A 271,170-nucleotide genomic window follows, 5' to 3' on the forward strand; every position below is an offset into this window, starting at 1 on the left:
AGCGAAAGAGTCACACGGACTCGAAACGTTAACTGTGTCCCTCTCCGCAGATGCTGTCAGACCTGCTGAGTCTTTCCAGGTATTTTTATTCTTGTTTTGGATTTCCAGCATCAGCAGTTTTTTGCTTTTATCTTGAAGACTTGCTTTTCTCTCATAAAATAAAAGCAAAATCTGCGAAGGAGGGTCATATTGGACTCGAAACGTTCACTCTGTTTCTCTCTCCACAGACACTGCCAGACCTGCTGAGACTTTCCTGCATTTTCTGTTTTTATTGCTTTTCCCTCACTCTGAGATAGACCCGGGCGCTTCAGCAGTTGGGGGGTCAGTGGTTATGGGGAAGGGGGCGAAAGAGCAGGAGGTCAGGCTGAGATCAGCCAGCTTCTCATTGAATGGTGCAGGAGGCTCGAGGGGCTGAATGGCCTCCCCCTGCTGCTGTTTCTTTTAACTTCACAGGTTAGGCTCTTTCACAGAATCACAGAATCACACAGTGCAGGAGAGGCCCTTCGGCCCATCGAGTCTGCACCGACACGTGAGAAGCACCTGACCTACCTACCTAATCCCATTTACCAGCACTTGACCCATGGCCTTGAATGTTATGATGTGCCAAGTGCTCATCCAGGTACTTTTTAAAGGATGTGAGGCAACCTGCCTCCACCACCCTCCCAGGCAGCGCATTCCAGACTGTCACCACCCTCTGTGTAAAAAAGTTTTTCCTCACATCCCCCCTAAGCCTCCTGCCCCTCACCTTGAACTTATGCCCCCTCGTGACTGACCCCTCAACTAAGGGGAACAGCTGCTCCCTATCCACCCTGTCCATGCCCCTCATAATCTTGTACACCTCGATCAGGTCACCCCTCAGTCTTCTCTGCTCCAACGAAAACAACCCAAGTCTATCCAACCTCTCTTCATAACTTAAATGTTTCATCCCAGGCAACATCCTGGTGAATCTCCTCTGCACCCGCTCCAGTGCAATCACATCCTTCCTATAATGTGGCGACCAGAACTACACACAGTACTCCAGCTGTGGCCTCACCAAGGTTCTATACAACTCCAACATGGCCTCCCTACTTTTGTAATCTATGCCTCGATCGATAAAGGCAAGTGTCCCACATGCCCTTTTTTCACAGATTCAGGACATCCCAAAGATTTCCCAGACAATGAAGTGCTTTTGAGATGTAGTCGCTGTTGTAATGTAGGGAATGTGACAGCCATTTTACACACAGCAAGATCCCACAATGTGATAATGAACAACCAATTTTTTTAGTGTTGCTGGTTGAGGGATTGGCCAGAACACCGGGGAGATCCCACTACTCTCCCCCGAAATAGTGGCTTAGGATCTTTTACATCCACCTGTAAAGGCCGGCAGGGGCTCAGTTTAAGACCTGACCTGAAAGGCAGTGATCTCCTGGAGTATCATTTTGTCCTTAAATCTCTGAAGTGGGACTTAAACTCACAACCTTCGGACTGAAAGGGTATAGTGCTCCCTATTGAGCCACAGCTGTGTATTCCATTTCACACAAAGTACACAGCAGCTCCACAAACTGTTTAAGGGGTGTAGGGGCCCAGGCAACCTTCGGCCTAGCGATTAAACTGATGGTTAAATTAAAGTTCTGGCAAGATGCCAGAATTGGAGGAGGGTAGATATCTCGGAGGCTTGTGGGGCCAGAGGAGGTTACAGAGACAGGGAGGGGTGAGGCTAAGGAGCGATTTGAAAACAAAGATGAGAATCTTAAAATCAAATGTTGTGTGACCGGGAGCCAATGTAGGTCAGAGAGCATGGGGCTGTTAGAGGAACGGAACTTGCTGTGAGTAAAGACGTGGACAGCAGTGTTGACCTCAGGTTTACGGAGAATCGAATGTGAGAGACGAATCTGGAATGTGTTGCAATATTCACGCCTGCAAGTTGTGGTGTTTTTATAACGATATTACTCAACCACCAATCACTCAGAAGGGATTGTGTACACACATTGTGAGTCATTTATTTAAACTAGGCACAGGAGAACAGAAAAACATGGTTAGAAATCTTGAAGACAACAGGAGCAGAGCCGTGTGCGCCATGTTCTGCCCACAGGCCAAAGTGAAACTGAGTCTGGATCACATGACACACTTCCCTTCTAGTGATGTCATGCTGCTATCTCTTAAAGGCATATTACAACATCCCCCTTTCTTTTTAAAGATGCTTTCCCCCCTTCTAAAGAAGTATAACCATTTACAATACATGTTTATGTTTAGTTCACCATTACTTAAGTGTATAGAACTGAGGAATCTATGAGTCTCTGAAGCAGAAAGGTAACCTGTTGGTACACCCAGATCTTGTAATAGTAACCTTGTCTGGAGGTTTCTTTAATTGCTCACAGTGAGCTGTGGGATTGTCATTCTTGGATATTGTTCCTGGTTCCATCTGGGATCTGGTCCTTGATCCAATAGGGCTGTACGGTGGTTGAGTGATCTGGAATGGATCTGATTTGTCCTCATTTACATCGCACTGTTGCGCCTTTGTGTGTAATGGCTTCATGGGGCCTTGGTTCTGAACAAATCCCTGTCACCTCGGCTGGTTGCCACGAACCTCCTGTGGGATCCTGGATGGGAACTTGTTGTCCCAACTGTAAACTTGGCAATTCTGTACCTGCATGTTTATTTGGCACAATGTTCATCTTCTCTTGCAGTATTAAAAGTTTCTCTCTAGTTTCTGAGAGAGTAGAGTGGGTAAGAGTAGATATATTGGTATGCGCTGGCCTGACAAACATGAAAAAACAAAAATAAAATTACCTGGATAAACTCAGCAGGTCTGGCAGCATCTGCGGAGAGGAACACAGTTAACGTTTCGAGTCCGAATGACTCTTCAACAGAACTAAGGAAAAATAGAAAAGAGTTGAAATATAAGCTGGTTTAAGGGGGGTTGGGACAAGAAGAGCTGGATAGAGGGCCAGTGATAGGTGGAGATAACCAAAAGATGTCATAGACAAAAGGACAAAGAGGTGTTGAAGGTGGTGATATTATCTAAAGGAATGTGCTTATTAAGGGTAGAAAGCAGGACGAGCAAGGTACAGATAGCCCTAGTGGGGGTGGGGTGGGGTGAAGGAATCGAAATAGGCTAAAAGGTAGAGATAAAACAATGGATGGAAATACATTTAAAAATAATGGAAATAGGTGGGAAAAGAAAAATCTATATAAATTATTGGAAAAAAGGGGGATCGGAAAGGGGGTGGGGATAGAGGAGAGAGTTCAAGATCTAAAATTGTTGAATTCAATATTCAGTCCGGAAGGCTGTAGAGTGCCTAGTCGGAAGATGAGGTGCTGTTCCTCCAGTTTGCGTTGAGCTTCACTGGAACATTGCAGCAGGCCAAGGACAGACATGTGGGCATGAGAGCAGGGTGGAGTGTTGAAATGGCAAGCGACAGGGAGGTCTGGGTAATGCTTGCGGACAGACTGAAGGTGTTCCGCAAAGCGGTCACCCAGTCTGCGTTTGGTCTCTCCAATGTAGAGGAAACCGCATTGGGAGCAGCGAATGCAGTAGACTAAATTGAGGGAAGTGCAAGTGAAATGCTGCTTCACTTGAAAGGAGTGTTTGGGCCCTTGGATGGTGAGGAGAGAGTAAGTGAAGGGGCAGATGTTGCACCTTCTGCGGTTGCATGGGAAGGTGCCGTGGGAGGGGGTTGAGGTGTTGGGGGTGATGGAGGAGTGGACCAGGGTGTCCCGGAGGGAACGATCCCTGTGGAATGCCGCCGGGGGGGTGAAGGGAAGATGTGTTTGGTGGTGGCATCATGCTGGAGTTGGCGGAAATGGTGGAGGATGATCCTTTGAATGTGGAGGCTGGTGGGGTGATAAGTGAGGACAAGGGCGACCCTAACATGGTTCTGGGAGGGAGAGGAAGGTGTGAGGGTGGATGCGCGGGAGATGGGCCGGACACAGTTGAGGGCCCTGTCAACCACCGTGGGTGGAAAACCTCAGTTAAGGAAGAAGGAGGACATGTCAGAGGAACTGTTTTTGAAAGTGGTATCATCAGAACAGATGCGACGGAGGCGAAGGAACTGAGAGAATGGGATGGAGTCCTTACAGGAAGCGGGGTGTGAGGAGCTGTAGTCGAGGTAGCTGTGGGAGTCGGTAGGCTTGTAATGGATATTGGTGGACAGTCTATCATCAGAAATTGAGACAGAGAGGTCAAAGAAGGGAAGGGAAGTGTCAGAGATGGAGCATGTGAAAGTGATGGAGGGGTGGAGATTGGAAGCAAAATTAATAAATTTTTCCAGGTCCCGAGGAGAGCATGAAGCAGCACCGAAGTAATCATCGATGTACCGGAGAAAGAGTTGTGGGAGGGGGCCGGAGTAGGACTGGAACAAGGAATGTTCCACATGCCCCATAAAGAGACAGGCATAGCTGGGGCCCATGCGGGTACCCATAGCCACACCTTTTATTTGGAGGAAGTGAGAGGAGTTTAAGGAGAAACTGTTCAGTGAGAGGACGAGTTCAGCCAGACGGAGGAGAGTAGTGGTGGATGGGGATTGTACGGGCCTATGTTTGAGGGAGAAGCGGAGAGCCACCAGACCATCCCCATGGGGGATGGAGGTGTGGAGGGATTGGACGTCCATGGTGAAGAGGAGGCGGTTGGGGCCAGGGAACTGGAAATTGTTGATGTGATGTAGGGTGTCAGAGGAATCACGGATGTAGGTGGGAAGGGACTAGACAAGGGGAGAGAGAATGGAGTCAAGATAGTAAGAAATGAGTTCCGTGGGGTAGGAACAGGCTGACACGATCGGTCTGCCGGGACAGTCCTGTTTGTGGATTTTGGGTAGGAGGTAGAAGCAGGCCGTCCGAAGTTGGGAGACTATGAGGTTGGAAGCTGTGGAAGGAAGATCTCCAGAGGAGATGAGGTCAGTAACAGTCCTGGAAACAATGCCAGTGATGGAATAGTTGCACTTAAAGGCTTTGTTCTCAGATGTCACATTGCAATGTGGAGATCTTACTTGGTCTGTCTACATTTGAGAATTCGGGATTTCACAGTGTGAACCATTCATTCAGCTAGACCATTAGATCTAGGGTAATGAGGAGAAGTAGTGTGATCAATATTCCACTTCTTACACATATCCTGAAATGGCTTACCAATGAATTGTGGACTGTTATCCATAATGATCGCTCTAGGCACACCCAATAAACTGAAAAGAGCACTTAGAGTGTGCATGACAGTTTTGCTGGACACATTGTGCAGTTGTTGAATAATGGGGTACTTGGTAAAGTAGCCGACAATGATGATGAAGTCAGTGCCACGGATGTGAAAGAGGTTGGATGCGATTTTGGCCCAAGGATGGGTAGGAACTTCATGTGGACTCTTTGTGCTGACTTGGCATCTGCTCTTGACATGCCTCGCACTTCTTGATGGTGACTCAATGTCATTGCTCATACCCGGCCAATAGACTGTCTCTCTTGCGAGTATTCTCGTCAGATCTATGCCCATGTGTGAGTGATGAAGTTGTTGAAGAATATCAGGTCACAAAGATTCCGGTATGATGACCTGCCTGCCTTTAAAAATGGCTCCCCGGGAGATACCTAGCTCATCCCAGTAAGGCCAAAATGGTCTCACATGTTTGTGGACATGCTGAATTGAATCAGACCATCCTTCAATGATGGTTTCCACAGTCTCTGTAGTGTCGAATCGATTGCCTTTTCTTCTTACAGCCACTGGCATTTGTGTTGTCCAAAATGTACCCAATCGATTTGGAGAACATCTTCAACTTCGATATCAATGAAGTCAACTTGTAGATCTAAGATAAACCTTCTGTTAATTTATATAGATTTTTCTTTTCCCACCTATTTCCATTATTTTTGAATCTATACCTGTAATGCCCTGTCAGTCTTTCCACCCCACCCCCACTAGAGCTGTACCTTGAGTGTCCTGCCATCCATTCTTAATTAGCACATTCTCTTAGATAATATCACCACCTTCAACACCTCTTTGTTCCTTTGTCTGTGACATCTTTTGATTATCTGCTCCTATCACTGCTTGCTTGTCCCTACAACCAACCCACCCTCAACTTCTCTCCTCCCACCGCCCCCCCGCCACCTTAAACCAGCTTATATTTCACCCCTCTCCTAACTTTACTCAGTTCTGCGGAAGGGTCATGAGGACTCGAAACGTCAACTCTTTTCTTCTCTGCCGATGCTGCCAGACCTGCTGAGGTTTTCCAGGTAATTCTGTTTTTGTTTTGGATAAACTTTCTGTGTTTGCTGGGTTAGGCAATCTGCTAAGTGTATCCAGTGTGACCATCAAGTTACCTGGCTTGTCCCTGATCTCACAGTCATAACCTTGAATCTTTACCAAGAAGCGTTGCAGTCTTGGTGGTGCACTGGTCAATAACTTTCACCAAACCATCTCCAGAGGCTTGTGGTCAGTCACAAACCTTTTGCCAAATAGATAAGTATGAAAACGCATGATTCCAAACACTAAATCTAATGTTTCCTGCTCGATGTTGCAGTAGTTGGATTGCATTATGGACAGAGATTTCGAAGCAAATGCAATCAGTTTGCCTTTTTGTAGTCTGCATGCTCCCAGACCTTTCTGTGAAGCATCGACCTCCAGAGTAGTTGTCTCCCTAGGATCATAAAATTGCAATGTCGGTGTTTCTGATGATGACTGTTCAGAGTTTCAAAGAGGTATCAGTGATCTTCGTGCCACAGGGAATGCACATCCTTTCTTAACAATTCCCTTCATTAAGATTTTTGAGCGAAATTGGGAATGTATGGTGACAAGAAATTAAAGAGACCTAGACATCTTCGAAGGTCGTCCTTATCTTAAGGAGCTGGCATGGCCCTGATATCCTCTACTTCACTTGGGTGGGGAGGTATGTCAGCGCTGGAATAAACAGAACTGAAGAAATTGATCTGCTGCATGTTGATATCGCCTGACTGACGAGCTCCGATCCTTTATGACGTGCCACTTGCATCAGTAAATGCAGATTATGGTCATGTTCTTGCTTTGTTCCTCCCACCTGCAATACAGATCCATCCTGGCGCAGTGCATGTAATGTGGTCCACGTGAGTTTGTAAGAGATCCTGATGTACAGAGAGCCCGCAAGGAAGTTGTTGAAAACAGTATCATCCAAACAGGGTATGAATGTAATAAGCTCTTGGGGCTTCTCCGCGAGAGTTACTGACCAGTAACCGTGTTCTTCAACAAGAATCCTGCACCTGCAAATCTCGGATTTACCTCTTCTAATATGAGTATTTAGTAAGGACAACATATAAAAGCCGCATTTAAAGATGATGGATTGAGGCCTACTCTGAATGATACATCCTTCTGACACAAATAAATGAGCTGCACCAATCAGTGTGCTCTTGCAATCTCCTAATGTTTCTGTCTTTGTCCATTTGGTCTAGTTTGACCTTCAATTTGTCTGTGGTTGCTGCACTTACATGGTGGATCAATTGATGGACTTGCATTCTCCTGCAAGTCAGTATTGTAGCTTCCTTGAAACTGCCAATTTTGTCAAAACGTTCTGGATATTTCGATGTTAGGTCATGAACTGGGGGCGATAGGAGTAGTTTCGGAGATTGATCTGCCTTGTGATGTCTGACTGATTCCATGGATTGTGACTAGTGTGAGGTCCCGATGTGCTGGTAGACCTGCAATCGCTGAGCCTTTCGTCTCCATGATGTAGAACATCTGTGACACACAGGAGGACGGATTGTATTTGCTCTGAAGAAGAGTCATATGGATTCGAAACGTTAACTCTGTTTCTCTCCCCACAGATGCTGCCAGACCAGCTGAGTTTTTCCAGCATTTTCTGTTTTTATTACTATGGACCCTGCTCATGGATTTAGTGAACCATTGCATGCTGAACATTTTGCAGCAGTGAGTTTCGCCATGGCCTTCCATGTCTGTGGATACATCTTTTAGAATCCATGGGAGTAATATTTGCCCCTGTGTGAATCTTGGCCAATAACAAGTCACTGCCAACTTTCCTGATGCAGAGGATTCGAATCTTGACAAACACTTTGGACAGTGTGATGACGTCTATGTTTGCCATGAGATTGACGGTGTGAGACATGTGTTCACCGCCCTTCACCTCTTTGTGCACATCATTGTCATTTTCTGGTTTGTCAATCACATTGTGTATATGTTCCTGATGGGATACCGGGTGGTCACTCTTGTTGTTTGAAGGCCCCGTTGTGTACGGTCTGTTTGGGTCAGTACACGGCTCTTGGTAGCTGCATCAGCCTTTGCTCTAGTGCATGACCACTACCGATGACTCTTTCTGACACAGGCCTCGCAGAATTGATGAAAAACCGGGCATTCCCTTGCTGCGTGTAGACGGTCACTCCTTCCTCATGTCCTGCTCGGGCTGAGTGTTCCACTGAGTGCGTCAACAACTGAGGTTGTGCTTAGGACCCACAAGCTTTACCAAACTGCGAGGATCACTTCATACTTATGTCCATCCTTGAGTGGCTCTTCGGGGCTATATGTTTTGAGCTTGCCTAGCAGGTGGGAGTGGATGCGATCACCAACTCAACCATTCTGTCTGCTAGCTCTGTGTTTGATAAATCACAGTACGTACCCTTTACTCTGCATCAGCTGACGAAGTGGTCTCTGATTCTGTCGGCTGTTGTCGAAATGACATGAACTCTAGTCGAGGAATACGGAAGTTTAACCTGATTCTGAACTGGTTGTCCAATGTAGTCCATATCTTTTGGGGATCCATTAACTCTTCTGCTGTTAATCCTGACATGTTCAGCCTGTGTAAACCTTCATTCCCAATTGCCAGATGAATTTTTATGTCTTGTTTGTCTGGTTCAGACACACCTGAATCAAGAAACCGTAGCTCTGTACGCTGTTTAAATATTTTGAATTTGGTTAAGTCAGCTGCATCCCAATTCAAACTGGGGAATTTTGCGGACATTTTGACAAGATCCCTTTGAGCATCTGTGTTTAATTCAATTTATTGTTCAGCAACTCCCCGAAGCCACCTGTCTCTCTCTCTCTCTCTCTCTCCCTGTCTCTCTCTCTCTCTCTCTCTCTCTCTCCATTTCTCTCTCTCTTTCTCTCTCTCTCTCTCTCGATCCGGTCCACACCCTGGTCACTCACCTTTCCCGCCTGAGCTAAGTTGGTGCTGGTCCTGTCGACGCGCTGTCCCACACACGGAACTCACAGGTTGTGCACTGCAACCTCACCAGGAGGGATCCCTCTGCTCACCAGCTCTTTACCTGAGAACCACCTTGGCCCCGTGCCTTCAACGCTTTTCCGTGCGGTCACCGCCCTGTAATTCCAACACTCTCCGACACTGCAAACGAGTCGCAGTCTGACCAAAATGTCGAGGGCTGTCACGCGCCATGTACACGTGTGCTGTGTGCAACAGGCCAGAGGGAAACTGAGACTGGATCGCATGACACACTTCCCCTCTAGTGATGTCATGCTGCTTTCCCTTAAAGGCACATCGCAACACAGGTAACAAAGGCAGGGGGTGCGGGGTTGACATTAGGGAGGTGGGTGTAGGCAGTCTCAGTGATGGAGCAGATATGGGGTCGGAACCTCATCAGGGAGATAAATAAAATGCCAAAGGCCGCAAACAGTCTGGCTGAACCTCGGACAGTCACCAAGGAGCGGGATAGAGTCAGCGGTGTGTGAGCAGAGATTGGGATGGGGATTAAAGACAAGGGTTTCAGTCTTGTCAATATTTAATTTGAGGACCTGGATGTCGGGTAAGCAGTCTGACAATTTATTGACAGTGAGGTTAGGAAAGGGGACGCTGAGTGTTCATGCGAAAACTAACACTGTGCCTTTGGGTGATGTCATCGAGGGGCAGAATGTCGATGAAGGGGGCCAAGGTTAGACCCTTGGGGGACACCAGAGGTAACAGTGTGGGAGCAGGAAGGGAAGCCCCTGGCACTGATTCTCTGACTGTGATTAAACAGTTAAGAACGGAGCCAGGAGAGCAGCCCCAGGCAGCTGGACGATAGCGGAGAGGCGTCGGAGGAGGATGGTATGGTCAGCAGGCTCTGAAGTTGCAGGCTGGTCAAGGAGTGCGAGGAAGGAAAGTTTACCTTTCTCACAAGCGGGGGAGGGGTAGGAGTGTTGGGGGTCAGCTGATAAGCCTCCAGGATTACGTTCAAACAGATTTGGCAACCGGTCTGGGTGAGACAACCCGAGAACCAAACACAGGCAGCGACAGGCATCTGTCACAGAGCCAGAGCAGTGTGGCCAGGTGGTCAGACTGCCCCTGGACGGCAGCCAGGGTCTGACTGAAGCTGCGGACGTGTGATAAGGGAGCTGGAGACTAGGCACTTTAAATGATTTGCCTATCTGCTTATTTTACTCAAAGTTCTCACTCAAACTTATCCTGGGAGTGTTTGATGGGAACGGTGTAGAGGGAGCTTTACTCTGTATCTAACCCCGTGCTGTACCTGTCCTGGGAGTGATTGATGGGGACAGTGTAGAGGGAGCTTTACTCTGTATCTAACCCCGTGCTGTACCTGTCCTGGGAGTGTTTGATGGGGACGGTGTAGAGGGGGGTTTACTCTGTTATTTGCTGAAATATTTGCTGAAATGTTGCCCCATGGGCAGTTTTCACGTGTACTCTGTCAATATCCAACACCAACTCACCACCACCTCCCTCGAACCTCCATTGTCTCTGGGTTGTTACATTTTTTATCCAAAATCCAGCACCGGATGAGCAAAAATTTCCTCCAATTAAATATTGGGAAGACTGAAGCCATTGTTCTCAGACCCGCTCCAAGCTCAGCTCCCTAACGTCTGGCTCCATCCCTCTCTCTGAGCAGCCGTCTGAGGCCACGCCTGGTCTGTTCACTGTCTCGGTGTGACACTCGACCCCAAGATGAGATTCCCACGCATACAATCAGCACCTATTTCCAACTCCGTAACATGGCCCGACTCCGCCACGGTCTCAGCTCATCTGCTGCTGAAACCCTCAATCCTCCCTCCGATACCTCCGGACTCGACTATCCCAACTCACTCCTGGCTGCTCTCCCACATTCTACCCTCCGTAAACCTGAGGTCATCCGAAACTCTTCCGCCCCCTATCTTAACCTGCGGCGTCCCGTTCTCCTATCCCCTCCCCGCCACTATGCTCATCGAGCTACCGTTGGCTCCTGCCAAACAATGTCTTAATAGTATCGTTCTCATCATTGTTTTCAAATCCCTCGGTGTCCTCGCCCCTCCCTATCTCTCACCTCCCCCAACTCCACCACCCTCATCGAGGCCTCCCAAACAGCCCCAGTCTTAATCGCCCCGCCATTGCCTGGGGCTCCAAGCTCTGGAATTCTCTCCATAAACCTCTGTCCCTTCCTTTTAAAGCCGACCTCTTTGACCAGGAGATTTTGCGCGCCTACCCTGTGGGTCTGGTCTCACACTTTGGTTTCCTAACGTCCCAGTGAAGCACCTTCGGGGTTGGGGTGGGGTGGGGTGCGCGGAGGTGTCACTGTGTTAAAGGTGCTGTGCAAATATCAGTTGTTGCTGAAATCAAAAAGATTTCACTTTTTAAAGAAGTGAAGTTCCTCCCAAAATAAAGTGAAAAGTTTAGCTGCTTTTCCCCTTCCACAGGATGAGATAATGTAATGTTTGTTTGTGTTAAGGCAGAATCCTGGTGCGTAATTAGGAGTGGGTACAGCCTGTTCTGATCCTGCCAGACAATTATTCTACTCATAGAACATTCCAGTCTCCGACTGTACACCAACCGGTTCCAGCCAGTTTCAGAGATGCTATTAGCTCCTTAAATTGTTGGTTGTGGGGGGGGTGGGTGGGGGCGTTTAGGTGGCTTTTAAAGCCACTGAAGAAAGGAGCTAAATTTAACCATTTACTTCCTGGTGCCGGCAAGTTTGAGGCCAGAATTGGAGGAGTGCAGAGATCTCGGAGGGTTGTGTGGCTGGAGGAGGGGGGGGTGGGGGGAGAAGAATTGGTGGGGGCGGGGGGTTTGGAGGTAGGTCTTGTGAGGCCGCGGTGAGATTTGGAAAGAAGGGTGAGAGTTTTAAAATCGAGCGGGAGCCGAGGCCCTTGTGCTGAGCCTGCTCCATCTCCCAGCGAAGGGTTAAGGATTGGGCTGCAATCGGCTTATCGAGGCAGACAAGCTCTTCAGCAAACCAGAGGCCATTGGCTCGGGGGATCTGAGTGGCAGTCGGTGGGTTTTGAACAGAATGTTCTCGGGACTGTTTATCAGATGTTGGGCTGTGTGCCAAATCCTCCTGAAGCGACACAAACAGGAGGTGGAGCCTCGTAGCGCAAACACACACACACACACACTCCATACACACACACACACACACACACACATATATATATACAGAGAGCAGGGGACAGAGCTCAGCGCTTTTTGTACTCCACTCGGAGATTGGGTTTCAGCTGAAACAAAGCTTGTCCTCCAGCCAAAGCCTCTCCAATCCTCCTGTCGCCGTTTCTACGCTTTCAAGAGATACAAGTGAACCTTTCGGGGCTCCAGTGTGGGGAAATTACTGACCCGAGGCTTTAATCCGACGGAGAAGATCCGCTCGCTGCTTTAGGGTCTCCCCGTGGAAGGCCAGAGACTGGATTAGGAACAGTTCCCAGAGTGCGATTGAACAGGGCTCCGGGGAACATTGGAGTCCCCACCCCCCAGTGTGTGTAAACACAGTGAAGGCCCAGCTCGATAATCAGACCAGCCCGAACCCTGGGCTTTGGAAATAATCGTCAGGGGCTGGGGAAGGTCAGAGTGCATCAAGCGACCTTCCAACCCACACCACCCCCCCCTCACACTCCCTCACTCCCTCCCTCACACTCTCTCACCCCCTCCCTCACACTCCCTCCCTCACAGTTCCCCCTTCCCTCACACTCCCTCACCCTCTCCCTCACACTCCCTCCCTCACCCCCTCCCTCACACTCACTCCCCACCTCCCTCACACTCCCTCACACTCCCTCCCCCTCCCTCACACTCCCTCCCCCCTCCCTCACACTCCCTCCCCCTCACACTCCCTCCCTCACACTCCCTCACCCCCTCCCTCACACTCCCCCCTCACACTCCCTCCCCACTCACACCCCCCTCCCTCACACTCCCTCACCCCCCGTCACACTCCCTCACCCCTCCCTCACACTCCCTCCCCCCTCCCTCACACTCCCTCCACACCTCACACCCCCCTCCCTCACTCCCTCACCCCCTCACACTCCCTCCCTCACACTCCCTCACCCCCTCCCTCACACTCCCTCCCCCCTCATACTCCCTCCCCCTCCCTCACACTCCCCCCTCCCTCACACTCCCTGCCCCCTCCCTCACACTCCCTCATACCTCACACCCCCCCTCCCTCACACTCCCTCCCCCCTCCCTCACACTCCCTCATACCTCACACCCCCCCTCCCTCACACTCCCTCCCTCCCCAGTGAGTTCAGGGGTCACCCCCTCGGGACGAGGGAGTCGGCGGGGGGTGGGGGGGTCATGGCGACCGAGGTCCAGGCGCCCCCGGTCCGAGTGGCCGACCAGCGGAAGGAGAGGTCGCGGGACGCGGCCAGGAGTCGGCGGGGTCAGGAGACGGAGGTCCTGTACGAGCTGGGGCGGCAGCTGCCCCTCCCCCGCGGCGTCATCTCCCACCTGGACAAGGCGTCCATCATGCGGGTCACCATCAGCTACCTCCGGCTGAGGAGGCTCCTGGAGGCAGGTAATCTCAGTGCGCCGCACCCCCTCCGAGCGCTCGTCGGGGGTGGGGTGAGGCAATGGGGGAAGGGACTGTCCGCGCCCCTCACCTTCCTCCCGCTTCCATTTAATCCTCTCCCAGGAGGGGCTGCCATTCAGCCCCTTCAGCCTGTCCCACCAGCTCATGGCTGATCCTTAACTGCACTCACCCGCCCTGCCGCATTGCCCCTTAATACCCCCGCCCGCAAAACACACAGGTTAAGCCATAATCGGTCTCTGTGTGCATTTCACTCACTGAGCCATCACTGACACCAGTATCTAGCCTAAAAGTACCTCGCAGTGAGGTTAAATGTAGGATACGCTACACTAAGACCATAAGACCATAAGACATAGGAGCAGAAATTAGGCCATTCGGCCCATCGAGTCTGCTCCGCCATTCAATCATGGCTGATAAGTTTCTCAACCCCATTCTCCCACCTTCTCCCGTAACCTTTGATCCCCTTACCAATCAAGAACCTATCTATCTCGGTCTTAAATACACTCAATGACCTGGCCTCCACAGCCTTCTGTGGCAATGAATTCCATAGATTCACCACTCTCTGGCTAAAGAAGTTTCTCCTCATCTCTGTTCTAAAAGGTCTTCCCTTTACTCTGAGGCTGTGCCCTCGGGTCCTAGTCTCTCCTACTAATGGAAACATCTTCCCCACGTCCACTCTATCCAGGCCTTTCAGTATTCTGTAAGTTTCAATCAGATCCCCCCTCATCCTTCTAAACTCCATCGAGTATAGACCCAGAGTCCTCAAACGTTCCTCATATGTTAAGCCTTTCATTCCTGGGATCATTCTCGTGAACCTCCTCTGGACCCTCTCCAGGGCCAGCACATCCTTCCTGAGATATGGGGCCCAAAATTGCTCACAATATTCTAAACGTGGTCTGACCAGAGCCTTATAAAGCCTCAGCAGCACATCCCTGCTTTTATATTCTAGTCCTCTCGAAATAAATGCCAACATTGCATTTGCCTTCCTAACTACTGACTCAACCTGCAAGTTAACCTTAAGAGAATCCTGGACTAGGACTCCCAAGTCCCTTTGCACTCCAGATTTCTGAATTCTCTCCCCATTTAGAAAATAGTCTATGCCTCTATTCTTCCTACCAAAGTGCATGACTTCACACTTCCCCACGTTGTATTCCATCTGCCACTTCTTTGCCCATTCTCCTAACCTAAGGTCAGGTGAATGAAGGTTAATGACCACCCACTATCACTTGTGAACTGTCCAGGCGGAAATTGTCCCACTTCAGCTCCCTTGGCCCGAAACTCTGGAATTCCCTCCCCTGATTGTCAGCCCTTGGATCAGTTGGTAGTGCTCTTGGCTCTGAGTCCGAAGATCATAGTCCCATTCCAGGACTCGAGCACCAGGCTGACACTCCAGTGCAGTGCTGAGGGAGTGCTGCACTCCCCGAGGTTCCGTCTTTTCGATGAGACGTTAAAACCAAGGCTCCCTCTGCCCTCTCGGGTGGACGTAAAAGAGCCCGCGGCACTATTTTGAGGATGAGCGTGGGAGTTCTCCCCAGTGTCCTCGCCAATATTTACCCCTCAATCAACATCACACGTAAAAAAAACATTATTATTTATCAGGTTGCTGTTAGTGGGAGCTTCCTGTGCACAAATTGGCTGCTGCATTTCCTTCATTGCAACAGTGACTGGGCTTCGTAAGTAGTTCATTGGCTTTAAAGCGCTTTTAGCCATCTTGAGGTTGTGAAAGGCGCTGTCAAAATGCAAGATTTTCTTCCAATCTTTTCAAAAATTACTACCTCTCTCACTCTCTCTCTCACTCTCAGCTCCTTAAAACCAAAGCTTTTGGACCTGTCCTAAGATGCCCTTTTGTGTGTCAAATTTTGCCTGCTAACGCTCCTGTGAGACACCTTGTGATGCTTTACTGGTTATAAGTGCTATATGAATGCAAGTTATTGTTGTTGTTGTAGTGTGTGAATATGTCGCTCTTTAACCTGTCTTAGTGGGTCACCCAGGGGAATGCTTGTTTAGTAAAACTCCCTGAACTCTGACACATGACACAATGCGCAGGATAAACCTGAAAACTGTGACCTTATCTTGAATCCTCTGAGGAAGAGGAAAACCTCAGGTAGGGGCGACTCAGAGAGGCGGCTCTGATATTGGAATATTTTCACGGGCTCAGAAAGGAACTTTCCTTTTCGAGAGTCACACAGAATTTACAGCACAGGAACAGGCCATTCGGCCCATCTGGTCTGTGCTGGTGCTTATGTTCCGCACGAGTCACCTCCCACCTCTTCTTCATCTCACCCCATCAGAATTCGAAACAAACCAGATGAACTGACAGCGCAAGTGGAAATAAGTAAGTACGATCTGTTATGGCACAGCTGATGGTAAATGCTGAGCTGCTCAAATCCCAGAGGGAAACTTGAAACAACTGCCGCAACTTGTTTTGCAATTTGTAGATATTTCGAGGTGCCTTGAATTCAGTAAATAGGCCACTGAGTCTTATAGGTTTCTTACAAAACTAAATTAAAACTTTATTAAACAGAATACATAGGTTTACAAATTACTATTATGATAACTCCTAGAATGCCTTCTCTTGCACACAGCCATCTCTCCTTTCTACATATTTTCCCCTTTGAATGCAAATTCCCATTGTTTCCCTATGTCTTTGTACTTTACCTCTCTAATAATAAAATCTATCATAGTACCAAATTTACCAGCAATCTTTGGGAAAAATAAACACACTGTTTCTTAATTTTTCCTGGCTAGGTGAAACATTTCACCCCCTCTTTTTGAATTCAAGCTAGTCTGGTTTATTTACAAATGAAAACATTCCCTTTACACCTCACATTCTAAAACTTCCCCCATGTTTACCTACTTAACATTTCAAATGTAGCTTATCTTCTGAAGCATCAAAGCCTTCAGATTAGCTGCCTTTAATTCATTTAAGCCCCCACCCCCACTCACACACACACACAGACCCAGAGACACAGACCCCACTATTACTCTACAATAAATTCCAATAACATTATGAAAATTATCATGTCTTCCTGACAGACCTGATAGCCATTACAGAAACATGGTTACAGGATGACATAGATTGGGACCTGAATATTGAAGGGTATGTGACATTTAGGAAGGACTGGGAGTTAGGAAAATGTGGAGGGTGTCTCTGTTAATTAATGATGGTATTAGCACTTTAGAGAGGGATGACCAAAATCCAGGAAACCAGGATGTAGAAGCAGTTTGGGTTGAGATGAGAAATGATAAAGGCAAAAAGTCATGTGTGGGAGTGGTGTAAAGGTCCCCTAATTGTAACTACACAGTAGGACAGAGTATAAAAGAAGAGATAAGGGGAGCTTGTCAGAAAGGTACAGCAATAATCATGGAGGATTTTAATCTACAGATACACTGGAAAAATCAGATGGGCAAAGGTAGCGTAGAATGATTTCTGGATAGTTTCTTAGAACAGCACATTCTGGAGCCAACAAGATAGCAGGTTAATTGATAACCTCCTAGTGAAGGCACCCCTAGGTAGCAGCGATCATAATATGGTTGAATTTTACATTCATTTTGAGGGAGAAATGAGTGCATCTAAAACTAATATTTTCAATTTAAGGGCAATTATGAGGACTTGAAAGCAGAGCTAGCTATGATGAACCGGCAAATGAGATTAAGGGATATGTCAATAGACGTTCAGTGGCAGACATTTAAAGGGATATTTCAGAATCCCACAGAATAGATACATTCCAATGAGAAAGAAAAACTCCAAAGGGAGGGCCCACCATCCATGGTTAACTAAAAAAAGTTAAAGACAGTATCAAACTTAAAGAAAAAGCAAATAATTGCGCAAAGATGGGTGGCAGATCAGAAGATTGGAAAGAATATAAAGAACAGCAAAGAATGACAAAAAGATTAATAAGGAGGGAAGATTAGAGTATGAGAGAAAGCTAGCTAGTAATATAAAGATGGACATTAAGAGTCTCTATAGATATTTAAATAAGAAAAGAGTTAACAAAGTGTCCGTTGGTCCGATAGAGAGTGCGTCTGGAGAATTGATAATGGAATGTAGGAAGATGGCGGATGAATTAAACAGGTATTTTGCTTCATTCTTCACTGTGGAGGGCAAAAGTAAGATCCCAGAAATAACTGTAAATCAGCAAATGGAAGGGAGGGAGGAACTCGGGAAAATTACCAGGAGAGTGGTATTGGGCAAATTGTTGGGGCTGTGGGGCTGACAAATCCCCAGGTCCGAATGGACTTCACCCTAAGGTCTTCAAAGAAGTGGCTAGTGAGATAGTTGATGCACTGGTTTTAATTTTCCAATGTTCCCTAGGCCTGGATTTTTCCTATGTCGGGTGGGCTGGGCGGGAGTGGGTGGGGGCGGGCGCGGAGCTGATCGCTGCGCGCAGCCATTTTACGCGGGCGGCCAATTAAGGCCCACCCAGCGTAATGCGCGGCCAGAGCGCTACCTGTGCGGGCGGGGGGAGGCGGGAGAGTCGGGGTCTGCGCTCTTTTGCGCATGTGGCCCTTAACATTTTGGCAGATGTGCAGCCGACTCCGGCGCACACCCGCCAAACAAAATATCGCGGTGACGTCAGGACACACGCCCAACGCCATCACGCGCCATTTTACCCATCGAGGTATTGGGCCCCCCCCTACTCGCCGACCGGAAGATTCTTGTCCCTGGATTCAGGGAAGGTTCCATTAGATTGGAAAATAGCAAATGTAAATCCTTTATTCAAAAAGGGAGGGAGGCAGGAAGCAGGAAACTACAGGCCAGTTAGCTTAACATCAGTCAATGGGAACATGTTAGAAGCTATTTTTAAAGATGTTATAGCAAAGCACTTAGACAAATTCAAGGCAGTCAAGCAGAGTCAACATGGTTTTGTAAAAAGAAAATCATATTTAGCCAATTTACTGGAGTTCTTAGAAGCAGTCACATGTGCTGTGGATAAAGGGGAACGGTGAATGCACTGTACTTAGATTTCCAGAAGGTATTTGAAAAAGTGCCACATCAAAGGTTATTGAAGAAAATAAAAGCTCATGGTGTAGGGGGTAACATATTGACATGGATAGAAGATTGGCTAGCTAACAGGAAGCAGAGAGTTGGCATGAATGGGTCTTTTTCTGGTTGGCAGGATGTAATGAGTGGTGTGTCACAGGGATCAGTGCTGGGGCCTCAACTTTTTACAATTTATATCAATGACTTGGATGAAGGGACTAAAGGTATGATTGTTAAATTTGCTGATGACACAAAGATAGGTAGGAAAGTAAATTGTGAAGAGGACATAAGGAGGCTACAAAGTGACATAGATAGGTTAAGTGAGTGGGCAAAGATCTGGCAAATGGAGTATAATGTGGACAAATGTGAAATCGTTCATTTTGGCAGAAAGAATAAAAAAGAAGCTTATTATCTAACTGGTGAGAGATTGAGGAGCTCTGAGATTCTGAGGGATCTGGGTGTCCGAGTGCATGAATCACAAAAGGCTAGCATACAGGTACAGCAAGTAATTAGGAAAGCTAATAGAATGTTATCATTTATTGTGAGAGGAATTGATTACATAAGTAGGAGGGAGGTTATGCTTCAGTTGTACAGGGCACTGGTGAGACCACATCTGGAGTATTGTGTACAGTATTGGTCTCCTTATTTAAGGAAAGATATAAATATGTTAGAAGCAGTTCGGAGAAAGTTTACCAGACTAATACCAGGAATGGGGTCGTATGAGGAAAGGCTGGACAGGTTAGGCTTGTATCCACTGGAGTTTAGAAGAGTAAGAGGCGACTTGATTGAAACCTTTAAGATCCTGAGGGGTCTTGACAGGGTGGATGTGGAGAGGATGTTTCCTCTTGTGAGAGAATCTAGAACTAGGGGTCACTGTTTAAAAATAAGGGGTCGCTCATTTAAGACAGAGATGAGAAGAAATTTTTCCTCTCAGAGGGTGGTGAGTCTTTGGAACTCTCTTCCTCAAAAGGCGGTGGAAGCAGAGTCTTTGAATATTTTTAAGGCAGAGCTGGATAGATTCTTGATTAACAAGGGGGTGAAAGGTTATCGGAGGTAGGCAGGAATGTGGGGTTGAGGTTACATTCAGATTAGCCATGGCCTTATTGAATGGCAGAGCAGGCTCGAGGGGCCGAGTGGCCTCCTCCTTCTCCTAATTCATATGTTCTTGTGTATGTTCGTATCTCCTTATATTTCTTTCTCCCACATGTGTTTATCCAGCTTCCCCCTTAATATATCTACACGATTCACCTCAACCTCTCCCTGTGGGAGTGAGTTCCACATTCTCCCCACTCTCTGGGTAAAGAAGTTTCTCCTGAATTCCCGATTGGGTTTATTAGTGACTGTCTCATATTGATGGCTCCCTAATTCATAAATGGAAACATCTTCTCTACGTCGACCCTATCAAATCCTTTCATAATTTTAAAGATCACTATCAGGCCACCCCTCAGACTTCTCTTTTCTAGAGAAAAGAGCACCAGCCAGTTCAGTCTGAGAAGCCTAGTTGAAGGGGCCGAGATCCTGCACAAAGCTAATTGGCAATCTGTTTACATGTGAATGTCTTCACAGAGTCAGCAGACATTGACGGGGTCTCCCTCACTAACCCCCAGGGGCAATGGGCACTGACAGGGTCTCCCTCACTAACCCCCAGGGCAATGGACACTGACAGGGTCTCCCTCACTAACCCCCAGGGGCAATGGGCACTGACAGGGTCTCCCTCACTAACCCCCAGGGGCAATGGGCATTGACAGGGTCTCCCTCACTAACCCCCAGGGCAATGGACACTGACAGGGTCTCCCTCACTAACCCCCAGGGCAATGGGCACTGACAGGGTCTCCCTCACTAACCCCCAGGGGCAATGGGCACTGACAGGGTCTCCCTCACTAACCCCCAGGGCAATGGACACTGACAGGGTCTCCCTCACTAACCCCCAGGGCAATGGGCACTGACAGGGTCTCCCTCACTAACCCCCAGGGGCAATGGGCACTGACAGGGTCTCCCTCACTAACCCCCAGGGCAATGGGCACTGACAGGGTCTCCCTCACTAACCCCCAGGGCAATGGACACTGACAGGGTCTCTCTCTAACCCCCAGGGGCAATGGGCATTGACTGGATCTCTCTCACTAACCCCCAGGGGCAATGGGCACTGACAGGGTCTCCCTCACTAACCCCTAGGGGCAATGGGCATTGACAGGGTCTCTCTCTATAACCCCCAGGGCAATGGGCACTGACAGGGTCTCTCTCTATCCCCCATTGGCAATGGGCAGTGACAGGGTCTCTCTCTATCCCCCAGTGGCAATGGGCACTGACAGGGTCTCTCACTAACCCTCAGGGGCAATGGGCACTGACTGGATCTCTCACTAACCCCCAGGGGCAATGGGCACTGACAGGGTCTCTCTCTAACTCCCAGGGGCATTGGGCACTGACTGGATCTCTCACTAACCCCCAGGGGCAATGGGGCACTGACTGGATCTCTCACTAACCCCCAGGGGCAATGGGCACTGACTGGATCTCTCACTAACCCCCAGGGGCAATGGGGCACTGACTGGGTCTCTCTCACTATCCCCCAGTGGCAATGGGCATTGATTGGGTCTCTCTCTATCCCCCAGGTACAGCAGACCGAGAGAGGGCTGATTTGGATGGCCAGTTCAATGGGATTTACCTCAAAGCCCTCGATGGCTTCATCATGGTTCTGACTGAAGAAGGAGATGTTGTTTATTTGTCAGAGAATGTCAACAAATATCTCGGACTGACCCAGGTAATGGGAAACAGCACCCGCAGAGTTAACAGCCCAGTGGAGGCCTTAGGCAGTAGAAAACTGGGATAGTCGGGGGTCTCTGGGCCCTAATATTGGGGCCTCCTGATACTAATATTTGGATCTGGGGGCGTAATATTGCGGGATGTCTGGAATATAACGCGGGAATATCGGGAGTGGAATATTGATTGTCTTAGGAGTGTAAGTGCCCAGGTGAATTTGAACAGTTTAATTTAAACCAACTCCCTTTCTTGCTTTCGAACAGTTGGATCTGATTGGACACAGCATCTTCGAGTTTGTTCACCCGTGTGATGAAGAGGAGCTGAAGGATTTCGTGACTCCACAGCATGGTAATAATTACCCCCATACCCATGGTAACAACTACCCCCATACCCATGGTAACAATTACCCCCGTACCCATGGTAACAATTACCCCGATACCCATGGTAACAATTACCCCCATACCCATGGTAACAATTACCCCCATACCCATCCATTACTGCTCAATGGGAGGGAGCGAGGGGAAAGTGAGGGGTAGGTGGGAGTGAGGGGGAGTGCGGGTACTGGGGAGTGGGGGCAGGGCTAACTGGTCCGGGGCAAATGTGTTCATGAGAAGCGATTCTGAAGTCATGTCTTATGACCATGAAAGGGAGGGAGGGAGCACTGGAGATGGAGGGACTCCCATCATCTCCACACACACCTTAAACTGGCATGGGGGGGTGACCTGGTGGGAGCGAGTTATCAGAATGGAATAATAATTCAACTGACTAACCAACTCAGTTACTGACTGACACTGACTAACCGACACTGACTAACCGACTGAGTTACTGACTGACATTGACTAACCAATTCACCAACATTGACTAACCAACTCACTGACACTGACTAACCAACTCAGTTACTAACTGACATTAACTAACCAACTCACTGACACTGACTAACCGACACACTGACACTGACTAACCGACTCACTGACACTGACTAACCAATTCAGTTATTGACTGACACTGGCTAACCAACTCACCGACACTGACTAACCGACTCACTGACACTGTGGCTTGGTTTCGGAATCGCTTGTCCGGTTAATTAAAGAAGCCGCTCTCTGACTCTCTATTTTTCCAACGACAGGCCTCCCAGTGAAGCAGGGCATTCACACGGAGAGAGATTTCTTCATAAGGATGAAATCCACTCTAACCAGTCGCGGACGCACAGTTGCCATTAAATCAGCAACCTGGAAAGTGAGTAACACGGTGACTAATACTGCACCAATCACCATAACAACCCCTAACCTTATGTTACAGTTCACATTCCTGACCTATATCATTGACACATACAGGGATAGGAGTTCCAGCGTGTTGAGGTACAGTTCAATGGGCACTAACCCCGTGCTGGGGTAAAGTTCAATGGAGATTTACCCCTGTTGGTGTACAGTTACATATGAATATATGAATTAGGAGCAGCAGTAGGCCATTCGGCCCCTCGAGCCTGCTCTGCCATTCAGTAAGAACATGACTTACCCCATGTTGGGTACAGTTCAATGTGCACTGACCCCATGTTGGGTACAGTTCAATGGGCACTGACCCATGTTGGGTACAGTTCAATAGGCACTGACCCTTGTTGGGTACAGTTTAATGAGCACTGACCCATGTTGGGTACAGTTCAATGGGCACTGACCCTTGTTGGGTACAGTTTAATGGGCACTGACCCATGTTGGGTACAGTTCAATGGGCACTGACCCTTGTTGGGTACAGTTCAATGGGCACTGACCCTTGTTGGGTACAGTTTAATGGGCACTGATCCATGTTGGATACAGTTCAACGGGCACTGACCCATGTTGGGTACAGTTCAATGGGCACTGACCCATGTTGGGTACAGTTAAATGGGCACTGACCCATGTTGGGTACAGTTTAATGGGCACTGACCCATGTTGGGTACAGTTGAACGGGCACTGACCTATGTTGGGTACAGTTCAATGGGCACTGACCCGTGTTGGGTACAGTTCAATGGGCACTGACCCATGTTGGGTACAGTTCAATGGGCATTGACCCGTGTTGGGTACAGTTCAATGGGCACTGACCCATGTTGGGTACAGTTCAATGGGCACTGACTCGAGTTGGGTACAGTTCTACGGGCACTGACCCATGTTGGGTACAGGTAACAGGCTCCGAGTATCTGCTTCGAGTTCACCATTGAGTATTTAGTTCAGGGTGAGACCCAGGGGAAGGGATATTTTGGGGATGAGGATCCAGTGGGTGGGCTGAATAGACGCTTTTACTGAAATGTTTAACTTGATGACACTGCAGGTGTTGCACTGCACAGGACATGTGAAGAGATGTGAGAGGAGCAGCCAGATTTCCGACAGTGGGTTCCCAGAATTCCCAAAGTCCTTCCTGATGATGATCTGTGAACCTATTCCACACCCATCCAACATTGAGATTTCGTTGGACAGCAAGACCTTCCTGAGTCGCCATAGCTTGGACATGAAGTTCACTTACTGTGACCAGAAGTAAGGAATTAGGTTAATATTGACATTAGAGTTACATTAAGAAGACCCAAATGGATCAACTGGAGGATTGTGTTCGATTCTGGGCACCGTACTTTAGGGAGGAAGCGAAGGCTTTAGAGAGGGTGCAGAAAAAGATTTAAGAGATGAGGGATTTCAGTTATGTGGGTGGATTGGAGAAGCTGGGGTTGTTCTCCTTGGTGAAGAGAAGGCTGAGAAGAGATTTGATCGAGGTGTTCAAAATCATGAGGGGTCTGGAGAGAGTAGATCGGGAGAAACTGTCCCCATTGGTGGAAGGATCGAGAACCAGAGGACGCCGAGTTAAAATGATTGACAGGAGAGGCAAAGGAGACGTGAGGAGAACCTTTTTCACACAGGCGAGTGGTTAGGATCTGGAATGCGCTGCCCTAGGGTGTGGTGGAGCATGGCATGGCTTTCAAAGGGAATTGGATAATTATCTGAAGAGAAGAAATTAGCAGGGCTGCAGGGAAAGGGCAGGGGAGTGGGCTAACTGAATTGCTCTTGCAGAGTGGCAGCATGCCCTCGATGGGCTGAATGGCCTCCTTCTCATGGAGTGGGGCTTGAACACACAACCTTCCTGCAAGGCGCTACCCACTGAACCGCCGTATTATCAGGGCGATGGGTTTTGGTAAGGCGTTCCGGGATATTGACCCAGAAGCAGCCCAAGCTAAAATGGTGTGTGTGGCTAGGAGGGGAACTGAAAGGTGGTGGTGCTCCCATGGACCTGACGTCTTTGTCCTTGTAGGTGGTGGGGATCATGGGTGGGGCTGAGCTGTCAGCAACTCTGGAGACTTGCTCAATCTTGAGTTTCATCTTAGCAATAACAAACTGACACGAAGCCTGAGCTCGAGGGGTTAAATTCCATCCTGGAGGGTTCAATGTGCAGTCGAACTATTTGTCAACTGGCAACGTTCCAACCCTTGGACTGAGCCGGGGTGGGGGATGGACATTAGCCTCCAGCAAACTCTCCCTGACTGTCACGAGCTGTCAGCCACTGGGTAGCAGAGTTGAGGCACGTACCACGAACCATGGGATCAGACCACAGCACACCGTGCCAACGGACACAGGATCAAAACAACAACATGAGACACCACGGTCAGAATATAACGCTCGGAGGGCGGGCACACGCCTGACCCCACTGAGCGTAACATGATGAGCGATGATGTCAAGCGAGCGCCCCGAGGCCATCGCGCACTCCCGCGATATTTCGATCGGCGGGCACACGCCAGAGAGTCGGCAACGCCAACAATGAATAGGCCGATTTGAAGTCATTAAAGTTCTAATTGAAAGAAACTTTTCGCTGCCCTTTGGCCTTTGCATTTTTTTTAGGAAATCTCACCTGCGGGCGGGTGGGACGAGGTTTCCAACAGCGAATTAAAATAAAATTAAAATTTTAACCTTTCATTCGTAACGTGACTGGGTCACATGAGGGGACATGTCTTGTCACTTTTTTTAAAGACCTTTATTTTTAATGTTTTAAGCTCTTCGTCTCCCTGTGCCTCAGGGAGCTTGTTCCAGCCCGCACACCTGCGCCAACCTGCACTCTCGCCCCCTCCCCTGCCCCCTCCACACGGGCAGCGCTGCCGCACGTGTTTTACGCTGGGCGGGCCTTAACCGGCCAGCGTGAAATCGCAGTCCGGCCCCCGATGGCGGACGGTGGTCAGCATCCCAACCACCCCCCTGCCCGCCCGCCCTCCCGGCAAAGGGAGAACCCCCCTCCCTCACGACAACGTGCACAGGATCAGGCACCATGCCAGAACACACACGGAACATGCCAACACGCGTGGGGGAGTGGGCGGTAGAAGAGGAAGATGGATAGAGAAATGTATTGCCCTGCCGCAGGGCAGAAGACAAGACGCAGGGTAGGAGGGGATGGGAGTGGGACTGGGCTAGGCGGGATGGCACACTGTGGGTGGGCCAGGAATGGAAACCACCCACATTGTGATGTGAGCGTTGATGCTGAGCTCCTGTCGGCCAATCCGTGACTCTCCCGCTCTCTTTCTGCAGAATCACTGATCTGATTGGTTATCACCCGAAGGCAATGCTTGGACACACTTCCTACGAGTTCTATCATTCGCTGGACTCTGGTCACATGACCAAGACACACCGTATCTGTAAGTATCTCCCCTTCTGTAATTGTCCACATGCCTGTCCACCCACTGGACAGGGCAGTGACCCCAACATCATCCCAGCCTAAGCTATCGACGCTAAGACAGGCCCCAAGTGTCAATATAGGCAGCAACTTAGGGTAGCTGGAGGGGGAAAGGTCACAGGGGCAGAAGGACACACATCTTTGGTCAGGAATGAGACACATTAAGAAACAGTGTAGAGGGAGCTTTACTCTGTATCTAACCCTGTGCTGTACCTGCCCTGGGAGTGTTTGATGGGGACAGTGTAGAAGGAGCTTTACTCTGTATCTAACCCCATGCTGTACCTGTCCTGGGAGTGTTTGATGGGGACAGTGTAGAGGGAGCTTTACTCTGTATCTAACCCTGTGCTGTACCTGTCCTGGGAGTGTTTGAGGGGGACAGTGTAGTGGGAGCTTTATTCTGTATCTAACCCTGTGCTGTACCTGTCCTGGGAGTGTTTGATGGGGACAGTGTAAAGGGAGCTTTACTCTGTATCTAACCCTGTGATAGTGAAGGGATCCCCAGTATTTCACTACACGCCATCACACAGTCTGCTATCTCACCGCACACAGACGTCCCCTATGAAGCCCAGTTCCTCACATCTGTTTTTTCGGGACCGGTGGGGTGAAAATTGAATAAAAGGACCGGAGGCCTAGCAGGAAGATTTGAGTGTTCAGTCGGCTTCACCCTGGACCACAGGATCAATGGCCTGAACCTCCCTCTCTCAGTCCTCCTAGAGTTCAGAGCTTTCTCTGAACATCTCTCCTCCTTCCAGCTTCACTTAGCTCAGATCCTCATCATCCCATCACTCACTCGAACCCAGTCCCTCCCCTCCCTGACTCTTCCCTTCCCTCTATCCCCCTCCCTCAATCTCGCGTCGCTCGCAATCGACCTTCCTCGCTCTTACCCTCCCTCGCTCATACTTTCCCTCACTCCCCTTCCTTCAGTTTCCCCCTCCCCCTCCTCCTCCTCCTCCTCCTCCTCCCTCTGTCTGCACTCTCTCAGTCGTTTCCTCTCTCCTCTAAGGAGCAGGTTTTCTCAAACCCGAATTGGGCGTCACTGCTCCCTGAAGCCCCTCACTTTCTCTCCGACCCTTTTCGAGCTTGGCATCCCTCTCTGTGGGCCTTTGATCTGAGGCTCTGCCTGCTGGGGAGACAGGAGGCCCTTTGGGCCTGCTGCACCTCCTGAAGCCTGTTTTGGTTCATCTGATGCCACCAAGGCAACAGGTTTTATTTGGACCATGGTCAGGTGGACTCATCTGTTGCTGTCACTCGATCGTGCTGTTTACTCAGTGAAATGTTGGAAGGTCTTTACTGAAAAGCTGTCAGTAACCTCGAGCTGTATGTAGCTCAAGAGCATCCGTGCACACAGCCAGTGCCAGAACAACAAGTTGCATTCATATAGCGCCCTGAACGTCCCGGGATTCTTCACTAGAGCGTTGTCAGGCAAAATTTGAACCACCCAAGAAGATATTAGGGCAGGTGACCGAAAGTTCAGTCAAAGAGGTCGGTTTTAAGGAGGAGGAAGAGAGAGTGTGGCGGAAGGTTTAGGGAGGGAATTCCAGAGCTTAGGGCCCCAGGCAGCTGAAGGCACGGCCGCCAATGGCCGTGGGCCATTAAAATGGGGGATATGAAGGAGTGTGGAATTGGCGGCGTCCCAATATCACCGAGGGTTATAGAATTGGATGAGGTTGCAGAGATAGGGAAGGAGTGGGATGTGGTATCTGAGGTCATTCTTTAGAACTCCTGTCCTTCGGGGAAATTTAACAGACTCAGGGAGATGTGGAGAGAGCCCCATCGGACTGACACACAGGCTTTCACATCCCACTTGGCTCCCCTCCCCTCCTGAAGGTGCTGAGTCCAATCCCCAGCAGTTGCTGTCTGCCATCCACTGCCTCACCCGTGTGGCCATTCTTAATGTGGGCAAGCAGGCTGTTTGGCTGTGAGGGCATCACAGCTGAACCCCATCCCACCCAGGAGGGAGGTGCAGGTGGAGCCTGTCCAGTTGGAGCGGCGGGATTCATGTCTGGAACGCATTTGGGGTTTATTCGGAGTTAGGGGGAAAAGTCATGTTTGGAAACGGAGCTTCTCGGGCAGGGTCAGTGATAAAGGGGGTTGAAGTTCCACTTAAGATTCGGGGAGATAGGAAAGCGAATATCGTTGATCAAAGAAAGCGGCGCCTTCAAAGGGTAGAGGCGTCTAGGCTAAGAGGCTCCTGTCTGTAGGCTCCCTGGATGCAGGCTGATGCTCCCTGGTGGAGTTTTGTTCCCTTGTGGAATGATAATCCTTTGCAAGTGATGCTCCCTCATGCAGTGACCAACGCTCACAGAGTCACACTCCCTCGTGGATTGATGTTCCCTCACAGAGTAACGATCCCCGGCAGAGGCTCCCTTAAGGACTGACACTTCCTCGGACTATCCCTTGAGCGCTGGTTGTCTAGGTTATTCCTGCAGGCTAACAGCACCCTCTCTCTCCACTCCCTTTCCCAGTGCTGAATAAGGGTCAGGTCACCTCAGATCAATACCGGTTTCTGGCCAAGAATGGAGGGTACGTTTGGCTGAAGACACAAGCCACCGCGATCTACAACAGCAAGAACTCACGGCCTCAATGCATTGTCTGCATCAACTCTGTGCTCAGGTGAGTTAACACCTGGACAAGGCGCCAGTGCCAATGTGTTTGGGGGGAAGGGAAAAGGGAGGGGAATCCTGGTGGATGTGGGCAGGTTTAAGTCCTGCAGAGAGACTATACATCACACAGAATTCATTCATTAAAAAACACACACAGACACACAGACACACACATACACACAAACGCACAGACACGCACTCACAGACACAGACACACAAACACACACACACACACAGACACACAAACACACAGACATACAAACACAGACACACACGCACAGACACACACACAAACGCACACACACTCACAGACACAGACACATAAACACACACACACACACACACACACACACACACAGAGACACACAAACACACAGACATACAAACACAGACACACACACACAGACACACACACACAAACACACAGACACACAGACACACAAATACACAGACACAGACACACAAATACACAGACACAGACACACATACACACAGACACTTACACACAAACATGCACCCAGACACAGACACACAAACACACACAGACACACACACACACAGACACACACACACACAGACACACAAACACACACAGACACACACACACCAACACACAGATACAGACAGACAGATACACAGACACAGACACACAAACACACACAGACACAGACACACAAACACACAGATACAGACAGACAGACACAGACACAGAGACACACGCTCGCGCAATTCAGGAATTGAAGATAAGAAGCTGATTGAGGACAATGGAGATTGGGTAATGTCACGCTTGGGAGTGTTGGAGGAAGACAGGCCGCTGTGTGTGAGGAAGTGCTTCCTGACATCACCCCTCAACTGCCTGGCTGTCATTTTAAAGTTCTGCCCCATCGTCCTAGACTCCTCGCCCACACACCCCCCCCACCACCACCAAAGGAAATAGTTTCTCTCTATTGACCCTTTCAAATCCTTTAATAATCTTAAACACCTCGATTAGAACAAGCCTTAATCCTCTATACTCGAGGGAATACAAGCCGGGCCTGTCTCACTCAACCTCAAAACCTTACCCCTTTGCTCCTGGTACATTTCAACACCATGAGAAGCAGAGAAAGTTGCAGGAGTTTTTAGGTCTGGGGGCTTCTGGAGAAACAGGGCAGGGGGCCAAGTGGTAAACAAATCAGTGTGAGGCTTCTTCTAAACTCGTTCCGGTGAGATGGGATTCAGCAGTAAAATCTCTCCTGAACAGCATGCGCTTGCTGATGCCAGTTATACCTCTGGTGTTTGATGGCAGCCCCGCTCTCTCCCTGCAGCTCAGTGATAGAGGACACGGTCATCTTCTCCTTAGACCAGAGAGAGGGGACCCGGGAGCAGGCTGCCGATTCCGAGGCGGACCAGGACCTCTTCGTCCAGTGCAACGAGAGTCCCGAGAAACTGGATGGACCGGCACCCGCTCCTGGAGAGATCACCGTGCCCCTGGATTTCACAGGTACCCGTGGGGCACGAGGAGCTACAGGGACCCACAGGCTACTTTACTGATCATTATTTCGGGTGGGTCGACAGCCTCTTTGACAATTTCAGGATGTCTCAGGACCACTGAAGCACTTTTGAGGCGTGGCCACTCTTGTAATGTAGGAAATGTTGCAGCCCAATTTACACACAGCAAGATCCCACAAACAGTATAGGGATAATGACCAAATCATTTTGTTTTAGCGCTATATTTTGGCACGTAACTCCCTGCTCTTCTTCAGTTACTGTCATGGGATCACTCACACCCACTGACGCAGACTCAATTTAAAATCCAATTCGAAAGAGGGTCCCTCTGACAGTGCAGCACTCCCTCAGTACTGACCCTCTGACAGTGCAGCACTCCCTCAGTACTGACCCTCCGACAGTGCCACACTCCCTCAGTACTGACCCTCTGACAGTGCCACACTCCCTCAGTACTGACCCTCCGACAGTGCCACACTCCCTCAGTACTGACCCTCTGACAGTGCCACACTCCCTCAGTACTGACCCTCTGACAGTGCCACACTCCCTCAGTACTGCCCCTCTGACAGTGCAGCACTCCCTCAGTACTGACCCTCTGACAGTGCCACACTCCCTCAGTACTGCCCCTCTGACAGTGCAGCACTCCCTCAGTACTGACCCTCTGACAGTGCCACACTCCCTCAGTACTGACCCTCTGACAGTGCCGCACTCCCTCAGTACTGACCCTCTGACAGTGCAGCACTCCCTCAGTACTGACCCTCTGACAGTGCAGCACTCCCTCAGTACTGACCCTCTGACAGTGCAGCACTCCCTCAGTACTGACCCTCTGACAGTGCAGCACTCCCTCAGTACTGACCCTCCGACAGTGCAGCACTCCCTCAGTACTGACCCTCTGACAGTGCAGCACTCCCTCAGTACTGACCCTCCGACAGTGCAGCACTCCCTCAGTACTGACCCTCTGACAGTGCAGCACTCCCTCAGTACTGACCCTCCGACAGTGCAGCGCTCCCTCAGTACTGACCCTCTGACAGTGCAGCACTCCCTCAGTACTGACCCTCCGACAGTGCAGCGCTCCCTCAGTACTGACCCTCTGACAGTGCAGCACTCCCGCAGTACTGACCCTCTGACAGTGCAGCACTCCCTTGGTACTGACCCTCTGACAGTGCTGCACTCCCTCAGTCCTGACCCTCCAACAGTGCAGCACTCCCTCAGTACTGACCCTCTGACAGTGCAGCACTCCCTCAGTACTGACCCTCTGACAGTGCAGCGCTCCCTCAGTACTGACCCTCCGACAGTGCAGCACTCCCTCAGTACTGACCCTCCGACGATGCAGCACCCCCTCAGTACTGACCCTCTGACAGTGCAGCGCTCCCGCAGTACTGACCCTCTGACAGTGCAGCACTCCCTCAGTACTGACCCTCTGACAGTGCCACACTCCCTCAGTACTGACCCTCTGACAGTGCAGCACTCCCTCAGTACTGACCCTCTGACAGTGCAGCACTCCCTCAATACTGACCCTCTGACAGTGCAGTGCTCCCTCAGTACTGACCCTCTGACAGTGCAGCACTCCCCCAGTACTGACCCTCTGACAGTGCAGCACTCCCTCAATACTGACCCTCTGACAGTGCAGTGCTCCCGCAGTACCTCCCTGGGAGTGTCAGCCTGGATTTTATGCATATGTGTCTGGAGTGGGACTTCAACCACTCAGCGTGCTGCCATTGAGCCACAATGGCTTGGACAAGCCCATGGGCTATATTCCAGATCTTCGTCACTAATTACAGTTCCTTTGTGTGTCAGTTCGGTTAGATTCGAAAGCATTCCACTTCACCAAAACGCTCCCTGAAGATAGCGAGGAGCCCCTGTCACCTGAGGAGTTCTGCACCCCTGAACTCTGCAAACTTCTGTCACCAATCTTTGACCATCCAGAGGGGTTGAGATCCAACGGCAACAGAAGGCAGGACTCAGCGCCACTAAACAAGGCAGTCAAGCGGGAGAGGGAAGTGACCTTGCTGGATAGCTGTGAGAGTTCTGATACGGTGAGTGTGGGATTGTTCCGGGCTGAGGGGCAGGAGTCACTTTAGAGCGGCGATGATAATGTGACGGAGTGACGTAGCCTTCTGCACCACACTGGCCCCAGCAACGGTTGTTCTGCTGCGAGGGCACACTGGAGCTCCGAGCTCCAAACTCCACTGAGAAATATTCTTATCTTTTTCCACAGTTCCACACTCCTCCTCTGAAGGTGCTGACTCTCACTGGGGGACAGTTCCTGAAGGTGCTGACTCTCACTGGGGGACAGTTCCTGAAGGTGCCGACTCTCACTGTGGGGGGGGAGAGTTCCTGAAGGTGCTGACTCTCACTGGGGGGCAGTTCCTGAAGGTGCTGACTCTCACTGGGGGGCAGTTCCTGAAGGTGCTGACTCTCACTGGGGGGCAGTTCCTGAAGGTGCTGACTCTCACTGGGGGGCAGTTCCTGAAGGTGCTGACTCTCACTGGGGGGCAGTTCCTGAAGGTGCTGACTCTCACTGGGGGGCAGTTCCTGAAGGTGCTGACTCTCACTGGGGGGCAGTTCCTGAAGGTGCTGACTCTCACTGGGGGGCAGTTCCTGAAGGTGCTGACTCTCACTGGGGGGCAGTTCCTGAAGGTGCTGACTCTCACTGGGGGGCAGTTCCTGAAGGTGCTGACTCTCACTGGGGGACAGTTCCTGAAGGTGCTGACTCTCACTGGGGGACAGTTCCTGAAGGTGCCGACTCTCACTGGGGGACAGTTCCTGAAGGTGCTGACTCTCACTGGGGGACAGTTCCTGAAGGTGCTGACTCTCACTGGGGGACAGTTCCTGAAGGTGCTGACTCTCACTGGGGGACAGTTCCTGAAGGTGCTGACTCTCACTGGGGGACAGTTCCTGAAGGTGCTGACTCTCACTGGGGGACAGTTCCTGAAGGTGCTGACTCTCACTGGGGGGGGAGACAGTTCCTGAAGGTGCTGACTCTCACTGGGGGACAGTTCCTGAAGGTGCTGACTCTCACTGGGGGACAGTTCCTGAAGGTGCCGACTCTCACTGGGGGACAGTTCCTGAAGGTGCCGACTCTCACTGGGGGACAGTTCCTGAAGGTGCCGACTCTCACTGGGGGACAGTTCCTGAAGGTGCTGACTCTCACTGGGGGACAGTTCCTGAAGGTGCTGACTCTCACCGGGGGACAGTTCCTGAAGGTGCTGACTCTCACTGGGGGACAGTTCCTGAAGGTGCTGACTCTCACTGGGGGACAGTTCCTGAAGGTGCTGACTCTCACTGGGGGACAGTTCCTGAAGGTGCTGACTCTCACTGGGGGACAGTTCCTGAAGGTGCTGACTCTCACTGGGGGACAGTTCCTGAAGGTGCTGACTCTCACTGGGGGACAGTTCCTGAAGGTGCTGACTCTCACTGGGGGACAGTTCCTGAAGGTGCTGACTCTCACTGGGGGACAGTTCCTGAAGGTGCTGACTCTCACTGGGGGACAGTTCCTGAAGGTGCTGACTCTCACTGGGGGACAGTTCCTGAAGGTGCTGACTCTCACTGGGGGACAGTTCCTGAAGGTGCTGACTCTCACTGGGGGACAGTTCCTGAAGGTGCTGACTCTCACTGGGAGACAGTTCCTGAAGGTGCTGACTCTCACTGGGGGACAGTTCCTGAAGGTGCTGACTCTCACTGGGAGACAGTTCCTGAAGGTGCTGACTCTCACTGGGGGACAGTTCCTGAAGGTGCTGACTCTCACTGGGAGACAGTTCCTGAAGGTGCTGACTCTCACTGGGAGACAGTTCCTGAAGGTGCTGACTCTCACTGGGAGACAGTTCCTGAAGGTGCTGACTCTCACTGGGGGACAGTTCCTGAAGGTGCTGACTCTCACTGGGGGACAGTTCCTGAAGGTGCTGACTCTCACTGGGGGACAGTTCCTGAAGGTGCTGACTCTCACTGGGGGACAGTTCCTGAAGGTGCTGACTCTCACTGGGGGACAGTTCCTGAAGGTGCTGACTCTCACTGGGAGACAGTTCCTGAAGGTGCTGACTCTCACTGGGGGACAGTTCCTGAAGGTGCTGACTCTCACTGGGGGACAGTTCCTGAAGGTGCTGACTCTCACTGGGGGACAGTTCCTGAAGGTGCTGACTCTCACTGGGGGACAGTTCCTGAAGGTGCTGACTCTCACTGGGAGACAGTTCCTGAAGGTGCTGACTCTCACTGGGGGACAGTTCCTGAAGGTGCTGACTCTCACTGGGGGACAGTTCCTGAAGGTGCTGACTCTCACTGGGGGACAGTTCCTGAAGGTGCTGACTCTCACTGGGGGACAGTTCCTGGGGAATGAGGGATGGGGAATGAGGCCAGTGCTGGGGCACTGGGTGAGGGTTGGAGGTTTATGGGGTCGATGGGGTTGTTTGGGGTTAATCGGATTGTTGGGGGGGGACCAATGGAATTGCTGAAGGGTCAATAGGGTGGCTGAGGGGTCAATGGGGTAATTGAGCTGTCAGTAGGGCTGTTAGGGGGTTGATGGGGTTGTTGGGGGCTCAGTGGGGTTGTTGGGGGGTCAGTGGGGTTGTTGGGGGGTCAGTGGGGTTGTTGGAGGCTCAGTGGAGTTGTTGGGGGGGGGTCAGTGGGGTTGTTGGGGGGTCAGTGGAGTTGTTGGGGGGGGTCAGTGGGGTTGTTGGGGGGGGCAGTGGGGATGTTGGGGGGTCAGTGGGGATGTTGGGGGGTCAGTGGGGTTGTTGGGGGGTCAGTGGGGATGTTGGGGGGTCAGTGGGGATGTTGGGGGGTCAGTGGGGTTGTTGGGGGGTCAGTGGGGTTGTTGGGGGGGGCAGTGGGGTTCTTTGGAGGGTCAATGGGGTTGTTGGAGGGTCAGTGGGGATGTTGGGGGGTCAGTGAGGTTGTTTGGGGGGGTCAGTGGGGTTGTTGGGGGGTCAGTGAGGTTGTTGGGGGGTCAGTGGGGTTGTTGGGCGGTCAGTGGGGATGTTGGGGGGTCAGTGGGGATGTTGGGGGGTCAGTGGGGTTGTTGGGGGGTCAGTGGGGTTGTTGGGGGGTCTGTGGGGTTGTTGGGGGGGGTCAGTGGGGTTGTTGGGGGGTCAGTGGGGTTGTTGGGGGGGGTCAGTGAGGTTGTTGAGGGGGTCAGTGGGGTTGTTGGGGGATCAGTGGGGTTGTTGGGGGGGTCAGTGGGGTTGTTGGGGGGGTCATTCAGGTTGTTGGGGGTCAGTGGGGTTGTTGGAGGGGTCAGTGAGGTTGTTGGGGGGTCAGTGGGGTTGTTGGGGGGGTCAGTGGGGTTGTTAGGGGGGAGTCCGTGGGGTTGTTGGGGGGGTCAGTGGGGATGTTGGGGCGTCAGTGGGGTTGTTGGGGGGTCAGTGAGGTTGTTGGGGTGTCAGTGGGGTTGTTGGGGGGTCAGTGAGGTTGTTGGGGGAGTCAGTGGGATTGTTGGGGAGGGTCAGTGGGGTTGTTGGGGGCTCAGTGGCGTTGTTGGGGGGGTCAGTGGGGTTGTTGGGGGGGTCAGTGGTGTTGTTGGGGGGGTCAGTGGGGTTCTTGGGAGGGTCAATGGGGTTGTTGGAGGGTCAGTGTGGATGTTGGGGGGTCAGTGGGGTTGTTGGGGGGTCAGTGGGGTTGTTGGGGGGTCAGTGGGGTTGTTGCGGGGTCTGTGGGGTTGTTGGGGGTGTCAGTGGGGTTGTTGGGGAGGGTCAGTGGGGTTGTTGGAGGGGGTCAGTGAGCTTGTTGCGGGGTCTGTGGGGTTGTTGGGGGGTCAGTGGGGTTGTTGGGGGTCAGTGAGGTTGTTGGGGGGGTCAGTGGGGTTGTTGGGGGGTCAGTGGGGTTGTTGGGGGGTCAGTGGGGTTGTTTGGGGGGGTCAGTGGGGTTGTTGGGGGGTCAGTGGGGTTGTTGGGGGGGTCAGTGGGGTTGTTGGGGAGGTCATTGAGGTTGTTGGGGGGTCAGTGGGGTTGTTGGGGGGTCAGTGGGGTTGTTGGGGAGGTCATTGAGGTTGTTGGGGGGTCAGTGGGGTTGTTGGGGGGGGTCAGTGGGGATGTTGGGGGGTCAGTGCAGTTGTTGGGGGGTCAGTGGGGTTGTTTGGGGGGGTCAGTGGGGTTGTTGGGGGGGGTCACTGAGGTTGTTGGGGGGTCAGTGGGGTTGTTGTTGGGGGGTCAGTGAGGTTGTTGGGGGGTCAGTGGGGTTGTTGGGGGGGGGGGTCCGTGGGGTTGTTGGGGGGGTCAGTGGGGTTGTTGGGGGGGGTCAGTGAGGTTGTTGGGGGGTCAGTGGGTTTGTTGGGGGGGTTAGTGGGGTTGTTGGGGGGTCTGTGGGGTTGTTGGGGGGGTCAGTGAGGTTGTTGGGGGTGGGGTCTGTGGGGTTGTTGGGGGGTCAGTGGGGTTGTTTGGGGGGGGTCAGTGGGGTTGTTGGGGGGGGTCAGTGAGGTTGTTGGGGGGTCAGTGGGGTTGTTGGGGGGGTCAGTGAGGTTGTTGGGGGGTCAGTGGGGTTGTTGGGGGGGTCAGTGAGGTTGTTGGGGGGGTCAGTGGGGTTGTTGGGGGGTCAGTGGGGTTGTTGGGGGCGCTCGATGGGGTTGCTGGGTGGTTGATGGGGTTGCTGGGTAGGGTCAGGGGGGTTGTTGGGGGGGTCAGTGGGGTTGTTGGGGTCAGTGGGGTTGTTGGGTGGCTCGATGGGGTTGTTGGGGGGTTGATGGGGTTGTTGTGGGGGGTCAGTGGGGTTGTTGGGGGGTCAGTAGGATTGTTGGGGGGGTCAGTAGGGGTGTTGGGGGGTCAGTGGGGTTGTTGGGGATCAGTGAGGTTGTTGGGGGTCAGTTGGGTTATTGGGAGGGGTCAGTGGGGTTGTTGGGGGGGTCAGTGGGGTTGTTGGGGGGGTCAGTGGTGTTGTTGGGGGGTCAGTGGGGTTGTTGCGGGGTCATTGGAGTTGTTGGGGGGTCAGTGAGGTTGTTGGGGGCTCAGTGGGGTTGTTGGGGGGTTGATGGGGTTGTTGGGTGGGTCAGTGAGGTTGTTGGGGGGTCAGTGGGGTTGTTGGGGGGTCAGTGGGGTTGTTGGGGGGGTCTGTGGGGTTATTGGGGGGTCAGTGGGGCTGTTGGGGGGGGTCAGTGGGGTTGTTGGGGGGGGACGATGGGGTTGTTGGGGGGGTCAGTGGGGTTGTTGGGGGGTCAGTGGGGTTGTTGGGGGGGTCAGTGGGGTTGTTTGGGGGGGTCAGTGGGGTTGTCGGGGAGGTCATTGAGGTTGTTGGGGGGTCAGTGGGGTTGTTGGAGTGGTCAGTGAGGTTGTTGGGGGGTCAGTGGGGTTGTTGGGGGGGGTCAGTGGGGATGTTGGGGGGTCAGTGCAGTTGTTGGGGGGGTTAGTGGAGTTGTTGGGGGGTCAGTGGGGTTGTTGGGGGGTCAGTGGGGTTGTGGGGGGGTCATTGGGGTTGTTGGGGGGGTCAGTGAAGTTGTTGGGGGGGTCAGTGGGGTTGTTGGGGGGTCAGTGGGGTTGTTGGGGGGGTCAGTGGGGTTGTTGGGGGGGTCAGTGGGGTTGTTGGGGGGTCAGTGGGGTTGTTGGGGGGTCAGTGGGGTTGTTGGGGGGGTCAGTGGGGTTGTTGGGGGGTCAGTGGGGTTGTTGGGGGGGTCAGTGGGGTTGTTGGGGGGGGTCAGTGAGGTTGTTGGGGGGTCAGTGGGGTTGTTGGGGGGTCAGTGAGGTTGTTGGGGGGGGTCAGTGAGGTTGTTGGGGGGGTCAGTGGGGTTGTTGGGGGGTCAGTGGGGTTGTTGGGGGGGTCAGTGGGGTTGTTGGGGGGGGTCAGTGAGGTTGTTGGGGGGTCAGTGGGGTTGTTGGGGGGGTCAGTGAGGTTGTTGGGGGGTCAGTGGGGTTGTTGGGGGGTCAGTGGGGTTGTTGGGGGGGTCAGTGAGGTTGTTGGGGGGGTCAGTGAGGTTGTTGGGGGGTCAGTGGAGTTGTTGGGGGGGGTCAGTGGGGTTGTTGGGGGGGTCAGTGAGGTTGTTGGGGGGTCAGTGGAGTTGTTGGGGGGTCAGTGGAGTTGTTGGGGGGTCAGTGGGGTTGTTGGGGGGTCAGTGAGGTTGTTGGGGTGTCAGTGGGGTTGTTGGGGGGGGTCAGTGGGGTTGTTGGGGGGTCAGTGGGGTTGTTGGGGGGGGTCAGTGGGGTTGTTGGGGGGGTCAGTGGGGTTGTTGGGGGTCAGTGGGGTTGTTGGGGGGTCAGTGAGGTTGTTGGGGGGTCAGTGAGGTTGTTCGGTGGGTCAGTGAGGTTGTTGGGGGGTCAGTGGAGTTGTTGGGGGGGGTCAGTGGGGTTGTTGGGGGTCAGTGGGGTTGTTGGGGGGGGTCAGTGGGGTTGTTAGGGGGGGTCAGTGGGGTTGTTGGGGGGGGTCAGTGGGGTTGTTAGGGGGGAGTCCGTGGGGTTGTTGGGAGGGTCAGTGGGGTTGTTGGGGGGGATTAGTGGGGTTGTTGGGGGGGTCAGTGGGGTTGTTGGGGGTCAGTGGGGTTGTTGGGGGGTCAGTGAGGTTGTTGGGGGGGGGTCAGTGGGGTTGTTGGGGGGTCAGTGGGGTTGTTTGGGGGGGGTCAGTGGTGTTGTTGGGGGGGGTCACTGAGGTTGTTGGGGGGTCAGTGGGGTTGTTGTTGGGGGGTCAGTGAGGTTGTTGGGGGGTCAGTGGGGTTGTTGGGGGGGGGGGTCCGTGGGGTTGTTGGGGGTGTCAGTGAGGTTGTTAGGGGGGAGTCCGTGGGGTTGTTGGGAGGGTCAGTGGGGTTGTTGGGGGGGATTAGTGGGGTTGTTGGGGGGGTCAGTGGGGTTGTTGGGGGTCAGTGGGGTTGTTGGGGGGTCAGTGAGGTTGTTGGGGGGGGGTCAGTGGGGTTGTTGGGGGGTCAGTGGGGTTGTTGGGGGGTCAGTGGGGTTGTTTGGGGGGGTCAGTGGGGTTATTGGGATGATCAGTGGGGTTGTTGGGGGGTCAGTGGGGTTGTTGGGGGGTCGATGGGATTGTTGGGGGGGGTCGATGGGGTTGTTGTGGGGGTCGATGGGAACACTGGGAAACGTGTTGCTGTGTTTTTGGTTTCTTGAGGTTTGGTTCTTTCCACTTTGACAGGACCATGAGATCAAGTATTTCTGCTTTGACACAGAAGTTGTGCAGAATCAGATTGCGATCGGTAGCAAAGCTCAGCAAACTGAGACAGACCAGGTCAGTCACTTTCCCGCAGTGTTAGCCTCTCCAATTCTCCCACTCCGAATCTCACGACTCTGAACCTACCAGGTGTCAGGACCTGGCGATGGTCGACAGAAACAGACACTGCTTCTCAATCAGAGAGAGCCAGAAAGTCAGCCACACACTCCTGCTCCGAGTCACTCACCCGTTAGTGACCACCAGGCGAGGGCAAGGTCAGAGCTGGCTGCAATTCCCTCAGACTCACATAGATTCTGACACTCAATATTCAGACTAAAAGGAACATAGCAACATGGGGAGACCATTCAGCCCCTCAAGCCTCTCCTGCCATTCAATGAGATCATGGTTGACCTGCAACCTGACTCCATGTACACGCCTTTGCCCCATATCATAATTGGATAGCAAAAAGCTATCAATCTCCATTTTAAAATTAGCGATTGATCGAGCATCAATGTAGAACTTGTGGAAGGACTGTTCCAAACTCCTACCACTGATTATCTGAAGGACACAGAATGGGGATGGTGAATAAAAGATTCACAAGGATTGTAACAGAGCTGATGGATATTGGGAAATTTTGAACAGGTTTCTTCCTTCAGAACAGAGGAGATTTAGAGGATCCCTGATAGAATGGTTATTAAAATTGTAAACGGTTTGGACCAGAGAGATGTAGGGAGAATGTTTCCTCTTGTGGGAGAATCCAAAACATGAGGCTATAAATATCGAATAGTTACTAATAAATCCAATAGGGGAATGAGGAGAAATTTCTTCACTCAGAGAGAGTGGTTAGAATGTGGAGCTCGCTACCACGAGAAGCGCTTGAGGCAAATAGGTTAGATACTGCAAAAGAAAACAAGATGAGTACAAGAGAGAAAAGGGGATAGAAAGATTGGCTGAAAAGCTGAGGAGTGGGCTGAATGGCCTGTGTCCGTGCTGCAGATTCGATGTAATTCTTCTTAACAACTTATTTTAATCTGGATGGTAAAGTGACCCAAGATGCGACATAGGAGCGCAATCAAGTAAAATTTGACACTGATTCGCGGGAGACACTGGGGCAGATGGACAAATGCTTGTTCAAAGAGGAAGGTTTTAAGGGACGTCTTAAAGGAGGAAGAAAGCAGAGAGGTTTAGGGAGGGAATTGCAGAGCTTGGGGCCCCAGGCAGCTGAAGGCACGGACGCCAATGACGGAGAGATTACAATCGGGAATGTGCGAGGGGCCAGGATTGGAGGAATGCGGAGATCTCGGTGGGGGGGGAGGTTGTAGGGGCTGTAGGAGATTATAGAGATAGGGAGGGATGAGACCACAGAGGGATTTAAAAGCTTAAAGTCAAGGGGTTGCTTAACCGGGAGCTGGTGTAGGTTCAGTGATGACAGCGGCGTTAAAAATACGGGCAGCAGAGTTTAGGATGAGCTCAAGTTTATGAGGGTTGGAAGGTGGGAGGCTGGTGAGGAGAGTGTCGGAATTATTGAGTGTGGAGTGACAAAAGCATGGATGAGGGTTTCAGCAGCAGAAGAGCTGAGGCTGGGGCAGAGTTGGGCAGTATTTCATCCACCTGATGGAAACATTTTGTTGATAACACGAGATATGGGGGAGCAATGAGCTGAGGGTCAAGTAGGACACTGAGGCCTACAGGGGAAGGAATAGAAGGTGCTCGAGACTGGGTCATGGGGGGATTGGAGTAAACCAACTGTTACGAATGAACAAGGAGGCTGATTGGTGGTTTGGTGTTTGCAGGTGTCGACAGAGCTGGACCTGGAGATGTTAGCACCCTACATCTCCATGGAGGAGGACTTTCAGCTAAGCAGCTTCGAATCTGCTGAAGAAAAGGATGGACGGGTCTGTTCTGATCAGCGCCTGGACACCGACCCCAACGACCGGCCCACCACGCGGGATGGCTCCTGCGGTTTGTCCGAGGCACTGACTGTCCCAGAGGCAGCAGACGCTACCGCCTTCCGCCCTCAGCCCAGCAGCCTCCACGCCGTCCAGTCCAGCGAGCCAGCCGGCTGCCAGGGGGAGGCGCTCTACAGCCGCTCGAGGGGAGCCCTCCGTCCTCAGGGAGGCGCTGCCGCCTCGCGTCGATCTAGCAGCAGGACCCACCTCAGCGTCGGCCGAGCTCCCGGCTCCAGCAGCGAGTCGATTGCTTTCGGGGGGCCAGCGTTCACCGTGGCTGTGGAGAATGTTCTGCTGGCTTTATTCCAGCCCCAGACCGCAGCCAGTCCTCCTGAGACTGGGATTCACATCAGCCAGTCGGCCAGCACCAACGGTCAAGATGCAGGTTCTTTAAAGCCTGGAGCTGAGCTGGGGCCGAGCGATCAACTGGACTCTGCTGGAACTGAGAGTCCGACCCCAGCAGAACCCAGCAGAGAGAGGTACTATTGTCACTTTATCTCACACGTTAAAAACCTTACAGACAATGCACGGCTCTGGCCTCCATTTTATAAAATAGATAATAAAGAACTGGAGGGGTGAGGAAAAGATTCATAGAGATAATATCAGAACCGAGAGGATATAATTATCAGGAATGGCTGAACAGCACTGGGAATGTTTTTTTTATAAACTTGTAAGACTGGGTCATACACTGGAACTCCCTCCCTAACAGCACTGTGGGTGTACCTACACCACACGGACTGCAGCGGCTCAAGAAGGCAGCTCACCCCCACCTTCTCAAGGGCAACTAGGGATGGGCAATAAATGCTGGCCCAGCCAGTGACACCCACATTCTCTGAACGAATACATTTTTTAAGAAGGCATAAGTACACGTGGAACTGCACCCCAACACAGGTCAGTGTCCTGCAACTGCACCCCAACACGGGTCAGTGTCCTGCAACTGCACCCCAACACGGGTCAGTGTCCATGCAACTGCACCCCAACACGGGTCAGTGTCCCTGCAACTGCACCCCAACATGGGTCAGTGTCCGTGCAACTGCACCCCAACATGGGTCAGTGTCCGTGCAACTGCACCCCAACACGGGTCAGTGTCCGTGCAACTGCACCCCAACACGGGTCAGTGTCCGTGCAACTGCACCCCAACACGGGTCAGTGTCCCTGCAACTGCACCCCAACATGGGTCAGTGTCTGTGCAACTGCACCCCAACACGGGTCAGTGTCCCTGCAACTGCACCCCAACACGGGTCAGTGTCCCTGCAACTGCACCCCAACACGGGTCAGTGTCCCTGCAACTGCACCCCAACACGGGTCAGTGTCCCTGCAACTGCACCCCACACGGGTCAGTGTCCGTGCAACTGCACCCCAACACGGGTCAGTGTCCCGGCAACTGCACCCCAACACGGGTCAGTGTCCCGGCAACTGCACCCCAACACGGGTCAGTGTCCCTGCAACTGCACCCCAACATGGGTCAGTGTCCGTGCAACTGCACCCCAACACGGGTCAGTGTCCCTGCAACTGCACCCCAACACGGGTCAGTGTCCCTGCAACTGCACCCCAACACGGGTCAGTGTCCCTGCAACTGCACCCCAACACGGGTCAGTGTCCCGGCAACTGCACCCCAACACAGGTCAGTGTCCCGGCAACTGCACCCCAACACGGGTCAGTGTCCCTGCAACTGCACCCCAACACGGGTCAGTGTCCCTGCAACTGCACCCCAACACGGGTCAGTGTCCTGCAACTGCACCCCAACACGGGTCAGTGTCCTGCAACTGCACCCCAACACGGGTCAGTGTCCCTGCAACTGCTCCCCAACACGGGTCACTGTCCCTGCAACTGCACCCCAACACAGGTCAGTGTCCCGGCAACTGCACCCCAACACAGGTCAGTGTCCCGGCAACTGCACCCCAACACGGGTCAGTGTCCCTGCAACTGCACCCCAACACGGGTCAGTGTCCCTGCAACTGCACCCCAACACGGGTCAGTGTCCCTGCAACTGCTCCCCAACACAGGTCAGTGTCCTGCAACTGCACCCCAACACGGGTCAGTGTCCCTGCAACTGCTCCCCAACACAGGTCAGTGTCCTGCAACTGCACCCCAACACGGGTCAGTGTCCATGCAACTGCACCCCAACACGGGTCAGTGTCCCTGCAACTGCACCCCAACATGGGTCAGTGTCCCTGCAACTGCACCCCAACACGGGTCAGTGTCCCTGCAACTGCACCCCAACACGGGTCAGTGTCCCTGCAACTGCACCCCAACACGGGTCAGTGTCCCTGCAACTGCACCCCAACACGGGTCAGTGTCCCTGCAACTGCACCCCAACACGGGTCAGTGTCCCTGCAACTGCACCCCAACACGGGTCAGTGTCCCGGCAACTGCACCCCAACACGGGTCAGTGTCCCTGCAACTGCACCCCAACACGGGTCAGTGTCCCGGCAACTGCTCCCCAACACGGGTCAGTGTCCCTGCAACTGCACCCCAACACGGGTCAGTGTCCCTGCAACTGCACCCCTGAAGAGGTCAGCTCCTTCAAGGCAGGAGGGATGAGAGTTGTTGAAGAACAGATCTCATTGGGGGATGTAGGGAGCAGCCCTGGTAACAGGGAGGCACAGCTCCAGGCCACCCCCAACCTTGCGGCACCCCATTGTCACCGAGCACCTCTGGTGAGTGTTTCAGGCTGTTCCTTTGGGCGCTCAGTCTCCTGCTCACAGCCAGCTTAACTTTAACGATTGTGAAATTAGCTTTGGTTTTCAACCTGGACGTGTAGAAAAATTGTTAACTGTCCTTGAGACAATTGAGGTGGAGTGACACAGGCTGCCTGAGGTGATCGCACAGTGACTGCTGCTCGCACAATGGGGCCAGGGTTTTACTGGTCATTGTGCGGGCTCAATGGGGATGACCGGGACTGGCTGCGATCCAGGCCCTGGCTGCGCTATCACGCTGACTGGCCAATGAACGGGCAGCCAGTGTGATTGGCGAGCTGCAGCGCTCAGCGGTGCCTGGGTGGGGGTGGGGGGTGAGGGTGAGGGGGGTAGTGGGGAGTGCTGAAGTTTGCCCGGGCACGCGCAGTAAAAGCTCCTTGGCGCACAGAGCTGCCTCAGGGAGCTGAGGATGTTTAAAACAAAGAAATAAAGAAATTAGAAATGTTAAAAACACAATCCCTCGTTTGACTCTGACACATGGAGCAGGGACATGTTAGATAAAAGCAAAGAACTGGAAATCCAAAACAGAAACAGAAATACCTGGAAAAACTCAGCAGGTCTGGCAGTATCGGCGGAGAAGAGCACAGTTGACGTTTCGAGTCCTCATGAACCTTCAACAGAACAAAGTTGACATTTCGAGTCCTCATGACCCTTCAACAGAACAAAGTTCTGTTGAAGGGTCATGAGGACTCGAAACGTCAACTGTGCTCTTCTCCGCCGATGCTGCCAGACCTGCTGAGTTTTTCCAGGGACATGTTCGAGCTGACTTTGCAAAGCTTTTAATATTTTTTTAAAGACGCTGAGGTTTCGCCAAAAATGCAAAGGCCGTTCGGCCTTTTCGCCCACCGATCGGGTCGGACGGGCAGTGAAAAATCTCAAACAGTTAGTTCATACCGGGCCTCAATAGGCTGCTTCATTGTTGGTGGGCCCGCTGCCAACTCCCGCGCGCGCGCACACCCGCTGAGCTAGAGATCGCGCAAGTGCGCTGTGGCGTTGGGACGCTCGCCCGACATCATCGAGCATCATTTTACGCTGGTTCGGTTCAGGCGGGCGCCCCTTAGCGAAGTCACTGCCGCCCACGGTGTAACCATACCGACTGCCTCACACTCCGCAGGACGCTGGACATGTGGGCATTCGAGAAAGACCAGGAGCAACTCAGTCCCCGGGTGTGGACCCTTCAGAACCTGAAACGCAAACACTCTCTGCAGAACAGCAACTCCCAGGTACGGACTGAACCATCCACACACTCAGAACCAGCTGATGGCTGGGATAGCTTGTCTGGCTGGTTAACTGGTTAACTAGACAACTAATTGCATAATCAGTTGGTGACAGGTTGCCTAAGGGATTGGTTAATGGGTTGGCTAGTCCGGTGACTGGCGGATTGAAGCAGCTGCTGTCTGGTTGACTAGTTACTTGGCTGCATGAATGACTGGTTGTTTTGGTTGCTAGTTAGTTGGCAGGCAGGGTGGTCAGGTACTGGTAACTGGTAGAATTTCCTGGCTGATAGGTGGCCATCGGGTTGGTAGGGTGAGTGGTTACTTGGCATATTAGTGGGCTGGTGGGGTAGCTGGTTGGTTAGAGGGCAAGTTTGGTTAGTAGGCTGGTTTAGTTAGTGGGCTAGTTTGGTTAATGAACTGGTTTGGTTAATGGGCTGATTTGGTAGCGGGCTGGTTTGGGAGTCTGGTCAGTTCATTGATTGGATGATTGGCTGGTTAATTGACTAGCTGGGTAGTTGGTTAAATGGCCCTTAGTAAAATGGCTGCTATTTATTTTGAGTCATTTGTTAAACTTTCTGATTTAACTGGCTCCGCAGGATTCTCTGCTGGGTGTTTCAAGTGTTGCAGATATTGTCCGAGTGACAGCAAAGCGACTGAAGAAAATTGAGGACAGTAGAACTTGCCCGGAGAGAAAACCTCTTGCACCAGCTACCCCAATGAGTAAGATCACTTTCTATCTGTCTTTAATTTCAGTTTTCCAACACTCCTGATTTTGTTTATTTTCTGTTAGGTCAGGTCCGACATCGCCTGTTTGTGTTATTTTTAATGTCGTTTACCACGGAGCAGCATTGGTAACCTCTAGTGGTTTTGGGTGCAGGATCAGAAGGTCCATGAGCTCCTAACCCAGCCCGGACAAGTTCTGAGACCGAGTTCCGCCACTCTGGTCATTTCTGAATCAGTTGCGGGAAATGACCATGAAACCCAAGTAAGGGAACTTACTGCCCATAGCAGGTCTGGCCTCCATATGACTCCAGTCCCACCACCTTGTGCTGGACACTCCTTGGGACGATAGGGAACGAACAATAAACCCAGTCACGCCAGAAACAAATTAAAAATGTAATTACTGTAATCGATTCCCCTCATCGTACTGGAGTTCAGTTACAGTGCTGGCTCACAGTCTCATAGTGACAGGTTATTCAACCTTAAGAGGCATCGCACACAAGCTGATTCCACCCTCAGCCAATGGCAATCTAGTTATTCTATTCTAAGGACAGCGGCAGGCTCCCGAGTGGGAATGGGATCTCTGGGCTGGTTGTGCTTTGACTTAACTCAGACACTGAAGGAGTGTCTGAATTAGATGAGGCACGAGCAGTGGGGGAGATGGTGGCATAGTATTGTCACTGGATTAGTATTCCAGAGACCCAGGGTAATGGTCTGGAGATCCAGGTTCGAATCCCACCACGGCAGACGGTGAAATATGAATTCAATAAAAATGTGGAATTAAAAAGTCTGATGAGAACCACAAAACTATTGTAAAGACCCATCTGGTTCACCAACATCCTTTAGGGAAGGAAATGTGCCGTTCTTACCTTGTCTGGCCTACACATGACTCCAGACTCACAGAAATGTGGTTGACTCTTAAATGCCCTCTGAACCAGGGTCACTAGCCAGCGATGCCCACATCCCATGAACGACTAATTAAAAATAACTCCCAAGGTCCTCAACAGGCTAGAGGTTAAACCCAGGACCTTCCAGTCTCTTCACCACACAGCACCAACTCATGGAGAGAGCTCAAGAAGTACCCACAAAGAGGAAGACAAATGAAGTAATCACTTTAACAGTGAGCTTTATTCCTGCCCAGTTCTGAACCGGAAAATAACCCAAGCTGGGATTCCAAGAGAGCTTTCTTTTTCTAACTCATTCACGGGATGCGGGCTTCGCTGGCCGGGCCCAGCATTTATTGCCCATCCCTAATTGCCCCTTGAGAAGGTGGGGGTGAGCTGCCTTCCTGAACCGCTGCGGTCCATGTGCTGTAGGTACACCCACAGTGCTGTTAGGGAGAGATTTTGACCCAGGAGGAGCAGGCAAGGTCTCCCCATGTCCTGATCAACCTTCCTCACTCAACCATTACCAGTAAAAAACAGATTAGCTGGTCGTTCATGTGGGGCATTAAAGGTCTTTAACAGTTCCTGCCTGTATCAACAACATCAGAAGCAATTTGCATTTATATAGCACCTTTAACATAGTTGAAGGTGTCCCAAAGTGCTTTACAAGAGCATTACTCAGACAGAATTTGACAGCCACATTACAACAGTTACCACACTCAATGTACGTGGCAATGTTTCTTCATTCATTCAGGGGGGATGGGCTTCGCTGGCTGGACCAGCATTTATTGCCCATCCCTAAATGTAATACGACATTTGAAAGACTTGCATTTATATAGCACCTTTCATGACCTCAGGACATCTTAAAGTGCTTTACAGCCAATGCAGTGCTTTTGAAGTGTGGTGACTGTTGCGATGTAAGAAATGCAGCAGCCATTGTGCGCACAGCAAGCTCCCACAAACAGCATTGTGCTAATGACCAGATCATTTGTGTTCGGTGATGTTGGTTGAGGGATAAACATTGTCCCCACGACATTGGTGAGGACTTCCCCTGCTCCTCTTTAAAATGGTGCATGAGATCTGTTCCACCCACCTGCCGGGGTAACGTCTCCCTCAGTACCGCACAGGCACTGTCAGTCTGGACTTTGTGCTCAAGTCTCTGGGTTGGGATTTGAACCCACATCGTTCTGACTCGGGGGTGAATGTTCTATCACTGAGTTGACATTACAAAGTAAAATAAGAATTACAGGTGCTGAGAGCTACCTAACATTCTGTCCTCTCTCTCTCTCTACAGCGCTGACCATGCAGTTGCTTGGAAAGATGTCTGGGCCTCCAGAGCTGACTCGATATGTCAGTGAAGCTAATGCTCCGTTAACAGGCAGACATCGCCTCCTACAGGGAGCAGGGTTACTGAACGCCCTGCATCAGGTTTCGTGAGGCCGCCTGTCTGAACCTTTCACCGTCAGGAATCCTTAAGGACTCTGCACTGATCCCCCGGGGGCCAACCAATGTCGCTTCGATTAAACTGTCACCATCCTCAAGTAGGCCAAGTACTCTGGGAGTCAGCAAACCAGAGGCTCTGAGAGTGGCTGAGAGAGAGAGAGAGAGAGAGAGAGCTGGGAGATTTCTCACTCACTGAAACTGAACCTTTATTCACTAGAAACAAAATGAAAACCCACCTGATTGATCAGCTGTATCTGCCCCCACCCCCCACCCTGCCCTCCTACCCGCCCCAGTACCCTCCCTCCCCCTCTGCCCTCCTACCCCCCCAGTACCCTCCCTCCCCCTCTGCCCTCCTACTCCCCCTAGTACCTTCCCTCCCCCTCCCCCCTCCTACCCCTCCTAGTACCTTCCCTCCCCCTCTGCCCTCCTACCCCCCCAGTACCCTCCCTCCCCCTCTGCCCTCCTACCCCCCCAGTACCCTCCCTCCCCCTCTGCACTCCTACCCCCCCAGTACCCTCCCCCTCTGCCCTCCTACCCCCCCAGTACCCTCCCTCCCCCTCTGCACTCCTACCCCCCCAGTACCCTCCCCCTCTGCACTCCTACCCCCCCAGTACCCTCCCTCCCCCTCTGCCCTCCTACCCCCCCCTAGTACCTTCCCTCCCCCTCCCCCCTCCTACCCCCCCCAGTACCTCCCCTCCCCCTCTGCCCTCCTACCCCCCCCAGTACCTTCCCTCCCCCTCTGCCCTCCTACCCCCCCCAGTACCTTCCCTCCCCCCTCTGCCCTCCTACCACCCCCTAGCCCTCTAGCCAAGAAAGTGCTTTGGACTGAGGATTGCTGGAACCTGCATTCACCAGTCTCACCAACACTTTCACACTCCCCTGGCCAAACTTGAAGGTGACTGTTTAATCCAAGATTTATTGAATGACTGCCCTTTGCTGAAATCCTTGCGTCACTCTCATCAGTCTATCTGTCACTCTGCCTTTCCATCTCTCTCTCCCACTATCTCTCTCTCTGCCTGCCTCTACAGCTCTCTTCGACTGTCGCTCTCTCTCTCTCTCTGTCGAGTTTGTCAGACACTGTCTCCCTTTGCATTTTTTCTCCCCATCTCTGTCTCTTTGTCTGTCTTGTTCATCTCTCTGTCTGCCTCTCTCTCTCCCTCTTTGTCTCCCTGTTAATCTGCCCCGTCCCTATTTTTACACAACCATGTTGGAAGTAAACACCAGTATAACTTTAGCTCCTAACTGTGGGAGGAAACAGACTGGAACACGAGGTGAATTCTTTGGAAAAAGCTTTGTTACGTCGCAGGTGAACCCGGGAGGCTCAGCCTATTTCACAATTCACTTAGGGGAAATCCTCATCTTTAAGTAAAATATTTATCACAGATGAGAAATTTTCATACTCAATACGTTGATGCTTTATGTGGGAATCAAACCAGTTTTATAGCGCGGAGTCAAGTCATTTGTTCACTTGCAACTGTGGAACACAACAGCCTTGTCTGCATTTGCTGCTGTGTAACAGGATCATGTAGTCACACCTGTATTCCTGCACAGAGCGCCACTTCTGTTGGGACTGTTTTCTACCAGACTGCAACCGTGGAACAATCTGAGAAGCTCTTTTGCCCAGAAGGTTCCTGCTGTCCCAGTGGCTGCCCCTGTGTGTCTGAGAAAACAGAGACAGAAACTCCATAGTTTCCGTTTGGAGAGTGCGGCGCAGTGTTCCCCAGAGATAGGGACTGAATCGTTAAGGAGCTGCCTCCCTTTCTGATCCCACCTCCCACCTCCTTCTGAGACTATCACATCATCAGCTGCGTCCATCCTAAACTCTTAAATTCCCTCCTAAGACCTCTCCAGCTCTCTTTCCTCCTTTTAAGACACTCCTGAAAACCTACCTCTTTGACCAAGCTTTTGGTCACTTGTGCTAATATCCATGTCATGTGATTCAGTGACGTATTTTATCTAGTAATTCTCCTGTGAAGCGGCTTTGCAAGTTTTACTCTGTTTTAAGGTGTTATATAAATGCAATTTGCTGTTATGAATCCCTACAATCCCGTGTTGCTCGGGGTATCCAGTGGGAAACACGCGACCCTCCCTGTGACAACAGTATCCGCTCCTGCATCTTTCCGTGACTGATGTCTGTTCTCTTAATCAGGGGGCGATGCACATCACCAAGAATCATAAAACGGGCGAGGGGCAGGGAGGGAATTTACAAAAATGCAGCAGGGGCACCAGTTAAAGCAGCCGGAACCGAATGGATGCTGGGCCACTTGCATCTCAAACGCCACAGTATTTAGCTCAGTACCGGATGGATAAACATCCTCACAACTTTACTGCTCAGGGTCATAATCACACATCCCACTTATCTGTTCACTCAACCCTCAGCCAAGCAGCGAGCAGAGATGAGAAAAAAAAAAAATAGCAGATTGCTATGTGCTAAAACGCATAGGATTGCTTAACTATGGTGCAAAAAGTGACTGGTGCAATCTCTGGCAACCTGAAATGGTGCTTAACAGACTTGGGTTGCCGGCCCTCCAGGATTGTCTTGGTGTCTTCAGGAACTAAAACTCTCCCACTCGCGAAGCCAGGGAGTAAAATCACTGTGGCATTAAGAACAAAATGTGTTTTATTCCCCTAATTTTATTTGAAGGTTTTTTTTTTTGTTTATTAGTTTTAGGAATATTGAAGCTGGGAAAATAGGTGGTTTGTCTGACAGACAAGAATCGTCCAATCAGGTAAGGAACAGTCTGCTCGCGCCTTGTGACTGGTCCAGGCGGCAAGGATGGGCGTGGTTGAGTGACCAGTGGTGGGAGCGAGGGGGAAGGGCGGTTAGCAGAGCAAGTCATGTGATGAAAAGAGTTGGCCAACTCCGCTGGCTACAAAGATGGGACCGTCTCAAACCACCACCGACAAAAACAGCCAAGAAGCCAACGACCTGATTTTGGGCAGAGCACACGTACCATGCTGTTCATGGGGTGAAGTCGCTGTTAACGGGAACATCTGGTCACTGGGAATTTCCTACCACCCCCCCCTGCTTCCCAGAAATAAGGTCGATTCGGTGTCTCTGCCACCAGAAGGTTTTTTTTTATTTGATCTCTGATGGAACGTGGATAGTTTCTTGTTCTGCAATTGTACCACGACTGGTGAGAGTATAACCTGTGAGATCACCATCATTAAATGTTTATCTTTTTGAAAGTGTAATCAACAGAATTTTCTGAATCTGGGAAATAAAATAAGCTTTAATAATGGTTCTGTGGTTTGTCTCTTTACTGACCTTAGATATTGGATCCCCAGAATTGTCCCTCATTCAGTGTTTGAACTTTGCAGTAAAATTGCTGGATGTGTTTGTATATTAAATTGCATTTCAGCACCTTAGGGCCTCCCAAAGCATCGAGCAATTAATTGAGTACTTTTTGGAAGTGTAGTTGTAATATCAGAAACACGGCAGCCAATTCATGCACAGAAAGCTCCCACAAACAGCAATGCGATAAAATGGCTGGGTAATCCTTTCTCAGTGATTCTGGGCTGAGGGATAAATATTGGCCAGGTCACCAGGGGAACTCCCCTGCTCGTCTTCGAAATAGTGCCGTGGGTTCCCGGTCCATCCACTTGACAGGACAAGGTGAGTTTAACATTTCATTCAAAGGCACCTCCAGGAGTGCAGCACTCTTTCACTACTGCACTGGCAGTGTCAGCCTAGAGTTTTGTGCTCAAGTCTCTGGAGTGGGGCTTAACCCCACAACTTGCCGTCTCTGAGGAGACAGAGTGCAACCCACTGAGCCACAGTAACACACAATACATCAAATCATTCTTTCGAGCTCCTCAGGCTGCTCAACACCTGCGCACACCCCCGCCCCTTCGCTCTAATTCTTCGAGGCCCGTACGATGGATTTCACCCGGATTTCTCAGCTTTACAAAGCATTTGGTCAATACCGCGGGATCCTCCTGTGCCATTTTAAGACCAGAATTGGCCTGAGGGTGACCTGGCCACAGCTGACAGCAAATTCACTGCAAGGCCATTATTTCAAACTCTGCTAAATACCAGACTGGCAGATTGGTGCAAGTGATTCTCCCACCCCACCCCGCTCCACCCCCCACCCCCCCTCACTTATCTTCGCCCCCGAGCTCCCATCGTGAACCCTGGCTGATTTCCCCTCTCTCGCTGACTCAGGGGTCACTTGCCAGTGATCAGGAACAGCACCCGTGGCTGATTTAGTTCCCTCCCCTCCCTCTTTCCCTATCCTGGGAGGCCACGGGGGCACTGGACAGTGATCAGAGGCAGAGCCAAAAGAGATTTAGAACTGCACCTGTGACTGGTCCTGGGTAAGCAGAGTGCGAGCAGCGGAGTGTCCTGCCTAACAATTAACACACAGAATCCAACTCATCCAGAGCCCACCCAAGGTCTTTACATCTTGTGGACCTGCGAGTCTCTCTGGGCAGTCCGAGGAATGAAGGGAGAATAGGAAGTACACTGGGATTGAGGGGTAAGCAAGTCAGAGCTATACTGTGGGTGATGAGGTACACTGGAACTGAGCAGTGCAGTAAAGCGATGGGGATTCCTGGGTGGGGTTGCAGGGATTGTGTTGGAATACTCTTATTCCTGAGCCATATATTCCCCCAAATTTAAAGACACTGGATTTTTCTGGAGCTCGTCCCACAATCTGTCTAGACACCTTTTCAATCTCATAGTCAGAAAGCAGCACAACAGCTCCTCCCAGTGGCTTAGTTGATGACACCGGCTTCTAACATCAGCGCCATACAGATCCCAGAACTCTCATTTCTGCAGGTCCTTTAACTCTTTAACTCAGTTACGGTCCCAAGGCTATTCACATGAACATTATCAGGCTGAATTTAACACTGAGCTGCATGGAGATATATTAGGACAGGTGGCCAAAAGCATGGTCAAAGCGGCAGGTTTTAAGGAACGTCTTAAAGACACAGCAGAGGGGTTTAGAGGGGGAATTCAGGGGCTTGGGGCCCAGGCAGCTGAAGGCACAGCCTCCAAAAGGTGGAGCGATTAAAATCAGGGATGCACAAAAGGTCAGAATTAAGAGGAGCGCAGAGATCTCGGAGGGTTGCAAGGCCTCGGTTACAGAGACAGGGATGGGCGATACCGCGGAGGGATGAACTCAAGAATGGGAATTTTAAAATCAGGGCATTGCCAGGCTGGGAGCCAATGTTGGTCAGTGAGTGCTGGGGTGGATGGGACTTGGTGCAAGTTAGGGCAGGGGTAGCAGAATTCTGGATGGCCTCAGGTTTATGGAAGGTAGAATTTTGGAGGCCAACCAGGTTTCATTACCACCTCCAGACTTGACTCTTCTAAAGATACAGATCAGAGTTTCAGCAACAGATGAGCTGAGCAAGGGGTAGAATCAGGTGAGGTTATGGAGGTGGGAATATGTGGCCTTAGTGATGACATGGTCAGGAGTTCACCTGGGGGGGGGGGGTCAAACAGGACACTGAAAACATTATTTATTTGCCTCACGAGTGTTCGAGAAGCTAGGCTGGTAATGCCACTTGAAAATTAATTCACTGATTTTTAATGTGCTATTTAACTGTAAGTAGCAGGCCAATATGGTCTGGACTTTAAAACTGGAGATTCACAGGCCAGCTTCTGGTTTTTATTCCAGCAAAGAGCAGTGGATGTTTTGTCAATCAAACACAACTCTGACCTCACAACAGATGGCAGGCAGAAAGGGGGAGGGGGGAATTTCAGAAATCTGCTCCACCAGCACTTCATTTTTACTCAATCTGCAACAGTTAGTCATGGGCAGAGGGAGGATCCATTGTTGGAACAGGTTTTATAGAAACAACAGAAAAATCATTCACCCACTCGGGGAAATGGACCATTAGTGGTGATCTAAACTAGAGATCTGGAGGTTAAGAGATTCAACCCCTGATCTGTAGAGTTAGCTGATTTCACCCAGTGCCATAGTGTCAGCTGTGATTCAGTGGGTAGCGCTCTCATCGCTTGAGTATGAACATTGAGGGTTACATGTCCAGAGATTTGAGCCCATAATCTAGGCACTCCCCATGCAGTATTAGAGCAGGGGAGTTCTCCCCTGTGTCCGAGCCCAATATTTATCCCTCAATCAACAACACCCCTGCAGATTATCTGGTCATTATCCTATTACAGGAAGTTTGCTGTGTTCCCAGTTGTTACCTGGTCAAGATCCCAGAGGGTTAGGGGTGCCTAATGAGTCTGCATTCCAGCAAACCAACACAAAACTGGAGAGATGTCGTCAAAGTACGAATTGATGTGTTTGGCAAACAATCCCACTGGATAAATTTCTGGAAATTGCAGTTTGTGCTTTACATACACCCTAAAAAAAATTCAAAAACCTACAATATTTATCATTCTTAATAAATCAGCAATAAGATGGTCATAGCCAGTTATCGAAAACACCATCTGTATAGCAAATGCTCCAGATATTTTATTGACACAATAAAAATATTTTAAACATCAATTTCAGCCACGAGATTCACTTTTCCTTCCAAGAACAGAGGCTACAACCTGAAAAATAAAATGTTATAAAAAGCATTTTAATATCAAAATCGAGGAAACACTAAGAAAATCGTGAGTGACAGCTCAGAAATAACAGGGTTTTAAAGGTTTTTTTTCACTTGATGGTGCATTACTGGCGCTTATGGTGTGGGTGTATCACTGATCAGTTCCAAAGAAGAGTCCCCCCTATTGAGCTCTCCTGTCCCACCCCCTTCTACCAGCTTAAATTTCATCTCATTTCTATATGTCTTAGTTCTGACGAAGGGTCATACGGACTCGAAATGTCAACTGTATCCCTCTCCGCAGATGCTGTCAGACCTGCTGAGTCTTTCCAGGTATTTTTGTTCTAGATTTCCAGCATCCGCAGTATTTTGCTTTTACCAAAGGAGAGTCATATTGGACTTGAAACGTTAACTGATTCTCCCTCCACAGATACTGCCAGACCTGCTGAGTTTTTCCAGCATTTTCTGTTTTTATTCCAGATCTCCAACATCTGCAGTACTTTGCTTTCATATTGCTGTACAGTGCAGTAGTGGTGACAACAATGGTATAACCTTGAAGGGATGGCTTAAGAGTATCGTGGAAACAGTGCATCACATGTAAAAGTGTTCAGGCTAAAGAGCAAGTTATCCTGGAGTATTCCGATCGATGCACTCAAAGGCTCAGTGGCAATAACGAAGATGCTTTCACTCCTCAGACAGATCCTGCTCCCCGGTGGGGAGGCATGGAATTTGACTGTGCCAATCAGCAGAGATGAACACTGGTGTTTGAACAAGTTTTTCAATAAACAGGAGCCTGTAGCTTGGGCCTGAAGCTCTGCAGTCTTGTTGCAGAGTCCCCACCATTAAGCAGCATTGAAATTTATTTGAATAGAGAAGTGCAAACCCTCCTAAAACATTTATCCAAATAGGACTCTGTTCCAATTTGAGTTAAATTGCAGGGTCCCGCTGACGGTTTGTGGGTCTATTCCCGGCACAGTGCAAACAAAATATCTGGAATTTTTTTTTAAACGTCTAATGACGACCACAAAACCATTGCCGATTGTCATAAAAACCCATCTGGTTCACTAGTGACCTTTAGGGAAGGAAATCTGCCGTCCTTACCTGGTCTGGCCTACATGTGACTCCAGACCCACAGCAATGTGGTCGACTCTTAAATGCCCCCTGAACAAGGGCAATTAGGGATGGGCAATAAATGCTGGCCTCGCCAGCGATGCCCACATCCTATGAACGAATTTTTTAAAAGCTTCAATACGATGAGAGAGCAGAGAGTGAGATCTGAAGGGCAGGGTGGAAAACAAGAGATACCTTCAGAGGAGGTAACAAATAACGGGTAATAAAGTAATAAATAAATGATGGGGGAAAAGAGGAAGGAAGGTCGATGCAGGGGAGAGTGAAGGGGAGGGCAAGGGCAACTGTCGAAGTGGGTAAGGGGTGTGTTCGGGGTGGGAGGACTGAATCGAGGCACGAGTACAGGGCACAGGGAGAGGAGGCGGCCAGGGTAAGAGCCTCCTAGCATTGAAGTAGCTATTTCCAGAATTCACAGAGCGACTGGAGAAATATGATCCTAATTTGTCTCAGATGTGGGGACCTCGCTGAGGGAATGGACTGGTTTTGCCACGTTGCTGCTGAAATTCTGCTTCACTCGTAGAAGAATGGGAAAGGAGAGAGGCAGCTCACTCTCTCTCCCCTTCTGTCAGTACAGAAACTAAAGAAACTATAATCATCTAAAATGGAAGCCACAAGCTTGAATAAAACTGTGTTATTAACAAATCTGAGTCTGCAACACAGACCTGAATCTCTGTTTCACTTTTACAGTGTAGAATTCTTTTAAAAAAGTTAACTCTAGATTCAGCTCCTCAGCCCAACATTGGCCTCCGAAGATCATGTTTGAAAAATGATTATACTAATTTTTGGAACAAATTATCAGCATGAATTGATATTGCAAATGTGTTGCAATATCCTAAAGTTATACAAAAATCAATTTTACAGGGCACTTCTGACAAAGGGTTTCTGTAAAATTTGGGGGAGACCCATGCAGCTCATTGTGGTTTGTAGCCGCGATATCGGTGTGAGGCCTGGTCACTGGAAGCTCGATATCTGTAACCATCAGCCAAGTAGAGGCCTCAATGCGATTCACATGCGATGCTGCCCTCAGTCACTGTGACTATCTGTGGTGCCTGCGTCAGCTACGGCTCAGCGGGTAACACCCTCGCCTCGGGGTCCGAGAGTTGTGGGTTCCGGTGCCGCTCCGCGAACACAGAATCCAGGATAACATTCCCGGTGCAGTGCTGAGGGGTCTGTTTTTCTGGATGAGGCGTTAAACCCAGCCCCCATCTGCTTTCTGAGGTGGGCTGAAAAGATCCCATGGCGCTATTACGAAGAACAGGAGAGTTTGCCCCTGGTTCCTGGGTGAGTGGGAACTTTGTAGGACTCAGCAGGTCCCACTTAGGGCAACGCTGGTCTTTAAATCTCAGAGGGTGGAACTGCACCAAACTTTGCACCTTGGGATAGAGCAGACCCCAACAGTTAGACTCTGTGGGGTTAGTTAATAACTAGTTTAGCTTGAAAGTGTAGAGCCTGGAGACTTACGTCACTTCTCTGAATGCCCTCTTCTCAACGTATTTTAACTTGTGCTTCCTCTTGAACCTAAAAAAGGGAAACAATAAACTGAGACCATTGCCAATAATACTTAATAAAAAACACAATCTCCCCACAAAATCAAGGCCCCTTCTGTTCTCTCGGGGGGAACACAAAGCATCCCAAGGTGCTATCCAAAGAAGAGAAGGGAGGGGAGTTCCTCCCGGTGTCCCGGGCCATTTTAACCATCAACCATCGTCACTAAAAGCAGATCACGTGGTCACTGATCTCACTTGTTGTTTGCGGGATCTGTCTGTGTCTTAATTAGCCTCCACATTTCCTACAACAGTCTTAACACTTTAGAAATGTTTCATAGGCTGTCCAGCACGTTGGGACATCGGAGGCTGCAAAATGTGCTACGTTAATCCAAGTTCTTACGACATACAATGGGTCCAGGCAATGAACTTTAGCGAGCTATTTAACAATGGAAGGCATTGCTGCCAGGCTTCATTCTGCCCTTGTCTGAACGTGATGGGAACTTCCCAACTGAAATCGCTGGATAGCAATCAGGAGCTGTGGGAGGGGCTGTTTGATTTTCCTCTTCTACCCAGTCCAAGACATTGAGTCTAAATGTAAAAGCCCTGTTGGTGCTCCACCTGAGATGTGTTAAATGAGGTCAGAGGGGGACCAGGGCCTGACCGGCTTAGCAACATACTTTTGCATGCCAACAATTGTACAGAAGTCATATCCACTTACTTTGCTCTTATTCTGGGTTCGATCAGATTTCTCTTCTGAAAGCTCTTAAATCGGTCAGTGAGGATACTGCCCTCAGGCTGAGTAAGGTAAAAGAAACATAATAGAAGATGTAACACAGAAATCACTAAGAGGCATTGCCACCACAATTACAAGTTATAATTATTAATCTGATGGCCTTCAGCATTAGATCTCATCAAACCTTAGTCCAATTTCAATTTTAAGTTTAGGTAAAACAGTCCTTTGGTGTGAATGACGCCGATCTTACCTCAGTCAGATCTCTGCCATGTCACTATGGTGAGAGGTGGGGCGGTGAGCGACAGAGATGGGACTGAAAAGCAGTCAGCACGCAAGGGGGGAGCTCACCAGCATCTAGTTCAAGTGACATGCAAAAGAACTGGCAGTTGGGTCAGTTAAATTGTCTTAGCTCTTGGTTTTCAGGCTTTGCTTTGGGCAAATCCCCCATCCCAATGTTTCCAACAGATACTGAAAACTCTGGGGATCCTTTGGGGTTTACATATTACTGCCAGCAAACTCCTCCACTCAGAATACCATCAGACTTCTAGCAACAATTCCAACAGCCCCACCAATGAAAAAAAATCACGCTCCCAACAATCCCCTCCAAAATACTCTCACACTCCCAACAAACCCCCCCCAAAAATACTCTCACACTCCCAACAAACCCCCCAAAATACACTCACACTCCCAACAAACCTCCCCAAAATACACTCACACTCCCAACAAACCCCTCCAAAATACTCTCACACTCCCAACAAACCCCCCAAAATACTCTCTCACTCCCAACAAACCTCCCCAAAATACTCTCAAGTCGCAGACACTACCACCCCCAAACACCTGTACACTCTCAGCGACTCCCTCAAAGGCCAACACTTCGAAATAACACCCCACCCCCCCTACCCCCTCCAAATGAATGCTGACACACTCGCAGGGACTCTCTGTCCCATCTTCCGAAAGAAGTCGTCAGTCACCCAAAACAAAACTAACGTTCGTTCAGGGCAGCAGCGGGGTTAATGAGCGAGTAAGACGACAGATAGACAGAAATGCAATGATCATGCTGAACCCAGCTCGAGAGCCTCGGCCAGTGTTCCTTAGATTCAGGCAGATCAGCAGGGCGAGAGTGGTTAATGGGGGAGAAAGTTCCAGATAAATGCCCCCTGCCCTCAGATCCCAGTGCAAAGCCCACTTGGCAGTGCCTGAGAAACCCTGGGCTATCTTCACATTCCCATCCACGGACCGGAATACTTTGTGCGCAAGGATGGCTCTCATCACTGGGCAGGGCGGACACCGTTAATCTGTCGCTCAAAACATCAGCTTGAGGAGGCAGCAGATCCAAGAGGGAAACGGATAGATAGTAGGCACAGAAAAGAGCTGAGAGTTTCATAGATCAATGTGTAGAGTCTTTAGATCAGATGGATCTGAACAGTCTCCTGTTCTCTACACTTCACTTTCAGCCTGTATCACCCAGGAGTGGTTCAGCATCACCATCTTCAGGAAAGAGAGCACGAGGCAAGGGAGGGGGAAGAGAGCATGAAAGCACGGGGTGGGGTGTAGAGAACGTGGACAGAGGTTAAGAGGGAGAAAGGAGAGCAAAGAGGGAGGGAACTTATAACAGCGTCAATCACCAACTTCCAGTCAGCTCAAAATAAACATTGCAGCAATGCCAACCTTTAGAGCCCGGAGCGTATCAGCAAGTTCGTCACTGAGCTTTACTTCGAGGTCAGGGTCTTCATATCTAACAAGGAAAAGAAACACATACAGTCTGTACATTCCTCCATCAACAGCACCCAGGCAAGGCTCTTGGGAAAGCACAATGAAAAACACTGCTTCACCCATTATCACAGCTGTTAGAGTGAACCCACACCCAGATTCATTTCAAAACAAAACTCCTTAGTCTCTAAATCTGAATTGAACATACCTTCAAAGCTGTCAAAATGCTACAGCATCAACCAGTGTACACAGTGTACACACCCCCACTTTAATCAGCTGGGGTGACACCTTTAACACAGAATTAGTGACACGTGCTCCCATGACTATCACCCGAAGCAGTATGAATCTGACAGGAACAGGTCTGGGCATAGAGACAAACTTCACTCACTCTCACTAAATCTGCATTACGATTTCCACACAAACAATAGCCCCGTTTTTTATATGGCAACTATTTCCCGTTATTTATTCCCAGCTCAAAGCCACGTAGCCCCCCTCCTGCCAACACCCTCTCCCTGCAGCAGGCACACCACCTGACCACCCACACTGCCACCAGTGCACCACGTGACGTCTCCACTGGCACAGAGTGGATCACCAATGTGGGCGCCAATTACTGTTTTCCTAAAGAGCTTCCAAAAGGAGAGTTAAGTTTCCGATCTGGTGTCTGAAGTAATTAGCATCCAGGCAGTGCTGCAGTGGGACTGCTCGGTACGTGCGAGTGTGCTACAGAATGGACAGAAAACCACAACTGCCGTCTGCTCCGCTCGCCCATCCCCACGGCTGACTCCGGCCTCTTCCAGGCTCCTTTCCACCCCCAAAGCAGGAGGGAAGGACTTACTTTAACCGGCCCAAGCGTCGGGGCTTGTTGGCCTCTGCTTTCTGCTTCTCGGTGCGTTTGACCTTCCTCTTTGCCAGCTTAATCTCCAGCTCCTTCACTTCACCCTTGATGGATCGAAGCCGGAACAGATCCTGCTGTTTCTGCCGAGCCTCCTTTTGCTCCTTCAGCCTGTGCTCCTAAAGGCAGGGAAAGCACATTGAGAGAACGAGTCTCGCACAGCATGCGGTGGTGGAGGGGGGGTGCCGCCGGGGCACCTCATTTCAAATTTGCACTGGCAACGAGTTACCAGCAACACCTCTAAGGCCAAGCAAAGTGTCTAACGATATTTGAATGTTGTCAAATGGCCTCCCATTGTCATCCAGCCCAGGCCGCGTTCAGAGGAAGATAGAAAGTGAAGTCACAAGGGAAACAGGTAAATAATTGGCTGGTGAGTATTTTGCTCACTTATCTCTCAAAATTAGTGTAATTTATTAGCAATTGTAATGTTTTAGTCATATTAGTAAACTTTACTAGCAGTAATAAAGCTTATTGGGAGTATTAGGGTTTGTTAATTATAAATTAAGAAATTTAACTTAACACACAATAAAGATGGCAGGGCAGGTGATATGTTGCAACTGGGTGTGCAGGAAGAAATAATCTTATTGAAACACATAAGATCTTGAGGGGACTTGATGGGGTGGATGCTGAAAGGACGTTTCCCCCTGTGGGAGAGACTAGAACCAGGGAACAGAGTTTAAAAATAAGGGGTCTCCCAGTTAAGATGGAGGTGAGGAGAATTTTTTCCCCCTTAGAGGGTCTTGAGTCTTTGGAACTCTCTTCACCAGAAAGCAGTGGAGGCAGGGTCGTTGAATATTAAAGCGGAGGTAGGTAGGTGGAATTGAGGCCACAATCAGATCAGCCATGATCTTATTGAATGGCAGAGCAGTCACGAGGGGCCGAATGGCTTATTCCTGCTCCTAATTCGTATGTTCGTATCTTCCTTTGGATGTGCAGCTACAGAACATAAGGAATTGCCCGAGGTTCCTCACATGGACAATGCGATAATGAGGATGCAGAGGAATTGTACGTGTGCAATGATGGGATGGAAAGAAGTGGCGTAGTTTTTGGATGAAAGTTGTGCTTTGAGGGGTGGATTGATGTTTCAAAACTGTGATTTTTGTTAGGTACGGTAATTAAGGAACCATGGCAAGTAAATGGAGTTAAGATACAGGTCAGCCTCATCCAACTGAATGGTGAAACAGGCTCGAAGGACTGAATGGCCTCCTCTTGTTCCGAAGTTTCACACCCACCTGCTTTTTGATCATTTTCTCTCTTTTCCGTTCCCTTTCTGTTTTCTTCTCACACCAAACGGCGTTCCGCACGGGGCGGTCTTCAGCCTCTTCACCGGCCTTGAGGCGCCGCTCCTGCTCTTCACCATCCGAATCCACCAACAGACCCTGGCATAGTTCCTCGAGCACTGATTCCTACAACCACAATAAAAGAGACAGCCAGTCAGAATCGGACTGGATTCTTGCACCAGCAGCAGACCAGGAATAACCAACCAGATTCACCACTGGTTTCAGGGAGGAAGAAAATTAAACAAATATCCCAGAAAAGAGAGAAAAGAATAAAAAGCCTTGCGTTTATAGAGCACTTTTCACAAACACTGAACATCTCAAATGCTTTTACTGCCAATAAAGCGCTTTCAAAGTATCGTTATAATGGAGGAAATGCAACAGCAAACTTGCACACAGCAAGATCCCACGCACACAGCAATGGGAAAATGATCGGATATGTTTTTAGTGACGTTGATTGAGGGATAAATGTTGGCCCCAGGACACTGGGGAGAACTCCCCTGCCCTTCTCCGAAATAGTGCAGCGGGATCTTTTACGCCCCACACGAGCAGGCAGGTGGGGCCCCCGTTCAACATCTCATCCAAAAGCCGGCACCTCCGACAGTGCAGCACTCCCTCAGTGAGGGCAAGAAATGGCTCCTACCTTTGTTGGAAGCTGCTCTGAAGATGGAATGGCCACCTGCCGTTTAATCTTCTCCTCAGTTCTTAGTTTCTTAACTTCCACTTCATGAGCTTCAAGTAGCAGGGCCTGTGCCAACAGGATTTTTAAATATATATCAACGTGCATCAATAACTCAATAGCAAAACATTCCCATCAGCTGTAACACCAGTAAACTTAACTCAATAGTAAAAATTATGCAAACGCATTGACATCTGATAAAAATATATTTATCTGAAGTGTTAAAGGAATAATCATCATTCACCAGGAGAATGTTTTATAATAAAAACTCCGTCTGTGCTTTGATTAAACACCTAAGCTTTAAACTGACTGAGTGGCCTCTTCTTACTGAAGTATATTAGCCACGAAGCAGAAAGTGCTGCAAACACAGAGACAAAGGGCCAGCACAAACATGACGGGCCAATTGGCCTCCTCTGTTCTCCAATATTCATTTCCAGCAGCCTCTGCTTTCTACGTCCAGCCTTGTGGGGTTGTAATTCTCGTCTCGGGCTGGGACGATACGTTTGCAGTGAGAAAGGAACTGAATGCAGCACGAGCCCCGCGTACCTGATGAGATTCAAAGGTGGGATTGTACGATCCACCCGGTGCAATCACTTCTACCGCCGATACCTGGGATGGTTTTTGGTTTAGGTTGTGTGGGCGCTGTTTAAAACAAAAAAACAACAGTTTGAAGATAACACCAACCTTCATCCTTACATACAGGAAATAAAACATCAGCTTCCTCGGTGAGGAACATACGAATTAGGAGCAAGCCATTCGGCCCCTCGGGCGTGATCCACCATTTGATAAGGTCATGGCTGATCCCATTGCGGTCTCAACTCCATTTTCCTGTCTACTCCCTATATCCTTCAACTCCCTTGTTAATCAAGAATCTATCTAACTTAGCCTTAAAAATATTCAATGACCAGGTCGCCACTGCTCTCTGGCAAAGAAAATTCCATGGACCAACGACTGAGTAAAAATTTCTCATCCACGTTCTAAATAGGAGTCTCCTTATTTTTAAATCGTGCCCCTTAGTTCAAATCTCTCCCATAAGGGGAAACATCCTTTCAGCATCCACCTGGTCAAGGCCCTTATATGCTTTAATAAGGTCACCCCTCATTCTTCTAAACTCTAGGCCCAGCCTGCTCAACCTTTCCTCATAAACCAACCCTTTCATCCCAGGAATCAGCCTAGTGAACCTTCTCTGAATTGCTTCCAGTGGAAGTTTATTCTTTGTTAAGTAAGGAAACCCAAACTGTGCACAGCACTCTAGGTGCGGTCTCACCAATGCCCTGTACAGTTGTAGCATGGCTTCCTTATTTTTTATATTCCATCCCCGCCTTTGCAATAAGGCCAACATTCCATTTGCCTTCCGACTCACTTGTTGTGCCTGCCTACTAACTTTTGTGATTCATTTATAATGGAGAACAAGGAAATGGCAGAGCAATTAAACAACTACTTTAGTTCTGTCTTCATGGAAGAATGCACAAATAACTTCCCAGAAATACCAGGGAACCAAGGGTCTAGTGAGAAGGAGGAATTGAAGGAAATTAGTGTTACTAAAACAATAGTGCTGGGGAAATTAATGGGACTGAAAGCCGATAAATCCCCAGGACCTGATAATCTACATCCCAGGGTACTAAAGGAGGTGGCCATGGAAATAGTGGATGTGTTGGTTGTCATCTTCCAAAATTCTGTGGATTCTGGAACAGTCCCAGCAAATTTGAGGGTGGCAAATGTAAAAAATTTTTCTAAAATTTTAAAAAATAACTATTTAAAAAAAGGAGGAAGAAAACAGGGAATTACAGACCTGTTAGCCTTACATCAGTAGTAGGAAAAATGCTAGAGTCTATTATAAAGGACATGATAACAGGACACTTAGAAAATATCAACAGGATTAGACAAAGTCAGCATGGACTTACGAAAGGGAAATCATGTTTGACAAACCCATCACAGTATCTTTACAGTGCAGGAGGCCATTCAGCCCAGTGAGTCTGCACTGAAAGAGCAATCCACCTAGATCCACTCCCCTGCCTTACCTCTGTAACCTTGCACATTCTCTCTTTTCAGGGAGCAATCCAATTCCCTTTTGAATACCTCGATCAAACCTGCCTCCACCACCCTTTCAGGAAGTTTGTTCCAGACTCCAACCACCCTCTGGGTGAAAATTTTTTTCCTCACATCATGTTTACTCCTTTTGCCAATTATTTTGAATCTGTGCCCTCTAGTTGTTGATGTTCTCTTGAGTGGGAACAGTTTCTCACTATTTACCCTGTCCATACCCCTCAGGATCTTGAATACCTCTATCAAGTCTCCTCTCGGCCTCCTTTTCTCCAAAGAGAAGAGTCCCAACCTCTCCAATCTATTCTCATAGCTACAGTACTTCATATCTGGAATCATTCTTGTGAATCTCCTCTGTATTCTCTCCAATGCCTTCACATCCTTCCTCAAGTATGGCACCCAGAACTGGACACTGTGCTCCAGATGAGGCCTAACTAGTGTCTTATTCAAGTTCAACATGGCCTCCTTACTCGTGTACTCAATGTCCCTATTAATAAAGTCCAAGATACTATATGCCTTATTAACTGCTCTCTCAACATGCCCTCCCATCTTCAGTGACCTACGTACGTATACACTGAGGTCCCTCTGTTCCTGCACCTCATTTAGAGTTTCTCCCTTTATTTTATACTGTCTCTCCGTACTTTTCCTGCCAAAATGAATCACCTTACACTTCTCTGCATTGAACTTCATCTGCCACATGTTTGCCCAATCCACCAACATGTCTACATCCTTTTGAAGTTCAAGACTATCCCCACAGCTAACAACATTTCCAATCTTCATATAATCTGCAAATTTTGAAATCATGCCCTGCACATCACAGTCTGTGTCACTGATATATATCAGGAAGAGCAAGGGTCCCAACACTGACCTCTGTGGAACTCCACTACAAACCTTGTTCCAATTTGAAAAACAACCATTTATCACTACTCTATTTCCTGTCACTCAGCCTATTTCTTATGCAAGTGCCTACTTTCCCTTTTATTCCATGACCTAGAACTTTGCTCACAAGTCTGTTGTGTGGCACTGTGTCAAATGCCTTTTGAAAATTCATATACACAACATCAACAGCGCTTCCCTTATCAACCTTCTGTTACCTCCTCAAAAAAACTCCAGCAAGTTAGTTAAACATGATTTTCCATTAATGAATCCATGTTGGCTTTCCTTAATTATCCTGCACTTGTCTAAGTGACTATTGATTTTATCCTGTACTACAGTTTCCAGACATTTCCCTACCATAGAGGTCAAACTGACTGGTCCGTAGTTGCCAGCTTTATCCATGCACCTCTTTTTGAACAAGGGTGTAACATTCGCAATTCTCCAGTCCTCTGGCACCTCCCCTGTGTCTAAGGGAGACTGGAAGAATAACATTAGCGCCTCTGCAATTTCCGCTCTCACTTCCCTCAGTACCCTTGGATGCAGCTCATCCGGTCCTGGTACCTTATCTATTTTAAGTGAAGATAGCCTTTCCAACACCACCTTCCTCTCAATTGTAAGTCTGGAGTCTTTTTGAGGGCGTAACTAGTAGAATAGAAAAGGGAGAACCAGTGGATGTGGTGTATTTGGATTTTCAGAAAGCTTTTGATGAAGTCCCACATAAGAGGTTAGTGTGCAAAATTAAACCACATGGGATTGGGGGCAATATATTAGGATGGATTTAGAATTGGTTAGCAGACAGGAAGCAGAGAGTAGGAATAAATGGGTCTTTTTCGGAGTGGCAGGTGGTGACGAGTTGGGTAGCGCAGGGATCAGTGCTTGGGCCCCAGCTATTCACAGTATATATCAATGATTTGGATGAGGGAACCAAATGTAATATTTCCAAGTTTGCTGACGACACAAAACTAGGTGGGAATGAGAGTGGTGAAGATGATGTAAAGAGGCCTCAAGGCGATTTAGACAAGTTGAGTGAATGGGCAAAAGCATGGCAGATGCAGTATAATGTGGATAAGTGTGAAGTTATCCACTCTGGTAGGAAAAACAGGATGGCAGAGTATTATTTAAATGGTGATAGATTGGGAAATGTCGATGTACAAAGGGACCTGGGTGTCCTTGTACACCAATCACTGAAAGCAAACATGCAGGGGCAGCAGCAGTTAGGAAGGCTAATGGTATGTTGGCCTTCATTGCGAGAGCATTTGAGTAAAGGAACAAGGATGTCTTACTGCAGCTATACAGGGCCTTGGTGAAACCACACCCGGAGTAGTGTGTGCAGTTTTGGTCTCCTTACCCAAGAAAGGATATACTTGCTATAGAGGAAGTGCAGCAAAGGTTCACCAGACTGATTCCTGGGATGACAGGATTGTCGTATCAAGACAGATTACGTCAGCTAGGTCTGTATTCACTGGAGTTTAGAAGAATGAGAGGAGATCTCATTGAAACATATAAACATCTGACAGGGCTGGACAGACTGGATGCGGAGATGATGTTTCCTCGGGTTTGGTGGGGGGGGTCTAGAACAAGGGGTCACAGGATGCAGGGTAGGCCATTTAGGACTGAGGTGAGGAGAAACTTCTTAATGCAGAGGGTGGTGAACCTGTGGAATTCTCTTCCACAGAAGACTGTGGAGGCCAAGCTACTGAATATGTTTAAGGAGGAGATAGATAGATTTCTGGACACTAAAGGCATCAAGGGGAGAGAACAGGTGTATGGCGTTGAGACAGAGGATCAGCCCTGATCATACTGAATGGCGGAGCAGACATGAGGGGCTGAATGACCCACTCCTGCTCCCATTTTCTGTTTCTATGTGCCAGGACATCCAGATCCCTCTGTACCAGGACTTTGCAATCTCTCTCCATCTGAATAACATACTTCTTTTCTAATCTTCTGCCAAAGTGAACGAGTTCACCTTTCCATACATTTTTTTTCCATCTGCCACTTTTTTTGCCCACTCACTTAGCCTATCTATATACCTTTGTAGACTCCTTCATCAGCAAATTTAGCAACCATACATTTGTTCATTCAAATCACTGATATAGATTGTAAATAGCTGAGGCCCCAGAACCGATCCCTGTGGCACTCGACTGCTTACAGCTTGCCAACACAAAAATTATCATTTTATGCCTACTCTTTGTTTCCTGTCAGCTAACCAATTCTCTATCCATGATGTTTCCCCCTACACTTTGTGCTCTTATTTTGCATAGCAACTGTCGATGTGGCACCTTATCAAACGCCTTTTGAAGATCCAAGTGCACCACATACACCATGGCAGACAGGGAACTCGTGCCGAAATTGGAAACACGTTTCATATTTTGCTAAAGTGGCAGAAATCTCTCCCTTGTTCACCATGTGGGCACCAGTTTATGTAATATTGATACTGAAATTGCACACGTGCACTCTAATTGTTGTTCTAACACAATGCATGTGTAATACTCTTAGCTTAAAGTCTCTAATTAACAATAACTTGCCATACCTTTAACATAATGAATTGCCCCAAAATGCTTCATGGAAGCTTTTTCAGACCCAGTTTGATGCCAAGTCACATATGGAGATAGGAGGCCAGGTGATGGAAAGCGCAAAGGGGGTAAGTTCTAAGAAATGCTTTAAAGGAGAGAGAGATGGAGAGGTTTAGGGAGATCTTAAGCTCCAGGCAGCTGAACACACAATAGTCTCAGAAGGAGATTTCTGAGGCAGCTCCTTATTGATTTGTTTCCTCCCCTCTCAGTCCTGATCCCCTGGGAACACTGTGCCACGCTCCAAACTCCAAACTATGCAGCTTCTGTCTCTATTTTCTCAGACACACAGGGGCTGCCACTGTGACAGCAGGAACCTTCTGGGCAAAAGAGCTTCTCAGGTGGTTCCACGATTGCAGTCTGGTAGGAAACTATCCCAACAGAAGTGGCGCAGTGTGCAGGAATACATGTGTGGCTACACAATCCTGTTACACAGCAGCAAGGTCAAAGGGGGATAAGCGGAGTTAGGGAACAAATCAGCCATAATCTAACTGAACAGAGGGGCAGGTTCAAGGTGCTAAATGGCCTACTCCTGTTAACACAGCATCTCAATGCTGCAATGACAGGAGTGAATATAGATAGCTGTGCTGACTCACTCCTGTCACTGCAGATTTACCTCACTCAGTCAATGACTTTATAATTCTCAGACACCAACCTTCAGCCTTTTCTTCTTGGTCTGTTCCAGAAACCATGTGTCTTTGCCTTCCAGCTCCTTGTCTAGGGGACCTCAAAAGAGTACCAATAGGTTTAGCAACAACAGATAGCCATGGATAATTCAAGAGTGTACATTACAGAATGAAACGACAAACAGTTTCCCTATAACATAGCGACTCCCACCATACATCTCTCATTTAGCACCTCAATGGTCACTAATCAATGACCAATGCAGATGTGAGCCACACTGGCCAGACGTGCTGCTGTCCGAATTCTTGGCAGCCAGAGGAACAACAAGGGCTGATACAGTGGAGCCCAGCAGTTTCTGGGCTGGGTGACTGGAAAAGAAATTAGTTCCCAATCTGGTTCTCCCAGAGAAAAAAATGGAGGGTGCTGGAAATCGGAAATAAAAACAGGAACACTGAACAAGGGAGGCAGCATCTGCAGTGAGAGAAACAGAGTTAACATTTCGGATCAATGGCATGACTCTTTTCATCTCTAATGAAAGTGCATTGACCTGAAATGTTAACCTTGTTTCCCTCTCCACTGTTGTCTACTAACTCGCTGTGTCTTTTCCAGCATTCTCCGTTTCTTGATATCATTCTACCAACATATAAGCCAGGGCAGAATTGAGGTTAGGTTGGGACCTAGACCCCCACCACGCACCCCCCTCCCCACCACGATTCCCCCTGATAGTGAAAAGTTTGACAACACTCCCTGTCCAGCTCGAGTGTCCAAATGGAGAAAGTATGAGAGAGGGGCCTCTGTAAGTGATGGCCAGGGGCGGGGGATTCAGATCACAGGTATTCCAGGCACACAGTATAAAGGTGGGTAGGTTCCTCCCTTACTTGTGATTGACCACAGGTCGTAGAAGTCTCTGGCGGGGTTGTTGTTGGGAACGGCTTTTGTCTTAACCGCAGGGTTCTGAAGCCTGGCATTGAGCAGCCGCTGTTTCCGAGGGACAATTCCTAAACGCTTCTCCCTTTCTGCTTTCCTTCTCAGTTTCCGGCTGTTTGGAATTTGATGCGCTAAAATACTGGAGAGATCAAGTTAAATGTACATTTTTTTTTTTAAAAAACACTCACTTTGAAAAGAAATCTAGGTAAATAATTACAACAAAATATCAATTCACACAAAAAAATTATCGTAACAAAGTCAGAGTCTCATCCCCAGATTCCTGGTTTGGGTTCAAAGTGAAGGGGTCAGAGGTGGAAAGTCTAATCCACATTATCACCAAATTCCTGATGACCTCCCAGGACATTAACCAATCCACTAGTTCAATAGTTCAATGAAAATGTACAACACACACCCACAGGCTTAAAAACAAAATCCGCACAAATTCCCATTACTCCAAAACTGCAAATTTTATTTTATATACGGCTCAACTCGTGTTGACGTCTGGTGATAGGTTGAGACAAACAGGGACGCCCGTTGGGTCATTACCTTTCCTGTGTTTAAACGTTTGTCAGTGCTCCTGGTACAATGACTGTCAGTGCTAAACATATGTAACCCACAGATCCCAACAGTCTACAGAAAATGATCAAACCTAACCCTTCCCTGGGGATACTAATCAACCAATCCTAGATACTGCTCCAATTACTAACACTACGTACCTCGGTGTAATACAGTGACAGACCAGTACTGTACCCGTGTTATTCAATGATAGACTTATCCCCACCAGTACTGTACCCCCGTGTTATACAGTGACAGACACATCCCCACCAGAACTGTACCCGTGTTATACTGTGATAGACTTATCCCCACCAGTACTGCACCCCAGTGTTATACAGTGACAGCCTATACCACCAGTAATGTGCTCCAGTGTTATAGTGACAAACCTGTTCCCACCAGTACTGTACCCCAGTGTTATACAGTGACAGCCTATACCACCAGTAATGTGCTCCAGTGTTATAGTGACAAACCCCGTTCCCATCAGTACTGTACCCCAGTGTTATACAGTGACAGCCTATACCCATCAGTACTGGACCCATGTTATAGTGATAGCCTATACCACCAGTACTGTACCCCAGTGTAATACAGTGACAGACCTGTACCCAACAGTACTGTACCCCAGTGTTATAGTGACAGACCTGCACCCAACAGTACTGTACCCCAGTATATACAGTGACAGACCTGAACCCAACAGTACTGTACCCCAGTGTTATAGTGACAGACCTGTACCCATTAGTACTGTACCCCAGTGTTATACAGTGACAGACCTGTACCCAACATTACTGTACCCCAGTATATACAGTGACAGACCTGTACCCAACAGTACTGTACCCCAGTGTTATACAGTGACAGACCTGTACCCAACAGTACTGCACCCCAGTGTTATACAGTGACAGACCTGTACCCAACAGTACTGTACCCCAGTGTTATACAGTGACAGACCTGTACCCAACAGTACTGTACCCCAGTATATACAGTGACAGACCTGTACCCAACAGTACTGTACCCCAGTGTTATACAGTGACAGACCTGTACCCAACAGTACTGTACCTCAGTGTTATACAGTGACAGACCTGTACCCAACAGTACTGTACCCCAGTGTTATACAGTGACAGACCTGTACCCAACAGTACTGTACCCCAGTGTTATAGTGACAGACCTGTCCCCAACAGTACTGTACCCCAGTGTTATACAGTGACAGACCTGTCCCCAACAGTACTGTACCCCAGTGTTATACAGTGACAGACCTGTACCCAACAGTACTGTACCCCAGTATATACAGTGACAGACCTGTCCCCAACAGTACTGTACCCCAGTGTTATACAGTGACAGACCTGTACCCAACAGTACTGTACCCCAGTGTTATACAGTGACAGACCTGTACCCAACAGTACTGCACCCCAGTGTTATACAGTGACAGACCTGTACCCAACAGTACTGCACCCCAGTGTTATACAGTGACAGACCTGTACCCAACAGTACTGTACCCCAGTGTTATACAGTGACAGACCTGTACCCAACAGTACTGTACCCCAGTGTTATAGTGACAGACCTGTACCCAACAGTACTGTACCCCAGTGTTATACAGTGACAGACCTGTACCCAACAGTACTGTACCCCAGTATATACAGTGACAGACCTGTACACAACAGTACTGTACCCCAGTGTTATAGTGACAGACCTGTACCCAACAGTACTGTACCCCAGTATATACAGTGACAGACCTGTACCCAACAGTACTGTACCCCAGTGTTATACAGTGACAGACCTGTCCCCATCAGTACTGTACCCCAGTATATACAGTGACAGACCTGTACCCAACAGTACTGTACCCCAGTGATATACAGTGACAGACCTGTACCCAACAGTACTGTACCCCAGTGTTATACAGTGACAGACCTGTACCCAACAGTACTGCACCCCAGTGATATACAGTGACAGACCTGTACCCAACAGTACTGTACCCCAGTGTTATACAGTGACAGACCTGTACCCAACAGTACTGTACCCCAGTATATACAGTGACAGACCTGTACCCAACAGTACTGTACCCCAGTGTTATACAGTGACAGACCTGTACCCAACAGTACTGTACCCCAGTGTTATACAGTGACAGACCTGTACCCAACAGTACTGTACCCCAGTGATATACTGCAGCGGACTTGTAACCCCCGCCACCCCCACCCAGTACTGGACCCAGTATTATATATAAACATACATACTGAACATCTTCGGCTCTGTAAAGATTCTTAGTATCATATCGGTGTTTATAAAAGAAAATTGTTCACTCGTTCCAGTGAAGTCTAATACAAACTGATGTCAGACACTCACTCTTTGGGAGCTGACACCTTGGAGTCTGGCTGTAGAATTAGGTCGATTCGTAGCGGCTTCAATTTTCCTTTATTATGGAGCAGATCTACAGAAACAATCAAATATTTATCTCCACGTCCAAATAAAGAATTTTTAAAATCCAGCAAAGAGTCCACTCTCAAAATGTTAGCCTCCCTTTTTTCCTCCTGATGCATTTCCTGGTTTTCCTCATTTTCAGGATAAGGATGCAAAGCCGTCAACTAGTGCCCGATCCGAGATGCCACGAGAAAGTGACAGTGCTTTCGATACAACTTCATGCTTCCTCAGCCTCTTCAGAGGGCAGGTAAGGTTTAAGAGGGACTAGAGTCACTAATGGGTCAGACCGTGTAAAGGCAGCAGGGTTCCTTTTGGGTTTATACAACAATCTCGACTGCCTCGTGGCTACTTTTACTGATGCCAGCTTTTTATTTCCAGGTTTGTAAAACTGATTTCAAATTTTCAAACTGCCACCGTGAGGTTTGAAATTAAGCTCTCTAGATTATAAATTCAGTCAGTGTAACTATGATGTTACCACAGCTGACTAGCTTTCCCCGGCTAAAAGCAAAATACTGCGGATGCTGGAAAACTGACACAGAAACAGAAAATGCAGGAAAATCTCAGCAGGTCTGACAGCATCTGTGGAGAGAGAAACAGAGTTAACGTTTCGACTCCGTATGGACTCGAAACGTTAACTCTGTTTCTCTCTCCACAGATGCTGTCAGACCTGCTGAGATTTTCCTACATTTTCTGTTTTATTTTTAGCTTTCCCTGGCACCTCACCCTGATGAATGAAACAAAACATTTCAGAACATGGTTTGCATTTGCAGCTGGCAGCTCTCATTCGTAAACGGAGTCCCGGGATAGTCTGGGCTCCCGTGGCTCAGAGGGTGGCACTCCCATCTTGGCAGGAAGCAGAGAGTCCAAATCCCGCCGCAAAGGCTTGACTTTCTACAGCGCCTCTTGTAACCTCAGGACTTCCCAAAGGAACTCCCAGCCAATAAACTGCAGTCGCTGTTGTAATGCCAGAAGCCTGATACACAGCAAGATTCCACACACTACAGCAAGGTGATCATGAACACATCAGCTATTGTAGTGATGTTGGCTGAGGGATGAACATTAGCACAGTTCACCCAGGAGAACTCACATGCTCTTCGTCTTAAATAGTGGCCATCAGCCTTTTTTACATCCACACGAGAGGGTGGATGGGGCCCTCATCTTTAGCAGTGCAGCTCGCCCTCAACCCTGCACCAGAATGCTCGCCTGGAATATGTGCTCAAGTCTCTGGACTTAAAGCCACCATCTTCTGGCTCAGAGCAGGAGTACTACCCATGGAGCCACAGCAAAACTCAGCGCTACACGGCTATGTAACAGCAGCTGTGACAGCCTGAAAATATCTGGGGCATTCGGATCTGACAGATGACATTTCTCACCTTTTTTTTCATCTCCAGTGTCAACGAAGAACAGGGTATCATCTGTCTTTTCAGACACAAGGCCACTGAAAATAATTATAGAATTATGAGACAAAACACATCCAGATCGGTACAGAACAATTTAACACATTACACCAGAAGATTCTTCATTTAATTAACCTCATCCAGTCTTACTAACAGTTTGCCAAGGGCCACAATCCCATCAATGGACTCAAGTCATAGCCCCGCTAATTCCCCACGCAGTCAACTCCTGATCATTAACCCTCCTCAAGCTCCTCGAATATCAGCTCCCAATTTTCATAGAGTGACCTCAATGACTGTATTACATACAATATATTTAGCAATTGACGGGGGCCACCAGTACTGTACCCGTTTTATAGTTACAGAACTGTACCCACCAGTGCTGTACCCGTTTTATAGTTACAGAACTGTACCCACCAGTGCTGTACCCCAGTTTTATAGTTACAGAACTGTACCCACCAGTGCTGTACCCCAGATTTATAGCTACAGAACTGTACCCACCAGTGCTGTACCCCAGATTTATAGCTACAGAACTGTACCCACCAGTGCTGTACCCCAGTTTTATGTAACAGAACTGTACCCACCAGTGCTGTACCCCAGTTTTATGTTACAGAACAGTACCCACCAGTGCTGTACCCCAGTTTTATAGTTACAGAACTGTACCCACCAGTACTGTACCCGTGTTATAGTTACAGGACTGTACCCACCAGTGCTGTACCCCAGTTTTATGTTACAGAACTGTACCCACCAGTGCTGTACCCCAGTTTTATGTAACAGAACTGTACCCACCAGTGCTGTACCCCAGATTTATGTTACAGAACTGTACCCACCAGTGCTGTACTCCAGTTTTATGTTACAGAACTGTACCCACCAGTGCTGTACCCCAGTTTTATTGTTACAGAACTGTACCCACCAGTGCTGTACCCCAGTTTTATGTTACAGAACTGTACCCACCAGTGCTGTACCCCAGTTTTATGTTACAGAACTGTACCCACCAGTGCTGTACCCCAGTTTTATTGTTACAGAACTGTACCCACCAGTGCTGTACCCCAGTTTTATTGTTACAGAACTGTACCCACCAGTGCTGTACCCCTGTGTTATACAGTGACAGAAGTGTAGCCTCAGTACACTTTCATTTCCAGGGAAAACAAAGAGGAAAGAGGGAACATAAGGGGAGGAGGAAAAGGGTAGGGAGGATTATGTATTGGAGGGTGATGTATGGGAGGGATTTATTGGGGGGAAAGAGAGTTTATAGGTGGAGGGTTTAATCTGGTGGATTGGGTGTGGGGTGTTTTTTGGGTTTGTGTTGGGGGGTTTGGGTGTGGGAAGGTGCTTTGGGGGCTTTAGTGGGGGCCTGTGGGTGGTGGGTTGTTTTGGGGGGGGGGTTTGTGTGTGAAAGTGCACGCGAGAGAGCGTGAAAGTGTGTTTTTTTGGGGGGGGGGGGGGAGAGGGGGGGGAGAGGGGGGGGGGAGAGGGGGAGGGGGAGGGGGGGGGAGAGGGGGAGGGGGAGGGGGGGGGAGAGGGGGAGGGGGAGGGGGAGGGGGGGGAGGGGGAGGGGGAGAGGGGGGGGGAGAGGGGGGGGGGGAGGGGGAGGGGGGGGGGAGGAGGGGGAGGGGGGGGGAGGGGGAGGGGGAGGGGGGGGGAGGGGGGGGAGGGGGGGAGGGGGAGGGGGGGGGAGGGGGAGGGGGAGGGGGGGGGAGGGGGAGGGGGGGGGAGGGGGAGGTTTATCCGGGGGGGAGGGGGGTTTATCCGGGGGGGGGGGTTTATCGCTGGAATTTTGGAAACCCCTCCCTCTCCCACTCACCCGACCGTCCGCTGCTGCAGCCGCACATCCTCCAGAAACTCCTCCACTTCAGTAATGTCGCTGTGTTTGTTCCAGTTCTTCTTCTTGTTCTTGTTGAGGCGCTGGCGGCGCTGCCGGTGTTCGGGGGGGAGCGGGGAGGCTGAGGCCGGGTTCAGGGTCAGGAAACCCGGGGACGGAAACGCGGACAAGCCCGGAGCCGCCGCCATGACAGCGCGAGAGAGAGAGAGAGAGCACGCGGCCCCGAGCCGCACATTCACCACCGACAACACCAACACCCGCCTTTCCCTGAGCAAAAACCACAGCGGCAGCGTCACTAGAAAAAAATATCTTATCTTTTTAAGACCAATCTGCGAATCAGAAGTGGAAAGGTTTAATATTGATAACCGCACTTTCGAGCGGCGGACTAAGCCTCCCGAACCAGCGCCACCTGCGGGGCGGCCGCTCCGCCCTCCCAAACCAGCACCACCTGCAGGGCGGAGGACTTAGCCTCCCGAACCAGCGCCACCTGCAGGGCGGCAGACTCAGCCTCCCAAACCAGCGCCACCTGCAGGGCGGCGGACTCAGCCCCCCCCGAACCAGCGCCACCTGCAGGGCGGCGGACTCGGCCTCCCGAACCAGCGCCACCTGCAGGGCGGCGGACTCAGCCTCCCGAACCAGCGCCACCTGCAGGCCGGCGGCCGCTCCGCCCTCCCGGAGGGTGGGCGGGATTTAGCGGGAAAGATGGCGGGCGGTTGAATTGAGCGGGGATGAGTCGGATCGGGGATCCCGTGCTGTCGGACACAAAGCCGTCCGCCAAAAGCTGGGGTGGAAGCGCTGAAGTGCCCTTCATGGTAGCCCAGGACTGAGGGGGGGGAGGGGAGAGCTCTGAGGGGTCAAGCTGCCCTTGGGTCAAGCTGCTCTTGGGTCAAGCTGCTCTTGGGTCAAGCTGCCCTTGGGTCAAGCTGCCCTTGGGTCAAGTTGCTCTTGGGTCAAGCCACCCCTGGGGCAAGCTGCCCTTGGGTCAAGTTGCTCTTGGGTCAAGCCGCCCTGGGTTAAGTTGCTCTTGGGTCAAGCCGCCCTTGAGTCAAGCCACCCCTGGGTCAAGTTACTAGTTAGTGGGTGTGAGGTATAAAGATGGGAATCATCCACCCAATGTTACTGCACCCGCGGGTGGTGCAGGAAATGCACACAGGGAGACTGCAGCGCGGTGCTGGGCCATCATTGCCAGCACCCCCACAGCGAAGGGTACCGGCCGCCTCAGGCCAAGGGTCACCGCCAGGCCAGGTGGACCGACCGCAGCAACGGGACCTGGTGCCAGGCGCCGCAGAGCAAGGCCCAGCGGACCGGCCAGAAGGGCAGAAAGGCAAGCAGAAGGCACCGAGGCGACCCAGGGTCTTCAAAACCCGCCTGAACTACCTGCAGATGTCCGAGAGGCAGTGCCAGAGGAGGCTGCGCCTCTCCAGGGAGACGGTGACGGAGCTGTGCGCCATGATGCAGGACGACCTGCGGCCAATGGGATTCAGTGGCCACCCAATGCCGGTGGCGCTCAAACTGACCGCCACGCTCAACTTCTACGCCTCCGGGTCCTTCCAAGGATCCACTGGCGAACTGTGCGGGATATCCCAGGCAGCAGCGCACCGCTGCATAAAGGAGGTGACCAATGCACTGTTTAAGAGGGCTGGTGAGTTTATCCGATACCACACAGACCCTGAGAGCCAGACTGAGAGGTCAATGGGATTCAGTGCCATCGCAGGCTTTCCGCGCGTGCAGGGTGTTATCGACTGCACACACGTGGCCATCAGAGCTCCCTCCGAACAGCCTGCAGCATTCATCAACAAAGAGGGATTCTATTCCGTCGGCGTTCAACTGGTGTGCGACCACAGGAAGAGGATTCTGCAGGTCTGTGCTCGATTTTCAGGCAGCAGTAACGATGCCTATATCCTTCAGAACTCCCAGGTACCAAATTTGTTCCAGCTACAGCCACAACTAGAGGGCTGGATCCTCGGAGACAGGAGCTACCCTCTGCGGACTTGGCTAATGACGCCAGTCAAGAACCCTCGCACTAAGGCAGACCAGCAATACAATGCAAGTCACAGCTCCACAAGGGCCACAATCAAGCAGACGATAAGGTTGCTGAAGATGCGGTTCCGTTGCCTGGACCGTTCCAGGGGAGCTCTGAAGTACGATCCGACAAAGGTCTCACAGATTGTCGTCGTCTGCTGCGCTTTGCACAACTTGGCACAGCAAAGGGGTGAGACCTTGCACCCAGAGGACATGGAGAAGGCACAATCCTCATCCGACGAGGAAGAAGCAGAAACCTCATCGGACGAGGAAGATGGAGAAGAGGAGGCTGAGCAGGAAGGAGAGGAACATCACCCGTCGGCAGAAGAGGTCAGAGGCATGGAAACCCGCAAAAACCTGATTCTCAGCCACTTCCAGGACCCATCACCCCCATGAGGGGGAGACTACTGTCCAACCCGCCTTGCCATCCACTAATGTCACATATCATGTAATGATTCCGATACCGTAACCCAACCTCCGGGTTTCCTCCGCTCTGTTACACAGAGAGGACCTTATTACAGCCGTTCCTCGCACATATGTGTATGGGCATCTAAGGGTTCCAGAAGCCGTTCGCAAAGAATCATTGACTGAATAAAGGACACATGAGTGAAAGCGAACTGTTTAATCGTAAACAAGCAACAATATCTGATCTTAATGATTTAAACAGCAATGCCACCCTGGTGTGTCTAAATGCCCTTTTTACTGTGTTTCCTTGTGTGTCCCCAGCATCTGCAGCTGAGCTGGAGGCAGGTTGGTGATCTCCATGCCCAGTGGTCAGATGCCCATAGCGGCCGTCCTTTGGGTGCCCATAGCCTAGAGGTCCTGACAAACTAAGAGGCTCTTGCACCAATGAGCCTCTGTGGCTGCTTCTGCTGGAGGCAATCGGGTCACTGTCAGAGGGGCTGGGGAGCCCCTGTCCACCCTTCGAGTGCCTCGAGAGGAGCAGCTGGATGTGGCAAGCTGCAGCTCCTCCGGCCTCTTGGTGTACAGTGGCACCTTCCTGCTCTCAGTGGATGGAGTTGTGACTGGAGTCACCAGCACACCTGGAAGCTCACCTGCTGCAGTGAGCATTTTAAATATATTTGTTCATGGGATGTGGGCATCGCTGGCTAGGCCAGCATTTATTGCCCATCCCTAATTTGATAACATATGAGGAACGTTTGAGGACTCTGGGTCTATACTCGATGGAGTTTAGAAGGATGAGGGGGGATCTGATTGAAACTTACAGAATACTGAAAGGCCTGGATAGAGTGGACGTGGGGAAGATGTTTCCATTAGTAGGAGAGACTAGGACCCGAGGGCACAGCCTCAGAGTAAAGGGAAGACCTTTTAGAACAGAGATGAGGAGAAACTTCTTTAGCCAGAGAGTGGTGAATCTATGGAATTCATTGCCACAGAAGGCTGTGGAGGCCAGGTCATTGAGTGTATTTAAGACCGAGATAGATAGGTTCTTGATTGGTAAGGGGATCAAAGGTTACGGGGAGAAGGCGGGAGAATGGGGTTGAGAAACTTATCAGCCATGATTGAATGGCGGGGCAGTCTCAATGGGCCGAATGGCCTAATTTCTGCTCCTACGTCTTATGGTCTTATACCACTACCACCATCGAGCTGATGGCCGCAGCCATGCACTCACATGCCTGAGCAAGCGACTGAATTCATGCTGGATGGACTCCTCCATTGTCAGTGCGTGTCTGCCCAAAGCCTCAGCAGCCCTGCCACATTCTCCCCCTGCTCATCGCTGCAGCTCCAGACGATTGAGTGCAATTTAACACCAGAGGCCTGTCCTCAGCATGGGGCCTGTTCTCTAACAGTTCCTCTGACTGTTGGGGACCCCTGGCTGCCTCTCCCATTTCAGACAGCCTGCCGTTAGACTATGACCCAGAGCCAAGTGGGAAGCACGTATCCACTGAGGCGATTGTATCTGCGCTGGTGGATGGTGCAGGGGAAAGGTGCGATGCTGCGTACTCTGAGATGAGGCCACTCTCTCCCTCAAAGGAGGCCTGAAGAGCTTGAGGGAGAACAAAAACAACGAGTTCCTCTGCCGTCCAAACACTGACTCCCATCCGTGTGCGCGGGCGTGCTTCCCTTCTGTCCAGAGGTATCGACAAAGCTGCTGTCCTCACTCTCAACGTCCATCACTCCCATCTCTGCATTGGAGATGGAACAGTCACTCTGCTCTCTGACCGACTTCTGTGTCTCCATCTCAGGAGTCAGGGTTCAAAGATCTGGTAGTACTCCCACCTTCACCCTTTTCCCGGTTGTTGTGGCTCCTTTCCTCCTGGGAGCGCAAAGGGAGAGACTCCAGAGTAAGGTGAGGTGGAACCTTTATCTCTTGCCCACCCACAGGCCCATGATGGGCCTCTGTGTAGGTCCCTCTTATATGTCCGTTGTCCTGGGACTTGGAGGAAACTGACACTGAGATGCAGGAGCCTGTCAACCTGCTGCAGCCGCTCCTCCTGAGACACCACCTCCACCGTCAGCTGCCACCTGCATTTCTGTCTCCACCCCCCCACCACCATCGGCACAGGATTGGACAGGCCCCAGGCCTCCTGCTCATTCATTGGCAGGCTGCTGCATAATGGCATCCAGCGGGCCACTCCTGTCCGCTTGGTAGTGCCGCCCGCTTCAGAGCCTGTCACTAGGAGCCACCTCACCGTCAGTGAATTCTGCCCAGGGTTTCAAGCTGCTGAATATTTGATAGAATTGGCCCAATGTGCCAGGTTTTAGCCAAATGCCAAGTTAGGGAAAGGATAGAATAATGGGGAGGTTTGTGATTGCACATAATCCCCTCTCAGTGCAGTACTGAGGGGGTGCTGCAGTGCCAGAGGTGCTGTCCTTTGGCTAAGGCGCTAAACCGAGCCCCTTCCACGCACCAACCCTCCCCCACCTTGCTGCCCCTTCAGATGGATGTTACAGATCTCCCGGCACTTTACGGAGAAGAGCAGAGGAGTACTCCCTGCTTATTGCCCAACTTTGCCCATGTCTCAGCCCCTCTGCTACTGAAACTCTTATCCATTCCTTTGTTACCTCAAGACTTGACTCTTCCAACTCATTCCTGGCCAAAATCCCACTGTTACCCCCTCTCCGCCCCTCCGAATCCTGACGACTTCCAGAATTCTCCTGCTGCTATCCTAACTGGCACCAAGTCCCATTCCCCCCTGTGCTCACTGACCTACATTAGCTCCTGGTTAAGTGACGTCTCGATTTTAAAATTGTCAGCCTTGTTCTCAGATCCCTCCGTGACCACAACCCTCCCCTATCTCCGTAATCTCTTCCAGCCCCACAACCCTCAGAGACATCGGCACTCATCTAATTCTGGCCTCTTGGCCGTCGGCAATTTTAATGTCCCCTTCGTCCCCTTGCTGCCTGGGTCCTAAGCTCTGGCATTCCCACCTTGAACCTCTTCACCTCTCTTCGTCGCTGACCCATGGGAGTCCCTGACATGTCATCAACCAAAATGGAGAAGGTTCAGTCAGGACGGCACTCAGCACATCAGGAAACTTTGTCAGGAACACGCAGAGGCGAAATCGAGGTGTTGGAGGCAGCGCACAAACCTCCCAACAACTCACCTACCCCAACCTTCAAGCACCACCTACCCCGCATGTGGACAGTCTGCAGATCCCGCGTTAGACTAACCAACCATCTCAGAACCCACGAACCGAGCGGAGACAGTGAGGGGTGTGGGGTATATCAGAGTGTTACAGTGAGGGGTGTGGGGTATATCAGAGTGTTACAGTGAGGGGTGTGGGATATATCAGGGTGTTACAGTGAGGGGTGTGGGGTATATCAGGGTGTTACAGTGAGGGGTGTGGGGTATGCAGGGTGTTACAGTGAGGGGTGTGGGATATATCAGAGTGTTACAGTGAGGGATATGAGGCAGATCAGAGTGTTACAGTGAGGGGTGTGGGGTATATCAGAGTGTTACAGTGAGGGGTGTGGGATATATCAGTGTTACAGTGAGGGGCGTGGGATATATTAGAGTTTTACAGTGAGGGGTGTGGTGTATATCAGGGTGTTACAGTGAGGGATATGAGGCAGATCAGAGTGTTACAGTGAGGGTTGTGGGGTATATCAGGGTGTTACAGTGAGGGGCGTGGGATATATTAGAGTTTTACAGTGAGGGGTGTGGTGTATATCAGGGTGTTACAGTGAGGGGTGTGGGATATATCAGAGTGTTACAGTGAGGGATATGAGGCAGATCAGAGTGTTACAGTGAGGGGTGTGGGGTATATCAGGGTGTTACAGTGAGGGGTGTGGGGTATATCAGGGTGTAAAAGTGAGAGGTGTGGGATATATTAGAGTTTTACAGTGAGGGGTGTCGGGTATATCAGGGTGTTACAGTGAGGGGTGTGGGATATATCAGGGTGTTACAGTGAGGGGTGTGGGATATATCAGGGTGTTACAGTGAGGGGTGTGGGATATATCAGGGTGTTACAGTGAGGGGTGTGGGATATATCAGGGTGTTACAGTGAGGGGTGTGGTGTATATCAGGGTGTTACAGTGAGGGGTGTGGGGTATGCAGGGTGTTACAGTGAGGGGTGTGGGATATATCAGAGTGTTACAGTGAGGGATATGAGACAGATCAGAGTGTTACAGTGAGGGGTGTGGGGTATATCAGGGTGTTACAGTGAGGGGTGTGGGATATATCAGAGTGTTACAGTGAGGGATATGAGGCAGATCAGAGTGTTACAGTGAGGGGTGTGGAGTATATCAGGGTGTTACAGTGAGGGGTGTGGGGTATGCAGGTTGTTACAGCGAGGGGTGTGGGATGTATCAGAGCGTTACAGTGAGGGATATGAGGCAGATCAGAGTGTTACAGTGAGGGGTGTGGGGTATATCAGGGTGTTACAGTGAGGGGTGTGGGATATATCAGAGTGTTACAGTGAGGGGCGTGGGATATAAGAGTTTTACAGTGAGGGGTGTGGGGTATATCAGGGTGTTACAGTGAGGGGTGTGGGGTATATCAGGGTGTAAAAGTGAGGGGTGTGGGATATATCAGGGTGTTACAGTGAGGGGTGTGGGATATATCAGGGTGTTACAGTGAGGGGTGTGGGATATATCAGGGTGTTACAGTGAGGGGTGTGGGATATATCAGAGTGTTACATTGAGGGGTGTGGGGTATATCAGAGTGTTACAGTGAGGGGTGTGGGGTATATCAGAGTGTTACAGTGAGGGGTGTGGGGTATATCAGAGTGTTACAGTGAGGAGTGTGTGGTATATCAGAGTGTTACAGTGAGGGGTGTGGGGTATATCAGAGTGTTACAGTGAGGGGTGTGGGGTATATCAGAGTGTTACAGTGAGGGGTGTGGGGTATATCAGAGTGTTACAGTGAGGGGTGTGGGGTATATCAGAGTGTTACAGTGAGGGGTGTGGGATATATCAGGGTGTTACAGTGAGGGGTGTGGGATATATCAGGGTGTTACAGTGAGGGGTGTGGGATATATCAGGGTGTTACAGTGAGGGGTGTGGGATATATCAGAGTGTTACAGTGAGGGGTGTGGGGTATATCAGGGTGTTACAGTGAGGGGTGTGGGGTATATCAGGGTGTTACAGTGAGGGGTGTGGGGTATATCAGGGTGTTACAGTGAGGGGTGTGGGGTATATCAGGGTGTTACAGTGAGGGGTGTGGGGTATATCAGGGTGTTACAGTGAGGGGTGTGGGGCATATCAGAGTGTTACAGTGAGGGGTGTGGGGTATATCAGGGTGTTACAGTGAGGGGTGTGGGGCATATCAGAGTGTTACGGTGATGGGTGTGGGGTATATCAGAGTGTTACAGTGAGGGGTGTGGGGTATATCAGAGTGTTACAGTGAGGGGTGTGGTGTATATCAGGGTGTTACAGTGAGGGGCGTGGGATATAAGAGTTTTACAGTGAGGGTTGTGGGGTATATCAGAGTGTTACAGTGAGGGGTGTGGGGTATATCAGGGTGTTACAGTGAGGGGTGTGGGATATATCAGAGTGTTACAGTGAGGGATATGAGGCAGATCAGAGTGTTACAGTGAGGGGTGTGAAGTATATCAGGGTGTTACAGTGAGGGGTGTGGGGTATGCAGGTTGTTACAGTGAGGGGTGTGGGATATATCAGAGTGTTACAGTGAGGGATATGAGGCAGATCAGAGTGTTACAGTGAGGGGTGTGGGGTATATCAGGGTGTTACAGTGAGGGGTGTGGGGTATATCAGGGTGTTACAGTGAGGGGTGTGGTGTATATCAGGGTGTTACAGTGAGGGGCGTGGGATATAAGAGTTTTACAGTGAGGGGTGTGGGGTATATCAGGGTGTTACAGTGAGGGATGTGGGGTATATCAGGGTGTTACAGTGAGGGGTGTGGGATATATCAGGGTGTTACAGTGAGGGGTGTGGGGTATATCAGGGTGTTACAGTGAGGGGTGTGGGGTATATCAGGGTGTTACAGTGAGGGGTGCGGGGTATATCAGAGTGTTACAGTGAGGGGTGTGGGGTATATCAGAGTGTTACAGTGAGGGATGTGGGGTATATCAGGGTGTTACAGTGAGGGGTGTGGGATATATCAGGGTGTTACAGTGAGGGGTGTGGGGTATATCAGGGTGTTACAGTGAGGGGTGTGGGGTATATCAGGGTGTTACAGTGAGGGGTGCGGGGTATATCAGAGTGTTACAGTGAGGGGTGTGGGGTATATTAGAGTGTTACAGTGAGGGGTGTGGGGTATATCAGAGTGTTACAGTGAGGGGTGTGGGGTATATCACAGTGTTACAGTGAGGGGTGTGGGGTATATCAGAGTGTTACAGTGAGGGGTGTGGGGTATATCACAGTGTTACAGTGAGGGGTGCGGGATATATCAGAGTGTTACAGTGAGGGGTGTGGGGTATATCAGTGCTTTATCATAGCTCAACTGTTTCCAGTCCAGCAGAAGCTCAGTTTATGGACCATTTGTCGTTCCTCCCTCCCGTGATCTTTCCTGCATTCAATGGGCTGGAATTCTAATGATGTGTCTGAGCAGATGTAATTTATTTGACCCAGTGCTCGATGGGGGGCAGCAGCAGCTGCCGTTTGTGCCAAAGTACAATCCCCTTTCTTGTTGCAACGTGTACACCAAGCGCCTGCAGTTAATCAGAGCGGAGAACACAGGGCCTCAGAAGCTCCGGCAGTGCTGGGGGCGCGGTTCTCTCACTGAGCGCTAAAGAGTTACAGCTCCTGATCCATGTCGGGGACATTCTGGAGTTTAGCTGCTGTGAGTCAGCTTGTGAGTCAGCTATTCCAAACCACTGTCAGTGCCATTCTCGGGAACGTTATTTGGAAAATGTGTGCAATGGAGGGAGTGGATAAAGCCGGTCTTTATCTCATTCTGTCAAACCTGTGGGAGTTGAAACAAAAACATTTAAGGAAACTCTGAATTGGCAGCATTTGCAGGTTTCCCTCCCCAAACCCTTTTCTCCCTTTTGCAGGTAGTTTTTATATCTCTTGTTTTTTCAGCATTTCTGTGCTACTTCCCTCCTGGATTCCATTGCCTGTTAACCCCTCACTCCACCCTGAATCCCCACTGCATTAAAATCAGAACTGATTATTCCACCTCCCCCTTTAAACCTTTCCCAGCATTTCAGACGATGAGAGTCTCACGTCCCTCTGTGCTTCCTTTCCAACTGCACTCTAAAGCTTGGTGTCAGCCTATCCTTTTTGCATTTGCCTCTACCTCGACCATCCCAACATCACAGGAACAGGAGTAGGCCATTCGGCCCATCGAGCCTGCTCTGCCATTCAACTGGACCATGGATGGTCATCTTCCTCAATGCCACATCCCCACATCATCTCCATATCGCTTGGTGTCTTTCATATCCTGAAATCTATCGATTTCAGTCTTGAGCATGTTCAATGATTGAGCTTCCACAGCCTCTGGGCTAGAGAATTCCAAAGATTCACCACCCTCTGAGTAGAAATTCCTCCTCATCTCAATCTTTAGTGGCCTTCCCCTTATCCTGAGATTATGTCCCCCCGGTTTTAGACCCCTCCTCCACCCCACCCAGCCAGGGGAAATTTCTTATCTACATCCACCCTGTCACACCCTGTAAGAATTTTCTGCTTCAGTGAGGTCACCCCTCATTCTTCGAAACTCTAGGAAATACAGATCCAGTCTCCTTAACCTCTTCTCATGAGACAATCCCGCCATCCCAGGGATTAATCTGGTGAGCCTCTGTTGCACTCCCTCCATGGCAAGTATATCCTTCCTTAGATAAGGAGACCAAAACTGTGCACAATACTCCAGGTGAGTTCCCACCAAGGGTCCATATAACTGCAGCAAGACATCTTTACTCCTGTATTCAAATCCCCTCACGATGGAGGCCAACATACCATTTGCCTTCCTAATTACTTGCTGCACCTGCACGCTAACTTTTAGTGACTCATGGACAAGGACACCCAGGTCCCTTTGGACACCCACACTTCCCAACCTCTCACCATTTAACAAATACTCTGCCGCCTTGTTTTTTCTACCAAAGTGAATAACATCACATTTGTTCACATTATATTCCATCTGCCATGTTCTAGCCCATTCACTTGGCCTGTCCAAGTCCGCTTGAAGCCTCCTTGCATCCTCCCCACAACTTCAGTTTCGACCCAGTTTGGTGTCATCAGCAAATTTGGAAATATTACAGTTGGTCCCCACATCCAAATTATTTACATAGATTGTGAAAAGCTGTGGACCCAGCACTGATGCTTGTGGTACCTCACCAGTACCAGCCGGCCACCCTGGGAATGATCCATTTATCCTACTCTCTGCTTTCAGTCTGTTAACTAATTCTGTCTCTAACCAACCCACACTCGTATATTTCCCCCAATCCCATGTGCTCTAATTTTATTTATTAACCTCCAGTGTGGGACCTTATCAAAAGGCTTCTGAAAATCCAAATACACCCCATCTCCTTTATCAATGCTACAAGTAACATCCTCAAAAAAACTCCAACAAATTTGTCAAACATGATTTCCCTTTCATAAATCCATGTTGACTCTGCCCAATTTTACCATTCCTTTCTAAATGTTCAGTTATCACATCCTTAATAATAGACTAACACTTTCCCTACTACTGATATCAAACTAACAGATCTGTGGTTCTCCATTCTCCCTCTCCCTCCCTTGAATAGAGGGGTTACATTTGCTGCTCTCCAGAATTTTGAAAGTTAACCACCAAAGCATCCACTATCTCTCTAGCCCCTCCTTCAACACTGGGATGTAGCTCATCTTGTCCACGGGATTTATCAACCTGCAATCCAGTTAACTTTTCAAGTCTTTACTAATACTTATTCCTTTTAGTTCCTCAGTTTCATAAGCCCCTTGGTCACCTCGTATTTCCAGGGGATTTTCTGTATCTCCTTCCGTGAAGACAGATGCAAAGTAATTGTTTAGTTTCTCTGCCATTTCCCTGTTCTCCATTATAAATTTTCCTGTCCCCATCTGTAGTGGGTCCACATTTGCCTGGGCTAATCTTTTCCTTTTCACATCCCGAAAGAAGCCTTTATGTTCCTCGCTAGTTTGCATTCATATTCTCTTTTCCCTTTCTTAATCAGTTTCATTGTCCTCCTTTGCTGGTTTCATCGCTCTCTTTAAAGGACAATAATCCCAGCCATCCCTGGCCAGAGACTGTACACATGGGGATGGTGAGTGAGGGCACGAATAATCTCCACCACCCTCTCACCTGATGCCCATTGTCTAACTTCATGTGTGAAACTCATTTCCGTGGATAAGAGTGTCCAGCACTGAGGCAACCAAACCCCAGTCAAGGGGGGAGATAAATTCTAAACTTTGAATGTAAACGATTCCTGGATTAGGTGGCAATTGTGGCTGGAACTAGAATCTTCACCTTTCACAAGCTAAAGTGATTCATAAAATGGGCCCAATCCTTTGTGTTTTGAGATCAGTCCTCCAACCTCCTCACCTAGTTGGACAGAAGCCTTCCATGATACTGAGACCTGGTTTAAACCCGATAAAGATGATGATAATGAGGGACGGTTAATGTTCTGATCTGTCACAGCAGAGCCAGGCCATTCAGGGGTGATGTCAGGAAGCACTTCTTCACATACAAGGGAGTGGAAATCTGGAGCTTTTTTCCCCCAAAAAAACTGTTGAGGCTGGGGGTGGGGGTCAACATGAAAATTTCAAAACTGACACTGATACCTTTTGCTGGATTAAGGGTTATAGAACCAAGGCAGGTAGATGGAGTTAAGATACAGATACACTTGGGTGACAGAACAGACACAAGGGACTGAATGGCCTCCTCCTGTTCCTGAAAGGTGAGATACATGAGGAATTTATTTATTTATTTAATGAACGTAAATCCCTGAAGCCAAGCGATAGCTTCCTCATTTGCTGAGTTTCAGGTGATGTGTCCACCGCTTAGCCTGTCGAGGGGTCACTCCTCAGTAATGTGCAGCATTGTTTGTGTCTTTCTACAAGTGCATAAGGAGTTTGTACCAAGGCCCCAGCAGTGGAGGTTGGCTGTACAGTGGCCCTGACCTGTACTGTACCTGTTTACCAGGAGCACTCTCGCCGCTCAAAGCCTGCCATTCGTCAGATGGGATTTGTCACAAGGAACTTGTTCGTGACTTCCCGTGTTTCCCATCCTTTGATCCAAAGGATGTTTGCTCACAGGTCTTGATCAGGAAGGGTGTTCTATATGGGACACTGAGATGGAACATGGGCACATTAGCGAACGAGGTGGTTCTAATCTTTAGGGTATTGAAAGCCTGTAGATTGTAAGGGGAAAAGTGTACACTCTCTCTCCCTCGAACTGGGTATTCAACAGTCAACATCCCAGAGGTTGTCAAGTGTATTGTTCCAGGCTGTTTCTGCCAGGACCCTTGTTTCAACATAGCTCCTATTTATGGTGACAACGCCTCTTTAAAGCTGGAACACTTATCACTGGGGATAAAACACATGCTGTGATTGGAAAGGAATGTGAAGAACAATGGGAGGAAACTGGATTGATAGATTAACTCACTCACTCTATGCGGCTGTGATATAACCTGCGGCTGCTAGTTTCTGAACTCGGAGCTCCACCAAACTCCAATAAGACTGACCCTTCACACTGACTTTAATAAGAATTCAAAGGAAAGTCTTACATTTCTACAGCATCTTTCACAACCTCTGTGCAGCCCAAAGCATTTTTACAACCAATGCTTTTGAAATGCAGTCAGTGTCATACTGTCGGAAACGTGGCGACCAATTTGCAATCGGAAAGCTCCCGCAAACAGCGATGGGATGTTGATCGAAGGATAAATATTGTCCCCATGACATCGGGGAGAACTCCCCTGCTCTTCTTTGAATAGTGCTGCGAGGTCTTTAACGTCCGCCCGGTGGGGTTGAAAGGGCCTCAGTTTAACGTCTCATTTGAGAGATGTCGCCTCTGACAGCGCAGCACTGGGAGTGTTAGCTTATTATTTTTATGGCCAAGTCTCTGGGCCTTGAACCCACAGCCTCCTTATTCAGAGGTGAGTGCGCTACTCACTGCAACACACCTGACACCATCAGAGCTTATTGTGCTCAGGCAGCTGAAGGCACAGCCGCCAGTTAGTGGAGCTATTAAAATCAGGGATGTGAAAAAGGCCATAGTTCGAATGATAACCAATCAGCGGTTCGTTGAGAGATAAACATTGGTCCCCAGTACACTGGGGTGATCAGCCTAGCTCCTCTTTGTAATAGTGTTGTGGAGATACCAACTGAGTGGGCCTCAGTTTAACATCTGTTCCAAAAGACCATACCATCAGGTGTTGGAATTGAACCACACAGAGCAGACAGCTCCAACCCCCCAGTCCCTGCTGTGTTGAGCGTCTCAACTCAGACACCCTTTGGATCCCGGAATTAAGGAGGTGGGGGATGGGGGGGTTTGGGGCCAGGGAATTCGCTGGTATTCCTGCTCCTGATGACTACACGGATCTCAGCTCTGATGCCCTCAGAATTGAGTCTCCTTGAGCCGCTTGTTTTAAGGCTCGCACTTGGCAGGGTGCTGCCAACATTCAGGAAACTGGAACTCAGCACCATCAGGGGAGACACCCAGAGGAGACAAAAGAGAAGGAAAAGCAAATTATTGTAAGACCAGAGTGGCTGATTTACTGCTTTAATCACAATTATACAGGAGAACTCGAATATTGAAATAAAACGAGACGGCTGATCAGACAGGACAAATAGTGAGTAAAACCACATAAAACAATGACAGAGCCACAGTGTTTATCAGTCTGTGTACAGTGAGTGAAACATGAACCATTATATTGCTGATAATATATTTTAACTGAAAGTATATGGTAAACTCAAACTTTAACTCACAACAGAGTGCATGGGTAGACTTCCTGCAAGTTCTGGATTAATTAAAATCACTTCAAACCATACTTAATTTCTTTCTTTGTTTCTATCACTCCATCCTTTTGATACCCACCTTCCATACAGAAGGTGTAGCATTGATTTCTCCACCAGTTTAGGGTCACGGGGAGTGTTTGAAGCAAATAGCATAGGAGTATTTAAGGGAAAGCTGGACAAATATATGAAGGAGAAGGGAATAGAGGGTTACGGTGGTAGACTTAGATGAGGAAACATGGGAGGAGGCTCAAGTGGAGCATAAACACTGGCATGGACTGGTTGGGCTGAATGGCTTGTTTCTCTGCCATGCAATTTATGTAATCCTATAAACCCTTCAGGATTATCAGGGAGGCTTCAGGGATTGAAGATTAATCTCCAAGACAAGCCAATCCCTGGGGCAAAAGCACAGAAGAATTAAGGAAAAATATTCTCTTTCGGCGCATGTTTATTTATTATAAAAGTGTCAGAGATCCACTTCCCAAAGGGTCCGTACTCCTTCAGAGAGTCCCAAAGAGTTAATATTCCCCAAACCAATCCCAGAGGGTCAATATTCCGACCTATATGAGTTTCCCATGAGTCTGAAGTACAATCATCTTTCATCCTTTTGAATGCAGACAGAGCAAAGGCTCTGTTTTTGGAGATTGCTTTACAAGCTCTTCACCAATGTGCCCTCTAAGCTGCCTGGTCACATAGCAACCGGGAAATCCCCTCACAGGCTGCGCATAAGTCACCCCTTTAAGTTCTCGTGTGCACAGTGTACCAACAAAATTAAAGGGGCCAAGCGCTTAAACAAATAACCCAGGCACTCCAAAAACAATTGGAGACTATGTTGGTCTGCACCCCAGTTGTCTTCAGACAGTTTGGGTTATTATTTGCTTCATGTGATACTTTTATCCCTCAGGTAAAATAACCATGAGGATTTTGACCAAATTAATTCATTTCTGGAGAACAAGGGACTGAATGATGTGAGATGACAGGAGTGAATCAGCATTCATATTCCAACAAAGTCTTTAGTTCTCATCTCTCTGGCCTGTTACAGATCTTAGTTGATCTTCAGCGCTCGCTGACTTCATTTTTTCTCATTTTCTTTGAATAACTTTCACTTATTAATTTTGAAATTATTGGAGGTGAGAGGGAGAAAACAGCAAAAATAAGATCAAAGCAAAATACTGCGGGTGGTGGAAATCTGAATTCAAAACAAAGCGCTGGGAAGACTCAGCAGGTCTGGCAGCGGCTGTGGAGAGAGAAAACGAGATGGGTGCAATTGAGCAACGAAGAGGTCGTTCGCCTTGGAGGAGCCAGGAGGGAAGACAGGTTACTGACCGCGGGAACTTGGGGAAGGAGCGATTGGAGCAGGGACATCATTTAATGAAACCTCCAGGAGTACATCCAACACAGAGGTGGTTTCCCTAACCCTACTATCATAGGGTGTGCCATAGGCAACTTCCTGATAACATGCATTCTAGGCAATGGTCAGGTTTGTGCAAAGGGACAGAACCCACACCCCTCCCCTCAAAAACACAACAGAATTGAAATTGCTTGGAACGGAAAATGATATATCAGGTCATTGCGGTGAGCCGATACACTCAGATTGCCAGCTCGTTCGAGCGTGAGTTTCAAGCGTCATTTCGACAACACATGAGAGGAGCCGATTTTATGAATTAGCACGGTGGTGTTTCAGGAGTAAGAGATCAGAAGTCCTGCAGGAATCGCTACATGTTAATATTTAGAATGAACTCTGCACCTGGGTTCTCAATCTCTGCGCCTGACCCCCCACTCCCCTCAGAGTCAGCAGTGTTAATCCATAAAATCTACACACACGCATATATATATAAAAAAAAAGTTTAAATGTATAAAATTTCCATAACACTCTTTATATACATCAGCTGGTTGGCTAGAAGGAACATACTTTGCATATGAGGGAGAGATTTAATGGCAGACAAAGTGGAGAGGCGTGAGGAGACTGATCCGTGGCGATAGAGGACTGAGCTCAATCAATGCAGGAAAAAACCAGGCTCCTCAGCTTTGGGAGATGGTGACTGACAGAAGTATCTAAGTCACAGGAGTGAACAAGTTATTAAACAGCTAATGTTGGCCACTACCTCACAGTAAGTTGAGATACTGGAATAAGGCCACAGGGATAGGAATGATTCGAACTCATGTCACAAAGAGTCATCGACACTTGGAATGATCTTTGATTGAGGTAAAGTCCTTAGATTTACTTGGGGCCATTAGATGCTGTGATGGGATATATACCTTAGTGTGAATTTTTTCCTTGCGAAGGGTAGGTGTGAGGTGTTCCAGCCCTGACACGCACAGTAAAGTAAGTTGGATTGCTTTCTGATTAGTTCCTGCAAATTCTGAGGCAATTGGAAAAGCGTGACAGGTTTTTGGTGACACTGTGACATGAGCTAAATGCAATAACTGATGCATGAAAAACAGCAGGAATAATGGGCGAGTGAAACTATATTGCGGGGAAAGAGCAGTTTCAGTCCCTGAAACACTCGCCTTGCACCAAAAAAATGTACATTTCAACCCAGCTGGTAAAGGACTTAAGCAACGGTGTGCAACTCTGCAAAAGAAGATATTGAGTCTATGAACCTGGAGACAGTTGGGATCAGCACCAATTCTGAATAAATCAGAGGATGAATTCACTGACTAGCCAAATTAAATGTTTCTGCAGCCATAGATTCCTCCATCAGTTTGGTTTAGTTAAGTAATCTCCCATTCCCCCTCTCCCTTCCCCACCCCCCACCCCCCTTCACCACTCCCTCCTGTCTCCAGAGCATAGTCGACTGCAATCAATGGGATTGTCAAACTCAGACTTAACACAATTGGCCCCAAGAGAGAACTGTGCTTCCTTCTTGCCCATTATTCAGCAGACCCCACTTGCCTCCTCTTTGAAGGAGGGACAAGGTAACCAGGTAACTCACTAGGAAGCCCATGCCCATCCAGCTTAACCTCAATGAGATGACTCGCCAAGGCAAACTCTTCATCATCCAGCATTCCATCCTTATCAACGTCTGAAAGTTTCCAGATCTTCCCGAGGACCGAGTTTGGCAGTTTGGTCGTGATCATCCAATTCTTGGCCTTGACTCCATTGATCTTGCCATCTGTTGGTGACAGATTGTAGAAAATTTCATCGTACTTTGGCTTGTCCTTTGTGACAACCCATTCATCTTCATCTGTCGCCTCAAAGTTTCCATCAATGAGGCCTTCGATGAATGGCCCATTGGAGGTCCCATCAAATGCACCACCGTGGACCATCTGTTCCGGCATCTCCATCTCCTCCTGTCTCACCAAAGGCATCAGCTTAGCGACTTCAAACGTGAGCATGTGATCCAACTCCTCCATCATCTTGGGTTTGAGACTGGGGAACTTTGTGAAGTCATGGATTCTGAGCTGTTCCTGTACAGAAGGCACACATTTGTTTGGATTAGTGTGAGCCTCACTGAACATCCCTCTAGCCCCACCCCAAATCAATGCAATGTCGCTGTACTATAGCACAGAAAGGGACATTACATTCTCCCAACTGAGGAGACTGATCCGTGGCGATAGAGGACTGAGCTTAGTCAATGCTGGAGAAACCAGGCGCCTCAGCTTTGGGAGAAGGTGACTGACAGAAGTATCTAAGTCACGGGAATGAAAAAGTTATTAAACAGCTAACGTTGGTCGCTACTTCAAGGCAAGTTGTTGCAACCCTCATCGATGTCTTTCTTACCTCTAGACTTGAGGATTCCAATGTTAGTCTCTCACATTCTACTCTCCATAAACTTGAGATCAACCAATACTCTACCACCCATCTTAACTCACACCCAAGTTCCATTCACCCATCACCCCTGGGCTCACTAACCCGCACTGGCTCCCAGTCAAGCAATACCTCGATTTTAAAATTCTCACCCATCCAATCCTTCCATGGCCTCAGCCCTCCTGACCTCTGCAACCTCTTCCAGCTCCATAACCCTTGGAGATATTCGTGCTCCCCAATTTTAATTGCACCGACATTGACGGCCGTGCCTTCAGCTGCCTGGGTCCTAGGCTCTGGAATTCCCTCCCTAAACCTTCCCACCTCTCTACCTCACTTCTCCATTGGGACGCTCCTTAAAACCCACCTCTTTAACCGAGCTTTTCACCATCCACCCTAATATCTCCTTAAGTGGCTGAGTGTCTAACTTTCCTTTATAACACTTCTGCACAGTGACTTGGGACATTTTATTACTTTAAATTTGCTATATAAATACAAGCTGTTTTAATGTTGCTTTTGACAAACCCAGATATAGGTCTAAGTAAGCCCCAGGGCATTAGACAGCACCAGAGTTGGATAGGCTAGTGCAGTGGCTACATTACTACACTAATGATATATAGAATGGTGATGGCTGCTTGACCTGGGCCAGGTACCAGATGAAGAAACAGCACCTGCAAAATGGATCCCCAACACGACTGAGGTATTCCCGCCGAATTGGGAGCACTTATTACAAAGCAAAATACTGCAGATGCCAGAAATCTGAATTAAATACAGAAACAGCTAGAAAAGCCCAGCAGGTCAGGCAGTGTCTGTGGAGAGAGAAGCAGAGTTAATGTTTCTGATCACAACAGTTCTGATGTAGAGTCATCGACCTGTAAGTTAGAGTTAGAACGAGGGCTTTGTAATTGCCGAAGAGGTTTAGGATTAACTGGAGGATACGGATAATGAGGGGGCAAAGGAATGGCGAGGTCCCTTTCACACATTTGACTTTCCTCCGGTGTGGAGTGAAATGGGACTAACCTGCATTTTCTCACAATCTGGGAAATCTCCAGGTGAAATGTGATGTTCCAGTTGGATGTTTCTGAATATTTCTCCCAGCCTTGAAATCAGCTGCTTCTTCTTGTTTTCCTTCCTGAACACTGAAGGCATTTCTTTCTTAAGGTAGCTCATGATGTACGCATGGACCTACAGCAACGGATAATAATATCACATTAAAATAAACTGCTGTCCGGGGACTCCTGCTATGCAAGAGGCCAGACTGACAGATGGATTGAGCATGTGGAAATGATTCAATCACACTCTGAATCCACCCCTCGAGAATCAAACTAGAGGGTCCCCCAGTGTTAAATCGAGCCAATCAGACAGCAGGACCATAATGTGGACTTGAGCCAATCGGGCAGTGTGATCAACAGTGTGAATTTAAGCCAATCAGATAAGAGAGACCCACCAGTGTAGAATCGAATTAGGCAGAGTTATTCAGTGATCTATAACTCTGACATTGGAAAAACATTAAATCACTTCCCTCTTTGATTTGTGAAGATTGAACAAACAGCTCTACGTGCAGCTGAAGAACTGACTGGTTCTTGCCTTATTCCTATCGGTCATTTGGAAATTTTCCCTGAATTGCCTCCGATTTGGAAAGTGCCTGTGGTTTTAGCTGCAGGTGATTTACGGAGTCAGTGCCAAATGCCCTGGGTGATCATTCAAACTTACTCCTCCATTCCCCCAGATCACATTTCCTGCACCGTCATGGTGAGAATGGTGCTGCCATTCAATTCCAAATTACAGATCAGATGTGGACCTAGCATGGTGCAGAGATTGGAGAAGGAACGTAGCACCAGGAAGAGGCCATTTGGCCCCTCAAGCCTGTTCTGCCATTCAGTTAGATCATTAGACCTCCATTTGGCAGGTTTTGCTCCATATCCCTTGATGTCCCTTGTGCATCGCTAGTTTCCATCAGTCCACCCTTGGCACATGTGTCTCCAGCTGCCTGGACCCTAAATTCTGGACTTCCCTACCTAAACCCCTCTACCTCCTCTCGCTCCCTTTAAGAGCACCTTTCAAACTTACCTCTTTGTCCAAGCTTTTGGTCACCTACATTTTTCTTTATTCATTCACGGGATGTGGGCGTCACTAGGGGTGGGTAACATTTATTGCCCATCCCTAGTTGCCCTTGAGAAGGTGGGGGTGAGCTGCCTTCTTGAACTGCTGCAGTGCCTGTGGTGTAGGTACACCCACAGCACTGTTAGGGAGGGAATTCCAGGATTTTGACCCAGCAATAGTGAAGGAATGGCGATATATTTCCTAGATGGGATGGTGAGTGACTTGGAGGGGAACTTCCAGCTGGTGGTGTTCCCATCTATCTGCTGCCCTTGTCCTTCTAGGTGGTAGTGGTTGTGGGTTTGGAAGGTGCTGTCAAAGGAGCCTTGGTGAATTCCTGCAGTGCATCTTGTAGATGGTACACACACTGCTGCTACTGTGCATCGGTGGTGGAGGGAGTGAATGTTTGTGGATGGGGTGCCAATCAAGCGGGGCTGCTTTGTCCTGGACAATGTCAAGCTTCTTGAGTGTTGTGGGAGCTGCACTCATCCAGGCAAGTGGGGAGTATTCCATCACACTCCTGACTTGTGCTTTGTATATGGTGGACAGGCTTTGGGGAGTCAGGAGGTGAGTTACTCGTTGTATACAAACATATGAATTAGGAGCAGGAGTAGGCCACTCAGCCCCTCGAGCTTGCATTCAATAAGATCATGGCTGATTTGATTTTAACCTCAACTTCACATTCCCATCTACCCCCGATAACCTTTCACCCCCTTGCTTATCAAGAATCTATCTAGCTCTGCCTTAAAGATATTCAAGGACTCTGCCTAAACCACCTTTTGAGGAAGAGAATTCCAAAGTCTCACAACCCTCCAAGAGAAAAAAAAATTCCTCATCTCTGTCCTAAATGGGCGACCCCTTATTTTGAAATATTGACCCCGGTTTCTAGATTCTCCCACAAGTGGAAACATCCCCTCCACATCCACCCTGTCAAGTTCACTCAGGATCTTAAAGGTTTCAATCAAGTCGCCTCTTACTCTTCTAAACTCCATTGGATACAAGCCTAACCTGTCCAACCTTTTCTCATAAGACAGCCCATTCATTCCTGGTATTAATCTAGTAAACCTTCTCTGAACTGCTTCCCGTGCATTTATATCCTTCTTTAAATAAGGAGACCAATACTGTACACAGTACTCCAGGTGTGGTATCACCAATGCCCTGTACACCTGAAGCATAACCTCTCTACTGTTGTATTCAATTCCCCTCCCAATAAACAACAACATCCTATTAGCTTTGCTAATTACTTGCTGTACCTGCATATTAACCTTTTGTCATTCATGCACCTGCCCTATTATCTGTATGTGTCCTGATATCTATCTAATTGTCTACTAATAACCTGTGAAGTGTCTTCGGCTAAATACTGCAGATGCTGGAAATCTGAAACAAAAACAAAAATTGCTGGAAAACCTCAGCAGGTCTGGCAGCGTCTGTGGAGGGAAAGTTTCCAGTCCGTATGGTTCTTCCTGAAGTGCGTCTTGGGGCTATTTTCTGAGCTGAATGGTGGTTGTGGATGTAGCTGACATGAATCGGAGCCGAGCGATCGCCTGAACTTGTTTCACTCGTCCAAGGAAGTCAGAGGACCTTTCCATTCCCCTCACTCCCGTCACAGTTTTTCCAGGGAATGACATGGCTCCAGACGGGGTGGGGAAGATGTAACCATGACCCGCAAGGCATCACGATTGTTTGGGACAGGCTAGATCTTTTCCTCTCAGTCTCAGTACTGTCATTCCCAGTGTCAAACTCAGGCTATCCCACAAAATATAACAGGGCAACACACTCCTCCCAAATCCCAGAGCAACAACTACAGGCAGCTAATGGGGGAGGTGGTCGTTTGGATTCGAACCAATCAGACAGTGGGTCATCAGGAGGTTCATATCTATCGGGAAAGACTGACTGGACTGGGGCCCTTTAGAAAAAAGGATGGCCTGAGATTTCAAGATAATGAAAAGGATTCCATAGGGTAGACGTAGAGAAGATGTTTCCACATGTCGGGGAGACCAGACTAGGGGCTGTCAAGATAAGATAGCTACTAATAAATTCACTCAGGAGGGAGGGAGAGAGATGGATCTTGTGGTGCAGTGGGTAGTGTCCCTGCCTCTGAGCCAGAAGCTCTGGGTTCATAGTCCCACTCCAGGTCTTGATGGCCAAGGAAGCTGTGCATGTATATGTGGCAAAATAGGTTGAGTATCAACCTGCAAATCCTTCCAACACACACCAATAAGAGTGGGAGATTCCTGGTCAGTCATACTTGATGTGGAGTGGTGCCCCCTCAAATATAACCTCTGTCTTCAGGCCTTATCCAGGAAAAACAAATGTAAGAATGTGTGTTGTCCGCCTCATGCGTCACTAGATAAAGGAAGAATTCAGGAGAAACTTCTTTACCCAGAGAATGTGGAATCTGCTCCTGCAGGGAGTGGTTGAGGTGAATAGTATAGATACATTTAAGGGGGAAGCTTCATAAACACATGAGGGAGAAAGAAATAGAATGATGGGGTGAGATGAAGAGGTTCATGTGGAGCATAAACACCAGCATGGAGCAGATGGGCTGAATGGCCTGTTTCTGTGCTGTAAATACTGTGTAATTGTAATATAAATGAAGTTTAGTCACAGCACAGCGCAGAAAACTGACAAAGAAGAGGTCCAGCATCCAGGAGTTTGATGAAGAGCTATCAAGTGAGCTTTAAAATCCAAATAATATCAATCACAGCGGAGATGTCAAACACTAATAGTTTCAGGATGTTGGCTGTGAGGCATTGACAAATCAGGAGCTTCCTCAGAGGTCAGAACTTCACAGGCAGCGCAGTGAGTGTAAATCAAAGCCCCAGAGAGATCCCAGCGATTCTGTGCTGCTTTCTTCAAAGTGTCTCTGCCTGTAACCAGGAAGCAGCCACCTCTGCCCGTTTGTTCTTGAAACACCAGAATAATCGTTTAATACTTTGACTCTCTCAGGCCTTTTCTGAAATAGTGCCAGAGAAACAATGAGTAGTGACATCACACGGTGTCTGTTCTCCTCTCTCCACAGCCCTAGTGACCAGCAGCCCACACCACAATGCTTCTTGAACATTCTTCAAAACTCTGCTACAACAACTCACCTCAAGGATGCTCCCTGACAGTGCAGCACTCCCTTGGCATTGCCTGTCCATCAGTGCAGCATTCTATCAGTACTGACCCTCCAACAGTGTAGCACTCCCTCAGTGCTGACCCTCCAACAGTGTAGCGCTCCCTCAGTGCTGACCCTCCGACAGTGTAGCGCTCCCTCAGTACTGCGTTGGAGTGCCAGCATAGATACTGTGCTCCTGTCTTTAAGTGGGGCCTGAACTCACGACCTTCTGATGAGAAGCGACTGGGAGTAACAGCTGCCAGAAGCCCCACCCAGCTTTGTGGATTGCTGTGCACCAGGTTTCTGTTAAGAAGGCCCCGGCTTGTTTATGATTTGCAACTGAATCAGTTAACACCGACCCACTCAGAAAGAAGTCCAAACATGCCTCTGATTATATATCTGGCTCGTGCACAAAAATGTGGGAGTTCGATGGAGTTGTAACTGCTCCTTGCAGCTGGATCAGAACAACAGCAATGGACAGGGAGAGAAAGGTCCAGTATTATTGTTGTCTGTTAGTTGCTGCACCATGTCCATGATATGACCCAAGCAACAATAACTTCCATCTATATAGCGCGTTAACCCCGTAAAACATTCCACGAAGCACATTAGCAGACAAAATTTGACACTGAGCTACATAAGGAGATATTAGAACAGCTAGCCAGGACTTAGTGAACGAGGAGTTTTATGGAGTGTCTTAAAACAGGAGAGGGAGGGAATTCCAGAGCTTAGAGCCCAGGCAGCTGGAGGCACGGCCGCCAGTGGTGAAGAGATTAAAATTGGGGATGGGTAAGAGGCCAGAATTGGAGGAGCACTGAGAATTCGGAGGTTTAATTGCAGTGGCTGGATGAGGTTACAGAGATAGGGAGGGGGTGGGTGAAGCCATGGAGGGACTTGAAAACAAAGGTGAGAATTTTAAAGTTTGTGAACCAGTTCACACAAGCACGATGCGTGGCCAGTTTGGTGAAGTGCCATAGGCAGGTACTGCCCATGAAACTGTACCTTGGCACAAGTCTGGCACAGGCAAGATGGGCTGAATGGCCTCCTGCTCATGTCACCCTTTCACCAGAGGACGGGTAAGCTGCACTAAGGGAACTGCAACAGTGAAAAGCGATGTGTTAAAAAGGCTTTGCCTTTGTCACAAAATGAGAGAAAACAGAAACAGGACTCTGTTCAGTCTAAATGCATTTAAGGGGAAGCATTTGAGGGAGAAGGGAATAGAGGGTCAAGATGATAGGTTTGGATGATGAAAGGTGGGAGGAGGCTCAAGTGGAGCATAAACACCAGCTGGTTGGTTTCTGTTCTGTATACTATACAGTAGTGGAGACAGTGGTGTAGTGGTATTGTCACTGGACTAGTAATCAAAGAGTTGGGGTACTGCTCTGGGGACCCAAGTTCAAATCCCACCACAGCCAATAAAAACATCTGGAATTAAAAGTCAAATGGTGACCATGAAATGATTGTCATTTAAGAACCCATCTGGGTCACTGATGCCCCTTTTAGGGAAGGAAATCTGCTGTCCATACTTGGTCTTAAATACCCTCTGGAATGGTGTAGTAAGCCACTCAGTTCCCAAGGGCAATAAATGCTGGCCCAGACAGTGATGCCCACATCCCTTGAACTAAAAAAAGATCATGAGGATACAAATAATTGATCCATCATAAAGGCAAGTGTTTGACAAGGAAACAAAAAAGCATACATTGATGACATTTCCCCTCCTTCTGATAGAAGTCACAGTGTGTGAGGAAGCATATTTATTTATTTTACAAAGAAACTTCCACAGTTTCCATTTCATCTCAGCTCAGGCAGGTCAAAGATCAGTTTGCATTCCTTGTTCTTAACTGTCTCGAGTGTTTGCACAGATACTCTGAGGGCACTGGCTGAAGAGAGGGATATTCTACTGCCCTGCTCCCTATTATTCCTCAATGTTGCTCCTTATAAATATCTCCTCTGATCCTGAGTGAGATTCTAATCTCCACCATCACCAATGCTACCGTCAGGAGCTTGGTTTTCTGTCTCGTGCCCTCAACCTATCCCAAGTACATGCCAGACTTGAATGCCGTTTACATGTGTGTGTCTGTCTGTGTGTGGGTATATCTGCCTGTCTGTGTGTGTGTGTGTGTCTGCCTGTCTGTGTGTGTGTCTGCCTGTCTCTGTGTGTGTGTCTGCCTGTCTCTGTGTGTGTGTCTGCCTGTCTGTGTGTGTGTGTGTGTCTGCCTGTCTGTGTGTGTGTGTATCTGCCTGTCTGTGTGTGTGTATCTGCCTGTCTTGTGTGTGTGTGTGCGCGTGTATCTGCCTGTCTGTGTGTGTGTATGTGTATCTGCCTGTCTGTGTGTGTGTATCTGCCTGTGCGTGTGTGCGTGTGTCTGCCTGTCTGTGTGTGTGTGAGTCTGTGTGTGTGTATCTGCCTGTCTGTGTGTGTGTCTGCCTGTGTGTGTGTGTGTGTGTGTGTGTCTGCCTGTCTGTGTGTGTGTATCTGCCTGTCTGTGTGTGCATGTGGACGGCCCTTTCTAACCTCTCTCTCTCTCGAACACCTGGTCAGGAAGCAAGGAGGTGCCAAGTGTCTGCAGCCAGCATTTCCAAACAGCAAAGCTGTCTTTGTTTCTAGAGAGAGAATCGAGAAACATTGAGAAAGCTTCATGCCTGTGAAATGTCCCAGACGCGAGGTGAAGAGGCTTTCCAGAAAGTGAGGATTTTTCACACACCTCTCCCTGTGCAAAATGACATGTGACCAAAAGCGGTTTGTCAAACAGACTTTTCCACAGCATTTATCCTTATGTATCGAGGAATTATACAAATGGCACAGCTAGTGTTTCCTGTTTGCCACATATCCCTGTCACTCAAATTTCCACAGCGTCTGTCCTTCTGGACAGAGCAATGAGGCCGGCAGTCTCTTCACCAAATCAACCAGTGTTTAATTAGCAACAACGAGACTTCACAGCCTCAATGCCACATTTTCAAGGGCAAATACTGAGGATCAGTATGGAGGGAGTGCTGCACTGTCCGAGGGTCAGTACTGAGGGAGTGCTGCACTGTCAGAGGGTCAGTACTGAGGGAGTGCTGCACTGTCCGAGGGTCAGTACTGAGGGAGTGCCGCACTGTCCGAGGGTCAGTACTGATGGAGTGCTGCACTGTCCGAGGGTCAGTACTGAGGGAGTGCTGCACTGTCAGAGGGTCAGTACTGAGGGAGTGCTGCACTGTCAGAGGGTCAGTACTGAGGGAGCGCTGCACTGTCAGAGGGTCAGTACTGAGGGAGTGCTGCACTGTCAGAGGGTCAGTACTGAGGGAGTGCTGCACTGTCCAAGGGTCAGTACTGAGGGAGTGCTGCACGGTCGGAGGGTGAGTACTGAGGGAGTGCTGCACTGTCGGAGGGTCAGTACTGAGGGAGTCCTGCACTGCCAGAGGGTCAGTACTGAGGGAGTGCTGCACTGTCAGAGGGTCAGTACTGAGGGAGTGATGCACTGTCAGAGGGTCAGTTCTCAGGGAATGCTGCACTGTCGGTGGATCAGTACTGAGGGAGTGCTGCACTGTCGGAGGGTCAGTACTGAGGGAGTGATGCACTGTCAGAGGGTCAGTACCGAGGGAATGCTGCACTGTCGGTGGATCAGTACTGAGGGAGTGCTGCACTGTCGGAGGGTCAGTACTGAGGGAGTGATGCACTGTCAGAGGGTCAGTACTGAGGGAGTGCTGCACTGTCAGAGGGTCAGGCCTGAGGGAGTGCTGCACTGTCAGAGGGTCAGTACTGAGGGAGAGCTGAACTGTCAGAGGGTCAGGCCTGAGGGAGTGCTGCACTGTCAGAGGGTCAGGCCTGAGGGAGTGCTGCACTATCAGGGTCAGGACTGAGGGAGCGGTGCATGTCAGAGGGTCAGTACTGAAGAAGCGCTGCACTGTCAGAGGGCCAGTGCTGGGGGAGTGCCACATTGTCAGAGGGTCAGTATTGAGTAATGCTGAACTGTCGGAGGGTCAGTATTGAGGGAGTGCTGCACTGTCAGAGGGTCAGTACCGAGGGAGTGCTGCACTGTCAGAGGGTCAGTACTGGGGGAGTGCCGCACTGTCAGAGGGTCAGTACTGAGGGAGTGCTGCACTGTCAGAGGGTCAGTACTGAGGGAGTACTGTGCTTTCAGAGGGTCAATACTGAGGGAGTGCTGCATTGTCAGAGGTCAGTACTGACGGAGTGCTGCACTGTCAGAGGGTCAGTACTGAGGGAGTACTGTGCTTTCAGAGGGTCAATACTGAGGGAGTGCTGCATTGTCAGAGGGTCAGTGCTGAGGGAGAGGGTCAGTACTGAGGCAGTGCTGCACTGTCAGAGGGTCAGTGCTGACGGAGTGCTGCACTGTCAGAGGGCCAGTGCTGAGTGAGTGCTTCACTGTCAGAGGGTCAATACTGAGGGAATGCTGCACTGTCAGAGGGTCAGTGCTGAAGGAGTGCCGCACTGTCAGAGGGTCAGTGCTGAGGGAGTGCTGCACTGTTAGAGGGTCAGTACTGAGGGTATGCTGCACTGTCAGAGGGTCAGTGCTGAAGGAGTGCCGCACTGTCAGAGGGTCAGTGCTGAGGGATTGCTGCACTGTCAGAGAGTCAGTACTGAAGTAGCACTGCACTGTCATAGAGTCAGTACTAAAGGTGTGCTGCACTATCAGAGGGTCAGTACTGAGGGAGTGCTGCACTGTCAGAGGGTCAGTACTGGGGGAGTGCCGCACTGTCAGAGGGTCAGTACTGAGGGAGTGCTGCACTGTCAGGTGCTCAGTGCTGAGGGAGTGCAGCACTGCCAGAGGGTCAGCACTGATGGAGTGCCACACTATCAGAGTATCAGTATTGAGGGAGTGCTGCACTGTCGGAGTGTCAGTACTGAGTGAGTGCTGCACTGTCAGAGCGTCAGTACTGAGGGAGTGCCACACTGACAGAGGGTCAGTACTGAGGGAGTGCTGCACTGTCAGAGGGTCAGTACCGAGGGAACGCTGCACTGTCAGAGGGTCTGTGCTGAGGGAGTGCTGCACTTTCAGAGGGTCAGTACTGAGGGAGTGCTGCACTGTCAGAGGGTCAGTACTGAGGGAGTGCTGCACTGTCAGAGGGTCAGTACTGAGGGAGTGCTGCACTGTCAGAGGGTCAGTACTGAGGGAGCGCTGCACTGTCAGAGGGTCAGTACTGAGGGAGCGCTGTACTGTCAGAGGGTCAGTACTGAGGGAGCGCTGCACTGTCAGAGGGTCAGTACTGAGGGAGTGCTGCACTGTCAGAGGGTCAGTACTGAGGGAGTGCTGCACTGTCAGGGGGTCAGTACTGAGGGAGTGCTGCACTGTCAGAGGGTCAGTACTGAGGGAGTGCTGCACTGTCAGAGGGTCAGTACTGAGGGAGTGCTGCACTGTCAGAGGGTCAGTACTGAGGGAGTGCTGCACTGTCAGAGGGTCAGTACTGAGGGAGTGCTGCACTGTCAGGGGGTCAGTACTGAGGGAGTGCTGCACTGTCAGAGGGTCAGTACTGAGGGAGTGCTGCACTGTCAGGGGGTCAGTACTGAGGGAGTGCTGCACTGTCAGGGGGTCAGTACTGAGGGAGTGCTGCACTGTCAGGGGGTCAGTACTGAGGGAGTGCTGCATTGTCAGAGTTGCCACTTTTTGGGTGAGACATTAAACTGGGCCCCATCTGTCCTCCCATGTGAGCTGTAATGTTCCTTTCTCCGCTAAAGCAGTGGGTTTCACTGCAAACCAATCATTTGATCATCTCTCCGATTGCTGTTTGTGGGAGCTTCCTGTGCGTAAATTGGCTGCCGCACTTCCTACAGTACAAGAATGACTATTCTTCAAAAGTACTTCAGTGGCTGTAAAGCGCTTTGTGGTGTCCTGAGGGCGTGAAAGGTGCTATGGAAATGCAAGTTCCTTCCTTTTTTTGAAGGAATGTGGACAGTGAAATGAGATCACAAACGTTTGGGACCCTCTCCAAGCCAATCAGGAACAAGGTCATCAGTGGATAGCAATCTGGAAAATGCAGGTAATTGTCGCTATGAAGCAGAGGGTTTCTGGATTGGGATCGTGATTTAAACAGTTCCACCCAGACTGTTTTCACACAGGATACAAGCGGGAAGCTAAACAAAAGGAAGTTAAGTCACAATCGTTTCCATTCGAAGTGTGTACATTAGGGAGGGAGGGAGAGCTGCAGAGATGTAATCTGTACAACAGATGCTCCCGCACCCTACACTACAGAATGGAGGGAGCTGGAGAGCGTTCCCTGCTCTCCTGCAAAATCATCACCCTTTGCGTTCTTCTCAGAGCTGCTGAGGCTCAGCCAATGTAAACCAGCAACAACCCCCAGTGAGAGCTGCAGCCTTCCGACGCTTTGTTGGCAATTAGTGCTCCGAATTCCTTCACCTTCAGGCTCATGTGGAGTGTGCAGCATCACTTGGGATCACACTCTACTGCTTCCCATCTTTACCTGTCAACCTACAAGTTGGTCATTCCTCAATCCTCCGCTTTATTCCTCCCCATTTTTACCTTCTCTCTGCCTCTTACTCTCACTCCGTCATCTCACCTCTCTTTTTCTGTTCCTTTCTCTCTCTCTTTCTCTCTGCTCTCTTATCTCTATCTCTACCTCTCGCCCTATCACACGTCCCATCTACCATACCCCCCACCACAGCCACTCATTCTCCTCCTCCCTATATCTTTTTACTTTTTGTCCTTCTCAGTTGGAGGTCTCTCTCCTCACACCTTGCTCCTGGTGGCTGCCACCATGTTGGATTGGAACTGATCGGACATCAGGCAAGATTCCCTTTTATTTCCTCAACAGACGCATTGAGAGTGGCTGAGAAGCAGCCAAGCTTTGGAATAACAGCAAGGCTTCAGGTCCCTGGGCTGGAGTCAGACTGTCATTTGGTGCAGGGCTGTGCCACATTGAGCTAAACCTTGATACATTCATCAGAAAATATCTAAACTAACAACAGTAGGTCACAAAATGTTCAAAAATAACAATTTTCTCTTTTGGAGGTCCCTGTAAATACTGACACACTCCCCGGGGACCCCCCTGTAAATACTGACACACTCCGCGGGGACCCCCTGTAAATACTGACACACTCCCCGGGGAGACCCCCTGTAAATACTGACACACTCCCCGGGAACCCCCTGTAAATACTGACACACTCCCCGGGGACCCCCTGTAAACAGTGACACACTCCCCGGGGACCCCCTGCAAATACTGACACACTCCCCGGGGATTCCTCCTGTAAATACTGACACACTCCCTGGGGAGACCCCCCTGTAAACACTGACTCACTCCCCGGGGTCAAGCTTCTACAAGTATATAAAAGGAAAGAGAGTAGCTAAAGTGAATGTTGGTCCCTTGGAGGATGAGACTGGGGAGTTAATAGTGGGGAACGCAGAAATGGCAGAGACGCTTAATCAATATTTTGCCTCAGTTTTCACAGTGGAGGACACTAGTACCACCCCAATAGTAACAGGTAGTGCAGAGGGTATAGAGAAGGAGGAACTTAGAACAATCACCATCACTAGAGAAAAAGTACTGAGCAAACTATTGGGATTAAAGGGTGACAAGTCCCCAGGACCTGATGGCCTACATCCCAGGGTCTTAAAGGAAGTGGCAGTGGGGATAGTGGATGCATTGGCTATAATATTCCAAAATTCCCTGGATTCTGGAAAGGTTCCAGTGGACTGGAAAAATGCTAATAAAACACCCTTATTCAAAAAGGGGGGGAGGCAGAAAGTAGGAAACTATAGACCAGTTAGTTTAACATCTGTCATTGGGAAATTGTTGGAATCCATTATTAAGGAAGTATTAATGGGACATTTGGAAAGTCAAAATGCAATCCATCAGAGTCAGCATGGTTTTATGAAGAGTAAATCATGTTTGACTAATTTTCTAGAGTTCTTTGAAGACATGACAAGCAAAGTGGATAATGGGGATCCTGTAGATGTAGTATATCTGGACTTCCAGAAGGCCTTTGATAAGGTGCCGCACAAAAGATTAATACACAAGATAAGATCGCACAGAGTTAGGCATATTATATTAGCTTGGATAGAGGATTGGCTAACCAACAGAAAGCAGAGAGTCGGAATAAATGGGTCTTTTTCTGGATGGCAAGCTGTAACTAGTGGGGTGCCACAGGGTTCGGTCCTTGAGCCCCAACTATTTACAATCTATATTAATGACTTGGATTCAGGGATAGAAGGTACTACAGCTAAATTTGCAGATGACACCAAAATAGGTGGGAAAGTAAGTTGCAATGAAGAAATAAGAAATTTACAAATGGATATGTACAGGTTAGGTGAATGGGCTAAAATTTGGCAGATGGAGTTTAACGTGGATAAGTGTGAGGTTATCCATTTTGGTCGGAAGAATAAAAAGGCAACTTATTATTTAAATGGAGAGAAACTTCAGAATGCTTCAGTGCAGAGGGATCTGGGTGTCCTCGTGCATGAATTGCTGAAAGCTAGTATGCAGGTACAGCAGGTAATAAGGAAGGCAAATAGAATTTTGGCATTTATTGCTAAAGGAATAGAGCATAAAAATAGGGAAGTGTTGTTGTAACTGTACAAGGCATTGGTGAGACCGAACCCGGAGTACTGTGCACAGTTTTGGTCCCCTTACTTGAGGAAGGATGTAGTTGCATTGGAGGCGGTTCAGAGAAGGTTCACTAGATTGATTCCAGAGATGCGGGGCTTGTCTTATGAGGAGAAATCGAGCAGTTTGGGCCTATACTCACTAGAGTTTAGAAGGATGAGAGGATCTAATTGAGGTATATATGATGCTAAAGGGGATAGACAAAGTAGATGTGGAGCGGATGTTTCCCCTTGTGGGGCATTCTAGAACGAGAGGCCATAGTTTTAGGCTAAGGGGTGGTAGATTTAAATCTGAGATGAGGAGGATTTACTTTTCTCAAAGGGTCGTGAATCCGTGGAATTCACTACCTCAGAGTGCAGTGGATGCCGGGACGCTGAATAAATTTAAGGAGGAGATAGACAGATTTTTAATTAGTAACAGGTTGAAAGGTTATGGGGAGGGGGAGGGAAATTGGAGTTGAGGCTGAAATGAGATCAGCCATGATCGTAATGAACAGCGGGGCAGGCTCGAGGGGCTGAATGGCCCACTCCTGTTCCTAGTTCTTATGTTCTTATGTCACCCTGTAAATACTGACACACTCCCCAGGGACCCCCTGTAAATACTGACACACTCCCCGGGGACCCCCCTGTAAATACTGACACACTCCCCGGGGACCCCCCTGTAAATACTGACACACTCCCCGGGGACCCCCTGTAAATACTGACACACTCCCCGGGGACCCCCTGTAAATACTGACACACTCCCCGGGAACCCCCCTGTAAATACTGACACACTCCCCGGGGACCCCCTGTAAATACTGACACACTCCCCGGGGACCCCCTGTAAATACTGACACACTCCCCGGGGACCCCCTGTAAATACTGACACACTCTCCGGGGACCCCCTGTAAATACTGACACACTCCCCGGGGACCCCCTGTAAATACTGACACACTCCCCGGGGACCCTCTGTAAATACTGACACACTCCCCGGGGAGACCCCCTGTAAATACTGACACACTCCCCAGGGACCCCCTGTAAATACTGACACACTCCCCGGGACCCCCTGTAAATACTGACACACTCCCCGGGGACCCCCTGTAAATACTGACACACTCCCCAGGGATCCCCTGTAAATACTGACACACTCCCCGGGGAGACCCCTGTAAATACTGACACACTCCCCGGGGAGACCCCTGTAAATACTGACACACTCCCCGGGGAGACCCCTGTAAATACTGACACACTCCCCGGGGACCCCCTGTAAATACTGACACACTCCCCGGGACCCCCTGTAAATACTGACACACTCCCAAGACCCTATAAATATTATACTGCTCCCTGGTTTCTTATTAATACCGACAGATCCAGTTGATTCTGCCTCTGAGTATACACAGCAGCGTGGAATGGACCCAATGCAAACTGTTTAAACTCAGGGAAAAATTAGCTGAGGATCCTGCTCCTGATTATTGGGCATTGAGCCTTGGCACCAGTACCTGTATGTGTATGTGTGTGTGTGTGTGTGTATGTCTGCATGCGTTTGTATGTATATATATGCATGTGTGTGTGTGTGTATATATGTGCGTGTGTGTGTGTATATTTGTGTGTGTGCGTGCGTGTATGTGTGTGTATGTCTCCGTGTGTGTGTGTGTGTGCATATATGTCTGCGTGTGTGTGTGTATATATATATATGTGTGTGTGTGTATATGTGTGCGTGTGTGCGCGTATATGTCTGCATGTGTGTATATATATATATATGTGAGTGTGTATATATGTGTGTGTGTGCGTGTATATGTCTGCATGTGTGTATATATATATAAATGTATATATGAGTGTGTATATATGTGTGTGTGTGTGCGCATATATGTCTGCGTGTGTGTGTGTATATATATATATGTGTGTATATATGTGTGTGTGTATATGTGTGTGTGCGTATATGTCTGCGTGTGTGTGTATATATATATATATATATATGTGTGTGTGTGTGTATATATATATATGTGAGTGTGTATATATGTGTGTGTGTGTGTGCGCGTATATGTCTGCGTGTGTGTGTATATATATATATGTGTGAGTATGTATATATGTGTGTGTGTGTGCGTATATGTCTGCATGTGTGTATATATATATATGTGTGTGTGTGTGTGTGAGTGTGTATATATGTGTGTGTATATATGTGAGTGTATGTGCGTATATGTCTGCGTGCGTGTATATATATATATATATATAGGTGCTTGTGTATATATATGTGTGTCTCTCTCTGGGCTTCTCTATGCGTGGGGACATGATCAAGCTTGCCTGTCAATCCCCCCCAACCCTCCAATGGCTGAACAAGCAGGTCTGAGCTCTCAGGTAAAGAGTGAGGTCTAGGGGGTGTCGACAGATGCCCAGGCTCTGGCCTCCCAATGGGGGTCATTGCTTTCCAGATTAGGAGTAGTGAAAATGGAAAAACAAAAGGATATTAAATGTCATCCAAATTCATTGAAAACTAATTTTAAAAGGTGCAACTCTCTCTTTAAACCCGTACAGCACAAGTTCAAATTGAATCAACAAGATTTGTTCACAAGAAAGTTTTGATCTTATCGAGGGAGCGATATTAGAATGTACACTGTCTGCCAGAAAGAGCCCTCATTACCTGCAGCTCCTGGACAGACAGAGCGCTTGAAGATTTAAATAATATTGTGGAGTAACGAAAAGGCAAGGGGACAGATCTCTGTGTTTAATATAAATAAACAGGACTGAGGTTAATCAGGATAAAGATATGTTTGTGTTGGCTTCTTACTTCTGGTAGAGGAGATTCCGATTCTAAACAGGATCTTCGCTATTTACAGACAGTGTACGCACAGTCTGTGGGTCACAGATAAGACAAGGGCCATTTACGGGTCAATTGGAGATGAACTGATCTGTTGTGTGAATGGTAGAGTGGGCTCTGTCCCTCGAAATGGGCCAGGGCTCCCTTAAAGAATGGAGGCTTCTTACCGGCAGCACATAAAGCTAGGCGGCCGCTGCTGAGGGAGTGCTGCACTGTCAGAGGTGCAGTTGATCGAGTGTGACCTTAAACCGCTTCAGGTGGATGTACAATATCCCACGGCCCACTATTTAGAAGAGGAGCAGGTATGTTCTCCCCGGTGGCCTGGCCAATACTTATCCCTCAACCGATAGATTATCTTTCTGTTTGTGGGATCTTGCTATGCACAAATTCAATCCCGTAGGGGGTGGGAGGTTGGGGGGTGGGTGGGGGCGTACTTTGCTGGTGTCTGTCTATTGAAAGAAAAGAAGGGAAGAACTATAATCCCTTTCTCAATCTCAGGAGGCCCCAGAGCATTTACAGTCAGTGAAGTACTTCTTGAAGTGTAGTCGCTGTTGCAATGTATGAAACGCAGCAGTCAATTTGTGCACAGCAAGATCCCACATGTCATGCTGTGATAATGTCCAGACAACCTACCGACATTTTGATTTTTAAAATTCTCATCCTTATTTTCGAATCCCGCGCCCCCTCCCTATCTCTGCAGCCTCCTCCAGCCCCACAAAACCTCCGGGATCTCTGCCCTCCTCTAATTCCGGCCTCTTGAACATTCCCGATTTTAATCGCTGCGCCATTGGCGGCCGTGCCTTCAGCTGCCCGGGCTCCAAACTCTGGAATCCCCTCCCTGAACCTCTCCAGCTCTCTGTCCTTCTTAAAAGCTTCTTAAAGTCTACCTCATTGACCAAGCTTTTGGTCACCTGTCCTAATGTCTCCTTATGTGACACGCTGTCAAACTTTTTTCCATGACATCTCCTGTGAAACACCTTGGAGTGTTTTACGACATGAAAGGTGCTATACAAATGCAAATTCATATTGCTTTTGGTTTCGGTCTCAGCAGCTGCTGGAGCTGCTAGACCTTGCCTCATGTTTGTTAACAGTTGCTTCAGGAAGAGTGAGTCTCTCAGGCCAAGGCAGCAGCACCAATACAAGCGCTACATGTACCCAGCGACAGTGAGCAGGGCACGGCCAAGGTGTCTCAGCACCCCCGATTCCTCAGGATCCACGAGCACGTGTCCACCACAGCTCCTCACAAACACCACTCTGGTGCTCAAAGCCACACACAAGCCCAGGGATTCCATCGTCCACAGTCACACTGAGCACCAGTCTGCATCGGCACAGGTCAAACACAGAGCCTCAAACAGAGAGGAGAGAGTGGCTGGTGGGTGGAGCTGGAGATGTAAAGACTAAATTTAACTGTTTGTGAGAGAGAGAGTGAGAGAGAGAGAGAGTCCTGAATGTCTGGAGTTTGGAAGGATGAGTGGCGATCTCGCTGGGACATCAGAGATTGTGAAGGGGTTTTGACAGGGTGGGCACTGAGAGATTGTTTCCGCTGGTCAGAGAATCTAAAGTATGGGGCTGGGGGGCACAGATTATGCCCCCTGGTCCTAGACTTAATAGGCCTGAATCTGAAGCCCATAGTAGTTGAATAGGCTGCCGGCTTTAGCTAGGTAGGCCTTCAGGACAAGCCTCGAGGAGGGACCTTTGAACACACAATGCTGCTTTTAAAAGGAGTGCTTGACTTTTTGACCTCAGATATTTGTGTTTCTGTGTGACCGGGTGCCCTTTTTCAACCTCACGCTCGTTGGCACCATCAAGGCTCAGGTCAGGCCTGGGTCAGTCACAGACCAGTCTCCCCAGGGTCAGCCTCTCTGTCTCCCTCCCGGCAACAGCGACACAAGCCTGAACTCGGCCAGACGCTCGAGAATGTTTTGACTTCCCCTGCGCGCTCCCACTGTCCCGAAGGTGTCCCCAAAAAACTCCCCTGGGCTGGATCTGACAAGGCCTTGTTCCCCACACCCTCCCTCCAGACTAAACAGTCAGGAGGGAGATTCCCCCTCCCACTACCCCACCATAATGCCGGCTGCCCTGCCGCCATCCACCACTGGGGGCAGGTTTGAGCGGTAGGAGCACAGACAGGCCCCTGAAGGGTCGGAGCTGTTGGAGGCCGGACTTTGGTGGGGGGGTTGTCCTGTAACGGTGTACGTACAGAGCTGGAATTAATAGAGGGGGTTGACTTTCATACCCACAAACAGGAACATGACTCCAATCAAAGGGTCATTTTAACCTGGGATAAAAGCAAAATACTGCAGGCGCTGGAAACCTTAAATAAAAACAGAAAGTGCTGGAAAAAACTCAGCAGGTCCAGCAGCCCCTGTGGAGAGAGAGACACACAAATATCATCGGCCTTGTGTCTGTCTCTCTCTCTCTCTCTCCACAGATGCTGCCGGGCCTGTTGAGTTTTTCCGGCACTTTCTGTCGCTTTAACCTGTCTCGCCGGGCGGGAATCCCACAGGGCGGAAACGGCGAGTTTATAAACCGCCCAACGCTACCCCTTGCTGGGTGGGGAGTAGAGTTGAGCAAAGTGTAAACCGCCCGTCGCCAATCCTGCCCATTCCTCGATGGGCGGGTTGGAGTAATATCGGCCTCGCTCCCCCTAACATCACGGGATATGGTGTGATCTCTCACCCTCACGAGGCGGGCTCTCTTTACAAGGTCATTCAGCTTCCGCAAGGCAGCATTCCTGGGCAGGTTCTGCAGATCCTGGAATAGATCCTGTTCCTCCAGCTCGAACAGCTTCCGGTTCTCGGAGATCAGTAGAGGCTCAGACCAGAAGGAGCCGATGTAGACCCGCATGACCTCGGGGGTGTTGATGACCTTGCCGAGGGACCACATCAGGGCCCCGTAGACCCTCATCAGCTGCTGGGTGTCCACCTGGTCAGCCTTGTTCAGCACCACCCGGATCTTGTCCTCGTTACCCTTCAGGGCCCGAATGGCCTCCGAGAACTCATCGGAAATCTCCAGCTTGTGGGCGTCGAATAGGAGGATGATGCGGTCCACCCGCTCGGCAAACCACTGCAGCACCGCCGCAAAGTCATAACCTGGAAGACAGAACCAGCCTTTAGTAGGAGTCGGGAATGATTGAACAGGCCGGGGGCTCTTTACACCAGGAGAGAGAAGGCTGAGGGGCTGAGGGGATAAAAGACCTTTGAAATGATGAAGGGGGTTTCGATAGGGTAGACGTAGAGAAGGTGTTTCCACATTGTTGGGGGTGGGGGCAGAACTAGGGGGGGCGGGGGTCATTAATATAAGGCAGTCACTTATAAATCCAAGCGGGATTACAGGAGAAACTTCTTTACCCAGAGAGTGGGGAGAACGTGGAACTCGCTCCCACAGGGAGTGGTTGAGGTGAATGGTGTCGATACATTTAATGGTGAAGCTGGATAAATACATGAGGGAGAAAGGAGTAGAAGGATATGGCGATAGGGTGAGGTGAAGAGGGGTGGGTGCGGAATATAAGCACCAGCACAGACCAGATGGGCCAAATGGCCTGTTCCTGTGCTGTAAATTCTGTGTGACTCTCGAAAACGAAAGTTCCTTTCTGAGCCCATGAAAATATTCCAATATCAGAGCCGCCTCTCTGAGTCGCCCCCTACCTGAACTTTTCCTCTTCCTCAGAGGATTCTGTACAAGGTCACTGTTTTCAGGTTTATCCTGCACATTGTGTCATGTGTCAGAGTTCATGGAGTTTTATTAAACAAGCATCCCCCTGGGTGACCCACTAGGATAGGTTATGTAATGAGGCAGATTTGATAAGGGAGCTTAAGGTGAAGGAACCCTAAGGAGGAAGTGACCATAATATGATAGAATTTACCCTGCAATTTGAGAGGAAAAAGCTGGAATCAGATGTAACGGTATTACAGTTGAATAAAGGCAACTACAGAGGCATGAGGGAGGAGCTGGCCAGAATTGACTGGGAGATGAGCCTAGCAGGAAAGACAGTGGAACAGCAATGGCAGGAGTTTCTGGGAGTAATTTGGGTGACACAGCAAAAATTCATCCCTAGGAAGAAGAAGCATACTAAAGGGAGGACGAGGCAACCATGGCTGACAAGGGGAGTCAGGGACAGCATGAAAGCTAAAGAGAAAGCATACAATGCGGCGAAGAGCAGTGGGAAACCAGGGGATTGGGAAGCCTACAAAGACCAACAGAGGACAACTAAAAAAGAAATAAGGAGGAAGAAGATTAAATATGAGGGTAAACTAGCCAGTAATATAAAAGAAGATTGCAAGAGTTTTTTTTAGATATATAAAGGGTAAGAGAGAGGCAAAAGTGGACATTGGGCCGCTGGAAAATGACACTGGAGAAGTAGTAGTTGGGAACAAAGAAATGGCGGAGGAACTGAATAGGTACTTTGCGTCAGTCTTCACAGTGGAAGACACGAGTGACATCCCCAAAGTTCAAGAGAGTCGGGGGGCAGAGGTGAGTATGGTGGCCATTACCAAGGAGAAGGTGCTAGGAAAACTGAAAGGTCTGAAGGTGGATAAATCACCTGGACCAGATGGATTACACCCCAGAGTTCTGAAGGAGATAGCTGAAGAGATAGTGGAGGCGTTAGTGGTGATCTTTCAGGAATCACTGGAGTCAGGGAGGGTCCCAGAGGACTGGAAAATCACTAATGTAACCCCCCCTGTTTAAGAAGGGAGTGAGGCAAAAGACGGGAAATTACAGGCCGATTAGCCTGACCTCGGTCGTTGTTAAAATTTAGAGTCCATTATTAAGGATGAGATTTCAGAATACTTGGAAGTGCATGGCAAAATAGGGCAAAGTCAGCATGGTTTCATCAAGGGGAGGTCATGCCTGACAAATCTGTTAGAATTCTTTGAGGAGGTAACGAGTAGGTTAGACAAAGGACAGCCAATGGATGTTATCTACTTGGACTTCCAGAAGGCCTTTGACAAGGTGCTGCACAGGAGGCTGCTCAGTAAGATAAGAGCCCATGGTGTTAGAGGCAAGGTACTAGCATGGATAGAAGATTGGCTGTCTGGCAGGAGGCAGAGAGTGGGGATAAGGGGGCCCTTCTCAGGATGGCGGCCGGTGACTAGTGGAGTTCCGCAGGGGTCAGTGTTGGGACCACAACTTTTCACTTTATGCATTAATGATCTAGATGAAGGAACTGAGGGCATCCTGGCTAAGTTTGCAGATGATACAAAGATAGGTGGAGGGGCAGATAGTATTGAGGAGGTGGGGAGGCTGCAGAAGGATTTGGACAGGTTAGGAGAATGGGCAAAGAAGTGGCAGATGGAATACAACGTGGGGAAGTGTGAGGTCATGCACTTTGGTAGAAAGAATAGAGGCATAGACTATTTTCTAAATGGGGAGAGAATTCAGAAATCTGGAGTGCAAAGGGACTTGGGAGTCCTAGTCCAGGATTCTCTTAAGGTTAACTTGCAGGTTGACGCGGTAGTTAGGAAGGCAAATGCAATGTTGGCATTTATTTCGAGAGGACTAGAATATAAAAGCAGGGATGTGCTGCTGAGGCTTTATAAGGCTCTGGTCAGACCACATTTAGAATATTGTGAGCAATTTTGGGCCCCGTATCTCAGGAAGGATGTGCTGGCCCTGGAGAGGGTCCAGAGGAGGTTCACGAGAATGATCCCAGGAATGAAAGGCTTAACATATGAGGAATGTTTGAGGACTCTGGGTCTATACTCGATGGAGTTTAGAAGGATGAGGGGGGATCTGATTGAAACTTACAGAATACTGAAAGGCCTGGATAGAGTTGACGTGGGGAAGATGTTTCCATTAGTAGGAGAGACTAGGACCCGAGGGCACAGCCTCAGAGTAAAGGGAAGACCTTTTAGAACAGAGATGAGGAGAAACTTCTTTAGCCAGAGAGTGGTGAATCTATGGAATTCATTGCCACAGAAGGCTGTGGAGGCCAGGTCATTGAGTGTATTTAAGACTGAGATAGATAGGTTCTTGATTGGTAAGGGGATCAAAGGTTATGGGGAGAAGGCAGGAGAATGGGGTTGAGAAACTTATCAGCCATGATTGAATGGCGGAGCAAACTCGATGGGCCGAATGCCCTAATTTCTGCTCCTATGTCTTATGGTCTTATGGTCCTAAAGAGCAACATATTCACACACTACAACAACAACAATAACCTGCATTCATATATCACTTATAACCAGTAAAACATGGCAGCAGCGTTATCAGACAAAATTTGACAGTAAACCACATAACGAGATATTAAGATGAGTGGCCCAAAGCTTGGTGAAAGAGGCAGGAGCGTCTTAAAGGAGAAGAGAGAGGCGGAGAGGAGGAAATTCCAGAGATTGGGAACCAGGAACAAGCGATAATGAGTGGTTGTTGACTTTCATTCACCCGACATTGATGCAGCCTGTCCCGTGTTGCAGTGCAGTACGCGCTCGGACTCTTTTTGGGCAATATTGAGCTGTCAGCTGCGGCTCAGTGGGTAGCACTCGCCTCTTAGTCAGATGGTCGTGGCTTCAAGTCCCACTGCAGAGACTTGAGGGACAAACCTGGGCTGACACTCCCTTTGCAGTACCGAGGGAGTGCTGCTCTGTCAGGCGGGCGTAAAAGATCCCATGACGCTGTATGAAGAGAGTGACACGCTGTCATTATACAAGAGCCAGTGGGGGTGGGTTCTCCGTGATGGCCTCCTGACCAATATGTGCCTTTCTTCAGCCAACATCTGAGGCTATGCGTTGCTGTTTGTGGGATCTCCCGCTGCTCGCAAATTGGCTGCATCACGGCAAGGAATAGAGTTCAAAAAAAGTAATTCATTGGCCGCCAAGTCATTTGGCGTGTCCTGAGGCTGAGAAAGGTGCTACAGAAATGCAAGCCTTTGTTTCTCTCCTGCAGGAATGCTCCGGGCCGATTGAAGCTGCAGGAATCCATGGTATTACCAGATGGGGCTTTGGCACACATGGGACTGCAGTCCCAGTCAGCCAAGCTAAGCTGTGTCCAGGATAACTACCCCGCCCCTTGGCAACCAGCCACATCGCCCAGCGGCAAAGAAATTCCATAAAAGGCTTAATTGGAAATGACTGCTTCAGGGAAGCGAGCGCTGTGCTACGTTCAACTGACCCGGAGAAACTGCAGCCACAAGGAGAGGAGAAACACCTTCTGACATCTTCAGCACTTTTAATCAACAAATGTTTGCAAATTGGCCAAAAGGCCACACAATGATCGTTGCGATTACTGAGTGCAGGAACTGTAACTAATTAGCAGTGAGTTAACAGTTCAAGGAGTTCCAGGCAATGCATCAATTTCAATTTTCCAATTGTCAGAATTCTTAGCTTTGGGCCAAAGAATGACACCCCCTTTCATACAACAACAAAAATTTGGATTTATATAGCTCCTTTACTGTCGTGAGACTTTTTCCAAGGTGCTTCCAAAGGAGCGTGGATCACACAGAATCTGACACTGAGCCAATTGAGGGGATATTAGGGCAGGTGACCAAAAGTTTGGTCAAAGAGAAACAAGAACAGAAAATTGCTGGAAAAACTCAGCAGGTCTAGCAGCCTCTGGGGAGAGAGAAACAGAGTTAACGTTTCGAGTCCGTGTGACTTCTTCAGAGCTAAAGAGAAGTAGAAATGTGGTGGGTTTTATACCGTTAATGCGGGGATGGAGCAAGTGGAGTAAAATAGAAGGTCAGGGATGGGTGGGAGCTCAGGAGAGATTGACAATGGTGTCATGGACACAAGACAAAGGGAGTGTTAATGGGAGCGTTAAAGACTAAAGAAGGTGCTGATAGCAGAATGTGTTACTAACAGAACCAGGGTCAGCGCTCTGTGAAAGCACAACATAGAAACCAGTGACAGATGGGCTCTGTTGGGGGAGGGGAGGTTTGGGGATAAAGGATAAAATTTTTTTAAAAATATATAAAAAGGATAAATAAATAAAAATAAATTAAAAAAACAAATAAAAATAATTTAAAATTTTTAAATGGATTAAAAACAGGGGTGGGGATGGGGGAGGGAGTTCATGATCTAAAATTGTTGAACTCAATGTTCAGTCCAGAAGGCTGTAAAGTGCCTAGTCGGAAGATGAGGTGCTGTTCCTCCAGTTTGCGTTGGGCTTCACTGGAACAATGCAGCAGGCCAAGGACAGACATGTGGGCATGAGAGCAGGGTGGAGTGTTGAAATGGCAAGTGACAGGGAGGTCTGGGTCATGCTTGCGGACAGACCGAAGGTGTTCCGCAAAGCGGTCACCCAGTCTGCGTTTGGTCTCTCCAATGTAGAGGAAACCGCATTGGGAGCAGCGAATGCAGTAGACTAAGTTGAGGGAAGTGCAAGTGAAATGCTGCTTCACTTGAAAGGAGTGTTTGGGCCCTTGGACGGTGAGGAGGGAGGATGTAAAGGAGCAGGTGTTGCACCTTCTGCGGTTGCATGGGAAGGTGCCATGGGAAGGGGCTGAGGAGTTGGGAGTGATGGAGGAGTGGACCAGGGTGTCACGGAGGGAACAGTCCCTACGGAATGCTGATGAGGAGGTGAGGGGAAGATGTGTTTGGTGGTGGCATCATGCTGGAGTTGGCGGAAATGGTGGAGGTCGATCCTTTGAATGCGGAGGCTGGTGGGGTGATAAGTGAGGGCGAGGACGGTCTTATCGTGGTTCTGGGAGGGAGGGGAAGAGGTGAGGGCAGAAGCACACGAGATGGGTCAGATACAGTTGAGGGCTTTTAGCTTGGTCAAAGGGGTCAGTTTTAAGGAATGTCTTAAAAGAGGAGAGGTTTAGGGAGGGAATTCCAGGGCTTATGGCCCTCGCAGCTGGAAGCACGGCCGCCAATGGTGGAGCCATTAAAATCAGGGACATGCAAGAGGTCAGCCTTGGAGGATCGCAGAGATCTGGGAGGGTTATGAGGCTGGAGACAGTTGGAGACATAGGGAGGGGCGAGGCCATGGAGGGATTTGAAAGCAAGGAAGAGAATCTTAAAACCAAGGTGTTGTCAGACTGGGGGCCAATGTAGGTCAGTGAGCACAGAGCGAGACGGGAGAGGATTTGAGTTCGGATACGGGTAGCAGGATTTTGGATGAGCTGGAGTTTACAGTAGACGGGAAGTGGGAGGCCAGGAGAACATTGGAATAACCAGACCCTGGAGGGGACAAAGGCTGGAAAGAGGGTTTCAGCAGCAGCTGGACTGACACAGGGACCAAGACAGGCAACACAACAGAACAATGACTAGCAAAACATTCACTGAAATGTCACCGAGACAACCTCAAGAAATCAGCACAGAACGATCCCACCATCCCTCACACCACGCCAACTCCCCCCCAACCCCGCCCCAACCAAACTCACTGCAGCACCCAAAGACCCATTGGCCACCAGTTAATGGAGCGGTGCAGAGACTGGATCCCCTGGCTCGAGACTCTAGAATCAAGAGTCAGCCATTTAGGGCTGAGGTGAGGAGACACTTCTTCACTCAAAGGGATGTGAATCTTTGGAATTCTTTACCCCCTAAGGGTTGTGGATGCTCCATCGTTGAATATAAGACAGAGTTGGATAGATTTTTGCACTCTAAGGGATTCTAAGGATATGGAGAATGGACAGGAAAGTGGATTTTATATAAAAGATCAGTCATATTGAATGTTGGGAAAGGCCTAATTCTGCAAGTTCTTATGACTTTTTTTTTATTCATTCACGGGATGTGGGTGTCGCTGGCTGGGCCCAGCATTTATTGCCCATCCCTAGTTGCCCTTGAGAAGGTGGTGGTGAGCTGCCTTCTTGAGCCGCTGCAGTCCGTGTGGTGTAGGTACACCCACAGAGCTGTTAGGGAGGGAGTTCCAGGATTTTGACCAGAAGAATTGGATATTTCACTCTCCTGTTCCCAATAAATGCAGCAAAGGAGGTTGGCCCTGAGTGAGCTCACACTGGAGAGGATTTGCTGCTTGCTTGGCAGAATGTGTGAATATATCCTTGAATACTCCAAACAAGCTGAAAGGACATAAAGGGGGAAAAAATTACAAGTCAGGGAAGAGTCAACCAAGGTGACATTAGCCAGAGCGGAAATTTACCAAGTGGACAGATAACCTATACAGGGCATTACATAGAATTTACAGCACAGAAACAGGCCATTCAGCCCATCCTGTCCGTGCTCGTGTTTACGCTCCACATGAGCCTCCTCCCACCCCCTCTTCATCTCACCCTATCGCCATATCCTTCTATTCCTTTCTCCCTCATGTGTTTATCCAGCTTCCCCCTTAAATGTATCTATACTATTCACCTCAACCTCTCCCTGTGGGAGCGAGTTCCACATTCTCCCCACTCTCTGGGTGAAGAAGTTTCTCCTGAATTCCCGATTGGGTTTATTAGTGATTGTCTTATGCCCCAAGTGGAAACTAGGTCTGACATTAACAGTTTTCTTTCCCTCGCTTCCCCCTGTCTGAGACTACTTTTTAAAAATTCTTTCACGGGATGTGGGCTTCGCTGGCTGGGCCCAGCATTTATTGCCCACCCCTAATTGCCCCTTGAGAAGGTGGTGGTGAGCTGTCTTCTTGAACCACTGCAGTCCATGTGGTGTAGGTGCACCCACAGTGCTGTTAGGGAGGGAGTTCCAGGATTTTGACCCAGTGACAGTGAAGGAACAGCGATATATTTCCAAGTCAGGATGGTGAGTGGCTTGGGGGGGAGCTTACAGGTGGTGGTGTTCCCATGTGTCTGCTGCCCTTGTCCTTCTAGATGCTGGTGGTCATGGGTTTGGAAGGTGCTGTCGAAGGAGCCTTGGTGAATTGCAAAGCTCTGTCCTCAGTGTCATTTGCACAGCTCCCAGGCTACAGTTCGTTGCTGTTAATCCTAACTGGAACTCTTATTAACCAACCGTCTGCTTTGGAGCCCATGGTTCACCCTGCAACTAACCCCGGGGTTCAAGGTCAAAGATAGGGTTGTTCGTATCTTGATAAACAAGGGGGCGAAAGGTTATCAGGGGTAGGCGGGAGGTTACAATCAGATCAGCCTTGATCTTATTGAATGGCGGAGCAGGCTCGAGGGGCCGAGTGGCCCTATTCCTGCTCCTAATTCGTATGTAATTTGGGAATATCTCTGGGACAATTCCCAATGTGTTGGCTCCAGCCTCCCAGTCGTTCAAAGTCGTGGCAGAACATTCACCAGTGCCTGAGATCGGGGCAGGTCCAGCTTTGTTCTGGCAAAAACTCCAGGAACTCACTCTTCAAATTCCTCACAGCAAGTCCGGGCAATGATTCCCTCTCACTAACCGCGATCTGGTGCTGCCTTTCCAGAACAAAGTTCCAGATTTTTGGATAACAAGTAAGACTGCGCTGGTGAAAAGGGGTGACGGGGAGAAAAAGTTAACCGCGTGGAACTCTGGAAGTCGAATGATATCATTAAGGATCAGGCAGACATAGCAACACAAAGTAGCAAAAAACACAAACACTCAACACGAGATTAGAATCTTTCAGCGACATTATTTTCACCAGCTCCAAAAAAACTTTTCCGCTGTTTATTATGCACACAGGATACACTTAACAAAGCTCTCCGTTTATAATTACATAAACATTCTTCCAGGTTTATAATGGCTTCAGGGTTTCACGTACTCCTCCCATCACCTGGCTCCTGGCAAATGCTTATTAGAATTCCATTTGTAGACACCAGTCTTAATAATTGATGATCTTCATCAGAATAACATGCTCTTTACTGAGAAGCTTCACATCGCTGCTTCCTACCCGTTCGATTGGCCAACGTCAATGTGTGGCTTCTTTTCCAAATTTGACCCACACAAGCCAAACTTTCATCTTCGGTCAGGGAAGGCCACTGCTCCCATGCTATCCCACAGGCTACACCAGCCTGCTGGTCAACCAGTGGAGGATATCAGAGCCTCAACCCTAGCCACGCCCAAACTCCAACCACCAGGGCCGCTAGGTATCCAGGGAGAGAAGGAAAATGGGCCTGATTTCCTCCCCCAGGTACACTTGTCCGGATGGTCCTGCCCTGTGCCACACTGTCCGACCCATGCCAAACCCAGGTTAATAGCGCACGACATCCGGAGGTGAATGATCTCGCTGTTTGACTTGTTTCAGATAATTGAGAGAATTCAATGGCCGAGGAAGATGGAGGATAATTAGAAGAACTGGAGAGAAAAGCTGAGGATAATTAACTGTGAATGACTGCACTTTGGTTCTGCAATTTTAATTTAATTTGTGTTTTTGGCAGTGGACTGAACCTTGTGATTCTATTTAGGAAATTATCTTCTCGCTCTGAGCCAAGGCCTGAATCAAAGGACGAGTCAGATCCTCAAATTGGTCCCTCCAAAATTATCCCTCTATCTGGAATCTAACGAGCTCTGCTTTAGACCTTATCAGGTATCGCTGTCAAGGTGTTGGCTAAGGTGAAGAATGGGGGAGGAAATTCAACGCCCCCCCCCCATCCCTGAACCCCACCCCCACAAAACCCAACTCCTCATCACAATATCAAAGATTCTGTTACACTGTAGGTTGAGCAGACACTCCAGTGTCCAATGGGTTGGTTAAGAATGTAAGAAATAGCAGCAGGAGTAGACCATTCAGCCCATCGAGCCTGCTCTGCCATTCAATATGATCGTGGCTGATCGAGGGCTTCAACTCCATTTTCCCACCCACTCCCTATATCCCTTAATTCCCTGAGAGACCAAAAATCTGTCTATCCCAACCTTAAATGTATTCAACAATGGAGCATCCACAACCCTTTGGGGTAGAGAGTTCCAAAGATACACAACCCTTTGAGTGAAGAAATTTCCCCTCATCACAGCCTTGCTTCAAACATGGAAACATGCAGCAACTTACCAAGGCTCCTTAGACAGAACCTTCCAAACCCACAACCACTACCGCCTAGAAGGACAAGGGCAGCAGATAGATGGGAACACCACCACCTGGAAGTTCCCTCCAAGTCACTCACCATCCTGACTTGGGAATATATTGGCCGTTCCTTCACTGTCGCTGGGTCAAAGTCCTGGAACTCCCTCCCTAACAGCACTGTGGATACATAGGCTACACCACATAGGCTGCAGCGATTCAAGAAGGCAGCTCACCACCACCTTCTCAAGGGCAATTAGGGATGGGCAATAAATGCTGGCCCAGCCAGCGAAGCCCACATCCCATGACTGATCAGCCCCTTATCCTGAGACTGTTCCCCCGTGTTCACTTGCATGAGCGTGTAAATGTGTGCACTTGTGTACGTGTGTGTCTGATGTGTGCATAAGTATGTGTATGTGAGCTTGTGTACGTGCGTGAGTATGCTTGTGTGTGTTCACATGTGGGATTGTGTATGTTTGTAGTGTGTGCATGTGCTTGTGCGTGTGTATACTTGTGTATGTGTGGGGGCGTGGCAGCGAGTTGTTTGCATGTGTGGGTGTGTGTGAGTGTGCACGTGTGTGCAGGTGTGTCTAAGTGTGTGTGGGGATGTGGCAGAGAGTTGTTTGCATTTGCATGTATGTGCATGTATGTAAGTGTGTGTGTGTGTGTGTAGGGGTGTGGCTCCGAGTTGTTTGCATGTGTGAGTGTGCGAGCGTGTGCACGTGTGTGTGAGTGTGCGAGCGTGTGTGCGTGTGTGTGTGTGCGAGCGTGTGTGCGTGTGTGTGAGTGTGCGAGCGTGTGTGCGTGTGTGTGAGTGTGCGAGCGTGTGTGCGTGTGTGTGTGTGCGAGCGTGTGTGCGTGTGTGTGAGTGTGCGAGCGTGTGTGCGTGTGTGTGTGAGTGTGCGAGCCCCAGCCTCCCCTGTACTCTGTGACATATCGTGCCCGTACTGGTTGCATCACTTTCTGAGCCCTGCCTCTCACACTCACTGGCTGCAGATTCCACCCCGGCTGTTACTATGGAAAAATCAGTGAATCAGCTTTGAGCCCTGGTTATTCGCAGAGTCTGTGGAATATCCTGTGCTCTGACATGTCGCTTGTGCTTCCATCAGTCAAGAAACAGATTTTAACCACTTCTCAACTCACCAACCCAGCAGCATTTCGGAGGGGAGGGAGAGAGATCAAAGTTAGTTTAAGGACCTCAAATTAATCGAAATAAACCTCAGGTCCTCAAATTCCAATCAAGTATTAAAGCTGATGAGAGGCAGGAGAGTTACAGGGGGAAAGTTAGATTCTTGTAAGGCTCTAAGTTAATAAACCATTCACAATCCACACACTGTCAGCTCTCTCACTGACCCCTCTGCCTCTCTCACTGACCCGTCCCGCTCTCTCGCTGACCCGTCCCGCTCTCTCACTGACCCCTCTGCCTCTCTCACTGACCCGTCCCGCTCTCTCACTGACCAGTCCCGCTCCCTCACTGACCCCTCTGCCTCTCTCACTGACCCGTCCCGCTCTCTCACTGACCAGACCCGCTCTCTCACTGACCCCTCTGCCTCTCTCGCTGACCCGTCTGCCTCTCTCGCTGACCCCTCTGCCTCTCTCGCTGACCCCTCTGCCTCTCTCGCTGACCCATCTGCCTCTCTCGCTGACCCATCCCGCTCGCTCACTGACCCATCCTGCTCTCTCACTGACCCTTTCCGCTCGCTCACTGACCCGTCCTGCTCTCTCGCTGACCCGTTCCGCTCTCTCACTGACCCACCTGCCTCTCTCACTGACCCGTCTGCCTCTCTCGCTGACCAGTCCCGCTCTCTCAGTGACCAGTCCCGCTCTCTCAGTGACCAATCCCCCTCTCTCACTGACCCATCTGCCTCTCTCACTGACCTGTCCCGCTCTCTCACTGACCAGTCCCGCTCTCTCACTGACCCATCTGCCTCTCACTGACCCATCTGCCTCTCTCACTGACCTGTCCCGCTCTCTCACTGACCTGTCCCGCTCTCTCACTGACCCGTCCCGCTCTCTCACTGACCCGTCCCGCTCTCTCACTGACCCGTCTGCCTCTCTCACTGACCCGTCCCGCTCTCTCACTGACCTGTCCCGCTCTCTCACTGACCCGTCCCGCTCTCTCACTGACCCGTCCCGCTCTCTCACTGACCCGTCCCGCTCTCTCACTGACTAGTCCCGCTCTCTCACTGACCCGTCCCGCTCTCTCACTGACCCGTCTGCCTCTCTCACTGACCCGTCCCGCTCTCTCACTGACCCGTCTGCCTCTCTCACTGACCAGTCCCGCTCTCTCACTGACCCGTCTGCCTCTCTCACTGACCCGTCCCGCTCTCTCACTGACCCGTCTGCCTCTCTCACTGACCCGTCCCGCTCTCTCACTGACCCGTCCTGCTCTCTCACTGACCCGTCCCGCTCTCTCACTGACCCGTCCCGCTCTCTCACTGACCTGTCCCGCTCTCTCACTGACCCGTCTGCCTCTCTCGCTGACCCGTCTGCCTTTCCCGCTGACCCGTCCCGCTCTCTCACTGACCCGTCCCGCTCGCTCACTGACCCGTCCCACTCTCTCGCTGACCCGTCTGCCTTTCTCGCTGACCTGTCTGCCTTTCTCGCTGACCCGTCCCGCTCTCTCGCTGACCCGTCCCGCTCTCTCGCTGACCCGTCCCGCTCTCTCACTGACCCGTCTGCCTTTCTCACTGACCCGTCCCGCTCTCTCACTGACCCGTCTGCCTTTCTCGCTGACCCGTCCCGCTCTCTCACTGACCCGTCTGCCTTTCTCGCTGACCCGTCCCGCTCTCTCACTGACCTGTCTGCCTTTCTCGCTGACCCGTCCCGCTCTCTCACTGACCCGTCCCGCTCTCTCACTGACCCGTCCCGCTCCCTCACTGACCCGTCTGCCTCTCTCGCTGACCCGTCCCGCTCTCTCGTTGACCCGTCTGCCTTTCTCGCTGACCCGTCCCGCTCTCTCACTGACCCGTCCCGCTCTCTCGCTGACCCATCTGCCTTTCTCGCTGACCCGTCTGCCTTTCTCGCTGACCCGTCTGCCTTTCTCGCTGACCCGTCCCACTCTCTCACTGACCAGTCCCGCTCTCTCGCTGACCCGTCCCGCTCTCTCGCTGACCCGTCCCGCTCTCTCACTGACCAGTCCCGCTCTCTCACTGACCAGTCCCGCTCTCTCACTGACCCGTCCCGCTCGCTCACTGACCTGTCCCGCTCTCTCGCTGACCCGTCTGCCTTTCTCGCTGACCCGTCCCGCTCTCTCGCTGACCTGTCTGCTTTTCTCGCTGACCCATCCTGCTCTCTCACTGACCCGTCCTGCTCTCTCACTGACCAGTCCCGCTCGCTCACTGACCAGTCCCGCTCACTCGCTGACCCATCCCGCTCTCTCGCTGACCCATCCCGCCCTCTCGCTGACCCGTCTGCCTTTCTCGCTGACCCGTCCCACTCTCTCACTGACCAGTCCCGCTCTCTCACTGACCAGTCCTGCTCTCTCACTGACCAGTCCCGCTCTCTCACTGACCCATCCCGCTCTCTCGCTGACCAGTCCCGCTCTCTCGCTGACCAGTCCCGCTCTCTCGCTGACCAGTCCTGCTCTCTCGCTGACCCATCCCGCTCTCTCACTGACCAGTCCCGCTCTCTCACTGACCCGTCCCGGTCTCTCGCTGACCAGTCCTGCTCTCTCACTGACCCATCCTCTCTTTATAAAGAAATATACAAATCATATAATGTCACCTTTACCCGTGCACAAGCTTTTTCTGCCGATGTACATGTTCCACATGTATGTGCTCCACATGTACTTTATATGTATATATGTGTTCTGCTCATACACATACTTTCTAAAAACATTCTGTGTGTCCACACGTGCCCTGCACTCATTATTTTCCGCGATTCCTGCAGTCAATCAGATTTCAAAGGGGAAGACATCAGGAAGTGGGCAGAGAGCCCTGGAGGTCCTCATGTTTGGGTTCTGAGAGATTCCAGATCCTGGCCTGTGCTATGTGAACACAGGGAATCTCAGATCCACACCCATCTTATCCTCAGTTACAGTCAGAGTCCCTTAAGCATTAGCAAACAGGAACCATTCCTCTCTATTTTCCCCTTGTAGGCCCAGGTTCCAACTGCACTGAGATAAAAGCAAAATACTGCGGATGCTGGAAATCTCAAACAAGAACAGAAAATGCTGGAAAAATTCAGCAGGTCTGACAGCCTCTGTGGTGAGAGAAACAGAGTTAACGTTTTGCGTCTGTATGACTCTTCTTCAGAGCTAAAGAGAAGTAGAAGGTGTGATAAAATTTATACTGTTTAAGGGGGGGTGGGACAGGTGGAGCTGAATAGAAGGTCAGCGATAGGTGGAGGCAAAGGAGAGATTGACAAAGATGTCATGGACAAAAGGACAAAGGGGGTGTTAATGGTAGTGGTAAGAGCTAAAGAAGGTGCTGATGGTGGAAAACCCCAACCCCTTTACCCCCTCTCTCCTCACTGTCCAAGGGCCCAAACACTCCTTTCAGGTGAAGCAGCTTTTCACTTGCACTTCCCTCAATTTAGTCTACTGCATTCGCTGCTCCCAATGCGGTTTCCTCTACATTGGAGAGACCAAACGCAGACTGGGTGACCGCTTTGCGGAACACCTTCGGTCTGACCGCAAGCATGACCCAGACCTCCCTGTCGCTTGCCATTTCAACACTCCACCCTGCTCTCATGCCCACATGTCCATCCTTGGCCTGCTGCATTGTTCCAGTGAAGCTCAACGCAAACTGGAGGAACAGCACCTCATCTTCCGACTAGGCACTTTACAGCCTTCCAGACTAAATATTGAGTTCAACAACTTTAGATCATGAACTCCCTCCTCCATCCTCACCCATTTTCTGATCGCTTTTTTCAAAATTGAATTTTATTTTTATTCCACATACTTTTTAATTTATTTTTATTCTTTTATTCATCATTTATCCCCTTTTTTATCCCCCCTTTTTATCCAATTTTCAATCCTTGTTTCCCCACCACCGTCCCCTCCCCCCACCCCACCCCCACTCGGGCCTTCTATCACTTGTTCATGTTGTTCTTTCCCTAGTGCTTACCCTTTGTTCTGCTATTATCACATTCTGTTTTCTTACCTTTGCCGCTATTAACACCTTCTTTAGCTCTTACCACTACCACTAACACCCCTGTGTCCTTCAGTTCATGACATCTTTATCAATCTCTCCTTTGCCCCCACCTATCACTGGGCCTCCATCCAGCTTCACCTGCTCTACCCCCCCACTCCACCCCACCGCTTAAACAGTATAAATTTCATCACATTTCCACTTCTCTTTAGCTCTGAAGAAGAGTCATACGGACTCGAAACGCTAACTTTGTTTCTCTCTCCACAGATGCTGTCGGACCTGCTGGGTTTTTCCAGCATTTTCTGTTTTTGCTCCAACTGCATTGACCCAACCATCAGCCCAACTGCATTGGCCCAACCATCAACTGCATTGACCCAACCATCAACATTGACCCAACTGCATTGATCCAACTGCATTGACCCAACCATCAACTGCATTGACTCAACCATCAACATTGACCCAACTGCATTGACCCAACCATCAACTGCATTGACCCAACCATCAACATTGACCCAACTGCATTGATCCAACTGCATTGACCCAACCATCAACTGCATTGACTCAACCATCAACATTGACCCAACTGCATTGACCCAACTGCATTGACTCAACCATCAGCCCAACTGCATTGACCCAACCATCAACTGCATTGACCCGACCATCAACCATCAGCCCAACCATAGAAATTACAGCACAGAAACAGGACATTCAGCACAGCTGCTCCATGCTGGTGTTTATGTTCCGCTCGAGCCTCCTCCCAGCTCTCTTCCCCTCACCCTATCACCATATCCTTCTATTCCTTTCTCCCTCATGTGTTTATCCAGCTTCCCTTAAATGTATCTATACAATTCACCTCAGCCACTCCCTGTGAGAGTGCGTTCCACATTCTCTCAGGGCAATGAAATTTCTCCTGATTTCCCGACTGGATCTATTGGTGACTCTCCTATATTGATGGCAGCTAGCTTTGAGATCAAGTAACTGAGCACGTGCCAGATATTAAGCATGGGATCTTCCTGTTCCTGAATGGCTTACAGCAGTGCCCTTAATAACTGAGCAACTCTTGCTCGCCAACTATCCATTCCTGTTGGTTTTTCGTGCAATGTTCTGAACTGCGCACTGTTATTTGGTGAAGAACTCAGGCTTGTGAGGAGTTGCACTGAGCGTTATTTCACTAACTGAATTAACCAGGAAATGGTGTTAACCAGGAATCTCTTCCAAGCTTCCACGGTGAGATCGCCATCTCACTTTCACACACTCTAACCGAGAGAGAGGAGCCCAGGTTTGTAACATGGAATCTATTTTTCTTTCAGGTTTATTATTTCAGCTGTTGGCTCCTCTCCAGTGAGAGTTTGTGACTCAGAGGCTGGTGGTAGGGACTTGGGAGGAAGCCCATTATCCCACTTGCTTTTCAGTGACGAGTGGAAAACTTGGCATTTTCCATATTTCGCTTTGTGGGTCAGCATCAAATACTCCCAGGTTACATGGATGCAGAGTAAAGCTTGCTCTACACTCCCCTAACAGTGTACCACACACACCTCAAGAAAAACCTTTCCATACCACTCATTCTCATAGCCTCTCTGAGCAATACCGTCAATTTTGTGCTTAATTTAGGGAATACACACCGGAACTATGTAGAGGGAGCTTTGCCCTGTGTCTAACCCCGTGCTGTACCTGTCCTGGGAGTGTTTGATGGGGACGGTGTAGAGGGAGCTTTACTCTGTATCTAACCCCATGCTGTACCTGTCCTGGGAGAGTTTGATGGGGACAGTGTAGAGGGAGCTTTACTCTGTATCTAACCTCGTGCTGTACCTGTCCTGGGAGTGTTTGATGGGGACGGTGTTCAGGGAGCTTTACTCTGTATCTAACCCCGTGCTGTACCTGTCCTGGGAGCGTTTGATGGGGACAGTGTAGAGGGAGCTTTACTCTGTATCTAACCCCGTGCTGTACCTGTCCTGGGAGTATTTGGTGGGGACGGTGTAGAGGGAGCTTTACTCTGTATCTAACCCCGTGCTGTACCTGTCCTGGGAGTATTTGGTGGGGACAGTGTAGAGGGAGCTTTACTCTGTATCTAACCCCGTGCTGTACCTGTCCTGGGAGTGTTTGATGGGAACAGTGTAGAGGGAGCTTTACTCAGTATCTAACCCCGTGTTGTACCTGTCCTGGGAGTGTTTGATGGGGACAGTGCAGAGGGAGCTTTACTCTGTATCTAACCCCGTGCTGTACCTGTCCTGGGAGTGTTTGATGGGAAGTGTGTGAGGGTGTCTGCGCGAGTGAATATGTGTGTTGGAGCTGGGCAGCCAGGATTTGATAGAGTTCTCACTGTGTGGTCCGACCAGCTTACGATAAATAATTTACAGCATCTTGCTCACAGTTGGATGGAAAACATAACTTGCAGCTGTGTGAAACCGTGTGGCTAAGTGAAAATCTGTAGCTCCCAACAGAGAGGTGAAACTGAGCAGCCAATCTGAGCTCAAACAGGTTACAATTTCTTCCAACGTGCCCAGAACTGCCCACAATGTTCTCATTGAACTGCAGTGAATCCTGGCCAACACTCTGTCTGTTGTCTCTGAGCATGTTCTGGACCTGTCTCCTGATTCTTGACAATCTTTAACTCTTCACCCGTAGCGAGATTATTAATACTCTCTCTCTTCCAGCAATTCTTCTAATCTACAGACTGTAGATTCTTGGCTAGTTTCCTATTTTATAGAAAGTACGGATACCTCCTCATTCTACAGATTGTTTACAATAAAGGGAGGTGGTGCCTGGTATTGTTGTAGTATTCCAGCAACCCCGGGTAATACTCCAGGGACCCGGGTTCGAATCTCACCACAGCAGATGATGGAAACTGAATTCAATAAAAACCTGGAATTATAAGTCTAATGGAATGATGGTGGCCATTTAAAAAAACATTGCTGATTGTTGGAAAACTGTAGGACTCACTAATGTTCCCTTTAGGGGGAAACCTACTGGCCTACATGTGACTCCAGGCCCATAGCAATGTGGCTGAATCTAAAATGGCCCAGCAAGACACTCAGTTCAAGGGCAATAAATGCTGGCCTAGCCAGCGATGCCCACATCCCATGAATGAATATTAAAATAAACTCCTCATTCTGTACTCGCCCCATTCTATAGCTTCTTGGCTTGCTATTCTACAGACTATTGTTGCCTTCCAATATTACAACAGTGACCACGTTTCAAAAGCACTTCATTGGCTGTAAAGTGCTCAGGATGCCCCAGGGTCATGAAAGGCGCTATAGAAATGTAAGTCTTTCTTTTCATCACTTTATGATATGAATGTGGGCGTCCTCTCTGTCTACCACCCTGAACGCACATCGAGCTAACGTAGACTGGGGAGGTAGAGGTCCCTCTTTGAGGCTGAACCTAAAGCATGTTATTGAGTTGTGTGGAGGGGCTGAATTCTGTGTTTTACTGGCACCAGGACTTAGTTCACTAACAATCTTCACCTGGATCAACACAAGAGAATGAAATTTAAGTCACAAACATTCAAGTCCATACAAGCTGATAGGAAGATGCTGCTGGGGCAAGATTAAGAAGATTAAGCTGAGTTCCGAGTTTGCGGGACTTGGAATTTTAAGAGCTCTTACCTCTGGTCACTTTTTGTTTGGCTCCGGACAGGATCCCGGGGGTGTCAATAATGCTGATGCTCTCCAGGACTTTGTTTGGCAACTGGGCGCATGTTAATCTGCGGGAGATAAGGGCAATCTTAGCACATCTCAAAAACACCAGGATCATGCAACATTGGACCAATCGGACCTCTTAATGAGGAGGGAGATGGACAGGGATGGTATCTAGGAGTAATGGTACAGCACAGCAACAGCATGCTATTCAATTAACAAGAACGTGCATTTATATAGCAGCTGTGATGTAGTAAAAGGTTCCAGAGCTTTTCAGAGGAACCTTAACAACCAAAATTGACCTGCAGCCACACAGAAAGATACTAGGACAGGTGACCAAAAGCTTGGTCAAAGAATTAGGCTTTAAGGAACATCTTAAAGGAGGAGAGAGATGGAGAGGTTTAGGGAGGGAATTCCAGTGCCCAGGGTCCAGGCAGCTGAAGGCACGGCCGCCAATGGTGGAGCGATGGGAATCGGGGGATACAGAGGATGCCAGAATTGGAGGAGCTGAGGGATCTTGGGAGGGCTGTGGGTTATGGAGATAGGGTCGGGGGAAGGGCAAACAGGAATTTTAAAACAAGAGTGGGAATTTTAAAATTGAGGCTTTGCTGACTGAAGACCTCAGAAAGGACTAGGGTCGATGGGTGAATAGGGTTCAGTGCAAGTTAAAGCACGAGCAGCAGAGTTTTGGATGACTCCAAGTGTATGGTACGTAGGTGGTCAGAGGCTGGCCAGGGGTACTTTGGATTGGTCAAGTCTAGAGGAACAAGGAATGAACGCACATTTTCAATAGAAGGTGTCCACGGTTCAGGTCATCAGGGTAACATCACACTGCGACAGAGCCACTCTGTCTGCCACGGCTCAGTGTGTAGACACTCACACCCCTCTGAAATCTCTGTCCAGTTCCAATCTCACACCAGGAACCTGACTCAGCTGACTCCCAGTGTATCACTGAAAAGAATGTTATTGTGTCCAGAGGAGGAGGGGGGAATGAAAAGGGAAGCCCCTCACCCCCTTGGATCTGTCCTGCCTCTGGGTTACAACATTCCCTCAACGTGTGCCCACTGGGATGGAGCTTTGTGTGAGCGATTCCCACAGTTGCTATCTCCCAGCCCCAGCAAACTCAAACTCCGATTGCAACACTTGCCAGAAGAACATACTTGGCATAGCAGAGACTGCAAATGTTATGATACCAGAATCACTCTGGATTCTCGACAAATAAGGTAATCTCTCTCCCTAATGGAGCCTGGACAGGGTTCCTGGCTCCATTTTCTAACAACATTCTTTGCTCTTCTCACAAACTTATAAACAGCAAGTCAACGAACCTCAGGATCTTTTCACAAATGCCTACAGTTAATTCATTCTCGGGTGTGGGTGACCCTGGCATTTATTGTCCATCGCTCGTTGCCCTGAAAACGAGTGGCATTCCAGCCCACATCACAGGCAAGTTAAGAGCCAACCTAGTTGGTGTGGGACGGGAGTCACAAATAGGCCCCGACTGGATAAGGACAGCAGATTCCCTCCAGCAGGTCATGAATTAACCAGTTGGGGTTTTTTACAACAATCCAACAGTTTTACTAATGCCAGCTTTTAGTTTATTTCCAGATGACACAGAAAAAAAGAAATTCTCATGACGAGAAATGACCCCACATAACACTCCAGGAAATTAAACATTCCATCGCCATACCCATCGAGAAAGATCCCGGTCACAAGCACCCCAAGTCAAGACCCCGGTCCCAACCAGATCAACAACAACTTGAATTTATAAAGTGCCTCTGGTGCAATAAGGAGTCCCAAAGGCACCTCACAGGAGGTGCTACCAAACCAGGAGAAGTTATGAAGGCAAGTGGCCGAAATCTTAAGTGAACAGGTAGGTTTTAAGGCCATCTTAAAGGGGGTAAAGGAGGGGAGAGAGGCGGAGAGGGTTAGGGTGGAATTCCTGAGCTTAGGGCCCAGGCAGCTGAAGGCAGGGTGGCCGATGGTGGAGCACAAGGGAGAGCTGGTCAGAGACTGGCAGTTTTCCAGCTGGGGAAAGGGGACATTAGACAGAGAGTCGTCACCATCCAGGCTCCGTTGATGTTCTCTACTAGGGGCCAGCTTGGAGGCTGGTGTCGGGCTGTCAGCTCCAGATTGTGAAAGGCTCAGGAGACTCAACTGGAAATCGGGGGGGAAAAGTAACTTATCGAGGCAGATCCTCAGCTCATTGACCAGTTGGGAATTGTGCGAGGTGAAACGGAGCTGCACAGATCAGCTCCTGTGCCAAGTCTGATATCCTGGTGCCAATCTTAGCCACAGTCACAAGACAGGCACCATAATTGTCCGCATGTGGAGGCCCTAGTCTGGCCTCTCCATGTGAAAATGGGATCTAGCTGCCGGGGGACAGAGAAGGATGTTCAGTTATCGGCTGAGTCGAGGCAGGGACGGAGACGAGCGATATGACTGAGCTGGAACTAGGCGCTTTTGGTGAAGGAGCAGATTACGGGGAGAAGGCACAAAGTTAACATCATCATAGACAATCTATTTAAATATTAACGTTATCCAGAAGTTTCCATCAGCAGCAGAGCAAGCATAGAAAAAGTGTAAAGGAGATAAAGATATTGAAAGCCCTTTTGTTTTTGGTGGGGGGAGGTGGGGAATGCTTTTTGTTCACAGAGTTTAAGTTGGAGTTAGAATCAAATCATATAATTTGGCAATGTTTCAGAGTTAGATTGAGGTAGAGAGAGAGGAAAACACAGAAACTCTGTCACAATCTGGAAACTATTAACCATACTGACAGTGACCTCAAACCCATGCTGTGCAACTACACCTCTAGATTGGCTAGAAATTGAATCTTTGATGATTTGTAGTTTTCCATTCCCGCTTTCCTCCCAGTCCCACTTTCGATGGAAAACTTCCTCTCGCTCCAGTGACCCCCATCTATAACTCAAGGCACCACCGTTGTCAGCAGCCTTATCGCTGTAAAGCGGCTGATGAATATACCTCACTATGGAGATATATACCTCACAAGAGCAGAATAGGCTGTGTGCACATTTAATAGGGGTTTTCAAAATTGTGAGGAACTTTGATAGATTGAATGGGAGAGAATCAAGGAACATGGAGAGTGGGACAGGGAGCGGAGCTGATGCCAATGATCATACTGAATGGCGGAGCAGGCTCGAGGGGCCGAATGGTCCTATTTCTTATCTTTTTATGTTTAGCTTGGGCAGAAACTGTTCCCCCTGGCAAGAGGGTTGGTAACCAGAGGGCACAGATTTGAGGAAATTGCCAAAAGGACCAGGGTGGGGTTGAAGAGAGATTTATTTTTTTTTACACAGCGAGTTGTTGTGATCTGGAAGGCGCTGCCTGAAAGGGCGGTGGAAGCAGATTCAATAACAAAGAGGGAATTGGATAAATACTTGAAGGGGGAAAATTAACAGAACTGCGGAGGATAAAAGAGCAGAGTGGGGCTATTTGGTTAGCTCTTTTGCAGAGCCAGGAAACTCAAGATGGGCTGAATGGCCTCCCTCCATGCTGTAAGATTCTATACTGTACATGGTTGATTAAAACCTGATTGAAATACTGTTCTGCTAATCCCGATCTATTTGAAGTACTGATCTGAGATGGAGGAGGGGATCATCAGACAGGGGTTGTGATTCAAATACTGCATTATAAACTCTCCTAAGTACCTCAGCCATGACCCAATATCCAAATGCATGACCGGGCAGCGAGCGTGGGTCTGCTTTTTGACCTTGGGAGGAATCACTGCACAGCCATGAGACATCCACTCCCCATATTCCACATGGATGCAATTCCCTGCAGATGGGGCCAACATTAGCAAATCCTGGCTATATTTATGCCCCCCTACCCCCACCCCCACCCCCACTCCCTCACCAGCAAGAGGTACTGAGGCTAATCAACCAAGATGAATGGATTAAAGAAAGACCAAATCTAACCACGACCCACAACCCAGGGGAACTAGAACCACGCAGCACAGGAGGCGACTATTCGGCCCATTGTGCTTGTGCTGGCTCAGTTGGAAGAACCACGCAACTCATCCCCTGCAACTACTCTCCCCCACCCCCCCCAACTTTTTCAAAGCGTTTATCCAATTCCCTTTTAAAAGTTGCTGGCTGACCGAGGTGGACTGAGAGGGGGGGAAGGGGAGACCGGGACGTTACCTGTTGAGGAAGGAATTCCCAAAGGGGTTGAGTTTTCGGAAGGGTTTGTTGGCATCGACCATTAGGGCGTTCCCTGGGATGACACTTTCCACCTCTCCATGCATCACGGCGATGAAGGAGTCGGTGGTGGGTTCGGGTCCCACTCTGCTCCCGGGAAAATCCTCTTCCAGGAGGTACTGGATGAAAGTCGTTTTGCCTGTGGAGTACTGTCCCACCACCAGGATCATCGGCTTGTTGTCAAAGTCAGCATCTTCCAGAGAGGGAGTGTGGAAATCGTGGAACCTGTAAAACTCCTCCAGGGGCAAAAGTTTGGTTTTGTACAGATCCTTCAAGCCCTCTGTGACAGTATGAGCTTTCTCAATCACCTCTGCCTTCTTCTTCTCGTTTTTCTTCATCCAGCTGAACATTTTGATTGTTGTTTTTTTTTGTTTTTGGTTGTAAAATTATATCTTCCAGGGGAGGAGGGAGAAAAGTGACAACTACAACTACACACAAAACAAAAAAAAAACCCCTCTCTCTCTTTAACAATTCAGACCAAAAAGAACTCTTTTAACGTTCACAGAAGGATTGTCCTCCCTCTCGATCCAAAGCGTTTTCAAACTTGCCCCCTGGTCACACTTTTTGTTTTAAAAAGAAAAAAAGTTTTCGCAAGTTCTGGAAAACAATAGTTTGGAGTGTTTTTTTGGGGGGGGAGAAAAGCTGGGATCGGGTCAGCACCGCCGTCAGCTAAAGCACAACCTTCAACTTGCGCACAAAGCACTCCTTTAATTATAATAATAACCTCCTCCCAAATTCCCACATAAAATATCCTCAACTTCAATAAATATCCTCAACTAACAAATCCAATAACCAGCCTGGCGCCCTCTGGCGCCCAATGTCTCCTCTGTTTTTTTAAACCCCTCTTTAAAGAGGATAAGAGTCTTACAGCGCAGAGAAAGGCCATTCGGCCCATCGTCCACGTGCTAGCCCCCTGTGAAAGAACTATCCAATTACTCCCAGCTCTTTTCCCTCCTGCGGACCCGAATCTCTTTTTTCCCCCCCTCTTTAGAAGAAGCAGTTATCCAGTTTCCCCTCTGAAAGTTACTGTTGAATCTGTTTCCACAGTGGTTGGTGTGCTGGTAATGTCACTGGGCTAGTCATCCAGGCTAAAGGCAAAATACTGCGGATGCTGGAAATCTGAAGCAAGAATAGAACGTGCTGGGAAAAAAACCTCAGCAGGTCAGACAGCGTCTGTGGAGAGGAAGACAGAGTTAACGTTTCGAGTCGGTGTGACCCTTCTTCTCTGGAGAGAGATCCAGGCTAATGCTCGGAGGAGGGTGGGGGAAACAAGTTCAGATCCCACCATGGCAACTCGTGGAACTGAGATCCAATCATAAATCTGGAATATAAAGCATCAGCAATGGGTGACAAGATTGTTGTAAAAACCCGCCTGATTCACTAATGCCCCATAAGGGGGAAGGAAATCTGCCACCCTTCCCGGGTCTGGCCTACGTGTGACTCTTAACTGCCCTCCGAAACAGCTGAGCAAACCACTCAGTTCAAGGGCAATTAGGGGTGGGTAACAGACCTTGGTCTTGCCAGTGACACCCACACCTCAGAAAATAAAACTTGCCGCTTATTAAGTTATCTAAGTTCCTGAAGAAAAGATAAGGCTACAATTATATATTTTTCCAACATTTTTTTTAAAATCAACATCAGTAAAAACTCCAGGGAACATAAAATTAAACTCTCACGCCCTAACATTAGAAAATATCACAGGCATTTTGCGAGCGAGAGATCATTTTGACTGGAGTGGGGAGGGTGACGAGAAAATTTAAGAGTTATTTTCCAAACCATAAAGAGTTTTGATAGAGTGACTGGGGAAATAATCAATTTAAAATCGTCACTAAGCCAATGATAACAGAGTTTATGGGAAATTTCTTTATGTAGATGGTTGATATAAACATGATTTACCACAAAGAATGTTTGTGATTGAGGACTTTCCTTCTTTTAAGGGGAAAGTGGATAAACATTGGAGCAGTGGAAATTTCAGGGCTATGGGGAGAGAGTGGGGCAGTGGGATTAGTTTGGGTTTGGTATGTGGCTATGGGGAGAGAGCGGGGCAGTGGGATTAGTTTGGGGATTGATACAGGGCTATGGGGAGAGAGTGGGGCAGTGGGATTAGTTTGGGAATTGATACAGGGCTATGGGGAGAGAGTGGGGCAGTGGGATTAGTTTGGGAATTGATACAGGGCTACGGGGAGAGAGCAGGGCAGTGGGATTAGTTTGGGATTGATATGGAGCTATGGGGAGAGGGGGGCAGTGGGATTAGTTTGGGATTGATACAGGACTACGGGGAGAGAGCAGGGCAGTGGGATTAGTTTGGGATTGATATGGAGCTATGGGGAGAGGGGGGCAGTGGGATTAGTTTGGGGATTGATACGGGGCTATGGGGAGAGAGCGGGGCAGTGGGAGTAGTTTGGGAATTGATACAGGGCTATGGGGAGAGAGCGGGACAGTGGGATTAGTTTGGGATTATTACAGGTCTATGAGGAGAGAGTGGGGCAGTGGGATTAGATTGGGATTGATACAGGGCTATGGGGAGAGAGCGGGACAGTGGAATTAGTTTGGGATTGATATGGAGCTATGGGGAGAGGGGGGCAGTGGGATTAGTTTGGGATTATTACAGGTCTATGAGGAGAGAGTGGGGCAGTGGGATTAGATTGGGATCAGGCTATGGGCATTCTTGCTTCCGAGTGTGTGTTCAAGTTCCACTTCAGAGATGTGAACACAAATATCTAGGCTCACACCCCAATCCAGGACAAACGGAGTGCTGCACTGTCAGAGGTGCCGGCTCTCAAATGAGATATTAAACTGAGGCCCCATCTGCTCTCTCAGATAGATGTGAAGATGTCACAATGTTATTTTGAAGAAGAGCAGGGCTGTTATCTCCCGTGCCTTTACCCCTGACTCTACATCATTGAAAGACGATCCTGTCATCATCTCACTGCTCCAATTGGTGACTCCGTTTCCGACATCACAAGAGTAACTACACTTCAAAAAGTGCTTCATTGGCTGTAAGGTCAATTGGGATGGTCAAAGGTTGTGAAAGGTCTTATAGAAATTTAAATCTTTCTTGATTAGTAGTGATATCTTGTAGAGTGACCTGAAGCCATTTTGCACACAGTAAGATCCCACAAACACTAATAAGATTAATAACCATCTAATTCTCTGTTCTTCCTTAAATTCTGTCATGTAATTTTTAAAGTCAATTTGTCCCTGGAGCAGGAACACCAATTTAACATCTCACCTGAAATACATCTCAAACTGACTGATATAACGTTGAATTCATAGCATGACACAGCACTGAATGAGGCCATTCAGTTCATCATATCTGTGCTAACTCTTTGCCCGAGCTATTCAACTAGTCCCACTTCCCCTGCACTTTCCCCATAGACCTGCAAACGTTCACTTTTTCAAATATTCCTCCGATTTCCTTTTTAGAAGTTTCTGTTATGATTCAGTATCACTATTAATAGAGGCATTGTAAATAATGGAAAGATGGTACAGAGTGGAGGGCAACAGGCGGTTTTCAGTGAGTTTAGGCCAAAGGGAGGGGGAAATGTGATTAGACAGAAATTTTAGGACAGAGAATTTGTTTTATACCAAGGACCGTGAAACTCTGGAATAAACAGATTCAGTGACTGAAACAGAGACAGTGACTAAATCCAGGTTGTAGATGGGTTCACTAAAGAGAATGAAGGGGTATGGTAGTAGAGCAGACTGATAGGACTAGGATACTACTACTAACAATAATAATGCGGAGTCTGAAATCCAGTAAGGGCTAGTCGGGCTGAATGGCCTGTTGTTAAAATTAAGTTTCTCTGATGTACTTTGACTCTCTCTGTTCCCAATGTGTTTCCACCTCAAGGCATCATCAGGAAACAGGAATAAAATTTTACAATCGGATTTTGACTCATCACCTCACTCTGCAATCTTCACTCAAAGCAGGTTTCCTGCCAGAATCACTGTTAATAAAACCGAAAACTAGCAGATTCTCAGTCCATTTGTCATGCTGGTCGTGGTAATTCAGAGGGATTTTCTGCTTTCGAACAGCAAGTGCATATTCATATCAGCTCTGCAAATTCCGGCTCTATTTAATTTGCTCCAATAATGCCATAGCGTATAATAGCCATTAATCCTCAAGCAAACTAGAGGCTAATTGACATTTACTGATCCTGGCTTTGAGTCAGATGTAAGTTCATGTGAAATGACTGCCTTCCATTCTATGTAAAGCAGATACACACACACACAAACAAACACGCATTTCTCAGGTCAAGGCTTATATGGTAGGTTGGAGGATATGTCATTATTGGGAGCAAACATAGAAAAACTTGCATTTCTATAGCACCTTTCATAATCACATGATGTCCCAAAGCACTGTACAGTCAATGAAGTACTTATGAAATGGAGTCACTTTTGTAACATGTTGAGGATTTCAAATTCCTCCATGTCCACACACCCATTTCTGTAACCTCCACCAGTTCTGCAGCACTCTGAGATCACTGTGCTCCTCTAATTCTGGCCTCTTGTACATCCCCCAGTTCCATCACTCCACTGTGGCAGCCCTGCCTTTAGCTACCTGGGCCCTGTCCAGGGGTTCACTCCCTAAACCCCTCAGTCTCTCTCCTCTAAGGTGTTCCTTAAAAACCTACCTCTTGGTCACCTGCGCTGATATTTCCTTACATGGCTCGGTGTTAAATTTAGTTCGATAACACTCCTGTGAAGCTCCTTGGGAGGTTTTACTATATTAAAGGTGCTAGATAAATGCAATCTGTTGTTATTTGATAACAGAAGAGTGGAGGTCCTGCAGGCACTTTGTTGGGTGGGAGTGAACAGAGGATGATTTTGGGGCTTAAATGCACTGAGGAGGGGATGAGGTTTGTGTTTAGCAGCCCTGGAACATGGGAGAAGGGCATGGCTTTGTGAAATGACTACTATAACCATATAATTAAATCTCTATGTAAACAGTAATTGTTTTTGGAATTCCAGGTTTGAACTAATGAAAGCGCAGATACTGTAAATTACCAGCCTTTAATATCGCTCTTTTGAAAACATAAATTGAAAAGTCAAACATGTCAAAGATCTTGCATGTAGTAATGGAAAGCATTGATGAGAATAGTGCGGTTAATGCTATGTATGGAACATTGAAGTATATGGGATTAAGGTGACAGTGGCTGCATGGATATAACATTGACTGAGAAAGAGAAAGCACAGAGTAGTGGTAAACACTATATTTAATGACCTGGACTTGGGTATCCAGAGCACAGAATCAATGTTTGCAAATTACATTGAACTCAGAAATGTAGTAAACAGTAAAAAGAACAGTAACACAGAATGCTGGAAGACTGACTGATGAAATGGGTAGACACTTGGCAGAAGAAATTTGAGAGAGAGAAGTTTTAAGTGATTCATTATGGTAGGAAGAACGAAGAAGCAATATAAACTAAATGGTTCACTTTTAAAGGTGTGCGGGGGGGTGGGGTGAGGGGGGGGAAGCAGGGATAGAGAAACCCTGGGGGTGTAAATACACAAATTTTTGAAGATGGCAGGACAGGTTGGGAAGGCTATTACAAAAGCAGATGGGATCCTTAGCATTATACATAGGGGCAGAGAGTACAAAAGAAAGGAAATTTTATGAAACCTTAATAAGGCTCCAGCTGGAGGATTGTGGCCAATTCCGGGTACCGCACCTTGGGAAGGATGTTGAGACCTTGGAGAGGGTGAGGGGGAGATTTACCCAGAATGGGACCAGTGATGAGGGACTTCAGTTCATGTGGAGAGACTGAGAAGCTGGGATTGTGCAGATAACACAAAGATAACTAGGAAAGTATGTTGTGAAGAGGATATAGGAGGTTGCAGGTGGATATAGATAGGTTGAGTGAGTGGGCAAAGACCTGGCAGATGGAGTTAATGTGAGAAAATATGAAGTTGTTTACTTTGGCAAGAGGAGTAAAAATGCAGAATATTATTTAAATGGAGAACAACTGCAGAACTCCGAGGTACAGAGGATTCTAGGTGTTCTAGTACATGAGTCACAAAAATTTAGTATGCAGGTACGGCAAGTAATTAAAAAGGCTTATGGAATGTTATCCTTTATTATGAGAGGGATTGAACATAAAAGTAAGGATGTTATGCTTCAGTTATACAGCACATTGGTGAGACCGCACCTTGAATACTGTGTGCAGTTTTGGTCTCCTTATTTATGGCAGGATGTAAACATATTGGAGGCGGTTCAGAGGAGGTTTACTAGATTGATACCTGGAATGAGTGGGTTGTCTTACGAGGAAAGGTTGGACAGACTGGGCTCGTTTCCACTGGAGTTTAGAAGATTTGATTGAAGTTTACAAGATCCTGAACGGCCTTGACAAGGTGGACGTGGAAAGGATGTTTCCTCTTGTGGGTGAGTCCAGAACTGGGGGGCACTGTTTTAAAATTAGGGGTCACCCTTTTAGAGCAGAGGTGAGGAGAATTTTTTCCTGAAGGTTGTGCGACCTTGGAATTCTCTGTCTCCGAAGGTGGTGGAGGCGGGGTCACTGAATATTTTTAAGGCGGAGGTAGATAGATTCTTGTTAGGCAAGGGAATCAAAGGTTATCGGGGGTCATTGGGAATGTGGAATTAGCAACACAAACTGATCCATGATCTTATTGAATGCGTATGTCCTTAGAGCAGAGAAGCTTAATAGGTGTTCAAAATCATAAAGAGTTTTGACAGTAAGTTTCCAGCAGGAGGGTTGGCAACCAGAGGGCACAGATTTAAGGTAATTGGCAAAAGAGCTTGCAGGCAGATGAGGGAAAGAAATTATGCAGCGAACTTTGGTGATCTGGAATGTGCTGCCTGAAAGGGCAGCAGAAACACCTGCAATTATAACTTCAAAAGGGAATTGGATAAATACTTGAAAAAAAAGGTTGTGGGGCTGTGGGGAAAGAGCCACGCGGATGTAGGAGTAATTGGATGGCTCTTCCCAAGAGCCAGTACAGGAACGATGGGCTGAATTGTCTCCTTGCATTGTATGATTCTATTGGTCTGCGAGATTTTTTTTTGCTCTGCAGTAGTGTTTGTACCAGGAGAGGGCACCGTTGCTCCAGGTGAGACTTTGTGAATCCCTTGCTAGAAAAGTTTGCCCTGGACTTATTCAGCACCTTTGACACAAGACATACCAAGCACCTCACAGTTGGGTGTCAGACTGAGTGTGGTGCTGATTTAGGGAGGTGAGGGCAGGTACAATTTAAGAGTGAGATTCTGAGGATCATTTTGAAGGTGTGGAAAGACGCACGAGGTGTTTAGGGAGGGAATTCAACCTCCGACAGCAGAGAGAGAGAGAGAGAGAGAGAAACACACAATAGATCAGTGTGAGGTGGTCAGGAGGTGAGGGGAGTGACCCTATAGGGGCACTGACCCAATCTGGGGAGATGGTCAGCCCCTAGGTACCAGTTCCAGTTTAGAACAAATCCAAGAAATCCAATGGAAAATCCAGAAGAATCTTGGGGTGGTGGTGAGACTGGAACCGGTGACTGGGTAGAGTGGTTGAAGCAATAGGATACATGAATTTAAAGAAGAAGGTAGACAAACATGGAAGGGAAAATGGCATTGAGGGTTACAACTTGGTTTACAGGGAAGATGGGGGGGGCGGGGGGGGGGTGGATTCATACCAGCAAGGACTGGTTGGGCCGAATGGCCTGCTTCTGCACCGTATATCCGAATCGACCCTAATCCTATGGAAGATCGGGGCTTCACAGAATAAAAACTGGGAGAGGAGAGAAAATTCCTGCTGAGTAAGAAAGGAGCCCAACTTTGTGCTTCTTTTAAGATTTTTGTTTATTACAAAACATTTTGTTTAATAAATAGCTTAATATAAATGTGTACAAAAATGTTCACTTGTTTTTAAGAGTAGGAGCTTGAGCCTGTACAGTGAAGGGAGACATCAAGTCACAGTACTTTCAATCACCATCCTTCATTATTGACAGAACATTGATATTTTTTCTTTTAAATGATGCTCAGGTTAAGGCCCCCAGAACATTCTGCTGAAAATAACTTCTCCAAAAACAACTTTCTTCTCTTAACATATAACAAATTGATGAGACCTCTCTTCAATATTATATATACAATCATCTTGGTCTGCAGGTGAAGAAGCATAGGCAGAAAGTGGTGGCATCACATCCCCTCCCCACCCACCCCCCCCAACAACACCCCTCTCCCTCCCCTCACCCAATTCCCGCCCCCCCCACCCCCACCAAACCCATGGAACGTAATGAGGGCAGAGTGCACTGCATTCCATGACACCAGGGTCCCCCCCACTTCAGGAATGTTAGGGCACGAGACACGATAGAGAGGTGAGGTCTTCGATCGTGATCTGGGGTTGAGAGATTTTTCCATTTTTGTTTCAAGGTAGAATTAAAATTAGTCGAACAGAGACAGTATCCCTTTACACAGCTGGACAGGCACGCACAGACTGAATTTGCCGACCCAGAGGATTCGTTAGTACACGTGTAGCGTGAAGTGGTTGTTTAAACTCCTATCTCAAATTTTTTTTTTAAAAAAAGTTCTTAAAATTCATGTTAATTCCCAACCGGCTACTATTGCTTCCGGGCCCCAACTTTTGCCTGAAAGACAGTCACTATGGCAACAGCATGTATTGGCACAGCTCCCTCGATCCTCGTCGCTAGTGTCCCACCATCATACACCTCAGCACAACACCACTGGGAGAACAGAAATTCCGTTAACACAAATCCAGAGATAGACAGTTCTTCAGGCACTGGGCGGGATCCAATCATTACAAAAGTTCCCGCTGACGATCAACACACAGTGTTCGCTGAGGGTCTGAATTGGAATTTGCGCCTCTTCCATCAGCCCTGTGGCATTCCTCGAAAGGAGGTGGGCGAGAAAAGATGCTCACAGGAGGGACAAAAGAGCAGTAAGTTTGATCAGGTAAATTCAATCAACCTATACCGTGACAGCAAGATAACAGGTTTGAGCTCGAGAAATGTTTAGGGTCAATATTCACACCAGAGTGTTACTAACATGCTGGGAGCCTCAGGTACAGAAGAGTGCAGACAAAGTTTAAATCAGGATGGGATGGGGTTTTCCTGAACGGTAAGGATGAGAGGAAGGGTTCTCCCAAGTCTGTCCCTTACTTGGAAAGGGAGAAGCAGTGAGGAAGAGGTTTATTTCTGATCAACAAGACCAGAACAGGATTTTCTGTAAGAGAAGGTTTCCTCGAGGTAAGAAAGCAGGAGCGGTTGATCAATGAATTGGACAAACAGCACTGGGCTGCTCTTTGATCTCAGCTATTACCTAATCTGGGGCAAAAGTACAATTAACAGAATGCAGCCAACTTGCAAACAATGGGTTGGAAGAGGATCTCCACAGTGGGAGGATCTCCACATGTGCTTTCAAACCAGTTGAATAGCCACTGGAATCAATACCGACACAAACTTATTTTCTAAAAAAACCCAACTATCTTAACTGTTAGCGTGTTCCTATCCTCCCCATGATCATATCTGGTTAGAGACCAACTGCATATTCTTCCCCAAACAGCTGCCACTGAGGCTTCTGCAGTAAGTGGCTTCCTTCTCCCTCACTAAAACAGCTCCCTACACACTGTCCCCATCAAACACTCCCAGGACAGGTACAGCATGGGGTTAGATACAGAGTAAAGCTCCCTCTACACTGTCCCCATCAAACACTCCCAGGACAGGTACAGCATGGGGTTAGATACAGAGTAAAGCTCCCTACACACTGTCCCCATCAAACACTCCCAGGACAGGTACAGCATGGGGTTAGATACAGAGTAAAGCTGCCTCTACACTGTCCCCATCAAACACTCCCAGGACAGGTACAGCACGGGGTTAGATACAGAGTAAAGCTCCCTCTACACTGTCCCCATCAAACACTCCCAGGGCAGATACAGCACGGGGTTAGATACAGAGTAAAGCTCCCTCTACACTGTCCCCATCAAACACTCCCAGGACAGGTACAGCACGGGGTTAGATACAGAGTAAAGCTCCCTCTACACTGTCCCCATCAAACACTCCCAGGACAGGTACAGCACGGGGTTAGATACAGAGTAAAGCTCCCTCTACACTGTCCCCATCAAACACTCCCAGGACAGGTACAGCACGGGGTTAGATACAGTGTAAAGCTCTCTCTACACTGTCCCCATCAAACACTCCCAGGGCAGGTACAGGGTTAGGTACAGTATCACTACAGTAACCAGTCCAATTTAGTTAAGGCAACAACAAATTCAAGTTTCAAAAAAATAGAAATGACTGAACTTTGACAATAACTGGCACATCATTCTTCATTAATGGCACCCAATGTGGAGGAGTGGAAACCGATAAAAGGTGAGAGTGAGGATAATCAGGGAAAGAGGGAGAAAGAAGAAATTGCTCATGGTGGAAGGAAAGGGGGATTAGAAACAGAGGAACAAACAACAGGCAAATGGGAGGAAAGAAACACTGAAGAGAGAAATGGAGGGAGGGAAAGAACATTTTTTAAAAGAAAAACATAGAATAGGTGCAGCATTCTGACGCCTGGGGAGCTGTCTAATGACTGACAAATCTGTGCTTAAAGTGGGAAAGAATCTACATCAAAATGCAAATTGGCAAATTATTTACCAACTGATCCAATTTGATTGGGGTCACAAAAAATCCAATTTGCAGACTGTGGTTCAACAGGATGGGAGGTCAGTGGCTGTGGGATGTCAGGAGAGGGTGAGAGGTCAGCAATGCCGGGAAAGAGGTTTAGAAACCAGCATCGCTCCCGTTCTGCACCAATTCGCCATCAGCTTGGGCCAAGCGATGTTGTTTGCAGTTGCTAAACACCCTCAAGTGAGAGTGACGTTTGTAACTGCAGTAGATATATATCTTTAGCTGGTAATTAGAATTGTAGAATATATTCAGCAATGGTGACCCTGCAGCTTATGGTTCTCTCACACAACTCACCCCACCCCCCCCATCACCCCGAAACCTAGAAAAAAGCAGGTTACCGCTTACTGGGACACAGGTTCCACTACAGCTGTCTCACCTGAGCTATTCGCAAACGTTTCTTGATGGTGAGGGTCAGAGATGGAGTCAGGGGCGACCTTACTTTCCAGTACAAGCACAATCCTGCTGAAATCAGCTAACTCGACACCTGAGTGACATAAACCCTTGCTGGACTGGCCATCGGGAAATCTCAATGGAGCCAGCGATGCAGAGACTGCAGCTTCGGTTAAAATACTTGACTCTGTGGTGATCGGACGCCCACCTTATTTTACCGGGGGCTCTGAGCCACAGGGCCCTAGGTCCATGTCACTGTTCTTCCCCAAACATGAGCAGGACCAGGTTCACATGAAGCACGCTGCAGTCAAATAACAGGACACGTGCGGTCTAGCTTTCCAGAGAATGAGCACTGGAGCAACAGAGAGATAAAAAAAAACAAGAATACCGCCACTGTTTAAAAAGATCAGAGTTCACAGCGAGGTTTATAAGTTTGTTAATGTGACTCCTCTATCACTAGAAAACAGGTTTGGCTGGAATCTCAGCCATTTATATACATTTAAAACACAAAGTGGTGGCAACACAAAATTTCATCTTATTCTAGTAGAAAAATGGAACATAATTTGGAGAGTTTTTGTTTTTTTAAAAAAAAAAGGGGACAAGAGATTTGAGATATGTTCAGAATTGGCACAGATCAGAATGGAGCGAAACCCACCCACAAGTGCAAAAATAAATCATTAACATTCACAATGGTCCTTTCAAGAAATGGGTGTTCACGAGTTCCAATCACTCGATGTTCCTCCCTCATTGAAAATTGATTTTTGAAGAGAATACTGAAAGCATAAAGATTCGATCAAACATTTACAATTGTCCCAACTGGACTCCGTTGCCTCCCTCCTGGGCAAGGAACTCCTCTACTAATAGTTCATTCTGAAACCAGCCTTATTAAAAAAAAAATCATAATTAACCTTCAAAAATTCTTTGCTCCAATTACATTTCTTTAAAACGCACGACACAAGCTGAACACCTGCAGGGCCGATGCTGAATTTTAATACCTTACTGTCGGTGATAATCGGGCTATCCCCTTTTATGGGTTTTAAAAGGAGTTTATACGTCAACACACTCCATCCCCAAGCATATTTAAAAAGAGAGACCATAATTCAGAATTTGCAAAGCGGCCCCATACGGTGGGACAGTGTGATGCAGATGGGAATGTGGAAGGGGGAGGCTAGAGAGAGAGAGAGAGAGAGAGAGGGTGGGGGAGGGAAGGAAACACAAACAGACAGGGGAAAAGATACAAACATACAGACAGAGACACAATTCTGCACCTGAACTGACCACTCCTCCAGCTTAACGTCTCAAGAGTTTACATCAAAAAAAGCTGCAATAAATCTATGCAGCATCGTTTGAAAGGGGCTGTGGAATTCAGGGATTGGTCAATCTCTCGATCAATACTTATGTTGAAATTAATTCATGGATAATAACGTTCATGTAGGAGGCTGAATATAAGGATCCCCCCCCACTGTGCACTTTAGAACTGTGCCCATCTGCAGAATCTGTCCCAACATCCGGCAGCAGAAACCACTTAATTATGCGTAAAAATGCCTGCCCCTCTTTCCAGCGCTTACAAAGCATTTTTAAAAAAAATAGTTGAAATGTCACGTAAGGGTTGTTGATCACTGTGGGGAGTTTGCGTGGGGATGGGGTGAGGGGGAGCGACATCATCATTAGGGCTCCTGGGGTTTATGATATAAAAGGAAAAGGAATATGTCAAGTTAACTTTCACATTCTGACACAGAAGCCTGGCCGATCAGAGCACAATTTTCCAACCAAAGTACCTTGTCCGGTACAGGTGAGCTGCCAGGGTACACACCTGTCACTGGGTCTCTCTCTCTCACACGGAGACACAGTGTCTAATTCTGCCCTGTTGCTTCTCACCGTTACTCTCAATGCAAAGAGCTGCAGAACCCTGCGTATTAAAAAATAAATCAAAAGGTATTGGTATAGACTGCGATTGCTTTCCTTTGTCAACCTCCCTACTGTGGGGTACAACAAACTTTACTAACTGCGTCCTTCTAAACCACGCAGCTCTCAAGGGCAATTAGGGATGGGCAACAAATGCTGGCCTTGCCCACACCCAGGAACAAATAAAAAGCGAAAAAAAATAAAAATAAAAATAAAAGCGGATTTCTCTCTCGCACGCATAGGAAAACACAACCCGGAACGCACAGAAACAGAGGGCGGGGCTTTCTGCGGCCCGCCCGCTGCCGGGATCTTCCGGTCCCGCCGCAAGCCAGTGTGGTCCCACCCGCAACGGGGAGGGGGGGGGGCCGGAAAATCCCGGCCAGAGAGCGCGCGCGGGTGTTTATCAACGTCTCCCCCCGAGCCACCGTTTTGTTAAGGTCACGCCCAACGCCCCCCTCCCCACCGGCCCAGCTCACTTCAGTGGAATCAGGGGGTACATTTTCTTCCGGTAAAACTGCGTTTTACCATCACCCCGACAATTTAGGATTGCAAAAAAAAAAACCATCCAATCGCGGGCCAGCAGCGGCCCAGATCCCGGAATTTTCCCATCCCGGCCCCGGTTGTACTCCTGAAGCAGAAACACCCGCAGGCTGAACAATGTAAACTGACCAATTTCAACTCAAAAAAAAAATTATTAAACAACCCATGAGCTGCCTATTCCTGCGAATAACTATAATGAACAGAATTTGTAAATATAAATATATAATCTAAATATTTTAATTTACCCTCACCCAACTTGCCCAGCTCATCTTTCATTTTCTCTCGACTTGCCTTTAGTAATCTCTTTCTGGCAGGTGAAAGGAAAATGCGAGTTGGTGGAATTCACACTCCCCCCCACCCCCACCCCCCCACCCCGAGTGAGTGCCTGGCCATTCCCGGGTGCGGGGTGGTTGAAATTGAAATAAACCTTTTCCGACTAGGGAACGCTGGGCTACGTCTGCAGTTTGTTCCAAAGTTGCAGCTGGTGGATAGGAGGGAGCGACAGTCATCACTGTAACTTCCAAAACCTCCACACGGGCTGTTTTCCACCCCCCCCACCCCGCCCCCCCCCAAGGATCTTTGTGGTCAAGCTAGTTTCATTTTAGCTTTCAAAGGAGGAGTGAGGTTTACGGTTGCCAACCCTCCAGGAATCTCCAGGAATTAAAGGTTAATCTTCAGGAGACTGCTGGGAACAACCCAGGAGGAAAATAAAAATCACAGGCATTATAATCTCCCAGCCATCACCAACCCACCCCACCCCCCTCCTCCCTCCCCATTTGCTTTGAACACTTTCGTTTACTGGTTGTTAATGTATTGGAGATTGGGAGGGAATGTGACAGATTGGCTGTCAACCAAGAACCATTTAATTGGGTCCCAGTTAGTTGGGGGGGGAGGTGGTAAACTGGAAGGAAGGATGCATCAGGTGACCTGCAGGAGTTGTTTGGGATGAGACTGAGAGGTTGGACAAGTCAGGCAGCCAATGGCAAGGTGGCTGAGGTATGAGCTTCCCCAGTGAAACCTCCAGGAAGTCGTCCAACGAGAGCCGGCAACCCTGGTAAGGTAACAAGGGAATCTCTTAAAGACAAGGGTTCGAGAGAGTCCCTACCAACCATCCCTCCGAGCTGCATAGCATACCAAGAGCACGTCTGCAGGCCACGCACATTTTGGGTCCCCTTAAATTCTGCGCCCAAAATGGCCAGGCAAAGAAATTTAAGGGGGGGCAGGTGGGGGGGCACAGAATTAAACAAACTGCGTGCGTGCTCCGAGAAAAAAGTATAATCAGGTCCCTGCACCATTCAACAATCAACGCCAATACCAAAGGTCATTTCACTAAACCATCCTTCCAAGGTTGAAGGAGGAGTGGGGGATTGAAGAAAGAACTGAGAATTTAAGCAAGGCTGGAGCTGGAGGAAACTATAGACGATTTAAAAAAAGAATGACGCTAAGATAGGAGATTTCAGCTCAGCGGCTGTACCGAGCGGGACGCTGAATCCTGGGTGATGGCCCCAAACATCGAAGGTGGTCGCAGTGTGATCAATGCTCATTGGCGCCCATTCACGGATGCCAGCTTGATATCACTGCCTCCATCTTTAGCTGACAAGAAGGGCCAATATGGCACTGGGGGGGCGGGGGGGAAGGGGGTTGGGGGAAGTGGGGAACACAGGGGTGCCAAGAGAGTCACAACTGAATTCTGTCCCCCAGGGTGGAAACTGGAGAAAGGAAAGGCCCCATAGGAAGGAGGAGAACCCATTTCACACAAGTACTGGCACTTCTGACTTCATTAATGTTAATGAATGTTCTCACAATCGGAAAGGACTGTGCACACTCCAAGGAAGACTCAAAAACCATGTTTATGTGGATTTTTTTTTTTGGTTAAGGTACATTGGTCAATCATCTAGTTAGCCATTTGAATTTATCACGAACCAACTCTCATGTTCCACACCTTTAGGTTGCTTCACCCTTTTATCCTTAACTAGAGCAAGGACACAGGGCTCCAAAGGCAAGTTGTATTGTGCCTTCTCTGACCCTGTGACCCTGCCGTCCAACCTGTCATAAAAAGGTACAAGCTCCAACGTGAGAGTCGGCAATCTCATCACAGGTTACACTGGGAGGGTTATCACTGCATCTTTCACTAATGTTAAAAGCCTCAAGAACGCATTGAGCAAGATCGTTTTTGGATGCAATGTTTATAAAATACCACAATGGTAGGTTCACATAAAGGGATACCATCTCTTTAATGAGCTGTGTGGTGGTTCTACAGCACAGCCATCGTACCAACATTGGGAAAAAATACGAGTCGGACAGACTGAGTCATCTAGTGTAAGTTCTAGCTCCAAGGCCTCCGTTGTGATTGGGTGCAAGATAGCTGTCTGAGTGGGGAGTGGGGGAAAAGGGTGAAGAGTTCATTTCTGAGGAATTGTACAGGGATGACACTGGGTTTTGAGCTACTGACACGGACTGTGGCTGTCTTAAGTTCAGGATACTGTCAATAGCACTCTGCAAATGCTCATTCAATGTGTCATCCTGAGGACTGTCACTGGAGAAACTGGCATTGTCCATGTCAAACGACTCCGACTTGCTCCGCTTGGCAGGCGGGAGCGTCAGTTCCCAGGACCCGTCTGGAGGGTCTGCTTTGATGACGCCGTGCATTAACTCGTCCTCAACGTCCGACAGCTCCTTCATGAGTCCGCCAGCGCCATCGTCGGCTCTCCCACCAGGAGGCTCCTCCGATTTGGGAGGCAGGGGGTCCGTGTGGGTTCGAGCCTTCCTAGTGAAGTTCGAGACCTTTGCACTTTCCCCAGCCCTGCCTCTCCCAGTTCTCACCTTCGGGCTCTCCGCAGATTTGCAAGTGGCTATGACGCTTTTGGAAGTTTCCTCACACTTGGACACTGCTTCCCTCCTGCTGTCCTCCTCCTTAACAGGCCCACCCTGAGATGGGTTCATGGCAGTTCTATCGGCTGAAAGCGACTGCACATTGTCCCGATACGTCTTGCGTGGCGGCAGCTTACAATAGTTGGCACTACGGGGCGATTTGTTCTCAGCTGGAGACGGCGTCGCGTGATCAAGAGTTCCGTTCATCTGGCCGATGCTGGTCACCACCGGACATTCTGTGCTCTTAATGACGGAGCTCGTGGTGACAGACTGATGGACCGGGTCAAGGGCCGTGTTGTGAACCACCTTGCTGAGGCCCGCCTCCTGCTTTATCTTCAGCTTCAAGCCAATCCTGCTCCGCGCCTCGTACGTCTTCATGGGAGGCGGCCGGCTGCGTGTGTGGAGAGTCTCATCGTCACCGTCCCTTGCCCACGAGACAGAAGGGGAGCCGCCCGAGTGCTTGATGACCAATTTCGTGGGGTGGACCTGCGTGGCAGTTTGAGTTGAGGGAACTCGAGGGGTTTCGAGTAAAGCTGTTGAAGTGTTACAGGAGGGGGATGGAGAAGAGGTAGCGAGGCTATGGGATCTGGAGGAAGATGCCACATATTCGTCTGCAGTGGGGGTGGGGGAAAAAGAACAATAAATTAAATTTGAAAACATTTTGTTTTTACACTTTCTTCCCCCTCCATCATTCACTCTTCCTCTCCTGCATCAATCTTAAATTTCCTTTCCTCGTTTTTAAATCCCCCCCCCAAGGCCTCACCCCGCTCCCCCCACCGATCTCTGTAATCTCCTCCAGACCCACAACTCTCCAAGATATCTGTGGCTCCTCTAGTTTGAACATTTAATGATTTTAATCTCTCCGCCATCAGCGGCTGTGCCCTCTGGTGCATGAGTTCGAAGATCTGGAGGTCCCTTCCTAAACCACACCGTCTCGCTCGCTCTCCCCTCCTTTAAGACAGTCCTTAAAATCTACCTCTTTAAGCAAGTTTTTGGCCACCTGTCCTAATATCTCCCAATGTAAGATCAGTGTTAAATTTTGTCTGCCAACTCTCCTGTGAAACACCCTGGGATGTTTTACGATGCCAAAGACGCTATATAAATATGAATCGTTGTTGGTGTTACCACCTAGTTAATGCCAAGTTTACAGATTCTGACACATCTGTTCTGTGTTTCCACCGGACTGGGTAATCAGGGCAAAAGGAACTATTCTTATTTTTGTTCTGGTAACTAAGCAATTTATTCTGTGCGTAATGCAGGGTTTGAGTTGACTCATCGCTTGTGTAAACTTCATAGTTCAGCTTTTCAGGCATTTTCAATAATTCATTGATTATTTTAAAATTGGCAAAAAAGAGAGGAAGATAAGGAGAATTTTTACAAAAAAGCCAGTTATGATGGTTTGGAATGTGCTGCTAGAGGGTGTGGTGGCACCAGATTCAATAATAACTTACAAAAGGGATTTTAAAAAAGGAAAAGAAATTGCAGTGTAGTGGAGAAAGAGCAGGGAAAGTGGGACTAATTGGATGGCACTTTCAAAGAGCCATCAGACACGATGGGCTGAATGGCCACCGTCTGTGCTGCTAGACTTTATGGGGTGGATTTAAAGGAGTTGACGGGGGTCCCGTCCACCAGCTGAAAAGCCGGCTAAGAGGAGCCTCCTTTGGCCCTGAATGTGGCAGGTCTTCCCCCAATCAAGCGCTTACCTGGACAGTGTTGGGCCTTCCCTAGGATCAAGGACCCCAGTGGGGTAGAAGCCCCGCCCACCAAGAGCTGCCAATCAACCAGAGGCCAGCAACTCTACTGAATGCCAGCGTCACCAGGGAGGTGGTTGGTGGCTACCGTTGGTACAGCACCTACCCGAGGTCTAGGATCGCCGCTGGATCCCAGGCCACAGGCGAGTGATGGCGGCTGGGTGGGGTGGGGGGGGGAAATCGCAGAGGAGGCAGCAAGGACAGGGGGTGGGTAGCTCCCCACCCACCCCCCGCACCAACTTCCCAGTGCCAGGTACCTCAATCAGGTACTCAGTGGCTTTGGACGAACGACTTCCCCGCTGGGAGCGCACAAGCAAACGTCTGGCTGTCGTGGTCCACACATAGTGAAGCCCCCGCCCACCTGCTGGGTTAACTGCCCACTTAAGGGCCTCAATTGGCAGCAGGGTTTCCTCCATGGACATAAACCGGGTAGAGGTGGGAAGGCAGCAGGATCCCTACCCACCATCCTCCTGCCTGGTTAAGTCACGCCTGCCACCAAACATGCCACATTAAATCCTGCTCCGTGACTCTATTTCACTCTGCACACGAGGCACACGGGTACTGGGGCCTCCGCTGGTCCAAATAGAGACAGTTTCCAGCCTTCCGCAGCGCGCACACCTCCTGTCTTTGTCCAGACTGAGAACCAGATGGAGTTGACCAGAGGATCACGGACCATCTGAATCTCTCCCAGTTCTCAACTTCACAGCAAACTTCCTGCCCACACCCGGTCCAAAGAGCCCGGCACGGTCAGGAAATTGCCGGACAGTTTAACACAGCCAGACGGGATCTTCACTGAGGGGTTAGGTCAGATCGGGAAGGGGTCAGGTCGGATTGGGAAAGGTTCAGGTTGGATTGGGAAGGGGTCGGGTCAGATCGGGAAGGGGTCAAGTCGGATCGGGAAGGGGTCAGGTCGGATCGGGAAGGTCTCCGATCGACCTCGCACCCTTTATCAGAACCGTGAAAGGAGCGAGTCCTGCCCTGGGGGCTCGGTCGCTGGCACCAGCCTTACCCGGTTTCTCTTTCGCGAGCTGCTTGTCGGTGGTTAGGGATGTCTTCTCTTCCTGAATGAACATCCTGTCAATCATCACCATCTCAGCAGACGGACTCAGTCTCTGTAAAGTCAGAAAGACACCACTTCATTGTTGAGTCCAAACCAACAATTTCCTCTCCCAAGATCAGAGTGAAGTGTAATTTACAGACTGAAACCCTCGTTATGTGAAATAATCCAAACTTCCCTCACTTTAGTCCACAGCTGTCATGGCGACAGTCTTCACAGAAATTGTCAACAGAAACTAACCTTATATTGAGAGCATTAAAATTCTCCACCACCACCCCTGGTCCCGTATGAAGGGAGGGAGTGTGGCCCTGCCCATCTGTAAAACCCCAGCCACATGGCACCTGAAGCAACTCGGCTCCCTGTCAGGCCTGGGTGATGCTGATCACAAAGTGGTGGGAGTGAGGCAGGCGGAGGAGTGGTGGGGGGTGGCACAGCGGAACGGAGGCCAGGCTGGGGGGGTGGGGGAGGAAGGAGAGGCCTGGGGGTGGGGGCGAGCCTGGGGAGGGGGGAGGGAAACGGAGACGAGGGCAGGTGGGGTGGGGCGGTGGTGAGGGCGCTGGGGGGAGGCGAGCTCACACATAAGGGGTCTTTGAAATAAAAGGTATTTAAATGAAACACACGGACCTGAAATCCACCTTTTTAAAGCTGCCATTGATTAAGCACAGCAAGTGTGCAAGCAGCTGGTTACCTGGATTTGACTATTTAGAGAATGTTGCCCCTAACGGACAAACCAGATTGGAAACTGCATGAGCTAACCATCCTCTAGGCCCTCGAGAGCCCATTGCAGGAGAGCGAGTCCCTCACACAGAGATGGGCCTTTGTGGTCTCGGCAGAGCACAGTTCAACTGGGATGCCACAGAACTCACAAAAGCTAATGCAAGATCTTGGCTTTATGAATCGATATCGGTTGCTTTTTTTCCTGGCAAATAATCTACAGGCAACTGTTTACCTTTGCTGATCAATTCCCTAGTCTTACACAGCTCTGTGGTCAAGCTGCTAGCTCTCCGGTGCTGGTCTGGTTTTGTTGTCCTCATATTGAAATAGGCACCGCGTTGGCCTGTTTCCAATTTATCAATAACTCCTTTGTGTTCAGCTCATCAATGACTCACAAATCCCCTCCCTAGACTCCCTCAGGGCACTGGGGACAAAGTATTATTTCCCCCCTGGTGATTTGTGGGTTTCGAGGCCTATCGAGCGGTCTCCAGGCACAGCGCAGACTCGCTGCAGAGCTGGGATCTCCCAGCTCCTCCTGGACTTGCTTCCTCCAGCTGCAACCTCAGGGAGGTAGCCAAATAACTCATCCATCTGCCCATAACACCATCCTGCAGGTCCCTCCCCGCCTCCCCCAACCCAAGTGAAAGTGCCAATGGAACCCCTCACCGCAGCAGCTTTGCGCTACTGCAACGTGGTGGAACCAGACTGACACTGACCTGGACCCACGTCACCCCAGTGTCGCCCGGAGTGTCGATGTCAATGTAATTAGTCTGGCCCAGGTCGTAATGCCGTTGCAGGAGGCTGAAAGATCAGTGCTGAAATCAAATGTGGCACCCAATCTCCTCCCATCCCCTTCCCCAGCCACAGAAAGCAAAGATCCCATATCAGATGTCTCAGTGTCAGGGATGGTGTGCACAGAAACCAGAAGCAGAGATTGTTACCCTAGCCTCCTCGAACAGCAGCATTCTGTATTTATTCAGCATAGCCTGGGTCCGTTTTAATAGCTGTGTCGATACAGCCTCAAATTCTTCATCCACTGAAACAGAGAAAGATTTTGCTGCTTTATATTTCAATTATGAAACACATATTTTTAAAATTAACAAAAGCACCTGGGAGGAAAGGGAGATTAGATCTAAGTATGTAAAGATGGTGCAAATCCCCTCCGATATCCCAGGTGCAATACAGTGGAACTCTCAGCAAAGGTTTTTTTTTGTTCAGTGGGAAAGGGGAAATCTGGCCATTGTGATAAAACACAATAAATGGAACTTTCTGGAATTGCACAGAGGGCTGTCAACATCTGAAAGTGGAAGAGTGGAACTGGCTGGTGTTCTCAGTGGGACTTTCAAAATCACAACAGCACAGGAGGCAGTTCAGCCCATCGTGTCTGTGCCAGCTCTTTGAAAGAGCTAATTATTCCCACTCCCCTGCTCTTGCCCAAGGCCCTGCACTTTTTTCCCTTTCAAGTATTTATCCAACTCCCCCGTTTGAGAGTTGCTGTTGAATCTGCTCTCACTGGCCTTTCAGGCAACGCATTCCGGATCACAACAACTTGCTGTGATTTCTCATCTCCGTCTGCTTCTTTTGCCAGTTATCTTAAATTGCTGTCCTCTAGTTGCTGACCTCCTGCCACTTGACACATTATTTACTCAAACTCTTTTGACCCTTCATTGTAAAAGGTTAGAGGATGAGTTTACATGTTAACTGGCCTGTCCTCTTCCAGACTCGCTCTGGATTACCCAGAAACTTGGTTTTCATTCATGCTCATACACCAACAACTGGGACAAGACGGGGAAAACTGGGAGATTCTTTAATCCCATTCCATTCGCTCCCTCCACCACCGACGCACAGTAGCAGCAGTGTGTGTACCACCTACAAGATGCACTGCAGGAATTAACCAAGGCTCCTTAGACAGCACCTTCCAAACCCACGACCACTACCATCTAGAAGGGCAAGGGAAGCAGACACATGGGAACACCAACATCTGCAAGTTCCCCTCCCAGCCACTCACCATCCTGATTTGGAAATATATCGCCGTTCCTTCACTGTCACTGGGTCAAAATCCTGGAACCCCCTTCCTAACAGCACTGTGGGTGTACCTACATCACATGGACTGCAGCGGTTCAAGAAGCGGCTCACCCCCACCTTCTCAAGGGGCAATTAAGGACGGGCAATAAATGCTGACCCAGCCAGCGCCACCCATAACCCATGAATGAAAAAAAGACTCACTTTGAACCGGACAACATACTTCAACAACCCTCTGAAGAAGAGTCATACGGACTCGAAACGTTAACTTTGTTTCTCTCTCCACAGATGCTGTCAGACCTGCTGAGTTTTTCCCACATTTTCTGCTTTTGCAACACACTTCAACAACTATTTATAAGTTTGTATTTATGCTCTACAAGATGATAAGAAATGCTGATGCATTGAGAAAAGGCAGCCACCCCATGTCTCTACCAGTCTCGGAATAAATCCAGCTTAAAAATCTGCATGTGTGAACTTCAGCCAAGATCACTGTAAAGTTAGTTCCACTGTGCTGTCTACTGACTGGTGCTGAACAACCACTGCACGCAGGAACGGTGCGCAACGAGGAAAGGTTTACACACAGGATCCTGTGAACTGGGCGCTAGGGATGGAACAAGGCAATGCCAGGGGAGTTCCGTGGAGCACAACTGTGCACCCGAGGGAGTGATTGTAGACAACAGACGGGTCGCAGCACAGGGCAAGCACAGTGATGTGACAGAACAGTGCTGTGGAAAGGGCGGGTGGGAGGTTTGGGAATGAACATTTATAAGCAACCCCCCCCCCGCCCGCCCGCAGAGCTCACCTTTGCTGTGCTCCTCGCCAGACGGCAGTGTCCCCTGGTAAAGGTGATACGGCAGCAGCCGGTGGACCATGTCTTCATATGACCGGAAACAGGACTTGTAGTCTGGGTGTAGCACTGCATCCTGATGCTTGTGGAGGCTGTCCAGTATCCTGAAATTGGAGCAGAGACACGCTGCTTTAGGAGGGAGGGGGTGCTGCAAACAGCTCTAGGAATGCTCCAGTTACAGAACAGCCCAAAACTAGAGCTCATCAATCTTAAGACAATCGGGAATTCAGGAGAAACTTCTCCACCCAGAGAGAGTGGGGAGAATGTGGAACTCGCCACCGCCAAGGTGTGGTTGAGGTGGATAGTATAGATACATTTAGGGGAAGCTGGATAAACGTGAGGGAGAAAGGAACGGGGGGGGATGGTGGCGGGTGGGAGAAGGCAGCTCGTTTGTAGCATAAACACCAGCAGAGAGCAGCTGGATTTGAATGGCCCCTTTCTGAACTGTAAATTCCGTGTACCGGCTGCAGAATGGTGTAAATTACAACAGCAACAATGTAGGAACAGGAGGAGGGAGGCCATTCAGCCCCTCAAGCCTATTGCGCCATTCAATTAGATCATGGCTGATCTGCATCTTCACTCCATTCACCCACCTCAGTTTCCTTGGGTTTTTTTTTCCCTTATCCAACAAAAACCTATCAAACTGAGTTTTGAAATGTTTTAATTGATCCTCAGCATCAACAGCTTTTTGTGGGAGGGAGTTCCAGTTTTCCGCTCCCCTTTTGTGTGAAAAATGCTCCCTGACATCACCCCTCACAGCCTAGCTTGGATCTGAAGATTCTGCCCCTTTGGTCTTCACTGCCCAGGGGGAATGGTGTAAACAATCAGCTCCTTCAATTATTTTCACCTCTTCAATTTGATCATCTCTTAATCTTCTATATTCAAGGGAATGCAGTCTGGTTTATGCAACCCTTTTAGAGCCCTGGTATCAGTCTGGGGAATCTGCGCTGCACCCCCTCCAAGACCCAATATCTGCTTTCAGAAACCAACACAGCACTCCGAGGGTCTAACAAGAGCTTTATATAAGAACTTACATTTATTTACCAACATACAAACTAGGAGCAGGAGGAGGCCACTCAGCCCCTCGAGCCTGCTCCGCCATTCAATAAGATCACGACTGATCTGATTGTCACCTCAACCCCACATTGCCGCCTACCTCCGATAGCCTTTCACCCCCTCCTTCTCAGTCAAGAATCTATCTAGCTCTGCCTTAAAAATATTCAAAGGCTCTGCTTCCATTGATTTTTGAGGAAGAGCGTTCGAAAGACTTACAACTGTCAGAAAAAAATTTCTCCTCATCTGTCTTAAATGAGCGACCCCTTATTTTTAAACAGTGACCCCCCAGTCCTAGATTCTCCCACAAGAGGAAACATCCTCTCCACATCCACCCTGTCAAGATCTTAAAGATTTCAATCAAGTTGCCTCTTAATCTCCTAAATTCCAGTGGATACAAGCCTAATCTGTCCTCATAAAACAACCCACCCATTCCTGGTATTAGTTTAGTAAATCTTCTCTGGACTACTTCTAACACATTTACATCCTTCCTTAAATAAGGAGACCAGTACTGTACACAATACTCCAGGCGTGGTCTCATCAGTGCCCTGTATAACTGAAGCATAACCTCCCTACTTATGTAATCAATTCCCCCCGCAATAAACGATAACATTTGACTAGCTTTCTTAATTTCTTGCTGGTGTCTATAAGATAGGGAAGTGGAGATGATGAGGGTTTAGGGGGGGAATGATAAGGGTTTAGGGGGAATTCTAGAACCATAGGGATCAAAGGCGGAACGGGGAGGGATTTAGCGATTTCAGCAGATTAATTCAATAACTGTTGCCGAAAAATTCACTTACACAGCTTCCTTTGTTGGTTTCAGGGACACTGGCGCCTTCAATCCTCCCAACTTATTGTCCATCTGTGAAACATTATCAGGAGAAGGAGACATTGAATATGGGAATATTTCCAATAACCAATGCAAAGGAAAGCTGGTGCCAAAAAACCGAGGGAGGTCAAAGGGAAATATCGAACATCATCTTACAATGGCAGCAGCAATTTTAAAACAAAACGGTCAACATCCTGTGTTTTTATTCTTTCACAGGATATGGGCATCACTGGCCAGGCCAGCATTTGTTCCCCATGCCTAATTGCCCCTTGAGAAGGTGGTGGTGAGCTGCCTTCTTGAACCGCTGCAGTCCATGTGGTGTGGGTACACCCACAGTGCTGTTAGGGAGGGAGCTCCAGGGTTTTGATGATAATTCAGTTGTTGGCTAATCATAGCAACCTACCTCTGTCAATGGGTCTACAACAGACTCAGACAGGTGGTGAGGAAAACCCCCAGTGATGAAGAACTTTGGGAACCATAGGTCCAAAGTCACCCGTTCCTCCCAACACACTCCACACAGCATATGTCTTGCCTGGATGAGCGCAGCTCCAACAATACTCAAGAAGCTCGACACCATCCAGAAGAAAGCAGCCCACTTGATTAGCATCCCATCCACAAACATTCACTCCCTCCACCACCGACGCACAGTAGCAGCAGTGTGTGCACATCTAAAAGTTGCACTGCAGGAATTCACCAAGGCTCTTTCGACAGCACCTTCCAAACCCACGACCACTACCACCTAGGAGAACTAGGGCAACAGATGCATGGGAACACCACCATCTGCAAGTTCCCCTTCAAGTCACACACTGTCCTAACTTGGGAATATATCACTAATCCTTCACTGTCGCTGGCTCAAAATCCTGGAACTTCCTCCCTAACAGCACTGTGGGTGTACCTACATCACATGGACTGCAGTGGTTCAAGAAGGTGGCTCACCACCACCTTCTCAAGGGCAATTAGGTATGGGCAGCAAATGCTGGCCTTGGAAGCGACACCCATGTCCCATGAAAGAATGAAAAAACAACAAATTAGGTACAGACGGGCTCCCTTCCTTTTGCTGTTGTAGATACAGCCCATAATATAAAAGGAGGTAGCGTTTACCACAACCCAAGAGGGGCTTGCTTCCACTGCTGGGGACAGCAAGCACTGTTGGGAGCAAGTTCCCATCCTGCCAAGCAAATCAGCTATTTCCCCATTCCTCCTATGTACCTGGTGTGCTTGAACAGGGGTTGCTGGCATTAACTGTGTCAGTCCTTTACCAAGCAGCTGGATCTGGATTGGTCCTTTGGTCAAGTTCATATTTAGGCCTGAAATCGAACTGATTACTCCAGGTTTAGTCTGTGAAAAACCAAGCATAATTAACGCATCAGTAGGTCAATGCCTCACACACTGTGGGGGGGGTTAGGAACGTTTGGGGTAAAGGAGTGAGAGACAGAGAATATAATACTACAATTCTGTAAAAATGCACATGCTGCATCGTCAGAGGTGCCACCCTTCAGCTGAGATATTAAACCGAGGTCCAACTTTGGTAGGTACTGAAGGTTCCACGGAGCAGCGAGTTGGCCTGAGCAATATGGCCCCCCTCAGACATCAAACCGGTTCTCCCTTTCACAGCTGGCAATCTTCATTTACAAACCAGTCACCGCGCATCAAAGGAAAAGAATCACGCCAAGTGCTTTGGAACTTTTCAAGATGTGTTGCGAAAGCGAGTTTATTACCCTAAACACAAACATTTACAACATCTACCTGCAGGGCTGGCTGAATCTGGTGCTGCGAGAGAGGCTTCATCTGTATCGGGACTGCTGTTCCCTGCTGCAAGTGGCAGTTGCCTCCAGGTACTCCCCCTGAGATGACTTTGCTGTCTGGGGACCTTGTTGTGGTTGTGGTACCTGCTGTAATGAGTGGGACAATGTTTAATGAGCTATAGGAACAAATTAATGAAGCGATTCACAAGGGCATTAAAGACTGAAGCAATATCAACCTCAGCCCACTGCGCTCACACAGACTGCTCTACCAAATGATACAATTAAACATCAGGAAACACAGCCTACATCGGTAACACTGGGGAACTACTTCTCTGGGTTCAAATCCCACTCCAGGTTTGTCACTCCCAGTGCAGTACAGAAGGAGTGCTGCACGGTCAGTGGTGCCATCTTTCAGCTGAGATATTAAACCGAGGCCCCCATTCGCCCTCTCAGGTGGACGTCAAAGATCCTATGGTATTAATTATTTGTAGAAGAGCGGTGGGTGGGGTGTTCTCTCCAGTGTCCTGGGCAATATTAATTCCTCAAACCAATATCAATAAAACACATTATCTATTCATTATCTCACTGCTACTTGCAGGACGTTGCTGAGTCTCAACAGGGACTACAAAAGAACTTCATTGACTTTAAAGAACTTTCCTTTTATTCCTTCATGGGATGTGGGCGTCGCTGGCTAGGCCAGCATTTTGGCCCATCCCTAACTGCCCTTGTTCAGAGGGCATTAGCCACATTGCTGTGGGTCTGGAGTCACACGTAGGCCAGACCGGGTAAGGACGGCAGATTTCCCTCCCCTAAAGGACATTAGTGAACCAGGTGGGTTTTTACAACAATCGGCAATGGTTTCATGGTCATCATTAGGCTTTTAATTCCAGATTTTACTGAATTTAAATTTCACCATCTGCCGTGGTGGGATTCGAACCCGGCTCCCCAGAGCATTACCCTGGGTCTCTGCAACCGTAGTCCAGTGACAATGCCACTATGCCTCTGGGATGCCCCAAGGCTTTGAAAGGCGCTATATAAATGCATGTTCTATTATGAGAGATACATCACTTGCTTCACAAAACCTTAACACTGTTCAATTCAGGCAGAAAACGGAGGAAGCTACACAGAACAATCAAAGATCGAGAAAGGCTGCACTCAATCTCTTTGCCAAAGTATCTCCCCCCGCCTCTCCCCTCTCCTCCTTCTCTCCCCACCCCCATACCTGCTGAAGATGTCTTCACAAGGACGGATGTCTGTTGCAGAAGCGTTGCCAGAGCTGCCTGACCTCCCCCGTGAGGCTGGGACTTCATACTGGCTGAGGTGGTGTGTACCTGGGCTGGTACATTAGGGGACTGCACCTGATTACTGATCAACATTGTGGGTGCCTGACTGCTCAGCTGGCCGAATCCAGGCGCAGTCTGGTTAGCTGCGGACTGCTTGGCTTGTAGGATGATGTTATGCTGCATCTGTGGAAATAAAACGCATTGCCATGTCTCTGGTTCTGTGTCGGTTCGCACCGACTCTCAGGTAATCGCACAGGATTTACAGCGAAGAAACAAACAGGCCACTCGGCCCGACAGATCCAAGTTAGCCCGTGCCAGCTCCCACCTCCCACTATCGGCAGAGTCAGCACAGCAGGAAGGGGTGGGGGGAGGTATTGGTGGGATTGCGGGAGTGGTGGGGTGGAGGGGAAGGTAGATACTAGGGAGGGTGCAGGAGTGGCAGGTGAACCAGCGTCCACAAGACATTGCCCCAACAGGGAGTCAATATCTTCAAGGTAGAAGGCAAAAGGGAGGTGGAGGATGGTCAGGAGGCAAAAGAAAATAAAAAGTCCAGGTTATAGTTCCTGTGAAACGTTTAGACGTTTTGTTACATGGAAATGGCCAGATAAATGCAGGAAAACCCGCTCATCTTCCTCAGTCTTCATTTTCTCCAACATTTACAGAGGTCAAGTGCAGCAGCACCCCCAATCATCACCCCTCTATTTACCCAAATCCCCCCCACTGACCCCTCCCAGCTCATTTCAGTCCCAGTGTAGTCCCGCTCCTTCAGTGTCCAGGCCCCTCCCCGTGCTCACCTGCTGCAGCTTCTCCATGATGTTTTTCTGCTGGTCGCTGGGGTTGGGAATCGAAGACATGGACTGAAGTTGGCTCGTCACCATCTGAAACTTGTGTTGCTGTTCCGCCGTGAGGTGCAGCGTCTGGTAGACAGGTTGCAGGGGGGCCTGTGACTGGGATTGGCAGTGCAGCTGAAGCTGCACGTGCTGCGCCTGAGACTGCGTTGGGTGATGCTCGCCCGTGACTTGGGAAGGGGCCGTGGACGGGTGCAAGAGGTGAGACGGGGTCTGCACCTCAGTCTGGCTCTGGACCTGAGGGGTGGGCTGGACCTGGAGGTGTATCTGGGTGGGGGAGGTCAGCTGGGCTTGAGGCTGGGGCTCGGGCTGCGAAGGGTTCTGGAACTGAATCTGTACGTGGGGCTGTGACGGAGGCCTCATCGGGTGCTGACCCTGCGGCGTGCCGTGCGGGGAGGACTGGACCTGCGTCTGAATCACATACAGGGGCTGCAGGGGCAGCTGAGACGGAGTGCAGGAGCGGGAAAGGGGCTCGGAAGGTGGTCTGGACAGCACCTGGGGCTGCGAGGACGGCCGGGACTGAGGGCGGGAGGGTGGTCTCGACAGAGGCTGCGGCTGGGAAGGGGGACGAGACTGGTGGGGCGACTGCATCTGATGTGGAGATTGCATCTGGTGGGGTGACTGCATCTGCTGAAGGTGGAGTTGGCCATCGCTCTGCGGCGTTTGAGGTAGAGGCGACTGTGAAGCAACCGGGAGCTGCTGCAAGGCTGTCTTCTGCTGCCCAGTGGCCATCTGCTGAATGAACCAAATAAAAGTAGAACCTTTCGAAATTTCACACAACAAAACTTGATACCTACAGGATTTCATTGTGGTGCAGTTGCTAGTCCCTTCAGGATAAAATAATTTATTGAAGGGACTGCACAGAAAAACAGATTTGCTATTTTGATGCAAAAATAGGCCATGCTCAAAATTTCATCCTCACTCACTTATTCACAGCATCCACAACTACACCCAATGCTTCACTTAATGATGCAGCCACGGTGAAATACAATAACATTGGATACTTTCTTTATCAACAGAAGTAAAGGCACTGCACATATTTACGGACTGATCAAGGTGAGGAATATTGGTGCAGAGAATAAAGTAGGCTCAATTTCACACACACACAGGTCATTAAACACTCCCAGGACAGGTACAGCACGGGATTAGATACAGGGCAAATCTTCTTCTACACTGTCCCCATCAAACACTCCCAGGACAGGTACAACATGGGGTTAGATACGGAGTGAAGCTCCCTCTACACTGTCCCCATCAAACACTCCCAGGACAGGGACAGCACGGAGTTAGATACAGGGTAAAGCTCCCTCTACACTGTCCCCATCAGACACTCCTAGGACAGGTACAGCACGGGTTAGATACAGAGTAAAGCTCCCTCTACACTGTCCCCATCAAACACTCCCAGGACAGGTACAGCATGGGGTTAGATACAGAGTAAAGCTCCCTCTACACTGTCCCCATCAAACAATCCCATCTCTATCAAATCCCCCCTCAATGCCTTTGCTTCAAGAAGTACAACTTCAGTTGCTCCAATGAATGCTTGTAGCTAAAATACACCCGGCCTGGAACCATTCTGGTAAATCTCCTCTGCACCGTCTCAAGTACCTTCACATTCTTCCTAAAATCCTAAACTGATTTCCCCCCAGTACACTCTGCAGATTTGGGGAGTAAACAACATTTTTCTGGCATTCCAGCATCATGTGGCCCCATTGCACACTCTGGTTAAGCAATGATCTCTCAGTGCCGCTGTGTAAATCAGATACACATACACACACGCACACGCACAGAACACACATGGAATCTTCCTCCGATATAAGTGAACGTTAAAAGTTAAAAGGAGACAAGGTGGAAGGAACAGTAAACAGCAGCTCTGAGCCAGAAGGAAGGGCAAGTGAAGAGAGCCCATTTGGAGAGGGTGAAGTACACCAGTCTGTTACAGGCCACGTATACACACAAGCTTTGACAGGGGTCAGTCAGGATTGCTAGCTGCACATTTAAACAAATCAGGCTGGAATGAGACTGAGACACCTCAGTATGTTTGGCAATCAAGACTCAACCCCCAAGCAATCTGAGACTTAAGAGCAGAGCAAGTTACTTCCTGCTTAAAACTCAGCACCCTGCCTGCCTATACAACAGCTCGTGTAAAACTACCAAACCTGGGATGGAAGCTCGTAGATTGATCTTATCGCTCAAATTACCACCAATTTATTTAGAATTTACAGCACAGAAACAAGTCATTTGGCGCAATGGTCCGGGCTGGTGTTTATGCTCCACACGAGCCTCCTCCCACCCTCTTCATCTCACCTTAAAAGCGCATCCAGATGGCCTGCATCATTTTAAACTCAAGCATTCCCACCTCAGGGCATCACTACTGAAGTGAAGTGAGATGAACTTTTCGTATCTTGTTATTACACTTAATTCATTGATTCTTTTATTTTCAAAATTTGGGGTAAGTCTGGAGAGAAAGTCTTGGCGCCGCCCCTGCAGCTCACTCCCAGGACAGGTACATCACAGGGTTAGATACAGAGTAAAGCTCCCTCTACACCGTCCCCATCAAACACTCCAAGGACAGGTACAGCACGGGGTTAGATAGAGAGTAAAGCTCCATCTACACTATCCCCATCAAACACTCCCAGGACAGGTACAGCACAGGGTTAGATACAGAGTGAAGCTCCCTCTACACGATCTCCATCAAACACTCCCAGGGCAGGTACAGCGCAGTTAGATACAGATTAAAGCTCCCTCTACACTGTCTCAATCAAACACTCCCAGGGCAGGTACAGCACAAGGTTAGATACAGAGTATAGCTCCCACTACACTGTCCCCATCAAACACTCCCAGGACAGGTACAGCACAGGGTTAAATAGAGAGTAAAGCTCCCTCTACACTGTCCCCATCAAACACTCCCAGGACAGGTACAGCACGGGGTTAGATACAGAGTAAAGCTCCCTCTACACTGTCCCCATCAAACACTCCCAGGACAGGTACAGCACGGGGTTAGATACAGAGTAAAGCTCCCTCTACACTGTCCCCATCAAACACTCCCAGGACAGGTACAGCACGGGGTTAGATACAGAGTAAAGCTCCTTCTACACTGTCCCTATCAAACACTCCCAGGGCAGTTACAGCACATGGTTAGGTACAGAATAAAGCTCCCTCTACACTGTCCCCATCAAACACTCCCAGGACAGGTACAGCACGTGGTTAGATACAGAATACAGCTTCCCTCCATCAAATCTGCTTCGGTACCAATCTCACGAATAGATCTCACTCTTCTCCAAAGGCGACAGTTCCATTTCCCACACCAACATTTAGAGTCTCGATTTCATTTCCATTTCATGGAATGATACAGACCTGATTGAGGCCACTCGGCCCACAGTGACTGTCCTGGTTCTTTGAAGCAAAATCCAATGGATCCCACTCTCCTGCTCTTTCCCCAGTGCCCTGCAAAAAAACTGCTCCTTTTCCAAGTATTTATTGAATTCTGTTTTGAAAGTTACTACTGAATCTGCTTCCATTGCTCTGAGGCAGCGTACTCCAGATCACAAGAACTCGCTGCATAAAGAATAATCTCCACGTTTCCCTCAGGCTCTTTTGCCAGTTACCTTAAAGCTGTGTCCCTCTGATTACCAACCCTCCTGCCACTGGAAACAGTTCACCCTCTCTACTCTGCAACCTTCATGAATTTTGAAAACCTCTATTAAATTTCCTCTTATCCTTCGCTTCTCAGAGAACAGCCCCAGCTTCTCCAGTATCTCCCCGTCAGTCCCTCACCCCTGGTACGGCGTTATCAATCTCCTCCAGGCCTTGCCAAATCTCCTACCGCGCGGTGCTCAGAAACGGGGGCACAATGCTCCAGCTGGGGCCCAACCACCGATCACGATTAAAAAAAAAAGGTTTTGCCGAAGGTTATTGTGGGTGATTACTGTGCAGATAGCGCTGACTAGAACCCGTCAAACTCAAAGCAAGAGCTGTGTTAGTAGAAGCGTCAGGAGAGCGAGAGATTGGGAGGAGGGCGGGTTGTGTCGGGACTACCTGGCCAGCCCGTATCTGCTGGAACGGAGCATTTGGCAGCGAGGGCAACACCGTTTGTCCTTTGGAGTCCGCATGTCCCGCGGGCGTGGCCGGCGCCAGCCCCACACTACTGCTGACGATAACCGAGGCAGGGACGCTGCTAGTGGTGGCAGTCGGCGCTAAGCTGTGAGGGGATGGCTGGTTCAGGCCCTTTTCCTGTTGGAGTTTCAGGGCCGCCTGGTAAAGCTGCTGCTGTTTCTGTTCTTGCTGCAACGTTCAAGACAAAGTCATCAGCACACGCGGCACCGTCAGCCAGAGCTGAGCTTCAGAAACCGGGGGGGGTGGGGTCACGAAAAATGAAAACAGAAATACTGCAAAGCACACCCCCCCGCCCCCCCACACCCCAAGGTGACGTAAAATTATAAAACACAGCGCGGTGAAAACATGGGCTCAGCGCCAACTCGTCAAGGAGCTGGGCACACGCCTCTCCGGACCCTCCGCGCTCCTCCGGCTCTGGCTTCTTCCACATTCCCCCATCCTCTGGGGGGCGGGGTGAGGGAGGGGGGCGACATCGTGGTAATATTACTGGACCAATAATCCAGAGACCCGGGCTAATGCTCTAGGGCAGGGGGTCTCTAACCCAGGTCCTGGAAAGCACTCATCCAGTTCGCCTTATAGGTCACCGGTTTCTAAAGACTGGGAAGACCTGTCAGTTAGTGATCGAAGGAGCGAGGGATCTGTTCAATTAACTGAACTCCGGTCCTTGACGGCTGAAGTTACAGGTGCTCCCAATCCGATTTTGGTCCCAAATAACCTTTAAATTACTTAATTAACCAATCGTCTGCCTCACTGATCACAATGAAATTGATCCAAGTCTTAAATTGGTGATTTAAATGGTGACCTATAAAACCCTCTGGGCTGGGGCTCTCCAGGAACAGGGTTGGAGATTCCCCGTTCTCGGGGATCAAGATGGGTTCAAATCCCCACCACGGCTGGTGGTACTTAAATTAAATCTGGAGTTTAAAGCTTATCTCAGTCATGGTGACCATGAAGCTATCATCGATCGCTGTAAAAACCCATTTCGTTCATGGTCCTTCAGTGGGGGGGGGAATTTGCCGTCCTTACCCGCTCTGGCCTACACGTGACTCCAGGCCCACAGCAATGTGGTTGACTCTTAATTGCCCCTCTGAAATGACCGAGCAAGTCACTCAGTACAAGGGCAATTGGGGATGGGCAACAAATGCTCATCCCATGCAAAAAAAAAATCACTCCACCATTGGCAGCCATGCCTTCAGCTGTCTGGGCCCTAAGCTCTGGAATCTGCTCCCTAAGCCTCTCTGCCTCTCCTTCCTCCTTTACGACCCTTCTCACCTGCCCTAATATCTCCCTCGTTTGGCGCGGTGTCGAATTTTGTCTGGCACTCACTCGGGACGTTAAAGGAGCTATATAAATTTAAGTTGTTGTTGTAACACAAGCGGTCAGTCCGCATCTGGTGAGACGGCGGCGGAGGGAGGGTGCAGGTTAACACACCCGCTACCCTATCATTAGACACACCAGCTGCCTCGTGTCTGCCTCTTTCGATCCGCTTTCTATTCATTTCCAAAGTTTTTGTTCCTACGAGTGAATCTAACTGTAGAGTGCCATTCCCACCTGCTCCCTCTTACACACCCTGCACCTCTCTGCGGGCACAGGTGCAAAAGGCGGCTGCTCCCCGCTGGCGCGGCCTCACCTCCTGCCGGCCCCCGGAGGTTTCTGGTGCCGGCCGTCACAAAGCTCTCAGTCGGCTTATTGCCTGGGGGTGCCCTGGGTTGATTTTAGGGGACGGGTGGCGGTGGGAGGATGAAGGAGCTCTGATCCTAGTCAGTCCTGGGAAGGTCGACCAGTGTAACCAGCATCAACTGGGAATTATACAGTGTCCGAAACCCAAAACCAAAAAGTGCCTGGGAGTGCATTCCTGGGCTGGCGAAATGTTGGCCTTCATTTCAAGGAGGCTGGGACAGAAAGGGCAGGAGGTGATGCTTCAAATGTTTGGAGCCTTGGACTGACCCCACTCGGGAGTCACCGTGGTCCGTTCTGGACAGCGCACCTCAGGGAAGATACATTAGCCCCCGGAAGGAGCAGGATGCAGACTCACCAGAACGGTACTGGGGCCTAAAGGGTTAAATTAAAATAAAGTTTTATCAACTTGTCTTGCTCAAATTTTGATCGCTGAGGGGTGATCCAGCTGGGGTATTAAGAGATTTAAGTTGTAAATAGAAACTTAATCCTCTGTCTGGGGAAGTGGCGGGGGTGGGGGAAGTCCAGGACAAAGCAACCCGAGATTGATGGAGGGCTAACCCACGTTGCTGATCCCGCTCATTATCCAGTGATCCCCGAGGCAAAGCGCTGACAAAAGTCAGGCTCAGATTCGGACCTGATGTGCCAGCCCTACCCACAGGGGTGAGGCACTGGCAATTGCTGCAATACATCAGCGTGAGTCAGGAGAGGAGGCTGGAGAAGCAGCATAACTTTGGCTTAAGCCTTCCCCAAACTATCCCCGTGACTTTGTGTGGGTTTGTCAGCGCCCCCCCACCACCCCCCACCCCCGTGAGTCAAGTGACAGGGATGAGGAGCTGATGTGCAACACATCGTGAGGGGGGCCAGCAGAGCAGGAGAGGTGGTGGGGGGGGTGCAGCGAGACAGAGGTGCACATAACCATGAAGCTATAGCTGAAACGAAACGCGTGCTGCAGATCTCTTGTTGGTCCCTGAACAGACAGGCCCAAACAATCTCCTGTAAGAGAAATCACAGAACCACAATCTGCTATTAGACTAATTTCCTTGTGCCTTGGCCCACTTTAGCTTACTTTGGGCTGTCTTTACTTGGTTCCTCGTTTCAGCCATGACCCTAATGGAATGACAGAACAGGCCTGAAAGGTCGAGTGGCTGCCTCCAATTCCTATGGTTCTGGCACAATTATCGCAGCTCGGGGAGGATGAGATGGAGGGTTTTCACCCCCTCCCCCACCCACCCCCCTACCCGCCCCCACAAAAGTGATACGGTGTCAAACAGAGTCTGATTAACATTCCATCCACCAGCCACTGCACAGGCCTGGCTGATAAACACATGGCTTGGTCTGACACTAGGCTGCAGAGATGCCAGGCCCCTGGGTTTGATCTCCAGCCTGCGCTGCTAGTCGTTCTCAGCCGGATCGACAGGAGGAGCTCGACAACACACCCTTGCGGGGCTCCCTGCGTGCGATTCCAGCAACGCAGCTGCAGTTGCACAGGTGGGAAGCGGACAGGGCTGCGATGCCTTTCACAGTCGGACAGCCGGCCATCACGTCACTGGGGACGAGGCACCGTTTGGCGGCCAGCGTCTGTGGGAACTTGCATCCCAGTGACTGACGGGAGGAGGGCGAGGAGGAGGGAGGAAAGGGAACTGCAGGGGGAGAGAGAGAGAGAAGCAAGTATTTAATGAACTGCACTGAAATACCGAAGTTTAACCTTACCTGCTGGAAGAACATGTCGGCTGCATCTTGGCTGATGGCTGCTGCAGGCCCCTGTTGGCTGATTATAATTTTGCCAGGCGTCTGCACCATGCTGTTGCTGGGCTGCGAGGCGGAGGGTATCTGCTGCTGGGCAGCGTGTTGCTGCGACGGCTGAGTCGGAGAGGCAGCGGCCGTCTGGACTGTCAGCAAGGAGGGCTGCCCGTTACCAAGGGCCATCAGGCTGGGGCTAGGGCTGGGCCCCGCTTGTTGCTGAATGACGCTGGAGCCCTGGGCGTTGCTGCCCGACTGCTGGATGCTCACCGCTTGTCCCAGGCTCTCCCCGCTGTTCAGCATGGTGACCTGGTTGGGGAGCGTCACCCCCTGGATGACGGCCGACTGGCTCTGTTGGTTGACGGCACCGCCGGCCAGTGTCGCCTGGACAGATGCTGAAGTCTGAGAGTTCAGGCTGTTGGCCAAGGACACGGGCATCTGGAAGACCGCCGGCTGCCCCACGGGGCCAGGCTGCAGCTGTATGGGAGCGGACAAGATGTGGGTTGCTCCGTGAGCGTTCTGGGCCGCTATGACCTGGCTCAAGTTCAGCTGGCCGGCAATGTTCTGATTGGTCAGGATCTGAGCGGGCAAGGTCGGGTTGGCAATCAGCTGGCCGGCCGGACCCTGACTGGCAATGATGTGAGTCGCTGGTGCCTGCCCGCCCGCAGACTGGGCGGTCAGTATCTGCCCACCAACATTCGCCTGCAGGGCAGACAGCTGCTGGGAGAGAGGGACAGCCGAGGCAGCAGACAGCTGCCCTTGGAGGAGGAACTGGTTCTGACTCTGAAGCATAGCCTGTTGCACGTGCTGAGGCTGGATGACGATGCTGCCACCTTGGAGGTGAAGGCTCAGGGACTTCCCCAGGGCTTGTTGCTGTGCCTGATGCTGTTTGAAAACACTGGAGGAGATGGTCTGGGGGAAACCAGCCCCAGAGGCTGAGAACACCACGTTCTGCATGGGCTTCCCCGTCATGAAGGTCACATTCTGCTGGGCCTTTTGCTGCTGCTGTTGCTGCTGCTGCTGTTGCTGCTGCAGGGACGCCTCGTTCTGGATGGTCAGTGCAGTGTTGGCAGAGGCAAACGGCTTTGAGCTAATCTGAAAGAGTTTGTGCTGGATGACCCCTCCCGTTGGCTTTGGCTGGATTGGGGTGGGGGTCCTCTGGATGATGACGTTTTGAGCGGACAGCGGAGCCTGCATCAACGGGCTGCTCATGGTGGGTCTGACCGCCAGCGACTGGTTTGCCTGGGCGATGGAGGTACCAGCAAAAAGGGAGTTTCCGTTCAACGCCCCGGGGGCAGCATTCTTCTGGAGCACGAGTCCCGTGTTGGGCGGGGAGACCCCAGCAGAGTTCAAGGCCACTTGCTGCTGGTCCGAGGCGGGCGATGATATGTAGCTACCAACAGGCACAGTGGTCACCTGGGTGGGCTGTCCAGCCTTTGTGATGATTTGTTGAGCTGGCTGATTGATGGTCATGACTGATTGATTCGACAACTGCCCAACCACTTGGATCTGTCCAATGCCTAAGGCCCCAGATGGGCTTCCATTTGGCAGCCCCTGGAGGTTCGAGACCGGCTGCAATGTCACGTTGCCCAATCCCACTTGCTGCAAAAAGGGCTGAACGTTAATGGCCTTGTTCACTACTTGGCCGCCAATGGTCTGTTGCTGGATCAGAGTCTGTTGGGCAAGGACCGTGGGCTGCTGCTGTAACCCAATCAAATCAGCGCTGGTAGAAAAAAGCTGGGAGGCGTCAGCTGCCTGCGATACCGGCTGCAGGGAAGGGAAGTGGAGAGAGGCAATGTCCAGGTCAGCATCCTCTTCTAGCGACTGCTCCGTGATGTTGGCCTCTTGTAAGCTCTGCTGCAAGATGTCACATGGTTGATCGGAGTTCTGCAAGTTGGAACCGGGAGACGGACCAAGAATATCATCTTCCAGGAAATCGAGATCAACCGCGCTAGAGGGATTCTGAGTCTGTCCACTGTTCAAATGATTAACAGTCGTATCCTGTACATTAAGCTGAAAAGATTCAATATATTAGCAACTCTTAATTAGATTCTCCAGTCCACAATAATTAACAGATGAAAGGGTCAGAGTAACAAAGTCAGCAGCAGCTGAAACTTGATCGAGTCATGTTATTTGGTATGTGAATCGAATAGCAATGGAATATGAAATACAAACATATTTCCACAGCAACTTTCATAACAAAATATCCAGTTCTGGACACCACTCTTTAGGAAAAGCATTACTGAAGGGGCAGATTTATTAGAATGGTACCAAGGACTTCAGGTGTGTGTAGAGGCTGAAGCTGAAATTGTTCTCCTTACAGCAGAGAACCATAGAACACTACAGCACGGAAAACAGGCCATTCGGCCCTTCTAGTCTGTGCCGAAATATTATTCCACTAGTCCCATTGACCTGCACCTAGTCCATAACCCTCCAGACCTCTCCCATCCATGTATCTATCTAATTTATTCTTAAAACTTAAGAATGAGCCCGCATTTACCATGTCACATGGTAGCTTGTTCCACACTCTCACCACTCTCTGAGTGAAGAAGTTCCCCCTAATGTTCCCCCTAAACCTTTCCCCTTTCACCCTAAAGCCATGTCCTCTCGTGTTTATCTCTCCTAATCTAAGTGGAAAGAGCCTACTCGCATTTACTCTGTCTATACCCCTCATAATTTTGTAAACTTCTATCAAATCTCCCCTCATTCTTCTACGCTCCAAGGAATAAAGTCCTAACCTGTTTAATCTTTCCCTGTAACTCAACTCCTTAAGACCCAGCAACATCCTAGTAAATCTTCTCTGCACTCTCTCAATCTTACTGATATCTTTCCTGTAGTTAGGCGACCAGACTGCACACAATACTCCAAAGTTGGCCTCACCAATGTCTTATATAACCTCACCATAACATCCCAACTCCTATACTCAATACTTTGATTTATGAAGGCCAGTATGCCAAAAGCTTTCTTTACAACCCTGTCTACCTGTGACGCCACTTTCAGGGAATTATGTATCTGAACTCCCAGATCCCTTTGTTCTTCCGCACTCCTCAGTACCCTACCATTTACTGTGTATGTCCTACCTTGGTTTGTCCTTCCAAAATGCAACACCTCACGCTTTTCTGCATTAAATTCCATCTGCCATTTACTGGCCCATTTTTCCAGTTGGTTCAGATCCCTCTGCAAGCTTTGAAAGCCTCCTCACTGTCCACAACGCCTCCAATCTTAGTGTCATCAGCAAACTTGCTGATCCAATTTACCACATTATCATCCAAATCATTGATATAGACAACAAACAACAATGGTCCCAGCACAGATCCCTGAGGCACACCACTAGTCACGGACCTCCAGTCTGAGAAGCAATCATCCACTACCACTCTCTGTCTTCTCCCACACATCCAATTTTGAATCCAGTTTACAACCTCTCCATGGATACCAAGTGTCTGAACCTTCTGAACTAACCTCCCATGTGGGGCCTTGTCAAAGCCCTTACTAAAGTCCATGTAGACAACATCCACAGCCTTTCCTTCATCTACTTTCTTGGTAACCTCCTCGAAAAACTCTGCAAGGTTCGTTAAACACGACCTACCACGCACAAAGCCATGCTGACTATCCTTAATCAGCCCTTGGCTGTCCAAATAATTGTATATCCGATCTCTCAGAACACCTTCCAATAATTTACCTAATACTGACGTCAGGCTCACTGGCCTGTAATTACCTGGTTTACTTTTGGAGCATTTTTTAAACAACGGAACAACACAAGCTACCCTCCAATCCTCCGGCACCTCACCCGTGGCTAAGAACGCCCCTGCAATTTCTACACTAGTCTCCCTCAAGGTCCGAGGGAATATCATGTCAGGCCCGGGGGAATTATCTACCTTTATTCGCTGTAAGGCAGCAAGCACCTCCAACTCTTTAATCTCTATATGTTCCATGAAACTACTGCTTGTTTCCCTTCCTTCCTTATACACTATGCCAGTTTCCTGAGTAAATACTGATGCAAAAAAACTGTTTAAGATCTGCCCCATCTCGTGAGGCTCCACACATAGACGACCACTCTGATCTTCAAGGGGACCAATTGTGTCCTTTACTATCCTTTTACTCTTAATATACTTGTAGAAACCCTTCGGGTTTACCTTCACATTATCTGCCAAAGCAACCTCATGTCTTCTTTTTGCCTTCCTGATTTCATTCTTTAGTATTTTCTTACATTTTCTATACGCTACAAGTACCTCATTTGCTCCTTGTTGCCTATACCTGCTATACACCTCTCTCTTCTTCTTAACCAGATAGCCTATATCCCTTGAAAACCAAGGTTCCCTATGCCTGTTAACTTTGCCTTTAATCCTTACAGGAACATGCAAACTCTGCACTCTCAAAATTTCGCCTTTGAATGCCTTCCACTTACTGAACACATCCTTGCCAGAAAACAACTAATCCCAATCCACTCTTCCTAGATCCTTTCTCATTTCCACAAAATTGGCCTTTCTCCAATTTAGAATCTCAACTTGAGGACCAGACCTATCCTTATCCATAATTAACTTAAAACTAATGACATTGTGGTCACTGGACCCAAAATGTTCGCCTACACATACTTCTGTCACCTGATCTGTCTGGTTCCCTAATAAGAGATCAAGTATTGCATCCTCTCTCGTTGGTACCTCTATATGTTGATTTAGAAAACTTTCCTGAACACATTTGACAAACTCCAAGCCATCCAGCCCTTTTACAGTATGGGAGTCCCAGTCAATATGTGGAAAGTTAAAATCTCCTACTATCACAACTTTCTGTTTCTTACATCGGTCTGCTATCTCTCTACAGATTTGCTCCTCCAATTCTCTCTGACTATAGGGCATCTATAATACCCTATTAGTGTGGTCACACCTTTCCCATTCCTCAGCTCCACCCATATGGCCTCTGTAGACGAGCCCTCCGGGCTGTCCTGCTTATGCACAGCTGTGATATTTTCCCTGACTAGTAATGCCACTCCTCCCCCTTTCATCCCTCCCACTCCATTACGTCTGAAACAACGGAACCCCGGAACATTGAGCTGCCAGTCCTGCCCCTCCTGCAACCAAGTCTCACTAATAGCAATAATGTCGTAATCCCACGTGCCAATCCACGCCCTAAGCTCATCTGCCTTTCCGACAATACTCCTTGCATTGAAATAGAGGCATCTGAGAACATTTCTATTACGTACAGACTCTTGATTTCTGTCTATACATGCATTCCTCGCTTGACCTTTATCCTCCTCCACCTCACTATCTGCTCTAACACTCTGGTTCCCCTCCCCCTGCAAATCTAGTTTAAACGCCCCGGAGCAGCACTAGCAAACCTACCCACAAGGATGTTAAGGGGAGATTGAATAGAGGTGTTCAAAATCATGAAGGATTTTGATATTAGGTGGGGAGAAGCTGTTTCCATTGGGCTGAAGATGAGTAATCAGAAGAGGCAGATTTAAGTCAAATTGGGAAAGGAACCAGACAGGCGATGAGGAGACTTTTTATGCAGCGAGTTGTTGTGATTTGGAAGGTGCTGCCTGAAAGGGTGATGGGAGAAGATTCAACGCCAACTTTCAAAAGGGGAATTGGATAAAAGGAAATATTTGAAAAGGAAGCACTTGCAGGACTATGGGGAAGAGTAGGGGAGTGGGACTAATTGGGCAGCTCTCTCAAAGAGCCAACACAGGCACGATGGGCTGAATGGCCACCTTCTATGCTGTATGCTTCCATGAATCTAACTCAAATCCCTTCGCCCAATGGTTTCGCTCAAATGCAATAACTTGTGATTTCGACAAACATGGCAATTATTCTACTCAAGGGGCAGTGGGATGAATAACCAGCTAATCTGCTTTTGACGGTGTCGACTGGGGGAAAAATGTTGGCCAGGGCCCCTGGGAGAACCTCCCCCGCTCTCATCTCCCACAAGGGCCTGTGTTTAATATCTAATCCAAAATGGGGTTCCACCAGCAATGCAGCAGAGTGTGGCATCACCAGCTTAGATTGTGAGCACTAGTCAGAGCAAGGGGCGTGAACCTACAACCTTCTGATTGAACAGTGCTACCCACCGAGCCAAGTGGACACACACTGCTGGGGCCTCTGCATAGTCAGATCTCTTACAAACCAGTCCTTGTTGGATTGTGATGGTGATACCTGTCCAACCAGGTGAGCAAAATACGGGCACCCTGTAATGGCAAAGGGTTATATCGCTCTCCTTCAAAATCCTGCCGTCACTCTGATGGAGCCCACCCCCAAGTCAAGAGGGCGGGGGGAAAAAAAACAAGAGCAAGTATGTAAAGCCGTAACTACAGGTACAGTGTCTCAAATCCAGCTACCCGAAAGCCGGCGATGTCTGAAAACCACACTGTTTTTTTTTAAAGCCGCCATGCGTGAGTTTTCATGGTTATTTGAGGAACAGCCTTGCCGGCCTGGTGGAGTGCTGCATTGCCAGGGTGGCAAGCCGATGAGCTGTCGGCTTCGCCCGCCTGTCTTTTCCCGAGCTCCAAGAGTTCCAAGCGGCCCTTGGCCGGACCTGTGTGACCCGCAAGCCGGCAAGGTTTGAAATCCGACACGGGCTCGGTCCAGAGGTCGCCGGCTTTGAGAGGCTACACCTGTATTGGGAAAGGCTGAACAAGCTGGGGCCCTTTTGGCTAAAACAAAAAGAGGGTTGAGGGAATGACCTGATAGAGGTATTGGAAGTGTTCAGGGGGATGAGGTATGAAATGGGGAGATAGTGGCATAATGATAATGTCACTGGTAATCCAGAGGGCAAGGAGCAGGAGTAGGCCATTCGGCCCCTCGAGCCTGCTCCGCCATTTAATACGATCATGCCCGATCTGATAGTAACCTCAAATCCGCATTCAGCCTGTCCCCCATAACCTATCACCCCCCTTGCTTACCAAAGATACCAAATACTGTGGGGCCACTGGTTCAAATCCCACCACGGCAGCAGATGGAATTTAAATTCAATAAATAAATCTGGAATTGGAAGCTAGTCTCAGTACTATCATTGATTGTCATTTAAAAAAATATATATATCTGGTTTCACTAATGTCCTTTAGGGAAGGAAATCTGCCTTCCTTACCCGGTCTGGCCTACATGTGATTCCAGACCCACAGCAATGTGGTTGACTCTTAACTGCCCCCTGAAATGGCTGAGCAAGCCACTCAGCTCAAAGGTAATTAGGGATGGGCAACAGATGCTGGTCTTGCCAGCGACGCCCACATCCCATTGAAATACAAGTGAAAGAAAAATGACCATAAATATCCTTCAAGAATCAAGGTTTTAATGCCGCTGAGAGTTAAGCAAATTCCTTGTAAAGTCTTTAACTTTCATCTGCATTGAGCCTTGATTCAATACATTTCGCATTGCGTCAATTTAACTTTCTTTGAAGCCCGAGTGATGGAGGAGGAGAATTAAAGTAAACACTTACAGATGCATCAGTGAAGAAGGCGCTGGCAGGATCAGCTGTTGTATCCAGGAGATCATCGCCATCGAGCTATTCAATAAATTAAAAACATGTTTACAAAGAGAACGAAGCATCAACTCCAGGCTGCGCTATTGCTAACACATGGATAAAAAGGGACTGTTCAATAGCGTGACAATCCCACCAGAGACCGATAACTTTGAAAAAGAAATATGAACTTTCAGTGAATGGCTGGAAGGATCACACAAGATTTCAAGTTTGGAGGCTTTTACTGTAACAACAAGCTAAAAGCAACAATGGCTAAACGCTACTTCAGTATGCAATTTATGCTCTTAAGCTACAGAAAAGATACCCCATTTAAGATTTAAAATGATTGAAAATCTCCTTCCATGGTTATACAGTAAAGTCCAGCCTTTCGCGATTTCCTTGTTTCTGTATTCGCTTACCCACGCTAAAGCCTTTGCACACCGCCAACGCCTATTGCGTGAGTAATGTTCGCTTAGCCCCATTTTTTCCCCCCCTCTCTCCTCTTTTCCTGAGGAGACAATAGCCACGACGGGGCAGAGGCCAAGACATGTTTTAACAGGGAGACCGTGTCGAAGTCTCAGGAAGCAGGTTCCTCCCATTAGTCATGGCCTCGGACATTTAATCCTCTTTTTTTTTTAAAAGCACCTTTCCGACTGGGGAGAGAAGCGGTGCCTGTAATGGTTGGTTGCAGCTGGAGTGCAGCCCGCGCGGAGAGATTGACCTGGAAATGTCCGAATCTCTCGGTCCAGGGCTGCAACGACAGCTGTGTTCAATTTTGAAATGTTCGCCAATTTTGTCTGCCAGCTCTGAGATGATTCATTTTTTTCTTAAATAAGGATCGTCTCTTTTTAAAAAATTTTCAACGTCTTGTATTGCTCAGAGGCTCCCCTTGTCTTTCGCATACAGGTCCCACAATTTGCTGCACAAAACAATGCTGCACTCACATTGCTGGAACTTAACTAACTGAATCCCATTGAAAAACTTGCTCATTGTTCACGATTTTTGCCATTTGCGAGGTTTCGCGGGAACGGAACCCCCCGGGAACAGCAGGATTTTACTGTACTTCACTCTGCCCCATGAGTGGGCATCCTATTCTTGTGGAACCAGTCCAAAGTGACTCTTAGCTCCTTCTCTTTCTCCCCGCCGGATAACTTCTAATCCCAGAGCCGTCTTTCTAGCCAAAGCTAGGCAAATCTTCCAGCTTTGTTTAAGCCCTCACAGCCTTAGTCGCTTCAATCCGAGCACAAGCACCCGCCCACATCCTGTGTGGTGAACAACAGAAACTTGCTGCCTCTGTCTCTTGGCTGATTCTTGCAGATTGAACCCGACATTTAGCCGAATCTGCAATCCGATCCTACAACGGCCTCCTATTGGCTCTTCCCCTCACCAAGCCCATCTCCATGGCAACGTGAATCACATGGGCTCGTATTCAGGTAGGAATGCTGATTAGCTATCCTCCAGACCATCCCACACCCACAACTCCATTCTATCTTGGGATTAAACAGACATTTTAAAGTATAACCACTTACAATGCCTGACATTCCTAACACCTCCCTGGGACTTAGAGACTGACAGTCTATCTACCGTCAGCCCAGCTGCTCGGGTCATTGTTTACAAGTGTGAATACCTTGCACCTTCTTCCCAGTAAAACAAACTGGGCCCCCTTCTAACCTTCGCCAGCTAAGCCACGCGAGCTTGCTGTCGGGCAGAATTCGGCACAGGTCACATGACCCCCCTTCATCCTCCGCCTTACCCTAAATTATAGAGACAGTCCCAACACACAATGATTTATTACATCTCACATTTGTAACAATAGGGGTTGTAAACAAAAATACAGGCCCTTCTGAAACCAAGAGTTTAACTTGAAGAATGTGGAGATATCCTTTACAGGGTTATCAGAGACCTCAGTTTTTAAACTGCTGACAAGCAGGAGTTATTAAAGTTATGCCTTGCAGCAACAGAGGTCAGAGTGATCCATGCCTGTGGTTCCAATACAGAAACTGACTCATCTCAGCTGGGGAATAGCTTAGGATCTTCAACCCACATTGTGGGTAGATGAGCAGAGGGAGGTGCTTTGGAGTAGACCAGGATTGCCCTGCCTCTCGTTTAAGGCTCCCTCTGCCAAGCAGATGCTCAGCGCTGTACCCACCCCCTTGTCCTCTCGCTCACATTCAAAACCTGTTCAGAAATCATCGTGATGGAGGAATTACATCGCGGAATGGGACGCAGCCGCCTGTGATGCTCCAGGGTCGGGCATGCCGAGGTTATGCAAAGGTGGATGAGCAAAGTAAATAAACCAAGACAAAAGTTCACACAGGCCAGTCTGACAGGAAGGGGCAGTGTCTAACTCAGTCACCGAGGAGGGATGTGAAATCCACACTCCTGAAAGTGACTCCTTTCACATCAAAGCCAAGCAAGGGAGCCAGGCAGACTTGGAAGGAAACCAGTGTGGTCACGCCTTCAATTGAGTTTCCTTCCTTTCCACTGCCCCCAGGCGTGCTCTCGCTAACATTCAAAACCTGTACTCGCTCGGGGGCTTAATCTGTGGTCGCAAGGGGAAGGGGGATCGGGCACGAGAGAACGGATTGCTTGAGCATCGGTTTAAATCGTAGCACAAATCTGAACAACTTCAAACGCTTATGGTAATCACGTAACGTGGATGTCATGAGGGAGTCGGAGCGTTAGGACTCGGCAGGATAGGATGCTGGCGAAAGTAAGGAGTTCGGAAGAACGTAAGGTGATTTCACTGAAACACAGGAGGTTTGACAAGGTAGACGCTGAGAGGATGCTTTTCCTCCGGGGGGGAATCTAGAACTTGGGGACACAGTTTTTAAAATAAGGGATCGCCACACTTAAGACGAAGATGAGGAGGGGTTTTGTCTCACGGGGAGCGGTTAGTCTTTGGAATTTTCTCCCCCCAGAGAGCAGCGGAGGCCAGATTATTGAATATGTTCAAGGCTGAGTTAGACAGATTTCTGATCTACAAGGGAGTCAAGGGTTATGGAGGGGGTGGGGCGGGCAGGAAGAGATGGGGGGGCAGGAAGAAAAGTGGAGTTAGGGCCACAATCAGAACAACCATGATCTTACTGAATGGTGTAGCAAGCTCAGTGGGCCGAATGGCCTCCTCCTAATTCTTATGAAGGTAATTAATTTTGGGAACAAGAATCATGGAACCGTGATTTAGGGGTAGCTTTGGTATTCTGTAAAGTTGTGAACTGGGTTTTTGTATCTGTTGGGGATAAAGCAGAAATTCTGAAACAAACAGGCGTGGGAATTGCCTACAGGCCAGGACAGCAGGCATTGCAGGGCATCAGCAAGAATATCCATCAGCCCTGGAGCATCAGTGGGAGCTGGGAGGCATTGGTGCAACAGGCAGTATGGTCTACAATTCTTGGTACCACGCTTTAGGAGGAATGTCCAGGCTTTGGAGAGGATGGGGAGGAGGTTTACCACAGTGATACCAAGGATGCAGGGGTTCAGTCATGTGGGGAGCTTGGAGAAGCTGAGATTGTTCTCCTTAGAGCAGCGAAGGTTATGGGGTGATTTAACAGGAGGTGTTCAAAATGATGAGGGGTTGCTGGAGCAAGTGGGGAGAAACTGTTTTCGCAGTGGTCTTCTGGGTAGCTTCCCTGCCTCTGGGTCAACAGCTCTGGGTTCAAGTCCCACTCCAGGACTCAATGGCCACTGAAGGTGTGTTCAGGACATGCCTGTGGCAGGTGGTAAGAGGTGTTTGAAGTGGACTGGTGCCCCTCAAACCTCTGGCCACAGGCTAGTTCCAGGATATAGAATCTTCATGTGAGACAGGGGAGGGGGGTAAAAGAGGAGGCTTTGCATTATTAGTTAAGGAGTCAGTTACTGTAGTAAGGAGAGATCATATTTTGGAGGGGGCATCGAATGAAGCTTTGTGGGTAGAGCTTAAGAATAAAAAAGGGGCAGCCACATTGTTAAGTGTTTATTATAGATGCCCGGATAGTCAGCGGGAAATTGAGGAAATATGTGCACAATTTGCGGAGGCATGTAAAAACAATAATAGGGTAATTATATTAGATGATTTCAACTTTCCCAACATTAATTGGGATAGACATAGTGTTAAGGGCTTGGATGGAGTGGATTTCTTGAAATGTGTACAGGAGAACTTTTTAGGTCAACATGTAGAGGGTCCAACAAGGGACGGCGCAGTGCTGGACCTAATTCTGGGGAATGAAGCCGGACAGGTGGCTGAGGTGGTGGTGGGAGAGCATTTTAGTCATAGCGACCACAACATGGTACAATTTAAGCTTGTTATGGACAAAGAAATAGATAAGTTGCAAAAAATGTTTTGGATTGGGGGAGAGTGGATTTTAATAAAATAAGGCAGGATCTAGCCAAGGTAGACTGGGAACAGTTACTTGTGGGGAAATCTACAGAAGAGCAGAGGGGGCCGTTCGAAAAGGAAATGGGGAGGGTACAGACTCAACATGTTCCCTCTAGGGTGTTAGGAAGGAGTAACAAGCCCAAAGAACCATGGATGACCAGAGATATTCAGGTTACGATGAGAAGGAAAAGAGAGGCTTTTAGCAGGTACAAGGGAAGCAAATCAGCGAAGGCATTAGTGGAGTACAGAAAGTGCAGGGTGGAGCTTAAGAAAGCAATTAGGAGAGCAAAGAGGGGATATGAGGAAGCTCTGGCTGGTAAAAGTAGGGAAAATCCCAAGATATTCTATAAGTATATCAATGGGAAGAGGATAACCAGGGAAAGAGTAGGGCCCATTAAGGACCAAGGGGGCAATCTATGGGTGGAGCCAGAGGACATCGGTAGAGTTTTGAACAAATATTTCACATCCATCTTCACCCAAGAGAATGAGGATGAAGGTATGGAACTCGGGGAGAGGGACTGCGAGGTTCTTCAGCAAATTGATATAGGGAGTGACAAGGTATTGGAGGTGTTGGCAGGCTTAAAAGTGGACAAATCTCCAGCTCTGGATGATGTGTGTCCCAGACTGCTGAGGGAGGCAAGGGAGGAGATTGCAGGGGCTCTGACCCAAATCTTTAATTCCTCTCTGGCCACGGGGGAGGTGCCAGAGGACTGGAGAACAACTAATGTGGTTTCGCTATTTAAGAAGGGCTGTAGAGATAAGCCAGAGAACTACAGACCAGTGAGTCTCACATCAGTGGTAGGGAAACTATTGGAGAAAATTCTGAAGGAGAGAATTTATCTCCACTTGGAGAGGCAAGGTTTGATCAGGGATAGTCAGCATGGCTTTGTCAGAGGGAGGTCATGCCTAACAATTTCGACTGAATTTTTTGAGGAGGTGACCAGGTGTGTAGATGAGGGTAGTGCAGTTGATGTAGTTTATATGGATTTCAGCAAAGCCTTTCATAAGGTCCCACATGGGAGACTTATAAAGAAGGCAAATGCACATGGGATACAGGGTAATTTGATAAGGTGGATTCAAAATTGGCTTAGTTGTAGGAGACAGACGGTGATGACAGAAGGCTGCTTTAGTGACTGGAAGCCAGTGTCCAGTGGCGTACCACAGGGATCTGTGCTGGGTCCTCTATTATTCGTCATTTATATAAACGACATAGGTGACTATGTGGGGGGTAGGATTAGTAAGTTTGCGGATGACACAAAGATTGGCTGGGTGGTTAACATTGAGGTTGAGTGTCTTGGGTTACAGGAAGATATAGACGGGATGGTCAAATGGGCAGTTAAGTGGCAGATGGAATTTAACCCTGAAAAGTGTGAGGTGATACACTTTGGAAGGAGTAATTTGACAAGGAAGCATTCAATGAATGGCATGGCACTAGGAAGTTCTGAGGAACAAAGGGACCTTGGCATGTGTGTCCATAGATCTCTGAAGGCGGAGGGGCATGTTAGTGAGATGGTGAAAAGGCATTTGGGACACTTGCCTTTATCAATCGAGACATAGGTTACAAAAGTAAGGAGGTCATGTTGGAGTTGTATAGAACCTTGGTGAGGCCACAGTTGGAGTACTGTGTGCAGTTCTGGTCACCACATTATAGGAAGGATGTGATTGCACTGGAGGGGGTGCAGAGGAGATTCACCAGGATGTTGCCTGGGATGAAACATTTAAGTTATGAAGAGAGGTTGGGTAGACTTGGGTTGTTTTCGTTGGAGCAGAGAAGACTGAGGGGCGACCTGATCGAGTTGTACAAGATTATGAGGGGCATGGACAAGGAGGATAGGAAGCAGCTGTTCCCCTTAGCTGAAGGGTCAGTCACGAAGGGACATAAGTTCAAGGTGAGGGGCAGGAGGCTTAGGGGGGATGTGAGGAAAAACGTTTTTACCCAGAGGGTGGTGATGGTCTGGAATGCACTGCCTGGGAGGGTGGTAGAGGCGGGTTGCCTCACATCCTTTAAAAAAATACCTGGGTGAGCACTTGGCCCGTCATAACATTCAAGGCTATGGGCCAAGTGCTGGTAAATGGGATTAGGTAGGTAGGTCAGGTGTTTCTCACATGTCGGTGCAGACTCGATGGGCCAAAGGGCCTCTTCTGCACTGTGTGATTCTGTAGTGATGGTGTGGAAACAGATGTAAACAGATGCTTTGATAAAAGCAAAATACTGTAGATGCTGGAAATCTGAAACAAAAAACAGAAAATGCTGGACAGCAACTGATCTGACAGCATCTGTGGAGAGAGAAACAAAGAAACTGTTTCCACTGGAAATGGGTCAGTAATCAGAGTTCATAGATTTAAAGTAGCTGGCAAAAGAACTAGAGGGGGAGGAGAAGGTTGTTAAGGTTTGGAAATCACTACCCGAAAGGCTGCAGCAATCGCATTCCATAGGAACTTTTAGACGGCCTTTGGGCAAGGGCTTGGAGAGAACTAACGTAAAAGCAAAATACTGCGGATGCTGGAAATCTGAAGCAAAAACAACAATAGCTGGAAAAACTCAGCAGGTCTGACAGCATCTGCGGAGAGGAACACAGTTAACGTTTCGAGTCCGTACGATGCTTCATCGTTCTGGTGAAGAGTCATACGGACTCGAAACGTAAACTCTCGTCTTTCTCCCCGCGGAGGCTGTCAGACCTGCTGAGTTTTTCCAAGGTATTTTTGTTTTTGCTTTGAAGGGAGCTGGCTTGCAGAGTTAGGGAAAAGAAGCTGGCGTGTTAGACGACGTGGGGCAGCTCTTTCAAAGGGGCTGGCACAGACGTGACGGGCTGAATGGCCCCTCTTTGGCACTGCGAGTTTCTGAAGCAACTTTTTTTGTTTCCCCGCCCTCAAAAACACTGAACGTAGGACTCTCCCAGCGAGCAAAAGAAACCACAACAAGCAGAAGCACAATTCTAACCTTGGTACTGCGGGAAATTAAACTCACCTGGTCTGAACCATGCAGGAAGTCATTCAGGGCCTGAGGGTCACTGGAAGGGAAGGAGGCACATTTCATGAACAGCTGTGTTTTTGAATAACATCAGATAACCACAGAAAGCGACAAGTGATTGGAACAGACTAGTGTGAACAGAGGCAAAATACTGCAGACGCCGGAAAGCGGAAATAAAAAACAGAAAACGGTGGAGATACTCAGCGTCCGTGGGGAGAGAAACAGAGTTAACGTTTCAGGTCGATGACCTTTCACTTATTTGCTCCGTGAAAGGAACTGAAAATTATTTAACCCAACGAGTGTGGCCCTGAAACATTAACCCGTCAGGGAAAAAAAAAAACCACAACAAAAATAGAACCGTTCACAAGGTTAGTTTAGCAGCTAAAATAAAGAGGGTTGCACTGAAGGCAAACCTTGCCTCTTAAAAAACGGAGGTGGTGGGGGAAGAATTAGAAAGGCCACAAATGTGTCAGGAAATTGTGTTTTCTGGTAATTAGTCAGACCGTAGTTTTGTATCTAAAACAAGAGTAAGGACAGTAAAGAAAGGTAAACAATGGAAATACACAGTGAGCACGACAGTGTTCACCAGGAGTTAAATGAGCTCAGGGAGGAGTCCATTGCTGCAACTTTACTCTGGCTTGTTGAGTATCTTGTTGTAAATAAAAACGGCCTGTCCCAGTTATCAGAGGATTTACAGACCAGAGCTCCTGGCGCCAAGAATCACCGGGAAAGAAAAGAGCTGAAAAAATCCAGTCAGCCTGCCTGAGCCCGTTCCTGGACAGGACTCCTTTAAAACGAGAAGGCAAACCCATTCTGCACACAGGCTGGGGGGGCTGTAATCTGAACAGATCACCTAGAGGTGAAAGCAAAATCCAGGGGGAGAGGATCGATGTCTTTCATCTCACACCGTGCATTTGAATATATCCAGCAATGAAAGCCTCCTCCTCGTGCTGTCCACAAGTCTCCATCATCAAATGGGGATGTGCAGCAATGACCATTCCCTGGTTGCAGCAATGCAACATAACTGAACTCACAGAGTGAGAAACCTGCAATGCCACACTGAACCACCAGAGGACATCTCTAAATGCTGGGCTCATATACACTAACAGGGTACTTTGGAGGGAGCTTTACTCTGTACCTAACTCCGTGCTGTACCTGTCCTGGGAGTGTTTGATGGGGACAGTGTAGAGGGAGCTTTACTCTATATCTAACCCCGTGCTGTACCTGTCCTGGGGAGTGTTTGATGGGGATAGTGTAGAGGGAGCTTTACTCTGTATCTAATCCCATGCTGTACCTGTCCCGGGGAGTGTTTGATGGGGACAGTGTAGAGGGAGCTTTACTCTGTATCTAACCCTGTCCTGTACCTGTCCTGGGAGTGTTTGATGGGGACAGTGAAGAGGGAGCTTTACTCTGTATCTAACTCTGTGCTGTACTTGCCTTGGGAGAGTATGTAAGCTTGATTAGGTGCCCCAAAATATTCCACCTCCCAGTACAAACTCAAATCCTCAAAGAACAAAAGCAAAAAGAATTATAAACAGAAAATGCTCATGCGTTTGGTCAATTCTTCAATAAGCCAGTTAGACCTGAGATTTAAAAAATCTTCCCACTTGAACACAAAGAGCAATGAAGAATAAAAGTGGAGCTTGAATGTAGACCAACAGGAGACTTGAAGTCACGCCTACTATTTCATTCTGCTGTGTGCAATTAGTGAAGGCAAACCTTCAGTCAGACTCCGAAAGTAAAGCAGGACTGCACAGTTACTGAAGGATTATTCCTTGCCTGCATTAATTAATCATCATCCACTCTTCATCACAGAGATTACACACTTTTCAAAACAAAATGTAATATATACTTGACCCATTTCCTTGCTTTATCTGATCAGAAGCCTCCAACTGTTGGTTCCTGTGATGGTGCAGATTAGAAGCCTCCAGCTGTGAGCAGAGTGGGTCCCCTGTTCAGTCCCTGTATTTTTTTTGCTAGATTAGGGTAGTGGAAAGGACTTTAATTCTGTGTTAGCTGTTGGGGGGGGGGAGGGGGTGGAATCACCATCAAAGTTCCCACTTTCTACTGTGCTGTATTGCGACGCCCGCTGAAGCACAATAATTCCTCTGCGATGCTTCTGCAGTTGGATAGCTTGCCAATACTCCAGAGCCAAAGCTCTTGCAGAATAAATTGGTTGCGGTATGCTTGATGGGAGGGATTGAACTGAACATTGCCAGGGGGAGAGAGAGAGAGAGAGCTTCCCAGCTCCAGTTCCAGCATTGCTCCAAGTTACATCTAGAAACTCATTTAACATCTCTTCATTTCTCTCTTTTAGACAAAAATGGTCCCACAGAAATTCGGTCACACTGGCAGAACACGAGTAATACATCCTCACACCATTTTGGAAAGAGACAGAACTACTGCACATGAATTGGATGTGGTATTAAAAAGGAGGTAGGTAGGAAATGAAAGCGAACAGTGGTTGGTATCTACATTTTATTTTACTATATTTTGGCAAGGTACGTACCAAATTACATCTAGCAGACAACGTCCGTCTTCATCATCCATTTCAACTGTAAAAACAAAACACTCAATTACTGTCGTCCAATTTTTAAAAAGCAGAAAGACTTGCATTTCTAAAGCACCTTTCACAACCTCAGCACGTCCCAAAGCGCTTTAAGCCAATGAGGTGCTTTTGAAGTGTAGTCAACGCTGTAATGCAAGAAACGCAGCAGCCAATTTGTGCACAGCAAGCTCCCACAAACAGCAACGTTATAATGACCAGGTAATCAGTGCTTTAGTGATGTTGGTTGACGGATAAATAGTGCCCAGGACTCTCTTGCCCATCTGCCTGGGATCTTATATGTCTCGTCCAAAAATCGGCGCCTCCGACAATGCAGCACTTCCTCAACATTGCACGGGGAGAGTGTCAGCCTAGATTCTTTTGCGCTCAGGTCTCTGGAGTGGGTCTCGAACCCACAGCTTTCTGCCTCAGAGGTGAGAATGCTACCCGCTGAGCCATGGCCGACCCTCGTGTTCTAACCTATGGTTTAACTGTAGAAGAAACGAGAAATCTTGTGTTAATCTCAAGTGCGGAGCAGTGTCAAGTTTCTGACGAGATGCTAGCTTCCTCCGTCACTCGTTGGTTACATCCAATGTAAAACTGAGACTGGGGTCAAGGTCTGAAATTGCCGTTAATGCCAGCAAGCCGCTCGAACTGGTGAAAAGTCCCAATGCCCTTGACGGAGCCATTTTAAAAAAAAAAGTTATTTTTCCTTTGCACTCGCTGAGAAAACGCCGAGGCCCAAGACTCAAAATGTTTACCGATACCCCGTCTCATCCATTTTGCAAAGGGAGTTGGCCACCAACAATTAGGACTGAGCGGCCCCGACATTTGCCTTTTGCCAGTAGCCTGCCATGCCAACTGAGGTACGGTGCCCTGCGCTCCTCAGAAAACCATCGCCCCCCCCAAGCCAGCAAACAAGCCAAACACAATCAGTGCAGTCTCGCAGTGAAATGGGGAAGGTAAAGTAGACGAGGGAGATAAGAGAGCTTTCAAACCGCGTCATGGCGGAACTCGACTTTAATACAACACAAGTTACGTCGCCAGGCATATTTCATCCCAATGAGATTTAATTAATCCCATTCTTTTCTAAATAACAATATCTTTAAGCACCGCTCCGGTTTGAAAGCAGATATAAAGCAACAAGTTATATAGCACCTTGATTTGTTTTTTTATTCATTCATGGGGTGTAGGCTTCCATCCCTAATGTTGCCCATCCCTAGTTGCCCTTGACAGGATGGTGGTGAGCTGCCTTCTTGAACTGCTGCAGCCCGTGTGACATGGAGTGTCCCAGTGGACTTCACAGGAGCATCATCAGACAAAATCTGACACTGAGCCACATAAGGTAAGCAAAAGCTCGGTCAGAGAGATAAATGTTAAGGGACGTCTTAAAAGAGGAAAGCGAGGTGGAGAGATTTAGGGAGGGAATCCCAAAGCTTAGAGCCCAGGCAGCAAAAAAGCACGCTGGCCAACGGTGGAGCGATTGAAATCAAAGATGTGCAAGAATGCTGATTTGGAGGAGCGCAGAGATCTCAAAGGGTTGTAGGGCTTGGAGGGGCTAACAGGGATAGGGAGGGGCGAGGCCACAGGAGCAATTTGAAAACAAGGTGGTGTCACCAGACCCGGAGGTCAGTGAGTACAAGGGGCGATGGATGAACAGGACTCGGTGCGAGTCAGGATATGGACAGAGTTTTAGACAAGCTTATGTTTACAAAGCGTACATGTGAAAACTGCAAATTTCAGTAAGGATGTGCAAAGCCATATCAACTCTAACATTTAAATCAACTTGGCATTAAAAATTTATTAAGCGTTGGTAAATCAGGACCAGTTTATAATATGCTCAGCTGCTGTGACTATGATCCCAGTGTAGTGTTTGGGGTGCAGGAATTCTCATGGTTTGTCCACCTGAATTGAGAAACACACCCAGTTGTACAGCTATAGGTCTGACTGGGCTGTCTGGAGAGAGCATCCCGAACTGTGTAGCTAGCTGGGGAACTCGGCTCTCTCATTGCCAGTGCTATCGGAGAGATTAACCGAATGAATTCCCACAAACTAAAAAGGTTGCTCTACCTTTGAAGTCAAACATCCCAAAGTGCATCAGCGTCAATATTAATGTAGATTCATAGGATAGTTAGAGCACAGATGGAGGCCATTCAGCCCTTTGAGCCCATGAGCAACTTGGATAGTCCCAGTCCTCTACCCTTTCCCTGAGAACCATTTCCCCTTCAAGTACTCATCCAATTCTCTTTTTGAAGCCACAATTGAATCTGTCTCCACCGCACTCTCAGGTAGTGCATTTTAGAACATAACTCGCTGCTTAGGAAAGTTTTTCCTCGTGTCACCTTTGCTTCCTTTGTCAATCACTTTAAAATTGGCGCCCTCTGGCTCCCAAACCTTCTGCCAATGGGAACAGTTTCTCCCCATCTACTGTCTCCAGACCCGTCATGATTTTGAACACCTCCATCAAACCTCCTCTCGACCTCCTCTCCCGCCACACCACCACCCCCCCCGCCCCCCAAAGGAGAACAGCCCCAGCTCCTCCGAGCTATCCGCATAACGGAAGTCACCCCGGCACCATTCTCGTTGATGCTTTTCTACAACCTCCCTTAAAGCCTTCAACAACCTTCCTAAAGTGACATGAGGCATGCCTTGTTAGGAGTGGGTATAGGCAGCATTGTAAACGGGATATTGGGCGGCCTGGGACTTGCTGTCGGTGCGCAGGCGTAAACGTATTGCGCCAGCTTCAGAATCAGACTCACCTGGGGCTTCATCTGCTCCTGGAATCTGGGAATTTTTTGCTCTTCTCCAATTACTGAGAAGTTAGTGCCCGTTTTTTTATCACCCCCCACCCCCCGAATAGCGATCACTTTACGATGAAAACCCACACCGAGTGCCAGCCGCGTAGTCACGGACGGTTAGTCGCCATGACGATCTGGTGCCCTTCACCACCATCTTCGAGATTAGCCTAACCCGACTTTCGTGACTTTCCACGGCGGGATTCGAAACTCACGGATTTCGGATCCAGGGTCGGAATCGCGAAACCCACCACCCCAAATCCTACTGGGGGGGCAAGCGCGGAAACCGCCTCCAACTCAACACCAGCTCCAGGTGCCGCAGGGTGGCTGGTGTCGGGGGTGGGGATTGTGAGGTGTCACGTTATGGACATACTGGGGCCTAAGACCCGTTAAGGAGCAGAACGGAGGGAGCTTTACTTGGTAACGGCATCATGTGCTAGTTTGATGCTGACACAGTGTCTTTTTTAAAAAAAAATTCATTCGCGGGATGCGGGCATCGCTGGCTGGGCCAGCATTTATTGCCCATCCCTAGTTGCCCCTTGAGAAGGTGGTGGTGAGCCGCCCTCTTGAACCACAGTCCGTGTCTTGAAATGGAAAGTGTTCCATTTCTTACTGCCAACCTCACAGGCACAGCAGAAAATTAAAATCGAAGGATCATAAGCAAGAGGGGGTTCGGACAGGTACAGTTTTTACACGATGGGGATGGTGGCTGGGAGAGGGTTGGCAGTGGAGGGACAGAGGAAGACTGGACGTCTCACTGGAAGCTCAAGTGGTTTTTTAAAAAACTTAATTTCATCCACTTGGGCTGGGAATTGCAGGCTTTCACCGGCTGCTGTGCTGCGGGTGCTGTTGCTAGTGAGTGCGTGTGGGTGTGGGTGGGTGTGCGCGGGGGGGAGGAGGATGGGAGTGAGGAGAACCGGAGACCGACCATGGAGGGATTTTCTGCAATAAGGTCTGGTTTGTGCTTTCCTTGACCTACAGGGCACCGAATGAGAGAGCTCCTCCCCACCTCCAGCTTTTGTAACATTACACAAGTGCAAGGAGGAGCAATAATGGATGTTTAATTTGTCCTTTTGAACTGTATTATAGGAGGGAGGGTTTGCTGCAACTGCAGCCTTCGGTTAGTGCGCAGCTCCATTCCCTACATCACTGAATTTAAGCAACCGTTTCCAAGTCGGATACCAAATCTCCGACTGGTCTGGATTAGAAAGCCCCTAAGTGACGTAACTTAGACACAACGTCCAGCAGGTCCGGCCACACATCAAAGGCCGCAGCCAGATGGCAGGGCTGACGGGGCAGCCCTCCAAGTCGAATAGCCTCTTCTCCCTCCCTCAGCTGGGTTCGCATACAGGGAACGGTCACTCGCTGGAGAAATTAAGATGCCTAGAGACTATCCCCATGGTTCAGGAGGAAGAGGGGGGCGGGGGGGAAATTGAAAAAGACGGGAAAAGGAGCAAAATGAAAACTGCGCTTTAGCTTCTAGCCACCTGCTTGTCACTGGGTTCCTCTGGAGACTGAGTCACATTCCCGAGCAGCTCATCTATTTACCTGCACGAGCAGACATCATAAAAATCCTGCAATCTCGCCTGGCACTTTAGTCGTGTCTCGGTCCCCTATTCCAGCGTAGAATCTGCCAGGGACTGCACAATACCCACATTACGTCACGCACCAGTTGGGAGCAATGCTTTACCTGTACAAAAATACATCATTAAAACTCTTCTGTTGATGAAGGAAGAAAAATATACCCCCCCCACTCCCTCCCAGAACAAATCTGATAAACATAGACAGACGATATAAAAATGCTTTTTACACTTGGACCATTGCCCTGAAACTCAATGTCATTTTTAGTTTTGTTGAAACTAATTTCAGTTGTGACCTGGAACCTGTTGTGTGACACACTATGGAAGGAACATTTTATATGGTTTAGTCATCCCTCAGAGGAATCCACACACACACATACACACACACACCTTAAAGCAGTGCTCTGGTTATTATAGCTAATAGAACTGAACTGGTACATTGAGAGTTCACCAGTTTCTGCACTTAATTCATGCAGCATAATTTGATGTAGAGAGTAAAAGAGTTGGTTTCTTAGGGCTAAGAAACCACTCAGAAGCCATTCGCACATCACCTCTCCCTGACCTTCAGCAGGACTGAGAATCTTCATCTGAGCAATGTTACAGAACTGGGTGGTGCTTCAAGAGAGAGAGATACAAAGCCAGGGAGAGGTGGAGAGAGCGAAGACACAGAAAGAGAGACAGACAGACAGACAGAGAGAGAGAGACAGACAGAGAGAGAGAGACAGACAGAGAGACAGACAGACAGTCAGAGAGAGACAGACAGTCAGAGAGAGACAGTCAGTCAGAGAGAGAGAGACAGACAGACAGAGAGAGAGACAGACAGTCAGAGAGAGACAGACAGTCAGAGAGAGACAGACAGTCAGAGAGAGAGACAGAGAGACAGACAGACAGAGAGACAGACAGACAGAGAGACAGACAGACAGAGAGACAGACAGACAGAGACAGATACATATCAGTCTGGATCAGACCCAGGCGAACAGAGCACGGAGCAGAGGGAGACAGAGACAGAGACAGAAAGAGTTAAGGAGAAAAAACAGAGTTACAGACAGATAGAAAGGACACAAGATTGTCCATAAGTGCAACAATTTAATCTGTTGGACCCAGCCATACTGTCTGCTTCAATAGCCCTCGTGGTAATTAATCCTGTAACATGATTGCCCCGCAGGTAAAAGGTCCCTCATTACCACCCTCCAAAATTCCTTCTTTTTAAACCTGTATCCCTCAGGAATTGAACCTGACACCACAGGGAACTATTTGCCCAAATCAGTTCTGACAAATCCACAGTATGGTCCTGAAAACTTCAATTTCATCAGCTCAAGGTCTCTCCTCTTTACCAAAAGAAAAGTGACCAGAACACCTGGAGCAGACTGTACAGAGTAAAAGCTTTTTAAAAATAGTATTTCCCAATAGGAAAGGGCCTGATTCTTTAAGTTTACAGAACACGCCCTTTATCATAGACTAGCAGCTGGGTGGAATTAACACAGAAGAGCACCTGAACTATTTGTTCTGGGTAGTGTCACACTCGGCAAGCCATGGGATGTTATTGGTGGGCAATGGAATATTTCCCGTTTGCGGAATGGGGTAGTTGCACACTCTACTGCCCCCCCACCACCGCCAAAAAAGCATCAACACCGACCACTGCACTAATGCAAAATTTCAGTTTTGTAAACCAGATATATATCAGTCGGACTCCCTGAGTGAGCTTAATGCTCAACTAAGGACAATTTGTGCTGCCCCGGGATTCTCCAAACTCATTTCAGGATGGAGATCCAGGGCCAACAGACAGGGGCTGGATTTCCTCCAGACTCGAATCCCTTAAACCAGGCTGACATTCCCAGTGCCGTACTGAGGGAGTGCTGCACTGTCAGTGGTGCCGCCTTTCCGATGAGACGTTAAACCAAGACTCTGGCTTCTCCCTCCGGATGTAAAAAAAAAAACACCCCCACAGCACGATTGTGAAGAGGAGCAGAGAGGGGGTGGGGTGGAGGTTCTCCCTTGTGCGCCCTGGGGCCAAACTTCTCTCTCAACCAACACCTGAAACGGATCATCTACTCATCACCATTTTGCTGTTGGTGGGAGCTTGCTGTGCATGTACCAGCTTCTTTTTAAACCTGTATCCCTCAGGAATTGAACCTGACACCACAGGGAACTATTTGCCCAAATCAGTTTTCTGACATTACAACATTGACTACACTTCAGAAAAGTACTTCATTGGCTGTAAGGCGCTTTGGGACATCCTGAGCATGTGAAAGGCACTATAGAAATGCAACTTTTTTTCTTTTGCCAAGGTGAAGTAAGATTTCTAACCTGCCTCCCAACTGCATCAGGTAAACTGGCCACGTGTACCCTGCTGTCAGTCACTTGTTTGAGAGATTTTATGGAATCCAATAATTAATTTGATGTTTACAGCTTCTGCATATCTTTTGCTGAGAATGGTGAAGAACGTTTAGCCTGAAAGAGCAGGAGGAAACTCTCCCAACAGAAATAAAGGCCTACCTCGGTGCTGTAAATCTCCGCATAGCGACTACCCCCTCCCCCGTTAGTCCAAAGGCCCATTACTAGGAATTGTGTGTCACAGAGGCACATGTCCTCATGATCCCTACAACAGATATTATTTACAGACAAAAGCTGCTAACTAAGAATTTCAGGCACCCAGCCAAAAACAACACACAACCAACGTCAGTGAAAGAGTTACATTTATATAGTGCCTTTCGCAACCACAGGATTTCCCAAAGCACTTTACAGCCATTGAAGCAAATCCTGTGTAGACACTAAGATAAAAGCAAAAAAAACTGCGGATGCTGGAAATCCAAAACAAAAACAAAAATACCTGGAAAAACTCAGCAGGTCTGGCAGTATCTGCAGAGAGGAGCACAGTTAACGTTTCGAGTCCGCATGACCCTTCAACAGAACTGTTCTGTTGAAGGGTCATTCGGACTCGAAATGTTAACAGTATTCCTCTCCGCAGATGCTGCCAGACCTGCTGAGTTTTTCCAAGTATTTTTGTTTCTGTCCTGTGTAGACACTGTTGTACTGTATGAAACACAGCAGCCATTTTTGCACAGCAAGCTCCCACAAACAGCAGTTTTTAGTGGTGTTGTTTGGGGATAAATATTGGCCCCAGGACACCAGAGAGAGCTCCACCTTGCACATAGAAACACACATAGACCCGGACACACAGAGAAACATGCGTATGCAGAGACAGACACACACGCATGGGAACATACTCAGAAACAAACACACACACACACACTCCGCCACCTACAATCACAAGTCAGGAGTGTGATGGAATACTCCCCACTTGCCTGGATGAGCGCAGCTCCAACAACACTCAAGAAGCTCAACACCATCCAGGACAAAGCAGCCCCGCTCATATCACCGTTCCTTCACTGTCACTGGGTCAAAATCCTGGAGCTCCCTTCCTAACAGCGCTGTGGAGTTTAGAAGAATGAGAGATGATCTGGTTGAAACGTATAAAATCCTGAGTGTGTTTGATAGGTTGGATTCTGGGTCGGGGGGGAGCGCGCGGGTGATGTTTCCTCTTGTGGGAGAGACTAGAACCAAGGGATACAGTTTAAGAATAAGGGGTCTAACGGTTTGGACGGAGATGAGGAGAAATTCTCTCTCTCTCTCAAAGAGTCATTGGTATGTGGAATTCTCTCTCAGAGGGTCACTAAACTTGTTCAGGGCAGAGTTAGATAGATTTTCGATAGACGAGGGGGCCAAGGGCTATGGGGACAGATGGCAAAGTGGAGCTGAGACATAACCAGATCAGCCATGGTCTTACTGAATGGTGGAGCAGGCTCAAAGGGATGAATGGCCTACTCTTGCTCCGAAGTCCTATGTTGCTCTTCGAAATAACGCCATATGTTGTTTTGCACCCACCTGAGAAGGCAGATGGGGCCTTGGCTATGACGTCTCAACTGAAAGATGGCACCTCCAACAGTGCAGCACTCCCTCAGTGCTGCTCTGGAAGTGGCTGTGGATTTTTTTTTGTGCTCAATTCCTGGAGCGGGTCTTGAACCTGCAACCCTCTGACCGAAGAGGTGAGTGTGCTACCAACTGCGTCACGGGAAAGCCTTCCCTTTTAAAAACTTTATTAATCTCCCCTCCCCCACCCTATTTAAAAGTGAACTTCAGTGACATGGAGAGACTAGAGAAGCTGGGGTTGTTCTTCGTGGTTAAAGGTAGAGTTAATAGAAGCATTCAAAATTATGGAGGGTCCTGAGAGTGACTAAAGAGAAAGTGTTTCTACTGGCAGGAGGGTCAGTAATCAAAGGGCACAATTTAGGGTAATGGGCAAAAGAACCAAAGAGGAGATGATGAGATTTTTTTTTTTAAACGTAGTGAATTTTTACGATCCAGGATGTGCTGCCTGAAAGTGCAGTGGAAGTCAACTCAATGGGAACTTTCAAAAGGAATTTGGGTAAATATTTTAAAATGAAAATTTGCAGTGCTATGGGGAACGAGCAAGGAAGTGGGATTAATTGGATAGCTGTCTCTTTGAATGGGATGCAAGTGTCGCTGGCTAGGCCAGCATTTATTGCCCTCGAGAAGGTGGTGGTGAGCCGCCTTCATAAACCACGGCGGTCCACGTGGTGTAGGTACATCCGCAGTGCTGTTAGGGAGGGGTTTTTGTTCCGGGATTTTGAGCCAGCGACAGTGAAGGAACGGCAATAGAGAACCCATTAAAGACCCCGAGTGTGGCCCTCCTAATATTCCACCTCCTTCTGCTGTGTACGATTCTATCCAAATGAAAGGCTAATTGATGGATATATCGTTGATTGGCTGAACAGATGTCCTTTTTAAAAGCTATCACACCATCTATGTCCACTGTAAGCTCTAAATTTCGCAGTGCACTGATCCTCAGCATCCATAGACAATACTCAAGCTTTGGTCACCTTCCCCAACCATATGGCCTTGTGTGTACATTTCACTTCCCCCACGTAGAGTTATTCCTCATTTTCCCTGCTGCCTTGTGCACTTTCTCCAGTTAAGTGCTTAGCATCTCTTTCCTTGCTTTTTGTAAATGTACGGCCGCCAACTATTCTTGTCAAGTCTAGCTGGGCATATCCCAGGAGGATTACAGAGAAATAAGTCTTTCCTGACAGTTAGGAGTTCTCTGCATTCCTCCCAATTCAGGCACCTTGTGGGTTCCCAATTTCCTTCTGGTTCCCAAGCTCTGGAATTCCCTCCCTAAACCTCTCCGCAGCACTACCTCTCTCTTAAAGGTAGAGGCACAGATGTTTCCTGACAAACATATGGTAGTGCAGCAGGAGAGCAGTTTTGGTAATAAAACCAGTGAGATTAGCAGTTTACACAATTTCCTTCTGGCTTTCTTCCTGCTTTGGTGTGTTTATGGAATCTGTCTTTGGGGAAAACTGCACCCTGGTTTGTCAGTATTGGTACTTCAACGTAATTAATTTGACCTGAGACGTTTTGAGATGTTTGAGAGATGTGATGAGGCATTGCACGGACACAAGTCTTGCACGAGGAGCTGAATGGGCACCAGATTTCACCCGAGACCCTCACTCAGTATGTGCTGTAAAAGGTTCCAGGGTCCGGATGTTGAAGGTGAGTGTTGAAGGGTGTTTTTTCACATTTGGAGATTTTATGGTTGGATTGTGGGAGAGAGATAACTCTGCGATTACAAAGCTGAAACCATCCAACAGTCGAACCTACAAAGATGTAACTGCACAATTCATCTGTTGGGATAAGGAACAAAGGGAGAGGCCAGCACATGCGTGTCACTCTCCCACCTCGGGTAATCTGAACTAAAGTGTCAGTTAAACTCAATGGGTGGGATTCCCACTTCCACCCACCTTCCTCAGTCAGAAGATTGTGGATTCAAGACCCACTGCAGGACTTGAACATATAACCCAGACTGACAACGCAGTGCAATGCTGAATGAGTGCTGCGCCATTGGAGGTGACATCTTTTCATTCCGATCTGAGGCAGGTCTGCCTGGTCAACAAGATCTCACAGCTCCAAAAGGGCAGGGGAGCTCTTCCAGAATCCCAGTGTCAATATTCTCCTGATCAGCATCCCGAAAAAAAAACCAGATTAACTGATCGTTTAGCGCACTGCTGATTTTGGGATCTTGCTGTGCATAAATTGGCCAAACAAAAGAGCAATGGCTGAATTTCAGAAGTTATCCACTGGGCTGTGAAACACTTTGGGATGTACCGAGAATGTTAAAGCTGTTATACTGGAGCTGAAAGCAGCTCTTTGATTCTCACAACACATATAACATGAGGGCCAAAAGAGAGAAAAAGGACCTTGACCCAATGGGTGTCTTTCAGTGCAATAATCAGTCTCTGGTTTTGGGCTTCTGCTGAATGCAGTTACAGTGCCAACTGCAGCTCAGCTGCATCACTCCTATCTCTGAAACAGAAGGTTGTGAAATTCAAGTCCCACTTCGGTGCAGTCCCGCGGGAGTGCCACCTTGTCAGAGGTGCCAGACTTCAGAAGGATGATTGGCACGGAAGGGTCCTCCAGGTGGCCCGAGGACTGGGCCAAAATGAAAGGCACTGACGCGCAACACCAGAGCTGAGGCTGTACAACAGACTAGGCCAGAACCCTCATCGCCTCCACTCACAGGTCACACAACCAGATACAAGTCATCATAAACACGAGCAACAACCAAGTAGTTTTATGAGTAAGATTTACGTCACTGCTGATTTTATTCAACGTAGATTTAAATAAGTATTAGTTTCTCAGAAGATGATTACTGTGGTGATTTCATAACATATTAGAATGTTTCGTGTTCTCGTCTAATATTAATGCTTATAATATGAAAATGGCTGTAGTTTTGTTTCTGTCATGAATGGACAATTTATGATATTTAATTATTTTAAATGCACATAAATTTTTTATTATATTTAATGAAAAGCAGCAAAGATATTTATAGTTTCCATAAGTTCCCATTAATTCTGATGAGTTTTTTTGTGGTGACAAATGAAAGCAGGTGTGGTAGGACAGATGGGGATTGGTCTGCATCATCGCTTTCTCCACTCAAGTGGTCACAGATGAATAAGTTTGGGAACCACTGCTTTAGACGAGGTTATAAACTCAGGCCCCGAGTACCCAGTGATAGGTAAAAGATTTCGCGACAACGTTTAACAAATAACAGGAATCTGAGCAACATTCCTCTCTTGACCAATACCAAGACACAGATCAAGTGCTCATGGGTCTAATTTTGCCAGGCTTGGGATCGTACTGTGGACAACAGTTCCATGCTTCGAACTTAATTTACTGTCTCCGAAGTAGCTCGAGATGTTGAGGCAAGATAAGGAATTTTAAAGTTGTAAGTTTCGAGTAATATAATCGGCATCACTGCACGATACCAGAAGCAGCCTATTCCAGAGTGCAGTCTCTGAAGTGTGACAAATGACTACAATTTGCAGTTCAACACAAGAGACACCAATCAGCCCAGGCACCAGACAGAAGCATGTTCTATACAACTATTCTTTCATGGTAAAGTGAGGCCCTTCTGAAATGCGCGCCATGGCAAAGGAGTGTTGGCAGCTCTGTGTTAAAGTCAGGCCAATGAGCTGATCTGACTCAGACTTGCTCCTCAATGGTTCCTCTGCAAAGTGAGCTTGTGGATGCCTGAGGGCAAAGATTAGCCCAGCAGTGACACCCATTGATATTCACACTTGAAGGTTAGGTTAGTGGTTAGGGACAGGAGGGCAATCAGTGTGTGTGCGGGACCCGTGCCCCAGTGAGAGTCAGGGTGTGTGGAACCCGTACCCCAGTGAGAGAGTCAGGGTGTGTGGAACCTGTACCCCAGTGAGAGAGTCAGGGTGTGTGGAACCTGTACCCCAGTGAGAGAGTCAGGGTGTGTGGAACCTGTACCCCAGTGAGAGAGTCAGGGTGTGTGGAACCCGTACCCCAGTGAGAGAGTCAGGGTGTGTGGAACCGTACCCTCGTGTAAGGTAGCATCTCCTCACATTATTAGAGCTTTATACAGCAACAAGAGCTTTAAAACCAGGGAGCAAAACTTAAAACGTTGACCGCTGGTTAGATTTGCTAATAATAAAAATGAGGAGGAACTCCAACAGTCAACACAAATGCTTGCTGCATCCAGTACTGGACAAGAGTAATGATCTGCACACCACAGAGGTGACAAGGAGCCAAGCGTGCACAGGGTCCTGGGTCCCGACTGCACCGACATTCTGGGCTCTTGGGATGGAGGCGGATGGATCAGCAGACAGTTACATCGCAAGTATCAAGAACTGTAAAGGCATGGTTTCATGGACCACAACATTGCCCTCAGACAGACTGCAATACGTCCGAGAACACTGGGTGCAGGGTCTGGGGGATTTCCTGTTCTTTCTGTTAATGAACAGTAACAATGCCAGTTTCCAGAAACTGATGGTTGCCCTTCATTCTGGACAGTGAAGACAGTCTTTCAGGAGTTAACAGGGGCCCTGGGGGAGGATTTTTAAAGACAAAGGGGGTGGTCCCAGCAGAAGGTCTCGGTAATTGCCAAGTTTCCCCAAGGAGGGTTGGGACATCTGCACAAATCAGTCTTAGGGAGTGTCTGAAAATTTGCAGGCCTCTTTCCCCTCTGCACAACTCCCCCATCTCTCCCCCCACCACTCCAATGTCCTCCACCACTCATCTGGAAAAGACTGAAACTCCGGAGGGGGTGGGGGAGAACCAACTGGTGAACAATTGGATAAAAGCAAAAAACTGCGGATGCTGGAAATCCAAAACAAAAACAAAAATACCTGGAAAAACTCAGCAGGTCTGGCAGCATCTGTGGAGAGGAGCACAGTTAACGTTTCGAGTCCAAATGACTCTTCAACAGAGCTAAGTAAAAATAGAAGAAAGGTGAAATATAAGCTGGTTTAAGGGGAGGGGGTTGGGACAAGAAGAGCTGGATAGAGGGCCAGTGATAGGTGGAGATAACCAAAAGATGTCACAGACAAAAGGACAAAGAGGTGTTGAAGGTGGTGATATTATCTAAAGGAATGTGCTAATTAAGGGTAGGAAGCAGGACGAGCAAGGTACAGATAGCCCTAGTGGGGGTGGGGTGGGGTGAAGGAATCGAAAAAGGCTAAAAGGTAGAGATAAAACAATGGATGGATATACATTTAAAAATAATGGAAACAGGTGGGAAAAGAAAAATCTATATAAATTATTGGAAAAAAAAGGAGGGGGAAATCGGAAAGGGGGTGGGGATAGAGGAGAGAGTTCATGATCTAAAATTGTTGAACTCAATATTAAGTCCGGAAGGCTGTAAAGTGCCTAGTCGGAAGATGAGGTGCTGTTCCTCCAGTTTGTGTTGAGCTTCACTGGAACAATGCAGCAAGCCAAGGACAGACATGTGGGCATGAGAGCAGGGTGGAGTGTTGAAATGGCAAGCGACAGGGACGTCTGGGTCATGCTTGCGGACAGACCGAAGGTGTTCTGCAAAGCGGTCACCCAGTCTGCGTTTGGTCTCTCCAATGTAGAAGAAACCGCATTGGGAGCAACGAATGCAGTAGACTAAATTGGGGGAAGTGCAAGTGAAATGCTGCTTCACTTGAAAGGAGTGTTTGGGCCCTTGGACGGTGAGGACAGGGGAAGTAAAGGGGCAGGTGTTGCACCTTCTGTGGTTGCATGGGAAGGTGCCGTGGGAGAGGGTTGAGGTGTAGGGGGGGATGGAGGAGTGGGCCAGGGTGTCCCGGAGGGAACGATCCCTGCGGAATGCCGCCGGGGGCGGGGGGGGGGGGGGTGAAGGGAAGATGTGTTTGGTGGTGGCAAGATGCTGGAGTTGGCGGAAATGGCGGAGGATGAACAATTGGCTTTGAGTGGCAATTGTGACAAACAATGAGCCCCTGTCCCTTCACTCCCTCAGGAAGTAAAGGAGATTCTGGGGCCCCAGAGATTCCACCTCCATTTACACAAGGTTCCAACTGCAGCAAGATAATTTTACAAGCAAGGTGGTCAACTTGGGAATTGCGGGCATTTTAAACAATTCATAAAATGTACTTCCAAGATGCTCATGTGTAAACTATTGGAGAATTGAACATGCCTACTCCTGCTCCGTGTTCGTATGTTGTTCGTATGTAGCCACTCTCTGCTCCACGGACTAACCTGTGTAAACCTGCAGCAAATTTAGTTCTTTCCAAGAACCTTTGTGCCAGTTAAATGCATGTTTCTAAAGCTTAAAGCACACGGGGAACCAAACCCTCCCTTCCCACCCCGCCCCCTCTAAGAGTTTTTAGACCACAGGTGCGATGAGAAACACCAAAACACCACCTGGAGGGGCTTCAGGAGCCCTTTGGCACACAGGGTACCGCCTCCTATTACCCCGAAGGTGGCACGGGGAACGAGGCTTGGATCTGAGCAAAGACGTAAAAGTGACCAGGTGGTCTGTTCTTTCAGTTATAGAAACGTACAACATGGAAGGAGGCCATTTGGCCCATTGAGTCTGCGCCTGCCGACAAGGAACCATCCAGCCTAACCTCACTTTCCAGTTGTCGGCCCGTAGCCCTGTAGGTTACAGCGCTTCAAGGGCTTGTTAAATGTTGAGGGTTTCTGCCTCTACCATCCTTTTAGGCAGCGAGTTTTAGATCCCCACTACCCCTCCCTTGAATCCCCTCTAAACCTCCTCTCAACCAGAGGGCATAGATTTGGGGTACGAACACCTCAACCAAGAGAAATAAGGCTTTCCTATCCACTCTACCCAGGCCCCTCAATTTCACACACTTCAACTCAGTCTCTCCTCAGCCTCCTCTGTTCCAAAGAAAACAATCTAGCCTATCAACCTTTCCTCATGACGAAAGTGCTCCAAGTCCAGACAACACCCTCACCCGCCCCCCTCTCCAGTGCAACCACATCTTTCCTATTGTGCAGTGACCAGCGCTGCACACAATACTCATGTTGATTGAGGGGTAAACGTTCATCCAGGACACCAGCTGTTCTTCAAAATCTTTTACGAGCACCCGACTGAGGGGGGCCAGGAAAAGCCTTGGATTTAACACCTCCTCTGAAAGACGGCACCTCCGACAGTGCAGCACTCCCTCAGTGCGGCACTGGGGTGTCAGCCTGGATTATGGGTTCAAATCTCGGCGAGTGGAACTTAAAACCCCGAACCTTCTTGGCTCACAGGTGAGTGTACTGTCCCACTGGGCCACAGCTAATGCCTCAACATACTGGTTAAGCATCTCTGTCAGCGAGGAGGTGCAGCTGGAGCGATGAGGGTTAAGAGAGTGCTGAGTCTCACACAGTGCCGCAGGGGAATTGTGATCACAACATCATAGGCTCAGACTCCTGGATGTTTACAGCACAGAAGGAGGCCATTCGGCCCATCGTGTCCGTGCCGATCAACAAAGATCTGACAACACTAATCCTATTTTCCAGCGCTTGGCCCATAGCCCTGGAGGCTATGGCAACGCAAGCGAATACTTCTTCAATGTTACGAGGGCTCCAGGCTCCCACCGCCCTTTCAGGCGGTGAGTTCCAGACTCCCACTACCCTCTCGGGTGAAAAAAAAACTTCAGAGTCAATTTCACAATAAAACGCTGAGAGATCTGAATTTGTGCTTGTTCAGAAATCCCTTGTTAGTCACTGCTGAGGGAAAGACACTCAAGCACTTCTGGAACTTAGTTACATAGCCACAGGCTTTCTGAAACCACGTGCTTAAAAAAAAAAACCACAGCACCTGCACATTCCAGTCTAAAAAGAAATCAGTTTCACAACCAAACACATTCTGCTAAAATTATGCCCAGGTTCACAGTCAGAAACCCACAAGGTGATTCCCTTCCTACAGTTTTCAAACTTAAAAAACATAACTTGTTCAGGCGAGGGGAGGAGGAAGAAGAAAGCGTTATTTATAAACCCAAGACTTGTGGTATTTGGTTTACCTCAGTCCACTGCAGAGACTTGAGCTGAGACAAAAACTGACAGTCCTGGTGCTAGTGAGAATCGCAGTCTTCTTGGAGGTACCATCTTCCAGATGAGGTTTTAAACCGAAACTCCGTCTCCCCTTTCACGTGGGCATGAAAGATAACAAGGCACTAATTGAAAGAGGGGCAGGAGAGTTCTCTCCACTGGCCTGGTGACTATCTATCCCTCAACCGACATCACCAAACAGATTACCTAGTTATTATCATGTTGCTGCCATGTTTTCTACGTAACAACATTTCAGAAGTAATTCATTGACCGTGAAGCACTTTGGGACATCCTGGAGGTCATGAAAGGTGCTACAGAAATGCTGGTCCTCTTTTCATAAGAAATTTCTGCAGAGCTGAGTCAAAAGCTTCTCTCCTGCAGGTTTAGGTGTCATATTTGAGTTTGACGAGTGGTCAGAGGGTGTTGAGGTCCCCCTGTGGGGCAGTCACCACCAGAGGCTCACAGGAGGAACTGAGCAACAAGTTTACAGAAAAGCAGATTTTTTAATCCTGACAAACTTTAGTGAACAAAAGCAAGATCCTATTCATCAAGGCCACAGCTCCTGCAAACTAAGCGCGATTTGTATGCTGAGATTATGTGGGATGGTGCACCTCAGTGCGATTACAAGAAGGGTTTCCACTGTGGAATCACATCACTTCACAAGATGATCATCACCAGGATCCCTTAAGACACTCGGACAACAGATTGACCCTGTCTGATAAATTGGTCAAATGATTATTCAGAACAGCATTCAGAGCCGGAAATTACTTCAACCATTAGCAAGATGGCGAACAGGCAAACCAGTCACCTGGCAACCTTCTCTGCACAACTTTGAAACTGGCGACAATCACCTTTCAGAGGAGATAGCGACAGTGCAACAGGATATGGCCAAACACCCTGCCCGCAGAACTGCAACTTTGCTTTCCAATCTCATGCAGCAAAGTGCAAATAACCAAATACATCAACGGCTCAATCATTAAAAACTCAAGCCCCGAATCTGCCTATCCTTTAAGGAGTCAAACCGTCAGATTGAGCATGTGCGAGAATAAACAAGTTCAAAACTCTGCGCTCAAGGGTTTGCTCAGAGTTGTCAGGGCTGTTTGACAAGCGTCTGCAATGCTACAGCCGCCTGATGGTTTAAAACACGGCTTCCATTCCTGTAGCGCCTTTTGTGGCCTCAGCACGCCCCAAAGTGCCTCACAGCCAATGAAGTTACTTCCTGAAGTGTAGCCCATGTTGTAATGGCGGAAACCTTGCAGCAAATCTGTGCACAGCAAGCTTCCCCACACCCCCCAGCCCCTCGCCACTGCCCATCCCACCGCCAACACCCACCCACCCCCACAGCTCATTACTGTTTGTGGGGTCTTGCTGTGCATAATATTACAACAAGGACCGCAATTTAAAGATTAAGTGATTAAAGTGCCGAGACGGCCGGAGGTTACGAAAGGCGCTATAAGAATGTGGGTTTGTTTCTTCTTCTTTATTGAAGCTTGTCCAAAAATGATAACAGGAAGTTGGGCAGGAAGTACACACACACTCACATACTCAAACACTCACACACTCATAATATTATATTGGCATGCAGAATCATCGACAAACCATTTTCTACAGTTGTGTCGAAACAGGAAGTAACAGTGGTGAAAAGCAATGCACAACTGTGACACATTGCATTACTTGGCTGTGGTGCAGACTGTGAAACAAGGGAATAAAGAATGACGAAATTGTACTGAGTCACCAAACAGCAGCGCACCAAGGGATTGCAAGGAAGCCCAAACAACTCAACAGACTATTTCCTCGAAACATCTCTTGATTCCTCCCCAGTTGCTGGATTACCAGACTGCTTATCCGACACCTGCACTGGATGGGCAAAAATTTCCTCCAATTAAATATTGGGAAGACCGATGCCATCGCTTTTAGTCCCCACTCCAAACTTTGTTCCCTAGTTACTGACTTCATCTCTCTCCTGGGCAGCAGCCTGAGATTAAACCAGTCTGTTCACCACCTTGGTGTCACATCTGACCCCAAGATGTACTTCGGACTCGTGCCATCACTAAGACCACCTACTTCCACCTCAGTGGCACTGCCCAATTTTGACCCGTCTCAGCTCATCTGCTGCTGAAATCCTCGTTCATGCCATCGTTACCTCTAGACTCAAATATTCCAACCTACTCCTGGCTGATCTCCCACACTCTCCTCCTCTTCCTCCAGGTACCCAATTGAAACCTTTAAGATCCTGAGGGGTCTTGACAGGATCGATGTGGAAAGGATGTTTCCTCTGGTGGGAGAATCTACAACTCGGGGCCACTGTTTAAAAATAAGGGGTCGCTCATTTAAGACAGATGAGGAGAAATTTTTTCCTCTCAGAGGGTTGAGAGTCTTTGGAACTCTCTTCCTCAAAAGGTGGTGGAAGCAGAGTCTTTGGATATTTTTAAGGCAGAGCTAGATAGATTCTTGATTAACAAGGGGGTGAAAGGTTATCGGGGGTAGGCAGGAATGTGGGGTTGAGGTTACATTCAGATCAGCCATGGCCTTATTGAATGGCGGGGCAGGGTCGAGGGGCCGAGTGGCCTCCTCCTGCTCCTAGTTCATATGTAAGTTCGTATGTGCCATGCCCTAAGAGGGCATTGGCAACCATGGACTTCAATTGGATTGGTCCACGACTGTGCTTGGCAAAGTACTGCAGTGGCTTGCCATTGTCTTCCGCAATATGGCTGACCAGCTCTTACCACCTGCCATCAGCCTGTATTGGAAGGATTTACACCTGATAATCAGCCTGTTTGACCACATTATAAACACACCTTCCAGGGCATCAAGTCCTGAAATGGGACTTGAACCCAGAGCTTCTGGCCCAGAGTTAGGACGCTATCCACTGTGCCACAACACCTCCCCTCTCCCACAGTCTACCCTCCGTAAACTTGAGGTCATCCAAAACTCTGCTGCCTGTGTCTTAACCCGCACCAAGTCCCATTCCCCTATCACCCCTGTGCTCACTGACCTATACTGGCTCCCAGTCAAGCAACATCTTGATTTAAAAAATTCTGACCCTTGATTTTAAATCCCTTCAGGGCCTCACCTCTCACTATCTCTGTAATTTCCTCCGGCCTTACAGTCCTCCAAGGCATCTGCACTCTTCTAATTCTGGCCTTGAGCATCTCTGGTTTTAATCGCTCCACCAGAGGCGGCTGCACCTCAAGTATCCTCCTATGCCTCTCTGTCTCATTACTTTGCTTTCCTCCACAAGACACTTAACAAAACCTACCTCTTTGATCAAGCTTTTTCTCGTCTGATCCGATATCTCCTTATGTGATTGAGTGTCATATTTTGTTTGATAATGCTCCAATGAAGTAGCTTGGGGTGTTTTATAACCTTAATATAAAGTTGCTGTTGTTTAAACACAATCCAAGCCACTTTATCCTAGACTATAGGGGCGGGTGGAGGCATTTTGAGGATGTGAATGGAGAATTATTTTGGCCACTTGAACTGCCTCGTTGTGTCACGACTAAAACACAGAATGTCCAAGCTAGGAGCAAGAGCAGCCCAAGGAGTTCCTTCTACGAGTAACCACTTCACAGACTCCCCCCTCAAACCTAGGATCTTTCTTCTCATCCCAATTTCTCTACGAATCAATGAAATCTAAATAAAAGGCTAACTCTACAGTGACCGATCAGTTAATCCCGAACTGCACGATCCGATACAATGCCATGACCGAGAGCCAGACCCGGGAATGCTGCAGCCACACCCGGGAATACTGCAGCATGGCGGACTGGAGGGAAGCGAGGAATTGCATTTACGTAGCACTTTTAACTTCCCAAGGAAACACAGCATTGCCCAAGACGAGAAAATTTACACCAACCCACCGAAGGGGACATTTGGACAAATGACCGAAAGCTTGGTCCAAGGGGTTAATTTGAAGGGGCATCTTAAAAGGAGGAGAGTGAGGCAGAGAGATTTAGGGAGGAAATTCCCGAGCTTAGGACCCAGGCAGCTGGAAGCATGGCCGCCAATAGTGATGCAATTAAAAGTGGGAATGTTCAAGATGCCGGAGTTGGGGAAGCGAAGCGCAGAGATCTCAGAGGATTGGGGGAGGAGATAGGGAAGGGCCAAGCCATTGGGAAGTTTAAAGTACAAAGAATGGGATTTTAAAAATCGAGGCACTGGAGGTCAGAGAGCAATTGTAGCTCAGTGAGCACAGGAGTGATAGGTTAACGGGGCTCAGTTAGAATACAGGGCAGCAGAATTTTGGATAAGTTTAAGGAGGGTGGATGATGGCATGTTGGGCAGGAGAGCAGAGGTTTGAGTGACTCTTGGAAAACGTACATCTTGATGTCGACTGAGGACGCGTTGGTCCCAAACAGTCGACGCTTACCATCTCACTTCGCGCTATGGCCGAGGGAGAGGGGAGAGTGGAGAACAAAAACAGAAACAGAAATACCTGGAAAAACTCAGCAGGTCTGGCAGCATCGGCGGAGAAGAGCACAGTTGACGTTTCGAGTCCTCATGACCCTTCAACAGAACTAAGTAAAAATAGGAAAGGGGTGAAATATAAGCTGGTTTAAAGGGGGTGGAGGGGGGTGTTGTTGGGACAAGCAGCCAGTAATAGGTGGAGATAACCAAAAGATGTCGCAGACAAAAGGACAAAAAGGTGTTGAAGGTGGTGATATTATCTAAAGGAATGTGCTAATTAAGAGTTGAAAGCAAAGCAAGCAAGGTACAGATAGCCTTATGGGGGTGGGGTGAAGGAATACTAAAAGGGCTAAAAGGTAGAGATAAACAATGGGTGGAAATACATTTAAAAATAATGGAAATAGGTGGGAAAAGAAAAATCTATATAAATTATTGGAAAAAACAAAAAGGAGGGGGAAGAAATGGAAAGGGGGTGAGGATGAAGGAGAGAGTTCAAGATCTAAAATTGTTGAACTCAATATTCAGTCCAGAAGGCTGTAAAGTGCCTAGTCGGAAGATGAGGTGCTGTTCCTCCAGTTTGCGTTGAGCTTCACTGGAACAATGCAGCAAGCCAAGGACGGACATGTGGGCATGAGAGCAGGGTGGAGTGTTGAAATGGCAAGCGACAGAGAGGTCTGGGTAATGCTTGCGGACAGACTGAAGGTGTTCTGCAAAGCAGTCACCCAGTCTGCGTTTGGTCTCTCCAATGTAGAGGAAACCGCAACGAATGCAGTAGACTAAGTTGAGGGAAGTACAAGTGAAATGCTGCTTCACTTGGAAGGAGTGTTTGGGCCCTTGGACGGTGAGGAGAGAGGAAGTGAAGGGGCAGGTGTTTTTTGCATCTTCTGCGGTTGCATGGGAAGGTGCCGTGGGAGGGGGTTGAGGAGTAGGGGGTGACGGAGGAGTGGATCAGTTTGTCACGGAGGAAACGATCCCTGCGGAATGCCGCCGGGCGGGTGAAGGGAAGATGTGTTTGGTGGTGGCATCATGCTGGAGTTGGCGGAAATGGCAGAGGATGATCCTTTGAATGCGGAGGCTGGTGGGGTGATAAGTGAGGACAAGGGGGACCCTATCATGGTTCTGGGAGGGAGGAGAAGGCGTGAGGGCGGATGCGCGGGAGATGGGCCGGACACGGTTGAGGGCCCTGTCAACCACCGTGGGTGGAAAACCTCGGTTAAGGAAGAAGGAGGACATGTCAGAGGAACTGTTTTTGAAAGTGGCATCATCAGAACAGATGCAACGGAGGCGAAGGAACTGAGAGAATGGGATGGGGTCCTTACAGGAAGCGGGGTGTGAGGAGCTGTGGACCTGCTGAGTTTTTCCAGGGTATTTCTGTTTCTGTTTTTGTTTTGGATTTCCAGCATCCGCAGTTTTTTGCTTTTATCTCTGAGAGAGTGGAGAACACCTGAGAGTTTGGCAATATCTATAGGAGTTGTATTCAGTCACGAGTTACTCACTGGTGCAGGAAAATGGGAACAAAAGGCAAATTACATGGTAGAACAACCACAAGAAGAGTACATCGAGCCAAGCTTCACAGTCAGAGCGACACGTCTTAAACGCTGAGAGATTCTGGCAGATCAGGAGCCAGGCTGCATGAGTCAGGCATCAGGAGCTGGGGATTGAGAAACTGGAGGAGCCTGCTGCACACAGTCACGGCACCACACCTGTTTCACAATTCTCAAGGAAATTTAGGAGTTGAGAATTAAGGTGACAAGATGGTGATCGCCAGAAAATGTCATTTCAACGGATAAAACTTTTCTGCTTAGATACACAGGTTTTTGAATGTTTAAAAGAAAACCAACAAAGCCACCTTCCCCCCCCCACCCCATGGTCATAAACACAGTCTCTGGTAGACAGCGCAGCTTACGTCAAAGCCCATTTTGTCACAGGGGCCCAACAGGCGGGCGCAGGGGCCGACAGGCATACAATTCCAGTCCTACGAACTCTGTCGTCTTCCTTTCCACAGATGCTGTTAGACCTGCTGAGTTCTTCCAGCATTTTCTGCTTTTGTTTCCGATTTCCAGCGCTCGCAGTGTTTTGCTTTGCTTTTGTACAATTCCCCCCCCTCCCTCTCTGCCGCACACAACTCTAACTCACGAGCACAAGAGTACGCAGTCCTTGTGCTTGGAAACTATTTGTAATGAGGGGCACTGCAAGGAGTTGGAATCCCCAACAAACAGCAGCACGGAGCAGTGGGAGCTTTCACAGTGCGAGATGGGGAGGCTGCAGCATTGTAACATATCTGGAGATATGCTGGGATTCCTTATGTTAACTTCAAATATCAAACTCTTCAGACTTCCCATTTTAAACAACAATTTGCATTTGTGTAGCACCTTTTAGCGTGGTAAGACATCACAAGGTGTTTCACAGGAGGGTTATCAAACAAAATCTGGCATTGAACCACATAATGACTCATTAGGTCAGGTGACCAAAGTCTCGGTCAAAGAGCAAATTTTAAGGAGTGTCTTAAAAGGAGACGAGAGAGGCGGAGAGGTTTAAGGAGCGAATTCCAGAGTTTAGGACCCAATGGCAGTGATTAAATGAGGGATGTTGGCCACAGTTAGAGTAGGGCAGGGATTGTGGAGCTGGAGAAGATTATAGAGATAGGGAGAGGCGAGGCGATGGAGGGATTTGAAACCAAGGATGAGAATTTTTTCAAATGCTGTGAAGCCAGCTTTGGTTGCTTTTTAATGTCACCTGATAGGACTGTGGTCACCCACACCTGGGCATACCTGCCCATGATCTGGCTTGTTACAACCATCATAACCTCTACTTAACTGGAAACCCCTGGAAAATCACTGGCTGGGTTAGGGATAGGGATTGAAATTATGGCACACAATTCAATCCATCCACAACTTTAACAGCACTCAAACCGTTTGAAATAGAGAGAAAAAAAACTTGCATTTCTACGGCACCTTTCACACCTTTGTTGTCTATAAACAACTTTTGAGACATTCTAAGTGTTGCTGAAGCATAGTCGCTGTGGTAATGTAGAGGACATGGTAGCCAATGTACACACAGCAAACTCCCACAAACAGCAATGCGTAATCTGTTTTAGTGATTTTGATTAAGGGATAAATATTGGCCAGGATATCAGGCAGAAATTTTTGACACAGCGGCTGTGGTATCTTTTACAGCCACCGAAAGACGGTATGTCCAACAGTGCAGCACTCCCTCGGTCCTGCACTGCGACAGTTAGCCTTTATTTTACACTTAGGTCTCTGGAGTGGGACTTGAACCCACAACCTTCTGACTCAGTGGTGAGAGTGCTACCCACTGAGCTACAGAGTTTTACACCACAATCTGTATCGCACATAAACCATTTTAAAAAAAAGCAATGAATGGATTCCATTTCTAACGTGACAGGTATTACACAGAGTTTGCTTGAGGCCTTACTAAATATGCAGCTGACAATTGTCACAAGGGCGCTGAGCAGCTACACAACTATTCTCTTTCAGTGCTGCATCCAAATTGCCTCAATTTCATCAGTCCATCGCCCGTGGCTCCTGACTGCACTCAACATCCTGTCAAAACGCACTTGGGAACTCCATGGGCCCCGAGTCCCCGCCCTCTCACAAACAAAGGTCCTTATGCTATAAACACAAGCGTGCTGGACCGACTTCAAGAGAAACAAGATTATTTGGTGCCAAATGGATTTTGCACTTGTAACTTGACACGCTGATTTAGTATTTAAGACCTGGCAAAGCCCTGCTCAGCAATCTCATGCCAAGCTAAGAGCCATTCAGCATTCAATGGGCCCAGCGCACCTTTTCACCCCAAGTCCATCTTTCCTTTAGGTGTTGAAACTCACTGGGCTACACTCTCAACAGGCATTCACTATTCGATGGTGCCCAACCCTTCACTGTTCAAGCCAGAGTCTTGGCAGTGAATGCCAGGCTATTCCACTCTGGGGCGAGGGGAAAGATGGGAAATGTGGACAAGCCCTATTCTGCGCTCATCCAACAAACTAACACACACACACCGTTTGAAGCAATGAGCGAGCTGTTGCTTTCTGCCATTAACACTCTCAGAGGAGCAAACTCTCACCATTTTTGTAGCACCAAGCATGCTAATGTGAAGTATGCCATAGTGCCCTAACTCAAGGAGCTTTGCCACACCACCAATAGAGCTGGTGCCTCCTCTAGCCCTACGACCCTTTAATATCTCTGTGCTCCTCCATTCCTGGACTCTTGTGCATGCTCTGATTTCCATGGCTATATCATGGGCTGCAGCTACCTGGGCCCGAAGCTCTGGAATTCCCTTCCCAAGCCTTCCCAGCTTTCTTCCCTCCTCTTAAGAAACTGCTTACAACCTACCCCTTTGACTAAGCTTATGGTCTCCTGTCCTGACATCTCCTTATGTGGCTCACTGTCAAACTTTGTCTGGTAACACTCCTAAAGCACCATGGGGTGCTTTTCTACACTAAAGGCGCTATATAAATTCCAGCTGTTGCTATAGAGCTCCCGAGGGTCTCCATCCACAGGCAGCCCCCGGTAGAAAAAAGGGTTAAGGTTCGCGCTAACAGCGGCTTCCAGGAACCAAGGGTCAGGAGAACTCGTGGACCCCACAGGCTGGGTGCCCAAGTGACAGACTCGATGGGCCGAAGGGCCTCTTCTGCACCGTCTGATTCTGTGACAGGGCTTTGAGACACAGCACGAGTAAATTTCAACATGATGTGGGGGTGAGTGTGGAAGGTGCGCGGGAAGAACAGTTACTATGGACATATGGTTCCCAAATCTCTCCAGCTCTGGGGATTTTCTTCACCCCCAATGTCTGAGTCGGGTGTAAGGCTCATTGACAGAGGTTGCTTGCTACGGTTAGTCAACAATCTAGCAAGTTCGACATTCCAAAGGACTGAAACCTGACCAAGACAAACAACTTTTCTCAATAAAAAAAAAGAACTAATTTATCCAGATTTTTCCTCCACCTATTCGCACATCTGGCACAGAGAGGGAAACTCGCTTGCTCGAGCGAGGGACTATAGTAACAGTCTGTATTAATGTGCTCCACTGTTTTTAATAAAAACGAAGCTTGGGTAGGAATGAGGAGTTTGGCAGCAGTTGAGGAGCTGCAGACTGGCCTCAGTGTCACAAGTTAATAAGGGGAAAATTATGGAAGGAGAAAACAATCCCGATCCTGATCTTGTGACCTCTGCTGGAAAAACTGTGCCTTGTGTGTTCGTCTTTAGTTCTGGAGCCGTCTTGTGATGCCTTGCGGTTAATCGGCCTAAACTCTGCCGGGGTAAATAACGATGCCGTGTGAGGGAGGCATGAGCTCTCTCCCCGCCCCCGGCAAAGGCTCAAGAGTGTGCTGGCCGACAACGTGTGAGGGAAGGACGTCCGTAAAGAACGGAGAGATTAAATAGCTGAAGCAGTGGGGCTGCAAGCAGGAGCAGACACATGGTGCGATGTGTGACTATCAGGTGCCAGGCTCACACAACACCGCGTTTATATACAGCAGCCCCTGCACTCGGCCCAGCTCATCCCTCTCAAGCTGCATCATGCAAATAGCCCGTTCCTTCTCTCCAGCTCCACTCCTCCACAACGCTTCAGTTCTAACTAAAACCAGCTGCGTGTCAGAGCAATCTTGTTCAGATGTAATTACTGCCTGAAACAGGGCTTCACACAGTAGACAGGCAAGGAGGCTGGCTCATCAAACACTGCCATTCACAAAAATCTGACAGCTATTCTGAAGGAGAAGAAGGGATTCAGAGTGGAGATAATTCTCTAACTAAAAATGACCAGCAGCACTTGATGTAAAAGGCCTCTTATTAAAATTAGGCTCAATAAAAAGGTTTAAATCTCAAACCTTCAATCAAGCTTTCCAATTTTTTTTTTTAAACCTTCTCCCATTCATTCTTAAAAGGAATTCGTTAAGCTCACAAACTGTTTTTGTTAAATCAAATGTTTTTAAATTGGAGTCCCTGGGAGTGTCAGTATTGACGGGGGTTTGGGGGTAGAGGAGTGGGTGGGTAGGTCCAAGGGAGTGTCAGTATTTCTGGCATTGTAGGGCAGGGGCATGTGTGCTGGACTACATCAATATTTATAGGGGGGGGGGGGGGGGTCTGCAGGAGTGCGTCAGTATTTGCAGGGGGTGTCCGGGAACGTGTCAGTAATTACACAGGAGCCCCAGATTCGTCACAGACATGGCCAACTTTCACGCGAGCTCTGGATAGGAAACCGTGGAAGATTAATTCACGGATGGTGTTTGTACAAGTCTAAACCGGTGTCAACTTTTCCCAATATTAGTTGCCGGACTCCCATGCATCGGGCACTGAGATTAACAAACGCACACGAGCAACTGGTCAAACCACCGAGAGAGCAAGTCGGATAAAATCCGGAACCTTCCTGATCCAACAGCTCCTCACACTGGGCGAGAGACACAACCACCCACCAACGGTTCATCCGACTCATGTCGGGCACTCCGGGTTTTCTTCCGCTTAGGGAAAAAGGGAAAAGGGGGGTTCAAAATCATCCAAGGTGCCAGCGCCAAACAACGGAAGTGACATCGTCACCCTCCCTGAAAAGGAGTTTGCCGATGGGGTTGGGTCAAGTGGGGCCGGGGGCGGGGGGGGTGGGAAGAAGCTGAAGTGGAGCCCAAACCACCAGGGCGGTTCATTTGGGCTACATGACCCCGTTTCTGGGATGTAAACATCATTTAATTCGATGCAATTTAAGGGAAAGGACAAAAGAACCAGAGGGGTTGGGGGCGGAGGAGTTTTTGAAAAAAGATACTGCATCTCCTCATGTCAACGTGAAGGCTTCTTTGCACATGCACAGTATCCCCAACAGTCGGGTGCATCCTATTAGTGCGTTTATTTAAAATCAGCTCCAGGCAGAAAGTAAATCTTGAGACCATCCACCAGATGCCAGGTTTGATTATCAGGGATTTAATCAATTACAGGACCACAAGCTGTAAAGAATATGCCACTGAATAGCAGGGGTAGAAGCAAAGATACTGCGGATGCTGGAAATCTGAAACGAAAACAGAAAATGCTGGAAAAGCTCAGCAGGTCTGGCAGCGTCTGCGGAGAGAGAAACAGAGTTAACGTTTCGAGTCCGTATGACCCTTAAGTATGATTAAATAGCGGGATGCGGGTTTCTCATCAGCTCGCATAAGGAAGCGCGTAGTTGCGGCATCAACAAATGCAGCCTCCTGTTTAAAAAATAAACGTGTGATCTGGAAAGCGCTGCCTGAAAGGGCGGTGGGAGCAGGTTCAATAGTAACTTTCAAAAAGGGGGATTGAAAAATAATAAATTGAATAAATAGTTGAAAAGGAAAAGGAGATTGCAGCTCTCTGAGGAAAGAGCAGGGCTGAGGGATTAACTGGATAGCTCAACCAAAGCACAGTGGGCTGAGTGGTATCATCCACCTGAGAGGCAGACTTGGTTTACTGACTCGTCCAAGAGACAGCATCTCGGACACAGCTGCACTCCTTCTGTCCAGCTGCAATGGAGCATCAACCTAGATGATGGGCTGAAGTGTCATGGAACATAGGAACAGGAATAGGCCACTCAACCCTTCGAGCCTACTCCACCATTCAATACAGTCATGGCTGATTGTCCACTTCAACATCTCTACCCCCCCCCACCCACCACCACACACACTGCCCCAATATCCCTTTACATCAACGGTATTGCGAAATCTGTCCATCTCTGCTTTAAACATACTCAATGACTGAGCTTCCACAAACCTCTGGGCTAGAGAATTCCAAAGTTTCGCAACCCTCTGAGTAAAAATGTTTCTCCTCATCTCGGTCCCCAGTGGCTTTCCGCTATCCTGAAACGGTGTCCCCTGATGCCGGACTCCCCAACCAGGGGGAAACATCCCACCTGAATCTACCCTACCTGCAGCATGAGAGGAGCACATTGGAGGAGGAAGACAGGTTGGGGAGCATGACCCAAATAAGCATTCTTCATATAAAGTGCAGAATACAAGGAATAAATTAAACAAATTGCAGACACAAATTCAATTTGGAAGTGTAAGACATGGTAACCATTACTGAGACATGGCTGCAAGACAGTCAGGACTGGGAACTAAATATATCAAGTTATAAGGTCTACAGGGAAGATTGGGGAAATGAAAGATGGGGAGGAGCAGCCTTAATGATTAAGGATAAAATCACTTCAATGGTGAGAGAGGAGACCAAGAGGAAAGCAGGCAGTGGAGACTTCGTAAAATTAAGAAATAGAAAAGAATTTAAGGCTGTCATGGGTGTTATGTGTAGGCTCTGTCATTGCAGCTGTGAAGTGTTAGGTTGTATAAATGCAGAGACTAGGTAAACATGTAGCAAAGGCAGAGTAGTTTTAATGGGGTTTTAACTTTTACATAGACTGGGAGAAGCAAGCTGCCCCTTGTCAGAAAGATAGTGAATCTCGAGTAGTTTTCTACAGTAGTATAGTTCTAGAACCAACACGGGGGTATTGTCATATTAGATTCAGTTAACTGGCTAATGGTGCTGGAACAATTATCTAATAGCGATCATATGACCAAATTCAACAGTGTTTGAAAGGGTGAAACGTGAAAGACCTACTAAGGTTCCAGATTTAGATAAAGATGACTTCAATGGGACGAGAGGCAGAGAACGTTCGCAGTAAACTGGGCAAGTCTATTAATGGGCGAAACAACAGAAGATCAGTGGTAGGTGTTCAGAAAAAAAAATTAACAAGGTACGGAACTAGTTTACACTTGGAAGGGGCAAGAGCTCTACTTGCTAAAAGAAAACTGTCACGGACAGCGAAAGAGGCAACAGGCAAGCAACTGGAAGAACAAGCAAGCAAAAAAAAAAGAAAAAAAACAAAAGATCCCAGCGAATGGGCAAGCTATAAAAGGTCAAAAGGTGACAAAGCAGATAGAAAGAACTACAGGAAGCGGGTATGAAATTTGCAAAGGATCTCAAAAAATCAACACGAGAAACTTTTACAATTCTATTAGGAAAAAGTGGTGGTCAGGAGCAATATGGGCCCCCCTGAAGGCTGAAAATGGTTATGTTCATGACGAAAATAAGGAAACAGTGTTCATGTTGAAGAATGATTTTGCGCCGGTAACTACAATAGAGGAAAGGTCAGCACGCCAGAAATCCCAAGCAAGCCAATATCGGTTCAGGGACAGGGAGTCACCAAAATGATCAGCAAAATAATAGTAATGAAAATAATAGCACTAAAGAGTGACAAATCCCTAGGATCCAGATGTTTTCCATCCCATGTTTTTTTTAAAAAGAAGTTGGTGAGAATATTGCAGGTGTCCGAAATATACTCTTCCAAAGTTGTCTTGATTCAGGAATCGTTCCTTTAGATGGGATTCTGGGTGCCTTGCAAGTGCACGAATCACAAAAGGTCAGTATGGCAGGTACAGCAGGTAATTAGGAAAGCTAATAGAGTGTTATTGTTTGTGAGGGGAATTAATTACAAAACTAGGGAGATTCAGTTGTGCAGGGCACTGGTGAGACCACATCTGGAGTACTGCGTACAGTGCTGGTCTCCTTATTTAAGGGAGGATGTAAATGTGTTAGAAGCAGTTCGGAGAAGGTTTACTAGACTAATACCATGAGCGGGCGTGTTGTCTAATGAGGAAAGGTTGGACTTGTATCCACTGGAGTTTAGAAGAGTAAGAGGTGACTTGATTGGTTGGGCTTGTATCCACTGGAGTTTAGAAGAGTAAGAGGTGACTTGATTGGTTGGGCTTGTATCCACTGGAGTTTAGAAGAGTAAGAGGTGACTTGATTGAAACCTTTAAGATCCTGAGGGGTCTCGACAGGGTGGATGTGGAGAGGATGTTTCCTCTTATGAGAGAATCTAGAACTACAGGTCACGGTTTAAAAATAAGGGGTCACTCATTTAAGACAGAGATGAGGAGAAATTTTTTTCTCTCAGAAGGTTGTGAGCCTTTTGAACTCACTCCCTGAAAAGGCAGAGGAAGCAGAGTCTTTGAATATTTTTAAGACAGCGCTAGATAGATTCTTGATTAACAAGGGGGTAGGCGAGAATGTGGGGTTGCGGTTACATTCAGATCAGCCATGGCCTTATTGAATGGCGGGGCAGGCTCGAGGGGCTGAATGGCCTCCTCCTGCTCCTAGCTCCTACGTTCATATGGGGAAATTGCACATCACTCCACTATTTAAGAAAGGAGAGGGGAGAAAAACCAGGGAAGTATAGGCCAGTTAACTCAACATCCGCTGTTGGGAAATTGCTAGAGTCTATAATTAAGGATAGAGCGACTGCACACCTTGAAAACTTTCCACTGATCAGAGAAAGCCAGTGTGGATTTGTAAAGTGTAGGTCAGGCCTGTCAAAATGGTCAAATTTTTTGAGAAGATGACTGAAGTAGTGGTCAGGGGAACGTCTGTGAAATAAAAACAGGAAAAACTCAGCCGGTCTGACAGCATCTGTGGAGGGAGAAACAAAGTTAACGTTTCGAGTCCATATGACTCTTCTTCAGAATGTCTATGGATGTTATTTATGTGGACTTCCAGAAGGCATTTGACAAAGTCCCTCATAGCAGTTGAAGCTCATGGAATCTTACTGGGCTGGTTAAGAAATGGCTGAGCGGCAGGAGTAGGGATATTGGGCAGGTACATAAGTTGACAGAATTACAGAACGTGAATCAAAGAATGACAGGACGTGGTGTCTCTCAAGGATCAGTGTCAGGGCCTCAACCACTCATTGTATTCATTAATAACTTGGATAACAGGACAGAAATATCCAACTTTGCTGGTGACACAAAAGATAGATGTCGGCGTAAGCAATGTAGATGGAAACGTAAAATTACAAATAGATAGGTAAAGTGAATAGGCAAATGGATTTCAATGTAAGCAAATGTGAGGTCATCCACTTTGGATCTAAAAAGGATGAGCCAGGGTACTTTCAAACTGAAAAGCTAGAAACATGAACAGCAACAGAACATAATCAAAAAGGCTAATGGAATGCTGGCCTTTCCTACTGCCTTGTATTCAAGCCTTTAGATGTAGTCACGCTTCAGCTATGCAAAGCTCTGTTTAGAACACATCTGGAGTGGTTGACTCTTAAATGCCCTCTGAATTTTTTTTGTATTCATTCATGTGATGTGGCTGTCGCTGCCTAGGTCAGCATTTATTGCCCATCCCTAGTTGCCTTTGAGAAGGTGGTGGTGAGCTGCCTTCTTGAACCACTGCAGTCAATGTGGTGTAGGTACGCTCACGATGCTGTTAGGGAGGAAGTTCCAGGGTTTTGACCCAGCAACAGTGAAGGAACAGCCGATATATTTCCAAGTCAGAATGGTGAGTGGCTTGGAGGGGAACTTGCAGGTGGTGGTGATCCCATCTATCTGCTGCCCTTATCCTTCTAGATGGTAGAAGTCACAGGTTTGGAAGGTGCTGTTGAAGGAGCCTTGGTGAGTTGCTGCAGTGCATCTTGTAGATGGTACACACACTGCTGCTACTGTGCGTCGGTGGTGGAGTGAATGTTTGTGGATGGGGTGCCAATCAAGCGGGGCTGCTTTGTCCTGGATGTTGTCGAGCTTCTTGAGTGTTGTGGGAGCTGCACTCATCCAGGCAAGTGGGGAGTATTCCATCACACTCATGACTTGTGCCTTGTAGATGGCAGACAGGCTTTGGGGAGTCAGGAGGTGAGTTACTCTCCACAGGGTTCCCAGCCTCTGACCTGCTGTTGTTGCCACAGTATTTATATGGCTAGTCCAGTTCAGTTTCTGGTCAACAGTAACCCCTAGGATTTTGATAGTGGGGGATTCATTGATGGTAATGCCATTGAATGCCATGGGGAGATTCTCTCTTGTTTGTTACATCATCGCCTGGCACTTGTGTGGCACGTATGTTACTTGCCACTTATCAGCCCAAGCTGATGGATTTAGCAAACCACTCAGTTGTACCAAAACCGTTACAGAGTCAAAAAGAAATGAAATTGGGCAGACCACCCGGGACTGATCAAGGCACCCTTGACGACAACGGCACACCGGCCCCTGTCGGCCCTGTAAAGTCCTCCTTACTTACATCTAGGGACTTGTACCAAAATTGGGAGAGCTGTCCACAGACTTGTCAAGCAACAGCCTGACACAGTCATACACTGAATTATACCTTACAGGCAGTGTCCCAGACATCACCATCTCTGGGTATTACCTGTCCCACCAGCAGTAAAGACCCACCAGACGTGGTGGCACAGCGATATACAGTCAGGATGGAGTTGTCCTAGAATCCTCAACATCGACTCCCGGACCCCATGAAGTCTCCTGGCATCAGATCGAACATGGACAAGGAAACCTCCTGCTGATTACCAAGTATCGCTCCCCGCCAGCCCCTCAACTGATGAATCAGTACTCCTCCATGTGGAACACTACTTGGCAGAAGCACTGAGGGTGGCAAGGGCACAGAATGTATTCAGGGTGGGGGCTTCAATGCCCATCACCAAGAGTGGCTGGTGGCACCACTACTGACCAGGCTAGCTGAGTCCTGAAGGGCATTTCTGCTAGACTGGGTCTGTGACAGGTGGTGAGGGAACCAACAAGAGGGAAAAACCACATCCTCACCTATCTACCTGCTTCAGATGCATCTGTCCATGACAGTATTGATAGGAGTGTCAGGAAGATATAATCATTTCCATAACAAAAATAAAAATACCCAGAAAAACTCAGCAGGTCTGGCAGCATCTGCGGAGAGGAACACAGTTAACGTTTCAAGTCCGTATGACCCTTCAACAGAACTTTTTACTTAGTTCTGTTGAAGAGTCATACGGACTCGAAACGTTAACTGTATTCCTCTCCGCAGATGCTGCCAGACCTGCTGAGTTTTTCCAGGTATTTTTATTTTTGTTTTGGATTTCCAGCATCCGCAGTTTTTTGCTTTTATCTGCTATAATCATTTCCATAATGGTATTGGAATTTATTGTAAAATAGAATAATAGTGGGATGTGTCTTTGTGTCTATATGTGTCTGTGCACGCGTAAGGCTTAATTGAATTACAAGCAGCTAATCTGAGTGCTTTGATGTAAGAAGAGAGGTTAGGTTTGAAATGTTAATTAGGTAAACATGGAAAGTATGAGAATGTGAAGTGTAAAAGAAACATTTGCATTCTTAAACAAACTATAGTGGTTGGAATTCAAAAGAGGGGGGGGATAATGTGCACCTGGCCAGCAGAAGTAATAAGGAACAGTGTGTTTATTTATTTTTCCCAAAGATTATTGGTGGAATTGGTGCCAGGGTAGATTTTTTATTAGTAGGGAGGTAAAGTTCAAAAAGACAGTGAAACAATGGGAATTTGCATTCAAAGAAGAAAATATGTATAAAAGGAGAGAAGACTATTTGTAAGGGAGGCAGTTTAAGATCCAACAAATGTGAAAAGCCTTATATACGTACCAAACTGTTGCCTCCAGGGACTGAACTTAAAAGAACTCACTTTGAATCTGACTGTTCAGATTTACTTTGCCTGGGTCTTTTAAAATCTAAGTGTCTTACTGTTGCCTTAACGAAAGTGTAACTGGGAATTAGATTGATTGGGGGATTTAGAAGTATCATATTAGTAATTTGTAGATCTATGTATATAATTAAAATCATTTATCTTATTATTAATGTTTAATTTCATTTTATAAAAACCTCTTAAGACTCAGTGGTCTTATTACTGAATTCAAAGCCTGCATCTCGAAATATAGAATTTGAAAATTAGTTGTGACAGTTGTTTCAAGTTTCTCTGGGGTTTGAACAGCTCAGCATTTACCATCTGCTGTGTCATAACAGGGGTGACCACCTCAAGGTCTTTGTGGAGACAAAGTCCTGTCTTTACATTGAGGATACCCTCCATCGTGTTGTGTGGCACTACCGCCATGCTAAATGGGATAGTTTTCAAACAGGCTTAGCAACTCAAAACTGGGCAACCATGAGACACTGGGCAATCTGCAGCAGCAGAGTTGTATTCAACCACAATCTGTAACCTTATTGCCTGACATATCCCTCACTCTACCACGGTGCATTTCCCACTGTGACCCCTTTTTGAGGCTTGAAAATTGTTGTGATCCCAGAGCGTAAGGCAGGCCAGGGTAGATAGAACTGTGAGAGCAGGTGACAGTGGGGAGGAGGGGGTGGTACTGTTTGAACTGCTAGGTTTTCATATATAAAGCACCTACTGTTTCACTGCCTGAACAGGAATCAGACCTCAAGGATCAGTTGTGTCATGCCCACCATTAAAAATAAACATGAAGGTGGAGAGGGGCCCCAGAGCTGTTAACACGGTTGGAGCTCCATGGCAGCCACTGCTGCCTCGGAGCTCATGACACCAAATTTTGTCTCGCGACCCCACTGAGGGCAGTGACCTACCGTTTAGGAAACCCTGCTCAACCATTACCATTAAGCCGGGGCATCTACTACACTCTTCATTGAACCAAAGGAGGGCATGCCAGGAGCAGACCCAGGCACACCTAAAAATTAGGTTTCAATCTGGTGAAGCTGCAACACAGAACCCCTCACATGCAATAGACAGGGCTAGGCGATCCCACTGCCATTGGATCAGATCTAAGCTCCGCAGCCCTGCTACATACAGTCATGAATGGTGGTGGACAATTAAACAACTCATCAGAGGAGGAGGCTCCACAAATATCCCCATCCTCTATGACGGGGGAGCCCAGCACATCAGTGTAAAAGGCTGAAGCACTTGCAACCATCTTGGCCTCCTCCTGAGGTACCAGCATTGTTGAATCCCCACCATCAACATCCTGGAGCTTACTATTGACCAGAAGCTGAACTAGCCCAGCATATAAATACTATGGCTACAAGAGCAGGTCAGAAGCTGGGAGTTCTGCAGCGAGTGACTCACTTCCAGACTACCCAAAGCTTGTCCATCATCTACAAGGCACAAGTCAGGAGTGTGATGGAATATTCTCCACTTGCCTGAATGAGTCCACCTCCAACAACACTCAAGAAGCTCGACACCATTCAGGACAAAGCAGCCAACTTGATTGGCACCACATCCACCACAATAAACATTCACTCCCTCCACCACCGATGCACAGTAAGCAGCAGTGTGTACCATCTACAAGATGCACTGCAGCAACTCAACAAGGCTCCTTTGACAGCACCTTCCAAACCTGCAACCTCTACCACCTAGAAGGACAAGCGCAACAGATGCATGGGAACACCACCACCTGGAAGTTCCCCTCCAAGTCACTCACCATCCTTCACCAACAGTTCCTTCACTGTTGCTGCGTCAAAATCCTGGAGCTCCCTCCCTAACAGCACTGTGGGTGTACCTACACCACATGGACTGCAATGGTTCACCAGCACAATCTCAAGGGCAGTTAAGAAAAGGCAACAAATGGTGAGCTGGCCAGTGATACCCACATCCTGTGAAAGAATCAACTGTGTCAGCAGCCCTGGGGGGACCATACCTCAAGACAGATATACCGGCCTTGGAGGAAGTGCAGTGATAGTTTACCAGAATGATACCTGGACTCCAAGGGTTAAATTATGACAGCTTCCACAAACTGAGGTTACATTCCCTTGAAATTAGAAGGCAGGAGGTGATTGATCAAAACTTTCAAAATATTAAAAGGGAACAAATATGGTAGATTGACAGAAACTATTCCTGCTGCATCCACTATCTCTGTAGCTACTTCCTTTAAGATCCTAGGGTGCAACTCATCAGGTCCAGGGGACTTATCGACCTTTAGCTCCATTAGTTTCCCTAGGACTTTTTTTCTAATGTTAGTTATTGCATTTATTTCCTCCCCCAGCTCCGCTTTTGCCCCTTGATTATTTAGTATTTTTGGAAAGCTATTAGTATCTTCTACTGTGGAGACTAAAGCAAAGCATTTACTCAACTCCTCTGTTATTTCCTGGTTCCCCATAATTATTTCCCAAGCCTCATTCTCCAAGGGGCCTATGTTCACTTTAGCCTCTCTCTTCCTTTTTATATCTTCCAAGAATCCTTAGATTCTGGAAAAGTCTCAGGGGATTGGAGGGTGGCCAATGTAACACCCTTATTCAAAAGGGGTGGGGGAGGAGGAGGCAAAAAACAGGTAATTATAGGCCAGTTAGCTTAACAGCTATCATTGGGAAAAAAATGTTGGAGTCTATTACGAAGGATGTAACGGCAGAGCATTTAGTAATGCATAATCTAATTAAGCAGAGTCAGTATGGCTTCATGAAGGGGAAATCATGCCTAACAAGCTTATTAGAATTCTTTGAGGAGGAAACAAGCAGGGTAGATAAAGGGTAACCAGTAGATGTAATATATTTGGATTTCCAAAAGGCTTTCGATAAGGTACCACACATAAGGCTATTTAATAAGATAAGAGCCCATGGTGTTGGGGGTAGTATATTAACATGGATAGAGGATTGGCTAACTAATAGAAGGCAGAGAGTTGGGGTAAGGGGGCCATTTTCAGGATGGCAACCTGTAACTAGTGGAGTGCCACAGGGATCAGTGCTGGGACCTCAATTATTTACAATATATATTAATGACTTAGATGAGGGAAATGTATGTACTATCGCCAAATTTGCGGATGACACAAAAATAGGTGGGAAGGCGAATGGTGAGGATGACACAAAGAGTCTACAGAGGGATATAGACAGGTTAAGTGAGTGGGCAAAAACTTGGCAGATGGAATATAATGTGGGAAAATGTGAGGTCATGCACTTTGGCAGGAAGAATAGAAGAGCTGATTATTTAAATGGAGAAAGATTGCAGAAGGCTGCAGCACAGGGGGATTTGGGAGTCCTCGTGCATGAATCCCAAAAAGCTAACATACAAGTTCAGCAAGTAATAGGGAAGGCAAATGGAATGTTGGCATTTATTTCAAAGGGAATGGAGTATAAAAATAGGGAAGCCTTGCTAAAACTATGCAAGGCACTAGTTAGACCACACCTAGAATACTGTGGATAGTTTTAGTCCCCTTATCTAAGGAAAGATATACTGGCATTGGAGGCAGTTCAGAGAAGGTTCACTGGGTTGATCCTGGAGATGGAAGGATTTTCTTATGAGGAGAGGTTGAGGAGGTTGGGCCTGTACTCATTGGAGTTTAGAAGAATGAGAGATGACCTTATTGAAACGTATAAGATTCTTAGGGGCCTCACAGGGTAGATGCTGAGAGGTTGTTTCTCCTTATGGGAGAGTGTAGGAACAAAAGGGCATAATTTCAGAGACAGAGATGAGGAAGAATTTCTTCTCTCAGAGGGTAGTCAATCTGTGGAATTCTTTACTGCAGAGGGCTGTAGCGACTGGGTTGTTAAGTATATTCAAGGCTGAGATAGACAGATTTTTAATCAGTAAGGGAATCAAGGGTTATGGGGAAAAGGCAGGAAAGTGGAGTTGAGGATTATCAGATAATTGAATGGTGGAGCATACTCGATGGCCTACTTCTGCTCCTATGTCTTATGGTTGGGGAGCCTAGGGCCTGGGGGCATAGTCTAAAAATTAAGGCTAAGTTTAATCGGGAGTGAAATTAGTAAATACTTCTACACACAAAGGCTAACAGAGGTTTAGAACTTTCTTCCACAACTGGCAAATGATGCCAAGCTGACACCTGTCAGTATCAACACCGCCACACATTAAAATCACCCAGACAGTGACAGAATCTGTGTTCAAATCATAAATTGCATCATTGAAGCAAAAAATCCAATCATAACCACAGAAACTAGATAGGGTCTTCCCTGCAATTAACACATCAACAGGCATGATACAGAAGAGTAAAATTGGGTTCCAAGGGGACGTTAAACTGAGGCCCCATCTGCCCTCTCAGGTGGATATAAAAGATCCCATGCCACTATTTCAAAGAAGAGCGGGGGCACTCTCCCTGGTGGCCCAGGTTAATACTCGACCAATATCACTGAAGGCAGATTATCTGGTCACTTTCACGTGGCTGTTTGTGGGAACTTGCTGTGTTCAAACCGTCCGTTTCGTTTCTTACATTACAATAGTGACCACACTTCAAAAAACTATATCACTGGCTATTTTGGGATGGCCTGAGGTTGTGAAAGGCACTGAAGAAATGAGACTCCATCTTTCTTTCAACTGCGATGCTTCCCCACGTCAAACAGCCTGCTCACGTTCATCAGTGAGCTGCTCACACGAAACCTCATCTTCAAATTAACTAAGTCCACCTTACACTGAAACCGCACCTTTAAAACAAGGTCAATCTCAATCAACAAATTGAACATTTAGAACTTGCTTTAGAACAAGATGACAGATACACATTCCCAGGTGTAGTTACACACAATGTTCCGCAATCATCACCACAAACTGTGCCCAACAATTACCAGCTCTTCACCCTGCAGTAACTTGGGCCACTACAGGCTCCGTGTCCAGACATGGCCCCTGTTTTGACAGGCAAAACCCAATTTTAAAATTGCTCCACCATTGGTGGCCATGCTTCCAGCTGCTGAGGCCCTTAGCTCTGGAATTCCCTCCCTAAAAACTCCTCTGCTTCTCCACCTCTCTTTGTTCCTTTAAGAGGCTCCTAAAAACTTACCTCTTTGACCAAGCTTTTTGGTCACTTGTCCTAATACCTCCTCTTGACTCGGTGCCACATTTTTGTCTGATAATGTTCCTGTAAAGCGCCTTAGGATGGTGGTATAGCGGTAATGTCACTGGACTGGTAATGCAGAGCCCTAGGCTAATGCTCTGGGGACATGGGTTCAAATCCCATCATGGCAGCTGGTGGGATTCAAACTCAATTAATAAAATCTGGACTTAAAACGCTCAAGACCATGAAACCATTGCTGATTGTCGTAAAAATCCACCTGGTTCACTAACTTCCTTTAGGGAAGGAAATCTGCCGTCCTTACCCAGTTTGGCCTACATGTGGCTCCAGACCCACAGCAATGTGGTTGACTCTTAACTGCCCCCTGAAATGGCCTAGCAAGACATTCAGTTCAAGGGCAATTAGGGATAGGCAATAAATGCTGGCCTTGCAGTGATGCCCACATCCCATGAAAGAATAAATAAATTAAAAAGGACTATATAAATGGAAGTTGTTGCTGAATAGGTGTTCTGCTGGCCATTACTCACACTTTATCAATTTAAGTGTGAAATTGATATACCAAGTATTAAACTCTATGGAAATCCCACCAACAACAATGCAATTCTTGGAGTGACTCTTGACATCCCACCCCCCACCACCTCACCGCGACCATCAGGTGATGGACTGCCCTAAACTTTTTTAGCCAGTACGTAGAAAGCCCAACAAGGGAGGGGGCAGTTCTAGACCTAATATTTGGAAACGAGCCCAGGCCAGTGGAAGGCACATCAGTAGGGGAGCATTTTGGTGATAGTGATCATAATTCAGTTAGATTTAGGATAGTTATGGAAAAGGATAAGGTTGGGCTGGAAATAAAAGTTCTAAACTGGGGAAAGGCTAATTTTACTAAGATGAGATGCATTTTGGCCCAAGTGGACTGGGAGCAGCGGATAAAATTGTGTCAGTGCAGTGGGAGGCATTCAAGCATGGAAATAGTGAGAGAACAGGGCAAATATGTTCCTGTAAAGACAAAGGGGGGGACCAAGTCCAGAGTGCCCTGGATCTCAAGGGGCATAAAGGTTAGGATTAGGGAAAAAAAGAGAAGTTTGTGGCAGATACTGAGGGCTCAATGCAGCAGAGTCCTTAGAGGAGTATAAAAAGTGCAGAGGGGAACTTAAAAAGGAAATTAGGAAAACTGAGTGAGTGCATGAGAAAGCATTGGTGGGTAGACTAAAGGAAAAGCCAAAGGGGTTTTTTAAATATATAAAAGAGCAAGAGGATAACTAGGGAAAGAACGGGGCCAATTAGGGACCATAGAGGTAATGTGTGTGTGAACCTGGAAGACACGGGTACAGTCCTCAATGAATACTTTGTGTCGGTCTTCACAAGGGAAAACGACAACGCAGATATAGACATCAGGGTGGAGGACTGTGAAATATTAAAGGAAATTAACATTGGGGGGGGGGGGGCGGAGGGAAAGAGAGAGCAAGAGCGGGTAATAGTTAAACCCGCAGGCCCAGATGAGAAGTTACTGGAAAAAATTCTGACGGACATAATATACCTGCTCTTGGAGAGACACAGATTAATCAGGGATAGTCAGCATGGATTTGTTAAGGGAAGGTCATGTTTGACAAATTTGTTTGAATTTTTTTGAGGAGGTAACCAGGAGTGTTGATGAGGGTAATGCATTTGATGTGGTCTACATGGACTTTAGAAAGGCTTTTAATAAAGTCCCTCATGGCAAACTGGTCAAGAAAGTAAGAGCCCATGGGATCCTGGCACATTGGATCCAAATCTGGCTGAGAGGCAGAAAGCAGAGGCTGATGGTCGAGGGATGTTTCTGTGACTGGGAGTCTGCTTCCAGTGGGGTTCCACAGGGCTCAGTGTTGGGGCCCTTGCTGTTTGTGGTGTACATAAATGATTTGGACTTAAATGTAGAGGGTATGATCAAGAAGTTCGCGGCTGACACGAAAATTGGTAGTGTGGTAAATAGTGAGGAGGATAGCCATAAACTGCAGGAGGATATCAATGGACTGGTCAGGTGGACAGAGCAGTGGCAAATGGAATTCAACGTGGAAAAGCGTGAGGTAATGCACTTCGAGGAGGGCTAACAAGGCAAGGGATCACACTATGAATGGTAGGACCCTGGAAAGTACTGAAGATCAGAGGGACCTTGGTGTGCATATCCATAGATCCCTGAAGGCAGCAGGGCAGGTAGATAAGGTGGTTAAGAAGGCAGATGGGATACTTGCCTTTATTAGCCGAGGCATAGAATACAAGAGCAGGGAGGTTACGCTGGAACTGTATAAAGCACTGGCTAGGCCACAACTGGAGTACTGTGTGCAGTTCCGGTCACCACATTATAGGAAGGATGTGATTGCACTGGAGAGGGTGCAGAGGAGATTTACCAGGATGCTACCTGGGCTGGAGGGTCTGAGCTATGAGGAAAGATTGGACTGGCTGGGGTTGTTTTCCTCGGAGCAGCGAAGGTCGAGAGGGGACCTGATGGAGGTGTATAAGATTATGCGGGGCAGATAGGAAGGCACTTTTTCCATTAGTAGAAGGGTCAATAACCAGGGGGCATAGATTTAAGGTAAGAGGTAGAAGGCTAAGAGGGGGGTTGAGGAGAATTTTTTCACCCAGAGGGTGGTGGGAGTCTGGAACTCTCTGCCTGAAAGGGTGGTTGAGTCAGAAACTCTTGTAACATTTAAGAAGTATTTAGATATTCACTTGCTTTGCCATAGCCTCCAGGGCTATGGGCCAAGCGCTGGAAAATGGGATTAGTGTAGTCAGATCTTTGTTGACCAGCGCAGACACGATGGGCCGAATGGCCTCCTTCTGTGCTGTAGACGTCTATAGGTCTATAAAGTTTCACCATCTTGCATCCTAGGTATGATGCTGAAACAACAAAAACTTTCATTCATATAGCCCCTTTAACAGATAAATTAACATCTCAAGGGACTTCACAAGAGCAATATCAGGCAAAATTTGACACTGAGCTACATAAGGCGACATTAGGAAAGATGATCAAAAACTTGGTCAAATAGGTAGGTTTGAAAAGGAGGCAGAGGTAGAGTGCTGGAAATATTTAGGGAGGAAATTCCAGAGCTTAGGACCCAGGCAGCTAAAGGCACGGCCGCCGAGGGTGGAGCGATTAAAATCAGAGGTGTGCAAGAGGCCAGAGTCAGAGGTAAATTTACGTTCCAAACAGCTTCTACAAACAACTGAGAGGAGGATTTTATCCCACAAGTTTGGACAAATACAAGGCTGGTCTTATTGAGCGAAATGTTTTCCTAGAGAAAGCGAAGTGTTAATAGCGAGAAGACTTGCCCTTTCACCTCTGCGATTCGGATTTGAATCCTGCGCAGTTCGAGAGGCGAAGGTTTCTTCCCTCGAACAGTTACAGGAAACTAAAGAGAAATGAGTTGGTTGGTCTCAGTCCAGTCTCCTTTGGGTGCGTTTCCCAAACAGCCCATACATAGGTCAGCGAAAAAAAAGTTGGCAATCTTACTCAAAAATCCAGAACTGGAGGAGATGAGGAGAGTTTTTAAATCTCGGACGCATTGCCTGGAGGGGAGGCAGATTCAATCGCAACTTTCAAGGCAGAATTGGATAAATACTTGAAAAGGAAAATGTTGCAGGGATACGCGGCAAAGAACAGCAGAATGGGATAGCTCCTCAAAAGAGCTGGGACAGGGAGGATGAGCTAAATGGCGTTTATACTTCATTTTGGACTCATTTTCAGCTTCTCTGTAAAACTTGAACACCTTCAGTCTTTTTACACCTAGTTTATCCGTCTGTTAAGTTTTGCTGCATCACTTAAATGTACCGCCTATTATCAGCTAACTTTACCATACAGAAACTCTGCCATGTTAATGTTGCTAAATTGCCCTGCTATTCTCCTTTTGGCAGCTTGGCTCAGTGGGTCACTTCCCCTCACCTCTCATCCCTGAATCAGAGGGTCATGAGTTTGAGGCCCTCTCCAGAGACCTGAACAAAGTACAAAGTCAAGGACCGAAGGAGTGCTGCACCATTGGAGGTGTCATCTTTCCAGTGAAGTATTAAACTGAAGCCCGTGTGCGCTCTCGGGCAGATGCAGAAGATTCCACAGCGTTGTTCTGAAGAGGCGCAGGGGAGTTCTACCCTGTGTCCCGGCTAATATCTATCCCTTAATCAACATCACTCAAACAAATTATCTGGCCGGTATCACATTGCTGTCTGTGGCAGCTTGCAGCATGCAAGTTGGCTGCTGTGTTTCCTACATTACAATTGGCTGTGAATTGCTTTGGGACATCCCGAGGTTATGAAAGGCGCTACAGAAATGCAAGTCTGGTTATTTACTGCTCATGAAACAATGGTGAGCTGAATATCTCTCACTTTCCCATTTCTACAAACAAACTGTGCCGTGCTACCCCTCCCCAACCATCCCACACACCCCGCTGTCCCCCAACCCCCCCACACCCCCCCCAACCGACCCCAACCACCCCACCCCCAACCACCCATCCCCCCACCGCCCCCCAACCACCCAACCCCCCACTGACCCCCAACCATTCCACACGCCTCGCTGTCCCCCAACCCCCCCACACCCCCCCCGCACCCACCCCCAACCGACCCCCAACCACCCAACCCCCCACTGACCCCCAACCATTCCACACGCCTCGCTGTCCCCCAACCCCCCCACACCCCCCGCCGCACCCACCCCCAACCGACCCCCAACCGACCCCCAACCACCCAACCCCCCACCGACCCCCAACCATTCCACACACCCCGCTGTCCCCCAACCACCCCACCGACCCCCAACCACCCATCCCCCCACCGACCCCCAACCACCCCACCGTCCCTCAACCATTCCACACGCCCCGCTGTCCCCCAACCACCCCACCCCCCACCAACCCCCAACCACCCCACCCCCCACCAACCCCCAACCACCCCACCCCCCACCAACCCCCAACCATCCCACCGACCCCCAACCATTCCACATGGCCCATTGTCCCCCCAACCCCCCCCCACCCACCCTCAACCGACCCCCAACCACCCATCCCCCCCACCGACCCCCAACCACCCATCCCCCCACCGACTCCCAACCGCTCCTCCCTCCCACCCTCCACCGCCCCCCCACCCTCCACCCCCCCCATATTCAATCTTCACTCCGACAACCACTCCACCCACCCTCAATTCTCAATGAGACTGAAGCTTTCACATTTTGTGCTGGGGTCTTTTTTCCAATCGGGAGGGTTGGGGGTGGTGGTTTGGGGGTGGGGGGTTGGGGGGAGGTTTGGGGGTGGGGGGTTGGGGGGAGGTTTGGGGGTGGGGGGTTGTGGGTTGTCTTACGAACTTGGATCTGGCAAGATTCTCGTGCAGCTTCAGATCGCACTCCAAAATTGAGTCACTCTGGGGAGGAAGGGGAAAACCAACCCCTGCCAAAATCATGCTAAGCAACTGCAGCAGACAACTCACAGCTAACGCTAAGTTGCAATGTTTTAGGTGCAAAGCAACAGCGGCCCTTTAAGTTAGTGACCCAGCCTGTCAATCAGGCTACCAGAGCACCAGTCTAAAATGGCAGCTCGCTCTTGGAGGGATACAGAGAAGCTGATGTCAATAAAGTAAATATTTATCTCCTGGAACCGTTTATAATTCTGTCGGCAATTCCCCAAGAAGCTGGAAGGAGCAAAGCCAGCTGTCCGAGGGCCCAGTAAATTATCCTCAGTGCTTTCCAAGTACAAATTAATAACTTTTTAAAAAGTTGCAAAGATAGCAAGTTAAACAATTTGCACCTCAGGAAGGACGTGAAGGCTTTGGTGAGAGTAGGGAAGAGATTTACTGGAGATGTTTCCAGGAGTGAAGTGGGTAGACTGGAGAACACGGGGTTGTTCTCCTTAGAGCAGAAGAGACTTAGAGGAAATTGGAAAGAGATTTAAAGTCATGAAGGTTTAGACAAAGTAAATAGAGAGAAACTGCTTCCAATAGCTGAAGGGTCAATAACCAGGCAGTGCAGATTTACGGTCATTAGCAAAAGAACCAGGAGGTGACGTGAGGAGAAAACCCTTTTTTTTTTATATACACACAACGAGTGGTTAGGATTTGGCTCTGCCCAATAGGGCAGTGAAGGCTGACTCAATGGCAGCTTTCAAAAGGGAATTGAATTAGTAGGAGAAAAAAAAATAATGGCAGGAATATAGGGAAAGGGCAGGGGAGTGGGACTATCGGAAATGCTCTTCAAAAGGGTTGGAGCAGACTTGATGGGCCGAATGACCTCCTGTGCTGTAATATTCTATGATACCGCTTTAACCTAATTTTAAAAAGTTTAAAAAATGTCAGAACTGGTAACAGTGAACAAAACCTGACACACCAAGCAAAGCCTAAGGCCTGCATCCATTCTCCGGGCTCTACCACAGCCAAGTGTGGCAGGCTGCGTGCTGCCCACTAGCCCAACTGGTATTAAAGTCCCGGGATGGCTTCCTCCTGTGTTGCAACGGCTGGATACAGTGCCTTCTCTCGTCTCTCAGGAGTGACCACAGCTCCGGTGATAATCACATATGCCCCCTTCAACGAGGGAGTTAATCTGATTCCACCCCTGGTTCAGTCAAACAGAGGCGACAGCGATCTGGGAAAGGATCCCTGCTCATTTGTCACCCCCCCCTAATCCCCCACCCATTCTTAGCAAAGGTGCTGAGGTCACTAATGAAAGGACTAGACTGTACCCAGGCCTGACAGGCTATTTCAGTTAGACAGGTTAGAGGGGGCCGGGGTGGTGGGGGAATGCGTGCAACTTACACAAAGACAGAACTAGGTCTGGTGTCGGGATGTTTTCCTATTCTCGGAAGGTCGCTGAGCTTAAGAAGTCGCAGCCGAATAAGGATTTGCTGCAAACCTTTAATAAGAGGCGTTGGGCAAGTTCCTGACAGTGGGTGGGTGGGGTGATAGCTCAGTGTACAAAGGGCAGGTGGGGTACTGGGAGAAGATTCTCATGTCGTCTGGAACTCGATCTAATCGTCTTGGGGGAATGAAAGAGAAATTTCACATATATAGGCCCGCCTACCTCTCCCTTTAAGTAAGCAAAGTTTCTTTTCCCATTTCCACCATGGCTGCAGATGGTGGGTGAGTGGGGTGAGGGAAGTGGGGAAGGGGCTGCCTCTGTGTCACCAACTACGCTAAACAAACATGTCCCCTATTTAAAGAGGCACCAGTGATTAAGAGGAAAAAAAAAAACCATTGGAGGAAAACAGAAACTTAAATCGATATCATAACCCAGCTCTGATTGTTGACCACACACTCTGTCGGTCACAGAAATCCTCAAGTGTGCCGGTGGACAATGTGCTTTTCATCGCCAGGTCCACCCAGCAGAGGACAGGCAGCCAGAGTGACCATACCCAGCCCACCGGCTCTAGCCATGGTCAGGCTCAGGAGCAAGAGCCATTGATGGGGTCCACAGACCTGCCCCATTCGCCTCCTTGTGAGGAGGGAGGGGGGGGGGGGGGGGGGTGGGGCAAAGGCCAGGAGCCTGAGGCTAGCAGAAAGCATGGAGCTCAATGGACCCCCAAAATGTTTCCATTGCTGCGATTACTTGTAAAAGCAATAGCCACCTAGTGTGGGCAGTGGAAGAGGTTTAAAAACATAAGCCAGTTAAGAGTCTTGGTACAAACCTGGTGTGAACTGACACAGGGGTCTGCTGAGAAACATGGTTTATGAAATGGTTATGTGGGGAGTAGGAGCTCCCTCACCGCTGTCTCACTGCTCCTTACAACACGCCCAACAAAAGAATCTACGAGTGTGGATTAATCGCCGTTTCTCCCAGAGATCATTATTAATTGCCAGGCACTGACAGGCTTCATCACTGAAAATTCAACACATCACTGATTTGGAAACTAAGAACCAAGGGGTTGACAGACAATTTTCAACAGCAGAGTGCCCATTTAACAACAACGTTCGGGAAAATGGCACCAAATCAGGAACAAGTAGTGAAACAGGAAAAGCTAGCAATGTGTCGTAAATCAAAAAACATCTGAGAGGAGGAAAGGTGCAGGAGCCTGGGGGAGGGGAATGGAGTCTCAAGTGGGCGGGAGGTGGGGTGGGGGAGAAGGGGAAATGGAGACTGGAGGGTGGGGGAAACTCTGAACCCCCCCCCCACAAAAAAAGTGGACACAGTCATAATATGATAACCCCAGGTTGCTGGAAAAAAAAATCACAGCTCAACAGTTTTGCTGAATCTCCTTCCCCTCCACAAGCATTGTGGAATTGGGGTGGTGGTGGTGGTGGTGGTGGTGGTGGTGGTGGTGGTGGTGGGGGGGGGCGCGCGTCAGGAACAGAGCTGAGGGAGCAAATTAGGGGAATAAAAATACCTTGGGGAGGGGGAGGGGGGTGTGAAGGGAAGGCATGACGCTATTAACATTTTGAAATCAAGTAGGAAATCTGTGCAAAGCCTAAGGGACTGCGTCTGTCTCCAGGCTCTGCCATAACCAAGGCCAGTGAGAAATTGAACTATTTTAGTACACTGCAGATTGAACAGAGGCACATGCACCAGTTGTCAGGGGGGGGGACTCTACCACAACCTGCTCACACTTTCCCCAAGGCCCTAACAAGAGGACAGAATATTAACGAACTGTTGGACTTATAGCGAGCGGGAGATCTGCACCACTCATGGGGCGCTCTTACCCTGGGGGAGTCTATCAGTGGCTCTCAAATGCCTTTGGTTGAGAACTCCTTTTTCAAATGGATTGGTAATCATGGCCTCCATCTAAATTATAATACACAACATGAAAATGCTGAATGTAAGAAGTGTTCTAATAATGAAATGAAGTAAACAGGCATTTATGTGTGTCACTCTCAGCATTTCCCCCCTAGGTGCATCCCTCCTAGATTTCACATTATTTAGCTGATTTCCAACCCCCCCCCACCACTCTACTTTGCGGACCCTAGTCTGGAGAACCAGCGCTCAACACTGACTTGCGACTGTTCTTCTAGTTCGGGGGTTGAATCTGTGCCATTATCAGCAAGATGGCAAGGTCTGCCCGTCCAAGGGAATCTAAATTGGGTTCAGTAACGACCCTCAGTAGAACACCTTCCGCCCACGTTACTGTAAACACCCGCACTACCCGACTCTCCTCTCTAACCGCTTCCATTCATGAACCCACATGCCACACCACACTCATTTGCAGGGGTTCTTTGCCCCACACCAACTTTTTCCTTCGGGCATCGGCTCATTTATCTCAGGAGTGTCCGGATATCTGCGCCGTCACTAATATCGTCTACGTGACCACCTACTTCCACCTCCATAACAGCCCCCGCCTCTGCTCAACTGCTACTGAAACCCTCAATCCTGCCTTTGTTACCCCCAGACTCGACTTTTTCAATGTAGTTCTGACCGGTCTCCCATGTTGTAACCGCCGCAAGCTCGAGATCATCAAAACTCCGCTACCCACGTCCTAACTTCCAACAAGTCCCATTCACCCATTACCCCTGCGCTTGCTGACCTACATTGGCTCCTGATAAAGCAATGCCTCGATTTTAAAATTCTCATTTTTGTTTCCGAATCACTCCATAGCCTCATTCTCACCCCCCACCCCCCCACAAACACCATCTTTGTAATCTCTGCCGGCCCCGCAACCTTTGAGATAAATGCGCAGTTCTTATTCTGGGCTGTTGAGCAGCTGGATTTTAATTGCCCTACGAATGCTTGGCTGTCAATTATGGAGTAAAATCGAAGATATGCCAGAGGCCAGGATCAGACAGCAATTCTGCAAAGCAGGAACCTCCAGGTAATCACTTGGCATATTTTTGACTCTACTTGCAGCTGTCTGAGCCTTGAGCTCTGGAATTCTCTCTCTCTCTCTAACCCGCTCTTCTCCTTTAAGATTCTCCTTAAAATCCACCTCTTTGACCAAGCTTCTGGTCACCTGCCCTAATATCTCCTAATGTGGCTTGGTATCAAATTGTGTCCGATAACCCTCCTGGAACTTGACATTACAAGGACTTTATATAAATGCACGCGTTATTGTGAAGTTTTCTCAGGTGATTTAACATTTTCTTTTAATCCTTGTGCGGGATTTTGGGGAGGTGGGGGGGGTGTCGTGGTAGGGTCATTCTCGTACTATCCAGGAGTCCTCAGCTATGATATGCAATGGAACGGGGCGGGGAGTTACACTCCACACTGCACAACAGTCAGACAGACAACATGTAATGGTGCTAGCTATGTCGCACACTACAACTTAGTAAAAGCTTCAATGTAGTAAAGAGAAGTGAAGGAAAGGACAGCATAGCAAGAGCTGATGACAGCTTCTCTTTGGATCTGGCATTCCATACGCATGAATTTATTGTAAACAGATTGCTACCATGTTGAGCACTCCCACCAGTGCCCAGTGACAAACACACCCCAACATCCTGAGAAATGTGTGGCTGATGGTTAAACAATGGGTGGATCATTTGTTTCAGAGCAACCCCAGCTGATGGGTCAATTATTCACCAGTTGGCACAAAAGGAAGCGTGAACCTCCATGAACATCCTGCCAACTTGTCTTCTCTAACTTGAGAAGATCCATGGAAACTCCCTGAAAACAAGAGTCTGAGCAAGAGAGCCTCCACAAGGAGCTTCTAACAGATCAGTTTGTGCATCAAAGAGTCATCATTTGTAAGCAGACGCCAGATCCATCCAGGGACCCTCCTGCCACTCGTTTCAGGGATTATTTTTATACTTGTAGGTTGAAGTAAATTACAGAGGCGGGAATGTTAATTGCATCGATTGAAGTCAAGTACAGGTAAAGGGCATTGATTGGATAGTTACTTGAGCACATATAAAAAGAGACACTTACTGTCAAGAGTTGAGTGGAGTCAGGAGATATATACCTGCAATGTTTCACTGTGAATAAATCTATCCAAAGTAAAAACTGGCTTTGGATTCTTCCTTCACCAACTTCAGGGGAGACAGTGGTAATGTCACTGGACTAGTAATCCAGAGGCCAAGCTAATGCTCTGGGGACGTGAATTCAGTTAATAAATCTAGAATATAAAGCTATTCTCAGTAATGGTAAATGGATAATGGTAAAAATCCATCTGGTTCACTAATGCCCTTTAGGAAAGGAAATCTGCCATGCTTACCTGGTCTGGTCTACATGTGACTCCAGACCCCACAGCAATGTGGTCGATGCTTAACTGCCCTCTGAAATGACCTAACAAGGTCAGTTCAAGGGCAATTAAGGATGGGCAACAAATGCTGGCCCTGCCAGTGATATCCACATTCCATGAAAGAATAAAGAGAAAAAAAAAATGGTCATCAGGAGTATAACACAGGGAATGTGGAGTGGGATTGCACAATCCCAATATTACACCTCATTATGCAGTGTCTTCCTGTGTGCAAGCGGATTCTAAATCCCAAAGGAGGGCTTTAACTTCTTTCAGAGGTCAATTCAAGAAACACTAATAATCATTACAAGCAAAATCATGTAAAAACATCACTTGCAAGTCATATGTCCAAGTCTAGAAGGTGTACATCACCACTCCTTCATTGTTGCTGGTCAATAATATTGGATTCCCCATCCCACACGATGGTGAGAGCACTGTCTCCATAAGCAGAAGGTCCGCCATCAAGGGCAGCTAGGTATGGGCAATGAATGGGGTAGCTTACCTACAAAGCCTACACCCTGAGAAACAACACTTTTTAAAAAGTGGTTACCCATTGTTTATGGTTTGGGATTTGTGGTTTTGTTCAAGGCAACTGATTACCTGCATTGGGCACACACATTCAACTGCAACCAATCCCGGCATCACTCAGCCATTCCTGCTCAATTCATTGCTTCAGTTTTTGGTGTTGCCTTTCGCTATGGAACGGTTGAGGTGAATATCAGATACATTCAAGGGGCAGCTTGTTAAATATCAAGTAGAAAAGGACAGAAGAATATTGCTGATAGGGTAAGAAAGAGAGGGGTGGAAAGATGCTCATGTGGAGCATAAACACTGGCACATATTGGTTGGGCCAAAGGCCTGTTTACGTGCTGCAATTTCCATGTAATTCGATGTGGATTCTGGTCCCTTAATTCTTTCTTTAAAAAGATGAAAAAAAAGTGTTGAGTTACATTGCAACAATAGCAAAATCTTGGGGTTTGTGGAGAAATTGCCGTACATGGGGAGGTTATTCTGCTGCAAAACGTCAGCAGAGAGATGCCAAGTGGACCTGAGTACTTCCAAGCAGTAATTGAGAAGGAAAATAAAACTGTTAACCCAGTCCTTCAGGCCAATCTCTCCCATGCCCAACAGTCCCAGAACAAACCCAGGAACAGCTCACTTGCCTGCACTCTCCATCCTGAAAATGACGGAGATCAAGGTGGCAGCCACCTGAACATATGCCTTGCCCAATCTGAATTTCTTGGGCTCCCAACTTATGCTCACAGTACAGTCAGAATTTTATTTGTAAGTATGAGAAACTTGCATTAAATTTCAATTTTTCAAAATTTGCTAGCTCTTGATATAAAGTGATCTGCACGAGTCTATATGACCAACATTGTAGTTTTTTTTTTGCACCATTCTTATCCACATAGGCTCAGGTAAACAAGGCCAGGATTTACTTTGTCAGACCAGCCAAGGAAAACAGAGTTTCTAAAGGCACCCACACACCGAGTCAGAAATGTATGATACAATTAGTATCTCAGATACGGAAGTGCCAATGTGACAATTGGTGTCAGTGTAAAGATGCACTGACAGACTGCATCAGCAACTAGCAGTGTAGTAGGTCACATCAGTCAATTCCCAACTACCCATTCCCCCAGTGCCCAATGCAGCCACCGGGTGAAAGGGTATTAAGGAGGAACCACGCGAAGGCTCATTCTTATAGGAAAATGGAGTACCCCACTTTTATCACAATGAAAGATAGACTTGCATTTCTATAGCACCTTTCACAGACTCAGGACATCCCAAAGTGCTTTACTGCCAATGTTTCCCATCGAAACATCTGAGAGATCTTGACAGGGTAGATGCTGAGAGCTTGACTCCCCTGGCAGGAGACTGTAGACCTAGGGGTCATAGACTCAGGATAAGGGGGTGGGCTATTCAGGCTGACATGAGAGGTTTATTTACTCAGAGGGTTGGGAACCTCTGGAGTTCTCAGAGGGCTGCAATTGCCAGACGTTGAGTATAATTAAGGCTGAGACAGGAAGTTTTGGATTCAGTGGGAATCAAGGGATATGGGGATCGGGCGACAAGCTGGACTTGGTCACAAAACAACCACGACCTTATTGAATGGTGGAGCAGGTTCGCGGGGTTGTATGGCCTGTTCCTGCTCCTTCTGCTTATTTTTATGTTCAACGAAGTACTTTTGGAAGCGCAGTCACTGTTGCAATGTAGGAAACACTGCAGTCCATTTGCACACAGTAAGCTCCCACAAACAGCAATGTAATAACGACCAGTTAATCTGTTTTGAGGTGTTGATTGAGGGATAAATATCGGCCAGGGTCACAGAAGAAAACTCCCCTGTTCCTCTTTTAAATAGTCGCCATGAGATCTCTTCTGTACCCCCAAAAAGGCAGACCGGAACTTCTCACCCAGAAGGTGGCCCATCTGACAGTGCAGCACTCTCTCAGTACGGCACTGGGAGTGTCAGCTTGGGTTACAGACCCGAGTCACTGGAGTGGGACTGGAACCTGGAGGCGAGTGTGACCCCACTGAGCCACACTCGGGTTTTTTCTCTCATGTTGAGGTGCAGGTTCCATGGCTATTGTATATCTCCTGGTACCTCAATCAAGTGGTCACTCTTCATGGCTTAGGAGCCTATTCTGCTGTGAATTACCACACAGGTTGGCCTGACCCAGTCCCTCATTCACTTGCTCACTGACCCATTGCAGATTGACAGCATTTTCTGTTTTTATTTGATTTCCAGCATCAGTGTGAATCTGGTTTCTTTAACCTGCGCCTCTCTCTCTCTCTCTCTCAGCTCACTGTGCAAATTGCACACAGATATCTGAATACGAATCTTAAAAAAAAGTTAAACAGATAGTATTGGCATATTTACGATTTGGAGATAAATTCTAAATCTCTGCATTCTCTGAAAAAAAAGCATTTGAAACATTCAACGAATTTTGCAAAAGAAAAGTTGTGAAACAATATTGAAGGACCCGCCATCTCACAACGCTAAGCAAATTTGAATCATTCATCCTAACCTCGCTGTGAACTACAGGAATTACTAATAATTGCGAACATGAGTCAATGGGGGCTGATGCAAGTAATTGTTAACTGATTACATGACACCGGCAAAGTGGAAACAGGTTATCAAACTTCAACAGGACAAACCAATCTTGGCAGCAAACAATGCTATTGCAGGGACTCAACTACTGACCTGTACACTCACACTTGTGGTGAACAAACATCTAATCGTTCCAAACACAAGTATGTATTGTAAAGTTCTTTCCCTGCTCCCAACCCCTAAAATTAATGTCTTCTACACAAGCTGGTTGGCATCAGTTGGTGTTGCACAGTATTTACAGCACAGAAACACCATTTTGCTTGAAATTAACAAGGCACAAAAAAGAGAGAGAAGGAAACGCAAGAACCTTGCAAACAGACAAAACCCAAATCTCAAAGTTAATCATTGACCTAGGACAGGATAAGATATAAAAGACCAAGAGAGGTAAGCGACACTCCAAAGCTAGAAAGCTAAGAGGGAGGGACAGAGAAAACAGAATATACTCCCAGCAAAGTCTGGGTGGAGTTGGGGGCTGGAGGGGGGAGTTGTCCTGTGGAAAGAAAAATCTACAGGATCGTGTCAATAGGAACAAGGAAGGTTGTCGCAGAAATTGCTAGCCTTCCACCATTCACAGACAGGGAGGGAAGTCATCCCACATCAGCTGTTAGGGTGCATCAAGCTATGGAAAATACCCTAACAAGTGATCAGATGATTCAGCTGCATGACAAAGGCAGGTTTGAATGGGTCAACATTATGGTGGAATAAGGTTACAGCCCCTCAGTTCAATACATTAAGAGGGCCTTCGGAAAGGCTGCAAGTTAAAGCTAAGTAACAGCGGACAGGAAAGGGAAGTCTTAATCTCTCTCTCGGGAGCCGGTACTGTCAACAGCTTTAAAAATAGCTATTTGAACATTGAAATTTCAGTAACATCACGTTTGGGTTGCAAAACAAGGAGTGAAAAAAATGATAAGAAATCCGGCGCATGGAACAGTAATTCAGAGCACACCTCGCACAAAGATATTCTACAGATAAATGATGGGGAGGAACGCAGGTTCAAATGAATATTGCAATTTCAAAACCTGAGGCAGCACCAATTGCTCTAACACCAAACAAACACAGAAACTGTAAGACACGATAGTGCTCAAAATACAGGTAAAACATGGATGGAGCAAACTTTATTTAAAATTTGTGCATTCCGATTTCAGCACTTGGTTCTATGCTTTATCGGATCAAAAATGAAAACCCAAAAGCGAAGAGGAAAGTGACCTTAATTAACCTTAAACACGGGGAAGGAGCAGGAGTGAGTGGAGGTGGGGGGCAGAAGTGCAGTGAGAGGGCGCACTAGGGTGGGGGAGGGGGAAGAAGGGGCAGCGAGGAGGGGGGGGAAGAAGGGGCAGCGAGGAGTGGGGGGAAGAAGGGGCAGCGAGGAGGGGGGGGGAAGAAGGGGCAGCGAGGAGGGGGGGGAAGAAGGGGCAGCGAGGAGGGGGGGGAAGAAGGGGCAGCGAGGAGGGGGGGGAAGAAGGGGCAGCGAGGAGGGGGGGGAAGAAGGGGCAGCGAGGAGGGGGGGGAAGAAGGGGCAGCGAGGAGGGGGGGGAAGAAGGGGCAGCGAGGAGGGGGGGGAAGAAGGGGCAGCGAGGAGGGGGGGGAAGAAGGGGCAGCGAGGAGGGGGGGGAAAGAAGGGGCAGCGAGGGGGGGGGAAGAAGGGGCAGCGAGGGGGGGGAAGAAGGGGCAGCGAGGAGGGGGGGGGAACAAGGGGCAGCGAGGAGGGGGGGGAACAAGGGGCAGCGAGGGGGGGGAAAGAAGGGGCAGCGAGGGGGGGGAAAGAAGGGGCAGCGAGGGGGGGGAAAGAAGGGGCAGCGAGGGAGGGGAAAGAAGGGGCAGCGAGGGGGGGGAAAGAAGGGGCAGCGAGGGGGGGGAAAGAAGGGGCAGCGAGGGGGGGGAAAGAAGGGGCAGCGAGGGGGGGGAAAGAAGGGGCAGCGAGGGGGGGGAAAGAAGGGGCAGCGAGGGGGGGGAAAGAAGGGGCAGCGAGGGGGGGGAAAGAAGGGGCAGCGAGGGGGGGGAAAGAAGGGGCAGCGAGGGGGGGGAAAGAAGGGGCAGCGAGGGGGGGGAAAGAAGGGGCAGCGAGGGGGGGGAAAGAAGGGGCAGCGAGGGGGGGGAAAGAAGGGGCAGCGAGGGGGGGGAAAGAAGGGGCAGCGAGGGGGGGGAAAGAAGGGGCAGCGAGGGGGGGGAAAGAAGGGGCAGCGAGGGGGGGGAAAGAAGGGGCAGCGAGGGGGGGGGAAAGAAGGGGCAGCGAGGGGGGGGGAAAGAAGGGGCAGCGAGGGGGGGGGAAAGAAGGGGCAGCGAGGGGGGGGGAAAGAAGGGGCAGCGAGGGGGGGGGAAAGAAGGGGCAGCGAGGGGGGGGGAAAGAAGGGGCAGCGAGGGGGGGGGAAAGAAGGGGCAGCGAGGGGGGGGGAAAGAAGGGGCAGCGAGGGGGGGGAAAGAAGGGGCAGCGAGGGGGGGGGAAAGAAGGGGCAGCGAGGGGGGGGAAAGAAGGGGCAGCGAGGGGGGGGAAAGAAGGGGCAGCGAGGGGGGGGGAAAGAAGGGGCAGCGAGGGGGGGGGGAAAGAAGGGGCAGCGAGGGGGGGGGAAGAAGAGGCAGCGAGGGGGGGGAAGAAGAGGCAGCGAGGGGGGGGAAGAAGAGGCAGCGAGGGGGGGGGAAAGAAGGGGCAGCGAGGGGGGGGGAAAGAAGGGGCAGCGAGGGGGGGGGGAAAGAAAGGGCAGCGAGGGGGGGGGAAGAAGGGGCAGCGAGGGGGGGGAAAGAAGGGGCAGCGAGGGGGGGGAAGAAGGAGCAGCGAGGAGGGGGAAGAAGGGGCAGCGAGGAGGGGGGAAGAAGGGGCAGCGGGGGGGGGAAGAAGGGGCAGCGGGGGGGGGGAAGAAGGGGCAGCGGGGGGGGGGAGAGAAGGGGCAGCGAGAGGGGGAGGGGGGGAAGAATGGGCAGCGAGGGGGGGGAAGAAGGGGCAGCGAGGTGGGGGGAAAGAAGGGGCAGCGAGGGGTTGGCGAAGAGAGGCTTGGTGAGCGGGGTCAGTGGCCCAATTTAAGGGCAGGGAGAGGCGGGCAACCGATTTGGGGGGGCGTGTGGGGGTAAAGAGAGGCGGGCGCCTGATCAGTGGGTTTGGGTTGGAGCAGCGGTGGATTATGCAGTGAACAGGCGCCTGTCTTGGGGAGGGGGGCGCAGGTTAAGCGCCTGATTGTGGGGAGCAGGGAGTGTCGGGCGATAGGTTTGGAGAGGAGGGAGGGGAGGAGGGAGTCAGGCATCTGATTTGGAGGGGGGCAGCATGCCCGATTTGGTGAGGGGGGGCATGCTGGGCACCCGACCTGGGATGGGCAGCGGAAGGGTGGGGGGCACTGGAGGGTCGTGATGGATTTTGGGGCTGTGACGGATTTGGGAGGTATCTGTGTTGGGGGGTAGAGAGCATCCCTGTTGCGGGGGTAGGGTTCCGGGCGGATAGGTTCGGGGGTGGGGGACTGGCGAATGGATTCAGAGGGGGGCGCTGGCGGTTGGGTACCGGTGGGGGGGGGGGGGTGGGGGGGCTGGCAGATGGGTTCGGGGGGGTGGGGGGCTGGCGGATGGGGGGATGGATTTTGGTTGGAGAGGTGGGCTTTGTAGAGGGGGGAGAGTGGGTAGGGGGGAGAGGGAGGGCAGCGTGTTTGGGATGGGCAGACAGGTGAGCTGGGGGAGGGGTTTTGGCCATGGGTAGGAGGGTGTGTTGTGGTGAGGGGGGGGGGGGTGGGGGAGGAGAGGAGTGGGAGGGTGTGTTCGGGAGGAGGGGTATTTCAATGAGGGGAGCCGGATGGGGGCGGGAGAGAAGCTGCAACATTGGAGATTGATCAACATTCGGAAATGGAACGCGGAGACATGTATCAACGTTCCATCCGCATGTATCAAACGGGGCAAGAGATACAATGTAGCTGCAACATGAGCTGGGAGAGAAACACCATTGGGGGTGTGGAGAGGAGGGGGGGAGGAAGCTGTTCAGCACATTGGCTGCAGCAAAATCAAACAGAAAGACCCAGAGGTGGTTTTGAGGGTAAAAAGGAGGGAGGGAGGGAAGGGGGTGTTTTTTTTTTATATATAAAAAAGATAATGGGTATTTTTTTTCTCAAGGATTGTTGTCGTTTCCCCTCCCCCTTTCTCTCTCTCTCTCTCCCTCTATGGGAGCGGGGGAGGGGGGTGGAGGAGGAGGAGGGAGAGTAGTGGTGGTGGTGAGGTGGGGGGGGGGGGAGATGTCAAGGGGAGGTGGGGTGGGAGAGGGGGAGAGAGAGAGAGAGAAAATAAGGGGGGGGTAAGACATTTAAGAGAAATTTGTAATACTCGAAAGGAACTCACCGTCATGAAGAGCGCCTGCCTAACGGGGTTTCCTCGCCATCACATCAGGGGCTAACATGACTGAAGGGAGGTCAACAACAACAGCTGTTCCCACACACTCCTGACCAGAAATACCACACTCACATTCTCAACCCCTACAGCTAAAATACACCTCCTCAGGTGGGACAGAAAAATATCAACCCCCCCACCCCCCTCACAAAAATATTTACTTTTCCTGCTGATCTTTATTTATTTTAAATCTGCTTCCTGCCCCCCCCCCTCCCTCTCTCTCACTCCCTCCCATTTTAGAGCCAGGGTTAATTATTGGCTCCAATCTTCTCTCTCTCTCTCTCTCCCCCCCCCCATACACACACCAACACCATCCCCCCCCCCCCCACCCTCTCGTTTTCTCCTTTAATTTTATTTTTCTTTTTTCTCAAATTTTTATTTATTTATTTATTTTTCTTTTTTTTTTAAAAAAAAAACCCACGTTAAAAATTCGAGGCAGGTTTTTGGTCACCGCCGAACGGGGTCCTTCGGGTGCCAAATCAATACCTGATGAGCCAGTGGCGGAGGGCGGCCTCTGATTGGTCCAGGGGCGGCCTCTGATTGGTCCAGGGCCGCCCCCCACTCCCTATTGGCTGGCGAGTCAGAGGCTGGCTGACTGGCCCCTCCCCCAACCCGCCGCCACCACCACTTCCTCTTATTGGCTGGCGAGTCAGAGGCTGGCTGGCCCCGCCCCCAACCCACCACCCAGCTCTCATTGGTTGACCGTCCCCCCCCCCCCCCCCCCCGCCCGATTGGCTAATGGTCGCTTCTCATTGACTGAGGGAGGAGGAGGAGGAGTAGGGGGGAGTGCAGAGGCCTGATTGGCCGGCGAGTCACTGATGCCGATGGCCACTCCTCATTGGCCAAGCAGCCAGTTGTGATTATGCAACGGGGCGTGGCCGTGGAAGCCGCCACCGGCTTGGATTGGACCGTTGGTTACGGATTGACGTCCCCTTATTAATTATACAGGAGGGGGCGGGGCTGGGCCAGTTGACAACCTCGCTGATTGGCTGCTTTTTAATCTATGAGTGTTTCAGGATTGGGTTGTATTTCATTCTATCTGAAGAACAAAAGCAAAGGGACAAGGCAGGAACTGAGAGGTTACTTTGTACCTAATGAGGGAATGCTCTTCATGTCTAACTAGGGACTGGTCTCTTTTCCCTGCTGGGGAAGGCTCCCCTACCTGCTCATCTTCACACCTCGTTCAGCAAAGACCTGCAGCTGGAAAGGGTACATGGAAATAGGAAGTGCTGGGAAAACCTCAGCAGGTCCGGCTGCACCTGTGGAGAGAGAGAGAGAGCCACATTTTAAGTCCAGTATGAGACTCTTCATCTGTAAAAGGGGCCCCTTGTGATACAGTCTTCACACGTTTCTGAGCAATGGATCACATTAGAAGGGCTTGGATTTCTGCAACGCCTCTTCCAATCACAGGACCTCCCAAAGGAGTTTACAGTCATATCGTACTCGTGAAGTCAGCGTGGTTAAGTGTTATAATGCTGGAAACACAGCAGTCAATTGCAAGCTCCCACCATGTGATAATGACCAGATAATTTTTTTTTGTGTCTAATCTTGATTGAAGGATAAATATTGGCCACGACACTGGAGACAACTCTCCTGCTCTTCTTTGAAATAACGTGATTTTTTAAAATATCCACCCTAGGGGGCAGATGGAACTATGGTTTAACTTCTGATCCAATAGGCAGCACCCCCAGCTATGCAGCACTCCTTTACTATGCTGCACTGGAATGTCAGACTTTTTTTATTTGTATACAGGTCTTGGAGTAGGACTTGTTTCTCAGTCACCAGGCTGTGGGTTCAAGAGTGTTAACAACTGAGCCACCGCGTACTGTGCAGCACTTTGTACTGTACAGAAACAGGACATTTGGCCCATCTGGTCTATGCTCAACACAAAAACTTCCTCCCACTCCTCATCATCTCAGCCTCTCAGGATACCCCTATGTTCTCTTCTCCCTTGTGCGTTTATCTAGCTTCCCCTTAAATGAAAGTTGCAATGAAGAAATAAGAAATTTACAAATGGATATGGACAGGTTACATGAATGGGCCAAAATATGGCAAATGGAGTTTAACGTGGGTAAGTGTGAGGTTATCCATTTTGGTCGGAAGAATAAAACGGCGACTTATTATTTAAATGGAGAGAAACTTCAGAACGCTTCAGTGCAGAAGGATCTGTGTCCTCGTGCATGAATCGCTGAAAGCTAATATGCAGGTACAGCAGATAATAAGGACGGCAAATGGAATTTTGGCATTTATTGCTAAAGGAATAGAATATAAAAATGGGGAAGTGTTGTTGCAACTGTGCAAGGCATTGGTGAGACTGCACCTGGAGTACTGTGCACAGTTTTGGTCCCCTTACTTGAGGAAGGATGTAGTTGAACTAGAGGCGGTTCAGAGGAGGTTCACTAAATTGATTCCAGAGATGCGGGGCTTGTCTTATGAGGAGAGATTGAGCAGTTTAGGCCTATACTTGCTAAAGTTTAGAAGGATGAGAGGAGATCTAATTGAGGTATATAAGATGCTAAAGGGGATAGACAAAGTAGACGTGGAGCGGATGTTTCCCCTTGTGGGGCATTCTAGAACGAGAGGCCATAGTTTTAGGCTAAGGGGTGGTAGATTTAAATCAGAGATGAGGAGGAATTACTTTTCTCAAAGGGTCGTGAATCACTGCCTCAGGGTGCATTGGATGCTGGGACACTGAATAAATTTAAGGAGGAGATAGACAGATTTTTAATTAGTAACAGGTTGAAAGGTTATGGGGAGAGGGTGGGAAATTGGAGTTGAGGCCGAAATGAGATCAGCCATGATCATATTGAATGGCTGGACAGACTCAAGGGGCTGAAATGCCTACTCCTGCTCCTAGTTCTCATGTTCTTTATGTTCTTAAATGCCATGTGCCCCAACCACTCCCTGTGATAGCAAATTCCATATTCTCACTACTTGGAGTAAAGAGGTTTCTCCTGAATTCCCAATTGGATTTATTAGTGACTGTCTTATATTTATGATTCCTAGTTTTGGCCTTCCCCACAAGTGGAAATATCTGCTCTATATAAAAACGGAATACTGCGCTCACAAGAGGCCAGCGCGAATGGAGGATTCTCACAGATTTCTTGGATTGTTGTAGAGTTGAATGAGGTTACAGAGATAAAGAAGAGGAGGCCATGAAGGGATTTGAACACAAAGGTGACATTTGTAAATCTGGAATAAAAATAGAAAATGCTAGAAAAACTCAGCAGGTCTAGCAGCAACTTTGGAGAGAGAAACAGAGTTAACGTTTTGAGTCCAAATTGACTTTTCTTCAGAACTGCTTCTCTTATACATCTATCCTAAGTGTAGCTGACAGTTCCAGAAGGCATTTTGCACCAGCAATGCTCTATGTGAAGAAACTTGCATTTATATATTGCTTTACCCTCTGTAAACATGCTGCTACTTGTAGTCTAATTTGTACTAAGTTCCATTCATCCTTCAACCCTATGCTTGTTGACCTACATTGGCTCCAGGTCTGGCAACACATCGTTTTGACAAATGTCACCTTTGTGTTCAAATCCCTTCATGGCCTCCTTCTCTTCTTTACCTCTGTAACCTTGTCTAACTCTACAACGATCCAAGAAATCTGTGAGAATCCTCCATTCGCGCTGGCATCTTGTGAGTCCCCAATTTCCATTGTTCCTTCAGCTGCCTAGGCCTTAAGCTCTGGAGTTCTCCCCCTAAACCTCACTGCATCTCTACCTCTCTCTCTTTCTTTAAGATGCTCCTTACAAACTTACCTCTTTGACTGAGCTTTCGGTCACCTATTCCCTAATGTCTCCTTCTTTGGTTTGGGACCACATTGACAAAGGTGGCATATAAATGTGAGTTGTTATAACATCATCAGGATCTTTTAAAGCATCTCAGAGCTAATTAGTTAAGTTTGAATTGTAGTCACTATTGTGAAGTAGGTGAACACTCCAGCCAATTTGCATGCAGCAACATCGCATTAGCTCTAATGAAATGGAAGATCAGTTAATCTATATTAGTGGTATTGTTAGCCAGGGTGCCTTGCTGTACTTCAACAGCACTATTCACTAAAACCATCATAGCAGGCAAAAGGGGCCTTGATTTTATACCTCATTCAAAATACAACACCTCCAACAATACACTTCCTTAGTCAAGTATCAACCTAGATTATCTGGTTTAATTCTTGAATGAGGCTTGGACCCATAAGTTTCAGACTCAGAGATGAGAGTGCTAACAACTGAGCCACAGGTTAATAAAGAAAAACAAGTGGAAGGCATTAATTGCTTTATACTGCACAGAGGTCCAGCTGTGGCTCAGTTCATAGCACCCTCGCCTTTGAATCAGAGGGTTGTGGGTTCATGTCCCACTACCGGAAAACCAAGAACTGTGATTGTACTCGAAAGAGTTGCAATCTGTGACTGTTGATAACACGAAAGAGTTTCATTAGCGTGGACACATGGATGCCAACTGCACTCTCCCTACTGGTGGAGGTCACCAAATCAGTGTAGACTGAGAATTCACATCAACTCTCCACAGCATCTGGACTGGATATCCACTTGCCCACATTTGTGGGTGAAAAATCAGTGGTTTTTCAAATTTTGTGTTCCTATGGAGTTGTCCCATCGCTCAGTGTGTATATAAAATGTCATCATATGGGTTTCACTCAGTGGCACAGGACTGGAGTCAGGATGAGGGACGGAGATGACGGATTAGATTTTCATCTAAGAGGCAGGTACCAGGAGTTGGGGGAACTTCCTGCTAAGCCTGCCTTCCTCAGGAGAAAGTGCCAACAAACGCAGGATTTCATTTCAGGGGGCTGTGATAATCGCCGCACCCCCACCCCCATAAAGAGTTCAGGGACAGCCACAGGGGCTGTCGGGTGCTGAGGCGGGCTGTTTAAAAGGCCTGCTTCAGTGCTGTGGAACTTCATTCCAACTGTAATAATGACAGCAAAACTAAGAACATCCTTCAGCCCTCACCCCTCATCCCCCCCTCCACACACTCCCCATGCTCCATCCATGCTCCCCACCCACCATGGTGAACTTACCTTTCAAAAGGTTCCCTCATTCCCTCCCTATGGTTCACGACACCTCCGAGAGGCTGTGAACCACGAGCACTTTAAAAGCGGACCCGACTCTATGAAAATTGCTGGGGATTAGGAGATGCCTATCCCCACTATGGAGCCAGCCAGGTCGGGGGTGCAGGTGCGGACTCACAACCCTTAACCCATGCTGGTGAAAACTGGAGGGCGCCGGGGAATCCCAGAATTGGATCCTGGCTGCCATTTTTACATCTCCACCGAGTCTCCTCAACTCCATGAAAGTCCAGCCCAATGAGTTGACTTTTGTTACTTACATCTCTCTCTGTCATGAATGAGGATGCATGGCAGATTGCTGCCAGTTTAAGATTAGGTTTATTGGTGACTATCTTATATTTCTGTACTCTCTCCTGACACTCTCGCCTGCATGGAGGCTTTTTTCAGTATCTATTTAAAATAGAGACACGCTAGAAAACTGTTTGAAAAGAAAATAGCATACAATTTATCCCTTCTGCAGGCATGACCAATAGTTTGAGCCCAGGCTCTTGGTGTATATTAGTACAATGCAATAACCAGCTGAGCTGATGCTCAGATTTTGTTCCAGATACCACTGGCATTTGTAGCGTTTGCTTGCCATGTACACAAGTAAACACAGACTCAGCAGTCGCACGCTTGTCTCTGTGTTGTAAGATTGTGGATTCAAGTCTCACTCCAGAGACGTCAGCACAAAATATACCTGACAGTCCAATGCATCAAATTACAATAAGGTCCAGTGCAGAAGCAGGTCATTAGGCCCACTGGGTTTACACTCCCGAATTTCCTGTTAGATTTAATAGCAGCAATCTTGCATTCATAGCCCCTAAGTAAGTGTTGCACTGTCAGACGTGTTGTCTTTCAGATGAGATTGGAATCAGGGCCATTAGAGATTTTCCCAGTTCTCCTTAGTGTCCTGGGTCAATATTTATTCCGCAACCAACATCACCACTAAAAACAAATTATCTGGTCATTATCAATGTTCCCACTAAGCAACTCAAAGGCTCATGTACAGGCCACGCACAAGTTAGCCCCTTAAAGTTACTGTGTGTGCACATCCATGCAAAAAAATTTAAAGGGGCCGCACATTTAAACCAATCACCTGCACACTCCAAAGAAAAGAATAGAGGGTGCATTGGCCATCATCACATTGCTGTCCGTGAGACTTTGCTGTAAGCAAATTGGCTGCTTTGCTTCCTACATTACAATATCGACTACACCACAAAAGTACTTCATTGACTGTGATGCACGTTGGGATGTTCTGAGGCTGTGAAAGATGCTATAGAAATTGCCAATCCTTCTTCACACCGCAGTACTTCTGTAGCAAAAGCATGACTGGTGAATCCAGGCTTAATGCGGTAGATAAAAATCTCACCTGTATGGATCTCAGCCGATTAAGGAGGATTTAATCTGTCAATATTTCTGTTTTTTCTCCGTTCACTTTCATTAACTGAAAGTTCAGATGCTTTTCAAGCTTGGCTTTAGTTGAGTTGTTTGTGATAATTTTGGACTAGACACATAGATACTAACATGGGTTTTGGCAGACAACTGTGATGGGACCCAGTGTCCACTTGTCTGCATTTCTGGTTAGAAAAATCAGCAGACCATCCACCATCACATTTAAGCGGTACCCACAACCTTTGGATCAGTCACCATTTTAATCTATAAACTACAGCATCATGTGACTCTCATGCTTGGCAAAACAAAATTGCACTCAAGGTGGCGTTGGAGTGAGAGCTATTTGTGACTTCACTTTCTGATACAAAGCTTCTGAATGATACTATCAGCTTTGCTCAGTAAAAGATACTGTTCCATATATTTATTAATTGTTTCAACTTCACAGTGTCTTATGAACGGGGTCTGTTACTGCAGCAATGACGTCGTTGGGAGGACAGGCCATGGCTACACTAACACCAGGGGATGCAGACTGATTTTAACACTGCCTTTGCTCACTTTCTCTCTCAGTAGATACTGTACTATGGAGGCACAGTAGATCATCAAAAAGCTCTGGGTTCGAAACCTACTCCAGGACTTCCTAGCCAAGGAAGATGCATTCATAACATGGGCAAACAGGTTGACTATCAACCTGCAAAGTCTTCCAACACACCAATGGCAGGTGGTAAGAGTGGGAGAGATTCCTGGTCAGCCGTGTGATGGAAAGAACATTGGAACCTCTACCATCACTATCCATAGCTCCAGACAACAACATGCATGTAAAAGTGCATGTTGCCACAGCAACTCGGACTCCCAGAATGAACTGTAACACACCACCACAACCAGATACGTTACTGCATTCATACACCACACACCAATCTATTAGGAATATAGAAACAGGAGAAGACCATTGAGCCTGTTCCACCATTCAATGAGATCATGGTTCCATATTCTTTAACACTCTTGACTAGCAAAACTCTGTCAATCTCGGAATTAAAAATGATTAATTGAGCTAGCATCCACTGCTTTTTGTGGGAGATAATCCCACACTTTTACCACTCTTTGAATGAAGAAGTGTCACTGAAAGCCAACATGCAGGTACAGCAAACAATTAGGAAGGCAAATGGTATGTTGGCCTTTATTGCAAGGGGTTTAAGTACAGGAGCAAGGAAGTCTTGCTGAGTTGTATAGAACCTTGGTGAGACAACACCTGGAGTATTGTGGGCAGTTTTGGTCTCCCTACCTAAGGAAATATATACTTGCCATAGAGGGAGTGCAATGAAGATTCACTAAATTAATTCCTGGAATGGAAGGGTTGTCTTATGAGGAATGATTAAATGGACTGGGCCTTTATTCTCTGGAGTTTAGAAGAATGAGAGGTGATCTCATTCATACAAAATTCTTACAGGGTAGATGCAGGATGTTTCCCCTCGGTGGGGGTGGAGTGGGGGGGGCGGTGTCTCTAGAACCAGGGATCACAGTCTCAGAATAAGGGCAGACCATTTAACACTGAGACGAGGAGGATTTTTTTCACTCAGAGGGTGGTGAATCTTTGGAATTCTCTCCCCTGTTGAGGCTCAGCCATTGACACGGAGATAGTGCAGGAAAATGGTGTCAAAGTAGAAGATCAGCCACAATCTCAATGAATGGCGGAGTGGGCTCAAAGGGCTGAATGGCCTACTCCTGCTCCTATTTTTTATGTTTCTTAACTTCTCTGGCTCTGATTTTAAGGTCCCAGGCTGTTAGTGTTTACAGGAGGATTGTGCGCTGTCTTTTTAAAAATTCATTCATAGGATATGGGCGTTGCTGGCTAGGCCAGCATTTACTGCCCAATCCTAATTGTTCTTGTTCAGAGGACAGTTAAGAGTCAACCACATTGCTGTGGGTCTGGAGTCACATGTAGGCCAGACCAGGTAAGGATGGCAGATTTCCTTCCCTAAAGGACATTAGTGAACCAGATGAGTTTTTACAACAATTGACAATGGTTTCATGGTCATCATTAGTTTAGAAGAATGAGAGGCGACCTTATTGAAACATATTAGATGCTTAGGGGGCTTCACAGGGTAGATGCTGAGAGGTTGTTTCCCCTTGTGGGAGAGTCTAGGACCAGAGGGCATAATCTCAGAGTGAGGGGGTGCCCATTTAAAACAGAGATGAGGAGGAATTTATTCTCTCAGAGGATAGTCAATCTGTGGAATTCTTTACCGCAGAGGGCTTTAGAGGCTGGGTCATTAAGTATATTCAAGGCTGAGATAGACAGGTTTTTAATCAGTAAGGGAATCAAGGGTTATGGGGAAAAGGCAGTAAAGTGGAGTTGAGGATTATCAGATCAGCCACAATCTCATTGGCAGAGCAGACTCAATAGGCTGAATGGCCTATTTCTGCTCCTATGTCTTATTAGACTTTTATTGAATTCAATTTCCACCATCTGTCATCATGGGATTTGAACCCAGGTCCCCAGAGCATTACACTAGGTCTCTAGATTACTAGTCCAAGCAACAATACCACTATTCCATCACCTCCCCTAACCATAACACTGCTCCTATGCAGGGTCTGTGGACGCATTGGGTCTGTTGGCTTTCTTCATTGGTGAGAGTTATGAAGGATTTCAAAATGTATATCAACGCAGTGATTCTGGGGTTAAATTTTCAATGAAAGTAGCTGAAACCTGTTATATTGGACTGAGATCACACTTATTTAATATTCATATTTAGAACATCTGTAACCTTACAGAATAAATTATTCTCTGGCAAATCACTGGGAAACTAAGCAAACGAATTGTCAAAATCACCATTTCTGGGGCCCAGCTCTAGGCCCCTGCTCCCACAAAACAAATTTTGCATCTTTTAGACTCTTACGGTGGAGGGGGGTATTTTCCAGCCCCGACACTGAGGGGTATCGTCACGGGTGGGACAGAAAAATTTGGAGAGCAGTTAAAAGTCAAAGTCTCTCCAAATTTTCCCGTCCCGCCCGTGGCGATGCCCGTCAGTGTTGGGGTTGGGAAATCCACCCCCCCATAGGCCCTTACAGAAATGTCGGCGTTTAAAACTCTGTTTTTCTGTGTTTAAGAGTACGGGAGTTTTCCCTGGTCTCCTGGGTAGTATTTATCTTTAAACCCAACTTCACTAGAAACTGATTATCTGGTCATTTTCACGTTGCTGTCTGTGGGAGCTTGCTGTGCATAAATTGGCTGCTGCATCTCCTACAACAGTGACTACACTGAGAAAATACTTAATTGGCTCTAGAGTGCTTTGGGCCATTGTGAAAGCTGGTATATATAAACACAAATCTTTCTTTCTTTTTTGCCCCTGTATCACAAGTGGAAGGAACGTTGAGTACAGCGGCAGCTTCTGTTATGTCGAGCTTATGTCCCACCACGCACTCATTATGACGCGTCAGCTGTGCTCAGTGGGAAGCACTAAGATAAAAGCGAAATACTGCGGGTGCTGGAAATCTGAAACAAAAATTGAAAATGCCGGAAAAAACTCAGCAGGTCTAACAGCCTCTGTGGAGAGAGAGAGAGAGAGAGAGAGAAGCAAAGTTAACGTTTCGAGTCCACTCTGAAGAAGGGTCATACTGACTCGAAACGCTAACTTTGTTTTTCTCTCTCTCTCCACAGACGCTGTCAGACCTGCTGAGTTTTTCCAGCATTTTCTGTCTTTGTTTCAGCGGGAAGCACTCTTGCCTCTGAGTCAGAAGGTTGTGGTTTGGAGTCCCACTCAGGACTACACGTACTGACGTTTCAGTGCACTACTGAGCAAATGTTACATTATCAGAGCTGTTGTCTTTTTGATGAGACGTTAAACCAAGGCTCCTGTCCAGGTAAGATATAAAAGGCCCTGTGAAATTTTTTTTTAAGAGGATTGGAGTTCTACACAACACTCACTTCTCAACCAGAAACACCAAAAAAGATTAACAGCTCATTTATCCCACTCCTGTTCTGGGATTTCACTGTGTGCAATCTGGCTGCAGTAGTGGCCTAAATACCAACACAGGCTACACTTCAATAACAACGACTTACATTTATATGGTCCCTTTAAGGTAGAAAAATATCCCAAAGTGCTTCACAGGGTCATAAATAAACAAAACTGGATTTCAAACCATTAAAACATCAGACATGAGTCAGCCATTCAGCCCCTCAAGCAGGGCCAGTGCAAAAGCATTAGGCACCCTAGGCGAACCTTCAGTCTTGCGCAACCCCCCTCAATTAACTTTCGAAAATAAATACTATGCATTAGTATGAATAAAAATTCTGCATTTGTAATTATAGTTTTATCTTACACGAAAAGGAGAATGTTATGATACTGATTGTACATTCTCATTGTTCCACACTTTTCACAGGATACGTACTAGAAGAAATGCACATTATAAATGTGTAATAGGGCCCACATGATATTCCTGCAACAGTTACTGGATGACTTTATGTGCAATTTGCACAATAATCATTACGATAGAGTGGGCTAGATTAAATTATATTCTTTGATATTATTTACTGGTTTGCAGTTTTGGAATAGCCGTGTAGATGTATAAATTTGCAAAACTGTCGCAGAAACAGCGTGAGGAATATAATGAAATTTTGGGAAAGACTGAAATGCAAATACATGGATATCTATATGTATGTCAGTATATGTGGATGTATATCAATAGATCTAGACCTTTCCTTCCCACTGCTGAAGCCTGTTGGTTTTACTTATGTAATTTCATGAATACTTCATTTAGTCTTTTGCTGCCCCTCCACGCCCCACAAATTCTGTCACTCTAGGTAACCACTTAGTTTGCCTAGATCTGGTACCGGCCCTGCCCTCAAGCCTGTTTTGTCGTTCTGTTAGATCACGGCTGAGCTGTACCTCAACCGCGTTCACCCGTCTTTACTCCATGTACATTGATGTCCTTTCTCAACAAGATTCTATCAATCTCAGTCTTGAAAATTTTAACTGATTCAGCATTTATATCCTTTTGTGGAGAGACCTCCAGATTTACACTCTACTTCTAAAGAAGGGAATATTAGGAGGTTGACCAGAAGCTTGCTCAAAGAAGTGGGTTTTAAAAGGACTCCAAAAGGAGGCATGGGAGATGGAGAGCTGGGTGGGGGGAGGGTGGCGTTTAGGGCCAGAGGCTCAGAGTATGGGTCCAGACGATTGAAGGCATGTCCACCAATTGAATTCGAAAGACAAGGATGAAGCATTTGCAATCATCTTCAGCCAGAAGTGTCGAGTGGACAATCCATCTCGGCCTCTTTTGGAGGTCCCCAGCAGCACGGTACTGTTCTCATCAGAGAAGAAGGTTGAGATTTGAGAGAGGTATTCAAGATCATGGGGGTCTGGACAGTGTAGATAGAGAGAAACATCCCATTGGTGGAAGGATTGGGAACCAGAGGGCACCGATTTAAGGTAATTTACAAAAGGAGCAATGGCGGCATGGGGAGTAACTTTTTCACGCAGCGAGTGGTTAGGATCTGGAATGTACGGCCTGAGAGTGTAGTGGAGGCAGGATCAACTGAGGCATTCAAAAGGGAATTGGATCATTATCTGAAATGGAAAAATGTGCAGGGCTATGGGGAAAATGCAGGAAAATGACACTAGGTGTATTGCTCCTTCAGGGAGCCAGCGCAGACAAGACAGGCTGAATGGCCTCCTTCTGTGCTGTGACCAGTCTACGATTCAATGATGGGACGGAAGGAGGGTGGAAGTACAAGAGGCGAGACACAGAAGAGGGTGTTCAATTGGAGGGGGGGGGGGGGGGGGGGGGTGGTTTGTTTGCCTGGAGGGAGTTACGGAGATGAGGATTTCATTTTAAATTGCAGATGATGAAATATCAGGATAAAGGCAAAATACTGCAGATGCTGGAAATCTGAAATAAAAACAGAAAATGCTGGAAAAACTCTGGAAAAAATGTGCTGGAGCAGACTGAAATTGGGGAGGTGGTGGTGTAGTGGTATTGTCACTGGACTTATGATCCAGAGACCCAGGGTAAGGCTCTGGGGACCCGGGTTCAAATTTGTAGATGGTGGAATTTGAATTTAATAAAAATCTCGAATAAAAGTTTAATGATGACCATGAAACCATTGTCGATTGTTATAAAAACCCATCTGGTTCACTTATGTCCTTTAGGGAAGGAAATCTGCTGTTCTTACCCGGTTTGGCCTACAGGTCACTCCAGACCCACAACAATGTGACTGACTCTTAAATGCCCCCTGAACAAGGGCAATTTGGGATGGGCAATAAATGCTGGACAAGCCAGTGACACCCATATCCCACGAACAAATATTAAAAAACAAATTCAGAGGTTAGAATTGGAAATTTTTAGATATGGACATTTTCCACAACTCACCCTTTCTGCTGCTTTCCAACTTGCAAACTCTTGTGATTGATATTATTCTTTAATAGCCAGTGATGCCTACATCCCATGAATGAATAAGTTAAAAAAAATTCTTGTTTGGAAGTTTTTTCTCCGGTTAGTGGTCACTAGCCTGTCCCACTCTCAGATACCAGCTGCTCCCTCACTAACACACAGCCTGTCCCACTCTCAGATACTAGCTCCTCCCTCACTAACACACAGCCTGTCCCACTCTCAGATACCAGCTCCTCCCTCACTAACACATAGCCTGTCCCACTCTCAGATACCAGCTGCTCCCTCACTAACACACAGCCTGTCCCACTCTCAGATACCAGCTCCTCCCTCACTAACACATAGCCTGTCCCACTCTCAGATACCAGCTGCTCCCTCACTAACACACAGCCTGTCCCACTCTCAGATACCAGCTCCTCCCTCACTAACACATAGCCTGTCCCACTCTCAGATACCAGCTCCTCCCTCACTAACACATAGCCTGTCCCACTCTCAGATACCAGCTCCTCCCTCACTAACACACAGCCTGTCCCACTCTCAGATACAAGCTCCTCCCTCACTAACACACAGCCTGTCCCACTCTCAGATACCAGCTCCTCTGTCACTAACACACAGCCTGTCCCACTCTCAGATACCAGCTCCTCCCTCACTAACACACAGCCTGTCCCACTCTCAAATATAAGCTCCTCCATCACTAACACACAGCCTGTCCCACTCTCAGATACCAGCTCCTCCCTCACTAACACACAGCCTGTCCCACTCTCAGATACCAGCTCCTCCCTCACTAACACACAGCCTGTCCCACTCTCAAATATAAGCTCCTCCATCACTAACACACAGCCTGTCCCACTCTCAGATAGCAGCTCCTCCCTCACTAACACACAGCCTGTCCCACTCTCAGATACCAGCTCCTCCCTCACTAACACACAGCCTGTCCCACTCTCAGATACCAGCTCCTCCCTCAGTAACACACAGCCTGTCCCACTCTCAGATACCAGCTCCTCCCTCACTAACACACAGCCTGTCCCACTCTCAGACAGCAGCTCCTGCCTCACTAACACACAGCCTGTCCCACTCTCAGATACAAGCTCCTCCATCACTAACACACAGCGTGTCCCACTCTCAGAATCTAGCTCCTCTGTCACTAACACACAGCCTGTCCACTGTCAGATACCAGCTCCTCCCTCACTAACACACAGCCTGTCCCACTCTCAGATACCAGCTCCTCTCTCACTAAAACACAGCCTGTCCCACTCTCAGATACCAGCTCCTCCCTCACTAACACACAGCCTGTCCCACTCTCACGCACCAGCTCCTCTGTCACTAACACACAGCCTGTCCCACTCTCAGATACCAGCTCCTCTGTCACTAATACACAGCCTGCCCCACTCTCAGATACCAGCTCCTCCCTCACTAACACACAGCCTCCCACTCTCAGTTACCAGCTCCTCCCTCACTAACACACAGCCGGTCCCACTCTCAGATACCAGCTCCTCCCTCATTAACACACAGCCTGTCCCACTCTCAGATACCAGCTCCTGACCAGGTCACTAAAGAGCATGGAGACATTGAATGAACAACAACAAAGGGATGGAGAACTTATATTTATGGAAATGGTTATCAACAAACTGGTGGCTACTAACAATGTTTCTGTCTTCCTACTCCTTATTGGGGTTCTATCCACCTAGAAATTGGCATTTAAAAGATGTATGTGCATGAGCCAAGGATGACTAGCCTATTGAAGAGAACAAACCCATACAGCCGAGATCGGGACTGAAACCTGTGGGGGCCCAGTCAACAGCACCATGGTTTTTTTTAATTAGTTCAGGGGATGGGGGCATCACTGGCTAGGCCAGCATTTATTGCCCATCTTTAATTGCCCTTGAGAACTGAGTGGCTTGCTAGGCCATTTAAGAGTCATTGCTATGAGTCTGGTGCCACATGTAGGCCAGATTTCCTTCCCTCTCAGGCACTAGTGAATCAGATGGGTTTTTACAACAACCAGCCATGGTTTCATGGAATTCCAGGTTGTTTTTATTGAATTAAGATTTGAACCCAGATCCACAGAGTATTACCCTGGGTGTCTGGATTGTTAGTCCAGTGACAATACATCTACGCCACCACAGCTCGTTGGTTGTTTTGTAGAACTATGTTTGGTCAGACATGGAGACAAACCTACAATGATAATAGCTCAGGTCATTCTCAGCAGCTCCCGTGTTACTTCTTTCTTTCTGCCTTATTAATAGAGTGTGGTCTCCATTGGTGCCTACCTTGGTACTTGAGAGCCGTATATAAAATTGCGTCCAGATTTAAATCCAGTGCGAGCTAAATGGCCCAGCACCATAGGGTGATCAGATCCATGGAAACAAAGTCAACAACAACCAATGCCATCAGGAGGACTACAGTATGGAATTTTCATCGTGTATGGTTAACGTACCATCTGCCTTTCCCCAAAGCCTCAAAGCAGCTAGGGTTAATGAAACGACTGCAGAACAGTACAACTCCTACTGTTATTTTCCAAATTCTCAGATGAGTTACAGCTTATATCTAGGTCTATTTTGTGGTAGTGGCCTCAGGAAAATGTGTGATGTATTAGCAAGAGTGTTTGCCATTACCCTTGGGTTTGCTAGAATTCATGTAGATTTAATTAAGGCTGATTTATTGATCCATAGATAACACTGTTCAAAGACGTAGGAGCTTTTCTTAAAACTACTTCTGATCTACATTTCATCTTGTTTTGACGTGATGCATTATCTTAAATCATTGAAGATGTATCATATAAATCTACAGCTTTTCATTTCTCCTTGAGGTGTTTGGATTCAGAACATATTGCTATTTTCTGCTATTGTTATTTTATGTTCTTCTGGTCATTTCCTGCCTGAGTTGGATAACAAAACTGAAGCATGCCCCCCTCCCCTGCTACCCCATCCCAACCCACCAACCTGTGCCATCATCACTATGTAGTCCACTGATTCCCTTGCCTTGTTAGCTTTCTCCCAACGCATTACCTCACACTTCTCCAGACTGAATTCCGTTTATCATTGTTCCACCCACCTGACACATCCATTGATATCTTCCTGCTGTCCCCAGGCTTCTTCCTCATGATCAGCCATACAACCAATTTATGCATCGTCTGCAAAATTCTTTCAAGTCCAAATCATGGAAACATACCACACAAAGCAAGGGACCTGGTATTGAGCCCTGCGGAATGCCATTGGAAACATCTTCCACTCACAAAAATACCCATGATCTGATGATTTGATCATTATCACATTGCTGACTGTAGGATCTTGCCATGCGCAAATTAGCTGCTGCCAATTACAATAGCAACTACACATCAAAGGTACTTAATTGGTTGTAGAGCACTTTGGGATGTCCTGAGGTCATGAGTGGAGCTATAGAAGTGCTAGGCTTTCTTTTTCTCAGTTTTAATTCTGTCCTACATTCCGCATGATCCTCAAGCCCTTCTTTTGGCACTGAATAGATTATAGCCTATAATTCATTGACACTATACAGTATATTGTTTTGCTAAATGAAGGTTTGTGTACTTTTTTGATATTGTGTTATAGTAACACGTGCAGCCAAATCACAATGAGTCAAACTTGGATGAGACTCAACCAATCCCACCGGCAGAATAGCAAATCTCAAGGAACGGTGCCTGGTGATAAACTGAAATTCCATACCGGTAACTCCAGATTAGTCGAATTTGTCTAAACTTGTCATATGACCATGCTGGCCAATCATAGCGCAGTTAGACCGCCTGCCCGCTCGCTCACTCGCCTGCTTGTTTTCCTATTCAAGGCCACAGAGATGCTCTGGGATTTCGCACTGCAGCATAAGAACACTGAAAACATGTTTGACCGCGTTGACAACGTGGTGGAATCTATCGCGCATGTCCGAAGACAGCCCGCTAGGCAGAAAAAGATCACGGAGCTTTTCCGGAGCTAACTTCAGACATTTTTCGATGCAGAACTCTGGCCATTTACAAGGTCAGGGTATTGTAGGCCATAAGACGTAAGAGCAGAAGTAGGCCATTCGGCCCAGCGAGTCTGCTACGCCAGTCAATGAGATCATGGCTGATCTGATAATCCTCAACTCCACTTTCCTGCCTTTTCCCCATAACCCTTGATTCCCTTACTGATTAAAAATCTGTCTATCTCAGCCTTGAATATACTTAACGACCCAGCCTCTAAAGCCCTCTGCGGTAAAGAATTCCACAGATTGAATACCCTCTGAGAGAAGAAATTCCTCCTCATCTCTGTTTTAAGAGGGTGACCCCTTACTCTGAGCTTATGCCCACTGGTCCTAGACTCTCCCACAAGGGGAAATAACCTCTCAGCATCTACCCTGTCAGGCCCCCTAAGAATCTTATATGTTTCAATAAGGTAACCTCTCATTCTTCTAAATTCCAATGAGTACAGGCCCAACCTACTCACCCTCTCCTCATAAGAAAATCCCTCCATCCCCAGTTCCAACCCAGTGAACCTTCTCTGGACTGCCTCCAATGCCAGTATATCTTTCCCTAGATAAGGGGACAAAAACTGTTCACAGTATTCTAGGTGTGGTCTAACTAGTGCCTTGTATAGTTTTAGCAAGACTTCCCTATTTTTATACCCCATTCCCTTTGAAATAAATGCCAACATTCCATTTGCCTTCCCTATTACCTGCTGAGCTTGTATGTTAGCTTCTTGGGATTCATGCATGAGGACTCCCAAGTCCCTTTGTGCTGCAGCTTTCTGCAGTCTTTCTCTATTAAAGTAATATTCAGCTCCTCTATTCTTCCTGTCAAAGTGCATAACCTCACACTTATCCACATTATCTTCTATCTGCCAAGTTTTTGCCCACTCACTTAACCTGTCTCTATCCCTCTGTAGACTCTTTGGGCTGGATGTTACCGTCGGCGAGAGGGGGCGGGGCCCGCTCGCTGACGCCTAAAATGACGCACGGTGACGTCAGGCGGAATTCCCGATGTCACTGCGCCCCATTTAAATTTTCAGGGAGGCAGGGCGCAGCAAAATCAGCTGCAGGCCCTCCGGCCTGTCAATGGCCACTTGAGGCCATTGACAGATCAATTAAAGTAATTAGTGGACCTGCCCGTCCAACCTTAAGGGGCCAGGAGCCCCGGCGGGAACTAGAAAAAACATGAAACCTCAACCACGGTCGGGATGAGGTTTCATGTGGGTTTAAAAAATTTTAATTAAGTTTTTTTGGAAATTATGAACATGTCCCAGCTCATGTGAGGGAAATTTTCTTTTTCTATTATTAATATTTTTGAAAGTAGAGCCGATCTCCCTGAGGCAGAACTTAGCCTCAGGGAGATGAGTGCGCTCTTTCGTGCGCATGCGTGAAAGAGCGCACTCTCGATTTTAGGCATTCCCCTCCGCCCGCACAGGGAGCAGATGTCATGCTGGGCGGGCCTTAATTGGCCCACCCATGTAAAATGGCGCCGCGCCTCCGATCGGGTGCGCCGATCGGAAGCGCACCCACATGCGCCCACCCATCAACTTTCCCCCCGACGGGGGGAAAATTCAGCCCTTTGTGCCATCCTCACCACTTGCCTTCCCACCTATTTTTGTGTCATCCACAAACTTGGCGATAGTACATTCACTCCCCTCCTCCAAGTCGTTAACATATATTGTAAATAATTGAGGCCCCAGCACTGTTACCTGTGGCACTCCACTAGTTACAGGTTGCCATTCTGAAAATGCCCCCCTTATCCCAACTCTCTGTCTTCTATTAGTTAGCCAATCCTCTATCCATGCTAATACACTACATCCAACACCACGGACTCTTATCTTATTAAGTAGCCTTGTGTGCGGTACCTTATCGACCACCTTTTGGAAATCCAAATATATTACAGCTATTGGTTCCCCTTTATCTATCTTGCTTGTTACCTCCTCAAAGAATTCTAATAAATTTAATAAATTAAATGTAAGGTGTGAACAAATTGAATAAAGAATTTTTCACACATTTACTGCTTTACTGTGTTTTCATTTGGCATTTGAATTTGTTGTTTTTGACATAAACCACCTTTGTATGCATACCGGGTTACATAGAGACACATTCATGTGGGAATGGGGTCTCCTTGGCTAACATGAGGCTCCTCTTAACACAAATTTGTGGGTGGATATCCTGGGATTCGACTCATCAGGATTTTACTATACCAGCTTTGTCAACAACAACCTGCATTTATATTTCACATTTAATAAAGCATCCCAAGGTACTTCACAGGATCATTATCAAACAAAATCTGACATCAAGCAACATAAGGAGTTAAGACAGGTGACCAAAATCTTGGTTAAACAAGTAGATTTTAAGGGGCATCTTAAAGGAGGAGGAGAGAGGTGCAGAGGCAGAGAAGTTTAGGGAGGGAAATCTGAGCTTGGGGCCAAGGCAGCTGAAGGCACAGCCACCATTGTTGGAGTCAAAAAAATTGGCAACGGACAAGAGGCCACAATTCACAGTAGCTCTAACATCATACTACACGACATAGAATCACCTAAGGGTTGTAAGCTTTGCAGTCTAGAAACTCGCAAGGTACGGAGTTTGTAATCAGATTCCATTGGATTCAGTTTACTAACACAACCACTCACAGGAGTTGCTCTTGGAGACAGCCAACACTGACCAGATGGGCCGATTAGTCCCTTTCCATGCTGTTACCATTCTGTGATGCTAGGATACAGCAGGCTGTGACAAAGTCTCCGAATATTCTGGATGGTAAACTGGCATACAGGCAGTCCTCGACTTTACAACATTCGAGTTACGACGAATGGCACTTACGATTTTTATAAATTGACACCCTATTTGGACTTTCCTATTTCGGTTTCGACTTTACAATACCACACCAACAAAAAGTTCAAACGGTCATACACGCACATCGACGCTCTGCACCGCCCATCTCCCTGACTCAAGACGCTCAATTGTTGTTCTGATGCCATTAGTACAGTTACTGCATATTTCTATATGTATTTTTAGCTTATGTGTTCTTTTTTATGACAATATGATTGTTATTTACAACATAAATAGATTAATGTTGCTATATTACTTGTCTATAATTGAGTGCAAAATTCTGGGTTATTTTGGTGAAAATAGGGTATCAGGCCTTAGTTCAGGAACCAATCCCCCATTTATAACATTGTTCTTATGGGAAAATCGGTTCCCAGTTACGACGTTTCGACTTAAGACACGGTTTTCAGGAACCAATTGTGTTTTAAGACTGAGGACTGCCTGTAGTAATGTCGGAAATTATACTTACCTCATTCCGAACAGGTCCATGGCTCACTGTGCCTTCAGGTACCCGGTTCCTAATGCCACGACACAACCTCCAGTGCCTCCCACCACATGGTTCCAATTCCCACCCACATGGTTCCCATTCCCTCAGAGAATGCCCATCCCCTCTCTCAATACCTATTCCGAGCCACCTTTGTTCCCATTCCCTGGCAGCAGAATTCCCATTCCCTCTCACTACATCATTTCCATTAAATTCCACACTTCTTATTCCCTCCCACCACACAAATGTTCCCCGTTCCCGCTCACCATAATTCCCATTCCCTCCCATCACACGGTACCATTTCCTCCCACCACATGGTCCCCATTCCCTACATCACGTGCTCCAGTGCCAGGGGCACGTGGTTCAGGGCGGCGCGTGTCTCAGCGGGCGAGTCTGGCTCAGTCCATTACCGGCTCGGTGGAGGGGGGGGGGGGTCAAGACAACAATCCTTCAAAATCTCGCCGACCGTTCCAGCATGCATCTAAGCTAAACCTTCAACCCTCAGAAAGTATAAACCCTACATCAACACCTTAAAAGGAGTAAGCCCGTAACGCCCTGTGCCTATCTGTATAAAGAGTGTGAGGCCGGATCCCCCCTCTTTCTAAATAATGGAGTGGCCCTTCATCGCGTGACTCGCCCCGCGGGAGGGGGCGGGGCGATAACCTTCCGCCATTTACTGACTCGGGCATCTCGCAAATTCGACGCAGGTGCGATTGTGAAGCGATGGGGAGGGTTTGAGGCGGGAGGGCCGGGGTTTGGGGGCGGGAGGCGGCCCGGAGGCGTCGAAAGAAAATCAGAGACCCCGGGGGTGGGGGACAGAGACCACGGGGGTGGGGGAGGGGAAGAGAGAGACCCCGGGGGGTGGGGGGAGGGGGAAGAGAGACCCCGGGGGTGGGGGGAGGGTGAGGGGGAAGAGAGACCCCGGGGGTGGGGGGAGGGGGAGGGGGAAGAGAGACCCCGGGGGTGGGGGGAGGGGGAGGGGGAAGAGAGACCCCGGGGGTGGGGGGAGGGGGAGGGGGAAGAGAGACCCCGGGGGTGGGGGGAGGGGGAGGGGGAAGAGAGACCCCGGGGGTGGGGGGAGGGGGAAGAGAGACCCCGGGGGTGGGGGAGGGGGAGAGACCGGGGGTGGGGGGGGTGGAGAGGGAGAGAGACGAGAGGGATGGGAGGAGAGAGAGGAGGAGGGGGGAGGGGAGGGAGAGAGTGGGGGGGTGGGAGGGGGGGGAGAGACGAAGGGAAGGGGGAGAGAGATCCCGGGGTGGGGGGCAGAGATGAGGGGAGGGGGAAAGAGACCCTGGGGTGGGGGGGAGAGAGCAGGGGGGTGGGAGAGAGGGTGTGACTGGGAGAGAGATAGAGACTGGGGAGAAGTAGAGAGTGGGCGGGGGGGTGAGAGGGAGAGAGAGAGGGTTACCGGGGGAGCAGGGGGGCGAGAGAGAGAGACTGGGGAGAAAGGGGGGAGGGAGAGACTGGGAGACAGAGAGAGAGAGACACCAAGGGGAAAACAGGGAGAGCGACCAGGGCGAGGTGGGCAAAGAGAGACAGAGAAACAGACCTGAGCCTGGGAGGGGGCAGAGAGATAGAGACGGGGGGCCCAGGGGAAGATCCTGGGTCAGTGGGGTAGAGACACAGACGCAAACACACACACTGAGCCAGGGGAGACACACTGGGTGCTTCTGGGGATTTGGTAAGGGGAGAGAGACAGAGTGAGGCTGGGGCCCAGAGGGGAGATAGACAGGGCTGCATTGAGCGCGGGTGGGAGGGGAGACACATGCACAGAGGACCGAGGGAGACACAGGACCACACTGAGGCCCAGCCACCGCCACCACACATTGGGATCAATAGCTCAATTTGGAAGGAGTGCTATTTATTGTTTTTCGCCTTAGTTAGCTCTGATTGGTGGGGGGAGGGGGGTGAGGCTGTGTTTTTCTACTCACTCACTGACAGACAATGTCTGTTTTGTTCAGCAGGTGAGGGGGTTCCACTGCTCAGGGACATCTTGGGTTGTGGTAGGATGAATAGGAGGATGGGGATGGAGGGTGAAGAGCAGAATGGAGGGAGCAGGGGTGAATGGGGAGGGAGGGATAGAGAAGTAAAATGGAAGGTGGTTGGAGGGAGGGAGAAGAGAGGAATGGAGGAACGAGAGGGATGGAAGGGAAGTGGTGGATGGAGAGGAGATTGGGGCATGGAGAGAGAGATGGGAGAGAGCCATGGGTAGGGAGGAGAGAGGGTTGGAGGTGAGTTTGGTGAGGAAGGGGTGAGGGGAAAGTATAGGGAGGGGCAAAAAGGATGTGGGTAGGAGATGGAGGATAATGGATAGGGAATGAGAAGGATGAAGGGAGAGGTTTGGGGAGGGGGAAGAATAGATGGAAGGATATTGAAGGTGATGTATGGAGGTGGAAGAAAGATTGAGGGAGGAGGGGAAGAAGCAAGGACTGATGAGGGAGAGTGGATAAATGGAGAGCAAAAGGAGCGTAGAAAGGATAGTGTTATGGTTCATTTAACAACAATTTTAAAAATCTTTAAGAATATTATTTAAGTAAATGCCTTTTTTTAAGTTCTAGTTTTATAATTGAAAAACATTTTACTTTTTATGAAATAAGTATTGAATTGATAGATTTTAAAGTATGGTAGCTTGTTAATTTTGTTGTAAGTTTAATAAATGGGATGTTAATTGATTCAAACAGATGGCAAAAACTTATTTGTTAATAACATAACTTATGCCTTTTCTTTTTATTTATTCAGTCCATTTGGAATTTAGTTGTAATAATTAGCTATTTCATTTTATTTTCACTTGGCTCTTTTGTTATTTAAATTATACTTGTTTCGTCCAATTTAAATGTTTAGTTATTTTTATTAATTCTCGGCATGTTGGTGCCAACATTAATTGTCCATCCTCAGAAATGCACTCCATTTACTGTGATTTGATACAACCTGAGAAACTTAAGTCACTTTAGAGGGCAGTTAAGAGTTAACCACATTGGTGTGAGACTTGCGATGATGAATGGGCCAGATGGTCGCTTTCCTTCCCTATACAGGACATTAGTGAACCAGTTGGATTTTTACAACAAGCTGAAGCTTTGTGGTCGCTTTTATTTTCTGATTTTATTTTAAAAAGCTGAATTTATTCTCAAACTGCCACAATTTGATTTGGACTTGCAATCTCGGGATTAACAGTGACCTGACAGTTGCTGCTGGCCTTGGTTTATTTTTCATTTCTTGCTTGCGTTACTTATCCTTTGCTCTCTTTTATATTATCCTTCTCCCTCTTTCTCTCTCCCGATTTCCCTCTCTTCCCCCACTCCCAACACCCTTCTCTTTGTCTACATTCCTTCCTCTCCATTTCCTTCTCAGTTTTCTTTCCTTGTCTCCTAATGGAGATGATTCTTGACGAGGGATAATTCTATGGCTGACAGTCTGGGATACCTTGCCCGAGATGCCGCTGTTAATGCTTGGTTCCTAACATCTTAATGCTGTCCACGTCTTTTATCCACACAGCTGCACTTTCTAGCCTGATCACTGGAAATCATGAGGGGATGCCAGGAACTTCTTTCCAAGGAAGAATGAAAATATCCAAAGAAGTTTTATTCTTGCTCAGTGGTCACACATGCACTTTGCATTTGGGCTCTTCTGTTGCTCAAGTCTTTGACCTTTTTACATGTCCATTGATATTGTGGAAAACACTGTAAGCAGGATTGGCATTTTGAATAGAAATGGATCAACAGAAAACATGATGAGCAGATAGTACCACCAGGAGAGAGGAACAACAGCAAAATAATGATTGAAACCTGGTAACTTAAGCATCAAGTTCAAGATGATTTATTTTCACAAGTGTGGTTTGGCGTTTCAGGGTTAATGATGCTGAAGATAAAGCATTGAGATGTCATGCTTTTAATTGGATAATTTTTAG

At 48.5% G+C, this 271,170-nt stretch overlaps 4 protein-coding genes across 14 annotated transcripts; 1 reads left to right on the top strand and 3 right to left on the bottom strand.

Annotated features, from left to right (window-relative positions):
• The first annotated feature begins 13,403 nt into the window (after positions 1-13,403).
• Positions 13,404-51,352, top strand: LOC144671353 (hypoxia-inducible factor 1-alpha-like). Of its 7 annotated transcripts, none has more exons than XM_078533205.1 (14): positions 13,404-13,626; positions 21,229-21,377; positions 21,640-21,724; positions 22,503-22,612; positions 23,678-23,880; positions 25,906-26,012; positions 28,516-28,663; positions 29,958-30,133; positions 31,933-32,171; positions 39,184-39,276; positions 40,992-41,626; positions 44,961-45,069; positions 45,660-45,783; positions 50,776-51,352. In XM_078533205.1, the coding sequence occupies exons 1-14, from the start codon at positions 13,407-13,409 to the stop codon at positions 50,802-50,804; spliced, it is 2,427 nt and encodes an 808-aa protein (XP_078389331.1). In that variant the 5' UTR covers positions 13,404-13,406; the 3' UTR covers positions 50,805-51,352. The 7 variants fall into 7 exon arrangements, with proteins under 7 accessions (XP_078389331.1, XP_078389328.1, XP_078389329.1 ...); XM_078533202.1 differs by lacking the exon at positions 50,776-51,352 and adding an exon at positions 47,962-48,376; XM_078533203.1 differs by lacking the exon at positions 50,776-51,352 and adding an exon at positions 47,962-48,376 and having other exon boundaries at positions 22,512-22,612.
• A 3,164-nt stretch (positions 51,353-54,516) lies between these two features.
• nop53 (NOP53 ribosome biogenesis factor) lies at positions 54,517-76,115 on the bottom strand. The gene is made up of 13 exons (XM_078533276.1): positions 75,717-76,115; positions 73,892-73,956; positions 72,444-72,528; positions 69,509-69,696; positions 68,662-68,732; positions 63,064-63,159; positions 62,482-62,586; positions 61,794-61,967; positions 60,505-60,680; positions 59,628-59,694; positions 57,945-58,021; positions 57,201-57,257; positions 54,517-54,618 (listed from the first exon to the last, which is right to left on the bottom strand). The coding sequence occupies exons 1-13, from the start codon at positions 75,920-75,922 to the stop codon at positions 54,612-54,614; spliced, it is 1,374 nt and encodes a 457-aa protein (XP_078389402.1). The 5' UTR covers positions 75,923-76,115; the 3' UTR covers positions 54,517-54,611.
• Positions 76,116-89,819: 13,704 nt separating this feature from the next.
• Positions 89,820-136,792, bottom strand: LOC144671381 (EH domain-containing protein 2-like). Its single transcript, XM_078533256.1, has 5 exons — positions 136,049-136,792; positions 131,862-131,959; positions 113,042-113,454; positions 94,837-95,001; positions 89,820-93,479 (listed from the first exon to the last, which is right to left on the bottom strand). The coding sequence occupies exons 1-5, from the start codon at positions 136,453-136,455 to the stop codon at positions 92,943-92,945; spliced, it is 1,620 nt and encodes a 539-aa protein (XP_078389382.1). The 5' UTR covers positions 136,456-136,792; the 3' UTR covers positions 89,820-92,942.
• A 14,626-nt stretch (positions 136,793-151,418) lies between these two features.
• On the bottom strand, positions 151,419-247,271 carry LOC144671339 (BRD4-interacting chromatin-remodeling complex-associated protein-like). Of its 5 annotated transcripts, none has more exons than XM_078533175.1 (16): positions 247,105-247,271; positions 193,785-193,926; positions 189,406-189,451; positions 186,894-186,936; positions 179,551-179,616; positions 172,093-174,135; positions 168,625-168,870; positions 164,539-165,324; positions 163,684-163,927; positions 162,463-162,608; positions 161,926-162,054; positions 160,688-160,749; positions 158,790-158,938; positions 156,907-157,001; positions 155,204-155,306; positions 151,419-153,054 (listed from the first exon to the last, which is right to left on the bottom strand). In XM_078533175.1, exons 2-16 carry the CDS (start codon positions 193,801-193,803, stop codon positions 151,883-151,885), a joined length of 5,349 nt encoding a protein of 1,782 aa, XP_078389301.1. In that variant the 5' UTR covers positions 193,804-193,926; positions 247,105-247,271; the 3' UTR covers positions 151,419-151,882. The 5 variants fall into 5 exon arrangements, with proteins under 5 accessions (XP_078389301.1, XP_078389300.1, XP_078389302.1 ...); XM_078533174.1 differs by having other exon boundaries at positions 164,539-165,327; XM_078533176.1 differs by lacking the exon at positions 193,785-193,926 and having other exon boundaries at positions 164,539-165,327.
• Between the last annotated feature and the right edge of the window lie 23,899 nt (positions 247,272-271,170).

The sequence above is a fragment of the Cetorhinus maximus genome, chromosome 32, assembly GCF_964194155.1.
Source record: "Cetorhinus maximus chromosome 32, sCetMax3.hap1.1, whole genome shotgun sequence".
Lineage (NCBI taxonomy): Eukaryota > Metazoa > Chordata > Chondrichthyes > Lamniformes > Cetorhinidae > Cetorhinus > Cetorhinus maximus.

Bases quoted from the DNA above. Each gene is read 5' to 3' on its own strand.
- LOC144671353 (XM_078533202.1), top strand. From the start codon at position 13,407: ATGGCGACCGAGGTCCAGGCGCCCCCGGTCCGAGTGGCCGACCAGCGG. The intron at 26,013-28,515 runs GTAAGTATCTCC...TCCCTTTCCCAG, and splicing joins GACCAAGACACACCGTATCT to TGCTGAATAAGGGTCAGGTC. The intron at 45,784-47,961 runs GTAAGATCACTT...CTCTCTCTACAG, and splicing joins TGCACCAGCTACCCCAATGA to CGCTGACCATGCAGTTGCTT.
- nop53 (XM_078533276.1), bottom strand. From the start codon at position 75,922: ATGGCGGCGGCTCCGGGCTTGTCCGCGTTTCCGTCCCCGGGTTTCCTG. The intron at 58,022-59,627 runs GTTGGCATTGCT...TACCTTACTCAG, and splicing joins ATACGCTCCGGGCTCTAAAG to CCTGAGGGCAGTATCCTCAC. The intron at 57,258-57,944 runs GTAAGTGGATAT...TCCCTTTTTTAG, and splicing joins GAACCCAGAATAAGAGCAAA to GTTCAAGAGGAAGCACAAGT.
- LOC144671381 (XM_078533256.1), bottom strand. From the start codon at position 136,455: ATGTTCAGCTGGATGAAGAAAAACGAGAAGAAGAAGGCAGAGGTGATT. The intron at 95,002-113,041 runs GTGAGAGATCAC...CCGTTGCTGTAG, and splicing joins AGAGAGCCCGCCTCGTGAGG to GTCCATGCGTACATCATGAG. The intron at 93,480-94,836 runs GTTAGTCCCATT...CCTTCTGTACAG, and splicing joins CAGATTGTGAGAAAATGCAG to GAACAGCTCAGAATCCATGA.
- LOC144671339 (XM_078533174.1), bottom strand. The intron at 163,928-164,538 runs GTGAGCACGGGG...TTATTTCCACAG, and splicing joins TCATGGAGAAGCTGCAGCAG to ATGCAGCATAACATCATCCT. The intron at 162,055-162,462 runs GTAGATGTTGTA...GGTTTTTCACAG, and splicing joins AGATTCAGCCAGCCCTGCAG to ACTAAACCTGGAGTAATCAG.